General features: G+C 41.0%; 5 protein-coding genes across 5 annotated transcripts in view; 3 read left to right on the top strand and 2 right to left on the bottom strand.

The window, feature by feature from the left end:
• The window catches only part of vcana (versican a), a 14,986-nt gene extending 7,190 nt beyond the window's left edge, over positions 1–7,796 (top strand). The window contains exons 6-8 of the mRNA XM_078285168.1: positions 1,175–1,468; positions 5,080–6,408; positions 7,780–7,796. Coding sequence (XP_078141294.1) covers positions 1,175–1,468; positions 5,080–6,408; positions 7,780–7,796 — 1,640 coding nt within the window. The remainder of the gene's footprint in view (positions 1–1,174; positions 1,469–5,079; positions 6,409–7,779) is intronic.
• Positions 7,797–10,301: 2,505 nt separating this feature from the next.
• On the top strand, positions 10,302–15,713 carry LOC139912061 (uncharacterized). The gene is made up of 3 exons (XM_078285167.1): positions 10,302–10,359; positions 11,777–15,399; positions 15,708–15,713. Exons 1-3 carry the CDS (start codon positions 10,302–10,304, stop codon positions 15,711–15,713), a joined length of 3,687 nt encoding a protein of 1,228 aa, XP_078141293.1.
• A 7,030-nt stretch (positions 15,714–22,743) lies between these two features.
• LOC139912102 (uncharacterized) lies at positions 22,744–42,869 on the top strand. Its single transcript, XM_078285166.1, has 8 exons — positions 22,744–34,801; positions 34,924–35,037; positions 35,160–35,273; positions 37,117–37,275; positions 37,604–37,686; positions 40,000–40,144; positions 40,384–40,566; positions 40,732–42,869. Exons 1-8 carry the CDS (start codon positions 22,744–22,746, stop codon positions 40,893–40,895), a joined length of 13,020 nt encoding a protein of 4,339 aa, XP_078141292.1. The 3' UTR covers positions 40,896–42,869.
• A 3,174-nt stretch (positions 42,870–46,043) lies between these two features.
• hapln1a (hyaluronan and proteoglycan link protein 1a) lies at positions 46,044–56,674 on the bottom strand. Its single transcript, XM_071899698.2, has 4 exons — positions 56,405–56,674; positions 50,281–50,631; positions 48,165–48,467; positions 46,044–47,343 (listed from the first exon to the last, which is right to left on the bottom strand). The coding sequence occupies exons 1-4, from the start codon at positions 56,493–56,495 to the stop codon at positions 47,054–47,056; spliced, it is 1,035 nt and encodes a 344-aa protein (XP_071755799.1). The 5' UTR covers positions 56,496–56,674; the 3' UTR covers positions 46,044–47,053.
• A 74,274-nt stretch (positions 56,675–130,948) lies between these two features.
• edil3a (EGF like and discoidin domains 3a) lies at positions 130,949–258,622 on the bottom strand. The gene is made up of 10 exons (XM_071899737.1): positions 258,540–258,622; positions 229,504–229,533; positions 216,547–216,675; positions 193,278–193,391; positions 178,750–178,931; positions 166,429–166,584; positions 165,092–165,236; positions 164,637–164,821; positions 144,081–144,236; positions 130,949–131,098 (listed from the first exon to the last, which is right to left on the bottom strand). The coding sequence occupies exons 1-10, from the start codon at positions 258,601–258,603 to the stop codon at positions 130,949–130,951; spliced, it is 1,311 nt and encodes a 436-aa protein (XP_071755838.1). The 5' UTR covers positions 258,604–258,622.
• Positions 258,623–288,358: the final 29,736 nt, after the last annotated feature.

Here is a 288,358-nt window from a genome sequence, read left to right as displayed (position 1 = left end):
ATATGTTCTTGAAGGGTTTTACATGTAGATGGAAAATAAGCTTTTCCAACACATCATAACTTAAAGTACAGGTTTGATTTAGCAGTTACATTCAATGCTAGCATTAAGAACCATACTAGAACACTGAAATACATGTAAAACTAATGTTTATCAATCCCTTATTATCAGTCATCAATACATTTTAGATTTTAGGAGAAAATGCAAACAAAGTAAACAAAGCCATAATGGGTCGAAAGAGTTTCAACAGAGGACGCCAAACTGGTATTTCAGTTTGGTCCTCGATTGGTTGATTGTGTGGTGTGGTGTGTTTCATGTCTCACGCCGCCAGCTTCAAAGAGGAACGCAATTCCTTGGTGGAAACAAGGCGATGTCCTAATTTTAATGCCATAGTAAATCAATGGGACATGGAAACCACCGTGGACTCTTTTTTGAAAAGTTACACCCAAGCCTAAGTGAAAACATATAGTCAGTCACTCATCCCCTCCCGCTGTTATTTGGTTTCAATTAAGATCTTGTCTTTCTGTAATCTTTGATTTATATTAGTGCATAAGCAAAGAAAAGAAATATTCATAATGTCCGTAGTGCATTATCATTTGTGAAGGTAAGACCTTCAGACTAACAACACGAAGGACAGAAGTAAACACATAAGGTATGAACTGGCTCACTCGCCCACTGAGGGGGAACCTAATGATCTGAAGCACAGACACACTCATTGACAGGCCAGGCACATAGTCAGCATTGCTATCCCACCTCAGAATAAGAGCAATGAATGAACTACTATTGTCCTAAATAGGATTGGTGGGAGATGTGTTGGGCCTGTGCCCCGCACAGCTGTGACTTTTGTCAGCTGTTATTGGGCTATGTCTCTACTGAAAGGTCAGAATGATGTGAACATCTCTAGCTCAACATTAGTCCCAATGATGGTGTTTTAGTCTGTTGACTGCAAGGTTCGGACCAATTCACCCTCAGTTCAAACAATTCCAAATGAAATATGAAACGACTGTTCATCAGTTGATGATATAGCATTGATCGTCAGTTTATTCATTCAAGTTTATTAATTCATATCATCAGTCCTGATCTTTTTGATGTTGTGATGATTTATGTGCCAAAGAAACAGCTGTAATTTTGTACTTCAGAGTTAAGTTGTCATTGTATCTTGTCGTCTTTGTTTCAGGTGAAGTGTTCTATGCTCCTGTGAGCCGGAAGATGACTTTTGAGGAGGCCAGTGAAGAGTGTAAGAAGAGGAACGCTGTCCTGGCTTCCCCCGGCCAGCTCCACTCCGCCTGGCGACAGGGCCTGGACCGATGCGACTATGGCTGGCTCTCCGATGGCAGCGCACGACATCCTGTTGCCGTACCCAGAGTGCAGTGCGGGGGAGGCCTGCTGGGTGTCAGGACCATGTACCGCTACAGAAACCAGACAGGCTTCCCAGAACCCTCTACCAAGCTGGGAGCTTACTGCTTTAAAGGTAAACTCACTTGTCTTGTTCTTACCATTTTGTACATTGGTCTGTGTGGTACTGGTATGTATGGTGGTCAATATACTGTACATGTTTATACTTGCAGACTTACTTACAGACCCAACATTTCCTTTCAAAAGGCCAGGCCCGGGCTGTGAGGAGCTATGATCTCATCTCCTCAGGGAATAGCCTCTCTTCCCCCACCCTTTGATTTTCTGCTTCTTTGAACCTCTACACACATTCCCACATATAAACTAAATCAACATTCTCTATAACATGTAATACCTGTAAAATCTCATCCTTTATCAATTGTTCTATTAATTGTGATTTTTGTCTTTCTTTTGTTATGTTTTATAACAACAGCAACAAAGCAGAAGGAACCAAATCATTTTTTACGAGCGTTGTGTGTTATGTGACTGATTGGTTTTGCAGACTACAGTCACTTGCTGACCTCAGTGTCTTGCATTTTGGTTTCCCGCCCATTTCCATGGCAACAACATTGACCAAGAGGAGGGTGAAATCATAAGGCTAAGCCCTGCTTTCTTTGAACTTAATGGACAGAGCAGTTCTTATTCTAATGGAGGGATTACTAACCAATAGTTTGCTGTAGCATTGTGAACAGTCAGTATCTGTCTGTTTTTGTTACCTCTATTACTCCCGGGCTCGGCTAATCAAGGCTCCTTAAGCTTTGTCCTCACACAACCTCACTGGTGTTGTTTTAACTGTGAAATGAACTAAAACTGTTTACATACACACCATTTCCCCAATATTGTTCATGATTCTCTAATATTCCATTTTAGCATTGCTGAAAGTAAAACATGTTAAAAACCCAAATAAATTGTTATCCCAATTATGAGAAACCCACAGGAAACCTATCTAGCCAGGATGTTGAGGCATGTTTACATTTTAATCTATTAATTATAGTTATGTTTGCAAGCTTATTTTGCATGGTGTCTGAGGGCTTGCTTGTAAGATGTCTATACAAGTGTATTTATGTATGTAGAGAATATGAAAGATGCATAAAGACCTTGACTGCCTTTTCATCAATAATACTATGTGCATAAATACACTCAATGTTGCAAACCATGGTGATTACTCACCATGGGAAAAAGGAGAATATAGCTGATGGTTCTCCATAAAAACAAAAATTAGGGCCTCAAGTAACACTTTATGGTTCACTGGAAGTTAGCTCAATTAGACTAATCCCTCAAAATGTGAGTTTTCTTTACTAATCAGTATCCCCAGGGCAAAACCAAATGACAGATGATATCAGCCACTGGGCAAAGTAGCAAAAGTTACTAAGATCGCACCTGTCAGCCTTTTTAGTCTCACTATCTAACTCCCTTTTTTGCCTTTCTCCTCTCATTTCCGCTGTCAGAGTTTGCCCTTTCTCCGTCATTCTCACTTGTACTTATCAGAGCAGACGTTTGGATAATGGACAAAGCTACTGCTGGACTTCTAAATCCAGTCATCCTTGGTGACCCCTGACCTGGCCTTTCCATCTTTACAAATGAGGGGTTGGACAGATAAGCCATCCCCTGCCAGGCCATTTGCTGCCCCTGAGTCATGGCTAGCTCTCGCAGTGATAAGTCCCCATGGGGTTCAGAGGGCACACAAACAGGCCACCCTCACCTCCTGCTCTGTGTGTTCCATGTCAGCTCGCTCAGTCGTGCTGTATTTACTCCCGTCTAAGTGCTTTTCAAGTACCCTCGTTTGCTGGGATGCACTCCATCATTTCCTGCTTTCCCACTCCCAATAATATCAAAAAAAAAAAAAGGAGATATTATGTAAACATAGGTCAGACTACACAGAAAGAGAGAAAGAGGAGGGGGGTGGGGGGTGATAATTGGTCTCTGATTGGTCTCTGGTTTTTCCCGGAGAAAACAAAGGCCTCAGTAACAGCAACAGCACAATAACATGAGTGAGATAATGCAGTCCCTCTACTTTGAACAGAGCAGGCTCTATTTTTCCTCTTAGGGAAAAATGTGTCTCACACCTTACATCAGAGATAGTTTCACGAAGAGAGAGGGCTAGTGCGTAATGGTCAACAGCTGGTGTCTGCTTTACGCAGTCTGTCTGCGCCACTGAGGAAAGCCTCCTGAAGCTGTGGCACTGCTGTTTATGTGTATGAGTAAGCAAGAGAGCGCATGGGATAGGGGAGAAGAGGGAGAGAGAGGGCAAAAGAGACTCACTCAAGGGAAACTTAAGTGAGTGAAGGGAACTTGCTGATTAATAATGCTTTGACATTAAACATTCATCTTGATTCAAGAGAGATGATTATGTAATTGAGGACCTTCACAGGCGGCTGAAAACTGCTGCTGGACAACAGGAAAATACTAGTAAACAGTCAGACAGACCGTGGGAGGAGAGAGGAGAGCAGAAGACAAGAAGGCTCACGGCGACTCAAACAAAACCAAAACACTAGATTCCTAAAAGTTTATATGCTGTTTCTCCTTTGTAATGGTCCTGTGAACGCTTTGAGACAAGTTAGGAAATGTTTAGAAAAACGTTCTAAAAGTGCACAAAAAAAAAGAAAAAAAGAAAAAAAGAACACTTTGAAAATGACCTCACTTACATTATCTTCTGTGAAGTGATGACAAAATAGCCCATTTCATCAGGCACAAGGGAAAGATCCAGGACTGATCTCCCATAAAATGGGAGATCAGCATGATAATATTAGCTTCACAGAAACACTAAGACTAAATTGCAGTTATATGCCAACCATTTTTGAGCTCATGAAGTTTCAGGGTTAGTTCTCAGATTGATTGTAATAATTACGTTCAAGGGATTGTTTTGTTGCCTAACATTTCATAATCACTTCATACTGGTTCCTCTAAGTCTTTGAGAGCACAGGGTGAATTTATGTTAGTGCTGGTTATAAACAACAGTCAGAGCTCAGAGAGAAAGTCCTTGACATTGAGGATCCTTTTGACTCGGGGTACTTTCATGTCCCGTCACACTGTCACGGCAACTGTGGCATGTTACTTGACTGGTATTTGATTCATGGGCTTGTCTCGCAAACCTCTTTCATAGTTTCACTTACTTAAAAAGTATGCCAAATTGTGTAATACAGTATTTTATGGCTGATAGTTTCATAGGCTTCTGCGACTCCATGTTCGTAAAATAAAAATCAGCCATTATGTTTTATTTGTGCGATCTTGTCCAAGCTTTCACTGTTGGAACTTTTCTCACCCGGCATCATAAATGTGTAATTTTTTAATGTCTTTGAGGTGATCAACAATTTACACTTTTGGATCTTTGCTTCAGTCCTGGCATGTTTCCACACACCAGCATGTTGTCTGTATTGTGAGAGTGCAACACTGTGTGAAACCTGGCTGTCTGGCTGAGTGATCTGGCAGACACGCCATTCTGGTGCCAGCCAAGGAGACACAGAGAGGAAATGAATGGTTTTAAACTAGAATCAAAGATCCCTGATTAAATAATAATATGCTCCAAAAATACATTCAGTTGCTGGACATTAATCACACCAATCTCAATATTGGTATTGGGTGATATTGGGTGATAATTTTCATACTTTTGCCTTGTTTCATTTATGCATTGGAGGCATATGTTAATTCACTTACTCTGAATTTATCTCTTACTTTGTGTGTGTTTTGTAGGAAGGAGAGAGGTGATCAACCAGACTTCGTTTGTGGATGTGTCTGTGGTAGGAGTCACTACAGCTCCACTTAGGCAGACCACCTCAACCACCACCATCAGCTCCACCACTGCCCTCCCGCCGATGGAGAGTAGCAGCAGCACCCTAGCCTCGACCTCTGAGACTATGTCAGAGAAAGAAGTAGAATCTCCAGACTTTCTAATTCCCACAGATGCTCCATCCATGTTCTCAACCAGTATGGCTCCACCTCGCCCCAGTCCAACAGGCCACGAAGAAGTCCTGGAAGAGTTGATCACCACCACCGTTAGCGAGGAGGACTCTGAAGACCTGACGACAGCCACACCAGTCTTTGACGTTGAAGACTTTGTACGTGAAAATGAAACCCAAGTAGAAGCGGTTCACCGTGGCGACACATTCCCAGCACCACCGAGTGCAGCAGAAAGCACTGAAACTGCAGAATCCGTGTCCGAGCCCACCGAGGAACCAGACGATCACTCAGTCATTGAGGTCGGCACAATCCGACCTGACGTCCGCATAGAGGCTTCTCCCAGCACAGAGCCCATGTTTGCTGTGGGGAAGACGGAGGAAACTATTGTGGATGCTGGGGTCACCACAGAGATGACCTCTGACCTCACTGACACTCCAACAGCATCAACTGAACTGACCAGTGAGGAGTTATTCAGCTCCTCAGCCTCGACAACCCCAACCCCTGGGCTTGAGTCAACAACACCATTCCTAGACTATGATCCAGACCTAGTGGATGAGATTGGGACTGATTTGCCTGTAGAGGGACTGCCACCAGTCCAAGAGGTCCAGTCCTCTTCTCCCGCCCCTACAACCATCACCACCTTTATGTGTAACACCCAACCTGGCAGTGAGGCTGAGATCACCACCATCACACCACCACCAGAGGCTACCAGCACTGTGACACAAACCACATCTCCAACCAAAGCGCAGGATGCGGAGACGCCGGTTGTTGTGTACAAGGAGGAAACCAGCGAGACCACGACTGAAACCACAACTTTCCCTGCAGCCTCTGTAACTGTGACAGCCGCCCCTGTCCTCATTGATAGTGGAACCTCAGCTGAGGACGTGACGTCATCGCCGTCAAGCGTCCATGTCTTTGACGAGTCCACCGCTCGCGTCCCAGAATCCACAGGTGAGGCCGTGGCAGAGGAAGAGGACACAGCAACAGATATCGATACAGAGTTCTTCACATCCCCTCCCATGGCTGCAGCTGTGGACAGTCCCACCACCACTCCAGGTGCTGCGGTGCCTGAGGGACGATCCATCCAGGTCACCACTGTCATGCAGAAGCAGAATGAATCAGGTAAGACTCATGCATAAATAATTTTCCACGTTTGGTGTCCATCGTTTTCTATGCAAATGATCCTAATTTAAGTCTTATAGTTGGTTCTGCTGACAGGATGCATAAAGGTCATTACTTGATCCTCGTTATTTGACCACAACAATGTATGGGTAATAAAAATGGAGTTAACAACAGCTAAGAGTTGTATTTCAGATTGACTGCATGTCTCCCACAGGAGAACCTCTATCTAATTGGATTAAACAGTCATGTGGTAGGCATTGAGGTAGTTAAAACTTTTTCCCCAGGGGTGTTTTAGGTCGGTCTGTGAGTCATTATAATCAAACATGCTCTGCAATTTGGGCTGTCCTTGAACATTGTTGTTCCAGTCGAGTGTCTCTTTTGCTGCTGGGATATAAGAATAACTCAGTTATCATTAAAGTTTTGTTTTGTATATATTTTATATTCTCATGTTTTTGTGTTGGCTTGGTTAGAATTTGATATCTCTCATAAATAGCCTGCAAGAATTATTACTTTGTATTGGTCTATTATGCCAATATACAGTATGTTACTGTACAGCAGATGGGGCTTGGGGGAGGCCGTGCTGTCCAAGGTCCTGAAGTGGAGAGAGAGTTTGATTTTCTGCCAACTAGAATGTATAGTAGTGGGAGTTAGCTGAGGTCAAATAAATGCAGCTTAAAGTAGTGTGTAGTGCCTCTGCTGTTGGGCAATGGGATTTTTTGCTTGGCATCCAGCCACCTTTGGATCATAGGCTCAAACTGAAGTGTTTTCCCTTTTAAAAGTTGTTCTTCTATCATTTTACTAGTCATTCCCAAAGTAATGGGATTGTAAATTCAGTGATCTGCTCCTTAAATGCTGTTTAACTCAGTAGTAACGATAATCTAAATATGGTATACTAGTAATGATACTATACTAGTAATGATATTTGCCTGGTGAGTCAGATTTAGTCCTGTCATGCAGGACCACAATAAAGTGTTTTGTTTTCCGGTTCCCTCTGGCTCGTGTATGTGTGTGTGTGTGTGTGTGTGTGTGTGTGTTCCCACTGTGGACACCTGCTGAAAGACTGCTTAGCCTCAGGACCACGTCAGTCAGTCGTGCTGAGCAGATGTCCAGACAATGACTTTGACATCGATGAGAGAGAGAGAGGGGGTGGGGGAGAGAGAGGGAGAGGGAGAAAGAGAAACAAAGAGAAAAAGAGAGAGAGATTTAGAGGGAGGGAGATCAAATCCTGAATACAAAAAAGGACAACAACTTCAACATGATTTATTGGATTAGCAACACACAGACCTCAATTACCAAAGTTGTTGTTGAAACAACTTCACATGTAGCCCTAATAATGATTTTCCCTCTTTCAAATATCCTCCTGCCCAACAGTGTTCCTCAAAGCTTAAGGTCAGTGGTTAAAAGGTCAGCATAGAGATTAGTCCAGCTAAAATGTCTACTCAAGTTTACAGAGGGACTGAGTCTGGATTACTCTGTTAACATGTGATTTTAATTCATGTGATTTTAATTCTCTATTAAAATCTGTATTTGCACCTACCTGAGATCATATGGGAATGTGTACAATTTTCTCATTTTAATAATGAGGTGCGAGTTACAGAAATCTTGGTTAGAGGAAATTGGGAACATTCAGATGCATATTCAGGCCATGACTTTTAGCCCAACAGCACATGATCTCATACAGAAAACACAGCAGCTGCATAAGTTTTTACTCCCTTAATTTTGCTATCCATCTGAGCAGCAAACATCGCTGCGATGACTCATTCCGTATCCCTGAAGAGCAGCGTTCATGTTAGAGGAAATGGATCTGGTGAATTGGAAGGGTACTGGGGAACGGCTTGGTTATTTGGCAGTTTTGGGAATTTGGCTGATTAGTTGAGTATGGCTGCTGCTGTGCCTGCCTAGAGTGCATCTGATCTGGACTCCTTAATCTGCTGATGTGGTCAGTGGAACAAAGTGTGTATTCAGTGCAGTGTGGTGTGTGTGTGTGTGTGTGTGTGTGTGAGAGAGAGAGAGAAAGAGAGAGAGAGAGAGAGAGAGAGAGAGAGAGAGAGAGAGAGAGAGATGTAAAAAATCAGTTAAACAGTTTGTATGTCTGCCTTGTCCATGTTTGAAACATGTTTGAAACATGTCCATGTTTCCCATGTGTCTGTATATCTCGTCTATATGTCTTATTTCTACTGCAAACAAATATGTGTTTACAGTATTTTTCTTCTTGTGTGTGCATATGTCAGTGTGAGACTCACTGACAGACAGCCTACAGTGACAGAGGGGTGTTGGCAGTCTACCTGAGTAACCACAGATGCCTTTCTTTAGCACATTGCAGACTGGACGCCACCTCAGAGGTGATGTCATTGCTAACGCAAAGTCTCCCCTCTCAGTGAGGACAGCTGGAGGCTGCCTGACTAAACAGGGTGATTATAGCTACTTTTACTGCTACATCATGTGATGTAGCCCAGCTGAAACAGTCGTGGAGGAGGTCTCTTTTAGCTTCTCCAGTCTGTGGGAAAAACTTGTGGAAAATATTGTATTATATGTTGCACAGGGAGTAGTCTGTTGTCTGATCACATGGAAATGTAGTAAACAACTGTATTAGGATTTTAAATATCAAATATATTAATATTGTTGCTGAGAAAAGTGGCTGTATTACTCTCAAGTGGCCATTGTTCATATGTTTCTGATGAATTTAAGAAATATGAGGCAATTCAATTTGTTGTTTACAGAGTGTGAATACGACATTTTAATGACTTGTTAAAATATTGATACACTGAGTCTTGTCAACCCCAAGTGTCACAAAACAATGGGCCGAACCAACAACAATATATGCTGATTGTGAATGGAACATCTATTAATATTCAGTACCCTGAGACTGAGCAAACTGATCTCCTAACTATTCCCCAACTAGCCTAAATTCTCATGTGAGGCCTGAAGAATACTGTCATGGCAAAACAGGCGTTCTCCAAACCCTGAAGCACCCAGATAACCACAGAATGATACACCGCCTGTAGTTGGGTGGCAGCTGATGTAATGACTCTACCTCCACAGCAGAGTGGAGTGAAATGCTGGGCTGGCCAGCGCTTCTGTGGTCTGCTTTCATTTTAACATACAATACTGGCTGTAGGAGCTTTGGCACTGGCAACTGATCACATGAGGCTGAGGGGGAAAGGTGTGTGTGTGTGTGTGTGTGTGTGTGTGTGTGTGTCTGTGTGTGTGTGCAGGGTGTTGGAGGGGAGAGGGGGGGTTCCTTGCTCTTCTGAGTTCCCAGGCCTGACCTGAGTTTTAAACAGGTGTCTTGGTTGCAACCAATAATCTTTCTGAATCACAGCTTGTGGGAAACAGAGAGAGGAAAAGGGGGAGTGAGAGAGAGAGAGAGAGAGAGAGAGAGAGAGAGAGAGAGAGAGAGAGAGAGAGAGAGAGAGAGAGAGAGAGAGAGCGAGAGAGAGAAACAGGGAAGTGGTAGTGTATGTTTAGTGCTTGTTTGGGTCTCCTGGACTGTGTGAATAATCCTCTCCTCCTCGTTGTTTGTACTGCCATATGTAAATATTGGTAAGCAAATCAGGCCCAGCCATACCAAACTGTTCACTATGAGATGGACCACCGTAGAGCTCTCTCCTCTTTTTGCCAACCGCCTTATACATATTGTTGGTTGTGTCAGACAAGAGCATGAAGCTATGGCTCACTCACAAGGGTTCTTATTAATAAGGGGCATGCAAAATAAAACTGGAGTGCTGGTGGGGACACATAAGTGAGTAATTTCCAAAGAGTAAGTGCAGTTGTGTGGGCCAATCCTCCTATGTGGCACACTCCTCTCGACAGAGCCACTTTGCTTGGACATGTAGTGGATCTCATCAAGGGTTGTTTTTTCCTCACAGCCACTCTTATTTGCTTTGAGGGGCATGGACAGGATGTCTGTCTTTGCTCAGGGCCTTGGCTTAGCTCGGAGAGCTCCGAGAGGTATCTGTCAATTCACTAAACTGGGCTTTAATATCTGAGATCAGCCAGCATGTAGTTTAATGCAACTGTCTCTTAGAAGAGGTTGATTATTACCAATCAAACAGCACCTTGTTTATTTATGGGGCAATATACAAGGTGATCTTAGGCAACATAACGTAGGTGGATGGTGATGATGCTGTGCTTTGGAATGGGAATTGAATGCTACTTCTGTGTTACCCTTAAAATTAAGAACAGACAGCTGTTGACATCTGAAGTCACTCAAAGTCAGTAGACCACTATTTAGAGCATATATGTAGGTGGAAATTCATTAGTAATGACACACTATGATCTGTATACTCTATGATTTATGAATCAAATCTTCCTTTTTCAGTGAAGACAGGTTAGAATTCCCTTCCATGTTATTTATTTCATAAGTTATCTTCGTGGTCCCTTTTGTAAATCTAGACATGCTGAGATTGTTGACATTGTTAAAGGACTTGGCAATGTCTAAGACATTAAAAGTTTGACAAAAGACGTTCTATAATGGAGTGAAATCCTAGCTAAATGTTGCAAGCATAATGGAGTGGTCTCTTGATAATATTTTCTTTTCACATCAATTTGGGATATAAATCTTTGAATTATGGTTTGGATGATATTCAGATACCAGTCAAGCCAAGGCTTTCAGATATGTTGGAGAGTTTTTCATTTGCAATGTTTTGCAGTTTTTGGTTTATTCTGAACTTTATTGTAAGATTCAGAGAAACACTAGGTCTCTTTCATGGAATTACTGAAAGAACTGAGGGTGCTTTGTTACTGTGATAGCCTGTATCAAATACACAATATAATATTGTGTGGTATGAAAAATATTCTGTAGATTGTAGTTAACTTGGCTGTTTGAATGAATCCACCCTAAAAAAAAAAATCACAAGCTGTTTATATAATCTTAGACAGACCAGTCTAGAATTGTGTTCATGAATGAGCCTCTCACAAAGCTGTAACCAAGCGTGTCTGCTTTGTCATCGAGTTATATTTTGGAGCTTTTCCACAGACAATTAAAAGGAGACTGATTTTAATGACACTATAACAGTAGCCACCATGATTATCCAAAACTGTGCGTACATCTGGTTCAGGGAACAATTGGCACTACTGAAATCAAGCTACTTTTGATGTAGATGGCAAATATGCAATCTATGAGCCCCCAGGCTCCCATTCAAAAAGTGCCTCTCAGAGTCTCGGCTGCCTGGATTCAGCCTTTAGAAAGAGTTGGTAATTTCTGCAAATATTGACTGAACACTAATTCTAATTCTAATTCTACATGTGAATTATGTTTTTGTCTGGATTCCCCTTAAATTGTATTTCCCATATGTTAAACTTTCAATTGCATTTGAATAGAATTGTCACACTCCTTCTTTTCTCTTCCTTTCTTTTTTCTTTTCAGTTGACCAGGGTCCACATCCACAGGATTCTCAGTCCCCTGTCATCCCAGTGGTGCCTGACCATCCCACCCCTTCCTTGGTGGACGGTGAGCCCATCCTGAGCAGTGGCGACACACACCTCTTCTCCCAAGCTGCTGTCACCATCACTCCAACTGTTAGCTTTATCAATGGCAAACATGAGATCACACTGGAGCCACAGAGCCCAGATGGAAAAGAGGCCAAAGGTGACCAGGTTGTGACAAACATGACAGCCCTGGGAGCAAGTGATGAGATGACCACAGTGTTTGATTATAATTTGACTGATCTCCTCGTTGATAGCTCCCTTGAATCCACAGAAGAACCTTTCTCATCCACATCAATACCGACCTCTACAATTATCACAGATGTTGATGATTATGACCCCTATCTAATCCCAATTGTTGAATCAATACCTCCTCACATAGTCCCTGAAGAGGATGAGCTGACCACAAAAGGCCCTGCACAGACAGACACAACCTCAGATGTGACTCAGACAGAGAAGTCCGAGGATCAATCCTCAGTTTCTGCTACAACCGAGCTTCACACAGCCACAGTTAAAGCTGAAACCACAGAGGAATCAAAGAGCACATCTGCTGCTCCAGCTGTTGAAGACCCCACTCAATCCGCTTCACAGACTGTGTTCACTCCCACCTCTGATGACGCTGATGGGAAAACACCAACATCAACGAGTGACGCAGAGAGCTCCACTCAAGATGTGGAAGAAGGCACAGTTCAGGAGTCCCAAACCCCTAAAGAATCTGCCAGCAGCACACTGACTCCTTCAATAACTAGTGGCCCGACCTCTCCTGGAGAGAAAGTTAAGACTGAGATAACACCAGCTACAGGAAGCACTGACTCATCTTCTCTAGCATCTACCCCAGCTGAGTCTGCAGAGAGTACAGTGACAAGTCAGGGAGGAACAACAGCCAGCCAAATGCCCTCTGTCTCATCTACTGAGAAAGATACAATTGGTATTCTCTCTACACCAGTGGAGGAGGGTTCAGGGGCCCAAACACTAGAAATGTTTACAACCAGACCTCCATCATCCAGGAATGAACAGATTTCTCTAGAGACAACATCATCTTCAAGTTTAAGCCCTGCAGATAAAACGGATCAACCTACAGTGGAGAGTGAAGTAACATCACAAACAAGAGAGACAACAGGCACAGATAAAACATCAGTTCCTGACACTGATGAGCCAGAACAGACCTCATCACCCACTTCACGAGATGAGACAACCCCCATTCCCTCTGAGGAATCCATTGCAACAACTGCTTCTCCCTTATACAATGCTATTGAAATGATCAAGACAACAATGGCCTCTTTTACCGATTTTTTCAGCCAATACACAACACAGGATGCATCAGTACTAACTGAATTACCTGACCAAAAAGTGAAGACAAGTGAGGAAGCATCAATTACCCCTGGTGTTACAAATGAGGCGAGTTCATCTGTTGCCACATCCATCTCTCCACTCCCTAGCACAGTCAAACCAGATGAGTCTATTTCAACCACGATATCTGCAGTGGATATCTCCAAACAACAATCAGTAGCATCCTCTGTTTTAACCTCTGCTGTTACTGCAGCTACTTCTTCATACAGCTCTGAAAAAACAGCAGAAAAGACAAGCACATTAATGTCCCCAGTCACTCCAGAGGCAACTTCTGTACTCGCCTCTATAGATGAAGACACCTCAGGTGATCAAACAACTGATCTGTCGACTAAAGAGACTGCAGCTACCATAGCCTCCTCTTTATTTAGCACTGAGAAGACAACATCACTACCAGCTGAAGAACAAGAGAGTGCTGTCACAGGTCAGACAGAAAAGCCCTCAGTGACTCCTATTACTGACAAGACAGAGGAAAGTTCTATTCTCACTCCTACAGATGAAGATGGCTCAGGTGACCAAACCCCTGATATGTTAATTCAGACCTCTCCTGTCACAGCTATATCTTCTCTGTACAGCACTGAGAAACCAACGTCAGTGTCATCTGAAACACAAGAGAGTGTTGCCACAAGTCAGACAGAGAAAGCACCAGTTACACCAGAGGCAAGTTCTACTCACTCAACAACAGATGAGAGCTCAGGTGAACAAACATCTGATATATTCACTAAAGAGACTGTAACGGTAACAGCTTCTTCCATGTTCACCACTGAGAAACCAGAAACGGATACAGCTACTGTTTTAACCTCTGCTGTTACTGCAGCTTCATCTTCATTCAGCTCTGAAAACCCAACAGAAAGGACCAGCACATTAATATCTCCAGTCACTCCAGAGACAAGTTCTATACTTGCCTCTACAGATGAAGACAGCTCAAGTAGGAAAACAACTAATCTGTCGACTAAAGAGACTGCAGCTACCACAGCCTCCTCTTTATTTAGCACTGAGAAGCCAACAACATTACCAGCTGAAGAACAAGAGAGTGCTGTCACAGGTCAGACAGAGAAGCCCTCAGTAACCCCTATTACTGACAAGACAGAGGAAAGTTCTGTTCTCACTCCTACAAATGAAGATATAGACATTTCTAGTGACCATACCTTTGATTTCACTGGAGAGTCACTACTTGTAGCAACCACAGTCTCTTCAATGTACAGCACAGAGACACCAGCAGTGACAGCATCAGGTGAAACTGAGGGAACTGATACTTCAAAGGCAACTGTTACTGCTGCTTCCTCACTCTACAGTACTGAGAAACCAACATCAGTGTTCCCTGAAACACAGGAGAGTGTTGGCACAAGTCAGACAGAGAAGGCACCAGTTACACCAGAGGAAAGTTCTATTCAATCAATAACAGATGAGAGTTCAAGTGAACAAACATCTGATATGTCCACTGAAGAGATGGTAACGGTAACAGCTTCTTCCATGCTCACCACTGAGAAATCAGAAACTGATACAGCTGGTGTATTTACCTCTACTGTTACTACAACTTCATCTTCATACAGCTCTGACAAACCAGCAGAAAGGACAAGTACATTAATGTCCCCAGTTACTCCAGAGGCAAGTTCTGTACTCGCCTCTACAGATGAAGACAGCTCAGGTGATAAAAAAACTGATCTGTCGACTAAAGAGACTGCAGCTACCACAGCCTCCTCTTTATTTAGCACTGAGAAGACAACAGCACTACCAGCTGAAGAACAAGAGAGTGCTGTCACAGGCCAGACAGAAAAGCCTTCAGTGACTCCTATTACTGACAAGACAGAGGAAAGTTCTGTTCTCACTCCTACAGATGAAGATGGCTCAGGTGACCAAACCCCTGATATGTTAATTCAGACCTCTCCTGTCACAGCTGTATCTTCTCTGTACAGCACTGAGAAACCAACATCAGTGACACCTGAAACACAAGAGAGTGTTGCTACAAGTCCACCAGTGACACCAGAGGAAAGTTCTATTCAATCAACAACAGATGAGAGCTTGGGTGAAAAAACATCTGATATGTCGACTAAACACATTGCAACTGTAACAGCTTCTTCCATTTTCATCACTGAGAAACCAGAAACTGATGCAGCTACTGGTTCAACCTCTGCTGTTACTGCAGCTTCATCTTCATACAGCTCTGAAAAAACAGCAGAAAGGACCAGCACATTAATGTCCCCAGTCACCCCAGAAGTAAGTTCTGTACTCGCTTCTACAGATGAAGACAGCTCAGGTGATAAAACAACTGATCTGTTAACTAAAGAGACTGCAGCTACCACAGCCTCCTCTTTATTTAGTACTGACAAGACAACAACATTACCAGCTGAAGAACAAGAGAGCGCTGTAAAAGGTCAGACAGAGAAGCCCTCAGTGACTCCTATTACTGACAAGACAGAGGAAAGTTCTGTTCTCACTCCTACAGATGAAGATGGCTCAGGTGACCAAACCCCTGATATGTTCATTCAGACCTCTCCTGTCACAGCTGTATCTTCTCTGTACAGCACTGAGAGGCCAACAGCAATGTCACCTGCTACAACAGAAAGTGATGTGACGGAACGGACATTGACGCCATCACTCTCAGAAGAGCCATCGATTTCTCCAGTGTCTGATATAACAGAAACACGCTCAATAACCATTTCTCCAAGTTTAGCCTCTGTTATATCATCCACTATGTCAGATATTGAGGATATAGATTATGGCATTAGCAAAGACCCATCAATGGTAGAATCCATTCCTTCCTTCAGTGGAACAACCATAAAACCTGAAACAACATCACTCTTCACTATAACAGATAAAGAGATTTCTGGTGACCATACCCTTGATTTGACTGGAGAGTCACTACTTGTAGCAACCACAGTGTCTTCAATGTCCAGCACAGAGACACCAGCACTGACAGTATCACATGAAACTGAAGCAACTGATACTTCAAAGGCAGCTGTTACTGCTGCTTCTTCACTCTACAGCACTGAGAAACCAACATTAGTGTCACCTGAAACACAGGAGAGCAATGCCACAAGTCAGACGGAGAAAGCATCGGTTACACCAGAGGAAAGTTCTATTCAATCAACAACAGATGAGAGCTCGGGTGAACAAACATCTGACATGTCCACTAAACACATTGCAACTGTAACAGCTTCTTCCATTTTCATCACTGAGAAACCAGAAACTGATGCAGCTACTGGTTCAACCTCTGCTGTTACTGCAGCTTCATCTTCATACAGCTCTGAAAAACCAGCAGAAAGGACCAGCACATTAATGTCCCCAGTCACCCCAGAGGTAGGTTCTGTACTCGCTTCTACAGATGAAGACAGCTCAGGTGATAAAACAACTGATCAGTCAACTAAAGAGACTGCAGCTACCACAGCCTCCTCTTTATTTAGTACTGAGAAGACAACAACATTACCAGCTAAAGAACAAGAGAGTGCTGTCACAGGTCAGACAGAAAAGCCCTCAGTGACTCCTATTACTGACAAGACAGAGGCAAGTTCTGTTCTCACTCCTACAGATGAAGATGGCTCAGGTGACCAAACCCCTGATATGTTCATTCAGACCTCTCCTGTCACAGCTGTATCTTCTCTGTACAGCACTGAGAAACCAACATCAATGTCACCTAAAACACAACAGAGCGATGCTACAAGTCAGACAGAGAAAGCACCAGTTATACCAGAGGCAAGTTCTACTCACTCAGCAACCGATGAGAGCTCAGGTGAACAAACATCTGATATGTCCACTAAAGAGACTGTAACGGTAACAACTTCTTCCATGTTCACCACTGAGAAACCAGAATCTGAAGCATCCTCTGTTTTAACTTCTGCTGTTACTGCAGCTTCTTCTTCATACACTTCTGCAAAACCAACAGAAAGGACAAGCACATTAATATCCCCAGTCATTCCAGAGACAAGTTCTGTACTCGCCTCTACAAATGAAGACATCTCAGGTGAGCAAACAACTGATCTGTCGACTAAAGAGACTGCAGCTACCAGAGCCTCCTCTTTATTTAGCACTGAGAAGCCAACAGCACTACCAGCTGAAGAACAAGAGAGTGCTGTCACAGGTCAGACAGAAAAGCCCTCAGTAACTCCTATTACTGACAAGACAGAGGAAAGTTCTGTTCTCACTCCTACAGATGAAGATGGCTCAGGTGACCAAACACCTCATATGTTCATTCAGACCTCTCCTGTCACAGCTATATCTTCTCTGTACAGCACTGAGAAGCCAACAGCAATGTCACCTGATACAACAGAAAGTGATGTCACAGAACGGACGATGACGCCATCGCTCTCAGAAGAGCCATCAATTTATCCAGTGTCTGATATAACAGAAACAAGCTCAATAACCATTTCTCCAAGTTTAGCCTCTGATATATCATCCACTGTGTTAGATATTGAGGATATAGATTATGGCATTAGCAAAGACCCATCAATGGTAGAATCCATTCCTTCCTTCAGTGGAACAACCATAAAACCTGAAACAACATCACTCTTCACTATCACAGATATAGAGATTTCTGGTGACCATACCCTCGATTTGACTGGAGAGTCACTACTTGTAGCAACCACAGTGTCTTCAATGTCCAGCACAGAGACACCAGCACTGACAGTATCACATGAAACTGAAGCAACTGATACTTCAAAGGCAACTGTTACTGCTGCTTCCTCACTCTACAGCACTGAGAAACCAACATCAATGTTCCCTGAAACACAGGAGAGTGTTGCCACAAGTCAGACAGAGAAGGCACCAGTTACACCAGAGGAAAGTTCTATTCAATCAACAACAGATGAGACCTCAGGTGAACAAACATCTGATATGTCCACTAAAGCGACTGTAACTGTAACAGCTTCTTCCATGTTCAGCACTGAGAAACCAGAATCTGAAGCAGCTACTGTTTTAACCTCTGCTGTTACTGCAGCTTCATCTTCATACAGCTCTGAAAAACCAACAGAAAGGACAAGCACATTAATATCTCCAGTCACTCCAGAGGCAAGTTCTGTACTCGCCTCTACAGATGAAGACAGCTCAGGTGAGCAAACAACTGATCTGTCAACTAAAGAGACTGCAGCCACAGCCTCCTCTTTATTTAGTACTGAGAAGACAACAGCACTACCAGCTGAAGAACAAGAGAGTGCTGTCACAGGTCAGACAGAAAAGCCCTCAGTGACTCCTGTTACTGACAAGACAGAGGAAAGTTCTGTTCTCACTCCAATAGATGAAGATGGCTCAGGTGACCAAACCCCTGATATTTTCATTCAGACCTCTCCTGTCACAGCTATATCTTCTCTGTACAGCACTGAGAGGCCAACATCAATGTCACCTGAAACACAGGAGAGTAATGCCACTAGTCAGACACAGACTTCTACTCTCTCAACAACAGATGAGAGCTCGGGTGAACAAACATCTGATATGTCCACTAAAGAAACTGCAACTATAACAGCTTCTTCCATGTTCACCACTGAGAAACCAGAAACTGATACAGCTACTGTTTTAACTTCTGCTGTTACTGCTGCTTCAACTTTATACAGCTCTGAAAAACCAACAGAAAGAACAAGCATATTAATATCTCCAGTCACTCCAGAGGCAAGTTCTGTACTCGCCTCTACAGATGAAGATGGCTCAGGTGACCAAACCCCTGATATGTTCATTCAGACTTCTCCTGTCACAGCTGTATCTTTGTACAGCACTGAGAGACCAACATCAATGTCACCTGAAACACAGGAGAGTGTTGCCACAAGTCAGACAGAGAAAGCACCAGTTACACCAGAGGAAAGTTCTACTCACCCAACAACAGATGAGACCTCAGGTGAACAAACATCTGATATGTCCACTAAAGAGACTGTAATGGTAACAGCTTCTTCCATGTTCACCACTGAGAAACCAGAATTTGAAGCATCCTCTGTTTTAACTTCTGCTGTTACTGCAGCGTCTTCTTCATACACCTCTGAAAAAACAGCAGAAAGGACAAGCACATTAATGTCCCCAGTCACTCCAGAGGTAGGTTCTGTACTCGCCTCTACAGATGAAGACATCTCAGGTGAGCAAACAACTGATCTGTTGACTAAAGAGACTGCAGCTACCAGAGCCTCCTCTTTATTTAGTACTGAGAAGCCAACAGCACTACCAGCTGAAGAACAAGAGAGTGCTGTCACAGGTCAGACAGAAAAGCCCTCAGTGACTCCTATTACTGACAAGACAGAGGAAAGTTCTGTTCTCACTCCTACAGATGAAGATGGCTCAGGTGACCAAACCCCTATGTTCATTCAGACCTCTCCTGTCACAGCTATATCTTCTCTGTACAGCACTGAGAGGCCAACAGCAATGTCACCTGATACAACAGAAAGTAATGTGACGGAACGGACAATGACGCCATCACTCTCAGAAGAGCCATCGATTTCTCCAGTGTCTGATATAACAGAAACAAGCTCAATAACCATTTCTCCAAGTTTAGCCTCTGTTATATTATCCACTATGTCAGATATTGAGGATATAGATTATGGTATTAGCAAAGACCCATCAATGGTAGAATCCATTCCTTCCTTCAGTGGAACAACCATAAAACCTGAAACAACATCACTCTTCACTATCACAGATAAAGAGATTTCTGGTGACCATACCCTTGATTTGACTGGAGAGTCACTACTTGTAGCAACCACAGTGTCTTCAGTGTACAGCACAGAGACACCAGCAGTGACAGCATCACATGAAACTGAAGCAACTGATACTTCAAAGGCAACTGTTACTGCTGCTTCCTCACTCTACAGCACTGAGAAACCAACATCAATGTTCCCTGAAACACAGGAGAGTGTTGCCACAAGTCAGACAGAGAAGGCACCAGTTACACCAGAGGAAAGTTCTATTCAATCAACAACAGATGAGACCTCAGGTGAACAAACATCTGATGTGTCCACTAAAGCGACTGCAGCTACCAGAGCCTCCTCTTTATTTAGCACTGAGAAGCCAACAGCACTACCAGCTGCAGAACAAGAGAGTGCTGCCACAGGCCAGACAGAAAAGCCCTCAGTGACTCCTATTACTGACAAGACAGAGGAAAGTTTTGTTCTCACTTCTACAGATGAAGATGGTTCAGGTGACCAAACCCCTGATATGTTCATTCAGACCTCTCCTGTCACCGCTATATCTTCTCTGTACAGCACCGAGAAGCCAACAGCAATGTCACCTGAAACACAAGAGAGTGTTGCCACAAGTCAGACAGAGAAAGCACCAGTTACACCAGAGGAAAGTTCTACTCACCCAACAACAGATGAGACCTCAGGTGAACAAACATCTGATATGTCCACTAAAGCGACTGCAGCTACCCCAGCCTCCTCTTTATTTAGCACTGAGAAGCCAACAGCACTACCAGCTAAAGAACAAGAGAGTACTGCCACAGGCCAGACAGAAAAGCCCTCAGTAAATCCTATTACTGACAAGACAGAGGAAAGTTCTGTTCTCACTTCTACAGATGAAGATGGCTCAGGTGACCAAACCCCTGATATGCTCATTCAGACCTCTCCTGTCACAGCTATATCTTCTCTGTACAGCACCGAGAAGACAACAGCAATGTCACCTGAAACACAAGAGAGTGTTGCCACAAGTCAGACAGAGAAAGCACCAGTTACACCAGAGGAAAGTTCTATTCAATCAACAACAGATGAGACCTCAGGTGAACAAACACCTGATATGTCCACTAAAGAGACTGTAACGGTAACAGCTTCTTCCACGTTCACCACTGAGAAACCAGAATTTGAAGCATCCTCTGTTTTAACTTCTGCTGTTACTGCAGCTTCTTCTTCATACACCTCTGAAAAACCAGCAGAAAGGACAAGCACATTAATGTCCCCAGTCACTCCAGAGGTAGGTTCTGTACTCGCCTCTACAGATGAAGACATCTCAGGTGAGCAAACAACTGATCTGTTGATTAAAGAGACTGCAGCTACCAGAGCCTCCTCTTTATTTAGTACTGAGAAGCCAACAGCACTACTAGCTGAAGAACAAGAGAGTGCTGTCACAGGTCAGACAGAAAAGCCCTCAGTGACTCCTATTACTGACAAGACAGAGGAAAGTTCTGTTCTCACTCCTACAGATGAAGATGGCTCAGGTGACCAAACACCTCATATGTTCATTCAGACCTCTCCTGTCACAGCTATATCTTCTCTGTACAGCACTGAGAGGCCAACAGCAATGTCACCTGATACAACAGAAAGTGATGTGACGGAACGGACAATGACGCCAACACTCTCAGAAGAGCCATCGATTTCTCCAGTGTCTGATATAACAGAAACAAGCTCAATAACCATTTCTCCAAGTTTAGCCTCTGTTATATCATCCACTATGTCAGATATTGAGGATATAGATTATGGTATTAGCAAAGACCCATCAATGGTAGAATCCATTCCTTCCTTCAGTGGAACAACCATAAAACCTGAAACAACATCACTCTTCACTATCACAGATAAAGAGATTTCTGGTGACCATACCCTTGATTTGACTGGAGAGTCACTACTTGTAGCAACCACAGTGTCTTCAGTGTACAGCACAGAGACACCAGCAGTGACAGCATCACATGAAACTGAAGCAACTGATACTTCAAAGGCAACTGTTACTGCTGCTTCCTCACTCTACAGCACTGAGAAACCAACATCAATGTTCCCTGAAACACAGGAGAGTGTTGCCACAAGTCAGACAGAGAAGGCACCAGTTACACCAGAGGAAAGTTCTATTCAATCAACAACAGATGAGACCTCAGGTAAACAAACATCTGATATGTCCACTAAAGCGACTGCAGCTACCCCAGCCTCCTCTTTATTTAGCACTGAGAAGCCAACAGCACTACCAGCTGAAGAACAAGAGAGTGCTGCCACATACCAGACAGAAAAGCCCTCAGTAAATCCTATTACTGACAAGACAGAGGAAAGTTCTGTTCTCACTTCTACAGATGAAGATGGCTCAGGTGACCAAACCCCTGATATGTTCATTCAGACCTCTCCTGTCACAGCTATATCTTCTCTGTACAGCACCGAGAAGCCAACAGCAATGTCACCTGAAACACAAGAGAGTGTTGCCACAAGTCAGACAGAGAAGGCACCAGTTACACCAGAGGAAAGTTCTATTCAATCAACAACAGATGAGACCTCAGGTAAACAAACATCTGATATGTCCACTAAAGCGACTGCAGCTACCCCAGCCTCCTCTTTATTTAGCACTGAGAAGCCAACAGCACTACCAGCTGAAGAACAAGAGAGTGCTGCCACATACCAGACAGAAAAGCCCTCAGTAAATCCTATTACTGACAAGACAGAGGAAAGTTCTGTTCTCACTTCTACAGATGAAGATGGCTCAGGTGACCAAACCCCTGATATGTTCATTCAGACCTCTCCTGTCACAGCTATATCTTCTCTGTACAGCACCGAGAAGCCAACAGCAATGTCACCTGAAACACAAGAGAGTGTTGCCACAAGTCAGACAGAGAAGGCACCGGTTACACCAGAGGAAAGTTCTATTCAATCAACAACAGATGAGACCTCAGGTGAACAAACATCTGATATGTCCACTAAAGTGACTGCAGCTACCCCAGCCTCCTCTTTATTTAGCACTGAGAAGCCAACAGCACTACCAGCTGAAGAACAAAAGAGTGCTGCCACAGGCCAGACAGAAAAGCCCTCAGTAAATCCTATTACTGACAAGACAGAGGAAAGTTCTGTTCTCACTTCTACAGATGAAGATGGCTCAGGTGACCAAACCCCTGATATGCTCATTCAGACCTCTCCTGTCACAGCTATATCTTCTCTGTACAGCACCGAGAAGCCAACAGCAATGTCACCTGAAACACAAGAGAGTGTTGCCACAAGTCAGACAGAGAAAGCATCAGTTAGACCAGAGGCAACTTCTACTCTCTCAACAACAGATGAGAGCTCAGGTGAACAAACATCTGATATGTCCACTACAGAGACTGCAACTGTAACAGCTTCTTCCATGTTCAGCACTGAGAAACCAAAATCTGAAGCAGCATCAGTGTCACCTGAAACAGTAGAGAGTGCTGTCACAAGTCTCACCACTGCAGATGACTCAGTACCTGGCTCAGATTCTCAGACCTCCTCTGTGACTTCATCTCTGTATAGCACAGATACACCTGTAGTTACAACAACATCACATGAAACTGAAACTGAAAGTAGTTTACGAACAACAGTTACTACAGATGAGGAGGGCTCAGGTTACCAAATCCCTGATATGTTTTCTCAGACCTCTTCTGTAACTGCATCTTCTATCTCAAGCACAGAGTCTCCAAGTGTCACATCATCTGTACTATCAACTGAGGATTTGGACCTTAGCATAAGTACAGGCCCTGCAAATGTTGAATCCATACCTTCCTCCACAATAAGTCCTACAGTTGATGAATATGAGATGAGTTCAGTCCTCTCTTCTACAGATGCTGAGAGCTCAGGAGACAAGATGACACAAACTACAACTGATGGAATAACTCACACAACTGCAGCACCCCTGTCTAGCATTCTTCACATATTGTCAACAACTATGGTGTCACTTACTCATTTAGCCAGTCAGTTCACAACACAAGATACAGCTGTGGCAAGTGATGCAACTGAACATAAAGAAGAGATAACAACTGTAGATTCTGTTTCTCAAAGTGTGGGAAACACCATTGTTTCAATGTCTGCATTTACACAGGATGCAAGCTCAGGTGGCCATACCTCTGCTTTGCCAGGGACCACTGCTACCACACCTTTGCAGTCAACATCAAATGTTACAATCACGCAGCAGACTCAAAAGCCATTTAGCACAGTAAAATCATCAGCCATCCCGATCATTGATGAATTAGAGACAAGTTCTGTTATAACTTCTACTGATGGTCAACAAACTGAAATGTTAACAGAAGAATCTTCTACCCCTCCTTTGATAACAACCACAGACCAAACAGTGGGGCCAAGCAACTACTCAGCTATAGTGATTGGCAGCTCACTGGAAATTACTACTGAGAGAATGGCTCCTGACACCATCAAGCCCTCCATTCCTATCATTGATGAAACAGAAGCAGAGTTTGTCATTGACCAAACCCCTGATTTCTCCACTAAAGATGCTGACAAGGGATCAATCACTGTCTCTTCAATGTTCAGCACAGAAAAAACAGCTTTGACAGCATCACATGGAACTGGAACAAGTGATAGTTCAAAATCTACTGTTACTGCTGCTTCCTCTCTTTACAGTACCGAGGAACCAATGTCGCCTGACACAGAAAATATCACAGAAAAGCACTCAGTAACTCCAGAAACAGGCTATGTGCTCACATCAACCAATGAGGAGAGTACTGGAGATCAAACTCCTGATACATTCACCAAGGAATCTGTATCTTCATCACTCGCTAAGACTGTCACAGTGTCTTCCATGTTCAGTACAGAGAAGCCAGTGATGACAACAGCTTCACATGAAAGTGCAGCAGTTCAAAGTTCAACGACACCTGTTACTTCATCTCTGTACAGCACTGATAAACCAACAGTAATATCAGCTAGCACAATGAATGAAGAGGGCTCAGGTGACCAGACCCCTGATATGTTCACTCAGACCTCCGCCGTGACTGTATCTTCTGTTGTCAGCACAGACTCCTCAAGTGTCACAGCACCCATTCAGCCAGATGAGGAATTGGACTATGGCATCAGCACAGAGCCCTTATTGGTCGAATCCATACCTACCTTTGTAAGAACAACTATAATCCCTGCAGACTTAACACCTATCAGCACTGTTTTTACCATGGACACAAGCTTATTATTCACTGATGAAGAGGGTTCAGGTGCCCAAACCCCTGATGTGCTCACTAAAGATGCTGTCACTGACCCAAGTATAGTTTCTTCCATGTTCAGTACTAAGACACCAGCAGCAATGTCTCCAGAAACATCAGAAAGCTCTGCAACAAGGAAAACAGCAATTTCTCCAGAGACAGATGTTAATCTCACTCCTACAGAGGAGAGTTCAGAAGACAAAACCACAGATGTTCTCACTAAAGAGACAACAACTGCAGCTACCCCAATGTCTTCAGTATTTAGCACAGAGAAACCATTAACAACAACAGCATCACGTGAAACTGAAACAGCTGAAATTTCAAAATCTGCTGTTACTTTAGCTTCTTCTCTATACAGCACAGAGAAACCAACGCCAATGTCACCTGAAACAGATGCATCAACAGATGAAGAGGGTTCAGGAGTCCAGACCTCTGCCACATTCGCTCAAACCTCCACTGTGACTGCTTCTTCTCTTGACACTGACTCTCCGAGTGCTGCTTCCACCACATTGCCTATTTTCACAGATATTGTTGATCAGGATTTGGACTTTGGAATTAGCACAGATCCCTCACTGATTGAATCCATACCTTCCATCACAGAGGCAACAATAAAACTACAAACAGAGGAAAGTTCGGGTGACCAGACCACAGATGTGTTAACTGAAGAGTCTCTAATTGTATCAACCACTAGCTCTTCCATGTTCAGCACAGACAAACCAGTAGTAACAACACCATCACATGAAACAGCAAGTCCAACCATAGCTGCAACATCAGTTTCTTCACTATTCAGTACTGAAAAACCAACAACATGGCCACCTGAAACTGTAGAAAGTGATGTCACAGGTCATACAGAGGAACCCTCAGTTGCTCCACAAGTTAGTTATACACCAAGCCATGAGGAGACTTCAGGTAACGAAACCCCTGATGTGTTCACTAAACAGACACCAACTGTCATGGCCATAGCCTCTTCCGTATTCAGCACAGAGAAGCCAGAACCAGGAACTGCTGCTTCAAGCTCTGGTGTTACTTCACCTTCCTCACTCCAAAGCACTGAGAAACCTACAGCAATTTCAACTAGACCAGCAGAAATCACATCAACAGAAAAGCCCTCAGTTACTTCAGAGGAAAGCTTTGTATTCACCTCTACAGATGAACAAGGCTCAGGTGACAAAACAACTGATGAATCAAATACAGAGACTGTAACTACCACAGCATCTTCACTGTATAGTACTGAGAAACCAACAACCATATCAACTGAAGAAACAGAGACAGAGGCAGGTTCTGGTCTCAGTCCTACAGAGGAGGGAAGTTCAGGAGACCCATCCCCAGATATGTCGACTAAAATGACTATGTCATCCATGTTCAGCACAGAGAGACCAGCAATGACAGCTGCATCACATGAAGCTACAACAGCTGACATTTCAAAGAGTGCTTTTACTTCAGCCTCTTCCCTGTACAGCACTGAGAAACTAACATCAATGTCACCTGAAACAGACACATCAGATGAAGACAGTTCAGGACACCAGACCCCTGATATGTTTCCTGAAGAGTCTCTAATTGTAACAACGACAATCTCCTCCATGCTCAGCACAGAGAAGCCATTAGTAACAGTCACTGGAACAATTGACGGTTCAAAGTCAGCTGCTACTGCAGCTTCTTCTCTCTATAGCACAGAGAAACCTACTCCTGAAGTGAGTTCTATTCTTTTAACATCCACAAATGAAGAAGGCTCAGGAGACGAGACCCTTGGTATGCTCACAAAAGACAGTCCATCTACCACAATGACCTCTCTTTACAGTACTGAGAAACCAACAATTGTGTCATCTGAGACAGTGAAGGCTGTTACTTCCACAGCTACGTCTCTATTCAGTACTGAGGCACCAGAACATATTGACACAACAATATCACAAGAAACACCCTCAGCTGAATCAGTGGACAGTATTGCTACTACTACACCAACCTCTCTGTATAGCACAGAGAAAGCAGCACATGTAACCAGCATTACAGAGGAAGACAGTTCAGTTGATCAATCTCCCGATATGCTTACTGAAGTATCTACAATTGCTACCACAGTTATACCACTGTCACAAAGTGAGTCTGGAGTGCCAGTGGGGTCTGGAACAGAGGCTCCAGTGGAGGCCATCACCAATCAGGACCAATTCATTGTTGCCACAGATGAAAGCGAGATAGCTGAGACCGAGAGCACATCTCAGACTTCAAGTGCTGAATCATCAACCCAATCCTCATCACAGTTCATCACAGAGGAATCTACATCTGCTCCCCAATCTGCAGTCTCCACCAGCACAGCTGATACAATGGAGACAATTACAGCATCAGTGTCTGAGTCAGGAAGTGGTGATTTTACAGAGACAGAGAGCTCGGGAGATGACACATCCGTTGCTGCAGTGGCACTTGTGCCTACTGCTACACCTTCAGCCTCAACAGGAGTAACTGATAAACAAACTGATAAATCCACAGCTGCTGGGGTCTCTTTACCAGATGATGAGATCTCAGCTGACCAGACATCAGGTATGGTCACTCTATCTACTGGCATTGCATCCACAGATGAAACTCCCCTAGAAACACCAGCAGCTGAACAGCCCTCTATGGAACACACAACCTTAACATCATCCACAGTAAGACCATTAAGCACTTCCGAATTTACTGAAGAGAGCTCAGGTGATCACACTGATGCATCCACTAAAGAATTTACAACCATCATCAAAGGTCCTTATGTATTTGGAACCTCTGAACCCATGCAGATGCCCAGTGTATCTCCTTCTGAACGAGTCATTGTGTTCACCACAAAGGAAACATCTACTTACATTGACATGGAGACTTCCGGTGGCTCATCTGTAGAGGATGACCTGGAGACAACTACTGATGGGTCTGGTGAAGAGCCTCCAATGGAGACTACCACAAAACCCCAGGATGAATTTACTGTGGCCACAGATGAGACTGAGATAGATGAGACTGAGAGCACATCTGAAGTGTCAAGTGTTGAATCTTCTACTCGGTCCAGCACTCAGCTCACCGAGGTATTTGTGTCATCAACCCAGGCTCCACGCATGACAAGCACTGAAATTTCCACAGCCACCTTCACTGAGCAGGGCAGTGGGGACACAGAGGACTCCACAGTTGAGGATGAGAGTTCAGGTGATGGATTTTCCAGTGTGTCTACTAAGCTTACACCAGTCACAACAGCTCCTGTGAAGTCTACTACTATAGCAGCTACCTTTTCATCTAGTGCTGTTGCTTTCACTGAGGAGGGCTCAGGTGACCAAACCTCTGATATGTCCACCAAAGATGCTATTACATCTTCTTCCATGTTCACAACAGAGAAACCAGTAATGACAACAGGGAAAACTGCTGTCACTGAAGCCTCTTCTCTCTATAGCACTGATAAACCAACAGCAATGTCACCTCAAATTGACACTTCAACACTTGAGGAGAGCTCAGCTGACGAGACCACTGATATGTTCACTGAGACCTCCTCTGTGTCAGTTTCGACTGTCTACAGCACAGAGTCTCCCGCCGTAGCCTTGGTTACATCCTCAACTTTGCTGGATATTGATGAGCATTTGGACTATGGCATTAGCAAAGAACCCTTACTAGTTGAATCAATGCCATCCTCCACAGGAGTAACTGAAAGGCCTGCTGAGCCAGGCTTGGGTAGTACTGCTCCCTTCACAGGCACAAGCTCATTATATACAGAAGAGGATGGTTCAGGTGACCAGGCCACTGATATGTCCCCTAAAGTGGCTGGTACAGTTTCTTCAATGTTCAGCACAGAGAAACCAATAATGACAGCAGCATCTAATGAAACTACAACAGTTGATATTTCAAAGAGCACTTCAGCCTCTTCCCTGTTCAGCACAGAGAAACCAATAGCATCACATGAAAGTGGAGCAATTCATATTTCAAAATCTGCTGTTACTGCTTCTTCTCTCTACAGCACTGAAAAACCAACACCTGTGCATTTAACAACAGCACATGATGTCACATCTGCTCACTCAGATTATACTCCATCTGCAACTGATATGTCTACATCAAGTCCAGCCATTACTTTTATAGAGGAGAAGAGCTCAGTTGACCAAACGCCAGAGATGTTCACCTCAAAACCATCAGTGATGGACAGTGTCACATTTGGAGAAGCAACAGGTGAAACTGAATCTTTCGTTTCAGTCACACCAGGCTCTGATGAGCAGGCTGCCTCACAGGAAATCCAAATTACCCCAGATACAGAAATCGGCATTACTTCTGAAGTGGCAGAGCATCCCAGTCATAGCACAGGGGAAGATGAAATTACTGTAGCTGAGCACACAATGCAATCTTCCCATACAACTATGTCACCCCACACAATTGTAAGTTCAGCCAGCGATCACACCGCAAGTGACTTCACCACAGTAAGCTCCAGCAGTGACCACACAGTAGATGGAGTCACATCCCTGTCCACCCCTATTCCTTCCATTATTTACCATGGCATTACAGACCAACAGGTTATGATCATTAGCCCTACTAGTAGCCATGCCAAGACTGACCTAACTGAACAAACCCCTACCATGGTCTTGCATGGAACAAAACCATCAACCAGCACAACCATCATATTCACCGAGGACGCAAAGGATGAGGATGAACTGTTCTCTACACTCACAGACAGTATGAGGGAAGGCAGCTCCACGCCTGAGCTTATTACCAAAGATGATACTATAATTGATGCAGATACTATTTCCTCCTCTCCATTTTACCCAACCATCCAGACAGAGGAAGCAGGAGGTGTCACGGCAGTTACTATGACACCAAAGTTGGAGGTGACAGAGGAACCAGAGGGCTCTGGGATTGGTGGTGTCACCTCCTTGACTCTTATGCCACCAAGTTCACTTACACCATCAGACACTGATTCATCATCAGAATCAACGTCTTCTGAATTTTCCCCTTCCAGTTCAAAACCATCACCTGTAGAAGTTTCTAGTAGCAAGACGTCCAGTGCAGAAACAGTGACATCTGTGCTACAAGCCACCCCAGCTACAACAGTGTCTCAGTCAAGCTCTGAGGAAACCTATACATTTACCACACCGCATACCGTTTTCTCTGTTGAGACTCATACCAAACCAACTGCCCAGCTGGTGGATGATGAGTCATCACGTGATAATGTTACTGATGATGTCACTGAGTCTGTTACAGAGATCGCCAGCTCTTCGTTTATGCCTTTTCAAGCCTCAACTGAATCAGCAGACATAAGTTCACACACTCCAGTATCCAGTGAGGAATATGTGGTCACCACAGACGAGAAAGAAAAATCCACCACCTCATCACCCACAGCCATCACACCCACAAGTAAGGGCACAACAGATGACGCCTCAATAAGTTCATCCATTTCCACACAAACCACCATACAGACAGTCACTGTCACACCACACACACCAACGTCCACTGAACCTGATGCACTAGTGAAACCAACCAGTGCAATATATGTTGATGAGTCATCAAGTGGTGATGACTCTGATGATGGCTCAGGAGTGGAAACCTCCATCACCACAGACACAAGCTCAGTATCGTCTGTGGATAGCGAGAAATCTACCACTACTCTGGCTGTAGAGAGCCCCATCACAGATAGTACTGATGAAGGTAGCTCAAGAGACCAAACCCCTGATATGTTCATCAAAGAGCCTGCTTCATCTTCATTCAGCACAACCAAAGAATTGACACAAACATCTACAGTGTCTTCCATGTTTAGCACTGAGAAGCCAGGACACACTATGACAACAGTGCTACATGAAACAGCAACGGCAGCATCTGAGAAACCGGTGACATCTACAGCCTCTTCGCTGTATAGCACTGAGAAACCAACTGTTGCCTCTGTCTCAGATGTTACTGATGAGGACAGCTCAAGGGACCAAACTCCTGGCATATTGACAGCTACAACAGTGAAGGCAGAACAAGTAACAATCTCAGTTGCTTCACCTGAACCTGCCACAGGGGAGACTGAAATGGCAGAATCAAGTGCTGCCTCCAGTCTTTATAGCAATAAGAAGCCAACTGTCACATCCGTTCCTGATGTTACTGAGGAGGATAGCTCAAGTGATCAGACACCTTATACCTCCACCAAAGAACCTGTGACAGTGGCAGCTGCTACATTGCGCAGCACAATGAAAATTGATCAACTGCCATCCACAGCAACCATATCTTCTTCCTACAGTACTGAGAAACCGTCAGTGGCTAGTGTCTCAGATGTTGCAGATGTGGAGAGCTCTGGGTACGAGAGCTTAGATGCATTCACTGAGAGGACTGTAGCCACCACAGTATCACCTAAGGCAATAATAGCTGCGAGTGAAAAGACCACTCCAATATCTTCTCTGTATAGCACAGAGCAATCCACCACAATAACCCAAGAGGATGGAACTGCAATGAGTGATGCAACTGTGGGGGTAGAGAAAGCATCATTTTCAGAAACAGTTTCACTCTCTACTGATGAGGCAACGTCAACCCTGGCTCCAACACATGAAGAGAGCACAAGGGACCATATCTCCTATATATCTACTAAAGATTCCAATTCTACAACCACAGTGTCTTCACTGCATAGCACAGATGAAACAGAAGTAGCCTCTTCCCAGCAAATTCTCTCAGTTTACTCCACCACCGCTGCTACATCGAAGCCAGATGTGATGGTTCAATTTGTCACCACTTTTGTCCCAGAACTAGATGCAACACCACCTGAGGAGACTTTCCAGCAGGCCAGATCTGAGATCACGTTCACTCATCATCCCCGCATTGACATTGCCACTGAGCAAACTGTGGTGGCCACAACCAGCCCCATGTTGCCCAGTGAGGAGTCAAGCCAGCACTTTGAACCTACTTTCTCTACCATCACTCCAGAGACTGGAGTTACACCCACATCACAGGAAGATTTGACAGTTGAAGCATCAAGCCAGACACCTATAACCGAAGAAGTTTCAACTGATGCCGAAGGCAGTGCAGACAAAGAGAGTGAAATCCAAGAAACATTCAGTGCAACGTTATCTACAGCTGTTACAACAACGACTTTCCCTCTTGTAGATGAAACATTAGATTACGATAGCACAAAGCCTGCCATGGTTGAATCTACACCTCCACATCTGACTGTTGACAAAACCACAAAACCTGAGGAAACTGCAGCTATTAACACTGAATTCTCTACAGACTCAAGCTCAGTGGAAACATCTACAGAAAGTTCAGGTCATCAGACCCCAGATATGTACACCCAAGAACCTGCGACAGTAACAAATGTGTCTCCTCAGCATAGCATAGAGGAGGAGGAAACAACTTTGTCACTTTCGCTGGCAACAAAAAAGACTCCATCTACAACTGTGTCTTCACTGTATAGCACTGAGAAGCCATCAGTTGCTTTCATTTCAGATGATACTGTTCAAGAGGGCTCAGGTGATGAGACCCCTCATATGTTTTCAACAATGTCACCCAAAGTGGTGACAGGAGAGAGTGAGCAGACTGCCACGTCCCCCTACGGCATTGAAAAATCAACTGCAATGTCATCTGAGACAGACACCTCAACAGATGAAGAGGGTTCAAGTTATGAGAATATGCTCACCCCAACCATTTCATCAGTATTTAGTGCCACAACAACACCATCTGAAAAGGCATCAACAGAGAACAACCTCAAAGAGACAACAACTTCAGCTACCACAGTCTCCTCCATGTTTAGCACAGAGGAACCAGTGATGACAACAACATCACATGAAACAGGAACAGCTGAAAGCTCCAAGTCTGCTGTCACTGCAGGTTCTTCTCTCTTCAGCACTGAGAAACCTACCTCTGCTACTGATGACACAGAAACAAGCACCTCTCTCACCTCAACAGGTGAAGAGAACTCAAGCGAACAGACCACTAATATGTTCAATCAAACAGTTTCTTCTGCAACTACTGCAACTACACCAGTTTCATCTGAGAAAACATCAATAGAGAGTGAAGAGATTTCTACATCGACAGAAACAAGTTCTATTAACCCTTTAACAGAGGAAGAGGGTTCAGGTGACAAGACACCTTATATGTTTGACACAGACACGGTCACTCAAACTGTTTCATCCCTATCCAGCACAGTGAAGGTGGACCATGTTGTCACCACCACAGTATCATCTGAGATGGCAAACACTCAGACAGATGAGACTGAAACATCTGCATATGAAGAAAGCTCAAGTGACAAGACTGTTGAGAGCCTCATCACCGAAGCATCTGCAATGCAATCACCTGCTGTGACCAGTACTGCTGAGTTATTGCAGACATCAATGCCATCAGACTCAGGCTCAAGAGATTCTGATAGTGAGGTGACAAAAGACACAGACATAACAAGCACAGAACAGCCCACTGGTGTTACAAGCATCGAAGAAATCTCTATAAGCTCAGAGACTGAGGTAGTGGTCACCACAATGCCTGCTATAACCCTGTCTCCCAATATGACATCAGAAGACAGCAAAGTTATTTCCTTTCAGCCTGTATCAACTGTCGATTCCACAGCAGCACCATCACAGCCTGATGTTACGGTCCGATTTGTCACCACATTTCCTCCTGTACCAGACATAACAACTACCCAGGAATCATTTGAACAAGCCAGGTCTGAGATCACACTAACACACCGCCCTCACACTGATCTTTCTTCCGAGGATATGTCAGTAGTCACAACCAGCCCTGTGTTCCCAGGTGATGAGACAAGCCAGAGTGCAGAATCAACTGCTCTCCCTGCTGCTTCCCCCGGGGCTGCAGCTGCATCCACTTCAAAGGAAGATGGGACAGTTGAACCCACAATAGAACAGGTTTCAAGCGGTGCAGAGAGTGAATCATCTCAAGAGGGAGACGTTCAAGTAACATCTCCAGATTATGGCTCATCAACTCTAGATTATGACACCCCAGTAGATTATGGAACACCAGACCTATCCAAGGTTGAATCGATTCCAACATACATTCAAACAACCACAAAACCCGAAGAAGTAACAGCGTCCATTACGACACCCTCCGCTTTTTCTCAAACAGCTGAGAGTCAGTCTGTCAGCTCAGAGAGCAGTGCTGAAAGTAGCTCAGAGGAAAAGACAACCAAGCCGTCTGTATTAGCAGAAGCTATCACTGTCATGCCTTCTGTCTCAGCTCCAGTCAGTGAAGCATCCTCCTCCAGCTCTGAGAGTGGCTTAGAAAGCAGCAGCAGCAGCTCAGAGGAAAAGGCGACCACAGCGACCACTGTGAAGCTAGAGAGTGACAAGGTTGAGGATATCAGTCCTGAGCTCTCAGCTGCCACCACTGACTCACCCTCTATCCTGACTACTGGGGCTGAGATCAAGTCCTCCAGTTCTGAGAGTGCCTCTGGGGAAGCAATGGCTACCATGAAGCCAAAGACCGAGAGCACGGAGCAACATCCCCTGTCCCCAGATGAAATCCAGACTGTATTCAAGGTAGATGCCACTGCAACTTCCCCATCGATCGACTCTCCAGATACAGCGGTGGAGTCTGTTAGTGTTGATAGCACCTCTGAGAAAGAGATTGAAGCGGAGGGAGTTGTCAGTCCTGACACTGAAATACCAAGCTGGGAAAAGCCAGAGTTTACAACACTGGCACCATCTGAGACACAAAGCCAATCTTCAGAGTCGGTTACATCAGTTCCTACCACTCTGTCATCTTCTGAGGAGGAGGATGAGAGAGTGGACTATGACACAGCACCACCACTGCTCATTGAAGGAGAACCACCAATCAGAGGAGAGGAAACAACCACCCCAGCTGAAACGGGACTCGGTTTGGGCCACACCATTGTTGGCGAGACTGTTGAAATTCCAGGTATGTGTTTCTCCAAATGGCTTTCATTGGTACACAATAAAAAGTATAAGCTCTGAATTGCCTGTCAATTTTGATATGAGATAATATGATTTTAATATTCCCTTTTTTTTATCTCTCAATAGGCATTCACTCATGCACAGAAAACATTTGTCTGAATGGAGGATCTTGCTACAAGAGTGGCAGCATCCATTCATGTAGCTGTGCCCCGGGTTACAGTGGAGATCGCTGTGAAACAGGTATATCAAGAATTCCTCGCACTATACCTCACAGCCTTAACTTTCCATCCAAGGCGGAGCGAATTAATCCTCCACTTTTTCTGTATGTCTTCTTTTATTCATTATGTCTGTTTTTTATCCAGATATTGATGAGTGCCAATCAAGCCCTTGCCGGAATGGAGGTACCTGTGTTGATGGGCTGGCTTCCTTCACATGTGTGTGCCTCCCTAGCTACTCTGGGGTGTATTGTGAAGAAGGTAAGTTTGTGATTAATGTGACTCTCCCTCACAACTGAATATTCAGTTTCAGATGAATCAAAGCTTTTAATTTCATCAATGTTTTAACTGGTTCCAACCATCCCTCTAACCTATCTAGACTGAGCTCAAGCAATTTTCGCTTGACATGTTAAAATAAACAATCTTAGAGTGATGCTATGGCATTTCACAATCGATTAGAGCACGAACAACATTGGCGTTACTCAGAATAAGTCATAAATCTACAGATAATGTATTTAGACTGACTTAATGTAATCACCTGAGGAAATAAACAGAAAAAATGAGACTATGAGTCATTCAAATATTAGAGGATACACCATAGAAATACAGTTTAGTCTAGTTGTGTTGCTACTCAACTTCCACCAAACAGCAGAGTATTGTATCTTATCTCTCTCCCAGGCATTAGGTGAGTCATAAACACCGTCTTTATCTCATCACGACCACATTTTACAGTCTCGTCTTAGTGTTGCCTGAAGGCTGTCATGTCTCTTAATACTTGGGTTACTGAACAGACAGCCTGGGGAATCAGTTTCCAACAGTTTCCGACAGACAGACAGTTGACACATTTTCCATGTGTCCTATTTCACAGTATCTTACAGATTCCAGACATTTGATTGTTAGTGCCAGCTCAGGTGTGGTGTAAGCTCCACTGCAGGTGTGCTAGACTTCAAGTCAGCTCTTGATATTTCCATCTAGGACAAGAAGAGTGGTCTAGAAATGTCTTTGTAGCTCCTTATGACTTACTGTATAACCAAGAGAATCTGCACAAAGACATTTATTAGAAATGATGGGTATAATTACTGAGGGTGATCTCATGCCGAAGATCCCATAGCTAACCATTTTACTTTCCTCTCCCCATTGCACCCTTATTTCATCCCTAGTGTGTTGAACCCAGGGCATCATCCGCCTTGGCTGATTTGTCTTGACCAGTGTCCACACCCTAAATGTTATGGTGATCCCTCATCAGTGAATCACGCCCCAGATTGTGTACTCAGACCCAGCTGCTGTCTTAGAAAGTCTTGCCAGGAGAGAGGGAGAAAGAGTAACTTAAGGGAGAGTGACCCAGAGAAAAGATGTCAGCCTCTGTTTAGTCTGTTTGCGTCTCATAGCTGGATTGAGGAGGAGAGCGAGAGACAGACTGATAGTAAACAGAGATGTCGCAGTATACGTTTGGACACAATACACACACACACACACACCTCTGGTAAGAGTTATATGAGAGTGTTATCTAAGCGTGCCTGGTAAAATCTGCATGCCTTGGCCAAGTGATGCAGAATGTATAGACACTTGTATTTGGAAACCCCTGCCTTTGCTCCAACACATTCTGAAATTCATCGCCTATCAAGCCTCAGGGTTTGACTGGCATTAACCTGAACTGTTCAGGATTGCTGGATCAATTCACCTTTGAACCTTAAGCCTATGAATACACATTAAATGCACACAGTTTTGTTAGTGCACACATTTGTTTAGCCTCTCTCTCTTCTCGAAATGTCTTGTAGTGTTGCTATAGGGCTGTAGGAACTAATCCATCAGACATTCTTCCTCTTTCATCTTGATTAGGGACAATAGTGCCAGTCAGAGATAGCAACAGGCCTCAAGGCCCAGTATATTCAGGTGTTGGATAGATTAGATAAAGTCATGCATATTACAGCTCTGGGGCTAATGGATGAATGGATGAAAACTGTAAAAAATCTGCAACCTTTTTACTTACAGTTCTTCCTCGCCATGCAAGTGTTAATGCAAGTCTGATTTGTGCTTCTTCTGTCTGTCAGTCCATTTGTCTGTATGTCTCACTCTCTGACTTGCTCTCTCTCTCTCCCATCAGATACAGAGACATGTGACTATGGCTGGCATAAGTTCCAGGGCCACTGCTACAAGTACTTCCACAACAGGAGAAACTGGGACACGGCAGAGAGAGAGTGTCGCATGCAGGGGGCTCACCTCACCAGCGTCCTCTCCCACGAGGAGCAACAGTTTGTCAACCGTACGTTCATCAATGTCATGCACAAACAAAACCACAGTTGTAGATAACCAATCCTCAATGTAGGAGCATGCTAAAGTCCTACTTTTAAGAGTGTACATAATAAGATTGCAGTACCACAAGGTGCTTTTTAAAGCAATATCAAATACACAAGTTTCTCAACAAAGACAGCACAAGGAGAACAGCATAGGAAAAATGATTCAGGCGTACAAAAATGCCATTGCTCACTCTATCTTCCCCTTACTATTTCTGTGATGGAAAGGTCCTAATAAGGACATATGGAAACACAGAAACGTCAACCTGTTGTATTTCACTCTGCCCTGTATCGCAGGTCTTGGACAGGACTACCAGTGGATTGGCCTGAATGATAAGATGTTTGACAGCGACTTCCGCTGGACTGACGGTAGCCTTATGGTAAGATTGCGTGCTTCTCACGCATTTTTTTTCTCAACAAACATGGCACAGAGTCAATTTAAATATTTGGGCGTGATGCTGATGACAAATATAGTCATCTAGGGAGAGTTGCTCTCTCCAGGAACTGCGGTGGCTTTCTCATGACGTACTTTCCTCTTACCTCATATCTCTACACCCTGGTGGGTGACTGCTCTGGTAATAAACTGACTGTAGGACATACTGAAAGGCAGTATCGAGTCCATTTATTCAGCGTGAGCTCAATATGTAGGAATCAATAGCTGCTACCATGCAAGAAGTTTGCAAGAAGAATGCAAGTAGCCCATAGCCAGACCGTTTATACACTTCAGCACACAAGTGGGAGCGTGTTTGCATGATATTGGCTGTACCTGCTGAAGATCCCCCTCACTAGACAGGAAAGTGGCTAATTGCTATGTGCATCCATGTCGTACAGATTGATGTCCTCACTTCAAAGATAGCCCTCCACCACCAGAGATAGGGGGAGCATAGAGAGGGCCCGGGGGTTAAGAGATAAGCACAGGCCGCCTGTGGAGACCTCCACTAGGCTGAGAGATTGGGGGGCGATGAAGGTGTGAGTGACGCTGCGTAGAGGGGAGTCTGGCAGGCGTAGACAGGTATGGTCCCCCCCTCAGCCCCCGGACCCATCAGAAGACCCAGCAGGCGAGCGGCCACCCGGGGGAAGGGCCACCAGGCAGACCGACACACACATGGACAGCACCTGTGCCTGGCTGCAGAAAGAGAGGAAACTAGACAGAAGCAGCCTAGGGGGTCTGGGTGGGTGGTCACCTCCCCTGGATTCAAATATATTAAAAAAGAGAATAGCTTTGCATCATTTTGAAATAATTACAATTGGAAAAAATCTGCAAAAGTCAGTCACATAACAGTAGGGCATTGAAACACCCAGGTTAGTGCTTGTGTGTGTGTATCTTTATGCATGTGTGTGTCTCCAAAACACGCAAACACACATGGTAGGGCGGCTGATCAAAGTTTGTTTGATTATTTTGAGGAGGATGCAGGCCTGCTGTGCAGTTGATGGGTTACCCATTTGTTAACTGGGAGTGAGCTGAGCAGGAAGCCGGTGTGTGTGTTTGCTAACCATAATAACAGGGTAGCAGAGCTTCGGGGCATGAACGGGGGAGTGGGGGGTCACAGCTTTGAAGAGACTGTTTGAACCTAGGATGCGCTGACAGACTGCAGGTAGGATCAATTCTAGGGTGACTTCCTCACACACTCTACAGCTGTGTGTATGCTGTATAAATGAGTCACCGTACATCTGCGTGTGTCTGTATGTCTGTGCACATCGTGGAATTTGGCACCCGCAGTATTACACATGTTATGCTAGGCATGCAGTATGTATGATGTAATGACATAGCACTTATGTGTGTCCATTATCACATGTGTAGTGTGTTACAAAACTGACAATAATGATTCCCCCTGCATTCAGGACTTGACATCAAAGCCATGACATACTGGCATTTACTGGATACCGATCATATCACGTATATGAAGTCAAATATCAGTGTATGATTCCTCTAGCTTATTCATCAGCTTCATAGCAGTGTACTGTACATGTATTGGACAGTAAAGAATAATAGAATAAAAATCCTGACTCAATAAACCTGATCACACTGTAGCTCAGTGAGAGATTTGCAGTGCAGTAATGTAGTAGATGTTTACTTGACCACATTTTTCCGTCTCATTTTATAAATGGGTTGGCCCTTTTTCTGTTTCTTGTGTTTGTCTTAGTAGTGAGGTGCCATATGAGGGTCTCTGACAGCTGAATTATAGTTTGTCACTGAGTAGCAAAACTATGGCATATAACAGTAGTGGGCTCCCAGAAAGATACAGTTGCTCCCTCTTGTGGACTCTCATAAAATCACATACAGCTGTCAATAGATAGGAAACTTGCTCCCATGACAGCACAGGATCTCTATTTTCAGGACCACTTCCAAGGAAGGAGATAGGTGGTAGTAACAACACATCCGCTGTTTTGGTGGCCTTTGCCCTATAGGTGGTTTGAGTGTGATATCATGCACCTTATCAGGTCTACTAATTATACATAGTAGATAACCAATGCTCTTAAGATGCAAGGAGAGCAATAGTAAAACAAAGAGTGTTTGTACATGTGTTCATTCAAGGAAAAGATCTTTTTATCACAAGTTTATTAAAAATCCATTTATACTGAAAGATAGGTCTTTCTGCTTCCTTGAACGTAATAATGAGGAAACTGATAGTGCCTTTGATACAAATCTTATCATAAAGGCTCACTCTTTTTATGCTCTGCTCTTATCTCAGCAATATGAAAACTGGAGGCCCAACCAGCCCGACAGCTTCTTCTCCTCTGGTGAGGACTGTGTGGTGATGATCTGGCATGAGGACGGCCAGTGGAACGACGTTCCTTGCAACTACCACCTCACCTTCACCTGCAAGAAGGGCACGGGTAAAAAGAAACTGCTGAATTGCACACATCATCTCATCATTTGCCTGCTTTACAGATGAAAGTAACTAACCAAAGTTAATGTTGTTAACTGGTTGGAAAATTAAGATATTTTCAGGGAGAAAGGGATACGACTTCTAGAAGTATGATGCATAACAGGAGACTATAGAAGCCTGATGGTTTCTGCTGTTGAAGTTACTCTCTTTAATTTCATTGCTCTTTTCCTTGTGTCGGTTCCTCAGTGGCCTGCAGCCAGCCCCCTCTGGTGGAGAATGCGCATACCTTTGGCAAGAAGCGTGAGAGGTACGAGATCAACTCGCTGGTGAGGTACCAGTGCCAGAACGGCTTCATTCAGAGGCACGTGCCAATCATCCGCTGCCGTGGGGACGGACGATGGGACATCCCCAAAATATCCTGCATGAACCGTAAGTACACCTAAGTGTATTGCTCTTAGTACAGAGATACAGAGTGTATTGGGAGTCTTTTATATGCTTTTGACAAAACTCATTGTTGTTTCAGATGTAATATAGTAGAATTGAAGGTGTGGAATTGTTTTCACTTTAAATGACTCTTTCGTTTCTCTCTAACAGCATCAAGCTATCAAAGGGCTTTTACCAGAAGACACCAACACCAACACACTAGTCTGTACAGCATCAACAACTTCAAACGATGGCCCGAAGAGGCCGTCCGCTATCACCATCAGCTCTACAGGGGAAAGAGAGACAGGACTGGACACAAGCTAAGGAGACAGTGATCGCCGTGTAGCATGGCACAACCTCCCCGAGACGAGAACACAAAGCTGTCGCTTGTGTGGGAAAAAAAAGAAAAGAAAAGAATTCTCAAAGGAAAAGGACAAGAGAAAGCTCATCAAAGAAACCCTGAGGATAATCTGCAGTTTTCTTGCATTTTGGATGACGATGGAATCTTATCAAGTGCCTTTTTAAAGAGATATTGTTGTTACATGATGTTCTTATGAAGGGACACTGTTTTATAACAATGCCAACGTGGATGAAATACTTTCAGCTGGCTACTGGAAAAGCAAAAAGTACACTCTTCTCATTTTTTTTTTAATCTGGAGTTGGTTTTTTTTAACCAAATAATGCATTCATGACCATTATATAATACTTTTTTTACACAGACTGTGCTCTTAAAAATCACCAAATGTGTTCCTTATACAAAGAAAACCAGAAACCAGCTTTTGTGAAATTGTAGCGCTTATGTTATGTAAAGGAATTCATTATATTGCCGAGCTGTTTGAGCTGGACTTCAATCAATTTAATGAGTATGCATACATATCTACATTGAAGTCCTCATCTTTTAATAATATATATTCTGTGTCAAGAAATCTGTGTTTGGTTTCTCAGGACACCAAAGGAGGCATCAATGGTATTAATGCATATGTTAATGACTCATAGTTTACATTACTAGAGTGATATAACACATACATAGAGCAACTGTTTGTAAAACTTTACACAGAATCATTCTCCAGACTTTATCAACAGAGGCACCGAGGATATTCTGAAACGTGGTTTCATCGCTTTCCTGGTAACAAATCAGATTCCAGATTTACGCATTTAAGAACTCTGGGGAAATCTCAGCCAATCACTTTTTAACTGCTGGAGACCTTCTTTGTGATGGCAGCTTTGAAATTACCAAATTGCCAACTTTTTTCATTAGCTCCATCCTTCACTGGATGATGCCATCCATGTCTTGTCAAGATGTTTATGGATAGATTTATAGAGAGAGAATATATGAAACTTACTGTCATGGTTTCTGTTGTATGGTACCTTGCATTTTAATGTGGGAAAGATTGCTCTCTCAGTACTTATCAACAAAGCCTTTTTTCCACTGATGAAAAGCCATAGTCAATCAACTATTTTAAAACGGAAGAAGGGAAGTGTGGCTCAATAGCGTTTGTTTTCTGCTCAAGTGTGTTATCTGCAATTCAGTGCCCAACTTGCTGTGTTTACAATAACTGCAATGCTGTTCATAATTACAAATCAAAGACTGCTTTCATCTGCTGTGCTATAGCTTGTAATAGTTTTCTAGGTAATGCGCGTCTTCATTATGTTTTCTGTTGTCTTGGGTCAATGTAAATCAGCCATTGAGAGAATGTATTTTGTGAAACACTCAAAAAGACTTGAACGTAATGCCTGTTTAACCAGAGATGCATATAATTTATTTTCAAGCTGCTCTTCATCTTTCTAATTGTGTTGTACTCACAGGTAAAATAAGACTCCTGGCCCAGCAATAGTCTTCAGACATTCTAAGTGTATTTATGTTTAACAGGAGACCAGCCAGACTCACAGCTTGTGTAAATGGAATGCATTGAAGATGATAATTTACAGCACATTTACATAATAGTTGATTGATAGGCCTTTTTTACAACTTAAAGGCCTGCAATGGACCAAAGAGTAAGGAGGGCCCATCAGCTGCAATAATCTTGTTTTCTAACATAATATTTGTACAGATATTGCAGTGTGCATGGTCATGTTTGGTCTCCAGCAGTTGTTTGTTTTTTGATGGGAAAAAAAAGTGTTTGTTTTGTCTGTGAGTGTATGTGTGTATGTGTGTGTGTGTGTGTGTGTGTGTGTGTGTTTCTGCATTAATGTGCACATAATATCATTTTATATTTATAGTATAACATTTTTTATTTTACAATGTGAATGTCTGGGATGTTTGTGAAATGTTTTAAAGAGATCAAACTGTTTTGTTCTGCTTCCATCACCAAAGAAATAAAATATATATATATATATTAATACAATTTTATTTGGACATTTTTTTGTAAATGTTGTGGGCAGCACAGTGGCTCACTGTCGCCTCACAGCAAGAAGGTCCTGGGCTCGACTCCCGGCCCTGGGCCTCTCTGTGTGGAGTTTGCATATTCTGCATGTTCCCCGTATTTGTGTGGGTTTCCTCCAAGTGCTCCGGTTTCCTCCTACGTTCCAAAGACAGGCAAGTCAGGTGAATTGGATACTCTAAAACGCCCATAGGTGTGAATGGGAGCGTGAGTGTGATCGTCTGTCTATCTGTGTTCGCCCTGTGATGCACTGGCGACCTGTCTAGGGTGTTTCCCTGCCTTCTGCCCAATGCATGCTGGGATAGGCTCCAGCACCCCATGAGTGGGTAAAGACCATGAATGAATGAATGAAAAATGTTGGCTCTTCTGCGGGTGACATTGGTCTGCAGTTAAGTAGTGCAGCGGTGTCACCAGCAGGTAGTGCTATCAGACCAAAAGCATGGCATGCCACTCACCGGAGACAATCTTTGTCTGCACAATGTCGTGGAAAAGGGTAGAAGTTTCTGATTTGTCAAAAGAGATTTCATTTCCTTATAGCACCTGAACAACCTATACAAACTCTAGAAACATATGTGCAGAATCTCCACCGAATGCTCTGAATCTTAACTTTACCTCTGTCCCACTTTGAAAGTACTCCAGCGCTCTTGCACATGCATCCTGAAAAGCAAGGCATACACAAGGTGAAACATCTCTGAAAACAAATCAGACGTGCTCTACGAGCCCCTTGGTAGACATACATTTATGAGGAGGAGATAGGAAATGGCAATGTGAATTATAGCGAACATATGGAACAAGAACTGGGGCAGAGAAAGTGATGCTGATGCTGCAGAACCAGCGACCTGCATAAATATTCCACACTAAAGCTTTTTTTTATTTTCTTTTTTGTCAATAGCATGGCTTTAGGTGGTTCCTCGTGAATGTCAAATGCCTCTTAAGCGTACATGGCAGGGCGGAGAGAAAGCAGATAGATTCCCCTAGGCGTGAAAACAGAAGCTGGACTGAATGCGGCCTTTTAAGTACTTGTTGAGTACATTACCCTTCACCACTATCCCCAGAGTGCCTCCTTATTAAGCAGTCACTTGAAGTTCCCATCGACAATACAATAGCACAAAGCGCCATTACCAGAGTAATAACATCAAGTCGGTCTATGTAATCTTTGCGAAGGTTTGGGTTGCTGCGGTTGTCGCTGTGACTGCCCGCTCTGTCATTAGAGGAGCCTTGACTTGTGATTAAAGGCTGCTGCTGGATGCCCCAGTGAGAGTTAAGCCAACAATCCTGCCTCATGAAATGCAGATGTCTCATGGGCGATCAGCGGAAAACCTAGACCTCTCAGCCCAGGTCCCCGCTGGGATTTCAAAGGCTTTCTGGGTTTGTTTTGCAAAGGAAATGCACTGTGGCTCTTCCTGGTTTCCTGGGCTTGATGGCCGCCTGTCTCAGTCAGTGTCCATCATGCATTAATTACACTGGTATTTTCCTGTGCTGTGTATGTAACTTAATCTGATTATCTGTGAGTGACAAGCATGTGAAATGTACCAGCATCAGAGCTATTGAATGTCAACAAAAAAAACATTGATTGGCTGAAAGCAGAGCAGCCAAAACAATGAAATGTTCAACATGAATCCTGCAATATTAACAATGAGATGATGGTTCTCCACATTCAACATTGCTCATACAAAGCCAGGAGCTTAAAGAACTGCAAGAGGACAAGATCATTCTAGACATTTCTTATTCTTACTTATGTAAGTGTATTTGTAATATTTTCCCCTTGCAATATTGAATATTATATAACTAGCATCTTAATTTTCTATGTCCAAACAAACTATGTGAACAAGTTTTTGCAAAATCTCTCTCTTTCTTCTGTTCCAATCTTCTTCCTTGTCCTCAGTGCCTACAGGCAGAAGGCTTACATCAATGGACTTTTCACCAACACGTTTACGTTTCTCTGGCATTTGCCTCCTCTATCAAACTAAATCTGACCCAATTCCCATGCATTCCCACAAGTAGCCTTTAAGACTGGGGTACTGTTCCTTTTGTATAACTTGGTGGGTTGGCACTAAACATAAAATGCCAGGGAGAATAAAACAAATTGTGAGGAGAGTCTAATCTTAAGTACTCTGAAAATGGAAACATGAAATCATGCCAGATACATGGCCTCTTATTTGGCAACTTTTAAAAAGCACTGCCTAAATATCTGCTTAAACCTCTGCATTAATGTTGATTTGGTTCCAGTGGAAACAGAAATGCTCCTTGTTGCAAACGAAGTGAAAAAAAGTTTCAGTTTCACAAGTTTATTTAAAAGTTTTTTTTATTTTCAACTCTGTCTTTTGTTTAAAAAGGTACATGGCATTAGGATACAAAAATACCTTCACCAAGTTTGTTGTGCACAAGTGTGAGATAAACATGATTTTGTTTCATTTGAAAGTTTTGCTTTAGTGAACAATGCATCACCAAATTACCACATGTAACCAGCAGTGTGTCAGTGCCAGGGGTTAGAAGGAGAAAGGAGAGCTAATGAAACGGAAAAGGAAAAGCAAAATAACCAGATTCATTGATTTTACCAGAAAAAAGAATGAGTGTGAGGGCTAGTGGTTGTAGCCAGCCCTGTGTGTCCAAAATATGCTCATTTTGGTCCGCAGGAGTCTATTAGTGGCTATATATGTTGACTTCTACTTTTTGTTGTTTTTGCTGTTTTTGCTTCTGCTTTATTCCTTACAAGTAGAAAGATCTGATCCTGTGGTTAGTCACTAACACATGAGCATGAAAGAGTCCTATCATATAGAGTATCACTGAATGGACCACCCAATAGTCACCTGTCATAAAGTATGGTACCATTTTACATCAGTAATAAACTATTAATGAGGTCAGTGGAAATAGAATAGAGTGTCAGAGGAAGCTCACTGTTTAAAAGCTCTTTACCTCTCTCACATCCTTTTGTCAGCAGTCAATGTGGGTCTCCACTTGAACACCAGGTCACTGTTAGACACATAAGTTATACATCTGTTGCTGCTACTTGTAACCAATATCAGATTGTTATTATACAATCAGGGGCATATTTTGGTAAAAAGGGGAGTTGAGGGCGAAAGGGGAAGATGGTAACTTAGCCTGCATTCACTGGTGTTTAGCTGAAATCATGTCATCTACATTGTGCCAGATATCAATTGGCCAATAAGAGAACAAAAAAAAATACACTGCACAGAAAGTGTGAGACAATTTTTTTTTTTAAAAATAGACAAAACAAAAATTAAAACATGTAAAAATAGAAACAATTAGTGACAAACACCATTAGAAAAGCAAATACAAACATTTAGTTAAAAAACATAGAAGGTTACCATAGTAAAAAGGCTTTTCGCAGGTATTAATCAGGAGTTGATGTAATGGGAGATATTAATGCAGGATGGGTGACATTCCAAGACATTTACATTCATCTTCTTGTTAAACAGTATTGTAAAAAATTTGACCTCCTGCAGTTTAAGAGGTGGAAAAACAAAGCTCCAGCACTGAGGAGAGAGGGATCCAGTTGAAGCAATACTTACTGCAAGATAACATGTTGATATCCATAGTTCAACAGTGGTAGCTAAATTATGTTCATGCCTCTGTAACTAATTGAAGCTCTTTGTTTGAAGTGATATTTGATAAATGCATCAAATACCACGTCATTTTGTTCTTTAATCAGATTTAAAAGCATTATATATCATCTGCACATGAGCACAACTGCTCCAAATCTTGAACTTCACACATCCGATCATTCTGTGGAGGACAAATCAAACTTAGATGATGTTTCTCAACCATCAAGTCCTTGTCTCTGTCACATTGTTATACTTTAACATTGTGTTGACTTTTAACCAACAGTCTGTGTAAAATGAATGCAAAATTAACAAAACAAAAATGGCTACAAAATGTTATGTCAATCATTGTATATGAATGTGAGATTTTACAGTATTCAGTTGTTTTCTAAGAATTAGAAAAGGTTATCACAGTTTCAGAAAGATAATGAGTTCATGCTAGTTCATGCTAGTTAAGATCCCATGTTTATCTGCTTTATTGCTGATTTTATTGGTTGTGGTTGTTGTTGCTCTTTGGTGGTTATGGCTTCGCTGCTCCTATCTGCCCCATCACTGCTGATCCTTGTAGCAGTAGACGCCGTAAAGCTTTTGCTTCTTGTCCGGGAAGCCAACAAAGCGCACCGCGGCCTCCGTGGGGCTGCAGTTCTTGCGGGGCCTGGAGATCGGGTAGCGGACACTGGCATCAGCCAGCCAGCCGGCATCGCAGCGATCGTAGTCCTGAAGCTTCCAGGCGGAAAACATGTGGCCCACCTTGGCGATCTCAGCGCCATCATCTAGACATGCCTGCACCGCCTCGTCATAGGTCAGCCTGTCGGGCTGCACCAGCCAGTAGAAAGTACCTGAGGGCAGAGAGAGGAAAACAGTTGGTCAGTAGAGGAATCTGATTAAAAGTTTGCTTGATGAAATGAGCCTAGTAACTGTGAGTATATTTTGTTTATGGGCCTACTGAATCAAGCTATACATTCACAGATTTTAAACCTGCAATAAGCAATATCAGACCTTATAACCAATCCTGATACTAACGTGTGCTATGTGGAGATTTCATTGAGACATAAAATTATATAAACCAATATCCACACACGCGAGCCAGCTGTTGCTGTTTTCACCTCTTTTTTTTTTTTAAAGCTTTTTGTCAAAGTCCACTCCAGAACAAAGCTCCTCCCAGTCCCCATTCAGTAGCTTGAATTTTTTTTTTAAGCTAGCTTGGCACCTCCCTTGCTGTTTAAAAGTGGCCCTCACCCCTCCCATCCCTGAAGATTTTCTTGTGATGACAGAATCGATGAAGCGAGGAAGTAAACTTGTGAAACTAGTAAACTTCTGTCAAAGCGAGACTGGTAACTGGCAACACTTCTCCATAGGTACAGTTAGCTTAGCTATTAGCCTTTATGCACGGTGCTTTGCAATGTTTGTCCTTAGTAGGCCTCCATGGTGCAATGGCTTTGCTGTACTTTATTTACAAATATATTGTGGTTTCTGTCACCCTCTAGTGGTCAGAAGATTTTGCTTATTGCAGCTTTAAACAAAACTATAAATTACCTTTGACTGTTAGCATTACTTTTTAAAAAACAATGTCTAATACCATGCGGTTTCAGAAGAATGAATCAAATAAATAACTAACAGAGACAATAAACAAAAACAAACAAACAAACAAAACCCTCACCGTTGAATGCAGTAGCAAAGCAGAACACATCAAAGAGGCTGCTGGACTTGTTACGCTGGCCGTAGCTCCTGAGGCCGGCTTCGGAGTTGGAGCCGCCGCAAGGATCTCTGGGTTTGGTGATGGGATACTGCACTGTGCCGTCACTCAGCCAGCCGGCGTTGCACCAGTCCAGGCCGCTCCTCCAGGCCTCGTACATCTGATCGAAGGAGGCGACCACAGCGCCCTGCTCCAGACAGGCCTGCTCAGCGTCGTGGAAGTTCAGGTTGTAGCGGCCCAGGCGGGGGGAGTATGGGAACACAACACCTGAGAGAGGCAGAGCAGGAGGAATTAATATACAAACCTGAATGGAGATCCACTCAGATTCACTCAAGCCAAACAACTTACACTAAAGTCTAGAGTACAACATTCTAAAACTCTGTGTTTATCATATGGATAATACAGATAAATGAAAATATGTGGGCTGTGCAAAATGAAGCAATTTCTGTATCAAATTATCAAGTCTTCTTGTCTGTTTAAAATGCTGGCTCTATGTTTTATGCTCCTTTGTAGTGAGCCTCACACACTGAGCATCTTTGGTTTATATCCACTTATGATGCTGATCTAACACAATTCAGGCCTGCAGACAAATGAAGAATGTGTGTGGTCTTTGAATCTGGTCCAGTCCGGTCTCTCCAGGGAAGCTGGCATGCGATGTCGTGGGTTCTATGTCAGTGAGAGTAGGCCTATTAGACTTTCAGGTCCAGCGGCTCGCAAGATGTCGACTGTTGTTGTCTCCAGAGAGGCCAGACTTTGCTAACTGATTCATTTTGTGCTTGTCTGCCTCTCTGCATGGAAGAAAGGATCATCTCATGCAAACTAGGTGTTAACTTCTGCTGCATTAAAAAAAATCGCCAAATCCTCTCCAAGCTGCTTTAACGGCTTGCCTCCAACAATAAGAAGTGTGAAGTCAGAAAGAATGATTTAAAAGTGCATCTACACAATAATACAAACTGGCTTTCTTTTTTTTGACAATTGCAGTCTCTATGGTGAATCATGTGCACTATAACATACAAATTATTATGAGCGAGGAATGCATAGGTTATCTTAGAATCAGAAATGACATGACATTGAACAGACTTAATTGCAGGGATGTGTCCAGTATTCATGATTCCCTCCTCAGACCCAGTGTTTTCATTGGTGTACCTTAATAAATTATCTGAATTTACAGTATTTGGTGATTTCCTAAATATTTCACAAATTTTAACAGCTGTGTAAAATCAGCAGAAGGTGCTATCATAGTTCTTTAATGGATGGGATTTAATATTGTTCAGTTCACACTTAATTCTATTGTCTAATATTACATGTGCGTGTGCAGCCTCCGCCCAGATTGATCCTTCACACATGTGCAAAACCGGCAACAAAAGGTGGGTGGGAGCAGCCATTTGGTGCTGAGGAACACTGACATGCTGTAATGATTTACTGCATAACCATGCAAGGTTTCAGGTTTCAGGTTTATTCAAGGTATCTATGAATAAATAAATAATCCTAATTTGCATGAAAAACACTTTGAGGTTGTAGGCCTCATTCTAAAAGGAAAACAAGACTTATTTCATGATTATGCAAATATGATGAGTAAGTCGGATGTTTGAGGAGATGGACCACAAAGATGGACAAAGTGTTTCAGTTTACTGATGTTAAACAGTATTCATATGTAATCATGACTAAATCATTACAGCGGCTTGGATAAATTAACACAAGCTGTCTGTTCTATTGTTTTCATCTTTCCATGAGAAATCAGAAAAAGGATGTTGATGTTTTCAATATTAAGAAATCAAAACATCCTTTAGAAAGACTTGTCAGTGGTTAATTCTGAACCATGCATTTCTGCCAGACCTTTGCTAAAAGGACACAGCTGCATAAGAATAGAAGAATAAAAAGCCATATGGTCACAGCAGCAGCAACAGAGCTTTATTTGGAATAAATATAAGATGATAGAAGAACTATAAGAAGCTGTAGTCTACACTGAGTGTCTTTAGTATTACAGTATATTAGTATATTCCAACATTAAGTGCAAAACACCAAAGCAATGACCGCTGAGTTGAGGAGCCAAGTAGATATAAAAAAAGGGAGGATTTACCGTCACTGTCTGCTCTAGCCTCCACCTCCAAGGTAACCTCTTGGATGCTGTCGTCCATCCCGTTGATGACCTCACAGCGGTACCTCCCCATGTCGTCCATGGAGACCTCAGTTATTACTAATGAGGCGTCTTCGTGGTCAGCCTCCTGCAGAAAGACGCGGTCCTCGAAGCTTCCGTAACTCTTCTTGTGGAATCCCATTGAAACCAGCACATCCTCATCCAGAGACACATCCGCTCCCAGCTTGGTCCATTTGACTCGCATGCCATTGCTACCAAAGGACATCATGCCCGAGCTGTGCTGGGGCCGGCAGGGCAGGGTGACATTGGAGGTGAGGTTGGCATAAACCTTCACTGGAAAAGAAGAGAACATGATATGGCATTGCTGAAGTTTGGTGAAAGACCAGACTGGGCTTATGATAATTAGATCCAGGCAGTTCGGAAGTAACCAGGGACGTATTGTGCAATCTTTACATAATTGAGAGCTATGTTCTAGGCATTGACTCCAAAAATTGAATCAAGAAATTGTAGCATTGCTTGTGTGGTTGGCAAGTATAGATGCAGCGTGAGGTTCAAAGGCTGCATGAGAAAATACCCATCCACCCGCTCTGTAAACATTCTCCATTCTCTTTCATGCCCTGCTGTATGAAATCTATACTGTTTGTAAGAAGCTTCCAATCCCTATCATTTGGGCATGGCACTGTCCAGCATGTAACTGTTTCCACCACCAACCACTGCGGCAGGGCAAATACTGTATATTCAATGCATTTTGCACATAATTGCAGCAAGACTTAGTCGCCAGTGTGGCAGTAAAATGTTCAGTCTTGCATTTGCACTGCCATCATCATAACTCATCATTTTCTAAAGGTTAATTTTACACTATAGAAGAAGCGGTGCAATGGTCTGCAAACATTAGGCAACATGCTATAAAACATTGCATTGTTGCAACAATGTTTCTGTAGTTGCAAGTGTTTCAGTGATATCAGATGCACACACACACACACACAGACATAGACACACACACACACACAGTCTCACAGTCTCTCTCTACACAAGCAAATATCATCAAAGTGGCCCAGGGGATCCTGTTTGGATTATTAGATTCAGCACTGGGCACCGGCCAGTCTCCAGCCCCTGGAGCCAATCATCTACATCTGTCTCCCACCAAACTCTTCCTGCTATTGTCAGTCCTGGCACTTATAAACCTTTGGTTCCTCCGCATTAACCCTCAAAATTAAATGCTTATCTTTCATCCGCCCAATCTGATTTGTGTTAAATATGTGGGGCTGTCGGCCAATAGAAGGAAAAAGTCAGCAGATAACAAAATATGATATATCTAGCAGTTAAGAAAAAATGTGACAAATCTAAGATTTGCAAACAAAAGAGTTTTGACTTTCAAATTATGGCCATCATCATTTTTTTCTCTCTCTTATTTCCTGCTTGCTCTCCCTCCTTCCATCTCTCTATCCATTCCTCCTTTCTAACCAGGCCACCCTTTAACTCAACGAGGTAGGTCCTATTAGTGTCTCCACATGGGTTCCCACAACCTCCCTGACCTCCAGGTATGTTTAGGCTTCACAGAGTTTGTTTAGTTTGGGGGACCCCACCCAGTGAGGGGTTGCCTGTGCAGGGCAGTAATAAGCACCCGATAGATGGATGTACATGACCCCTGACCCCTGTCACCACAGGTTCAGCCTTAAGGCATCAACCCTGTAAGTGGAGCCAGAGGATCCACAGTTAGAACAGGACTTTTCCTTTAAGCATTGGTTATACTGGTAATTAAGTAAATCATCTGTAGCTAAAATAAAAAGGTGAAAAAATGATAGCAGAAATTATCTTCGACAAAAATGTGTGTAGTATGTGATAAACTGTTAAACTATGAAAAAGAGAGTTTATTTTCTTAAGTAATTCCCATCCATATGATCTAAGGCACTGGCTTATGTATAAGAGGTCTGGAAAAGTCATAAGTAATCTTATGCAACCAATTGCTGAATCCAAGGCCAGTGCTAAAACATGACTAGTTCCAGCCATGTCTCTTATTACTTAACACTTTAAACACACGTCAACCGTGTTCTGTTTCATATTCTTGATCTTTCTGCTTACTCAGTATGGCCTATCTGTCTCTAAATCAATGCCCCTCTGTCCCTCTTTCCGCCTCTCGGGATGTTAACATCTGTCTGGAGGAGCCAAAGAACTAAAACAAGAGACTCCCCCGGCCACACCAGAACCATGACTGGAATACTGTGCCACCGGCTCTTCACAGGCAAAATGTTTCCCATATGGGCTATTACAGAGGCAGGAATCACTACGCGCCGCCGGTTCGCTGCCTTCCGCTCCTATCAAACCACCACACACACACACACACACACACACGTTGGAGTGACATTGAAACAACTCCTAATCTAATCAACCCCATGCCTCATCTGCCCCCATGCTTCCACTCTAAGCACCCAGCAGACGCGTGTCTGGACTTTGTACAATGGTGCTCAGATCATTAGTATTGAGCTCTCCTGCAGAAGGATTTCATTAGCAGAAGCGCTGCTGACAGAGCTAATCTACCCCTTCATTCCCACCTCGTGCCACTTTTCCACATTTTTCCACTCCTTTCATAAGGCTGCAAATCCTCCCATACGCCCGCAACCACTCGCCTCCGTCACCACACCCAGTAGCCTCACTTGCATCTTGGCTGGTCAACAAGATGCATGCCGTGGTATTTTTTGAGCCGGAAATTAGGAAACATAACTTCTGCCACTGCTAATTACAAAATTCTCAGAAAGCAGCGCAGTGTTTAAGAGAGCTCTGGACGAGATTCCTCCTTCTCTGCTCTGTCACTTAGGAATGAGTCACGGCTTCACTGTGCCTCGTAAATTCTCTGCATGGGTAGCAGTTGCGTGAAGTTTGATTGGGACCTGAAGGATCCAGAGTGACTCAACTGCTCATCAAACGCCCTGGCGAAGGTGATGCTGACGTCAACACCAGCTCACCAGATGTGACGCCATTCCAGGATTTATGCCTAAAAATTTCCAAATTTTACTCAGGAAGATAGGAGTGGATGGAATAAAGGGGCTCCTTGTACTGGGTTAGGCTTATGGAAACATTGCTCTGTCCAGAGGCACACAGCAGACACTGGATGTGGTTTGCAATCCTGAAACGTGAGACGGAAGAAGCGGATTGATTTAACATCACAGGGCCAACAGACTGCTGAAAAAGGAATATAGACTTGAACACACTATACACACTAACTCAAAACGTCAGCCAACAGACACACACTATATACATCACTAAACAAAAGCAACAATAAAGAGGGACTTTTTGTGGCACTAAGATATTATAGATGTACTGGAGCGAAGATAATGATGCCTGAGAAAAAGAGAGAAAGCTAAAAAGAAAGACAGACAGGAGCGTTGAATGTAATTCCATACTCTGCCATGCTACTACAGTTACCAGCAGATATATGCCCCACAGGAGAATGCAGGCCAAACCAAGTGGGGTGCGCTGCACTCATAAAGCGACAGCCTGGTGTGTGTACTTAGCCTTTCGGGAAGAGAAGGAAGACTTTCTTTTCTTTGTCTGTCATATGTCGCACAATATCTTATTTCTACAAGGCTGTCTCTCTCAGGTCAAAGGCGGTGGCTAATTGTCACATTTAACATGTTAATGAGTCATTAAATCATTATCAACCATTTCCGTCTGAATACTTTTTGAAGATTGGAGCTGGGAACGAAAAAGAAAGCAAAGAAGTAAATGAACACATGTGCATGACAATAAAAAAAAAGCACTGCAGCTGCAGCCAAGACCTACTGCCTTTTTATGACCATGCACAATTCTCCCTCACTCTGTAAAAGGTTGTATTAGCAAGTGATTGAAACCATCTGCTTCTTTGTAACACTGAACTGTAAATTAACAACAACATTACATTGGTCCAAATCCACTCCGTGACCTATATATTCTGAATCTACAGGAGTCTAATTATGCAGTTTATACCCCTAAGCATAGTTTGCACTGTTTGTGGTCCTTGAGTCACTGAAGGAACAGGGATGCTGAATTAGCAAGTAAGCCTCGCCCAAATCTCTACTCTATCAAAGCACAGAGAAATCAGGAGTGTGTTAGAGCTGTCGCTGCATGTTTATATCTTGGTGTGGAAAACCACACCCTCTGACTGAGCAGCTAGGCATGGCGTGCTTTACAACATCCTACAGCTTTGCTCTGTTCTTCTGCTGGCCCGCTTGTGTCAATATGGAGAAGGAATTAACAAGCACAGCTGGGACAAGCACAGCAGGACAACTCCTACACACTAATTCCAATAAACTCTTTCCTGCTTTCTCACATGCATAACAGGCACAAACACAGAGAAAAGAATGTGTGCGTGCGTGTGTGTGTGTGGGTGTGTGTGTGGGTGTGTGTGTGTATGTGTGTCTGTGTGTGTGTGTGTGTAGCACACATGGGTTTACACATGCATTGGCCAACACACACACCGCACATGGCTGCAGTACTACCATAATGGCTGTCACCAGAGCCATTTGAAACATTTCACTCCAAGCACCATAAGATATATAATATTACTCGCCAAACACGGCTCCATCCGTGTCTCATGTCTAGCCTAAACACATTTTCAGCCCCAGCCTAATTCCAGCCAAGCCCCTTTTCCCACCCAGCCCTAGCAACCAGCCCAAACCCCAGTAACCAACACCCACAGTAAGCATGAGAGTTAACAGACTATTACCTCACAGGGAAAGACAGAGTCATTTGGCTGCCGTTCAACACGGGGCTCTATACATTCTGCTGTGGGCCGTTAATCTTCACTCTGCCCCTGTCAGGCTGCCTGCTAGTGTGGCGGATTTCCAAAAGCTCCCAGTGCCAGGGTGAGTCAGTAGGTAAAGACAGGCAACGCCCCGGGAACAGCCACAGAATACATTGAGGCTTCCCATATGACCAATATAAAGCTACACTGTATGGAACAACGGCCCTGAGCTGGCCTGAGCCCATACTCTGACATAATGGAGCTGTGTGAAGTCATGCGCAAGCACACACATGCATGCACATACTGTATAGACGCGCACACACACACACACACACACACACACACACACACAACTATGACATCACTGGCCAACGGGAGCAATCTCAATGTTTGGATAAAAGAGCATCATCTCCTCCCAGTGTGAAACTATTCCCCCACTAGACAATGTATTTCCTCCTGTCTTGGAAGAGAGAGTCGAGACCTCCCTAATTTGACATCTACTGAGTCAGCTTGAGGGATTGCTGAAAATGCATCAAATATCACTCAATACATATAAACACCAGACACCAGCTTCAAGCCAGCAATAGCCAATTTTTCCTCTAACCACAGCAGTAGACCTATTATTTCATAGCTTGCAGTTACAGTAACCATCTGAGTGTCATACTGTAGACAGGTGTGAATTTGAATTATAACAGCTACATGATGCAGGGCAGGTGCTCTCTGATTACACTTCTTTCCATGTTTTCATTTTCGCTCTCCCACAACAAGAAGGAAAGAGCAAAGGGGGAAAGAAAACTGACAAAAAGGTCAGGACTTCACCAATTAGCGAGAGTTTTACCTACGAGTTATTTTAGCACTCCGATTTAATTCTACATTCAAAAAGGGGGGGAAACACCACTAGCCCAGTTTCAGCCACTGAGGCAACTGTGACCTATTTCAGGAGTAGAACCAGTGGTGTGGTCCACATTCAGTGGTGTGGGCAGTAAGCCTCTGTGAATGACAGGGTGATTTATTCAGCAGCCAGTCTGTGGGGTGGTGGTCCGTATGCAGCAAGTCAATGAGTCAGTGGTGAGGCACACTGTGTATGTTACCCCAGAGACGACTCTGTTACCTACCGCTACAATGACCCTGTTGTTACACAAGCCTGTGCTGTGGTACCACTTTGCTCAGGACCCTCACACAGCTCATCCGCCTGTCCTCTTGCGTCCATGCACCAACACACTCACATGTGCACAAAATCCACACACACACACACACACACATGCATTCACCAAGGAGGCAGAGACATGTTGAGGTCACACAGAACATTGTGAACTTTCACAGACACACACACACATGTATAGACATCAACACAATATACATATATTTATACAATTTTCATCTTACCTGATAGTGGCAGGGGAGTGCTCTGGGCCTCAATGTACGCACTGCTGGCCAGGGTCAAGGAGAGTAGAGTGAAGCAAAGCAGACTCATCATTTTCTCTTTTTCTTTTTTTTTCACACCAAGGGCCCTCTTCACTGAAAATATAGATTAAAAAGGCAAAAAAGAAAAGTTGCACTGAGTTTTCTAAGTTGCAAATGTTTCAGGAGAGCTGAATGTTTTCTTGTATTATTTTTTCTTCTCTTTTAATTTTTATTCATCTATCTGTCCCTCTTTCTCTCTGTCTCTGTGCAGCAGCCGCCTATGGTGCTACTGGAAAGTTTGGGCTCCTCAGAGGTCCAGACAAGTGCCTTTTATTGTAGCCTAGTGTGGCTCAGACCACTCCCCCTCCCCTCAGCCCATCACCATGCACAGCTCTATACCGGCTTCCCTTTGCCACATTATTTATGAACAGCTCACTGCTCTCCCTAGGGAAAATTAAGGATATGGTACAACTCCAGGCAATTAACCTGCAGAGAAGTGGCCCTACATATTGACTTTATATATATTAGACGAAACTTTAATAATCCCCGTTGGGAATTCGACACCTGCAAAAATTGCACAGCATAACATCGGCTATTGAAATTGATCAGATATACATTTATCCCCATTGGAGCCGGATGAAGCTATAAGCAAAACGCGTAGTAGATATGATCTTAAAATAAAAAGATCATTTTGCATCAAGTCCACCGTTGCCGCTGTTGATATATTTATCCGGCTTTGACTCTTCATTCCCTTCATTTGTTTTAGTAATCTCTTGACTGTGCTTCAATTCCAAAGATACAATTGAATGTTTACAATTGAAATCCTGTTGTAGTCTAACTCAAACTGTCTAAAGGACCTAAACAACTTAAATGGTATAGAGTGGGGATGCTGTATGTTAAATAACTGTATATTGGGTGTATAGACCCTCCCCCCGACCTGTGATAAAAGTGACGTCTACTCACTTTGCAGCCCCGTTGGTTGAAATTTCCAGAAATTTCTGATGCCAGACTTAAATGTAACCGGGTCACAAAAATGTACACAGTAAATCTGCCTACAAGTCCTTTTATTTCTTCGTTCCCCCTCTACTTTACTCTCTTTCCTTTGTCTGTTTTACTCTATATATACAGCAAATGCCTCTTGTGTCTTGCCTCTTTCATCTATTTCTAGCATTTGAAGTTCCTACAGTTAAAAAGGTCTATAACTGACAAGATAAGAGACCAAGCCAGATAATACCCACTCCCCTCAAGAGGTTTCCACATTTAAACACTATCTCCACATTTCCCTCAGTCTGTATTGATTCTATGGCTGGGCAGAGGCAGCAGAGCCGCTCTAGGGAGGCAGGAGGTGGGTTTGCGACCAGCCATGAGCAGGGGGCCTGTGTGGTCTCCCCTAAACGTTTTCTCAGCCGTCCAGTTTGTCCCTGAAAGACGGCAAGACTGGGAGTGGAGGAACATGCTGCAGATGCTGTTCTGTACCACTCCATCACCGGAGTTGTTACAGCTGGAGAAACCCAAACTCTTTTCTGTCTGTCTCTCTCTCTTTTTTCTTTCTTTCTCTCTTTCCTGTCACTCAATCTGTCTTTCTCTCTCTCCCCCCCCCTATTCTGCCCAGTCACTCTTTCCTTCAAACCCCACAGAGAGAGAGAGACTGACAACACCTCTGCCACTGAGGACGCGGTGGGCTTCCTTTGTATATTCTAAAGTCCCAGCTTGCCCTGGGCGCATCCTCTCTACCCCAACCCTAGATCCCCAAATCCTCTGGAGATCTAAGGAACTGTTACATAAGTCTGCCATAGGCCCAACACACAGGGGGAAATTTTAAACACACATGGCCCCAGTCTGAGAGCGCAAAGACTCCTGACACTGACTGTGAGCTCAAGCCAGAGCTGCAGTCACCTACCGTGGCAGCATCTGTGACATGCTCTGAGAATATCAGGGGCAACGCAGTCGCCGTCACAGAGATTTGCTGCACGACAGCAAGCATTTCCTGTACTGAAGCTTCCCTATTAGAGAGAAATGCTATAAAAAAACAGTTATTTTTGTATTTTTAAACTGCCAGAAGGCACAAAGAATAGTCTAGCAACCAGTTGTTTGAGAGAGAGGAATCGTCTGGCAAACATATGTTTGAAAGAAAAGAGGTTTGTGTTACAATGTGCCTATTCAGTCCCACTTAACAAATAAAAAAAGAATAGGTTGCAGCAGCTTTGACAGCGCTAATGCAGGATAGAGACAGGATGCATGCATGATGGGTGGATGATAGATACCACTGTAATCAACAGAAGTGTCACTTGGCTTAGTGTGGGTTCCCAATCTTTCAATGGATATCAAAGCCACATTATGAAAAATTTACACTGTAAATTTGTGGGTGATCAAAAGAGTCACATTTGGGAGGGCTTGGCAGTTCACATGAGAACTGCAGTGCTGCTCTAGGCTAGGGAACGCTGCAGAGCTTGATGTAATCACTGTGTTATTTGAACTCAATGTACAAATCTTTAGTGTTCTCCGCTCATGAAAAATAACTCATGATTGCTGTAATTATCACCTGCATGAAGGGAAACACTGACACTAATGACAGGACTAATTCATGGATGTTAGTAGATAGAGGGAGGGAGGGAGGGGGAGAGAGAGAGAGAGAGAGAGAGAGAGACCTTTGGCAATCACAGCAGTCTTGCTTTGGCAGCTCATGTTTTAAATCAGCCTTTCATATTCGCATATCACCTTCCACTTCCCTTCCTGATGTATTTAATTTAACAATCATTTCTGTTTTCATTCATATGTTTTCTTTTCAATTTTGTGACACTTTTGGAATGTATGGAAAACCTCCATCAATTTATACATCTCATCTGGAGAAGCCAAGCAAAAGATTGCTGACCATAGGTTCTTCTTATGTAATGGAAGTCCTTGCACTGTCTGGAGAATTTCATCAATGATGACTTGGCCAAAAGGAGACTTGGCTGAGAAAGTTTGAAAGTAACCATAAATAAATAAACTAAAAAGTCCAATGGAAAACCCATGTGCGTTCCACATATTGTAACATACAAAATGAGTAATGTCAAGTAAGATTCAATGCTGCAAAATGCATACAATTGTCAAACAAATAGAGCTAAGCCTATGCAGCTATTCCAAACTGACTGCCAAAAAACATCTGGGAGAAAAGCCTTAAAAATACATCAGCAATGTCCTGCTTGACCCCACTACTCCTTCTACCCTTTATGTGAGACCAAAGGGTTAATTCACAAGTTAATGCACAGTCAATTCAGCTAAGTCAAGAATGACAAAAGGCCCTGATTTAATATACGGGACTGTGTGGTTAGTGACGAGAAGTGGACCAAGGAAAACACACTTCAACTCACCTCAGTTCCTGCTGCAAAAGAAGCAACTTTGGAAAGTAGTAATCAGCATTTTGACAAATGGGACAGCTATCTAAGTTCCTGTGTTGGCACTTCGTTTATCGGTCAGTTAATACAAGACATGTCACGTGAGTGGGCATGTGTGCAACCACGTTTGCATCTGCATTGGTATTGTATAATCCTGCGCATCTGTATACTTGTGAGAGTGTGTGTGTGGGAGTACTGAACATGCTGGCCTGTATAGATGTAGATTGAATGTCTGGAGGCTAAAAGGATTTGGAGTCCCACCCAGAGACGCATTCACGAGTCTCCTGCGTCAGAGCCAAGTCTGAGCGCATTCGCAGCTGGCTCTCTGCAGGCTGAGCTTCCTGCTCTTGGCAAGGTGGTACGATTCCAGTTAACATATAGCAGCTCTCTGGGTCCCAGCCATCAGATGCATGGGGGCAAGACGACAAGCAGCATCCGGAGGGGCGCTGTCTGGAACCCATGGGAGCCTCTTACATAAACGTACCCACGAGGCTGAACAGGAAAGGTCATAGCTGAACAAGGAGAGGTTATCCTGTTAGCCACATTGGCGTTAGCCACCGCCAAACATGTGTTCCTCATCATCCTCACCGATACAACATGTGATGGGGCTGGGGGAACATCTCTAAAGATGACGTGGGGAAAATGTTCTCTTTGCTTCTGGTAGTGTGAGGCAGGGAAAGAAACAAAGTGGCGAGAGGCGCTTTGGTCTGGTCTGGGTGGGATGAGAAAACGATTGTGCTGAATAGGAACATACGTGAGCAGAGCAGCTCTGACGCCACACAGCTGGTGTGTCATGGTTTCAGCCCCTTCAGATCAGATCAGGGAGGAACAAAAAGAGCATGTTTTGTTTTGCCGCCTTATCATCGACATGCTCCGTCATCAGATCCTGATTAGAGATGGCTCGACACATGGTGGGCTTCTCTTGGCAACCCTGACTGCTCCGTGTGCCATCTGTGTGCACTGTCTGAATGATGTCCAGGGTGGCAGAGGCAGCAGCATAGCAGAAAAGTGCTTGGTCGGTGCCAGCTCCTTGTCTGTACACATCACTTCAATGGCAGTGACTGCTTTGGATTAACATTTGATCCATCTGCTTGATTTGAGATGGAAACACACAAACCACAACACTATATAACAGTTATGAAACCATTGGACAAAGTGTCTCATATGATTCCATGTCTGGGACACGGTGCCAAAGCACAGTGAAATGAAAATGTGATTAAAGAATCAAAAACAGCCAAAATATATCCTGACATTTACTTCATCAGATGTCTGATTCATGTCACTGGGACTTGGTTAACCCTTCAACATAATCTTCAAGTGTGCTAGGAATTTGTTTGATTCCTTCTCAAATGTCATTTCTGACGTTTTTGATCTGTTTCCTATCTCTGCTGCCTTTGCTGTCTTTCCATCAGACTCATCAATACCCAATTACTTTGCAGACTGGGTAACATTTGATACTCCACTGCTCCAAAGCATATGATCTTAATTGAAAACAGAAGTTGACCAACCCACTTTTGCTGGATCGAGGATCGTCTTTTTTATGAAACTGAGAGAAATAAAGTATTCCAACCCTGAATCAATCCCCATGCTGAGCCAATAGATTCAGGTTAAGCTCTTGAAAACTTTCCCAAAGAATGCTATTTTTGTCTGGAAATTTGACACAGCTTTTAGGCATATTGATGCACCACATAAAAACTGGGGTGCACACCTTGGACCACTTCAGCTCTTGAGGGAATGGTATGAATATTTAAAAATTGCTGTGTCACAAGCAGTCATTTGTTTCTGCCTCTGTCTCTCTCTCTCTCTCTCTCTTTCCCTCTCCTTTTCTCTCGTCTTCTTCAGGCTTCTTCTTTCACTTGGCTGCTGAGCTGTCCTGCCGGGGGGCATGTGGGAGTATGGCTCCATGTTAACCACAGCTGTTGGCCACTCTGGCTGAGGACTGTGGGAGAGTCGCCACAATAACTGTTGAAGGAGAACACAACTTGAGCAATCACATCAGTTATGTCAGCTCACAACAGTAAATCTTGGTTTCACCGTTGGGTGCCTGGCTATTGGCAAGCAGATAACATTTAGTGTTTGACAGAGTTGATACAATACATTTATTGCATCAATATGGATCACTATGGAAAACATGTGCGATGACTTTATTCAATAAAGCCATAGCTGTTTAAAAAACTGAATCTTGATGCAAGCCACCTCTGATACAAACCGCTTTAGAAATAGCCTGAGCTATGTGTTAGAAACTTTTTTTTTTTACTGCTATTTTTCTTACAGCTAGATTGCTGATGATCCAGATGGCTTGTAATGGAAATCATTAGTCTTTAACTTTTCTTAAAACGTCATTTGTTGTAAAACCTTCACTAGTGAGGGTTTGCTGCAGCGCTGGCACTCTCTGTTGCACAAGTTGTCGGCAGGCACACACCCACCCACACACACACCCACCCACCCACCCACCCACACACACACACACCCACGCACACGCACACGCACACACACACACACACACACACACACACACACACACACACAGCTGGGGCAAAATCAAGACATTGAGAGTACCTTGGTAGGGCATGACTCAGACCAGCATGCAGTCAGTGATGCATCATAAAACAAACGATCCATGGTTTGAATGCATAGTGGGGTATAATTGGTAGCTGTAACTGGGTTCATTTGACCTGTGTTTGGGTTGAGCTAATGCAGTCTGAGTAGCCACAACATACTGAGCAACACATTGAGTTTGCCATGTTAGAGCCAGCCAGGACAAGGCTCTGATGTAAGCACACACACTCCCCATCATTTCCAGGCAATGGGAAAGAGGAAAGGATGAGGAAGTGGTCATCTCCTTTATGCATAAATGCTGCTTAATTGTGTCAGCATGAAGACAGATATGCCTGTGTTCAGGCTACAGGCTACAGGCATAGAACAATCAAATACTATTTTTTCCCTCTTAATCATCTTTCAGTTGCTTTTAAAACAAAGAGATGAGCTTAAACCAATTATGTCTCATTATGTATTTTGAATGGAAAGCTGTAAATTCCTTACTCATGGATTAGTGTAATGATAAAGGGGTGTGCGATGGAAACCCAGATGTAATTAAAGTGTGTTGTCAAAGCCCATACAGTACATTTCTGTTTAGATTGTCTGGGATGCATTTACAGACCACATTGGCACAGCTAGAGAATTTACTGTTGCCTCAGCCATGAGTTGGTTTGGTAGAGACATCATTTACGGGAAACCAATGTACTTTCAGTTTACTTCTGGTAAAACTGTTAACATCACAAGTGTGTAGTGTGTCACCTTCTAAGTATTTGTGTGGCCTCCCTCTGCTCTGTGGGCCCTACAGACTGTTACTTTTCTTCAGTATTACTCATCCTTACATAAAAGTTGCTTTTATGAATCATTAGGAAGGCCTGCTGAAATATCTCAGACTACTGGATACCTTGTGCAGCTCAAGGGACACATTTCGGAAAATAACATTTGTGTGGTTCTCTCCTGTTGGTGTTACAGTAAGATAGATGGGATATGGACCCTTAAGCAGTTGCTACGTTGGCCTGGGGCCTGCAGGAGAGATCTAATCCTTTACCCCAAAACATATCCAAAAGATTTTAACATACAGGTAGAGATGGAAAAGAAAAAAACACAGCATGGAACACATTTCTTAACTCAGTTTCCTTGTTTCAGTGTGAAATCATTATCACCCCATATATTTAAAGAGATCCGAGATTGGAGCTGAACTAGGAGAGAAACATTGAGTTTTGGAAATGACTTCTTCTCAGGCATGGGGTTAATAATGTGGTTGGAATCAAGCTTCGGCTGATGAAAAATCAGCATCAAATGACAACGGAGATATTAAGAGTTGGAGTTTAAGGGGATGGATTGGGTGGAATCATGGCAAATTATTGCACCCATACCGATTTAATGAATAGCCCAGGAGCCCAGACGAAGCCAACTTTAAAGCCACATGTGCTTTTCATTCATGATTGATTTAAGGAGCCATAAAAAGTCATACAATCCATTCAGACTTCAGGGTCCCAACCGGAGCTTCAGCCAAGGACATGGGGTGGGGTCAGTCAGCCACCTGGCATTGTAGAACCCTAACTTCAATCGCTTCTCTAGCATGATATTTACATTTCAGTTGAAATCAATCAACATTATGGCTCTCCTCTGTGAAAGTGAGTAAACCAGCACAACGCGGAGATGTCGAGCAGTATGTTTCCAATCGAAAAAAAAGTGGGCTTTTGCATTAACTTACAGATTGGAAACAGATGGTGTTCAAACTCCAAGTAGAGCTTGATCAAAACTTTATGATGCTTTGAAAAACAAACTGACTTGAGGGATCACACATGATTAATATATCAGGAGCTGGACATTTCAGTCAGTGTCTATCAGTGAACCAGCAGATCTTTAGATTTAGAGGAATCATGTCATAGCACAGCTGGATGGATGGGCCCTGGTGTGTGGCCAGATGCAGAACACAGATAAAGAGTGTGTGTGTGTGTGTGTGTGAGAGAGAGAGAGAGAGAGAGAGAGAGAGAGAGAGTGTGAGTGAGATAGTGTAGATCTCCCCCAAGCCAGTACTATAGTAAAGTTATACCATATGCTAGTCGAGGCCAAGATGTATCCATTTGAGTACTGGTGGGGAAACAAAAACAGCCCAATGCAAAGATTTCAGCAAGTGAAAACTGGAGAAATTAAGTTCTTATCACCAGAGTTGTGGTACAGAATGAAAAATAACTTCAAGACAAACTGTGAGATTTGTTTGAAGGCCTGCACTTAACAGAGAATAATAATTACTCCAGAGCAGTTCCTTCGTTCATAATCGATTAAACATAAAACCCATTTAGAGAGCCAAAACAGTGCAAAACTAATGAGTAGCGACCCACTGTTTCCTGATGAAGACTGCCTCTGCAGATGTTCACAACGTTCTCTCACTTATTAGTATTCATATAAAACTCATTGTTTCATTCAAAGCAAAATAAATGGCATAGCAAATCAACGGGCAAAATAGCTCCAAGAGCACTGACTTGTAACACATATGAAATGGAGGCAGGTAAACTAAAACAATAGACTAAAATTAAATGTCATTACGTATTTTGATTTTCAGGGATATGATGGAGTTCATTGGCCAAACAACTTTCTGATCACAGAACTTCCCACTTAAAGTAAAAGGCTGGCAATGTAAATGTCCCTGTAAAATATGAGCACTCAAATTTCTGCTCCTGAGCAGCTTGTCCAAGACCAACTGACATTATATTAGATTAGATTAGTTTAGATTAAATCAGAATGAACGTTAATGATCTATCTGGGGAGATTGGGTTGCTACAGCCACAGATACATCAAAGAAAATAGGATATAAATAAGAATAGAACAAATCAGGTGGTGTCATAAAACCTATGAAAAAAATGTATATGAAAAATATACAAAACATATGAAAATAAATAAATAAAAACCATCTGAATACAGCATATATCCAGAATATGCATTAGTCAAGTGTGTGTTGTATCACAATAACAGGTGTACAGATGGCCAATATGCACAGAAAAACATTTGTTACAAAATATTCAATTTAGCAAATATATTCAGTTTACAGATGTAGATAACATAACATGCATATTTGTGTATGTGTGTATTACGAGCTGTTTCCATATGAAAACTCCATATGAAATTGGAGGTACCATATTGTATGAATGCAGTGGCAGGAAGTGGAAGTTAAAAGTTGTTGGTCGGAAACTTTTTTGGAAAGACTGCAATGTCTCCTTGACCATCAGTAACATTTTTCTTGACAGGAAAAACCTTTTTTTTTTAAACTTTTTTTAAGAATAGCAAACTCTTTTAAAGGGTAACTTCTGTATTTTTCAACCTGGACCCTATTTTCCCATCTTTTTGTGTCTAAGTGACTAAAGGGGACAACAATTTTTGAAATTGGTCCAGTATTGAGCGAGTTCGCTTCAGCCGGCAGCCGCAAAACGAGCTGCAATGTAATCCAACGGGGCAAATCGCACCGTCAATGTACGTCCACTAAAAGTGCTTGTTTTTGCCACTGACAGGCTCAGATTGTTATCATAAGTGTCTGACAACATTATGGAAAGGACCCTACAGAGAAATGAAACGTTTTTCTTTACCTTTCGCTTGATCCGGTCTGTGTGTAACTTCCTGCAACAACTCAACTCTCGCGAGACTTGGTTACACACAGACCGGATCAGTGTCAGTGGCAAAAACAAGCACTTTTAGTGGACGTACATTGACGGTGCGATTTGCCCCGTCGGATTACATTGCAGCCTGTTTCGTGGCTGCTGGCTGAAGCGATATCGCTCAATACTGGACCAGTTTCAAAGATTGTGTCCCCTTTAGTCAGACACAAAAAGATGGGAAAATAGGGTCCAGGTTGAAAAATACAGAAGTTACCCTTTAAGGCCTTCACAAAACATATTTGATCAAGCCTGTTGAACAGTGCTCCTTACATTTACAGGCGGTGTGTCCCTGTCTCTTTCATATATTATTTGAATGGTTAGAGTCCAATTTAGGATGTTAGCAAATTTGCATAAAGTTAAGTTGGAAAGTTAGAGTCATTACAGCCTTCACCCTCCTGAGAAAGGCTAATTTCTGTTTAACATACTGTAGATTAGGTTGAGATGAAAGGTTAGTTAAAATTGCAGAGGATTGAGTTGGAAGGCAATTGGATTAAATTGCACACAGCTATGTTGCAAGGCTATTGGTTAAAGTTACACTGCGTGAAATTACAAGGTAGTCTGTTTAAGTTCAATACAGTTGAGTTACATTGCATTTGTGAGGTTATGGGACAGTCAGAGACACTTATGTCAAAGGAGTTTGGAGCATTTATTGCAACACATGGTTATAAAGTTGTATTTGGCGGAAAGGCTCTGCTCTTGAGGATGCTCCCCAATGAATCCAGCAGCATACATGACATTCTGCAGTGAGCACAATTACCCCCCGATATGTTAAAACCATAACATACAACCAGACATAATTCAGAGATAGCTTGCACAACATCCTGCATACAGACAATCGCAGGAGGAGGCTGGGGAGGTGGAGGGAGTTTTGCAGCAACCTGGTCTATAGCAGCAGTGGCATGAATGAACAGCAGAGTGAGAGTGAGCTGTCAGATTATAAAGGCCACCTCATTGACTTGTTTGAATATGTTTGGTGATTGAGAGTCGGCTGACACTGATCAGCTGGTGTGTTGTTTGGATGGGACAGCTGATAGCCAATCATCTGATGGCACGCACAACTTCAGTTCTGCCTGATCTAACACAATGCACCATTTAGGGCTTAAATGGACTGAGTTGAACTATGGTAGATTTGGGCTTATTGTGTGGTTTTGAGATGTCACTACTTTGGTGTAACTGGCAATTGACCCATTTTAAAAAAAAGTTTTCTTGGGAATTTTGGATCTGTATTAATAAGTGGATGTATAGCAATACTGGAACCAATAAGCAATGCAGGTCAATGTTGGTCTTCATAGCAGTAGAGGGAGATGCATTCTATTAATGTCTTTTGAGTCCCTGAATTTCTTTCTTTTCATACATACCAAAGTAATTGGAAAATAATTATTGACTTTAATCTTATTATTGGCAATAAGCATGATCAATTGCTAATAAACACTGTAAATGCTGACATTAATATTGTTTGACAACATTATGTACATTATTGATAATTTATATTTAAAGGTTTAGCCAACATGATTTGACAGCACAACACAATCCCATGTAAATGAGCACCACCCTCTCCCCTCAACACACACACACACACACACACACACACACACACACGCACACACTCACTCTCCTTTTCACAGAGGATCCTTTGTGTAACAGGAAGCAGTGAGAAAAGAGAGAAGAAAACGGAGAGGAATGAATTTGTTCCGTCCTCTTCTCTTCTTGGTCCTCCTGAACGGATTGCTGTTTGAGAGGGAAGAGCCTTTGGATGGACTGGTGATTATGAACTCTATTAATCCCTCAACATCATCGGAGCAGTAATTACAGCTAGTCTCTCTTTCTCCCTCTGTCTCTCTCTCTCTCTCTTGCTTTCTCTCTTCCTCTCTCTGTCTCACACACTCCCTCTCTCCCTCTCTCTCTCTCTTCAGCTTCAATCAGATGTCTCTTTGAATTCAGATGCAAGCCTGCAGGGCAACATGGATCACAGGCTCCATCCTCTTTACCCGAAACCATTTACTGCCTCTTCGCTTTCTTCCAGGAACGAGGTACAAGTCAAAATCAGACACAGAAACAGTTATGCATTCACAATGAGCCATCTATTAAGAATGACAGACACATATGAACAGGGTAAGGAATGAGAGGACAAGGAGGAGAAGAAAAACCTGAAAACCAAAGATTATTAAAAACACTCTATACATTCTAAACACAGTTTCTCTCATTATTGGTTTTATAGCAAGGCTGGAGCATTTCCCAGCATCTAAAGGGGCGCACTTTCAGGGGAAGGGGTGAGAGGGGGCACATGGCCTGGAGTGTTGTACTCGTGGCAGAATCTGAGTGGCTGTGATCACACTCCAAGGTTGATGGTTTTAGGTCAATGATTCATAGAGCCTTTGACGTATGTTACATTATATGATAGCCCCACTCCTTGGCGGTGCCCAAACAAACTATAAGGTGGTCATAAACAATTTTGAAGTATTAACGCTCATGCGATTCAACAAAAGAATAATCATTCAACTTTTACAAGGGTGCCTTAAGGCAAGTTAACAGCATTTTATACCCCCCCCCCACACACACACCCATGTGTATAACCCATCAGGGGTTGGGGCTGATTATTTTTTGTGGACATTAACCCCTAAATTTCCTTAGTGTTTGGCTGCAGCTATAAACCTTGTGTCCGTGGGTTTACTAAACAACATATATCTTCCTTCTTCCTTGTTTTCTCAGTGCTGCCGCTCTGTCAACACAATTTCAATAGAAGTGCCCTGAAGCAGTCCCAGAGCAGGGAATGGGAGTGGGGGTGGGGGTGGGATTTGGGGGGTGGAGGTTTGAGGACCACCCTACAACTCTAAAGTGCCAGCAGAGGCTGTACGGCCACCCCGAAAACCTCAAATGGGTTCAGGGACAGTGTTATGGTACAGTGCCCAGCTGTTGCTATTTTCCACTGAGGTCCCCAAGACTCTCAACAACTGAAGAAACATGTGGGTTTAATGGAGACTTTTGTTGGATTGAGGCTCCTTATCTGTTCTCCTGTGATCTGTAGCAGTGACATAACTTAATACATAATGTTCCTTTGTTTCCTGACATAATGCAACAATTTAAAAATAGCTCGGTCTAACGGAATTGACTCCCTTATGTTTTCTGCCAGCTCTAAAATCACAGTTGGACCAATCAGTGCAAAGTTCAGGGTATGTTCTTTCTGACAAGAAAGAGACATTTTTACAAAGTGTAATGAAATAAAAAGCACGGTAGCTATATGATCCAGAACTTGTTCTGCAGTCAGCCTCAAAAAAGTTCATATTTTAGCTGGCTGTCCAAAAATGGTGAGTTCTGGGCAACAGAACTGATCTCTTTTACATGATCATTGTGTAATGATCTCCTCGTGCCCATTTATTTCCAATGAGAGTACCGTACATCCCCTTCTTCCCTTACACCTCCCTCCTTCTCTGCCGCTAAACATAACACCCTCCCTCTCACCACTCTTCTCATTTTCTCTTTGCCCATTAGATGAGTTTTACTCATACAAAACTGTGTCATTTAATAATAAAAAGGATTGCGAGCCACAAAGATCATATACAAGAGTGCAGAGGGAGCTGAAAATTGGATTGATGCCTCGAAGGTCTTATGAATACAACAGTCTTCTCACTCTCTCCTGTCTTGTCCTTGCAGCAGTCTGTACAGCGTGTTCTAGCGTATCCCTGCCTGTTTTAAATCAGCCTCGCTGACTGTGCTGCCATTTTAACAGTGATGTGCAGCTGCCTCTAGCTCTGTCCCTGTTCCCAGCTAACTGGGGGTCCCCACTGCAACATGAGAATGGGTTCCACATGTTCTTTACAGAGGAGGGGGGATGAGACAGAAGGAGAGGTGAAGCAAGGGAAAGAAGCAGAGAGAGATTGAACGTACACACTAACAACAAAAGGTTCTAAACAGTATCCAGAAAATACATAAACACATATACTAATACTGGCCCTAACTTGGCTTGCTGATAAGTGACCTCAAATCTCAAAACATAATGTTACCAATATCTTTAATTGGTAGCTTGAGATAAAAACAGTTGAGAGACTGAGCTACTAACATTACTGCATGATGTCCCTGGGTCAACACACCTACATGATGTCCCCAGGTCAACATTAGGCATGATGTGCCCGGGTCAACATTAGGCATGATGTCCCTGAGTCAACATTAGGCATTACGTCCCCGGGTCAACATTAGGCATGATGTCACCCGGGTCCCGGGTCAACATTAGGCATGATGTCCCAGGGTCAACATTAGGCATGATGTCCCTGAGTCAACATTAGGCATGATGTCCCAGGGTCAACATTAGGCATGATGTCCCTGAGTCAACATTAGGCATGATGTCCCCGGGTCAACATCAGGCATGATGTCACCCGGGTCAACATTAGGCATTACGTCCCGGGTCAACATTAGGCATGATGTTCCTGGGTCTACATTAGGCATGATGTCCCTGAGTCAACATTAGGCATTACGTCCCCGGGTCAACATTAGGCATGATGTCACCTGGGTCCCGGGTCAACATTAGGCATGATGTCCCAGGGTCAACATTAGGCATGATGTCCCTGAGTCAACATTAGGCATGATGTCCCAGGGTCAACATTAGGCATGATGTCCCTGAGTCAACATTAGGCATGATGTCCCCGGGTCAACATCAGGCATGATGTCACCCGGGTCAACATTAGGCATGATGTTCCTGAGTCAACATTAGGCATGATGTCCCTGAGTCAACATTAGGCATGATGTCCCAGGGTCAACATTAGGCATGATGTCCCTGAGTCAACATTAGGCATGATGTCCCCGGGTCAACATCAGGCATGATGTCACCCGGGTCAACATCAGGCATGATGTCACCCGGGTCAACATTAGGCATGATGTTCCTGGGTCTACATTAGGTATGATGTTCCTGGGTCAACATTAGGCATGATGTGCCTGTGTCAACATTAGGCATGGTGTTCCAGGGTCAACATTAGGCATTACGTCCCTGGGTCAACACACCTACATGATGTCCCTGGGTCAACACACCTACATGATGTCCCTGGGTCAACACACCTACATGATGTCCCTGGGTCAACACACCTACATGATGTCCCTGGGTCAACACACCTACATGATGTCCCCAGGTCAACATTAGGCATGATGTCCCTGGGTCAACACACCTACATGATGTCCCCAGGTCAACATTAGGCATGATGTCCCTGGGTCAACACACCTACATGATGTCCCCAGGTCAACATTAGGCGTGATGTCCCCAGGTCAACATTAGGCATGGTGTCCCTGGGGCAACAGCCTGGGATGGCTCTAACTCGGCAAAATCAGGATGTGCCGCAAATCCCACCTCACCAACTGTTTTCGCAGGAAGAACTGAAGAACTAACCATCAAAGAACCATGTTCTTTGGAGACACTGACCATGAGACATTAATGGTTCTTTGTGTAATGGTGGTACTGGATAGCACCACTATCCACTTCAAAGAACCATTTAAGAACCAGAACATTTCTGTGTGTAAAGATGGGTGGGGGTCTGTTTTGTGCTTGAAGAGTTCATATTAAAAAGCTTTCATCAGTCTTGTATAATAAACCAGATGCTGGAGCTGTAAAAAACAAGGCACACCAAACTGACAATAGAGGCGACTATAGGATGAGGTTACTTCATGGAAATCATTACAAAGATCTCCCTCATATACAATGTGTTTAATGTGTGCCTCTGAAAGAAAAAGAAAAAAAACTATCAGTAAAAGCCTCCATATTTATATGATTATTTTCCTCTCTGGGGTCCATACTTTATAGAACATAAATCCCCTGGACTGGACCACGTGCATGCTGCCACTCCCTGCTGGGCAGTAAAGCTCATTGGCTACTGCACATTAAGCTGTTTCTCATCTATTGCTCTGTCTTTCCCACCAGCAGGCAGTAATAGGATAAAAAGCATATAGTAGCTACAGGAACTGTGCAGGCACATTATTGATGAAGTAGCTACAGGAGAAAAAAGGTCTGGGAGAAACTGAGAAAGGGAAGAAATTAGAGCCTAGTATTGTGGTTTGCCTTGTTTCACTGCTCAGTCCTGGTCACAGGGAGTCAGCTATATGGAGGTGGCTTTTCTTTCAGAGCCATCTGAGGCCATGTGAAAACTCTGAATGGGCCTACAGTTGGCATAAATATCTTAATGTGTGAAGTGAGCCAGAATGCACCCTGATGTCTGCGTCTTTCAGTATGAATTGAAATGCGGTGAGCCACAATTTACCCAGCTTGGGATACATTTATGTAGATATCAATTTCCTCTGACAGCACTTGAGCTGTGCATGTTTTTTTTTCTTCCATCTAAGGGGTGTCAATCCCTTCACATGCTCCCAACATGCATTATGTAAGGGAAATCATATGGTGTACATTAAACTGTATGAAATTTGAATGGGTGACAATGAAGCTAAGAAGCAGGGCAGTTGTAACAAGTAGTAACAAGCAGTAAGGATTATGAATGTATGAAAACTTGGAACATGAAGAGGAACTTCCTGTATTAGCTGGATGTCTGAAGGCTGAGTCCTGGTAGTTAAGTGTCTGGTCAGATTTATCCATTTTGGAGTCTTGAGGTATAGGTTGACCCCACTGCCTTTCATTACAGTCAGTTTTGTGTGTCTGCAGCAGCCTTCGCCCTCCTTGCCCCATTCTTCACCACTCCCCCACCTCCACCCCCATCACTCAAACAACAAGAGCTCAGTGTAGCAGCCCAGAATTCCAGTCCATAGACATCTAACTCCATGGGAGACAGCCAGTCACATTGGCCATTCTCTGGCACTAAACTATTCCCCCTTTCTACCCCCCTCAAAGGTAAAGAAACCTTCATTTCAACAGCTCTCCTCTCCCCTGCCTCCCTGCCACAATTGATGCTTGACTTTCACCCTCTCAGGACCTCCCTTCAATACAGTTCTCCTAATTTAACACTAATTTAAGACACCTCATCACCAAATGTTTTTTCGACCATAATCTCTTTCATATCTATCCTTTCCACACCATTCTCCCACCTTTCACGTCACAAAGCATCACTTGTTCAAGGTAATATTCTTGAAGATTTTCTTCTATTACTTAAGCACATACTCTATGGGGGGTATGTGCCTACATAAAATCTACTTAGGTCAATGGATCTTTGATTCCATAACTAGCACAGTGAGGGAAAATAATCCCTGTTGCACAGCAGGTCATACTCAGGGCCTGACATCATGGATTATAGTATCCTACTGTATCCATAAAGCTGACACAGCAGAGGTAGTTGTGTCAGTCTTTTCTGGGTCATTCTCAGTATGAACTGCGTAACCCAGGGGGAGGCCCAGATTTGCTTTCGGGTACCAGGGAGATCCCTGCAGGCGTCTGTGTGATTACGTAACCCAGTAGTCCTGTCATCTACTACACCATCAGGTCTCTAATGTGCATCTCCTGCTTTCAGTTAACAAAACTGAGGTGAAGGAACGGAAACAAATAGCATATGGGGGCTATCTTTCTTTGAATACACCGTAAGGACTACCGACTGAAAATATATTGCCATAGAATACACAGGTGTAACACAGATGGATTAATATATAATAGAAGGTCATAAAAATGATAAAGAGCCCATGTCTGAAGAAAGGTTTTTGACCTCCATTGCATCCTGGCATGCCGTCCTTCTGTTGCAATTTATTGCACAAAAGGAAATAAAACCTATGAAACTCACAGGAGCAGTAGAGGATTTACTGTATGCCTCTTGTGTATGTTTTGAATTGTCTTGATGGCCCATTGATGCCAACCCATTGATGGTAGCAGGGTAGGGGGGGCCTTTAAGTTTTGTTGGCCCAGACCACAGCTTTAGATACAACCCCTGGTCTGCTGCACTGCTGCAAATGATTCAGCTCAACACTGCCCCATTGTTAGAAAAAAGGGGAAAAAACATTTGGTACCACTTATTTCTGAGGGTCCCATATACGCTTGTTCATTCATTTAAGACTGCAAGTAAAGACACCCGCGATTTGTCTTTATTTGATAATGTCTCATGGAAATTTTTATCTGATTGTATGTTAGAATTGTGCTGCTGTGTGGTATAGCTGCAAAAAATGCAAATAGTTTGCAAAGCACATTACCACTTTATGATAGGATCAAATACCTTGCCAAACACTACAATTTAAGATAAGGTTTCTGTAACTGTACTGTGCATGTTTTTCTAGCATGCCCTTCACACTGAGATAGAGTGACAGATAATTTAACAGCTGAAAAATCATAGCACAGATTCAGTAGAGAGCATTAGAAAGCAAGAACAAGCTGATTATTCAATAAAAAGCTTACAAATGTCATAACGTAGATGTAAATTTCAATTTCAGTGATCCTACATAAATAAGCATTGAGAAAAGTGTGTATTAAATAAACAAGTGCGCTAGCGCTTTATAGGTGCTAGGGTGGAGGGGTGGGGTGGGGGGTCGGCATGATTGGAGTGAGTGAAGTGACTTTAAAAACTCCACCTGTTAACACCAAAGTGCTGTGGTAGCACAGTGTTGTATTTAAGAGAAATGCTGAGCAAAATATTTAATTCATGCGCTGACTGCGTTCTTGTGTTGTGCTCATGCCTCTCCAGCACACTGAGCGGCACTAACTGAAAACCAAAGAAGAATTTTCTACCGTTTATGATGTCCACGCAACTATCTGCTCTGTACATCTCAAAGCACAGTAATGCTGGGCTCAGGAGTTTTAAAATCCTAACCGATTTTGAAATCGGGTTGCATGACGCACATACAGAGAAACTTAACCGATTTTCAAATTCAAACAAGCTCACACTACAAGTTTAGAAAATGACGGTGCATCACACACTACATGTTCTGCCCCTACAAATGTAGTTTAGTGTGTTTAAATTGTTTATCCTGTGTAATAGCACGCCCTGTACCTTTAAGTAACAGTGTTTCACCTGGACACCCGCTACGCAATTGACACGCAAGTAACCAGGTGACAGGAAGTAAACTCATGGTCTGTGATACACACTGTTAGCAGTGGTCAGCTCCTCAGTTTAGACGCTGTTCTTCATTTTCCTGTTTGCTAAAGCAACGTCTGTAAGTATAGTTCATTTGGTAACATATATTAATATAACCGTCAGGTTATTTTGTGTCTGTATGAATATCGAAGCATCGCTTAGTACTGTTTAGTAATGCGGATACCGTGTCTGTATTGTGCTTACAGTTTCACAAGATTCTCAGTAAACTTCATGAAAATCAACACCTTTGCCGTTGAGTTTTTTGGGAGTGTTTATCTGGTTGGATAGCTAGCGTCATCAGCAGCGAGGCCAATACACTACAAGATATTAAGATTATCTTGCCTGAGGGAGCTGCTGTACGCAACAACTCACGTGACCATGGGGAGGCAGGAGGCAGATGGAGGCGGAACAGCTGGCTTTGGTGTGTTCAGTAGTTTGCAGTAGTTTGCCAAAAGAAAGCGAAAGGCCAGACGAATTTGGATGAGGAAATGGTTGGAGAGACGTAGGCAACGCGGGTTGTCCGTTCTTCAGCGAGAACTGGAGGTGAGAATTTAACCGTCATTTGTAATATCTGCTTTTATAACGTTGGTACGCTATCGCTAGCCTCAAGGGCTAAGGTTTACCGTTGACCATCAGCTGACCTGGCCGGGACGTTAAAGTCCCACTGAAACAGAAGTTAGAGCGTCTTTAGCTTCTGTACTGTGACGTATTTCCCAGTGAAACGGAATATTTGAGTGGTGTACAGTTACAAGAGGGATTTAAATCAAATCCTTCGCATTTGATTGGACCGCTAAACAGTGGGCGGGGCTTAGAGTTTAGCGCGATACGGAGCTACAGAGAGAAACGGAGCTACAGAGGACTGTTGGCTCCACACACACCTCCCTCACCTGTTGTTAGATCAGGAGGAGGACAAGGTAGAGATGAATGAATTAGACCTCAGCGACATTGTTTTGGAAATGAAAACAAAGTTTTTGCCCACTGATATCCAAACACACATCTCTTCCTATCGCTCTCCATATTGCTCTGTCAGCTACTACCACCCAGAAACGGTGAAGTGCGGTTTTATATGACCGGTGTGGCTAGCTAGAGGTTGAAGAATGATTGATGGGTGGATGTCATGATATTATTAGTTGAAATTGGTTGGTTCATGCTTACGTAAGCGCACGGCATATTTTGTTTTACAGGAAGAAAACATGATTGGATTTTGATATAAGCATACAAAGAAATGGATGTTTTGTATTTTTTTTGGCATATATTGTTAAATAGGTGCACACTATGACCGGGGATGTGATCTAAAAGGGTTAAAAATGCATTTTTCATTTCATCTCGACTTTAAAGTTGTATTGTATCCAATGTTGAAAGGCATGAAAGAAAATGAGTGGTGACATCGCCGTCCAGATTTTAACTCGCAAATATCAAACAGGTTAGAAATTATGGTGGCGGCCCCGATGCGTCTTCGAACAGCTCGGGAGGGATAAGATTTGATTTGTAAACGGCTCACATTACCAGATATTCTGTGCCGAACATCGGTACCGACCAAGACCCAGATCCAGATTTCTTCTCCGATTGTCGGGAGGGGCGAATCGGGGATACATCGGCTGTGTGTTTCTTGGTATTCTCTAATAGAGTTGTTGTACAACTCAGGAAAATCTGAAATGCGTAGTATGAGCTTTTCCTCCATTCTCCATCATGACAAGACTAAGACGGTGAGTGTACCACCTAAGCCACTGGCTACGTTTTGTATTGTATTGTCTCCTGCTGTATTGATGTTTTTCTTTTAACTAAAAAAAGGCACCAAAAACTGGTGTGTAGTGTAGCAATATCACCACAAGAGTTCAATGTATCTACTTTATTGTCTAATTCATAAATTTAGTTTATAATCCCCTTGGCAGCTTGATGCAGCAACATCAGACAAAATTGACATCTTTAAATGTCTGATAAGAATGTGTTAAAAAACAAACAAAAAAAGAAAGATAAATATACTCATTTTTGTTTCATTTTCAGATTTAAACTTTAATCTGTTTTAATCTGGCCAGCAGAGAAAGTCCTCCAACAAAAATAGAAAAGTAATAATTTCATGGATCCATTGTTTCATTAATTTTGATCAGTGATTGGGTTAATTACAGCTGCACTAGGTTTTTTCTATTAAAAAAATACATCAATATTATCAACGGAAATCACAAAATGGGGCTGTGACAAGAAGAGCATCCTATACCGTCTAATTGAGATAGCCTACCATAGATTCTCCCTATTTACCCTATTTAAAATCCTGGTGTTGGTTATAGTTGGTTGGATAGCTTTAGTGTGACGTGTACAAACGGAACTTGGGGGATAACTTTGACTATATGAGGCATATAAGGTAAATCTAAGTAGATAAATATTAAAAGTAGTCCTGACCTTGTGGTTGCTCAAGTTCAGATGGGATTAAAGTGATAAATTCTTAACTGTGAGCTATATCAACATTACTTATGCCCACTCTGACTGATGGGGTTTCACTGGCACAGCTGCACCATGGCTCCCTGGAGACCACACTTAATAATATACTGTAGCATTGACACTCAGCGATGTGGAAACCATGTCCAACCCATGGTGCCTGCTTTAATTGTATTTACATTAGACAGAGGGCTAGCCAGGATTCAGTCATGCAACAGAAAAGTAAGTCTATTTCAGTCTATTTTTCCTCTTGCACTCTCTTCAACTTTATGGTATAATGTGAAGCACCGCTGGAAATATAAAAGAAATAGTGGTTGTCTGAACATAAAACACAAGTTACACAAGATGTTTTTTTTTGTTGAACAATATAATGCCACATGAGTGGAAATCATCTCTTTCAACAAAACCACTGGTCTACTGCTACTCTCCACCATGTACATGTAACTATGTATAACAAATTGAAAAACATGAATTAATACAAGTTATATACTCTTTGGCTTGGTTGGTTATAGTGCCTGAAAAGAATAAACATTTGTCATTGCTGATTGGTTGACAGACAGAATTCCCACGGTCATTTCCCCTCTGATTTAAAGGTAAAACCAGTAGAATTTGAAACTTGATGACTTTGGCAACCCCTTGAGTCCTTCAGTGGTAGTGTTTGACATCACTCTCGCCAGAGAAGACAAATATCTACACAGAGAAGGTGACGTGAACTTGTCATCATGCAAACTGAATAATGGAACTGGCATAAACTTGTGTAAGAAGGAAAGTTATTTTTCCAAGACGTGTTCATCAGGAGCCAAATTCAGGTCAGTCAGTCTATTAGTCAGTCAGACAGCGCTGCCTCAACTCATATTGAGTGATGCTGACTCTCCTAGTGTTGGTCGCATGGCTTTGCAACTGCAGTGGCTGATTTATGTGTGACAAAACATATGTTGGCATATTTTAGTTATAATAGATTGAGCTAGCAAAGCAGTTTTGCCTAACAGATGTGGAGTTTAAGTTTGGGCAATGCTAATGAAACATTTTGGCTAACAGGCTATGATACTGAAAGACAGCTAACCTACCAGAGTGTAGCAATATAGTAGAGTGGATCTATTCTTCTTGACATTATATTGGTGAATCCTGATTATTCCAGGACTGTAGTAACTTCAACAATAGCAGCAGTTGATGCAGGACACCTAGCTAGGCATCGTGGGTCTGGACAGCATCTGGACTTTATTTCCATACAAACAATTAGAGCAATTCAAAATGAGTCCTCTTTCTGTTTTGGTTGATGCTCTATCTTTGTGCTGTAAGTCAGTCCTGCACATTTGGTGCCAAATAGTGCCCAGGGACAAATAGAATAGACACAGAGAGCAACAGATAGAACCAATTTTCACTGCGATGGTCTCATTTGTGCTAGTTTTCACACCACAGGTTTTCCAGTAACTTGCTTTGGGGATTTTTTTGTGTGTTGCCAGAAATGTGATGCCAAAAACTGTAAAAACAACCATACATCATTCAGCACTACAGTATGTTTCTGAGACAGGCGAATACTGACACGTGAAGTGTTCTCACGTTCACTCTGCTCTGTTTTTATGTGAGATGACCACACTTGCCTACCTTCAAGGTGATGCGATGACCACATGTATGGGAAAGCGTTTGAACACTATTGATGACACTTAACTTGAATGGTGGATCTACAAGCTGTCCTTGAACCTGGCAGCTCTGATGTTAGACCTGTTATTTGACCCTTGACATCAACAGGGGCCAGTACTCAGCAGCTGACTTCCCAACCTCCAGGGTCATCGAGCAAACAGATGTGCATGCCATGGCGTCATCACCCATCTATGCTTATATTGTCACACAACTGAATAGAATATGTTCCAGAAGAATCTTTACGATTTAACAAAAATGCTGAAAAAACCTGCATTGAATATGCAGCAAATGGGCTCCAAAACGATGCTATTAAAAAACTGTCACCCTCAGCAGGGAGATTGTATTATAATACCTTCAAACAGCATCCCACAGGGTTCCCCTCATATATATTGCAATGTCCCTGTTGGGTAATTGTCTTGTGAATTATTTATTCTGCGTTACTGTATGTGTTCCTCTAAATGGCCCACATGATCTCTGGCAGCCAGGTCAACCTGAGTGCCACAGCACCAGACACACTGTTCATCATTACACCATTAAAACACTGTAGCGCACTGGCTTGCAAGACTAAATGCTCGCTAACACAGCAGGTCTGTCGAAGGTCATTTGTATATGTTATTATTATAGGATCTATCTAGTGTTAGTGCTTAACAACTTAATATATAGTATAGAACAGAATATGTAGACTTCAGCCAGATGGAAATCTCTGCCTAGATCAATGTAGTACAGACATGCCCACATGCATGCACAAGCACACACACACACACACACCTACACACACACACACAATGAATACAGTCAGTAGTGACAAGTAATTATCTCTCTGTGTATGAGCACAATGGCTATCTCTTACATGAGGCACTCCTTCCCAGTTCTCTAACCATTGTTCCAGTGGTTTCTGCCTCTGGTTAATGACTGTGTAATGACAGCAGTAATGGTTGATGTCACTACACTGACGCCGTACATTCAGGTGTTTCCCTGATACTGTACATATCGGTTACTGCAGACCCAGGGAGGAAGAGCTGAGCTGTAGATGCAACATGCTGTAGATGTCATAATGTTGTATAATCAGGCAAACCATAGTCGCCGGCTTATATCTCCTTGGAGACTTTCATTTGACTAATTGAAAAAGGATAAAAAAAGAAAGCAGATCCTGGGTATGGAATCAGTAATTTGCAGTGTTTTTATGGAGCTAATAATCAGATTTTATTTAATTACTTTGAGAAAATAATGGCAAAAGAACAGGAAAAACAAAATGCATTGTACAATACAAGTTGGTCACTGATCCTATGTGCTGTATTGGAAAATGCATTGCAAACCCCAGCAGAACAGATGCATAGTATAATTGATAATTATATTCATGCAGCTGTGCTGATGTTTAACTTCTTCCTCTGTCCTCTATCTTCATTCCTCTGTCCTCTCTCCTCACTGGAATTGTGCCAATATTGTAACACATACAGTAGCTGTACTTAATATCTGCTTCCTTCCTGTCTGCACAAAGTGGACTTTAAACTGAATTTATAATGAAATGCAATAAAGACTAATCTATACCTGAATAAAGGAGGGTCCATAAAAAGCAAACCTGCAGCGTAGAGAGAAGTAACTTTTCTTTCCTGTGTGGTGATAAAACCGTGCTTCAGACATTTTTAGTGGTTTTTATAGAGCGAGACTTTCCTCAGACAGCAGTCTGTTTGTGAGGGCAAGACTGCAGTTTGGGAGACAGGCATGTAAAACATGTGGCATGGCTATGCAATGACCAATGACCCTCTATATTCATCATAGACTGTCCTATGGGTTCTTGGCCAAACAGCTGGGAAAGCAGTGTTTTAGTTTAACTCTTTCTGTGTGCTTTGCTCTTTGGGTCTGTCACTCTCTCTGTCTGAAGGTCTATCTGAAATTAAGACAAACACAACCAGTCCGATCTTGTGTATTTGGTAGTTTTAGTCAGATTTTTCAACCTTTGAAAATAATCGTCTCCAATAGTATTTCTTTTAAAAAGCTTTTCAATTTCCCTCACAGTAGTAGCCTGACAAGCCAGACAGTATCACAATAGAAAACTAGAAGGGCACTCGGAGAGTGCAGACCTCCGCCAAGGCAAATAGTCCAGTCTTCTATGATATGCAAATGTGCAAGTGCAACCAATATACGGATCCGCTCCAAAATTTAATGGGTTCTTCCTTGGCCCATGCTACACCCTTCCACAAAGTTTCACGAAAATCGGGCCAGTAGTTTTTCCGTAATCCTGCTGACAAACAGACAAACAAACAAACAAACAAACAAACGGCACTGAATACATAACCTCCTTGGCGGAGGTAACAATAGAAACACACAATACAAACCTGATATTGACTACCTGTGCAGCAATTTTGAATTTGCAGACTGCAGTGAAGTGCAGCACATACGCTTGTCATAGACTATAAATTCACAATCCTTCTGAATTATGATGCTGATCTCACAATACAGCGAATACAGTTTATTTCCAAGTCATTAACAATGCTAGGTTCTTTCGTGGCAGAAAGATGTAGTCGACAATATAGTCGACTTAAATGAGTGTTAGATAGTCACTGCATGGCAAAAGTAAAACATTTTTGTGGCAGATTCCATGTTAAATCCCAGTGTAATTCCTTCAGCAAGTTTCCACTTAGCTTGTGGCAAATCAGCAGCTGGGAGAGGAGAAAAGATGGATTGCTGGAGCGACGGCCAGCAAAACACCCACAGAAAACCTCTCCAAGACATGACTGGACAGACTGCAAAGCAAACATAAAGTAAAATTGCACACAAAGACACAAAGCCAGTGACAGATTCATGCATGGATGTACTCACTCACTCACACACACACACACACACACACACACACACACACAGGCATATGGACAGCAGAGCATTGCAAAATCAAAATGTACTGTATGTGTATGGAAAATGTAGATCAACAGTAAAACTTTGCCAAAGCTTTTTAAAATTACGTGCACAATTGGATGTAACCATCTTCACACACACATACACAAACACACACACACACACACAGCACACACACGTGAGCAGTCTTAAACAGTGATGCAAGCACAGCCCATAAAGACAATGTGTACTGTGGACTCAGCTGCGCGCCAACTCAAGGCAGAAGACACGGAGTGCAGTTTTATTGGTAATCAGAGAATTTGACTTCACAGTAACACCCATTACATAGAGCAGGCACGTGTACGCTGTCTTCCAGTCACTGGTCACCCCCGTGGAGTCTGGCTGAAAAAAGCAACATAAAATGGTGTAGTTATTTAAGTAGTTAAAATGTGGGGAAAGCACCCCTCACTTATCATCCCCTCTACGGAAATGTGTTCTGATACAATCTGATCAAGAGTTAATTACCCTCAAAAACAGGGGAGTAGAGTATTTGAAGCAGACATTCACAAAAACGCCTGGCAGAATGCGGTCCAGAACAAATGAGCACCAGCTTTGAAAGTGTGTGTGACATGTTCACATTAAAAAACCAAATGTTACCCCGAGGAAGTGACTTAGTCATGATAATTGGAAGCAAACTTCAAAACAAATGCAGAGTTCAAAAAGAGACCCTCCCCTGCTTCCTCTGTGGATGTAATGACTCTCCGTCACACTCCCCGGGCACAATGTGACATATTCATACCACTCAGACTCTGTCTGCCACAACAACACTCATGCTCTTTCTCTCCCCATCTCTCTCCTCCACCCCTTCTGTTTTCATTTTGTATCATTTCCAGATTTTTTGAAATACCAAGGACTTATTATAATACTGTACATATGAGGATAAAACGTCTCATTCCAATAGTTAAGCCCACTGTATGGACTAAGTGAGGAAGCAGGGATAATAAATGAGGACATGGATATCCCTTTTTTCTCTAACATATTTATTACTCTAAGTTGTAAGCACCAAAAAGATTGCAAGTCACTGAAGAACAGTAAAAGCACACGTCAGACAATTTTGAAGTTGTGAAAATAGCCGTTGCCAGATGCTGTTAAATCGTCAGTCACACTGAATGCATGGACAAGGACCCTGGCAAAACCACACAAAGGGCTACAAGGTTGTTTCTCAACATGACAACGGAAAACAGCATCAGCAACAACAGTTTATAGCCCTCCGTGAAAAAAAAACGACATTGTTGTAAGTCGTGCCTGAGCACTGCGGTAGAGTCATGACAAATGAGGGGACATTGACTGGAATCCAGGTGACATTCTCTGGCTGACTGCCTTTTCTCTGCCCACCCAGGGGAGTAATTTCACACTGTTGAGAGGCTCCTCCACACATTTTTCAAACTGAGGGAGAAGCAGCTGGAATGGATGGTAGCATTTGATTTCCCATGTGTGTGCCTGACGATAGGTCCGGTTTGGAGAAGTTTTGTGGATTACCGAACTGGGAATTTAATGAAAACAGCATCACAAGCTGAAATGGACTTTGGAATATTCTCCAGGCAAAGGCAAACGAGAAGCACGTCTGCTATGTTAGTTGAGTGAGTCTCAGAACTACTTGTCCTCTCTTTTCTTTTTGCCCCCTTTCGTTCTGCTCTTCCTCTTTTCTCCTCTCCTCAGATGGGATGAGAAAAGTGGGGGAGGCAACAGAAGAGACACCACTAGTCTCTGATGCAGGGGCGACGCCAACCCTATCTGTTTCTGGGTGAATTCTCATAAGGATTATCTATGGTCATGCTGCTATATTTTGACAGGCCGATTGAACAGGACTAGCTTGTTTTCTCTCCTAAAATAGGACCCAGAGCAATGGAAAATGTCTGCTATCATCAAAGCCCACAATAATCCCTCCGGCTGAAATATAAGGAACTACCGTCATAAGTAAGTAAGGAAAAAGTGAGTTTCATGGTATAGGCAAGAGGGGAAGAAAGTGAATTTTTCATGTAGCTTAAAACAAGGTTAACTGTACAATTTGAAACAAATAGGCATCGAACCACTCCTGAATATTCAAACTCTTGACTAATAATACATTTCCCCCCCTCACATATAAGACAAAAGGAGGAGCAAACATACAATAGCTCTCTTATGTTCAAAGCCCTAACCATTAGCATATCTTATGCAAGAAAACGATTTCTGCTGAGCAAAGCAAATTGCAGTGTGTATGCTGTAAAGTAGCCCCCTCAGAGCCTCTCTCCATGCACCACCCTCTGCCTCATATGGAGAAATGCCGTGGGCGGGGAAGCTGCTCAAATGAGCTGGTGTAAGGATCCTTTAAACCTCCTTTAACTACCATGAAGATTTTGGCTCAGTGTTTTGGCTCCCACATTCATCTGTCAGTGTGTCAGGTAATGGCGCTGAGGAGAAACACCAGGGGTATGGTATGGGACCGGTCCAATGAATGAGCCCATTCTCTTCATATTTGCTTGGGGTCAAAAGTCAAACACAAGCATTTTGAGCTTGCCTGCTGCATGCAAGCAAGGGGCAAATTGCTATATGACAATTACCAACAATCATTATGACTGAGGCCAAATTTTACTCAATTACTCTTGATAAATATGTGGCAGCAATTGACTGGAAGAACAATATGATATCTATATATCTACATACTATATTGTTGATAATCTATAAATTCTCCATCTCACAAAATAAGATCTGTTAAGTTAGTACTATGGGTTATATATTTAATGACATATTGAACCAGATTTACTTATGCACATGCATATAGTGATATGGAAAACAAGATGTCAAACATTGATTAAGAATGCACAGGTGCCAGGTGAGAGCATATTTAAGCAAATCATTACAGAACTTAGAGGGAGGAGATTTTTGATAAATCCTCTAGAGCTTGGGAGATTTTTGATAAATCCTCTAGAGCTTGTCTCCCTTGGCACCTACTGGATTTCTGAAACTCACAGACCTTACTAAGTAGATGTTTTCTGATATTCTTTGCTTTTAACGTGATGAATCCTAACAGTCCTGCATATTAGTGAAATTGTGTTGCAAGTTCACAGACCATACATTAACCTAATTGTACTGTCACTATACATGCCACATATGACGAGAAAAATACAGTATTTGTAGTACTGTTTGTATGTATTTTATTTTGTGAAACAATTCTATTTGGTGATGTATTAATACAATCACCCTGCTTTCACTTTCTATCATCTAGTTTTGCAGGCCAGAAATCGGCAGACAGTCCAGCCACCTACAGAGCCTGGCAGAGCACCTGAGAAAGTGAAATTCCCCAGTTATCGGAGTTTGTGAACCATTCAAAGAAAGTGAAAGGCCGGTCACAGGTCAGAGACAATCAGCATCATTCAGTAAAGGTGACAAAGTGGGAGACTGAGGTCAATATTGACTCTGTCTGTGTACCGACATTCTTCCTATTGGGAGGCCTGAGGCAGAGAATAGAACCTATCACTTTTACAAGGATGACAGGATCTCTCCGGGTCTTTCATCTTCCTGTATACCAACAAGAGTACAAGTGAAAGGAAGAAAAAGTAAGATGACTTTTGAGGAAAAGAAAAATACATCCAACCTATGTGAAGGGTTTCAGAGGGCAGAATGAGTAAACATCCTTTATCCAGCTGAGCAAACGCAAGTTTTTTTCTGTTGGAAAAAAAAAAAAAGAGAAAAAGAAATCCTTGTCACTTGCAGAAGTGTCAGGAATTACTTTTACAAGCAGTTTTGTCACAGTATAGACGTAGAGACTTGTTCCTCAAAGCACACGTTAGATACTTCTTCTTGCTAGCTGTGATAGGTGCATTTGAACAGGCAAATGACAGCGCAAGGAAATCACAAACATTCCTGTGCATCACATACCACACGACAGCAGGCAATAGACAGCTGTCTGAACGCAGGTAAACATGTTTCAGGAGACCCTTCCCCCCCCCCCCCCCCCCCCCATCTCCTCCTCCCTCCCCCAAGGACATTACAGGCACACACATATAAATCCTCAAGTATGGCGGTGGCACCATTTTCGCTTGCTGCAGGTACAAATACAGGAATAAACACATACAAATTAAACTGTTACACCCTGACAACTTCTTTTTCTTTTTTCAGCCAGCCATATATGAACAGGCCTGATACGTTCCTGTTTAGCGTTGGCATTATTGAGCTATGATTGGCTGTTCACATTGACCCCAGCACATCATCCATCACTGCCGCCTCCAGGTGCCCCAGTTTTTTCTCCCCTTATTAGTCTCTGAAGGGCCAGTGCCGTGATGGATGTCACCATAGGGATATCGTTCATCTCACAGGGGGCTGGTAATGGGGTGGGACCACCCCCGCATTCAGCTACTAAGATGAAGAGAGGAAGAGAGCATAAAGAAGGGGTAGAGAACATGGAGAGGGGTGTGGGGGGTTAAACAACAGACCATTTAAGGCCGTACTTGTTATGATAGATCAGGGACTGATGCTCTCCATTGAGTAAGATGTGTGTCAGCCACTCTCGCTCTGAAGAACACGCTATTCTGCGCTGAAGATTATTACACACAGCTCCTTTATAAGCCTACAGAAAGGATGCGCTTGATGTATATTGCATTTCAGGGTTCCGTAAGACAGATAGCTGCAGTACATTCATCCAAGACAACATATCCATTCTGCCCCATTTGTGGTTCAACGTGCAACTTAAGAGAGCTGTTGTGGATAATAAATAAAGTCTAAACAGCAGGTGGAGCTGTCTGTACGGTTAATGGACCCAAAACAAGCCTCCTTTTCTTCAAAATGAAGTAGACAACAATGCACACTTAAATGGATTGCCTGGGTCTGAATATACTGTATCTTGTTAACAAAGCACCTTCTGCAGTACATTATTTAATTCCAATCCCTACATTTCCATCAGTGTTAATGTTATAGTAAGGAGTCCTTGTTTATGAAGAACACTGTAAAATAAGATATGATGAAATTTTAATGATCCCTGTGCGGAAATTGGGCCATTGTAACAACAAATATAAATAGGATAAAGCAAAGAAAAAAATACTATAAATGAGAATAGAGCAAATCGGGCTGTGTAAGCGTACAGAAACAACAATTTCAACACTAGAACATACTGAGTAGAAATGTGTGGATGGAAGTATGAAAAAGTATGGATTTCAGTGTTAAAGAGGATGTGTGAAATAGCAGCATCAGTAGCAGTTGTAGAACTAGAATGTAAATAATTTGCTTGAAATCAGTACAAAGTCACATGAATTTCTGCAGGTGAGATTCAATTCTTGGATAAAAATCAATCTGATACTTTAGTGAAAATGTAAATGTATTTTGAAAGAATGTTATTGTTTTTTTAACCACAGGCATTGAACATCTCAGTGCAGTGTGCAATCAAGTGCAGTGTGACACAGTGAACAGCAGATAGCGCCGTTGGACTCATCATGCTCACATTCCACTCTTTACAGGAATCAATGAGTTTGAGTGAGGAAGCGGGTTGAAAGGGGTAGATGGCTGCAATCACTGCTCTCTGCATGCTCATAATGTATGCACTGCAGTGTCTCCGCTGACCTGCGGTGCCCTGAAATCACATTTTCCCTTTAAATTTAAAATTTTTTGATAACACTAAATAGAATATAAATAGCATGAACCGCTCCTTTGGTAGTCCAAGGTTGTTCTTACAAAATGCAATTTACAGTGTTAAGGGGCCTGCATCAACGAAGCATCAACGAGAGAGAGTGGGTGGGGAGGGGGATGTATTCCATCTTCAACAGTGTACTGAAAAACACCCACTGTGTGGAGCATTACATAATGTTACGTTTGGATGACTAATTACATGAATAAATGCGTGTTGTAATAATGCTGCAAGAAAGTCAAAGTGTTATGGCATACACTGAAGATGCTGGCACTCCAGCAGATCTTCAGCTTGTTTTATTGGTCTGCTTCACGGGATGCTCAGTGCAACTTAGAAATAGAAATGCAGTTCTGTGCTTTCAGGCTTTGTACATTAGTTATGTTTTCCTAGATGTGCATACAGCATATGCAGGTGCATTACATAGATAAATATATGATGTGTAGGGCAGGCTATACACTGAATGTACAAAATATTAGGGACATCTTCCTGGTATTGAGTTGCAGCAATTTTTACACAATCCACATCTCAAAGCTTAAAAATCCTTGTCTAACTCGTCTGCTTCTCTTTATCTGCATCTCTTCCTTTGTGATTGGTAGAGATTTAATAAGGGAAATCAATTGGCTTTTACCTGGATTCACCTCATCAATGTACTTCATGAAAAGAGTAAGTGTTCCTAACAGCGTATATGTGAATATTTGTGTCTTTTTGAGTGCTGCAATGTGGCTGCTGAGTGCATAACTGTAGCTTTCTTTTTATTCCTAGATTTGATATTTTACTTGATGTTTGTTGGGGTTTCTGAATACTTTTGCAGAGCATCCACAGCACACTTAAGAGGGAAAGATGGTGTTATTCATTTTGCATGTCTTTGTAAAATGAAATCATAAAAACTTGAAAATAGAAGTCCTGAACTTCCATCCAAGTGCTATAGTGCTGTCCAGAAGTATATCCCTGCTTTTATGTGCTCTATCAAGAGACCATTATGACAAAAGATACAGTTAATGAGTTTATTTGAAAAGGAAAAATAAGTTAGCAAGTGAATGGAAATGCACCGAATTGTAGTGAATAGATGAATAGGCGAGGTAGCATGAATAGTGATTTTGGATAGAAGTCATCAGCGGTTTTTAAAGTAAAGTCCTCTGGCAATGGAGGTTTGAGGGCAAATGCTGGACAGAGGAATCCAGGGAGAAAAGACTGGATTCTAACTTGACATTTCCTCAGTGTGGAACTTTCCCGTCTTATGAGACGGATGAGATGGGAGAAGGGATTTGATGAGCTAATGATGAGTTTTGGTGTTGCATCCCAAAAAGGCCATTTCATTCATGGCACACTGAGACAAAAATAATAACCTAGATCAAAACAAACTTCACGATGGTGTCCTTCTTTTGAACAATCCATCTAACCGATCAGATTAAAATGCATCTGAAGCAACAGTTCTGTTCTGCTTTGGCATGCTAAACCAGGTGATTATAAATTCCATTAGTGGGTTTCTTGCTGTGAAAATTCTATCTAATAGTAGTGATTAGACCCAGTGGGTCTCTGGTAGGTGTGGAATGCATCAGGCTATGCTCAGTGCTAGCACTCTCCCTCCAAGTCCCCCGCTGCTCAGTTCAACTGCAAGGTCACTGAGCTCAGCTAAACCTCAGATGGTCTGGTAAGAGGAAATTACTTTTTTGACCATGATATTAAATGTACACGGTTGGTTTGATTTTAAAGGCGGCCTTTCTCACTCTCTCCACTGGACTGTGGAGTAAACACACATGGGAAAAAATATGCTTTTGGTGATTTAAGTCAACATTTTTTTCCAGTTTCTCGATGTCCTCCCACATTCTCATATTTGGACATCAAGACTTCTCCTGTGCCCATGTTCGTCTACAGTTTGTCAAGATCTCCTCTTTCCTGCCTGGTTCCTTCACCTCTTGCTCTGTTCGTCGAGAGAGGAGGGAAGTGGTATTGAGGCATGCTCTCAACTCACCCTGCACCACAGCTTTCTGGCCGTGCATTATTGAACATGCTGCAGCATGGCCAGAAAACAAGACACCGGGTCAGAGTTACTGAATCTGGACAAGTTGTGTGGGACGAGCAACATTTGAATCAGGGTCAAAACTGTTCTGGGACATCAACTGACAAGAATTCAATGTGTGTGTGTGTGTTTGGGGGGCGGGGGGGCATTACCATTTGTTAATCATCTCTGAATGGATCCTGTCTGCCTTTTAACATCATTGATGTTGAGTTCAAGGGGCTTAATCCCTATCAACAAGAGTTAATGGAAAAAAGGATTGCAAAGCAACATGCTCAGATCGAACATCCAATGCAACCCATTTTTTCCCTAAATTGAAAACATGCACATTGGTTAATAAAACAAACACGATTCTAGTGAACACATATCCCCAATGTATCCCCAATAAACCAGCACTGGGATACCGCAATATAGAAGGCTTGGTTTCTCTTCTGACAAACCACATGACTCGAACCACTGACCAACCTTTAAATCATCTCAGACATACGCCTCTAGTTGAGAGGTATGTAAACGGACATTCAATCACAAGAAGAAATATCTCATCAGTGCCACTGCTAGGCTAAACTCTAGGCCTACATCATATGGATCATCTAGCATTCCTTCCTGAAACCCCCAGAGCTCCCCTATGCTTTCACACATGAGTAGGTAGATCGACCAACATCCTGCACAGGGCAGAATTTTTGAAGTATCTGTGACTGCATTGCACGGGTCAACCAATGTTATAGCATTCCTGATGTCTTATATCTTGCAGCTCTCTCTTTCATCTGTGTTTTTTATTCAGTGTTTCAGTCTTTCCAGACTATGACTTTCCAGTCGGGTGTGTGATGCCCATACTTAAATAGTTTTAGGGTGGCAGGAGGATCACCAGGAATGCCAAGGCAATTAATCCCTTGACCTGCTTCAGGTCACTAGGAGACGCACACGGGCAGAATTTCATTACTTCAAAGGAAAATGGGTCAGAACTAGAAAAGAGAGTACAATACAGGGACTTCTCTCATCTATACAGAGCATAACGGTTATCCATTGCTTTCACTTACTGTCGTAACTCTCATCTGCTGCCATTTTGCTACAGCTATTTTGTGTCACTCCTAGTAAGTGTTTGGTTTAATTCAATTGTGACTGCAAAATGCTGCAAGTGAAAACCTCCCATAATGCGATAGATACTCTAGAATCAGTGTACCATTTGTAAAATGAATATAAATGTGCCATCTGCAGAGCCTGGATCACTGGCCTCCATTCAAGAGCAGACGCACAGAAATGGGTCACGTTGCGTTACGTTTGTCCTGGAAATTCTAGCAGTGAGGAGACACTATATTACAGTAAGTTCTGCAGAACCTACATGAAAGGAACATGTGGCCTAAACAGTCAAGCACTTACAGATGAGTCATTATCCAATCACCGGCATACACCAATGCGCTAGATGATGAGGGGCTTAGGGTGGTGCATTGGGAGACACGCTGAGTTTAAAAGCGATAAGTGAATGAGTGTGTGTGAGTGTGTGTGTGTGATGATACCAGCAGAGTGTCGGAGCTCCAGCACCTGGAGTTGGAGTTAAGACTGGGGGTGTATTATTTCCCGCCTCCTCTTCTCCCCTTCAGGTGTTTTTAACAGCATCCATGTGCACACTTTGACTCCCTTTTTGACAGCTCTAGTGCAATGGAGCCTGGTTTGCGTCTGCTATTTCGGAGGAAATGATGAGGAAAGAGTTTGAAACCAAGCAACCAAATTAGAAAATCTCAGGCAGACAATCTGTTCTGTTGACTCAGACACATACTGTGTAACTGACTGAGTACAGATAATTATAGGACCCTGATAATTATAAGCAGACTGAACACAGACAATCCACTACCACTATTTCATGAAGGCTTTTGACATAAACAGTAATTTCTTTTAATTGATCTGTACTGTAAAAACTATGTACTACGTACTATGAAAGAAATGATTCAAGAACAGCTTTTCCCATTAGTCAACAAAGCTGTGATTTGACAAGTGCCATTCAAATACACTATGGAAGAACTAAGATGTATGCCAATGTCAATATGGAAGACCCCAAAACCATAAGATTACAGGTTTATGTGTAAAAACTGGTCAGAAGTTTTCTCTGTGCCGGATGCTGAGAGTCATGATCAAGCAGTGTCTTCAGAGCCTCATTTGTTGACATACAGTATTCATGGTTGGAGGCTGTGAGAATTGACCAATTACCCATGTGTGCCATAGAGCAACACTGTTAGACATGCAATCACACAACTGTGTTTATTTTTGGGTCCACAGAACAAAACAAAATAGCAAGTCAAACTGTGCAGCAAGCGCTGTTGCTAGCAGGCCATCGGCAATTTAGGACAGTGAGTACCCAATAAACTGGCAATATTGTGCATCTACAATAAATAGCATAATATTACTGAAGTTTTACACCCTTTGGAAATGATCCAAAGATAAGATATGGACCACGACCAAAACAAGGTTATTCTATCTAAACCTCTATGATAAAAGAGCTTATGAGTTTATTTTCCTATAATCTATAATAGGTGTATGTGAACTGCTGAGAGAGAGTAAAGGTTTGCTAACTCTAATGTATGCAGTAACTAGATCTATTTCACCTAGTCACGAACAGCTAAGCAACTCTCACACCAAAAAGCTGCAGAGATTAATCGGTAATTAAAGGAAAGATCCAGCCTAAAACACTTCTTTTTTTATATATTATTATATTATATATTTCTGCTTCCATTTTGGTGTTTGGTGGTGTATTTTTCGGTAACGCTTTATTTTACAGCCCGCTAATTACAGTGTAACTAGTTTGTAATTATGGGGTACTAATAACATAACAATGCTGTAGTTACAGGGTAAGAAAACAAGAAGTCTGGGAATTAAGGGGTAACAATTTTGTAATTATGAGAGATTTACAAGGTAGTTATGGTGTAACTATTTTTCTAATTTTACTGCATACTTAAAAAATAATTACAGGGTACAATAATGTAATTAGGGGGGACAAAACAAATGTTATCGGTGCTTGTTCCCTGTAGTTATGGAGTAAGTACAAGGTGTACTGTAATTACAAACTAGTTACACCGTAATTTGCGGGCTGTAAAATAAAGCATTTGTTTGTTGTTTTTTTTTACAGAAAACAAGTGGTATATTACAAGCAAAATTGACTCTCAGTGAAAAAACAGCCACATTTAGAATAAATATTGATTATATTGTTAGTAATAGAGGTAAAGAAAATGTTAATGGACAACATATATTTACTAATTCCATTACACTTCCACTGCTTTAGGCTACAGGTTACCCATAACTGCAGGAATAAAAGTGTGTTTTGAAGAAATGTGCAAAGACACTATAACAGTAGTGTGCAAATAAATGTATTCAAATAAAATGATTCAATTGTGTAAAGTGTATAGGAAGATGAGAGGAGTTCAGAAGTGGACTGCAGGTGAGAGGGCAGTCAAGCAGGGCTTTGGCTCATCTGCTTCTGTCTGGCAGCTCTGCTGTTGCAGCCATGTTGTCAGCAGATTTCTTGTTCTTCCGCCGGAATATGCGGGATAGCCAAGAAAAGAAGCCACGCTTCTTCTTCTTTGGTTTTGTCGACAGGCTGTCTTTGGCACTGGAACTCTGAGGTCCTGTAGGTTTCACCAGTTGGACGGGTGAAAGTGTCTTTTCCAGGGTCAGACAGCACAGATCCTTGGTGTCCTTTACAGTTTCAACCACAAGGCTTGGTGGAGCTTTGACCTCAACCTGGATGGCTGGAGCCTGGGACTCCTGAAGCAGGTTGGTTGATCCTTCCTTAAACAGGTGAATCAAGGTGTATTCAGCAAGAGAGACGGGGAGAGCCTCCTCTGAGGTGGAGATATTGTCAGGTCCAGCAGAGAGGACAGGGACTTTTGTTCCCTCACAACATTCAGGTTGATGCAGGATGGCGACAGAGCTTTCAGCAGCGGCCTCAGTCTGTGCACAAGAGTCGACTGTTTCCCTCTTGATGATAAAAGGACATTGTTCATCCTCCTTCTCCAAGTCCTGGAGGAACAGCATCAGTTTAGAATCAGCTTTGACGATTGGCTTCCACTCATCAAGATGATCTTGAGTAGGGGCATGGTGTGCAGCGCAGGCAGCCATAAATGTAGAACTCACTGTTGAGGAAGCATAGATGTGCTTTTCACGAAGTTCCTCCTCCTCCAGGAGGACTGAGAGGAACTGCATCAGGTGAGAATCAGTGCTGCTGACAACAGGTTCCCATTTATCAAACTGGTCCAGAGTCGGCCCATATTGTGGGGAGCAGTCAACTACAAATCTAGAGAGATGTGATGAAGGGTAAAGGAGCTCCTCACCAAATCCCTCCTTCTCCAAGTCAAAGTGGGATTTGACCAGTGGCTCCCACTCATCCAGGCAGACCAGAGTGGATCCACAGGGTGAGCAGCAGTCAGCCACAAATCCAGATGTGTCACATGGGGGAGCATAGAGGTATCTCTTTCCAATTGCCTCCAGGTGGTAGTCATCGTCAAAACCAAAGGGGGAGTGCTGAAGCAGCCTCAATCTCTCAATGATTTTGAAGTCATCAGTCATTGGAGTCTCATGGGATGGAGCCTCAACAAGGCGGAGCAGGTTGGATTGAGCCTCAACATGCTGAGCTGGGTGGATGGATGCTCCAGCATTTCCTACAGCTGTGTCTTCGGTCATGAGAGGAGACTCTTTCTCTGTGGGAGGAAGGTCTCCTTTGTCCATATCCAAGAGAAGTTTGCATGCTGATGAAGCTGCACTGGCTATTGGTTCCCGTATATTGAGACTCTCAAATCCATAAGCAGGTTTGGAGCCGAGACCAACAGCAGACTGAGGTGAAAGGTCACAGTCGAGCTCAGCAGTCACTCCAGAGAAACTAGAGGCTTCAGCATAAAGATAATGCTCCTTGTTCAGGACTTTCGCAAACATGCAGTTGATGTTTTCATGGCGATCGTCATTAAGGGCATTGGTAAATGGACTGCATTTATATAGCACTTTTCTAGTCTACCGACTTTACCGCTTTACAACATGCCTTACAACATTCATACACCGATGGCGGCAAGCTACCACGCAGGGTGCTGACGCAACCATCGGGAGCAAACGAATTGTATCTCGTGCGCACGAAAAAGAGAAAACGAGAGCTCGAATTGCATATCGAATTGCATATCGTGCGCACGTTACAGTAAATCGTGGCCACGACATAAATAATTTTTCTCCCGATGGCCACTCCCAGGCTCCGTAGTTCAGCAAAATCCTCTGTGCTATTTTTTTTTTTTATGTTAAATAATAAACTTATGAATACATGTGACTTACCAAGATGGAAATCACTCTCCATAGTTTCCTTTCTAAAAGGTAGATGTTGTTGATGTTTCTCCAAATGAATGCAACGTGAGTTTTCTGTCTCAATGTGCAGGTGAACACCGATCAGAGATGAAACTGTGAGTCTGAGTTGTGTTCAGGTCAATCGCTCCTTTATGACACTGACATTCTAAATTCTATGAACTCTGCTGCATTCTGTCCAGCTGCATTATGATTCATCAGATGAAGCTCAGGCCCCAGTAAACTTTGATGACAGAGATGTCTCTGTTCGTACATGGTTTATAAACATGATTAAAAAAACACATAACTGAATATTTGGAATTTGTATTAAGATACTGTATTTTTTATGCAGAAAACATCTATTTAATTGTTAATTCCTATTGCACTTTAACTGTTTTAAGCCACAAATTAGCTCACTCTACCTACTACTATTACTGCTATATATTACTATTACCTATTACTACTTACTACTATCATATCTGGGATACTTTAGGAAAATAAAAAGAAAAGTTATTCATCTTCAATTCAGCTTTTCAGGTGTAGAATTTATTTTTTCCAGAACAACCTGTGCATCAACCCATGTAGTTACTAGGAACATGGGTAGCACTTTACAATGGCCTTTTTCCAGTGCATGAACCTTTAAGCACCGATAACATTAGTCCCCCCTAATTATTGTACCCTGTAATTATTTTTAATTAATTAATTAATTATTTTAAGTATGCGGTAATTATGAAAACAATTACACCATAACTACCTTATAAATCTCTCATAATTACAAAATTGTTACCCCTTAATTCCTGGACTTGTTTTGCTACTCTGTAACTACAGTATTGTTATTTTATTAGTATCCCTTAATTACAAACTAGTTACAACTTAATTAGTGGGCTGTAAAATAATGCATTACCTATTTTTCTTATTCCGGTGGGTAACTGGCCAAATGTAGACAACATGACATGACTGACATTGAGATATTTCCAGCGCAGCAGGAGTTTGATAGCATTTTGTTCCAACTTTCAACAATCATTCATGGAGAAATTCATCATTGAAGGTCCAGAGATACCAATTTCTCCACCAACAGTGGCCTCAATAGACCATAATGCAATGCAGCCACAAGATATGTTGCAGTTTGAGTAAGGGCCATGACTCTCACTTTTTCTTGACTGGCAACAACAGCTGTTGCTGTTGCTATAACTCTCTCCATCTAGAGTAAATTTAGCTTGATATTGGATACTGGATACAGTGGAAATTTGTTTTCCACCTTCAATAACTTGTAAACAGCACATTGATGAATATATTTGTGATTACTGGAACAGAAAGAACAATTTACAACCACTAGTTTCAACATTTAAGAAAATATTTGGTCGCACTTTATTTTACGGTACACTAATAAAATGTAACAAGCCGTACTTTGTATCAAATTAGACAAAAACAATATTTAAACAATAACAGAAATAATATGTTCTTTATTAGACAGTAAACAAACACAGTTATACCCTAATTAGACACCATACACCTAAATTATGCTGTAATTAGAAGCCGCATATAATACCGTATTAGACCCAAAATATACTATACTTAGACACTATTATACCAAATTATACTCTAATTAGAAACCAAATAGGAGATCTTAATACACTATTAGACAACATTTTACAAGATCATAGTCTAATTAGAAATCAAATACAATGCCATATCAGATCCAAAATATGCTAGTTAGACGCTATACTACCAAATTATGCTGTAATTACACACCACATTTAATGCTACCAATGATAGCTTAATTAGACAACACAGGCTGTAATTAGACGAATGTAATGCCATATTATATAGCCATAGCCTTTATAATAGACAAAACACTGAGAGCTCAGAGGACAATACATTTATTTGGCCTTTATTTAACATAGTTTCACTTTATTACAGGGTCATTTGTTGCTCATTAAAAGCTAACTGTACCATAAAGTCAAACCTACGGTGGCCGAGACATGTCGAACGAACTGCATATCCAAAACGCTTTGCAAATTCGAAAAACAGAAGCGCATTAAGCCACAACACAAATGCAAAAACCACAACAGAAGTGAGCAACAACGGATGTTGACAATGAAACGGGCCGACTATTATTACCGGTGTTTCCGGTGGACTATTATTGCCTGCACGTGGAAGAGGAAAGTTCTTGCCCATTCGAGAAGTAAGTGAAACGTTGTTCGCTAGCTAACTATGATTACTATCTCTATGTGATTGTCAGAAATGAGCAATGTTGTTCAGTGTCTTTATATTTTCATATTTATGTACTCTGCCATCTAACATTAGGCTATTATGAAGCTAGCTATGCAGTAACGTTAGCATTACGTAATTTAGCAAACGTTAGTCAATCAGATGAATGTAACCTAAGCTGTACCCGTATATGGAGACATAGCAATATTAGGCTAACGTTACAGCGAAAGTAGATTAACTGTAGAGATCATTCTATGCAAATGTTGTGTATTTTTAAACACGTTCAAGCAAGGGCTAGCAGACCTATCAATCCATCATTGAACCAAGTGCAAAGGAACATTACATTTAGTCTGCCATGTATGGAACACCAGTTTTCAAATGAAATAGCTGAGTAATGTCCTTGATGGCCCAATAGCCTAGATGGTAGATTACATAGGTATGAAAATATAAAGACCCCCTTTCTTTCCGGCTCACTGATCTAACAACTGGTTTAAGATCATCTTAACTGGTCCAAGATGGTCTTAGTTGGTCATGCACCAGCTCTTGCTGACCATCAAAAGTCATGTGAAAATAGAAGAAAGACAGAGAAATAGACAGTTTAGTCACTGAATATCCATTCTCTTTTGATGTATAATGTTTATTTAAGAAATTTGTTCTGACTTTCGGATTCACTGAAAACAGACTTTTTGAGGTTAGCCTATCCGTTATGTTAGCTTACTAAGCAGACCATTGAATTATACCCTAAAAGGCCGTAAGTTATAGCCTAAAATGTTATTTATTTAAAACGCACTGATTGATCGTTGGTTAACCATTATTGAACTTCACCATTTCAAAGGGTCGACGGAGGATACCACTGCCTTTATTAAGGTCCGGCAGATGCAGGTCCAGACTATAGACTGGTCTAGACTTCACGGGGCAAAAAACCCTGAATGGATGGAAGTAAGTTGAGCTGACAAAAGCACTTTTTGTTGTTTAGTAGTGAAAACATTCCCATCCCTAAATTCTACCAGTTGGCTATTCAACAGACAGTAATTATGTTGTAGAAGTAACAACTAGTATTACTACCTCCACTGTTACTACTAGGCTACTACTATTACTGCTACTACTGTTATTACTACCATTACAACTGCTATTACTCCTATAATAAAAAAAAAAAAAAATTACTTAAATAGTCATGGTCGCCCACGTGGTCCTGCAAGGCAGACAGCTGAGCAGCAATTTGGTCTCTCAGGTCACTGCCACTGACTGTCTCTCCGTCCTCCACCGGTAGGACATCCCCATTGCTCACACAGATGTTGTGCAGAATTGTACAAGCCATGACAACATCAGGGACGAAGTGGTGTCCACCTCCAGGGCGTGGAGGAAGATGGCCCTCCACCTGGTCTTCATCATGCCAAATGCTAGCTCAAAGACAGAGCGAGCTCTAGCATGATGGGCATTGAACTTGTCAAGCCAGGTAAGTATTTATTTAAAATGGATTATCGCAAGCAATCCTTTCACATACTTTACTCACATATGGAAAAATAATTAATAAATAAACCTGTGTTGTGCCACTCCTCTGACTGGGTTTTTATAAGGTGTCACCAGGGAGATGGGCCTGCATGCATGGATACCCTCCATCACCCAGAGGGAAGGTACCCTGTGGTGGATACACCCCTCGCCGATACAAGGGACTGTGCCGGAGGACCCTGGAGTCATGCACGGAGCCAGGGAAACTGACAAATCTTCACTGGACTTGGCTCTGTGGTCACATACAGCCTGCAGCTGGATGGAAGGGAACAGCTTGTGGTTCTGATAAGAGCAAGCTTCTGGCTCTCCAGCGGGTTTGATGCAGATGTGACATCCATCAATGGCACCCATCGACTTTTGTGTATATAGTTTAGTTATTGTATATTGTTTATATAACTATTATTGTATAACTATTGTATATATAACTATTATATAGTTGCATTAGTGTAATTGTGTTTTGTTATGTAGATATGTAGTTATTTTTTATTGGTTATATATTTATGTTCAAATAAAGTACAAAAATCATTATAAAAATGGTTGATTATTTAATAGCAGAAACAGTACTTGAAATGTTTTTAGTAAAAGTAGAAATAGCCTATTAATTGCAGTATAACTACCAGTATAAATCAAGTGAAAGTCCTACATTTAAAACTGTAAGCAGGCAAAAAATTATTGCAGCCTAAGCAATGAAATGGTTATGAAGAGTAAACCTAGTAGTTGCTGAAGATATGTCATTTGAATTGCATGTTAAATATTTAATTGTAGTTCTTGGGTATTACTTAAGTTAATAAATGTTCTGTAATACTTTACACTATTGTGGTTGTTATAGTATTAACGTTAGCTATTTTATTAAATCTATATAAAATTCTATACTATCACTAAAAAATATATAAGCAGTTATTCCAAATGACCAACAGGTGGCAGTATAACCGCTGTAACTGACAGACGGCAGTTGCCGGTGTTTGGCGATGTCATGACGTCACGACGAATTGCTGCCTTGGATGTCCGTCTTAATCCAGATACCTTTACAGGTACCTTCATACAAAAATGCTGCCTCCAAAGGACACTGCCTCGCTAGACAGCAAGGCAGCAGGCAGCTGCCTTCCGTTTGAGACACAGCCCAGATGTGCCAAGGAGGTTCTAGAGATGTGCAGGCAATAATAGTCCGCCGGAAACACCGGCAATAATAGTCGGCCCGTTTCATTGTCAACATCCGTTGTTGCTCACTTCCGTTGTGGTTTTTGCATTTGTGTTGTGGCTTTTGCATTTGTGTTGTGATTTTTGCATTTGTGTTGTGGCTTTTACATTTGTGTTGTGATTTTTGCATTTGTGTTGTGGCTTTTACATTTGTGTTGTGATTTTTGCATTTGTGTTTTCCGTTAATGTGCTTGTGTTTTTCGAATTTGCAAAGCGTTTTGGATATGCAGTTCGTTCGACACGTCTCGGCCACCGCAGTGGCACCAGCAGGATTCTATTTCATAGTACGCACAAGAACCACCCGCCTGCTTGTAGGCTACCTTAAACGTCTAGGTTCCCACACGCGCACATACGCAGTCTACTCAGCAAGCGAGTGAGCGAGCAAGAGAGAGAGAGATTGATTCATGTTCTTTTGCACTAACGTTACCGATACAACACCACCATAAAACTCTGATTAGCCTACCGCACGCATTTCAAAGACCAGCCAACAGGCCTGAAAAACAACAACAGCCAGCTAAATAATAGGCTACAAATAGCCCGGAGAAACGTGCAATAAAAGTCGGCACTAAGCGCAAAACCAACGGATTCCCTCATTTAGCAGCATCATCATAAGAACAGTTAGGCCTAAAGATAGTAACAACAATATGCAACAGCAAGACCAAACCAAGCTGCTACAATAAACAATCCAAAAAGCCAGATGAGAAAATAAAATGAAATAGTATTCCTACCTATTTGAAGTTCATTCTGCGTTCTCAAGCACATTATTCAATAAAAAAAAGAATCCAAAGACAGGATTGCTGCTGCAATTTTATTTTCAAGATAGAATGTTAAAAAAAAACAAACGAACAAAATCATAAAAACAAATGTACGCACGGTGCGTACAGGATTACGGCTGCCGGCGCCACTGGGCCACCGTACAAACCACATCTGGTCACTACTTCACACGTCACTTCACACAAATGACCCTGTAAGAAAGTGAAACTATGTTAAATAAAGGCCAAATAAATGTATTGTCCTCTGAGCTCTCTGTTTTGTCTATTATAAAGGCTATGTCCGATATAATATGGCATTACATTCATCTAATTACAGCCTGCGTTGTCTAATTAAGCTATCATTGGTAGCATTAAATGTGGTGTCTAATTACAGCATAATTTGGTAGTATAGCGTCTAACTAGCATATTTTGGATCTGATATGGCATTGTATTTGATTTCTAATTAGACTATGATCTTGTAAAATCTAAAATATGTCTAATAGTGTATTAAGATCTCCTATTTGGTTTCTAATTAGAGTATAATTTGGTATAATAGTGTCTAAGTATAGTATATTTTGGGTCTAATACGGTATTATATGCGGCTTCTAATTACAGCATAATTTAGGTGTATGGTGTCTAATTAGGGTATAACTGTGTTTGTTTACTGTCTAATAAAGAACATATTATTTCTAGTTTTTGTCTAATTTGATACAAAGTACGGCTTGTTACATCTTATTAGTGTACCGTAAAATAAAGTGTGACCAAATATTTTTCTTATGAATAAGCATTTCAATTTCAATAGCTTGTTTTCCATGTGAGCTGGAGGTCCCACAAGAAAAATATTTTCTCAAATTTTGAAAAAAAGTGTTGTAAATTATATTCTTCCTCTTAAAGATTTACAAGAGGTCAAGTGAGCTATAATCATAATATAGGCGGGTCGCCCACAGGACAGCTATTTTCATATTTTTACTTTTTTATGTTTTTTATATTTAATTCCTACTTTTTGAACTGTTTATGATAGCACAAATCTGCTGACAGGATTGATATTGACATTGACATTGGAAAACTGAGAATCCAACAAACCGATGTCTGACTGGTGTCTGTCGGACAGTCACAGCCGGAGACGCGCTGTCTTGAAATTTGCCTGTAATTTGGATAGGGACAAATGTTTACTCATCAGTGCTGACCTATGCGTCATGTGGCCAATGAGAATGCAATACAGTGAATAATAATGAGGGGGGAAGGGTCTGGATCAGTTTACACATGCTCTGCTCCAGTTGAGAAGCAGACAGAGAAACAGCCTGTTGATTCCAATTGTGCAAAAAACAATATACACAACTGTAGAAGCGTTACAGTACATACATTGAAACAGTGTAGCTAAATATCAAAAGAAAGATAAAAGTTTTAAATTCACAGACACATTCTAAAGAAAGCAAATATCCTAGCCTAAAGCAAGACATAAAATGCAACTTTTCCTCCACAAACATCAACATTGTGCTTTGTGAAATGATGTGTACCTCTCATGCGTACCAACAGATACAAGCAAGTTATCTCAACCTCCCTTGATTGTATCTAATGCGCTAATTTTTCTAAAGGTTGGGGGGGACATTAAGTCAATGAGGATGACGTATGTAAGCTGATTGTTAGCATGTGCCGTGGGTACTGATCACAGGGGAAAATTAGCTAATGGTTGCAGTGAAGAGGTTGCGGATGCTGCTGCCCAACCGCACCACCCTGTAGGTGGCATTTCCCTTTAAGAAGCCTGACTTAGACTGAAGTCATCACACTGCAGTGCGTGTGGGCATCCATGTGTGTATGCTTGTGTACTTGTGTGTCTATGCCAACGAATTTTGGAGAGAAGCCCTCTACAGGTCAGGAAATTCTTTGATATAGAGAGAGTTACTCGCTCAGACAGAGCACAGGTGACAGATATGCATTATGCATGGGAGAGGTAGGGGAGGCAGGATATAAAAAGAACACTAACATATTCATGGTTACACATACAGTTGAACAGAGGCATACTGTACTTGCCTGTGCATCATTCATTAATGGTCTTATTTAGACGAGTACACTGTGCAGTCAATGCTGTTTCAAACACATTTCCATAAGAGAAGGCACGCGTATATATAGGACACACACACACACTCTTGTGAGCTTTTGTACATGCACAAACAGCCCACAACCCCACCCCCACCACATACCGGCTTCTTCTTCTTCTCTCCCTCAGGCTCAGAAGGCAGTCTGAAGCTGCACTTTAGTGCCCATCGGCAGAGAACAGCTTTAAAAGGAAAGTCTCAGGTCTCGCCATCTGTTGTTCTGTTCTGGGCCAGGCAACGAGAGCTACAGTAAAATCGCTTCAGTGATCAAAAATTACAAACCCGATGTCAGCAGTAGTCAGCTGCCTACGTCTCCCAGAGTCCCACAGAGAACTCCTTGCAGGTTCAGGTTTGTCCTCCTTTGTTTTCTTGATTGATATTGTAGGTAGAGTGTTAACTATCCTCGGTTGGTACAGGTGTTGATGATGTCTCTAATTAGCTGTAGAAGATTAATGATGCAGATTAATTGGCAACAGGAATTTGCACACACTCCTCAGAGTATTGAGTTAATTTTATGGAAATTAGGGTGATAATGTCATTCCTTTTTTCTTTTTCTCTCTTACTTTTTTAGTTGTATTTTTTTTTTTTTTTTTTAGTTGTAAAGTTGAGGTCTCTGGGTGTTTCTTAAGCAAAAATTATTTGCTCCCCAATTTTTTGTAAAAAAAAAAGAAAAAAAAAAAAGAAAAGACACCGAAAACAAGCCAAATACCAAACCAAGATTCTTCAGATAAGGATAGAAATACACTGATGATGACACTGCCACTGGGTTGTCAGTTAAAAAGCAATATAGAGACTCTAATAGAGGACAAGATGAGTTGAACTACTATGTGAAGCCAGGCAGGGTGGAAATAGCTAACATGTGAAACCTTACGGAGAGAGAGAGGCATAGCTGAGACTCAAAAGACTCTGAATGCAGTAGAGGAGGAGAAAAAAAGAGAGACAGAACGAAAAGAAATGGTAGGCATAATGAACACTGTTCCTGCTCAGGGCTGGAGAATTACTGCATTGACATACACATATGCATATTTGCACGCGCACACACACGCACTCACGCACACACACACACACACACACACACACACACAACTGCAAAACCAAAATGCTCAAGACTGCCTCTGTGAGGTGCCACCTACAGAAGTTAGTGACTGCACAGAGTGCCTTATAATTAGTCTTTCAACAGGCTGGACATTGTTAATCTTAATCTGTCTCTTATCTCCTGTTCCAGGCAAGGGGAATTAGTGGCCTTCACCCCGCCACTTGGCTTCTCTTCACGTCTCGGCCATTGCTCCTCATTACGGCATTACAGGACCATGTGGCCCAACGCGATACCACAGCAGACCACTGCTAGCTCGTTAGGACGGCATTACCCTCCTCCTCTCATTTTGCCTGATGAATGATACGTGCCCTCTGTGGCATCGGCGACTCAGCGACATTGATTCTGCGACTGGAAAGGTTCTTTAATCATGTTAGAAATGTAATGGAGTGCTCATTGTGCAATTCAAGTGCACATGAGTATAAATTTATTCTTGCATCTATATAGAAACAGATGGACAGATGGGCAGAGAGGAAGACACACATGCACGCACAGCTACACACACACACACACACACACACACACACACACACACACACACACACACACACACAAAGGGGACTTTCAATCATTCCAAATCATGGATTTGATCTCATTCTTAATCACACCTGAATACCCCTAAGCAAGGTGTGCCTTTGAAATTCCCCAAGATTGTTTGCACACAAATATCAAGGCTTACCATGGCGCAATTTTCAAAGAAGGTTCACCTCTAACTTATCTATTACATCTAGCATCCATCTTATCCATCCACACAAAACTAATTAATAGAATATATCCTCCCGGGGCCATGCACAGACTGATATATCCATTTTCTATGCGAACAGACAGTCTTCATGCCTGCCATGATTCGCATGTTGAAGCTATAGCAATTTGGCCAAATCTCTCTCGGCATCAAATAGTTACATAGCAGCTCATAGTCATTCCATTCACAATGCAGTAATCCCAGAACAGTCTATGCCAAAAACAAGAGATAAATAAGTAATGAAGGAGTGAGTGGAGGGAAAAACAACAGCAAGAGTGGAAGACAATATGAGAACATGAGTGGAAAAAAAGATGAAAGCGCTCATGCAGCTTATCTATGAAAGGTTTTATCCCCCTTTCTCTTTTCAATTAAAGATATAGCCTGGTCTTGTCTCGGGAGGATGACACTTCAGCATGGCCCTGCACCATCCGATTGCTATTTCACTAATGTTATTTTCATGCAAATGTGTTTTTTTCCCTCATCTTCTTTTTCATGTCCTAATGAAACGTCTGCTATGCTGGCAGCGTTGCCCTCTCTGGTTACATGCAGGAAAATCACCAGATACTGTTCTTCCCGCCCATGATACTGTAGAGGAGAAGATGAGCTGGAAGCATACAGTGGTTTTGATAATACAAGGAAAAGAGGTGATACTGTTTCCCCATCTGACGCCTTATAAATATTAAACACATAAACACCATAACGGAGGAGTAATGGAAAAATCCTACAAGTTGCAAATGCTTGCCATCATAAAATGACGTGGCTCTCCAGCCATTGATTCAATAGAGAGAGAGCTGGAGTGCATGGGAAAGGAGTGGCTGTCTGATTTAAAGACTAAAACATGTTATTTGAAAGTACTCATTGAAGATTTTAATGAATTTTAAATCCTAATGAAAGAACGGCAACACACCCTTCTTCCTTTATTAAAGGCAAATGCCTTCATTATGAAGGCACACCAGTTTTTGATACAGGGGAAAAAAGAGAACAATTTGTTTTGTACGGCATGAATCTTATCTGCAGAAGAATTTGATTGGTTTTTAAATTGATGCATTGCCATTAAAGACACGCTTTTACTTTTAAATACAAAGCCATAAGCCAAATACAGTATTGAAGTCTGTAAATATTAGCTTACCAACAGTAAATGTGAATAATTCTACAGTTAAGGAACACTTAGTGAATGTGCTCAGCAGTCCACATTAGGATAAGAATAAACTTGTTTATACTTTGGCTCACAGTAAGTTCAGTAGCCTATTATCTTGCAGTTCATTCAACTTGGCTTCGCTTTTAAAGAACAAAAAGCACAGAAGAGCCCCACTCAACCTAGTGTTGATGCTACAAAACATGAGGAGAGGATGAAAAACAAGAAGGAACCACTTAACATCTCATACGCTGGCCAAAGAGTCCATTTGTGTTGGCAGAGTGAATACAAAAGGCAGAAGGCCGGTTGGAACTTAAAGGGCAATTTTAAATCCTTCACCATGGAAGGTTTATATCTACTACATGCAGAAAATATTGCTGCCTACCAAATTCACTGTAGGATTGGCAAGATTAGTTCTTCATTCTTCAGTCTTCATTATTCTTGAACACGGGGCCAAATTACACGATCCAAAACATTATCCTTTCACACAGAGACGACAACGGAAGAAAGAAATCGTACCCACATCCGGCCTGGAAAAGATTGGATAGAGAGGAAGAACACACAGGTGTTTCACCCGAGGGAAGAGGCACAACTCCATTGATATGTCAAACAACATACTGCTCTTCATATTTGTGAAGGGTGACTGCGAACTATGATTCAAAACTAATGAGAGTAAGTTTGAACTGCTGACTCGTCGACTGAAAGGAGTGAATTCACGAGAGAAGCCAGAGTCTGATGGTGTGAACAGGAGGAGCGTGAGCTGTGAAACCAAGCAGAAGAATTTTGAAGGTTGAGAAGTAAAGATCGCAACACAGGAAAGCAGAAAATGATAGATCCGTGCCTGTGAGGCCGTTGTATGTTTGTCACATACGAAATGAATATTGATTTAAGAAGTAACTGTAACTATTCTCCTGTCATCCTCCTTCTCTGTGAACTGTTTTTTTTTGGCAAATATCAATAGAGAATGTCTTCATTTTGATTGATATTAGCACAATGTGTGTACATTGTACCCTTCATTGTTGTCTTTTGTAGGACAGCGGGGGCTGAAAAGATAGGACGAGGCACTGTAAGCGCCCTAAAGGTTAGCTTTCTGTCCTTGTTCTGAAACAAAGGCAGAGAATCAGAATGGCTCTGTAATTAAAACGTCATTAATTTCTCTTATCAGACCACACAGACAGCCACTAATGTAGGCCTGTGAGGAAGATAGAGCTGGTGTGTGCCCAGAAACCACCACATGCTGCTAGCACTCTCAAATCAGCTATCTCAATAATGGGATATATGTGTTTGCAATAGACTGCATGGCGTTTTGACAATTACCCAATTACATTTCATCTGTGTAATACTGGGATTCGTTTGTAGAAATGGTCACCTCCTACAAATATCTCATTAAAAAAGTAAATTAGGTTTCATGATCACTAGCTCCGATGATTCACCACCCCTCCCCATCACATTGCAGATGTATGCTCGCACATTTTAACACATGCATGCAACTGTGTGAACATACACATGCACACACGCACACATGCACATGCATCCCATATCAGATGCATATTAATTGAGCCAGCATACTAATGTTCTTCAGTTGCAGACATTTTCATCTTAGCACCGTAAATGGAACTGCAGCCTGATATGTCCAAATTGTTATTTCCTCTGAGTAATTTCATACATGGCCATTCATAATGAGATCCACTGTTATCTCATTCCTCTCAGATTCTCATTCCAGAACATATGGGAACATTCCATGTGGAGCTATTAGGATTTCAGTATGAGCCATGGAATTTCAGAGAGGAATCAAAACACAGAAGGCCATATGGAATTGGACAAGATAGAATGCAAACTGATAAAGTGTGGAATGAGCAGTCTTACAGCATCAAACTTTTATCAACAATCAGCACTTATTAAGTCCAATGCCATCACTGTGTATTTTTACACATTGTTTCACTGTTCCTTTAATCTAAGTGAGCTCCATGAAATGAATATGCAGTGTTCTTATTGTGTTCCTTCTGCCTTCTGTGAAATGAAAATACAACTGAATTAAACTTTGAAGGAAACTTTGGAAACACCTACATAACAGCCACTTAGCTGTCTCCATGTGTTTCTACTTCACTAAAATTTGCCATTTAATATGGGATTTGCTTTCACATTGGCAGATGACAAAGCCCAACATGTGTGACAGACACTGCAATGTTGGTCTTTTTTTTAACAGTTCAGTTTTTATTAGAGAACATTCACTTCTGTCCCCTGTTACCACAGCAGGAAAGCGTGTGTTCCACTCCCGTATCTGTGATGTCACACCGGTTTTGACTGAAAATGAATCAAAGAAGGTGAAAAAAATGACCCTGATTTCAGTGGATATGGGTGGAGTTGAGTTTCTGGCTCAGAACATTCTGCACGTCAATGTGCGTCATTTGGGTGTAAAAAAAACAAACATTTTAATAGAACCTTCATCAATGGCTACAGAACAGCCCCAGGATACAAGTCTTGATGACATCACAGATTCATAAGTTCATAAAAGTTCATAAACGTTGATCACACACAGACCACAGGAATATCGCAAGTGCATTTTTAAATTGATTGGTATTCCCCTTGTATTACCCACAAGTGGACCGCTATTAAATTTCTCCTTTTTAGCTGGGCTGCCAACACCGCAGTGTTGCCAGACATCTTCTAATAGTAGAAGTTGTCTGGCAAAGACGAGAGGCTGGGAACCACCGTCAGATAAAAGCCAAACAACAGAACAACCACTTTGGCTTGGTGTTGTAGCACTAGGAAATATATTAGATCACAAATTTGACATGGGAAACTTGGAGAAGGGAGGCGTGGAGAGACTCCCAGAGAGAACTCCAAGTCGAATTCATCCATAACGCAGAGTTTGTTTTTTTCAGAAGAATTGTATTCTGTCTGACAAATCAGCAAAACTCTCATAAATCTCCTCTGTGCATTGTTCCCCACTGGCTGTTCCCATCTGTTTGACCCTTGTAAAAGTTTCACAGCCAATGCTTGAACCGGGGCCTATTGCTGAGCAGAGCTGGCTGAGCTTGTAGTGTTACACACGGGGCACATAGATCAAACCGGCTGAGCGACGACTGGATGCTGGACGCAGCCAAGACAATTCGTCCGTCCTGGTGGCTGAACAACTGGCAGCGGCGGTCCTGGTGATGCGAGGGCCCCGAGCCAGCCAGGAGAGGTCGAGGTAGGTGGCCTGACCTCAGCAGATGAGAACACGAGTGGGGACAGCTGCCGGGGACAGATGCCGCCATTTGGAGAGCAATAGTGGGTTTTAACCGTCCGTGTTATTAGGCTGGGTTGTTGAAGCAGCCCTCAGATGGGAGTCATGGCACACGCAGCTACCGCACAATGTTTTCAAACTCAGACAATGCAGATATAGCTCGCTCTGCCCCAACAGCCGCTTTTATTGAAATGCCATCTCCTCTGGGTTTTTTATGTGGAGGAAGGAGAAAAGTGTTTTGCTGTTCCTCTCAGTGTTTCTCTTATTCTTGCGCTCAATCACCCTTTCTTATTTTTTTCTCACCCTTTCATGCGCACACACGTGCACAGACACATGCAGACTTTCTGTCTCTCTGTCTCTGTTTCTCACACTCTCTCTCTAGCATACACACCCGCAAATACACATGCAAACAGATGCCAGCGTGCGCTTACACTGCACACAAGGGCATGCTATTGTAGCCAGCAGGCTAGTTACTGATGAGTTCATCTGGCATGTTTATGACAGTGGGATAAAAGGACAAGTTTAATGAGGCTCCCTTTACATTCAATAACTTATCACATGAATAAATAATGTGCAAGTCACTTTAATGTCACAACAAATTGTTGAAATGAAAAACCAGCAGAAATAATAATAAGTCTATTTTTAAATGAGAAATAGCATTACCATCTCTGGAGGCAGACAGAATTTGATTGTTACAGAACTGGGAAATTGAGGCTGTGAAACATGAATGTGTAGGGTCTAATCATTACTGCTTCTCCTTGACAGTTTGACTACTACCTTCCTGTGATTGCGGTATCGTACTGGTAGGAATACAACACTTTCTTTTTCTGAAATCACCCTTAAAATCACCATGACGCAGCTCATTTCCAAAGAGCTCCACAGACGCCCAGCGAATGTTCATCCCACAGTTGATTTAACTGTCATATCACATCTGCATCAGCAGCAGCGGTGGTGGATCTAGTGTTGAAACCCCTCATTAGTGTTTCAGTGCGCTCTGATTGCTGATTGACCAGATTTAGATTTCAGGCATCAAGGCTATTTCCTCTTCCCAGTCACATCCTCCGCCATACTCCCTTCTTCATCCTCTCCTGTCTCTCAAGCTTTACTGGCTTCTTTTCCCAGTGTTTGGCTCCACTCACATCTGATTGCTCTTTATTCAGGCCAGCTTTCACCGTGTCTCTCTCTCTTAATTTTGGTTTCTTTATGTGAAGCTTAAACAGCAGTGATTAAATTACTCATTCAGCTCTCGACAACCAAAAAGTCAAACTCTTCTTCAAGTACTATAGCATGAGAAATTTACACAGATTTTGCAAAAGTTACATACAATATGAAAGCATGGAAAAGAATGGAAGACAAAGTTGAACTTTATCTCTATGCATCATACATATCTCCTACTGCACTCAAAAAGTAACATTTTACTTAAGATTATAAAATGCAATTTTCTGTCATCATCCTCTGGCATAGAAAAAGTTCAAAACTAAATCAGATTTACCAACCTTTTAATATCAGTATTACAATCTACCCGCTGTTTAGAACTATTAACCAACCAATTAGCTTTATATTTCCGTTCAAAAACATATAAAGTATGAGGATTATGCTCCCTGCACACATAGCTCCATTTCGTTTCTCTGAACTCAATTTCAGTAAATATTTCATGTGATGCAATATGTGTATAACATTTGATGAGATCAATAGTTATTTCATTTCATTCTCTCTTCATGTCTTTCTCTCCTTCCTGCTGTGGATTTCAAGTCACAGTTTTTGCTTTTGATGAAACTACTGAGTCCGTTCCCGTGTCACGGCGTTCCATTTTAATGACATGGAGCATTCATTGGCGCAGATGAGAGGGCGGCTGGTTTGAAAGGCTCTCTGAAGTGTAACGCTTTACCCTAATGGCTCACTGGGCTTTTATGCCAATTTGGTATGATCTCTGCCATCTCAAACTGTAAATAAAAAAAGCTTATGCAAATTGGAGGGATTTTTTTTTTTTTTTTTCAGCAAAGATTTCAATGTTTGTTTACTTATAGGACTCCCTGGGAGGATATGTATTTTTTATATGAAGCGGTTGGGAAAACATATGAATATGGGGTCAATATGTTTGCTCATATTTCTATTTAATGACAGGTTTTAATGATCTTCTCCTAAAATGTAAAAGAAAAGAGAGATAAAATACATAGAAAGCTTAATGATTTTCCAAGTGAGACCTATTTTCCATGAAAGAAGCCAAATTAAGAGTAAATGCTTGTACTCAAACACACAGTTTTGCTACATGTAGGCTATTTGAGATTCAACATTCAATTCCTTGTGCGTCTTTTGTATTATTGATGTGGAGAAATATCAGCATGCAGGTGGTAACAAGACAGTTCTGAGGACAGTTTGGAATTTTGACAACAGTGGAATACTTTTCAGCAGAAACCAAAAACTTACAAAAGGATGAAATTGCCTCCCCTATATTGATTTGCCCATGCAGCAGAAATTTGAACAGATTATTGCTGCATTACCAGGCTAGACATAATTCAGCAAAACATCTGATCTGAATATAATGTAATCTTCACTGTAAATAATAAGGTCTAGGCTAGGATCAGCAACAAGAAAATAAGTATAAAACAAATCAATGTGACTTGAAGGGCAGATGTCAGAGAAGACTTGTCAAATCAAAAGTTATAGTTCGAGTGGTTTTGGAGATCTCATTCTGAAGACGGGATTTTACACACATCACATTACTGTATGTCCACATTTGGTCTGAAAATGGCTATTATGTGTCTCCTTTGGCTGTACTTATCTAAATCTGTGTGTGTGCACTTTTTTGCTCTCCCTCTCCATCTCTTTACTTCGCTTATATGCACTTTGCTTGCATGTGTCCAGACTTGCCACTGTATATGTTCTGACATGTCTGGATGATAGAAGTCACATAGAAATGAAGTGTAAAGTTGTGAGGCTTTGAGAGAATCAGAACATACAAAGTTTTGAACATGCCTTATCTTAATATCCATGGACAGACTAATCAGTTTACTTGTTGGTTTCATAAATTTACTGTACAGTTTTGAACTTAAAAAAATAGGTGAGGTTCTGTTTGCTTATGAATTATCTGTTATATTCCTGTTTTGGAGATGCACAACATTTTCTGTACTGTGAGAAAAAAAAAAAAAAAGTCGCACTGAATTAAATTGTGCAAATTCAATGCTGTTGTGTAGCTCTGTGTTATCAGTAAATAACACATTGGTAGAAGAGAGAGGTGAGATGGCGTGGGGAAATAACTGATCAAGAGGAACGTGCTGCATCCATCACATTGACCCAGGGATTCAATCTCTGTCCAGTTGAAATGTCCTCTAGGACGTTGTGATCATGAATGAGATAGTATGTTTACCATCCAGATAACAATATTATCCTTCAAATATCCTACAAAGGGTGTACATTGAAATGTGTTCTTAGAGGACAGGCTCAACACGGCTCATTTGCAAGAAAGTGCTTCTTCACTCAAGCTCAAGTGCTCACAGACAATTTGTGAGCCTGCCCAGTTCAACAAGCTATCAAACTGCTCAATCCACCGGCTTTCAGCATTGTACTTGGTAACACACACACACACACACACACACACACACACATGCATACACACGTGAATCCACACATAAGCACACAAGGCACGCACACACAAGTCTTTCACAAAAGATCCCTCATCTCCTTGGACAATTGCTTGTGGTATGGCATGAGGATCACTAGGCACCGCAAAATGTTTTCCCAGGGAATCATCCCATTAAAACACTTCAATCACATCTGGCTGAATACACTGGCCCATTGTTAAAGTTGAGCAAAGCATGGGATAATGGTATGATGATGGGTTTAGCTACATTCAAGCCCAAGGACGCTGTGTAGACATCATTGCTTGTTGAACAATATCAGAATAATAAAGCCACATATAGTGGACTATCAATTGGGTTGAAGCAATAAATAAAATAATGAAAAAATCAAGAAGACCCAAGGCAACCCTCTTTCACACACATGATGAAAGAAAGAAAGAAAGAAAGAAGCAAGCGTGCTTACTTCCATTTACTTTCTCAGTCCATGCACATTTTAAGGAGGATACTGGATGATTGAATTGTACAAAATGTTCCGCCACAGGGAATAAAATATTTCCACATCTAATGGTACTTATATTTTTCTTTTTCTAAATGAGAAGCGATAAATAGCCACTGCTGTAATTAGTCAACAGATGTTTGAGGAGAGATGCAGCATCAAATGGTAGGAGAACAAACTGGGGCTTGTGGGATGAACAAGAGGTGATTCTGTATAGACAAGAACTATGCAGCACAAGTGTTGATGATCACTGATTTCTTGACTCCATGGCTATGAGCATGCATATCCTTATGACACTGAATAGTGTTAGGCATTTCTTATTGGCTATAGGGAACAATCATTTTGCTTTACAATAAAAAGCTGTTGCAAAGATAGTAGCTTATTGTTACAATAAGCTACAGTAAGTCTTTTAGTCTTATGGTACCTTTAATGCTTAAACCACAGCTCTCTATGAAGGAAAATTAAGTGGATGCTACAGTATACAGGTCTTTATTTATTTACTTTGTATGAAATTAATTATATAACAAATTGATTTTATTGTGACTTGAACCTGAAAAGCAAGGATGAATGTGTGTGTGGGTGGAGGGGGATGGGGGCATAAATAAAGACAGGCAATATAACAGGTTATAGGCACATTTTAAAAAATGGGGTAGGTCCTGAATTTACATTACAGTCCTGCATTACAGTTTGGCCTATACAAGCCAAATTGACTGGGGCAGACAACAGAACATGATCCAAAGCAAAATCCAAATGATACAATGCAAATGGCAAGTATTGTTACAGAAAGTTTGCAGTGAAAATACTTCAGGCTACAAAAGCACCACATATCACTGCAGACAGACATATCCAAACCACTCTAATGTTACCTTGAGGGATTTTGTTTGTATTATTTGATTCTAATTGGGTCCACAGTGGATGTAGCGCAGCATGCATATTCGAACCAGAGACAAACAAGCAATTTGAACACGTTGGCTGTGATTCACAAGCCTACAGGATCAACAAAAGCCTTCATAATCTATTCCACAATCTATTCACATCTATAAAAAGTCAAAAAACGGCATTCAGAAAATCACTGATGACAAAGCGATGGATCAGTGTGTGTGTGGCCTCGGAGGTACTTTTCTCCTCAGAGCGACAGGAAGGTGGCGAGGTGGGAGAAAATAATTAATCAGATTTTTGAGATATCACATCAAACCCTTTCTCAATACCATGCCCTTGATATTCTCTCTGATGAAATTCATTTTTATGAAAGTGCAACCAGTGGCCCTGAAAAAAAGGGAAATGTTTTAGTTTTATCAGACAATTATATATTCTCAATCAGAGAAGGAATACACCACAATCATTACATGGCCACCATCTGGCACTGTGATTATTATTATTATTATTTTTTATGTATGTTACAACAACATCTTATAAAACAGGGAACAATATTGTCAAATAAATTATCATATGGAACTAATTATCATATGGAACTATTTGAAATCAAAATGATGTAATGAAGTGTAAAAGTAAACTCTGACCTTCAAGTCTCTGCAAAGCAAAATGCAGTGGCAAAATGTCATGGTGCCACGTTCAAGTTTTTCCAGTGTAGTTTCAAAGTAGCACATCCCTCTTATCATCTGAATGCATTTTAGTCCACAGAATGAGGCCAAAATAAAGACATTTGACTGTAAAAAGTGAAAGTTAAGTTGGCTAAGTAGTATGTGAAATGCTGACATTAAGGGAGTGCACCAAGCTGAGGACTCCGGGGGACTAAAGTGCCTCGACAGTGAAGCTTTCCAACTTTTCTCACAAAGCTTTAAGCATAACCTACTGAGTAGTTTGGACAATATTTTCCGCTCTGGCTTTGTGCAAGTAGCTCAGAGTCGACTCTCACTGGCCCGAGAAACTCATGTTCCTCTTGACACGGACTGGAAGCTCACTGGAATTCAGCTCATGTATCTTTCATAGACGCTGCTGCCAGGTTCTTGTCACCTCCGTCACACAGTCACAGCACTGAGGGACAAGGACCTCGACTCTCGGTCTCCACCCTTCCTCTCTCCAGACTCGACTTCCTCTCCCTCTTTCTCTGTCTTGAAACAGGAGACACTGTTTCTCTTCCTCTTCTAGTTTGACTTCTCTCTCGTTGTGTCTCTCTCTCTCTCTCTCTCTCTCGTCATCTACTGCACAACCTTTGACTGTCACTTAACTTTTCAGCCTTTAAAATCTATACCTCTCTTTCGTCAGTCTGTGAACATTATAATGCAATTAGCATAGCCAGGCTTTGCTCATATCTAGAGCGCTCAATTTTAAATGAAAGAGGCTCCAAGATTTCTGATAATCTCACAAATGCCATGCTTGCTAAACGGGAAAGGGCTTAAGACATCCCAATTTTTAATGGTGATGTAAGGCTAATGCAATAACAAAGCAGCATATTAATTTTTTCTTATCTTTAAAATTGCTTTTAAGGGGAAACCTAAGGGGATAAGGAAACTGTTCAGATTAAATAGTTTATAGGTCATTTCTCTCAGCTGTTCCTTTGTGTCATTGTTTTGAGTTGCACTTGTCTCAACAACTATTCTACCTTCTATTTTCCTTCATTAATTTTCTCTCCAATTAATTATCTATTGCACTAACCAGTACAGCACAATAATTGTTAATTATCGCCAACATAAGGTTAGGCTATATGGTTTAATAAATCTTCTCATTTAACCCTCTACATTCTGTTGCCACATATTTGGACAGAGCATTGTAAAAGACAATTTTATGGTCAACACTCAAACACGTACAGTAAAATAAAATAGAAGATAACATCAATGAAACCTTGAATCAAAGCCTGAATGATGAATATTTACTTGAGTGTCCTCTGTATACAACTCCAAAAACAGTAGAATACTGTAACACAAAAACCCAGACACCCCAAATATTAATAAATTGTTGTGCAGTAAAAGATACAGCAGAATCTGAAAATAATTCTCAGAAGTTATCATCAGAAGACAGAGGTGGCTGGTGGCAACTCCGCCTGTCAGTGTCGATGTGTGGACAGTTTCTGTGCTCAGTCTGTCTTCAGTGCTCAGCCCCACTTGCCTGCTGTGACTGTCATCATCTGTCCATATCACTGTTAATTAAGCATTCATTTAAAATGTTAACTCATATTATCATATAATGCAGGATCTAGTTTTACCTACTTATCCTGGATCCTACTAATTTTCATATGAAGAAAATATTTATTATTAAACTATACTACCATTACAACAACTATGACTACTATTACTGCTGCTACTACTGCTGCTACTACTAATAATAATGATGATACCAATAATGTATTTAATCCTTATTTAGCCTAGCAGGTCGCTCTAAAATATATTTGTTTTCACCCTGCCAATAGGAAACTAAGCTTAGCCCTGCTAGAATATCTTTGTCCAAAATGACAAAAAGGTTCAGCTGAATCAACGTCCATATCAGAACTTCAACTTTGATTTGCAAAACATTATTTCTAACTGCATGCTGTTTGCCTATGAGTGTATGACTTGACACAACATAATGTATCTTACTATTTTGTTTACACAAAATGTGTTTTAATCAGAGAAATATACTTTTTTCAAATTTTATAACCATTTAGCCCAAAGTATTTGCTTGCATAACTTAAAAAAATAAAAAAACAAACCTAACAACTTGGCTTGTCAGGAGTCTTTGCACTTTCTGAATACATTTCCTGTAAGCAGGTAGACATACTGTAACATGGTAGAATAATGACTTATCTAGAATATCTGACTTATCAGGAGACAGCGCAGATTCTAAATTGGCTTGCACATGCATGCACCTCCATGGAAAGATTGTGAAAATAATGCTCATGTTCACCTGACTTGGAGCCCAGATTCTACCCAAGATGCCTCTGAGATGACCTTGCGATAGCTATTTTGACTGAACTGGGTTTTTGTTTGTGTCTTCTTCTCTCACAGAAAAGGGAGTTGTTTTATCACTTTATCAAGACACATTGCTTCAGCGTACTGCTAGTGCAGAATACATATGTAAGTAGGCATTGGAGCTGACCTCAATAATAAATGACGAGAGTTAGTTTGATGGTCTCAGACGCTTTTTGGTAGTAACTTCTGTCCCACTTGAATGTTCTACAGGTACAATAACTGAACCTAAAATAACATTTGCATCACTTTCATTAGGGAGGTGAATAGTGCACACAAGACTGTCCCAGTTCTGCCAAAAGACTCCCCAAAGACTACACAAACAAGATAACAAGACAGATATCACAGGGCACTTGAAACCCATTTGCCCTCAATACTCATTGTGACAAACAGAGAGCCATACAGACAAATTTAGTGTGCATGACAAGTGACACTATATATAGCTCAAACTGCATTTGGTGGTGCTTTGAAGTTCTGTACATCTAAAGCTCTTGCCGAGGCATAATGAAATTGAAATCATTACAGTTTTCTCAAACTGTACACAAGGTCAAAACACTGTGAGCAAATAGGTTGTAAGATTATGATTGAATGGACATTGTGATTAGATTCACCCCATGGGGAAGAAATGAGGGATAATTATTTTACAGCTGTAACAAAAGACTGCTCATCTTTGTGGGCACAAAAGAGACATCAAACAAAATGCGATTTTTTAAATGTGCCACTATGAAGGCAAGCTTATAGGAATAAGATTTGTGGTTTGGAGTTGCCCTTTGCTATTCATTTCACTGGGGTCCGTGTTGATGTGTACACAGGATTCATTATAAGCCCCTGCTGAACTGAATGTAATTGCGTCTTTTGCGGCTGACTATTTCTCAGCTATTTGTATTTGGACCACTGTTTCTATTTCTATTTGCAATGCTTTCTCCATTTTCAATTTGTTGTGCGATTTAAATTGGTCGTGAAAGTGTACACAGAACCAGCAGATGTATACTAAGTTCTCCATTTTCCTCAGAAAGTAAGTGAATTTTATAGTTAAAGTTAGAGGAGTGAGGGAGTATATCATTTGTTGGACTTTTTTGTTAAAATGGTTGCTGGATGTAGGTTTTTGTAATTATATTAAAGGAATAGTTCTGTCATTATCTACTCACCCCCATGCCAGTAGAAAATCGGGTAAAGTTTGTTAGTCCATACAACAGTCCCAGAGATCCCCGGAAGAAGTACATTGCAGCGTTCTCCAAAACAACTGAAGTTGCTGGAGACCTGTCTTCAGACTTAAAAAAATAACGGGAAATAATTATAAAATGGCTCCATGCAGCTCTTACTGCATACTCTAAGTCTAAGTCTTTTGAAGCCAAAGATCCCAAAGTGAACATTTAGCCTACACCATTATTTAGCTGAAATCGCCACTCTAGCTGTTATTTGAAAATACGTCACATTTCCGCGCACCCCGGCCTCGATAGGTAAGACTAGCTTGAATTATCAGAAACAAGACTTCCGGTTTGGCCGTTTAGCCTTCAAAATAAAAGCATAATATTTTAAAATCGGTAGAAATAGCCTACTGTTTTAAACAAATTACTTTGTATTTAATTGTCAAATTCAATAAGTGAGCACCAATATTAAAGCCCCTATGTGTAGAATTTGTATCTGATTATATCATCCTCCAATTAATTTTGACACCATAAAAGTTTGTCAGAAGAAAAATGAGACCATCACGGAGAAAATTGCTTTAGTCTATGTGTCGCTTTCAGTCTGTTACATTCTCTGTGTCCAGGGGTATGAATTGGCGCCAAGTGCCATACCATAATCCGGTCTGTGTGTAACCAAGTCTCGCTCAAGTCTCACGAGAGTTGAGTTGTTGCAGGAAGTTACACACAGACCGGATCAAGCAAAAGGTAAAGAAAACGTTTCATTTCTCTGTAGGGTCCTTTCCATAATGTTGTCAGACACTTATGATAACAATCTGAGCCTGTCAGTGGCAAAAACAAGCACTTTTAGTGGACGTACATTGACGGTGCGATTTGCCCCGTTGGATTACATTGCAGCTGAAGCGATCTCGCTCAATACTGGACCAGTTTCAAAAATTGTTGTCCCCTTTAGTCACTTAAACACAAAAAGATGGGAAAATAGGGTCCAGGTTGGAAAAATACCGAAGTTACCCTTTAAGTGGGCCTATTGTTTTGTTTAAGATTGAACATGCTGTAGTAGCTGGCCAAGCTAGCAGGCCTGACCACAGAACTTGAATGGATAGAATGGTCTTGCCAAACCAACTTACAGCAAGTCGCTGAGGCGAGAGGTTTTGCAGCAAGAACCAAAGCAGTGGAAAACTGGCTTTGCAGCTGAATTGAGTTGTCGCTCATGCCTCCACTAGGTGGAGCTCTTTTACAAGCTGCTGCTGTCTTTTTAAGTAGGTCAAAAGTTTTGACATCTGTGCAGTTAGTGGAAGTGGTTATAGTTGAGTTAATCTGTTTCAGCCGATGTCCATTAGCTGTTGGAAGTTAGTGAATGCTAACCAAAGGTATCTAAGTGGGCATACTCGTTCATTAAGTCTGTATACCTATACACTCTTGACTACACCACTGTTGACTTATGCACGCAGAGTGCCATCACTTTGTGGAAAGTTGGAATCGCATAAAAATCTCTTTTTGTAGGCGTGGCTACTGAGGGGTCTAGCACGTGTAGGGCATAACAATTTTCTGATCCATGCAGCGCGGCATAACACTTTTACTCAGCAACACTGTATGTGTGAACTGCCTGCACTCTTCTACAACTGGATGCTGCATTCACAAACGTTAATCAAGAATTGGACATGTGCAATCAATTGAGCAAATTGAGATGGTGTTTGGACGTGATTGCATAAACTGACGTTATGGTTCTCCTGCATACCATCCTGTCCCTTAATCTTACATTTCCAAAGAGTACATTTTTCATCCCTCAAACCTGCCAGTCGGAGTGTTACACTAACATCAGTGCTGGAAATCATATTATGTGTAGCAGCTGTTGTCTGTGTGAGGCAGGAATCTGCCAATTGTAGTTCAGAGGTAAATCTTGTTAAGCTAGCTACCCTGACCAAGTGTGCTATATCTGTGAGACACAAAAATGAACCCCCTCTACATATCAGCACACCCGCAGACAGGAGGAAACACATAAACACAGGCTCAGTAACGCCCGGAGATTGATTTACACAGGAACATAACCCACCATATATGATTTGCTTAATGTTATCCATCATGCATCTGAATCGGTTTATTCGTCTTGTGCAGGAAGTTTGCAGGATTTTGTCCTGGTGGCATTGAATAGAGATGTATCAACTTGCAGAGTATTGCAATACATACACATGGTAAGGACGACGGGTTCTCACGGTAACCCTTCCTTTTAGTACTATGTATTTACCAGGTAAGTACTATGCATTAACAGGAAAATATGTGGTAATAATAGTAAATTACCATACCTAAATTACCATACCCATAACTATGACTAGGTAGTCACCATAATCAATGTTTTCAGTCCTGAGTTATAGAATTATTTGGCCCCCAGATGCAACAGCTGATTTGATTTAACCCTGGATAAGAAATCACAAACTTGCCAGTCAACTTCCTTGGAGGCTAGGTTTCCCTTTTGACCCTAACCTTGCCTGGCCTAAAAACACCTAACCCTCTGTCAACCTGCACCTCACAGCACCTTTTGGCCCCTGATTTGAGATAGAAATCCTTATTTGGCATTCTGAAACCAATGCTATCGAGCAGCACTTGGTACTCACTTTATCAGACATCTGCCATACTGGTGGCCTGAAATGATTTAGTCCTTGTTATGAGGTTATAAGCTTGCAGTTGAAGGCACAACAGTTAGGTATTATTTTTTAAACATGACAAACTGCCTTCAAAATGGCAATAATGGAAATATTTCACACATTGGACCACTGGCTCAAAATCCCTTTGGACCAGGCCAGTTTGTTTTGAAAACATGATGCGTAATGGAGAAGAGGCATTATCTATAATAATAATGATAATAATAATGATAATAATAATAATAATAATAATAACAAACTTTATTTATAGCACTTTTCAAAGCAGATGCTATAAAATGCTTCACAGTATTAAAAAGGCAAAATTGCGGGTCATGTCAGTGGGACATAGTAAACATATTTTTTTTCCCCTGTGGCCACTCTCAGGCTCAGGTCAGTCAGAAATGTTTTTTTTTAACTTCAGCACAGAAGACATGCCAGCTATCTCGCTCTGAAAATATAACACCTTCTATAGAAATGGCAATATTTTTTCCTTAATTTTTGCTTTTAAGGAATGATGTGTGTCTAACAACTGCAGCACATTTACACAGAAATTCACATTTTATTTTGTAAATGAACATTTTTAAAATGATTTCAGCATTATACTGAACAAACTTAGGTTGCTCTAAGCAGCTCCTGTTTCAGTTCTTTTTTCCTCTTTTTCGCTCTCCTTTGCCAATCCATTTACTGCACTGTTTTAGCTGTCAGTCAGTTACACATGGGAACAGCAAGAGAGTATTTAATGTGATCAAGGCCTGTCATTTCGCCTGTCACTTGATAATATACATTTGATAGCGTAGGGGTGGACATGCTCCTGATAGGAACAAGGTCTCTAATCTCCACATGTTTCTGCAAATAGCTTTGCACATACTAGAGACAGGCAGACAGAGAGGCTCCAAATTACATTCCACCCTCTGTGAACATTTTATGTCTCAGTTAATGTTGAGTGTGTCCTTTTCAAATCTTTAAAACATTTCTGAATCATTATATGATATTATTAAAATCTGCAGTCTGGAGAAGAAGAGAGAGAAGATTACCAATCTACATCTATGTAAAAACACAGCTGAAACAGTGGCAAAGGGAAGGGTATGGAAGGGATCCTTGCAAGACTTTGCTCTTACTGTATTTTATATTATTAAAGTCATATGTTACCACTGTTCAGTTTTATCATTTTTGATGCTAATAATGCATTCCTTAATATGCGCATTTGGAATAGCAACATATCTTGCAGAAAAAAAATTTATAGCTTCAATGTAATGTGAATCGAAGTGTTGTGTATTATCTAGAAAACTGTTGTCATCTTTCATTGTTTCATGAGTGCAAACAGTTGGCTGACAGTACAACTGACTGGAACATTGCATGTGGCTAAAAAGGAAACTCACCTTAAAGGTGCACTAGGCAACTTTGCATGTTGGCAGCTTCAAATGGCAGTGAGAGGTAATTGTTTGAATTGTGAAGACTTCAAAACCCAGAAATCGTGTGTCTTGATGTCAGTAAACTGCACACCTCTCAGACCTAAATTTCCTCTTCTTAGTGCCCAGTGGGGATGGAGGTGATGAAGAGCTTCAGCCATTGTCGGTGAGTCCAACTTTCTCTTGACGGAGTGCTCGCTCTCTGCTGTTGAGAAGCAAGTTTTGTATTTTGCTCTTGTTTCAATTCACCAGTGAGCATACCTGAGACTAAAATGTAATTTGTGCAAATAAGGCAAATCTACAGTGTTTCAATTAAGGGGGATAGAACACTTCTCTCTGTTACAGCCCCACTTTGTGATTTAGGCTGATGAGTGAGTCAGGTGTATTTTTAGCCCCGCGACAGCAGGGGCTCTATTGATGCTATCGGTCAGTCGGTTACTTAAAAGTCTCAACTTGCTGCACTTGTAATTAACTTGAACATTACCAAAGCACCCAGCTGTTTATCTTCCGTCCAATCTGCATAACCTTTCTCGGTAGTACAGACGTTTTGTTAGTGAATGCATTACAGCCTGTTTCCAACTTAGGTTTACATGGTGCAGTGACACATTCATGTGGCGATTCATTTCAACAATTTGCAAAGCTCAGTGGGTCATGCAGGATGAATATGTCTTGCCTTTTGATCATAGTAATAGAATTGTGCTCCTGGCATGAGAACAAAAGGAAAAAACTAAACTGGAAAGGAAATAAAAAGGTCAAGAAACAGACAGAAGTCCATACATGAAACATTTTAAGTAAAGGGAAGAAAATGGAAAATAATGATACTGTATTACACTAAGTGCCTCTCACATGACAACAGCCTCTTTTAGATATGTATAATAACCAGATGAAGAAATGTGAAGTGTGTGTGTGTGTGTGTGTGTGTGTGTGTGTGTGTGTGTGTGTTTGTCTGTGAGAGAGATTGAGAGAGAAACATCATAAATGTTGATTCTACATATTTATTTTGAGTATTTGCTTTTGTCCATGGATGCATTGTATATATATAAGTGTGTTCATGTATGTACTGGGGTATAAATATATGTACGACCTGAAATGCATATGTATTGATCCATATATTGTGTATCTATGATATCCTGTATATTTATATACATCAATGTACTGTATGTATTTAAGTATGCAGTACGTTTGTACGTAGATAACTGTATAAGTAAGTGTGTAAATATGAATATATTAGTCACTGGTCACTGTGGGTTTGTATGTACGTATGTAAGTATAATATAGATTTTATGGTGATAGTACTGTAACACATATTACCATATCATATTCTTATAACTCTTTTTTTGCATAGAAATGCAAGATATGTATAATCTGGTGTCGATACTACCACCGTGTTTGATTATATTTCCCCTCTCCGTCACTTTCAAACCTGCACTTCGTAGTTGAGATCCTGGAGTCCATTTTTTTGTGTCAGGAGAACAAGCTTCTAATCTTGTGGACCAGAAGTAGCATGTTTTTATACCTTTGTATTTTGAAATACATTATCTATGCAGAGTAAAACCGTCACTCAATTCACTCAATTACAGCTAAATGATTGGATAACCATTGAATTTTTGGTGATGAAAATACGCACACATCTGCTGTAGTTTCTACTGTTGGATGGTAGAATAATATGCAAGAAATTTCCATTGCAGTATTTTGTAATGCATTATTCAGAAGATGGGAATATTATAGCAATAAAGGGAAAAACAAGACAAAAACAAAAGTCTCAGCCAATGGAAGCTAGGTGTACTTGGCTAGCACTTCCTGACATTGGACAGCTTGCTACTTCTGGTTAATAGAATAAAGCAACTGGCAGCTGAAGTGCATGGTGGGAGTATTGTAACTGCCACTCTGCTATACTACCGCAACCAACTAGCTATTCTCATAAAAACTGCAATTCAGGTAACCTAAGTCAAGTTCAAACTTCTAGATCAACATCTGCCAGACAGTTTGGGCATTCTGAGGACAGGCAAATCAAACGCATTGTTTGTAAGCAACATGTTTTGTGGGATTATTTCCTGGCGGAGACTTCCATTTCTCCCTGTGAGTGTGATTGTCAGTGAGAATAAACACTTTATGCAAAATAACACTTTATGTTTACTGTGATGGACAATTTTCAAGTGTGTGGAAGTTGTTTTTAATAATGTACAAGAATGAATGGCAGCAAATGGCTTCTTCTGAGGGTGGGAAAACAAGCCCTGATATCTACAGCCGTGATGGGAAATGAACACCAGCCACCAGCCAAATGCTGGTAGATTTTGGCTGTGGGTCAGTTTGTCTTCTTTACCTGACACTAACAGCCATGGTTTTAGGTTGAATTCCTGATGTCGCTGACCCCTGTGGCTGGCACAGTAGCTGAAAACGTCATCAACTATGCTGACTGACACCACCAGGAATAATGTAAAGGAGAGGGGCAAACTAGATGATTGGCAGAAACCCCGCTATTATCCTTTAAGAGCCCTGTTTGATAGTTCACCCACACTAGACTAGCTACATTTGACAGTATTTAATGTAGATTTTAGAGTGCAGATTTGTAAGTGTTCTAGTTAACTTAATCTTGCCTCCTAATAAAAAGTTTTTTTCTGCAGTGCAGGCTGTAGTGAACGTAATTATAAAATTTGACACCCCACAAAATGCTGAATCTCTCTCACTTTTTATTTAATAACAGTAATGATTTTCAGTATAATTGCTCTTGATGAATATAATATGTTTTAACAATTCAGTCTGGTCTTCACATGATTACATTAGGCTAAAGTAGGATAGGCATGGTCAGCTATACTAATTAAAGCAGAATCCATTAATCAAACAAATTAAACTATTTATGTTTGTATAATGAAGCCTCTTTACAATTTGAGGAGCAGCACCTTGCTTGTTACCATAAAGTTGCATGAAAAACTAACTTACTAATCCACTCAGACACGATGAAAGTCACTTGCATTTGTAAGTCTGGTCCTAGACAACAAATCTATGTAGAAATGGCTTGTTGTGTATGGGGTGACATTCTCCTCCCTGTATTGATTTGATGCAGGTGAAATGCCACATGGGAAGCATTAATTCAAGGAAGAAAGAAGCCTGCTCAAACAAGCTATAGTCGCTAAGTAGCTTAGACCACCAAAAAGCGGCCGCTCTCTCTTTGAATGAGGCATCTTGTATTTTACTGATCATGCTTTAATGGATAGGACAAGCAGACTAAACAGATTGTTTTCTAATCAGCTTTTAATTGCCGTGCAACTTCACTCACCTGAGTTACGAGGCAATTATTCCCCCTACACTGGCACTTTGATAATTGAATCATTACTGGACAGTGCAGCTGCCACCCTTGCATGTTTGTCCTTCGACTCACGTTTTGATCCCCTGCCACAACTAGGAGAACTCAGCTGAGAGACAGAGAAACTAGGCATGGCAGGCTCAAGGTAAATCAATGAAAGCAACATACTGTGGTAAAACCATGTTGGTACAGAGCCAAGCTTGATGGAGTACAAAGCCAAGCAGTTCAATTGTTTTACAAAAAAGTTATTTATAACTGATAAATAAAAATACAAAGTGCCATGGATGTAGTGGAGGGTAAACTCACCTAAACTCAGTTTACTCATTTCATTAGTGGAATAGTGTGTAAGTTAAGATATATACTGTAATGTAAGTTCTATAAAGATAGGGTCTTTTAAGGAAACAAAAAAGCATAAATGAATGCTTTTCTGACAATGTTCTTTACTTTTTTTATATAAATGTTTGTTTACCTCATCATGATCACCATCTGGAAGCCATACAGTGATTTATAAAATTTAAGAATTTCAAGTCGATACTTGTGTCCTTAAGGAGAATGTTCTTCCCAAGTTGTTTTGGGGAGAATGAACTTCTCAAGAATCCAATAACAGAGAACAGTTTGAGATGAACTGTGTGCTTGAGGTCGTGCCATCAATTAAGACACACAAGTGTTTGTTTTCCCAGTAGTATCGGCTCTGTACTATAGACTTTAGACCTGTTTCTTGTTTGTAAACAGTAGGAGGTGTGCATGCCGCCCTGGGGCAGAAAATTTGCATGCTCAGTGACTCTGACTGAGAAGCTGAAACTACATTTTACATAATTTTGTGATTTGTTATTGTTTTTTCCAACGGCAGTGCAATGTAATGCTCCTCGGTAGTTCCTACTGACAAGTTAGGAAGTCGAAAGTACGACTTGCTTTGCGTTCAAGTGGTTTTGGTCATAAATACCACACATATAGACGCCTCAAAGACACTAGTGATTGTACTTGTTTTGTTTCACCTTTCATCACACCAAAGAAATATAGAACTATTTTGCGCTTTAGCAATGAAGAGGAAAGGATGCACTTTCCCACTGATGAGTACGATGTCGACAGCTCTCCTTGTGAACACAGTAAACATGACTCCTCTTGAAGGCACCATATGCAAAGATACTGTAACGTTACATTTAGCAAGTTTTACAGCTCTTGATATTAGCATTGCTAGCTGACAGCAACTACAATAAACTAGCATTGGTAACTTAAAATGCCAACATGACCTTAATGCCATTAGCTATTTCTTTTGCCTGTTTGGTTGTGACTGTTTTGTGTGTCATGTTACTCAGATACCTACAAAGACGGAGCTACAGATGTTTAGTTTTAACTGTCAGGCTATAACGCTTGCTGATTTGACACTTGGGCTGTCGGCTTGATGTTGCGCACGTGATCAATTAAGATGTACAGCTGCTGATTTTCCCATCTGTTTCAACCAGCTCTGTAGTAGATTATATCACTGTTTGGATGTGATGCGTCATTCTCACAATGGGGGTTCCCATTCTCGCCGGCCAAGTCCAGTGCATCCTCGGTTGGTATTTATCTGTCTTTTGTCCTCGCAATCTTTTATTTTGGAATCTTTGTATCCTTGGTTGGCAAGTTAACTTGTGGGATCTTTATCCGTCCTCTGTCTTTGGCAATATATACATATATACATATATAAATTACATATTACATCAAAAGTGTAATGGAGGACACAGGAAAGGACAAGAATGCAAAAAGCCAATTGTCCCTGTAGTCAGGAAATAGACTTAAAGCTACAAGATGCAACTTTTTGACAATAGTAATAATGTCATACCTTATCATTCTGGGTATGTGTGTGACGCTGTGTGTATATGTGTGTGCACTCGGGACGTTTTGGGGGGTGTACCATTTTTCTGTGGGCACGCGGCTAGCAGTGAGCTTGGTTGTTTCTATTGTGCGCAGGGAAGCCATAGCAACATCAATGGCGAAAAGCAGTCAGGAATGAAAGAACAGTGAAGCTAAACTTGCAGCAGACAAAACTCGTTCAAATTTTTTTTTTTATGCCAAATCCCTGTATTTGTTGTCTCCTTCAACAGCTGTTGTGTCTTTTTACGGTTACCTTTGCCTCAGGCAAGACGGCGTTTCAAGGCAGACAGCTGATCAAGATACATGACAAGTTGGGGTGGGGACTTGACCAACTGAGGGGGAGGAGGGCAGGACTAACAATATACTTCCTGTCTCAAGACAAAAAGAGTCACATTGTAGCTTTAAGGGAATTTTCAGAATCAAAGAGATTATCAGAGATAACAGCCCATAAAGTGTGGTGAGACAAATGACCCAAGAATGAAGAACTGGTATTTTCTTTTAATTCACGGTTGTGACTTAAGAAAGTAACATACTTCCAATGGGCTAAAAGAAAACAAGGCAAGCATATCAATTCACAGATATCTTTTTATTTGTCAAACTGAAAGAGCTTTTGTTTGAAGCAACATCTTTTTTGGCTGTACACAGTAATAGTTTCTGACTCTCCTCTGCAGACTTGAATTTAACCAGCATATAATTGGTACATTTTCTAGATAGTGCTTGACACTCAGACTGAGGAGATAAGAAATAATATGTGAACAGTTGACGCAGAAATACAAATACAGGATGAGTTTTACTTCTTGCTCCCCTTTTCATCCGTAAGATGAAGTTTTACAATGCACTAGACAATCAATGGTGAGTACAAAGTAAGGGCTATTAGATCTGTATGATATGTAAGAACATAATGTGCCTGTGGACATCTTTGTTATACTGTATTGTTCAAACTCCATACTTCATGCAGACTTCCTCAATGTTTAGTAGCAATCCTGCTCTGTGAAAAGTGCTCACAGGCAGCCAACTACAAAAATCAATCATAGCAGATGCTGGGAAAGATATAGGTATCTGGCAAAAAACAATAATTGAAAAAATCTGAAGACAAAATAGAATATGATGTTTAGCCAAATACATCCATGGGAAAAAAGTGAGTTCAATGATGCTTACGCTGTGTCCATGTACCTAAGGAATGATAGACACTGATTTACACCAATAACAATTTCTTTCAAGGTTCTTTCAACAAAACTTGTATTAGTGAGTATGAATTGGGTTTGGCAATATAACACATGAGTGACCTTTTCCAAGATCTCCTTTCCAGTATTAGACTCATCAGGGCCATCTCTATTGGAATCTACCAAACCAGGATCACAAGTGGCTTTTTTCCGAAATTATGCTAGAATTTTCAATGTCAGATTTTTAAGGGTTTTTTTTCAACCACAACAATAACCTTGTTGATAGAGCTTGAAATTCTCTGACATAGAGCAATATAATGTGAGCTTCAAACTTTTTGGACAGCAACACATTTCTTGATGTTTTGTTGCTGTGCTTTTATCATTTTGGATGCAGAATTACGCTTAAATTCAAGTTTAAGTCCAAAAAGTTTTGATTTCAAAGTATTTTTATTCATTACAGATAAAGAGATGAAAATGACAGTGGCATTCTTTCATTTTCTACCTTTTCCAGGGTACCAAAATTATTTAGAGAGATTAATGTAAGTTAAATGAAGTAGTCATTTCACATAATGTTTGAACATGTACTAACTTCTTTAAGTCTGCAGGAAACATCAGCAGACTATTTATTTATTTTTTTTACTTTTAGGTAGTGTTACAATCTTTGCACATTTAGTGTTTTGACTTAAGTAAGCCTACAATATCAAATGATTGGTTAGCTAAATGACTGAAAGGTAACAAGTCCTACATGAAAGCCATGCATAGCAGCATAAAAGTAGACATGGTTCACTTCAGCTCTTATTTGGCCGCACTTGAGAGCTATGGGGAAATTAGTCAAGAGTAGCAACCACTAGAGTAACCCAAGCCTATTTTTATGCTCTGTAGCATGAACATTATGGTTTGAGGCGGTTGTGATACCTCAGGCACTTGTTAACTTGCATTTATTTAACCAACCAACCAACCATTCCTATTCATTTACTGTAGGGTGCAGCCCACAGCAGAACTCCTATAGAGAGAAATGTATATACAGAATGTTTTGACATGTTTGGGATAACTGAAACAATTTTATTTAGTGTAATGTTAATCTGTCTAAATACTTTTAGCACCCTTAAACTATTGGATCGTGAACAAAATGGCTGTCATGTCATGTGAAAATACCCACAAATTGAACCTCTTTAAAAAACAAACAAAACAAAAAAACTGTCACTATATCATTTGACATCCAACATCATAATGGAGACCATCCCCCCAAAATTAAGACATTGTCCAAATTTAGAGCTCTCTGTACAATGGTTCATCTTCATTGTACATTTCAAATAAATACAGATATTCATATATATTTTATATTGGACATTTGCTCTCTTTTGAAAATGAACAAAAATTGTCATTGTTTTTATATCAAAGGAAATAAAGACTTTTCTTTCAATATTTTAAATATGTATAAATGAATATTGATAACAGCTCTCACTGCAATGGTATTTCTTAACATTACCACATAGAATATGCTAAACAGGTGTCCAGAAATTATAAATTTGTGGGTTATTATGGATGACTTCTATCCTGAGCTTTTCAATTAATTCAACTTAGATCACCGAGACAACAACAAAACAACATGAAACACAAATTTTACAAATTAAATGACAATTGAGACAAATACATCCAAATAAATAAAAAAAAGATCAACAAACAAAAAAAATTCCAGATATATCAGACAAGGTGTTATGATAATCAAATAGATACAAATTAAATAGACGGAAACTCCTTATGAGAGCATTAAGACATTTCAACTAGAGACAGCCCATAAGCCTCAGTGTCAATACTGCAGTACCTCTTTTCACTGCAGCACTTGTTTATTGTCTCACATATCAGTCACTCAATAAGCTTTTGCAGTGTGTTGTACTGTATCAGAACTATTTAAAAATGCACATAAAAATAGGTCCCTAAATCAAAGCCATTGCTCCTAGGGCTGGAGTTTTTAAATGATTTGTCATAATATACATTTATAATTTATGCACCATGCAATTTCTTAGTGTTTTACATATAATACAAGAGCATTGATATTGTTTTGATTCATGTAGTAATGTCAGTGTCAGTTATGATAAAAGCATGGCTTGAGGAAGTGTCATAATCAAAGTAAAAATATATTTGATATTGTGGTTTCATGTGATCTTTCAATGGTATTTAGACAGTTTAGTTATGAAATCAAGTTGGTTAATCATGTCCAATGAAGCATGGCAGACAGATTTCACGTCTTTGTTAAAAAGTGACACTGTACAATAGCTTCCATGGCAACAAGTTCAAACCACAGTGAGATCCCCCTTCCGGCTCCCCCCACCCCACCCCATCCCTCTCATTATATGTTACATAAGTTCATTCCAAACAGGATGGAAAATCTTGAGAGGAATAAAAAGACAAAGATCACACTTTAAAGAGGAAATTAAAAGACAAAAGTGGGACAGGGGCAGGTTTAAATCATTGTACAAAAAACAAACAGCAACCCACCACAACCAAACACTTATTCTTGAAAAATCCATTGGAAATCGATTTCTTTTTACAGGTTGCACAGTTTATGTTGAAATACTGGGTGAGATACTCCAGTATGCCAAAGGGACAGGGGAAGGGGGCAGAAAGATGGAGGAGAGGGATTCACTCTTCCTCTGTGCATCCAAGTATCTCTGCACGCAAAGTGATCCTGCCGTACCATGACCAGGGAAGGATCCGGATGAGCCGAGCGTAGATGGGTGGATCTATCACGTTCTTTCTGTGTGTGTCATTGTCAAAGTTTCCTTGGAACACCTATAAAAACAGCAGAAGGTCATGGTATTATGGAGCATTACTATTTTTGCAACTTACTGTGATTCGACACAACCAGACCAGACAACACAGAACAGGATTTTCCCTGGTTTATAATGGGTCGTTCTGAGGGCCGGATGACATCATATGCTTAACTTGCAGACACACTTCAGCGTGTCTGCAAGTTAAATCAAAGACGTCTCAGCATCTTTTTACTGCCAGTTAGAATACCAGATATGACCACTTTTACCCCTGAAACAAATGTGAAAATTAAAACAAACAAAAAAAGGTAACTTCTGTCCTATTAGAATACTGGGCTGATATCTCACCACAAAAATGGCGCACCAAGAAAACTTCTGAAAATGAACTGAAAGGCTGTATTTAAGGACTTTTTAAGCCCTGAATATAGGTAATCAAAGTCAAGGCCTCCATTCAACGCATTAACATTTTTTCTCATGGTCCAATAAAGTAGCTAGATTTATCAGTAGTCACTTTTGAGAAATAAAGTCGCGGTCATTCGCTAAAAATCTGTTTTCCAATTCCTTTATTTATCTCTTTTGCGTTAAAGGAGAAAGCTTGGGTGGCTGCCAAAATTTTCCCTGTGCAGGAAAAACCCTGCCATTCAACATAACAGTGCTACAAACAGCTTAATATGAATTCTTGACTGTCACACTTGATTGTCAGTATGCCATTTATGCATAGTCTTCACTGTATTGAAAATACAATTATTCAGTCAGTCAGTAATCAATTAAAGCACATCTCTGGGTGATGATGGGGCCTCCCGCTGATCAGGCTTTCTTAAAAAAAAAAAAATTGAAACAGTTGAAAGTCCCTAACACATCACTGAACACATCTGAAATGACATTAGAATGCCATCCATCCATTTGAAGTACTATCATACTTAATACTATCATACTTTCACATAAATGCTTCAGTGGCCAAGAGACAGATTTCATCCCACCACTTTCATACCACTTCATAGGCAGCTCCTAGATATGAGCCTTTAGACAAATCTTTCAACAACAGCGCAGGGGTTAACTATTTCCAGATGCAAACAAGTGTAATTGTCATACTGGGATGCATACTCTGTTGTTGATTATTAGAAGCTTGGTGTGAGTGTGTGGTTAATCGACAGTAGAACGAAACATAATATGGGAGAAATGCACCTACGGGGACTGCTTCATTGAAGGATATGATCATTTCAATTAAACAGACATGATTATGACTGACTAATTGGGATGTAATGGGATTCACTGTTGTGTGGAATGTAAAATCAGTGGGCCAAATCCAAGCAGGTGCTGGAGATACTATGGGCGTTGACCCTCTTAAGAGTAAGAATCCTACAAAGCTTCAGCCGAATTGTCTTTCCAGTAATCATGGGTACCATTTGATATGCCAGTTTGGATTTAGATAATCAAAATTTGATCTTGCAGCTTTCATCAAACAACTGTTAAAACTTATAGCGATATGTCCTGAACTCCTGAAAGTGCATAAGCAAGAAAGTTACTCAAAATAATCCTGAGATAATTTGAAAACTTAGTCCAGATCAGACGGCTAATTTTATGCTTGGCATTTTAGTCAACCACTTGTGGGTAAATGATTGCACGCTTTAATAAAATTCATTGGTATTTTTCATATTTTCCCATCATGCATTCTGTAAAACGTTTTTGGTTTTTATTCAGGATGTAGCTCATGTGCAGGTAAGCATTTTACAGAGACATGTTAAGAGCGTGTGAAGAGTATTAAGGGTACAAAAGAGTTTCCTGCACAGTTACGGCACAGGCAGGAAGCACAATATTATGGTGGTACAACAATCTATTAAGAAAGGTATCAAAATATTTTTGTTCCACAAAATGGTATCAGCTTATAGGCAAACACTCTGGAGAATAAGTGTCTTAATGCACTGTTCCTCTTTGTAAAAAACGCATTAAGGGAGGACATGGTCTTGATGGCTTTTTTTGAGGCTTAGCACTCAGTTTAACCACAAATAGCACTTAGATCATGTCTTATCACTGGTAGAAGGTCAGAGTCAATGCAGCTGAAAGCAATAGCATAAGGGTTCTGAGATCTCTATGGACACAGAAATAAACTGTTGTACCAAATCTCCAGTCTGATATGTCTAAGATTTCAGAAAATCAGACATTGGACATCAGCCTGAGAAATTATCCCTTTTGAGGTGTGATGTAGCCTCTTTGCTGAGGCTTCCCCAGAAAGGTGTGAGGAGTTTTTGCAGTATTTCCTTGATAAGGTGGAGAATATTAGGTGTCAGATTCTCCCACCCGGAGGTGCTGTATTCACCTCCCCAGAGATTTCCCTGAGTCTCTTGTTGATATCATCTCTCACATGAAATCCTTATCCTGCTCCTTGGATATCATGTCTACCAAATTGCTGAAGGAGGTCCTTGGTACCATCGGTCCAAATGTTTTAGCTGTCATAAATAGCTCACTGACAACTGGTATGGTCCCGTCTTATTTCAAACATGCGATTGTCTAACCTCTACTGAAAAAAAAACCCCAAAACAACCTGGATCCCACGGAAGCCCTGAAAGACAAGGTGTTTGTTTTGGGGTTTTTTTTTTACAGCCAATGTGCAAGATTTTAGATTTTGGTCAAACTTTTAGTATCCTTTGTATCTGCACTCCCATACTTTCCATCAGCCTGTGATATCATGCGCATGCAGGTTTTTCTGATAGTAGTTATATTTGTGCCTGCTCCTACTAAGTGGAGATGTGGATACAATTAATGCCGGGGGTATTTTCTTTACAGTCTTGAGGAGTGAATGAGTCTAGAATGGATGGATTAGATGCTTTTGTTTTTGAGTTATTTGCAGCTTGGGTATGGCTAGACTATTTTGCGCTGGTGTTTATTCATCTGTATTTAGAAGCAGGCTTCAGTTATCCTTCAAAAGTTACCTTTGCATAGTGTTAGTGTTGGTATAATGAGACAAATATATAAAGGACTCTTTTGATTATGCCAGTCAAATTTTAAACTTCCATCAGTATATGAAAAGGATTTGGGCTGTTTCGTCCATCTGTTTTAGTCTCTGGAAAGCTTACTCCACGCCAGTGCTAAGTCGTTGACTTACTGGCGGAAGACCTGAATGGCAATGCAAGAAAAAACATTTGCTGCCAATTTCTACGTTTATTGCGAGCGACTTAGTAACTCGTGCAAATGACTTAGTAACTCAACTTGGCTTTCAGGGCTTCTGTAGGATCCCCTTGCTCTTAACAATTGCAGGCCTATTTCCAAATTGCCAATTCTAGCTAAGGTTTTGGAAAAAGTTGTTTTTTCTCAATTCATATCATTCATGAATAAAAACAGCATCTTTGAAAAAATTCAGTCAGGCTTTAGAGCTCTTCACAGCACAGAGACTGCTATCCTGAGGGTTACTAATGACCTCTTCCTCTTCCTTCCTGGTGACTGTTCAATCTTGATTCTCTTAGATCTTAGTGCAGCCTTTGACACTGTTGACCATGCTATATTGCTTAATCATTTGGAAAATTGGGTGGGGCTCACACACACTGTTCTGAATTGGTCTACATTTTTATTTTCTGAACAGATGAACAGATCTGTTGTGCTAAGTAATGCCACGTCTTCTACAGCTCATCTGAAATATGGTGTTCCACAAGGGTCAATCTTAGGCCCTCTTTTATTTCTCCATTTATATGATTCCACTGGGGGACATCATCCGCAAACATAATATTCACTTCCAATGTTATGCAGATGACTCTCAGATATACATACCCATAAATCCAGGTTATTCGATCACCCTCAATTGATAGACTGCCTTTTAGATATTAGGTGCTGGATGCAATATTGGTAGCTTATCCTACATCATTATGCCTATAGATATCTGATTCAGATCTCTGCTTTAATGATTAAGTTAAGAGGGTTTTCCAGTCTTGCTTCTTTCAGTTCAAAACTATTTCCAAGATAAGGTGTTTTTTATCCTCTGCTGAACCTGAAAAAGTTGTCTATGCCTTTATCTCTTCACGTTTAGATTACTGTAATTCCCTCCTGCCTGAGTCAGAGTTCCCTCTTCCAGTTGCAACATGTGCAATATGCAGTAAGGCTCTTAACTGGTTGCCCATTAGTTACAGAATTGATTTTAAGATTTTACTGATAGCTTTTAAGGCACTATGGGGTCTGGCCAGCTACACATCAGACCTTTTAACACCTTATGAGCCGGAGCACAGCCTGAGATCCTCTGGCAGGGCCCTACTGGTTGTTCCCAGGACTCGGTGACTGGGCCTTTGCTGTCAGAGCTCCCAAGCTTTGGAACGCCCTGCCAGAGGAGCTCAGGCTGGCCAGACCAGTGTCATCGTTTTAATCACTTCTCAAAGCACACTTGTACAGGAAAGCATTTTTATAATGCTCTTTTATGTCTTATTTTATCCCTGTTTGAAATCCTTTCTGTCTCCTACTTTATTTTATGCTATTTTGTCTTTATTCTCTTTTTATGTCTTTTTATCTACTTGCTTGCTGATCTAAGTACTCTTTTGTTGTATATATTTATCTTATTTGTTTTGGAAAGCACTTTGTAACATCTGTTTAGAAAAGTGCTATATACAGTATAAAGTTTATTATTATTATTAGTGGTGCGAGGTATGCCAGTAGAAAAGATACACCAGTAGAAAGAAAGTCAAATAATTGTGATACTCGCCCTTAAATTAACAAAATGTTACAGTAACGGCATTGTTGAACCCTTAGGCAAAAACAGGCATTCCCCCAAGGTTCTTGTACTTCACACGTTTCAAATGACATTGCCAGAAAAATTAGTATGCTGTGATATATAACGTTATCTAAAATTTAAAAAATATGATATGAAATTCAAGCCATTGTCACCCACCTCTAGAGTGATGGCTAATTGTAACTGTACATTAGAAGATAATAAAAATAATTCTGTTGCATCTCATGCATCATCATTTAACAACAACATTTTCTCACTCATCTTTTTATCATAGTACTGCTCAAAAAGTCTTTATATCATCTTAAACAACATGATCATACATCATCTTTCCATGGATATAAAAACATCTTAAGCTGCAGACACCATGCTGCTATCCAGGATGAGTAAATATTGAATACTGTGCCAAACCAACTCTACCTTAAGTGAAACCAAATGTCCTCTACCTCTATGTAACCTTAATTCCAAACAGACGACATCTGAATGTGCACAAACCCAGTGTACTCACAGTACTCAAAGGGACATGTGCATCTATTTACACCAGTTGAGAAAATCATGACTATATATGGTTATCTGAAAGCTCATTTACCACACAACTACAATAGTCTCTACTACTTTATTAGTCTTATGCCATCCAAAGCACGAGTGAGTGTGTAATCTCATCTAATAATAAACATGAAAGTAGTTTTTATATGTTGCAAGTTAAGCTTACGAACTATGAGACAAAAACCATGATTAAGTGGCAGAGTGCATTATGTTACAAGTAAAACAGTAAAAGTTAATGGAAGATTTAATCGACTTAATTGAAATTTTTACTGCTTGTTTAAGTTTGTGACTTTAATTATTAATCTTTTATAAAATGAAACCCAGCCCAACCTTTCATTGAACTTTGCCGGCGTAGCACGTGTAAGCTCCTCTTGAGGCGGACATCACAAAGAGAGATGTTTTTGATCCTTTAATTCAACACAATGCAGCCCCTGAAGCTCAAACAAACCTGTGTTTTAAATGTGGCAGCTACCATTGTGAGTTTAATTTCTCTGTGTCTTTGTGTGCAGCGTTAACAGATATCTGAACATTGTCTTGGCTGTGTATATGCTCTTTATATGCAGCCTATTTATCTGTTTACTTGGGTCCCTAGTGTTGTGTTTGTTGATTTGAATTCAGTGTTGTTGGCCAATGTGTAGATATGCTAATATGTGGAATATATGCTACTGAAATTAATTCTACAGCACCATCCATGCTTATGTATGGGTAATTTGTAATTATTCACAAGCATATAATAGCTTCTCTAGGAATGTTGAAATGCTCTAATACATTTTCTAGACCACTTAAGCTTGATGTGGCTTTTAGTTAAGAAATGGTACGATGTTATAACCGAGACTTGCATTTTTGTGAGTTAACCTAAGCTTTTGTTTGTGAAAAAAATCACTTTAATCATGCTAATATTTAATTTTTATACAACCAATCTTTATGGAGCAAGTTATTGTGTAAGTGGCAATAATTACTTATGATTTAGTATTGCTTAGAGTCTAGAGAAACTCTAGTGTCACATTATAGATGCAATAGATGATCTCAAGAGGCTTCTGGCTATCCAGCGGCAGTCGGACATATGAGATGTAATTGTCCCTGATCAGTATGCAAGGTAGTGACGCGTTATCAAACCTCTGCCTCCTCCACCTTGTAGGTGCGTGTGTGTTTCCATTAATATAACTTCTCTTGTATAATTCTCTATTCTATGCATGTTTCTATTTGGTCCAGTTGTTTTCACTGTTTCTGTTATTTACTCCTACTGAGAGCTAAAGCCTAGCGCATATAGCAGGTGTATTCTTTCTTTCTTTCTTTTCCTTATGTCACATTTCTAATACAAACGAGTACACACCGGCTTTTCATCCTACATTCTTTTTTATCATTTTCCTCCCGCAGTGAAACCCATTCTCTTCCCCTCTCTTTCGCCCTCCCTCTCTTTCTCATCTATATTGTAGCACAGATCTTTGACTGTAGTCAGACAAGGTTTGCATCTGCAGACAAGCAAACAACACTACATCACACAGCACATTGCCCACCCTCTGTCATTTCTCCCCCCCCCCTCTCTCCTTTTTCTCTCTGTCCTCTCTGCTTCTTGCCTACAAATTTAGAATCCCTGATTAAAGTGCTTAAGAAACAGAGGACACCTAAAAAAAAAAAAAACATTTCAAGCTTTACTTACCCTGTGTTATTCTGTGCTTTAATATCTCTTTTCAGACTGTAAGTGGCACAGAGTCGTTGAATCTCATGGGTGTTTCAACTCAGAACAGTCCCTGAATATAATTAATCACTTTCCCGTCAATTTTGTAAAGATGTTAAGATTTTAAATTAACACCCAATTGTGACACAGAGTGAGAGAGAGTCTCCAATCATCACTTGTTAGGTGACAAAAGAGAAAATCCTGCAATGTGAAATTATTAGACTTTAGCTAACCCATTCTGATAAGTTTCAGGTTGATGAAGTATTTCAAATTTTAGACAATTTTCTATGAAAACGGTTGCCAACTGGGTCAGGGTTACTTAGTCGTTGGCTGAAAATACACACTTCTGTGAGCTTTCATTTCTCTAATGTCTTAAATGCAGTTTGGGATTAGTTAAAATTGCCTCTAGCATTTGACCATTGCAGTGAGAAATAGAGCTGAATTTTACGATAGGGAATACTTTAAATCAGCAAATGGTTTTTCCGAAATCCTCTATTCCCATCTGGCCGTCTTAAATTTCTTTTTCTGTCAGTTAGTGAAAATCAAAACATATAACATTGGACCCAAGTGTGCAAACAAAAACAATAGTGTTCTGTTGGTTATTGGACCTGTGTGTATATTTATGTATATATGTACATGTGCATGTGTGTATGTATGTATATACAGTGATTGATTCATTTATTCATTCTGCCTTGCCTGCTGTGTCAAGCCTTTTTCTCAACTAGAATCTAGTGTATATTGAAATAATGCTGACTGTTCAGGGCGTTCACAGTGTACTTGTTCAGCTTGTTCAAGTGTGACTGAAGTGAGGCTGATTTATACTGCATGTTAGCAAGCTAGCCATACATGAGGATAGTTTTTTTATAACACATTTCATAATGTATTATATGTAACAATCTTATGATCAGCTAAATGATGGACTCATCTATTAAAGTATTTTTTTCATAGATGAGGCCCGTGGTTCATCTGTTGAGGCATTTACTACCTTGAGGCAATTCACAGCTTTGACTTCATAGCTGTGTACCAAATACATTACATTTCAATCTATACTGTAAGAATAAAGCTAGTGTGTAGGATGAAACTATTTTTGGGGAGACCCTGCGTAAAACTCTACACGTTTCTAAACCATTCTATATTGACCTCTTTTCCCCCATTTTATTTGATATTGTATTGTAGAATTGAAGCGTATGACATTGGGGAAAGGAGAAATGGTGTATCACATCCAGGAGTGTTGCCACAACTGTAATGTGACAACCAAGGCACACAACAGAGCAATATAAAAGGCAGGACAGGAAGGCCATAAAAGCAGAAGCTGATTGAAATATGACAAGAATCTCTCCTAGACTGTCTGGGGACCTGCACACTGTCAGAGGCAATGTCTCTAAAATAAACTGTCTGGAACAGGATATGTGAAGAATCACAATAAAAGGACAAATAATATTACCGAAAAAAAACAGAAAAAAATAAAAGGGATGGGCTACGTGATGAAAGGAGACAGTATCCTCATGACTTGTCATTGTCATATGGACTGAAAGTGACAAAACCATATTGGTGAACAATTTTAAGTCTGTGAAAAATTCAGTAGCAGAAAGACAGAAAGAGAGGACAAGGTGTGTCATTACCAAAAGGAGAATAGTTTAAAGCAGTAGCCATTAAGGTTACCGATACCATTATTGATACTGATACTCATCAATACTCTCTCTATCAATGCTCTACTCCACTGATGTAATGGAGTGTCACTGTAAGGTAGTGATCCTGTGTAATGCTTGGTATCTATGTATTCTTTTTAACCTCAAACCAAGCAGGTGTAAGGGCGTCTGCTAATATGTCCCTGGAAGAGGGTTGGTAATTGGAAAAAAAAAAAAAAAGAAAAAAAGAAATTGCAACCCCCCCTACAATAGAAAGACAAGCTGAGATAGCTTTTATACATAACTACTGTAATTGTCTCTGTCAGGTCAGGACAGTGCAACAGATGGAGTTTCATTCCAAAATTAGATGGCCACTATTTAAAAAAATGTGACTGTCACTCTTACAAAATGATTGCTGGCATCAATGTAGAACTTACTATGGACTATTATTGCTATTAGCTAACTAAATATATTTGCTTACAAAAAAGTAAGATATTTGATGGTATCATAACAGTGAACATTTTTTTTTTCCCAATAGGGATATTATATATAGTAGATTTGTTACTGGCTATGAAACATACCTACCAAATAAAACTGATGCTGGACAAGAAATTTAAGCAATGATTTAAAATTGTATTACTCCATGCTTGTATAGAGTAAGGTATCTGTCTGTAGATTCATTTGTACGCTGTCATGCATCATACCTCAGACACCACTGAATTTTTAGTTAACTTGTCAGAATGATGCATCTCACAGTTGTTTGCCCCCATTAGGCCAATCACTGAAATTTTTGGGGATAGCTAGATTTATGTAACATGTTTTGTGGGAATCTGACATTTGGTGTAGGAGACAGGGCCATTAATAGTGCCTCCATCAGGCCAATCAGTGTAATGAACAAGAAGTATTGAAGAAGTGCCATAATACATCATCCCTTAAAGTTTTGTCAAAATAGTACCAGTGGTGTTTGAGTTTAAAATTTTGACCTTTAGTTATTGAACCCTAAATATGCCAGTCAGTGTAATGATAGCTGGATGTGTGTAGCAACACACTTATGGTGTAGGAGTCCGGGGCTTTTGAAGTTAGAAATTTTGACCTTTAATTATAGGGCTCCCATCAGGCCACTTAGACGCCAGAACACAGCACCAAGATACATCATCCCTCAAAATCTTGTCAAAATTGGACCAGTGGTGTAGCCGTTATGGCCTTTCAAAGTTAGAAATTTTGCCCTTTTATTATAGTGCCCCCATTAGGCAAATGTATGTATTTTCTTACACACTAGAAAGATGTATCATTTCTCCTTTGTCAAGACAACAAAACATGACTTCATATGTCCTTCCTTACTGTATCCCTTGGACAGTTGCACTGTGCTGTGTTGTGCACGACACAATATGTACTTCTACTCTCAGTGACTGCATGCTGCTGTCCTTTTCTGCGTGACTAACCCTGCTTCCTATTACTATTATCCAACAGCCGAGACACAAGCCTAGACCGGCCACATGTCTCTGTGTGCCTTCAGTCTGACCCAAGAGCCACAACTCTGCTCCTAGGCATTGATTTTCCGGGCTGGAAGAGTCAAGGGCATGCATTACTAGGGGAGCCCTTGCAGGCCTCTGGGGATACACCACTAGCCATACTCCATTATTTAAACCTGCTGCAGAGGTCAAGAGTGCAGGTCTCCCAGTTCTCTCTGCTCTCTGCCCTCATGTTGCCCGAGCCGGCCCTGGTGATACCAGGCAATCTCAGCCCGTCTTCATTGAGAAGTCAAGAGTGGCCTGCCGGCAAAGGGGAGGCAGTTGCACTCAATCAAACTCAAATCCACAAACGAACCACTTCTTCCAAGAGACAGGCAATATGGAAGCCAATCAAAGTTAATCTTGACCCTTATGTGAGTGTGTTTCAGAGTCTGTGGTGCAGAGAGCCTTGCCGCCAATAACTTCTAAAACTGGAGGGGAGGAAACTATGGCTATTAGTGGCTAATCTTAAGCTATGATTGTATTCACTGCCATCTAACATTCTGTTAACCTCTGACCTGGAGGGAATTGCAGGTTCCAGTGGCTAATTAACCCTGTGGCACCTAAGTGGAACACCATTAAACGTGAATCAATTACTTTTGTGCTTGATTGCCCTCATCAACTGACTGTGCAAATATTGACACTCCGGAAACTGCACTGGTGCCGGACTAGGCAGCAAGTGACCAAGGTGAGGAAAGAGTTTGCGTGTGGGAGCTCAGTCTATACTTAAGCTGTAATTATGGAGCGCTATCCATTTTTTATTCTTCTAAAACAATGAAGTATATAATTACTTGTCTCAGTTACAAGTGCACAGGTGTTTGGGGCTTGTATGTAAAGAGAAGGCAAACAAGGCGTGACACTATATGGATTTTGCTGAGGGATACTGTTTGTGCGTGCCACAGTTTGTGCCTGTGTCTGAAGACATCTGTATTCTGACAGAGCCTCCTCTCTCAATCTAGATCTAACTGCCTGCAGCCTCTGCCACACAGGAGCTAGAGGAGGGAGCTGAGGAGAATACTTACAAGCCTCCACCACTGTGCCTGAACCAGACACCCAGACGCACACACACACACGCACGCACACACGCACAGTACATCCCAGCCAAGCCGAGCCTTGTGGTGTGGCAGGAGGAGCCTCAGGAGTCCAACAGCCAAATGTGTCCTCTAGCATTAATGGCTGCTTCAGTTGACTGAAGGGGGAAAACACCTTGAAGAATCATACATCTGAACAGCCCCTTGGCTCTGTCTGGGGACAAACTGATTGACATTCTCTGAAGCCTTGCTAAACACGCCTGCCCTCTAATACAGAGCACAGACACTCCGATTGACTGCCTATCCTTGGTTCTGCTCTGAAATATACATCAATACTGGGAACAACAGAGGGAAGGCTATGAATGGTTGTAGAAATGACTTGTGTCTTGTGTGTAGGGATTGTAAAATCCACATTTGTAGTTGGACGAAAGGGCTCCCCTAAATTATTTAATCCTGAAAATGAGATGATTTTAAACACCAATGGTTCCTCAGATGTCACCCGTGCTTTTCTCTCTTCCCTCTCTTTGTCAGATGATGTTTGTCAAACCTTTGGAAGTCATCCAATGCTCAGAATTGAGTTTGCTTTACTGAAAATCATGCTCAGTATGCGGCGGCCCATATCCAAAGATCATCATGGGTGTTGAAATGATGAACTCCTCAAGTGAGGAATTTGAAGTGCAGGGATAGAAAAATGTTTCCAGGCACCGGCTGTTAAACTGAGGGCATGAGGGCATAAATTGATATGTGGCTATTGGAGGGTGTTATGTGCCATGACAAGGTGCTGTCGTATATCTGTTTTAGAACTGTCATATTGAGCTCAACAAAATAAAAGCCTCTTTCAAGAAAACATTTTAAAACAGCCAATTTGGAGTTACCACATAAACTGTGCAAACTCCTCTGAATCTATGTTTTTACGAGGAAGCCAAACATCATAGCTCATGCTTTTGTGTGCATAGACTGCAGGGCAGGTTGTCAAGCCATAGATCAGCCCTTGCATTACAATGCGTTACATTATTCCACGTTCTCATAATATGATAACTGACTTCAAGCACTGCTGCTTGCTTATTGCATAATAGTCATGCATGTATGAATTCAACTGGATCCTGACTTCTTAGTTGTCCAAATTCAAACCATCACCAGCACATGAATAGGCAGAAGAGGTAGTGCTTATCTTTCAATAACACAGCAAGGGAGAAAAGTAAACACTACCTCTCTTGCCACCAGTAACTAAAAAAAAACCAAGCGGCTCCAGCAGCAGCTGCAGCCCTGTGCCTGCTGCCTTCCTGATATCAGCAGAGGGGCTGCTGGAGCCGTCCACTGTCTCTGTTGTCGTGGGCGATTGGAATGGACGTGTACTCTGTTGAAGGGCTGTAAACAAGATTTTCAGCATGGTTCTGGCCAGGCCCGGTTGACAACATGGTCTTATCTGATCCCGTACCCAGAGAGAGGCAAAGAGAGAGACCAGGCAAGCCCTGCTGGAGTCATAGATAAGGAGATGCTAACGGAAGTGGAGGGGAGAAACAGACGAGGCCCAAGATGGACATTTTCACACTTAACAATACCTGTCTTTTTTTGTCAATTGCTGTTTTGTGTTTGTTTGTCTGCCTCACGATTCTGTCCTTTCTGTCCGTTTTTCTGTTCATGCTGTGTCTCTCCGTACCTAGTACCCCTTTCCTTTTTAGTGTGATATATAATTTAAAAAAATCACTACTTCCCAACAGGCAATGCTTTTACGATTCCACAATATTTTTTCAGTGTGAATGCCATCATTATGGTTGTGTATTTATCTGGATAATTCAACCTTGTCAGTGAATCTGTTGGTAGTCACGGCTTTAACTTGTGAAACTTGTGTTATAAAAATGGCATCTTTGATCGCAGTCATTATGGGGTGTGAGAGCTGCTTACCTTGTCCTTCCCCTGTTTTTCATCTTGATATACAATCCACCGCTCCCCATCGTTACTGTAGGCCACTTTGTATGAGCCGACAAACTGGACGTGGCCAAAGTCTTTAGCTCCCTGGGTGATGATACCTGTGATCTTGGTAGGCACAAGCATGTCCATCTGAGAGAGAGAGAGAGAGAGAGAGAGAGAGAGAGAGAGAGAGAGAGAGAGAGGGAGGGAGAGAGAGAGAGAGAGAGAGAGCAGAATGATAAATTTCATCACCCTATAAACTCTGTAAAAAAGTGTCAGAGATGCTAAATTTTCACAATCTAGTCAGCATCTTTTTTTTTTTTTCCCCTTTTGATGTCGTCAGAGGATTTATAAAGACACTGTAGATTTCGGCGCAAGAAGTCAGTTTCAATTATTCACAGAATATTGAACAACAAGGCTAAGTCCACAACCTCGCCTCAGCAAAACAGAAATCGCAGGCCGCAGCAGCTTCTGAGACCCAGGCTGCTCCATTTGGGTTAATTTTTAATAGGTTCTCATTTGTTGCAAACAATTTACAGCACATGGGGGCTAGGCAGTAAACACATAGACTGTTACTTTTATTGACATCTTAGAGTTCAATTATGCTTCATTATTTAGAACTGTACACACACTGCTGGTTTGAGACTGAAGGCGCAGGGAAGCTGAAGCCCAAAATGCACGATAACAACAACGTGAACCACCACAGTTACCTGACTCACTCTGCACCAAGGAGGAAATACACTGCAATTATATCCAATAAACTCAATGGTTTGTCTTGGCAAGCTTATATTTTTTCCACCATGTTAATTATGTCAAATGAATAATGTATGTGAATCAACAATGCTGAACAGCAACAAACAATTTAAAGTAGAAGTTAAGAGGAAGGCACTGCCTACTAGGATGGGCGATCTAGGGCAGAGTAAAAAACTGTAATTTAATGGGAGATCAAGGGAGTTATCTGGGCAGAATTATAGAATAAGTCATTCCCATTGATCTCTCATAATTGAGCATGAATCAGCATTTGCTTTGCATTAGAGGATGTAGAATTACTCATAATAACAGGGTTCCTCCCAGTGAAGAGTCACTCCAAGCAATGGAAATGTGTCTAGAAATCCCTAAACAGCTCTGTAGCATATTAAACCAAACGCTGACAGTAGTTTTTGACGATAGTAAATATGCCTGATCATCAAAGAATATGTAGTCTAACAAAGTTATTTATTTCAAAGGCAACATCATAAAGTATTAAATTCAATTATGTGATTCATGCTCTTAATATAATACAAACACGCAACGAATATTTCTCATGTGATTCACTTTAACTGTTCAAAGAGCAGGTTATTTTTATGAAAATGTTATTGCTAACTTTGTCTCTCATGGTAAATCTTCAACTCTCAAATTCTAATGGATAGATTTTATTACTGTAAATCTGTCATACTTATTACATACCCAACCAACAACACATGGTCAGTACAGGGTGAAGAAGAGGGTGCAAGTTGACATTTTCTATCATATGGGATGATACTGTTAAAACTTAGGAGCACAGAGGGAAGGAGAGAGTGTGTGTGCGAGAGAGAAGCAAGTATGCAAATTTCTTCTGCTGAATTCACAACATTGAGGCTACCATACATCACACTAATTGGCCTGGTCATAGGCCAGTATATACTGTGTCACACTGTTCTGACAAAACAAAATAGGGCCCCATGTAGATTAAACAAACAAGCAAACAAATTGAAGTAATGCATGAGGTAGCTTGGTTTCACTCTGCCTCCTGGTCTCAACACACTGCTGAACGCCACAGCGCACCACACCACACCACACTGTTATTGCCTGCAATATGTTACATCGCATTACACTCCCTGAAACAATATCCTATTTCTGGGTGGTGATGTGAATGAGCTCACTCATGTTGCTTTCATCTCTCCTAAGGTTTCAATACTGCTGGAGAGCTACTTTTCCCTCGCAGCTACTCAGAGATTGAGAAATATTCCCTGGGAATTAGAGGGGCCTTCTTAAATGCAGAAACCCTGCTGTGAGCATGAGCAGACACAGACCTGGGTCCCCGACTCACACGCAAGCAAAGCCGAGCCTTATTGCTCTGCTCTTATAATACAGAGTACAGTGTTACACAAAGTACGTAAGTCACATAAGTACAAAGCAAGCTCTTGGCTTTCTAAAAGGCATGAGAGTGGATGAACTTCCAGTTCCCCATTTGTGATATGTTACAATATAAACTAATGCAAGTAGGACCAAGGCATTGAAGTATGTGTTGCACGGTCGCTGACATAATTTAACTCTTGATGATAAGGGTTGCTTTGATGTCAGGTATGAAATTATGCATATACAGCACAGTATGGAGGCATGCTTCATTTGTCTTGAATACACTATTCATGAAGTTACTCCTTCAAGTGGGAACAGTGTGCTTGGCTTTTTGTGTAATGTAGTGTTCATGTCTATTTCTGAGGGGGGCTGGGGGGCAGGAGTGGGCTATATTTTCCTATGATGCATATGAATGGCTCTAAACAACAGCTCTTTTATAATGACAATAATGGCACAACAGCCCCCTGAATAAAGGGGCCATAAAGACACAGTGGCAGGGGCTGCTGCTTGGTTGGAAACAGCCGCTCATTGAGAGGGGCACGACACCTCGCATTGTGAGGCTTTGATTACGTTCCAAATACAGCGCGCAGAGGTAATCTCATTCTAGCCAAGCAGTCGAGTCTGCCACCAAAACAAAGGCACGCTGAAGGGGAACCTGTAATTGCTGTCACAGGTAGCGGTCAAAAAATACGACCGCCCCTAGCGACGCCGGCTCTCAACACTTTGATGGCCCAAACCGAATTAGGGGGCGAGATAAGCTTGTTAAAGCGAGGCCTCTCCTCCAACCCCCACCCTTTCTCCTTCCTTCCATCACACACCCAACCCTATTCCCTCCTCCAGAAGTAGTTAACCCAGGCAGACCGGGGGTGTGTGAAGTCTTTGTAGCAATCTCTGGATGATTGTGGCGGAGACATTCCGAAGAAATAAAACATGAGAATCAATTTCAGGATTGTGTTGTGCTTGCTGTTTCTCAGGGGTTAAAAATAAGATTCATGTCACTCTAATCTAAGCTGTCAGTTTTCCCAACAGTACAGTCGTACATCCACAGGGAGAAATTGGTTAATTAATTATGTATTGGGCTGCAACTAACAACTATTTTCATTATCAATTAATCTAACAATTTTTTTTTTAGATTAATGGATTAATGATTTAAGTCAACCAAAGTCCAAAGTGAAGTCTTAAAATTGCTTACTTAGTCTGATCAGCAGCCAAAAAACCCCCCAAAGTATTCATGCTAATGAAACAGAGAAAAGCAAGTAACTCATTGCATTTGTGAGCTGTAACCAGCAAATGTTTGGTATTTTTATTTGATAAAAACAAACTAAAACGATACATACATTTTCTGTTGATCGACTAATGGATTAAATACACAAATTTTTTCAGTACTAATTATCTATACTGATGGCATCATGTGAATGGGCAACATGTGTACACTTCTAGACAAAGAAAGGAGAAGAAAAGGAGAAACTCCTCTCCCCTGCTCATTAAGATGAGAGTTGGTGTGTGAGTCTCATGTCCCTGTTTGAAGTGGCAGTGCCATTGGAGGATAAAGAGATAAATACAATGAAAGGCAGCTTCATAAGGAGCAGAACGAGGCCCAGTTTCCTTCTTTATGAATACAGCACATACAAAGCACCCTGCTGACACTGTCCCTCCAGCTGTGCTAATTTAATTGTATGTGTTGAAGACTAATTTAATCTACACTGCTCGTATACTCTGACCCAGTTCATAGCCTGCGGGAAAAGTGTGTGTATGTGTTTGTGTGCACGCCTTGTCTGTGTATTCTCTTAGGACACACTGCAGGATCCAGGATTGTGTGCACACAGCTCACAAAGCCATGAGGACAGTGCCATGGCCCATCAACTCCACAACAGGGCAACCATCATTAAAGCTTAAAGCTGAGGTGAGAGCAGAAAAAAAATACTCCATTTCACTGCCCTTTTCTCTACAGTCTACACATCTACCAAGTGGCTATATCATACACTGAATGCCACCACAACATGCTTAAACTTAGACCCTAGCCAAAATTCAGGAAAAAACGGCTAAAATGACATACCCAAAATGAATCAGGAATAGCTCCTCAACCATAAGGCCTATATGCATATTATATGCATATATATATGCATGTTCTGGTCTCCTTTGATAGGTAAGAAGCTAAGGAATATGAATCCATTGTAAGTAAACCTATATCTATTACCATTCCAGAGTAAATGAAGATGCAATAAAGGAAAACATAAGATTTTCATCCTCGCCTAGTATATAATCTAAATTTCAAAGTCAATATCACCATTATAACCAAGATCGCATGAACTGAATGTGTTCTCCTACTCTTTGACTACAACTGTAACTGTAAATTTGATGAAAATACACTAAAATACAACATTTATGATACAATTTATAAAGATATACTCAGGCGGTCTCCATGGATTGGCCAAAGTGTCCATCTGTGCATTTTGTGTTTTCTGACTGTTTACTGGGAATTTAACTTCAAAATACTATTTATTTCCATATAGCCATGTTACAAATAACAGAAATCTCCCAAAAACATTGAAATAGTAATGAACACAATGAATATTGATCAAGTTTGATCAATATTCATATATGACTGAATCAGGGCCACAGAGCTCCATTCTATACAGGCAGATTTATGGAGAACGCTTGGGTCCTCCGTGACATGTGACCTATCCTCAATTTCATCTCAGTCAGTGGAATCGAATGGTATAAGGCTCATTGGTGTCAGTACTTCACGAAGAGAACTTCGACGAAGAGCCTGAGCTCCCACCATAGGGATCCAGTCTGGCTGGACTAAAATGGCTGGTGAAAATCCCCGGATGACTGTGACTCCCCGTCGGTCCAAAGTTACGGTAGAAACGTGAGTAACTAAAATCTGCCGTTTTTGGCGAAAATAACATAAGCCTTGGTGAAACATTTTGGCAAGAACATTTTTGTCAGTGTGACTGTAAAATGTGAAGTTTGACTGCTACGTTTCCCCGGAAATAGCGGAAGTTGTGTTGCTCGGATGGTGGTGCGTTAAGGGTCATTGGAAAGCTCAGAATTTCTAGTTTCCAGCGATACCAAGCATGTTATTGTAGACTGAAGGGAAAATTATCCCGGCGCTTTTGATCGCAACTTGCTCTTATATTTACGAAGTTTATATTTGTACGACTTTATTGTTAAAATACTTCATAATAAGACATAGTTTGGACAACATACAATTGGTTTACGGATTCTGAAAGCTCAACACCCCATGTTTTCAAAACAGTATAACATTCATATCTATTCTATAAATAGACGGTACCGGGACTTTCGGGTAGAACAGGTTAAAAGCAGTATGTCAACTCAACCACAACCCCCTATCATATCAACACACAGACTTAAAGCATGCCGTACATTTTAACAGATTAAACTCAGCCACCGGGCCTGGTGAAGGCTTTTGAAGAGGTGACCATGTCGAGAATAAATCCCGGTGACTGCACTTCCATCAAGCTTCAGGTTGCACACAAACTGAGTTCTACTGAAGAATGAAGAACACCTGCATGGGTCAAAGACACATCCACACAAGCTCAGCTCTCTCACACACACACACACACACACACACAGGCACAGACACACAGACACACCAACACACACCGACGCACACACACATACACAAGCACAAAAGCCAAATACATCAAACTCAAGGTCTACAGGCTGTCATAACTTTCAATCCAGCCTACGTATGAATCTGGCTTGTCAGTTCATTTTAGTGCTTCTCTACTGAGTGCAAAGAAAAGCCTGTTTGTATCATGAGACCTTTCTGAATCTGAAGATGTGTCGTTCCACACAGAGGCATACTGGCTAAGCCAAATCTATGAGATGTATCAGGGTGAAAGTCACACTGAGCTTTAAAGGTGTTTATGTGACATTTCTGGCTTTTCTGTGTGATATAACAGTGTCTCAGTGCGATAAAGGTGAAAATGAAGAGATGCAAACTGGGGATCAAGAAAAAGGATGGCACAGTGAAAGCCTTCGGAAACTGCATTTGTCAGAGAGCCAAATGCAACAGGAACACTCACTGACCTGTCAGCAGGTCCACACACACACACGCACGCACACACACACACACACACACACACACACACACATGCGCACGCACACCTACACACACACACACACACACACACACACACACACACACACACACGCACACACACACACATACAGCAAAAACACAGCCAATAGTCATGGATAAAGGTAGCCTGGCGGACAATGGTGGACAATGAAGGTCTTATGACTTATTAAAATGTGAAAATTAGGCCGCTGAGCCTGAAATAGCTGCAAGTCAAGGTGAAAAAATTAAATTATACAGCTAACAGCCTGCTGATGGCCAAATTTAAATGTCCTGGGGCGAGGGAGTACGCCCCTCCGCCTGGAGGCGGCCTATGTGCTGAGCATGTATGGAAGCACCAATCTGTGCGAACAAATGTTCTCTATGATGAAGATCAACAAATTATTTAACTATCCCACAGATCCCACCTGGCAGATAAAGACCTTCTCTTCGTTATGAAAATGGCCCAGTCTATACTGGGCTAAATACCACACAGTCAAAGTTGTGTCATATTTCTGCGTGTGAGGCAGACTACATGTTAATTATATGGGACCTGTGAAGACATGGTCAACAAATGCATCATTTTTCTTCAAGATATATATATTTCTTTGTTTGACTAAATGCCAAACTAATTCAGGTGTCATGTTTAGGCCTGTGAAGCAGACTGTATCTGTTAATTATATAGTACAACTGAACACCTAACCAAAATGCCACAGAGAATACAACACAACACTCTGGTTCCCTGATTCAACTGGGTGCTTTTTAGTGTCCCCTCCTTCCCACCACATCCTTAAATGCACAGGTCTACTTGGAACCTGGGTAATGTTACACTTCTGTTTTCATTATCTGAGACAGCTGTCTTATCCTCCAGCACCATGTCCTGATCCTCATCACTCTCTCTCTCTCTCTCTCTTCAGACAGACACACACACACGCACAGACACACACACACACGCACAGATGCACGCTCCCACTCATTAAGGCTACTTAATTTTTATAGCATTTTATGGGTCCTATTGTTTTTCTCCTGTTTTCTACCACGTTGTGTCTATTTTTTGTCATTGTGATTTATCGCTGTGTTTTTTATCACTCCGCTTCTGTGTTTTATCACTGTGCAAATAAACTCAAACTTAAACAGCCATTGTCATGTTGTTTAGGGCTTTATGTCAAAGTCTACATGTTAGTAGGCTCCATATGACTTTGAATGATATGATTGATATATGATTTAAATACAAGGTGAAAGGTCAAAGATTAAAATTTGTCTGCTTAATGTTCGGCCCTCAACATTTTTTTTTTGTTATTTCACTATGTCGCCCTCATGAGATTGAGTGTAATGTGTGTGTGTGTGTGTGTGTGTGGGAGGGGGGGGGGTCAGGTTTGTCACACTCCTGACCCCCCCCCCTCCCCCACACACACACACACACACACACACACACTAAAACTCCACTCTGACACCTTCCATGGCCAGTGTTTCCACACGGGGTGGCTAGATGTCAGAAGGTATAAAATGCCTGCTGGCTGCTCACATGGTGAAAGGGAGATGTGCAGCAGTCTGAAGTGTGAACTCTCATCCTCCTTGGGGCATTGAGGATAGCACAGATGACGCCACAGAGTAAAAGGTTCCTCATGTCAGCACAATCCCAATTTCATGCTGGTATATGTGGTCAGAGCCAGACACACAAATCTTCCCTCTTCCTTGAAAATTGACCCGCGTACAATGCTTTTGAGAGTGCTAAATGTTATCGAGGTCACCTGCGCTAGTGTTTGTGGAACGTGCTAAATCAAGCACTCTGGGGAAAAAGCGCATCGCTGTGTGCAGTGTGTTGTCTTGACATGCGAGGATAGATGTCTTGTTACGAAACAAGATGACTTGTTTTGGTGGCAGACTAGCTCAGAGTCAGCGGCTGGTCAAAGAGCATCTCACAGCCAAAGTGCTGGGGATATAAATAAAGGAAAAGCATTGTAGAATAGTGGCAAGCACGCAAATTTGTAAGCCAAACATTTTTACATGGTGTGGGTATTAGTATGCATTAAACGTCCTCTCCCTTCCTCTCTCCATCTCTTCACTGTATCCCTACTACTTTCACTCTATCTTCATGCCAGCACACTTGCATGAAGTAATGTTGTATGCGATTGAAATTCAATTCAATGCTTTGTTTATCTAGTGAAATATCTACAGTGTGTCCTCTTCACAGATGTGCGTGTTATGCTAAAAAAGGTAGGTAGGTGGGTGGGTGGCAGCTGTGTGCCTGTGTGAAGAGATGCTGAAAATTCACCCAGAATTAAATGCTGGCAACAAACATACAACTGAATGGACTTGACAGCTTTTCATTTAGTGGAGAGATTTTTTTCCTCCATCTATAATTTAACACAAGTAGCCGCAGCTAAGTGCCTTAAGAGGAAGTGCACATTCAGGACATTATAAAACCATGATTAAATGTGTGATCATTTTTCTCTCAATCAAAGGCAGCCTTTCATAAAAACCGAATTAATAAAAGCACCAACAGTACCGCCTGAACTTCTAATAGGCCACTTGGAGCGCGCAGTCATAAAACAGAGGCGGCCTCAGTTCAGCTTGTCAAGTTAACTCCAAATGGGCGCGGGAAACGATGAAGGGAGTCGGCCATGGTGGAAGGAACAGGGAGGGAATCAACCATGGTGATATGGATCATTTAGAGGCATTACAGCGAGGAGGAGGGCATCCGTAGGCCCGCTGTGCTGCGTGCCGTGTCAGTATGAGTGAAGCCAGGGCCTCCGATCCATATGCGTGAAAAATGGCCTCGCCGCTGCACTGGCGAAGGACTTGAGGGATTTCACACTCTGTTTAATGTTCACTTTGACTTGACAGGTGATGGACACCTATTCACTGATATAATCTAAAGTAGTGTGTCTGCCGGTGTGATCTTCTTATCTAGAATCAAAACTGTAAATCAGGCTGCAGGGCAAAGACTTTTGTTTTCCATTAGAATATTAACCGTGTAAAAAAAAAAAAAAAAAAGTGAAGCTCCATAAGTCTGAAGCACGCGGTTTCCATTGGAACGACTATGGATGTACAGATTTTACAGGGCCTGGAAAATAGGTGAGTTAAAAATAAAATCGTTTACGGTCTGGGCTGCTGCACTTACATCTCATCATACTTCGCTCTTCTCTTCCGTTTCCCCCTCCTCCTCGCATGGTATATAAAATATTCATATCATATTCTCACGCACACACACACACTCAACAAAACACACATTTACACACCCTCTTCTGTACACACAATAAAAAAAAACAAAGTCAGCTATGAGATTACAAAATATATAACATTCATAAACATAAGTGGCCATCTGCAAATCAAGACCTCCATTGAAATGAATCAATGCTCAGTTGTCCACAGTGTTTTGGTCTCGGCTTAGCAACGGACTATTCTGAATTAATCATTATATTATCATGTAGCAGCATCGCTAAAGTACAGCCCCGTGCTCTCCTGAGTGCATGACAAAAAGATATCTGATTGAAATGTGTTGCGATGAGTGGAGGATAGCCTGCCTGTCAAGGGATGGAATGGCTTAGAGACATACTGAAACCATGAGATACATGTGCCGAACACGTTGGACCCAATCTCAGCCGCACTGATTCGAGCTCCGGCGCCTTCACTTCTGACAATTCCTGCAGATCCCATGATTACAGCTGGCTCTGCTGCAGACTCATGAATCAATCATCCCCTGATAAAACAGATAAATGCATCCTATGTGAGCTGAGAGGGAGCGAGTGAGGTAGAGGGAGGGAGAGAGAGAGAGAGAGATGAGGATCAGGACGTGGTGTGGGAGGATAAGACGGCTTCCTCAGATAATGAAAACAGAAGTGTAACATTACCCAGGTTCCAAGTAGACCTGTGCATTTAAGGATGTGGTGGGAAGGAGGGGACACTAAAAAGCACCCAGTTGAATCAGGGAAGCAGATGGATTCACCGTCCCTTCAGTAACTTCATTTGGAGGCTAATTGAATCAGCATGCTAGCTGCGGGGAAATTGAATAAAATAGAGCAAAGCAAGGGCCATATTGGACTGGATTAAAATGAGGCTCTGACGATAATGCCTTAATGAAATTTGCATCAGACATGTTTTCAAATTAGTGTGAGTTCTTTCTAGGATTTGTCCTGAATTCTTGGATAATATTCTTATACCGAATGGACTGGTGATGACACTGATCAATATTTTTGAAATGATATATTTATGTCCATTCAAATCAGATTCATTTATGTAATGTAAAGGTTTCTATTATCAAATAGAAATCCGTTATCGGACATGTCCCCATTTCATGTGCTTCTTTCCTTTTTCCCACCAAATCTGGACCCTCCACAACAGCCTGTCCACAGTATTCAAACAAGTTCACCAATGCAAGTGCCAATTCATATAATGATCCACGAACATAGTTTGGACTACAAAGTCAGTTTGATCTCTGCTTACTGAAATTGGACTGGCGTATCTGCCTAAACTAGTGCTGGATGATCAATTTGCAACATGTTTACGTTTGTTCTCTTGTCTCCTAAGCCTTTTATCAGTGGGCAGTGCCACTGCTCAGATCCCATCTTGTCAACAAATTGTAGATGAAAGAGGATATGATGCCATTGCTACACCAGCCTGGAAAAGGCCAAAACAAAAACAGGCATTAAAGGACAACTCCAGCGTTATTGGAGTTTTTGCTCATTTCCTGCATTCCCTTGCTGTTTTACATCACTGTCGATCGTTTTCCAGCGTTTTTATCACATTATGAGATATTTGCTATTTCGTCAAATTAAATATTTAGAAATAAATGCTGTCTAAATATTTAAAGGCACTCCCAGTAAAGAGGAAGGTGGCAATTTTACGCTGCAATTGTGTAAAATCAAGCTTTATTTTCTGTTTTTACGGACTATAGCTGTGGTTTGTCTGTTGGCTTGAATGGGTTGTGATTGACAGGCAATGTAACCACAGAGAATGTTAGCTATTGGTTAGTCATTGGTTGAAACTTTTATTTTGGAGAACTAAACGTGGAAATCAGACAAGCAGAAAGTGGAAGTATGACGTATGACCTCCTGTCTCGTCTCGGCTCTCACGGTGTTCTCGAATGCAACGCATTAATATGCAACAGTGAACAGAACCTTTTCAAAATATATTACTTTATTGCCTTATATTTGTGTTATGATGCTGTTCAAAACGCGTGAAGGATTACTTCTCCCAACCACATAAATATCGAGAGTTTTTTTCTGTCATTTGGAATTGAATGGGAGTGAATGAGCCCAAGATGTATGGCAATACCGATTTAAAAATATCTTATATCATAGCGCATGCATGTACAAATTGTAAAAAATTAAAATTGCAAAAACTCATGCTTATCACGCTGGAATTGTGCTTTACACATGAGCTGTGACTGGGCTTGCCTGCATGTCTGATAGCGGATGTAGGGGTGCGTTTAGAAATACTATGGCGCTGTTAATCAGTGGTTTGTTTGTGGTTATACTGATAAAATTGATGGGCTTATTGGAAAGGCTGCTTGTGCAAAATTGTGTTGGATTATGGACGTTGTGATGTTAACTTCTGTCAAGATTTCATCAAGTGCAGATTCGGCATGACAGATCAGAAAGTATGCCCAAGTCTTTGTTAGTATATTTCATACTTACCACTTTCTTTCAGTATCACAGCTGTGGCTAAACGGTTGTGTGCTTCTCTCTGATTGCAGTGGAAACCACCTGGAGACTTTGTCTCTCTAACATTCTGTTTCTTTAATTAGTTCAGCAAGGCAACTTGGCCGCAGGTGCTGTTCCTATTGATTCTGTTTTGTGCGCAGAGTAATAAGACAAATAATGATAAAATACCGGGCAGCAGGCAGAATAAAGAATATATTTAAACTGATTAAAATTTTGAATGCTCATGGTTTCCATGTCTGCAGGGACAAAGTGCCATTATGAATAGTTTGGACCAGATCAATATAGTATGCTAGTAATAGAAATTCCAGATTTAAGAAGACACCCTCTGTATGCTGCTGCCTGAGGATTCATGGCTGTAAGGACCATGTTTCCCATAGGGGATCAAGCTTGAAGGACACAGAGGACTGCTCACCCTTGAAAGTTCCCAATGAATTGTTACTTTCCATTTTTCCCATGCATGTAATTTCAGCAAAGCACCAGTGTCTTGTTCTTGAAATCCTGTTATGATCATTGCTATTCCAGATGATCAAAATCCCTCTTATATCCTTTCATGCTAGATTGCCTTTTTCTCTCTTTCAGGCAGCTTTTCTGTTCTTAGCCAGGACACATGCTTCATCTTTGCTGCATAAACACTCGAGAAGAGATGAGAGTTTCAATGGGACGAATTAAAGCCATTCTCCACTGTGGACGGATGAAACAAACACCCAGCTAATTCTGTTGATTAAAAGAAATTGAGTTTGTTGTCAGTGGAGCTGTATTTGAGGCAGCGATTTGATTAGGAAGCTGTGCTTTTAAAATTGGTGTAATGATAATACCCGGTTTGATTATAACAAATGCATGCTCACAGGCACTGAGCAGTAATCTTGCATTATTGTCCCTTCTATCCTGTACTCCACTTGGGACAATGCATGTGGTGTGTCAACACGCACTAATGTTTTAGGGACCATTGCCAATCATCTGGGCTCATTTATTTGGAAAGTATATTAATTAATGCGATAATAATTCACAAAGACATTTTGAATTGTGCTATAAAACATGATGAGGGTGATGGAAGTAGCAAATTAATGAACAAATTTGAAACCACTAGAAATAGAAGAGGAATGTCAATCAAAAGACTTAAAAGCATAAAAGTGACACTTAACTTCCTGCACTTGCACCATTCTTTCTGATTCATCCTTTAACCTCCAATAACTAGCCTACAAATTGAATTTGTAAAAGGCTTGGATACACAAAATGTTCACTATTATATCAATCTGTGTGTACTGAAGTAAAATAAGGACAGCTGTATTGTTGCAGCTCTATGTTATGCTCCACTACAGAAACTTGACATTCATATAAATCATTGACATATCGACTTTATTACCTTTCTATATTCTCACAAACTATAAGCACAAGAAAACCTACTTAAAAATAAATTCCATTACCTTCATTTCAAATTATGAATACGCCGCTCTTTGCAAAGTGAATTTCCCGTACTGCAATATTTGGGAACACCTGTCTAATATAATGTACACATCAATCTCTGTGCACTGAAGTAGAACAAGGACAATGAACTGCCTGAATTATTGACGGGTCTAGAGTATTTTCCAACACGGAAACTAAGAAGTTCTTTAAATACTAAGCCATCACAGGCGCCATCATCTATGATTTTACCTTTCTGTTCGTAGAAGCTATAAACACAAACAAACCGACGTGGAAAAGTGAAATCTCTCTCCCTTCTTTACACTCAGACAACTACAACACGCAGACTTTTGCTCTCGTGGTCCATGACGACTTGCATTACCTGGCCAGGCACATGAGAGCAACTTGTCAGACGAGCCGGTAGCGAGAAAGCAAGTCGTGTCACAGCTCATACTACATCACTACATTAGCCAGGCAGTTCGCTGGTGTGTGACGAAGGCAGTATGCTGAATTCAACATTAGCACCGATGTGCCAATTGCACAGGGGCTAGCTCCTTCAAAGTTTCCGCACACAACTTGTTTCTCAGTCCTCATCATCAGAGGTGGGGAGTGATTATCAGGGTGCCACAGCCACATGCGCCACATATTTATCACAGTAAAGGAGATAATTGGCTGTGAAAACCAAGGGGCTAGGGGATGACAAATGAACCACGGGAATGGGATTACTTTTATAGCTTGTTTATAACCTTTGCAGGCAAATACATTTTTCAGGTTAGAAATAAATTGATATATTCAAACTGAGACAGCCTGACAGAGATTTTTTCAAGTCGTTATGGATGCTTACTGGACTGGATATGTCCTTGTCATAAAGTGGATGGATATTTGTATTATCCTCTCATTATAAGCCAGAAGCTGCATAATAGAAGTCTATTTTGTTTCAGAAATGGCAAAAAATCCTTTAAGCTAGAACTGTTACATAAAATGAGATGGAACTTTAATGAAATTATGCCGCAATAGGATACAGCAAATAAACATAGAATATGAATAAGAATAACAAATGGGGTAATACTATGGAGGCAGGAATCATTGTACAGTCTCACTCAGGATGTTGGCACAAAACAGCGCACAACACTGTGTGTGCACCTCGAGGGAGAATGACAGCTCTCTACAGAAGGGGTGGGAGGCTTAACAAAAACAAATGGGTAATTTGCCAGCTGTTGGTGAGGATGCAATTTATAATGGTGTGGACATGAGCAGTAGTCTTTTGTAGAAGGCAGTATGTGTGTGTATGTGTGTGTGTGTGTGTGTGTGTGTGTGTGTGTGTGTACTGAATGCTGAATCCATAAATCCATAATATTCTAGGGTCATATGCCAAAAAAGCTCAGAATTTCCAATATGGAACAATTATAATAATATTAAGAATATTTGCATCTGTGTAGAACCACAAAACCATTGTAGAACGGGTTGCTTATATATGGAATCATTAGGTGCTACAGTACAATCGTGAATGGGATGGACTAGCTAATACAAAACAGTAATGAAGTGTTTAGAAATTCATGTGTTTCTCCTGAAGAATCTCTTTTGTCGGGAAGCATCTGCACAGCAATAGCTTGTGTGGCACTGGAAAGTACCACTAGACAGAAGCTGCACTCCCTGGGCTGCAGTGGAGGACTAGCGCTTTGTTTTATCTTCTGCACAGAGCTCAAAGATGACACGCAACCAAAGAGAAGTCAAGGGCCATATTTTATGTCTCCTGCTTTGCCACGGGGATTTGTAAGCTCACAAGAGGGTAACAGAACAGTCTTAAACTTGCTTTACTGAGGTGAATGCAATTTGTCTGAGACGTACGACTCTACAATGCTGTGCTCTTTTCAGCAACAGCAACAACACACTGTCAACTGAACCAAATTCCAGTATGTAGCCAACAAGTAAAATGACATCTTTTTATGTCCAAAAATAATGTTTGGAACTGTCTTGGCAATATTTAGAGCACCTGTCTTATCCAAGGTTACGTTTTTTCCAAGTAAGATACTATATACATGTGATAACAAAAAATGGTCAGCTGAGCTAGGAGACTTAAACACATTTTAATAACTGCATTAACTGTATAACTCAGCTTTTAAATTAATACACAGATAATTTGGGAAATGTGCTTTTTACTTTACCTACCCATAATGACTTTAAGTGTATAGCAGTGCCTCTAAACATTATATTTAAAAAAACAAAAAAACAAAAACAAAAAAAAACCCCAAAAACAACAACTCTAAATATATGTATATTTGGCTTTTTATACCCTTTGGATTTATTATTTATGAAAATAAACAATAACAAATATAGTTGGTGGACTGTGATTTACAGTGGTTTTCTGTCTGAAGATTAATTTGGAATTATTTTGTACAAAGACATTTATTCATCACCAAGTGCAATGGTGTTTGTACAATGTCTAAGTGTGCACAATGTCTCAGTATCAACAATGTAGCTGCAGCTTTGTCTATTAATGATCCAAACAAGTTAAAAAGTTATCAAACATTCATAAAGGACCAAACTTTGCACAACATGCAGGGAGATCATTTTTTGTATAATAATTTGCCTCAATGCCTTTTGTTTCACCACTGGTGACTCGATGATTTGGTACATTTGAAGTTACAAACTGATGCTGCAGCTTCAGAGTAAAGCTGTTAGCTTAAAAAACAACTATAGAGCTTCTACTGTGATGGAATTACATCTGCGAATTTTATCTTATCACTAAGAGCTGAACTCATGTCCTGGCTATTGATTATGCTGGACAGGTGGCTGTACATCTTTCTTTAACTCAGAAGTTCCTGTGTTGAGATTCTCAAACATAATGTTACATTACCTGTGTTTTTGTATTCACATCAGTATCTCAAAGTCCCAAAATGGAGCCATGTTAAACTTTTTGAAACACATTGTGTCTATGGGAGGAGACTACACTAGGCAATTTTGGACATCGGTGGCTCCAAATGGCAGCAAGGGGCAACTGTTTGAAAAAGCTGAACTTAACACCCAGGAATCATGTATTATCACGCCAGCAAACTGCACACAGCACGCTCGTGTTTACCAACCCCACTGGTCTTTCATCATTTTATACCAGAGGGACGAGAAAGGTAAAAGACCTAACCTTGGTGAGTCCAGCTTTCTCTGGACGGAGCGCTCAGAGCAAGAATAAAAAACTTAGTATACGGTATAAAACAAAAACGAAACAAAACAAAAAAAAAGTGCATATTCTAGTCACAACACTATACAATCGCCTAGTTAAAATTCAGCTGAATTCAGGAAAGTGAATCTCTGCTGAGGAGTTGGGAGCCTGCAATACAATTAAGAGATGTGAGATGAAGAGGCACACTTTAAGGCATTCCGTTCCACTCTTGTTCAGTTTTTTGTCTGAGGAGTGTTTACCATAATCAGCCACAAAAGTCTCAGCAGTGCTGGAACAGCCCAGACATTTTGCAGTGCACGTGTTCTACGCATTAACAGGGACATCGTGAAATTGAAAAGTAGCTACCGTCTCTCTGGCAATTTCCCTTCGCTATGTGGACATGTTAATGTGCATAATTAACTAATCAGCTTATGCCAGCTGGAACACTTGGCAGCTCAGTCTGACAGCTTCAGCTTCTCTCTTGAAAACATCTTGAAAGATTCTGGTTCAATCTCCCTCTGTGTAATTTTATCTCCTGCCAGGCAAGAATAGGTTTAGCTTGGATAGTACCCAGTAGAGGTCCAGTGCTTGCTGTTTTCATTAGTTTTTACATTGTTTTGTCTACACAAAATGTCAATTATAAAGTATTTAGTCTGCCGAAAACTATACACTCAACTTGTTTATCAAATTACTCTGAAATTATTCATTAAAAGTTTGTGCAGTTTATTTCTTCGACGGACGTGACATCACTGAACGGAGTAAAGTGTGCTCTTTTACTCCATAATCACAAATGATGGAAAACATCACAATGTCTTGTCAAACAGACATGTTCAGGCAGTGCAGCATGTCATGTGACTACGCAACAGCATGTCTAGCCAATCGATACAGCATTCTATGTAAAAGACCATCTTTTGGTGTATGTATTTAGGAAAAAAAAAAAAAACGTACAGCTCATATATTCATGTATTGGTGCAAATTAATACATTGACTTTTTTTTGGCAAACAAGCTCATTGATCAACTTGCTGTTGTGTTGAGAAGATCGGTAGCAGTTTCATCTGTGTGCCCGGTATTAGTTTGTTTAGTCGCAAGCCAATGCTTCAGCATCCAGTATGTTTAGTGGGCAGTACTGAACACAAAGGTGTTAAGCAGATTTTACCAAGATAAATTACTAGGATAAGCAGAATTTAATGTATATTGTCAGAGTAGGGTAAGAAATGTTTTTATGTTTACATGTATGCATCAAAAATGCATTTACTGCTTTTACAAAATCTACATTTCAGATAATGATTGAATTGTTTGCTAATCAGGGTCCAAAATTAACTTTTTGGCTTACCTGCCAAGGTGGCTGGTAGATGAAAAAATTTACCGGCCAGCCAGATTTTTTACCAGCCAAAAATAATTAATTGCTTTTTACTATTGCAATTTGCTATTATTACTATTTAGCATGTCATCTTGGTCTCATATGCGATTCTCAATCAATATTATAGTAGTGTGCAGTAATAGTAGTAGTAACATTAACTGTATGCAGAAATATTAATTCAACTGTTTCAACACTAAAGTGTAACACATTTGAATTAATAAATTCAGTGGTATTCGCCTTTAAATGCAAGAAGGATAATTTATTAAGGAGTTTGAGAATATAACAATTATCACATTATTCCATTAATTATCACATTATTATAACAATCTCGTGATCCAATTTCATAGTTGTAGTGCCAACAACGAAGGAATTGCCTCTGCGCTTTTCCTTTGCGTTAACACGACACAGACTACAAAACATGACCCCCTCCTTAAACTCCAGCCATGTTCTTGGAGCACCTGAATCATCGTATCGCCACCTCTCACAGAATTTCCTCGATGATAGTTTCGGCGGATGAGACGAGGAGGGGCGCTTGCATTGGCCGTGGCACCAGTGGTCTCTTCAGCCTGAAGTTCGCCTGTTTTCTTTCTCTTTCCTGGGGGCTCCACTCCCGCAATAAATCTCCACATGGCTGGGTTTGTTTCAACTGCCCGGATGACAACAAGTACCTCACGTACTGTAACAAAAAAATCGCACGGTTTGATGACTGACGCAATTACGTACTACGCACGACACACGCAGCACGGCAGATCTAGCAGATTGAAGTGACAGCAAACCAGCAGCTTTCTCCAGCGCGTGTAGGAAATTCATTTTTTTCTACTGGCCAGAGTGGCGGGTGGTCTCCATAATTTACTCGCCAAAGACTAAATTTACCCGCATTTGGCGACTGGCGAGTGTTAATTTTGGACCCTGTTGCTAATTCTTTGCTGGATCTTGTCCCGTCCTCTGCATCGAAAAATTCTGTCTGATATTTGGAGTCCGAAAAGTGTTTCCTCACTGCTTCTCTGCACTGCACAGCAGTTGTCTTGATTAATTGGAATACTTAATTTGTCATTAAGTCTGATTAATTCCATGAATCTATCAGGTTTAAAGTCATTCAGTAATGTCATTGAAGATCAATTATTTGCCATGGCAACCAATGTGAAGAAGATGCTGAGTGTGGGAGTTTAACAAATGTGTATAATACCATCACCACATATTAGGACATGGCTCAATTACAACCACTGTAGCACAGTAAAGATGGAGAGCAGTGAAGCACTCTATATAAGTCATACTGTCTACTTTTCAAACACCAGATATAGTATAGGCCTGTGTGTACAGAGGAGGTCTTTGACAGTGGAAGCCATTGATTTTCTAACTGCATCTGTATAGCGTCTTCCTTCTCCTGCCGGCACAGCATGTAATATGAGACCACAAGTCTTCCTCTACCCACAGCAATCAATTTTGCTTAGCTGAGCTCCATGGCCTGGATGGGGCCTGCTTAAGTACCTGTCTCCTCCAACACACAACCCTGCATACCCTCATCCTCAGCAAAAGGCTTTCAGCGTAATAAAAAAACATATCTGACTCAAGACCCCACCAATCTAATAATGGCCAGACAAGCCAGTGTGACTATAGAGCGCTAACTGTGTCACTGCTAGGGAAGCGGCATGCGGGGACAGAGTGCAGTTGAAAGGCCAAGAAAGCAAAGAAATCACTCGCATCTTCAATTCATCCACATCTTCTACCTGTTTTACAGCTTGAAGTGAGAAATGATTTGTCATTCTAGAAGCAGAGAGCATTTACTGGCTTAAAAAAAAAAAAAATCCAATATGGGTATATGTGAGGGCATAATTGGGCATGATTGAGTCTGATTGATATGTACTTTAACTTTGCTTGTCCTCTATCAATCTCACATACACTCAAGATCAAATCACACCAATTGTTCAGCAGTCAGACTGGAATATAAGCGTTCACTTAGACTTGTGTGTTGTCCCTTTCAGGACACATTTTCAGCCATCAGTTACTGTAATGAAAACAAATGGATTGGTGACTGGTTGCACCGAGATTGAAAGCCTGAGCTGTAGCCAAAGATAACAGCTGAACAGATCCAGCAGTTGAGGCAGTGTGGGTGGTTGCTTTCAAAAGGCTGGTATGAAAAAAAAAGTGACTGCCTATTAGTTTTTTGTTGAAAAATGGCGCTAAGAGGTAGAGTCAGAGAGGACAAGTTTTTAAGCAATAATTATATTCAGCAACATCATTGTTCACATCAATGAAGTCTTTTCTAAATAAAATAGTTGAAATCCATTGCCATTGCATTACTGCTTTCACATCATTACAACACGTCCCATGTCAGTCTCAAATCAAGTCTCAAGTCTAAATGTAGATTACCAAGTCAAGTCTATGTCATTAATGTCAAGTCTCAAGTCTAAATGTAGAAGACCAAGTCAAGTCAGAACAAATCAAGAGTCCAGTATCAATTTAATATCTTAAAGAAAACAAAATATCTAGGACTTTTCCATCCAATATCGTTTTCATAGTATAAAAACTTGGTAAGTGCATCATGAGTTTGATTTCTATAATCAGTTTCAATAAATTCAATCATTCCATACAAATACAGAAACAGATTTTAAATTCTTCTGTCTGGTGGAACAAATCTCATAACTTTCAATCTAAGTCATTTACACAAACACAAGATCTTTTGTCAAGACTTTAGAAACATTTTCAAGTCAAGTCTCAAGTAGTCTCTTCATGCATCAAGTCAAGTCTCGCTCACTGATTTGCCCACAGACAGCCTCCTACCTGTAGCCACTGCGACTGGTCACTGTGTCCAGCTGTCCAAGCGTTGACCTTGCCCTGCTTGTCCAGCCGGGCCTTGCCTGGCTCCCAAGTGAACATGTCCATGTTGAGCGTCCTGAAGATGCTGGAGGCCGTCACCTGGTAGTCCTGGATGTGGCCCGACTTCATTCCCATTGGCTCAGAGCAGCCTGGCGCCAACAAAACAATGCAGATTGTAAAGGCATTTCTTCTAACCTCCCTGACTATACAACCTCAACACAATAAGTACATTCTCTATGTTGTTATTGCATAATCAATATAACAAATAGAGTATAATACAACTGGGAAGGAGGCACACTGCATTTTTCAAACCGTATCACAACATGTGTTTAGTTGTGTGTGGATGAAACAGAAACACAACTCGTGGACTCAAGACAACTCTCAGACTTCTGACGACTCACACACTCATGGTGACCCACCTGTTAGCTCACATCCCAGCAGCTCCATGCGCAAAGTGCAGTGCCTCCTGCAGACTTGGGGGTAGATACGCACATACTGGGCCTCAATAGGAGGGGTGAAGGAGTTCGCTGACGGAGCGTTGTTATCGACATTTCCTCTGAAAATCTGGTGCAGGAGATGACATAACAGCACATGTGGTGGAGGTGGAGGTGGAGGTGGAGGGAATGGTGGAGGGAGAGGGGGTGGGGTGGACAGGATAGAAGAGCAGATCAGTTCTGACGCTGTCTCTAGTGTCTACTCCACACTCAACAAATTGCTGTCATTCAAGGTCAATGAGCTAGAATTACAGGCAAAAATAGACAATTTCTCGCACCATTTGAGCCCGTAATTTATACGCACACTGGTGTGTTTTAAATTAGTGGTCCAATTATATAGCCATACCTTCTGGAGTGTTTTATCCAAATGACCTGAGATAGTGTCTGACAGGACTGTCTGATGTGAGTGAGTGTGTGTGTGTGTGTGTGTGTGTGTGTGTGTGTGTGTGTGTGTGTGAGTGAGAGAGAGAGAGAGAGTGTTTTATGGAATACAGGCAATAGGAGCTGTCACTGGATGGCAATAGGTCAACCACATAAAAAAAAACCTTACAGGCCGGGCCTCATAGGTCGGGGGTCAGGAAGTGTGATTACTTCAAACACTCTGGCAGGTCTTACAGGTATTTGCTCCTGTCCACTGTTACAGTCATAACCTCAATTTCCAAAAAAACAGCTGTACACACTCAGACACACACATTCCCGCTTTCTGCATGCCCCTTTTGTATAACTAGTGACAACAACAAACAAAAAAAAAAATTAAAAAATTGCACGAGAGACAAGAAAATAAATAGAGATCACAAGTCCAAGATCCTTGTGCAGAGTCATTGATCCGGGGAATACATCTGAGCAGAAGTTTGGAGGTCGGGGTCATTCGGAGCTCGGCCAAACGGAGGACAGCCGTGGTTTGCTGTCAGAAATGATAGAGTGCTTGGTGGCCTGTTTGGTGGCCGTTTATCCCCAAATAGTATAAAAATTCAATCTAGAAGTCATAAAAGTGGAGGGGGGTAAGGGGCAGAAAGATGGGCCCGGTGTGTGCTAGCTAATTAAAAAGCCATCTCATCATGTCCTCCACCCTGCCCTTGACTGAGCACAGTCTCCAGTTGCTGTGTGTGCTCGCACATGTGTGTGTGTGTGTGTGTGCATGTTTGTTCGTGTGTGACCGAAAGAGAGGCCAAAAGGGAAAGAGTAGAGAGTCATAATGAGTGTGTGTGTGTGTGTGTGTGTGTGTGTGTGTGTGTGTGTGTGTCCACATGTATGCGCCTCACCATATCCTCATCTGTGCCCTTGACTTTGTATGTTCTCCAGGTCTTCCCGTCATCACTGGAGGCTACTTTGTAAGACTTGACGTACTCTGGGCTGCCGATACGCTTTGCACCCTGGGTAATTAGGCCTGTGACCCTCATTCTCCTCTGCAGGTTTATCTGTGGAAGAAAAAAAGGCAAAAACCAAAGAAATTACTTCTTTATTCTGAGAGAATATGAATGTGTGTGTGTGCGCGTGTGTGTGTGTGTGTGTGTGTGTGTGTGTGTGTGTGCGTGTGTGTGCGTGCGATGGGGTAGAGGTGTGCACGTGCAAGTCATAGGAATCAGTTCACCCCCCTTGTATCGTTTCTGTCAGGGCCATCCATCTTATTCAGAAAGTCTGTGATCGAATGGAACATTTAATCAATCCTCACGCTCCAGATCCAGTCTGTCAGCCCCGTGCGGACTGTCAATACGCTGCCGATGTAAAGCGCCTCAGAGAGCCAGGGGGAAGAGGGCGATGTGAGGAAGAGGAATGTGATGAATGCTTAGATAGAGCCCGCTTAGCGCACACAAAGCACAATCAACAGTGTCGGAGCTCTGTGGATGCATTACATGCCTGAATATAAGTGTGCTTTGTCATGGTTTTCAATGACAGAGCACTTTTATAGAGTACCCCATTGTATCCACTTCAGCAAGATCCAAAACACACCTTTTAGTGCTTTATCCATGCCACTCCATTGAGAACAATTTTCCACTCTCAAGATAACAACAGTTTGAAGTGAACATGGGCGATCATTTACTTTGAAGGTGTTATGCCGGCACTTCATAACGTTTGGAGATTTTGCAATCAGTGGAGCAACTACGTTTAATGCATGTTTTTGTGTTTACATTTCAGGACAATAAAGTATTACATAGTCACAAGTGTAAATTTACAGTTGCCAGATTGTAAACTGCCTCCATTGGCCCTTAAAAATGTGCAAATATCCAATGCAAATGGACTTTCTCACCCTGGTATATTACTGGTGAACTTGAGAGAGAAAATGTAGTGTGCTTGTTTAAAGAATGAGAGCAGATTCAGAGGATTATTATTTTTAATAGCTCCACATGAAGACAGCTCACTTCACTGTAATATTGTGAAGCCTGTGGTGACTAAGGAGCGGTGCTGTGCTGGGCGACACACATAGATGAAAGATTTATTTATGTCCACATAAATACAAGCATACAAAGGACATAAACACTATTAATGCAGTCAGATATTGAGTCAGTTACATAAGTGCCTAATTGGCAACCACATTGTTGCAGACACACAGGATGAAAACAGTGGCAGGTCGAAAGATAACAGACAGGATCCACTTCATGGGTATAAAAAGCCTCCTCCATATTGAGCGGCTACCAATGACAGCAGATACTGAACAATACCTCACTAACTGCTTGGCCCTTCTCTTAGGGAGACCAGCCATCTGAAGGCCCCTCACAACTAGCTTGTGCACATGACCCAGGCTGCCAAATATGAAAACTAAAAGTTTACACTTGTAGCCTAGCTGTGAAATGGTCTGCTCCAGCTGTTGATATTTCAGCATCTTGGTTAGAAAGGCTTCCTCTAGGCTGTAGTCAAAAGTACACACACACACACACACACACACACACACACACACACACACACACACACACACACACACACACACAGCCTCTTCCTAAAATGAATATTCATACTGACAAAAAGTAGGCCAAATTAACACGAGGCAATTTTAGTGTCATTATACTGTAACACATCTGTAATGCTCTTTGACAAAGAAAATAATGCAAATAAACTGTGATGACAATTATTATTTATTTCGGCACCATATTCACACCATGCTGCTTCATTCTTAGATATAACACTTCGGCTCATCTAGTTCACCCTCTGTCAAAGTATAAAAACACAGCTGTTTAGTGTTCCATAGCTGAGGAACAGAAGGGCAGCGGTAATACAGTATTGAGTGAGCATTAATTGAAGGACCATTAACCTGGAATGGTTAAAAAATGTAAAAAAAATAAAATAAAAAAAAAGGAAATCCACACTAAAACAAAATTTAAATTACTCCTATGATTTTTGCATTTTTTGTGGGATTTGCACTTGCACCGCCCACCTGCTCAGACCAGGTCAGAAGTGCATGGTGCACTTACCAACCCTTTTTGTGCTGTAATGTTGGCCAATTTCACTTTGATAGAAATCCCTCAAGCTGGAAAAAATAAGATACAGCATTTTCCATTAATTCTAAATATATACACATGTGGCTGTAGTGCGAATGATTGTCATCCAACAAAACATCGAAACAGCGTAGTGCAGAGTGCGCTGCGTTTAAAGGGAAGGAAAAGAGGCGATTTGATTGGTCATGATGAAACCAGCCCCTACTACAGCTACTGATAATGTATTCCTCCTAACCTCACACAACTGCGCTGCAGGTGCACCGCTGGCCATGAAATTACCAAACATTTGCACCATGCGCCATTGATTCCCGAAAATGGTGCCCTATATTTGTGATCATACACAAGTCTTTCCTAAAGCTAGAAACCAGAAAGCTCAGACTTACTGGTGACATCATCAGACACTAGAGCTGATCCACTAGTAATGATTGGAAGTCTAACTGGACAATGTGACCATATCCAGGACGGTTTTCTGGGGACATGAGCACATTTTCCAGTGCAGAAACGTTAGCATTACTATGAAATAAGGCAATTTGCATATAAAATATTTGAGTGTAAAAGCTCATGTGAGCCCACAAAGTCACTCTCTCCTTTTCTGTTAATGGAACAGCTCTAAGCTGCGTCTCCTGAGGACATTAGACATTACAGTATTGGCTCTTATGGATCCAGAAGAAGAAAATACTTGTTTATGTTCACCCATCTTGTCTGGACTGTCAAAGATCACTGGAATAGTATATAATAATTTCGGGGTGGATTTCGGCTCCAATTTCCATTCCTAGAGACATGACTCAATCATTTTTTCTCCATACTTAAACCAACATATCAAGTCAATTATCCACAAGGACCCCTTTTAGAGTTTCAGAGCTGCAATGACTCACACTTACACACTCTTTATCATTCACAGCATTTCTTGCTTCTCTCAATTTCCTCCATAGAGATAGATACTTCTCTCGCTAATTAGAAGCACTGTCACTAAAAGGCCACTGCCTGGGTAATTGGGGTGATCCTTCACATCTTTAATGACCACTCACAAACACGCCTCTGTCACTTCAGTCCTAACAGTGATGCATTTATTTGTTTGAGGGAGGCATTATTGGCAACATCTGTCATCTATAGACCTTTGTCTACAGACCTTTATTTGTCAGTTTGTGAGAAATTGAGACAAATCACACAAAAACATGCAAAATGGCACGTACACATAGAGATAAGCATGTGGGTAATTTTCCACATGCTTGGTTGATGCTCTATCTTTATGCCGTAAGTCAATTCTGCACATTTTGTGAGGAATCGTACCCTGGGACAAATAGAATAAACACATAGAGAGCAACACACAGAATAAAAAAAAATTCACTGTGATGGTCAAATTTCTCTATAGCCATTATACTATGCTATCAAAATTAATTTGAGAATCATATATTGAGGTAAATATTTTACATATAGGGGCTTTCAGTTATGAGTCTATATGAATATCTTTGAGAGACAGAAAGAGAGAGAGAGAGAGAGAGAGAGAGAAAATGTGTGTGTGTGTGTGTGTGTGTGTGTGTGTGTGTGTGTGTGTGTGTGTGTGTGTTTGGGTGTGTGTGCTGCAAAGTAGGTTATACCTTTCAGTCATTATCCAGCCATCTGTCTATCTATATTGTATGCTTGCCTGTCTCTGTCTATCTCAATCTGTTTGTCCGACAGTCTGGATGTACCTAACAACATACATTTCTGTGTATATAGAGAAAAATACAGGTTGTAAAATAAAAACATTTTAAAAGGGTTCTTTGCCGCTTAGATCTTTTTTGTTTTGTCTTGGAGACTTTTTGCAAAAGCAAGCTCACAGAGATTTCTTGAGGAGAAAGTTCTGAAATGAACTTTTCACCTTTCCCCCCTTTCCTTTTTCTGAAACACTTGGACTTGGCTTGGCTTTTTATTTTCATACACCATCATGTGTATGAAGGATTCTAGGTAAAATGCATGCACCTCTGCAAGAAAGGCAGTTCTACATCAAATGGTTTCTGCATTCTATAGCATTATTTGCAACACAAAGCACATATCACTCTTTTGAATTGTGTTATCTCACCTCTTTCTGTCTAAAGAACAGTGTCTACAGTAAGGAGACAGGCCACACGCTGTAACTGACTGCTATAATTCACATCCCACCCTCAGAGTCTGCAGTTTTGAAGCTCCATGATATGTTCGGACCTGTTTTTCTACAGTAATTATTTGAAAATGGTCAATTAGTATAGGTAATGGTCCTCTTGACAAGCATTTCTTTGATTTCCCTGTGGCCTTTTGAAACGGCAGAGCCCCAGCCAAACTATTAACAGCACCAAATGAGTAGGAACTGCGTCTTAAGCCTGTAATGTGGCAGGTCTTTGAGTCACGCTGATTCTGTCTTCTGTAGCACTGACACTGGCTGCGTTTACTTGCACCGAGAGTTCTGGTCTTAACCTGGTTACTCAAGTAATCTGGTTAAACAGGTGTCGTTTTTTTAAAATACAAACTTGACAGCGTCAAACCTAGCTTGAAATTAACTGCTGTCCCGGCTAACAGAGACACCCTAAGTTAAAACGCATGGATGTGACAATAAAGGTTGTAAGGAGACATGTTTCTGAGGGATTATTTCCTGGAGGAGACTTCCATTTCCTCCTGTGGGTGTGAGGTGATCAACGGTAAGCGGAGCGTAACATAATGCAGCAGTGATATGTAAACATCAACTCGGGCACAGTGAAATAACGATGAAACGGAAACTTTCACAAAACCAAATTAAGGCTTCGTGTTTACTTTGATTGATAATCCAGCTTGTGCAAATTTAAAGTCTGTCGAAGTTGTTTTTCATGCTATACAAGGATGAATGGCAGCAAATTGCTTATTCTGAAGAAAGGAAAACAAGCTTGGATATCTCCATCTACGCTAAGTGCAGACACCACCTGGAATAATGTAGAAGGAGAGGGGCAACGTAGACGATTGTCTCAAACAAACAAACAAAATACAAAACAGTATTATCCTTTAAGCTCATACTCTGATTATGAGAAACCGGTTAAGATGCCTGGCTTATCTAAGCTAAGTTAAATTAAACAGGCTACTGTGGCATATAAACGTCTTCTTTCACTTTTGGTTTTCGCCATCAGACTCAGACTTGTATGGCGCAAACTCAGACTCACATGGCATCATGGGTACATTTTGACGTCAACAAAAAACATGGTGGCGATAGTACTACTACTATTTATATCCCATATTAAAAGAAGCCGGCCTGCTGCCCAGTCAAAGAGGGGGTAGCTGGCAGCTGGACCTTTATCATACTTTTTTGCTGACCTGTCTGTGGGCGGGACACCACAGGTGGACAGGAATATTCTGTTAAATGGTTTATTCATAGCAACAGAGATACTCAATTGTAGGGTAGCAGGTTAATGTACACAGCTTAACCTGAATAAGACCTCAACTGCAGCATGGTCAATAGCCGGGTTACTTTGTGCATGTAAACATAGCCACTGTCATTCACTATGACTGCAGTATAGACTGCAGTATATATTTACAACCTCCATAACAGTCAAAAACAAATGGATCCCTGTCATGTTCCTGACGTGGTTAAGGACAAACTATTGTGGTGACTCAGCTGAGCACAATTATAAGTTATTCAGCTTTTCTCTTGAGAATATGCAAATTAGAACCTTTTTTGATGTAGAACCTTTTATTCAGAAGCCTCACTCCTACCTAAAGACCTTTATGAGTAAGGAAATAAAAAATAAATAAAGAAAAATAAACATTCAGGTTATAAGACAACAACAGAAGACTAAAACTACTACTTATGTATACTAAATGCCAGTCATTATAGGGGCGTATTAAAACTGTTGATCCGGCATGATTACGGTTTAGCACTCAAATCAAATCTATAATTCACTTCACGACTGACTCACACAGGACATTTAAAAGTATCAAGTTGTCATATGGTGACAGTATCCACGTTTTAAAGGTTCTATAATTTTTAAACATCAATATATCATTGTCAAACTATTTGTGATATCTTGGTATAATTACCAAAAACAAATGAGACCATAGTCAAGATGACTGGCACCCTCTATCTCATACCGCTTCTCTTGTTCCTGATAGTGTTTCTCAAAATGAAGACCACCTTTCCCACAGACCCAGTTGGTTCCTGTCGAAAAGAGGGTGCTGCTACTTACCCCCCCAGTCCCCCTCCCTGGTGATGTTCTGTGAACATTTGTTTTCAGTTTCATTTTACTGAAGAGGATAAACATGTATGTTTTGTGCCGTAAATCTCCCTTTGTGCTGTAAAGCAATCCAGACGATTTCCCGCGCTACCCGACCCGGTGGCACACAATGTCAAATTTAGTTATTCATGTACAAATTCTGCATGTAGCACCTTTAATTACCTAAACAAACAGGACATTTTCTCAAACAGAAGATGAAACGGAATACTAATGAACATATCACTACAGTATCAGAAGCAGTTTTTAATTATGAAATGTGACTAAAATATCAGTTAAATGTCCTCATGTTAAGTATACATATTTCAGCAATGGTGAAATTTGAGACAGAGTTCCTGCTCTAAGGGATTGAAATTATCTAATTACTGTATATCAGAAATTAAGAGCCCTCTGCCTAACATTTCAGAACAAGAAGAAATAACTTTTCCATACTCTATAAATGCTTTCCAGGGCTCATTAAGCCTTATTTAAACAGGCAAGAACCCATTAATTTACAGAAATAGCCTGGGGCTGTAGTTGCAGCCATGCAGGGATCTGGACTGGCTACCTTCCAGTCATAAGGCTGCTTTTCTGATATTAAGACTAACTGTTACACAATATAACCATAACAACAAGCAAGAAAATGGAACATTAGACATTGTGAGGTGAGACATTTTGTCTTTGTAATATTGAATGAAATTCAACAGCACATACTGTACTACACATTGATCTTGACAATTTAAAAGTTAGCAGACCTGTGGGTTGAACAAAAAGAGGTGCTAGATTGTTTTGAGGACAAATAATAAAACACACACACACACACACACACACAGAGTCAAAAGCATATAAACCGAATAGATACCCTGTGTTGATTACACACTGAGATCGTAATTGTTGAGGGAATTGTGGGAATATTGTAACCATCAGTCTGGCCTGTGTCCTTGAAACTACCAAAGAGCCCCCATGGTGCTGTTGTACACAAATGTGCAACACACACACACACACACACACACACACCCCCCACACACACACACACACAAAGAACAAAGGGTCCTAGCAGTGGCTACTGAGAAACAAAAAATGCCATCAAAGTTAGGTTCTTCTGTCATTTGTTTGGTGTTTGCTGTGCAAGGTAATCAAACATGTGAGCTTAAGGTGTGAAACAGTGATACTGATCCGACCTTTCCGACACAAATGGATGGAACAGAAACGCAAAAGGTGTAGTTGAGCCATTAAGGGCTTGTTCACACATTCCCAACTGCTACCGCCTTTTTTACATTAAAACATATGGGGGGGAAAAAAAGCTGCCAGGCGCAACGCTTTTTCGGGAGCGGCCACCCTTTGAGCAGCTTGTGGCCGCTCCCGAAAAAGCGTTGCGCCTGGCAGCTTTTTTGGCAGAGCGGAGCACTTTCAAAAGCTGAGAAAAATTCAACTTTTCAGAACCACTTTTTTCTAAGCCAGCCAATCACAATATAACAACCCATAAAAAAAAATTTCCGTTACGGCAACACCACTCATAAAGAGGCAGTCTGCGATCATACTATTGGGAAGATCTGGTAAGCCTTTGCTTGTTGCACAGCGCTGTATTATCTGCTAGAAGTGCTAACCAGATGGCGTTATCGTGATCCGCTTTTTATTTCTCCTCACAAAAAGCGCTCCAGGCAGCGCTTTTTCCATACAAAAAAACGCTATGTGTGAACGCAGCCTAACAGACATGCAGTGAGTGATGAACACTGAAACATTGCAGTGTCAACCAAAAATCAAAAATCAAGCAAGTAGTTGTGTCCTCCCATGGCATTTCAAGAGTTCTGATCACAAAATGACTTGAAAATAAATTGTATCAAAATGAATATATCATTCCCTATACTTGACTACAGGCATTTCTTTGTTGATGACGCTCAGAATTCAGGAAATGTGAGGAGTCGGGGTCCATTGCCAAAACCTGAGGACAACTGGGGACAGTTGTTTGAATACTTTGGTTTTGGGCCAGCCCTGTCCAATATGAATTTAACAAACGTTGGCCCTTACCATCAGGACACAAGTTCTAGAGGCACATAGTACGACAATCAAAACTGCTCCTGAACCTTTCAATCTGGAAAAGGTTCCAAAGCCATTCCCAGGGCTTTGGGGGTCTAAGTAACCAGTCAAAAACATGTTGGGGAAAGTTTGGGACAGTAGTGAATCTTCCTAAGAGTGACCTGCCAATATCTCTCCAAGAGCAAGACATACAATCATCCGGGGAGTCACAAAAGCCCAAGAATAATAGGCAGGGATCTGCAGGCCTCTCCTCCCTCAGCTAGGCTCAGTGTGTATGACTGCACCATTAGAGACACACTGGGGAAAAATGGGATTCACGGTAGAGGAGCAAGGCCGAAACCCCGACTCACTAAGAAAAAAAGATGAACGCTTGCTTCATCTTTGAAAGTTTGGCGAAAAGCACCTGGATAATCCTCTGGAGTTCTGCAACAATGTTCAATGGACCGATGAGCCAAAAGTGGAACTGTTTGGGCAACATGTGCACGTCATGGCTGTGGTCCATAGTGAGAACCTCACACCAGCGGTCGAACGCGGTGGTGGATGCTTTGCTGCATCAGGTCCTGGAGGACCACTGAAGGAATCATGAACTTGGCCCTGCACTGTATCACAAATTCTACAGGAGGATGTCAGGCCATCTGTCTGTGAGCTGAAGTACGGGATTTGTGTGGTTTGTTCACTCAGACTCGCTTTTATCTAATAATAGCTTTGGTTGAAAATCTAACATCCAGTATAAAACTATAACCAGACAGGGGACAAATACTTTTTTCATGGCAGTGTATGTGTCCAGAGGCTTTATTCGTTTATAAATCATATGAAGGTGATTACAGTCTTGATGTAATTAATCTATAAGATAAACTGCAATGGACAGGCATTTCTCAGAGTTATCTCTCACCCACATGACTATAAAGTTGAATGTTAAAACTCAATAAAAAAGATTACAATGGTATGAAAAGGGGAAAGTTCTCAGACAGAGACAAAGCAGTCCCCATTAGAGTCCAAGCAGGGATTTTTTTAATATATCATACTATAAAGCAAGGAATCTCTGTCTGTCTGTCTGTCTGTGTGTCCGTCGCATATCTCGAGAACCGTTCGTCCGATCTGCTTCACACTTGGCGGGTGTATTGCTGGGGACCCAAGGAAGTGCAGTGTCGGATTTGGTGCAATTTGGACACGTGACACGTTCAATATTAATAAACCTTGAATAAACAAGCGAACAGCGCTCTGTGCAGCAGCGGGGCGGGGCAAACAGCGCTCTGTGCAGCAGCGGGGCGAACGGGCACCGCACTAGTCTAAGTAAATGTGAAGAGATACATGGATAATCATCAGTGATTTACAACTGAATATTAAGTGTTTTGCTTCCATTTAATTATGTATAGGCCCTTTTAGCCTTGAAAAGTGCTTTCATTTGTCTCATGTCCCATTCAACACAGACCACCAGAGCTATTTTGCTGATATTGGTCAGACCAGCAGCATATTTCCCTGGAGTGTTCAAATGCAATTTTATGTGTGAGCTAGCTGTGGAGAGGCTGAGGGAAACTGATATTCTGACAATACATAGATGTGTGAACACTAGGGAGCGCACATGGACACACGTGCACTCACACACACACACACACACACACACATAAACAAATAAACATACAAACACATACCCAAACAAGCAAATCAACATAAACACACAAACACGCACACACACCTACATGCTTTGTCTGCACTGGCTGTATAAAGCAGCTCTGTGATGTATTATTCAAAGTATGTTGTGCTATGTTTGATTCATTTGCTGGGGTCTAGGGGTAGAGCTGAGCTGGAAGTGGCTGGCATACAGAGTTACACAATGTACCAGGGAAAACAAAAACCCATTACAAATAGCCAGACAGCTCTGGTACCACACTAGTCTACCATCATGATAGGTTTGTCATGTGCCAGTATAGCCTGTTCCACATCACAAACACACTCGCTACGTTACACCACGCTACAAAAGCACACCAGCTCCTTAGCATAATCCCAAAGCACTGACATAACTGTACACCTCTGTATTCACGTCCCAATTACCCAGGCCCTCTCTAGAAACACACAATGCCTCCAGCATCCCGTGCAACATCCCACGTGGCATCATTAAAGTCAAACAAACCGCCTGAATGTTTTATGTCCCATTCTCCTTACACTGTCTGTGTGCCAGGCTTCTTTCCTCTCACTCATGTTTGCTGTTTCTTTGGCACTCTCTCTTTCTCTCTCTCTTTCTCACTGAACATGTATTTTTTTCTTTTTTTTTTTCATTTTTGCCCTGTCTTTCTATTCTGTTGATTTTTTGGTTCACTTTCACTCTCTCCATTATGCTTTCCACTGCACTACTGTGCCGTGCTGAACCAGTATAGTGTGTTTTTTGATCCTATTTGTTCACATTTCAGTACGGTTAGGGCAAAGTCAGAATGTGATGAAACAACACCCTTAGGTGTCTGACACCAGCCCACTTTCTCCTCTTCACGCAAGTAACGCACAAGCAACACACAGGGCAACGATCAGCTACCTAGTTGGTGTAAACCAACGGAATAAAAGTGGCCAGAGAGAGTTGAGAAAGAGACAAAACAAACAATGAAAAACAACAACAAAACATTGCAACAATGGGAATCGGAAGAAATACAATCACGCTATGAGCTGACAAGAAAAGACCGATCAATATTGCGTTCGCTAACTTGCTGCTGCAGTTTGTGTGTCTGGTATATTTTGACACAATATTATTTCAAAAGAAAAATACAATCCCAGGCAAAATACAACAATAGACTCTTGTGGGTCTGTGGGTTGTGTCTGTTGTTGATGTTGAGACTGGTTGCAATGGTTCTGCTGTTGCTATAGTTACATATGTGTCTGGACAGGCTCACATATGTTCAAAACTGCAACTAAAAACCAAACGATCTATCTATCTATCTATCTATCTATCTATCTATCTATCTGTCTGTCTGTCTGTCTGTCTGTCTGTCTGTCTATTGCTCTTTCACTAGAAGCACCAACTGATGGATTTTTCTGAAGGTTAACTTCACAAAGGCTAAGAGGAGAGTTGCTGGTCTGTGGACATATAACTCATTTCATTTTACTGCCCTGAGCGACTGGTTTAGATGTAGGCAGTCAGGGAAATACTCTGGGGCATTTACAAAAGGATGAAAAGAGGCATAGAATTGCTGAGCTTAAGTCCATCTTTTTTATGTACTATAACAATTATTATTATTATTTTTATAGTGGAAATATGTAGAGGCAGCATAGTGAATTGCACATCAAATTTCCGCATGCAATCACAAAGGAAAAGCATCGATGCATCAATTAATCACATTCCAGCTCACTCTAATTGTGTTACCAAGGTACCTCTATTGCCAAACTCATTAATTACACAAAATGTGCCCATGCAGTTGTGACCGCCAGCAGTGAAATGCCTGAAATGACACCACAACTGCACATCAAAACATAGGAGACGGCACAGTTGAGTAAAGAATAACTGTTAGGAAATCACTGCCACAGAGCGAGACGCAGCAGGCACTAGCTGAAAATAGCTGAGCCCCGTTACGCTGGTTCCTCACACTTGACTAGACCTAGCATCTGTTCTACCCTCAGCTTACACTTTTAATTGCCCTCTAAAATGAATCAGTAGCGAGCCATCAAATCAACTGCGTCAGTAATTAACAGTAAAGTCTGACAACTTAGTAAAATAGACTCAAAAGGCACATTCTCATTATCAACAAACCATTAAGTATGACTGAATGCTGGTATATAGCAGGCAACTGAAAAATGTAAAAATAAAAAAATAACATTTTAAAGCCACAACAAACAACAAAACAAAGAGCATCTGTGATTAAGACTGTGCCTGTGTCTACATTCATCTGTGTCTGGACCTGGCCCGGCTTCGTGTGTCGCCTGTCCTGTGACTGTGCTTTACCTGGATCCACGGCCATCTGTCGTTTTCGGCAGCTGTCCAGGCATTGACCAGGCCCTTTTTGTTGAGCCGTGCAAAGTACGGGTACCACTTCTGCAAGCCGAACAGGGCGCGGTGTGTGGAGGAGGCTGTTATCTGCTGGTTGGAGATGATGCCACCCTCCATGCCCAGCGGTCCGGAGCATTCTGAGAGAAACAGAGGGAGAGAGAGAGAGATCAGGAGCGTGTTATGTTACTATTTGTGTTGCGTGGTTACAGCTGATGTCTATATACTTCCAATACTCAAAAATACAACGCAGTATATGGATTGCATATAGATTTTTACATGTACCACATGGACAGCAATCCTTTTTAATGCGTTCTTCTTTTTTAACAATTTCTTCCTCCTCAACTTGTTTCACTTCGCTCTTCGCCGTTCCCTCGTCAGAGCTGCCGTCCTCGTTCATCTCGCTCTCGGAGATGGAATCCTCGGTCTCCTCTACTTCTACTGTATCTGTCTCTGTCACTGAAGCTGCACCTTTTCCTTCACTGTCCGATACTGTTTCTTTGTTACTATCTCCTATGGAGACCTCTTCTTTGAGGCCATCCGAGATCAATTCACCCTGACTCCTGTCTATCTCACTTCCATTGTTGCTTTCATTCATCACAGGAAAATCCTTAATGTTTCCACTAAGACAAAGCCCTATTGAGTCACAGCTGTTCATGAGACGGCTCTTCTCCCCCTTCACGCTATCCACATCCCAGGGAGCAATAGGGTGCTCCTTTATCTCTTCCATCAGAAACCGAGCCCGCAGGCTCGCTCCCCAGGAGCTGTGACGTCTTCTGGCCAGCATCATCCCCAAAGTCAGCATGGTTTGCAGCAGGTTTAAATATCCTAAAGGCTGCAACATTAAAGTGGGGAGGCGTGACACCAATCTTTTTTAAGACCTATCTACTCTTGCCTTTTTATTTATTTGAACTGCTTGTTTTTCCCTCTTAATTCTAATTGGCATGTCCAGGCACATCGAGAGCATTTTAATAGACATACCTGTGGTAAAAGAGATTCTGCCAATGTTTTTTCACAAATAAAGGTTTTCTTGTGCTGCACAACAAGTACAAGTCTTTATTCTCCTGTTAAAAAAGATCATTGGAAAATCTAATAAAAAAAAAAACACGAGAAATGTATGAAATTTAACTGTGTTGAGACAGATGTAAAGGAGGCGTATATACACATGCCAGATAAGAACAATACATGCCACAACATACAAATGTATCATTGTCTTAAAAGGAAAGCCTAACAAAGTAGCCATTGTTGCTAGCCAAATAAGATTTTCTGAATTGCTCATTTACACACAAAAACATCTGGATTGCTATCAAAGCACACCACATTTTGTTAGATTCCATCAGCTCAGGGTGGATTCAATTAGGATGTGATATGCATAAGAACTATAGTCATGAGCTGAGGCTGTGGAGAGGCATGGCGATGGAGGACCCAGGTGTGCCAAGAAAACATCCTAAACAGTTCAATTGGGGTTCAATTCTTGTTCTCAACAGTTGCAGCGCATTGGCATCAAAAGTGAATCAAATGAGACTGCAGATTTTCTGACTTCAACCTGAATAAATTGTTTTGCAGAGTTGTGTAACTGCAATGTCATTGGATTTTATTCTGACTTAAAGCTGTTATATGCAACTTTTTTCACATTAAAATAACAATATATTAATAGGATTAATAGGCTTATTTTGATTGATCTGTATTGGCTACATGATACCCGATCAAATCCCAATCCATTTATTTATTTATTTGCTCTCCCTTTGCTCCATTTACACCGATTGTGGTAAATGTATGTGCTGTAAATAGCCTTTATCACCTTTAGCAAGCACCTTAACCTTTAGCAAGCCTCAATCTACCCTTTCACACACAATCACTACTGCTTTGTTGCTAAGTGACACAAGATAGGCACAAGCACTTGTTTACACTGATCAGCTGCTAAAGATGGCGCAGACTATAGAGGAAGTTTCATTTATGTTTTCAATATCTTTTTTGTTTGAAAGTGCGCTAAGCCAATGGAAGTTATACTTACAGCTATTAGCAATGCAGACCAGTCTTCTAAAATATTTGACCGCGACCAGGAGACGATATCATGCAAAAAGGTTCAGGGTCTTCAGTGGGACAGGGATCTACAGGCACAGGCTAGTAAGTAAGTAAATAGGCTAGACGATAGCATATGTTAGTTAGTCTAATGCATAGGTATTTATTTCTGTACTTTGTTTTTGAACATAATACCAATGACAAATACTAAAGTTGCAGCCATGCTGTAGGCTATTTATTCTTAATGCAGTTATGTAACTGAGTATTAAGTTTATCTTTCCTAACTTGGTTTGGTTTTACTGATCCAGTAAAGTGATGCTTGTAGCACACAACTGTTTAATTGTTTAAAAAAATATTAATATATATATATATATACGTATATATATATAGTGACACAGAGCTGGTATATGCTGCTAGACAGTTTGCTACATTTCCAATGCAGCAAGTTAACGTTGCTAGTTAACGTTGCTACATTATCCAACAGAGTTCATCAGTCAGCTTATCAAGACGAGTGAGTGTTTAATTGAAGTGTTTAATTAAATGTATTCTATTTCAATTTACTTCCATTTATTCTCAGGGTTTAAGGCTGTATCAACAGCATTGTACAGTATGTACTGTGGAAATGCAAGACACTAGATGAGTTCCACACATACTGAGCACACACACACACACACACGCACACACACACACACACACACACCTTCCTCCCACCCTACCTTATCTCTCACCCTCAGTAGATAAACAAAGGTGTCATTAGTGAAGAAAAAGTAAAGCAGCATCACAACTATGTTGAAGATGTCCTGCATTTGCAACACTTGTGACAGATGCTTAAGTTTTAATTAGTGCTTTTAGTCAAGCATACACTTGACTTAAATGCAAGTAATTAGTAGCAGTAGCTCATTCATTTCAAAATAGCTTCCCTGATTGAACATGATTAGCAATATATGAATGTATGATTGGGGTTTGTGCAGCTACCACCCATTCAACTATCATTTTCACTGTATAAGGAAAAGCTCACAGTGTGTGTTATGGGAGATTTGGCTGGTTTTGGTGACAATGCTATTGTTCAATATGCTGTCCCCTTTGCATATGAGAAGTAAGCCGTGCATCCATAAACGGTATGTCTACCTCCTGTGGTTGTTTTCTCCAGAAATAGCTGGCACAACAGCAACTTTCTCAGAATCTCTAATGCAGTTAGTGGATATTTTGAGATCAAGCTGTATTAAGTGAGGCTTAAGTATGTGGCACACTGGCATTAGTGAAACAAAGAAAAAAGGAGAACCTGTATGCAAATGCAATGCTTTCTCTGAATGTGTAATAATAATGACTATCTATTATAATAACAAGTATAATATTTTATATAATAAGTGTAAAGAGTAAATGAGACATTTGACTATCCCTCTACTAATGTATGTTTAACTGTTAACTGACTGCCTTAACAGAGAGTGCATTGTACATTGTTTCATTTCAAACTTAATAAAGTATTTATAATTTCTCAGACTATTATTGTGTATCCTACACTGCATCAACTGGGCTGTTAACAGTAGTATTTGTTCTGTTGTCACGAGGAGCTGGGCTTCTTTCAGTGAAAACCTGTCTTTTATATTGCACACACATTATTGTTTGTTTATTTGTGCTGTGACACATGATGTTAAATGATATTGAATGAACTTTTAGAGAGGGAATGTTGCCAGTGAAACTAATTTCAGCTTTCATTCAGTACCTGCTATTATTTATTAAGGCAACAGGAGATTTTCGAGACCATGAAGGGAAGAGAGCCAACATGGATGGATAAAAAGCCTGCTTGGGAGCTTTATGAATGACATGTAGTGTCTCCTTTACTTACAGGCTAATACATTTCCCTAATTCCACCTTTGTGCAGCTCTCATATTGGTAGAAAGCAAATGATTAGTGCTGTGCATGTAGGGGCAGCAGGGAAGTGTAGTGAGTTTGTAGACCATCTTTTAACCAGAAGCTGTGGGTTCAAGCCCCCATGACAACAAGCATTCGACATTCAAGACTCTGACCTCTGACCTCCCAGAGGGAGCGAGTGGAAATATCTTCTTTAGGGATCAATAGAGTATCAAGAAAAAATACAGTAAACACACACACCCACACCCACCCACACACACAGTAGACACAAGTGAATACTCGCTTAGAGCTAGTTACATTCTTGCCAGCTGTGAGTGTTTTGGCAAATAATGCAAGTGTAAATGTTTTTCTCAGTTGTGGATACAGACAACACTTCTAATCTTTTAGCAACACCACTCACTGAGATGACAAAAGGTTTGGAGTGGAGAGATTTTACGAGTCATCTGTTCACCGTCTTGGATAATACTGTGACTGCTGGGTGATGAGAATAACAAGTTAAGCATACAGAACAACAAAACACATCTAATCTCATTTATTATATTGCAGCTGAAATGTTTTGTGATTATTAAAAATGAGTTTAACAAAAAGTGTGTGGATGGGTGATAATGGAGTGTGATTGAGTAGGTCCTAGGTCAATCTTCATTATAAATAAAGTATTTTAATAACTGATGCATATTAGGCGAGAGGCTTGATGAGGTTGTAACAAGGTTGAGTAGTTTGTGATTGTTTTGAATAGCATACCCTTCACATAGCCTATTTTTCCTTTAGTTAACTGGAAAACATGCAGATTCCAATATCAAGGTTATCCAGCTGGTTAAATCTGCAGTGCAATTAAATGTGGTAAATAGCCTTCACAACAGCAAAGTGGACACAGCCAATATAGTGACAGACTGCACATTGATTAGGAGAAAATCTCAGGAGCAAAATAAGAAAAACCTAATGCGGGAGCTTATTATGTGTATGTGTATGTGCAGTCAATGGCATTTATTTCTCAATAAAAGCTGAAAATCATAAGGTTGAGCATAAACCTGGAGCGGGAAGCAAAATCAAATATGTGTCACCGGCTTAGTTAATGTGCAGCAGCAGAGCACCGATGGGTTTGACAGTTTTACACCGGAGATGCCAGCACATTTTTTACTTACATTTTGTTGTTCAATTTTTGTGGCATGATACTCTAGTCTTACAGTAAACAGATTGTTGTGGATGCTATATTTAATTACATCCAATTTACTCAGTGGAGGAAAATGGAGATGATATAGAAGGGAATTCCCAGAATCTTAGTTCCTGGTGTTCACTTCTAATGGAAACACTGATTGGGGGAATGAAACACAGCCATATAAACTTGTATGTATATATATATGTGTGTGAACAATGGTGGAACTGATAAAAAATTACATCAGCACATGTGATTTCTCCCAAGTGAGGTTACTGGTTCTCCGGTCACAGCTGAATGAAGAACTGTGAAGAAAGAGCCTAAGAACCAAAAAGTGTTGGGGAAAGCTGGGGGATTTTGGAAGTGTCCCCAAAGGATGAGGACAAATCAAGCGAATATTTCAGCCAGAGGCATTGCTTACCCCTGCCAATTGTGAGTGCCAGTGAAGCCCAGCCTTCAGGGGAAGCCTGGAGCAACGGTCATCAAAAGGCTGTGATGCCGTCTTCACCATTTAAGCAAAACACCTCTTCTAAAGTATTCCAAACTGCATACTCACTCAGACACACACATACAGAGACACACACGACTATATGTGTGTATATACACTACGCAGTCACACACACACACACACACACACACACACACACAAACACACACCAGCAAACAATGAAACTGGCACCACTGAGAGCTGTGAGACTACTTTCACCACACAAGAAAGCACAGAGACAGAGAAAAATGGAACAATGAAAACAACCCTAGCACGACATATCCAGCTGCTAAAACAGTGGGGTTCTAGGCAACAGGGAGCCGGGGAGACAGTGAGTAATGTCTGAGGACAGTCTACGGGGATAGACTGGAGGCTGGAAGAGAGCAAAGAGAAAGAGAGAGAGAGAGAGAGAGAGATAGAGATGTGTTTATATATTCCACTATGGTAAATCACTCTCGCTTCACTACGTGACTCACCCCTTCCAGACTGGTGAGAGGGCGGTGTAGGTGGATTTGGTGCTGCTGGAGCTGCTGGTGAGTCAGAGGGTGAGTTCAGCAAGAGATGTGTGATCAACTTCATTTAGTTCTCTTCGCAAACCGTTATAGAAGATAAATGGCTTCGAGGAAGCTGCCTTCCATTTTGAGACGAGGTAAGCCCGTTAAAAGTTTTGGGAAAAACGGGGGTCGTTTTCAGACAGCCGTGTTGGCTCAGACTTTCCAGAAACGCCATTGTGTGGCGATACACAGTGCAGGTGCAGTAATCCCAGTTCCACTTGCAGGTTCGTATCCTCTGTCTAATCCCTGATATTCAGTGGCCATGAATACCTGTGTCTACCTGTGTGGCTGTCTTTCCTTGAAACATGTGACACAGAATGAATAAAGTGCACCATTAAGTGATTTTTTTTCTATCTCCGCCAAGGAGGTTATGATCTGTTCGTTTGTCTGTCTGTCAGCAGGACATCTCAAAAACGTATGTGCGGATTTTCATAAAACTTGTTGGGTAGATAGTATTTTGGATAAGGAACAATTGATTCGATTTTGGTGGTGATCCAGATCTGCGATTTTCACAATTAGACAATTATCTCCTTATAGCCATAACAATGACACTAACGGAGATAGAGAATTGATTCCAAATCCTAAGGGCATGTTTACAGGGCCAAGAAATCAATTCAACTTAAAGTGATATTTAAGTGATAGGAATGATGCCTTTGGGTGTAACAGCAAGTTGTAAAATTGCTCAGCGTTGGCGGAGGTTTGTGCTCTCCAAGTGCCTTCTAGTTATAAGATGGATTGTCCCTATGCACACACTCTTGCAGTTGCCAGAGCTTTTCATGTCTTGGCAGAGCCTCATGCATGGTTAAGTCGAGTCATGTTTATTTATATAGCCTTTCACCACAAAGCGTGTCACAAAGGACTTTACAGAGAATGAGCCTAGCTAGATCCAACTAATCAACAGTCAATCATAAACCAAATGATGCAATACAGTATGCAAACAAAATAAAACAAAAAAAAATAGCAGGTTGAAAAGACATAACAAGCCTACCTAACCTTCCTAACCTAGACTAGCCTAACCGGCACCAACCTTAGACCCTCAGTGAAGACAAGGAAAAACTCCCAAGAAAACCTGATGAGATGATAGAAACCTTGGGTGGTGTAATTCAATGAGGGATCCCCCACCAGGACGGCTGAGCGTGCAATAGGTGCCGGGACAAAAACAATAAAACCTTCTGTGTACAAGAAAAACATTTTCTGTGTTCACACCATTTAGTCTCTACAAACTTCAGAACCTAGAAGAATGTTATGTTACACCTGCTGAGACTAATGACACGAAAAACATATTCGATATGTTTTTTTAAACTTTTCAAATTGACTAGAAAATGTAGTTCATGTGTTCATGTACCATTATGTGATGAAAAGTTTGGCTGCGATTAGTGCATATAGGCCATGGAAGTATTGTACTATATGGAAGTATCATCTGGCCCCGCCCACTCCCCTGTTGACTTTCCATGCCTTTCAAAATGGTGCAGAAAGTGCTGAGAAATAAGGGGTTTATGGGTGCTGACATATTGCTTTTTTAGTTAGTTAGTTACCTTGACTTCAGGTAGTATTCAACAGTGGAAATTAACTTGCTACCAATCCTACCTGTGCTGCAACGTTAGATTGCATATGTAGGCCTAGGATAAGGTAGGCACAGAATAGTAACTTCTAGCTAATGTAGCCTATAGCAGGAGATATGATTGGCTATGATTAGCTATGATATGATTGGTCCAAATATGATATTGGTAATTTACTTTCATTCCTGCATAGCTTTCATAAATCATGGAGTTTCAATAATGTTAGGGAGCACATGGACTTATACATACTATGCTGGCACAAGTGCACAAGAGCATATCTTCATTATTTCATTTGTGGAAATGAAATGGAATCCGTTTTGTCCTGCCTGGCTGTTAAGACTGCAGTACAAAGTTGCCATACAGCAAAATGACCAGCAGCCCTCCATCAGCACAGCATAATGTTTGTATAGATGTGGTATCGTTACCTCTTGGGCAGCTCTCTTGTAAGATATTCTATCTGGATGTTGTGGCAAGACACTCTTGCAAAGCTGCGGTCCTTCTCACCTTGCGGCGATGATGGGCCAGTCTTAACGAGCTGTCTGCCAGTCGGCCGTCGCAGCAGCAGAGGCAGCCAGCCCCCGGGCCTTGGCCTGCTGGCCCCTGTGCATACATCAGCCCCGCGACAGCACACATCACTAACGCCACCACTACCGTGATGTGACAGCTGAATCCATCTCCCACAAGCCCTACCTACAGCCTAAACAAATTAGAGCCCCACTGAAATTAATGCCAGCACAGCAATACTAATGAGCGTGCGGCGGAAAAGGGGACGAGGGAGAGAATAATAAGCGCACAAAATAGACGTTAGCCATACAATAGAGATGCTATGGGTGACAAATGAGGCTGTGTGCACTTCACATTTATTTTGGTGTGTGTGTGCACTGTATGTGTGTGTGCACATGCGTGTCTGCATATATGTGTGTTTACACAGGCACATGAACGGTAGTGTTTATTCATACATTTAAAAATGCGCACCTTGCTCAAAAGTAATACTTATCAAACTTAAAATAAACAAACAAATATGAAAATAAACACACAACCAGATAAACAGATTTCAAATGTATACATACATACATACATACATACTGTATATATATACAAGGTCAAAAATAGGAATATTTTGAAATCTCAAGAGTAGAAGTAGTATAAAGCGATAGAATTATTGGGTGATACACAGCATAATGTTCACATTTCAAATGACTTAAAATGTCAGTAGAGGTGCAACTATGTTACACCTCTACTGAGATTTGTGGTTCTGGTTATCTGGTTTTGAAGAAGAAGAATCACATGACAACTGTTTTCTCTAATTCACATTTTGTCGTCACTGAAGGTCATACTTCTTCAAAGTAGATAGTAGGACATCTGCAGTTGGATGATCTTAGCTAGCCATTCACTGATCCTGAAATTGAATCAGCCAACCACGGCACGTTTTAGACTGATGCCGAAATTGTTCCAATCCACCTTAACAGTTACTGAATCATCATTAACATGTCAGAGAATCTTAACTGTTGAACATTAACAACTGCACTAGTGCTTTTTAGGTGCTCATAGAGTGGCGTGGAGCATCAGTAAATATACACATGCTCGCACATCCAATCTCAACGCCATCTAGCGTCTCATTGGGGCTAATCCTGTGCACACGTCCTCACAGACGCACCGACAACACAGAGCCCAGCTCTAATCTTAACATGGCCTGCTTTACCCACACAGCCTGACCATTCCCATGTTTCTGAAGTGCTACTAACTGGCCAAAAAAAGAAGTTCACGCTGTGACTCAGAGACATCAGTGTGGCTCGATGGGTCGACCCCCAGCATGCTGAAAACACACTCTGCAAAAATTTCAAGGCGACTGAGAACCTCGTCACAGGAAAACCAGCCCCTCTACTTCTCCAAGAAATGTACAGGGTGTTTTTGATAGATGAACATGCGATGCACTTGTAGAAGTTTCTGTACCCATAAAACTGTGTCCCTTTACTGTTAATTACTGCATGTTGGATTGAATTCATTAATTGAATGTTGTTAAACTATCAATAACATTGATTTATTTGTAAGATAAAAAAAACAATTCTTTGGCAGGAAAGGTGAGCATGAATTCATGTATATTTCTAAGAGCGATGTGTAATGTAGAAAAACCCGTCATTAAAAAAAGGTCATTAAAAGGCAACTTCACAACAACTTTTGGACTAAATGTGATTTATTCCAGATGGCCATTATGCACAATGGTACAACAATCAGATTTCTAAATATTTTGCAAACCAGAATGTCTCCCTATAGTTTCAAGGATTTGTCCAATGGATTGAGTGCAGCTATGGGAGGATTAAGGCTACACCCATCTCCCAATCCATCCTGAACAGTCCCTACCTTTCCTCAATATTGGATCTTTCACTGACCGTTTAACCCTCATTAGTGTCAAACCACGGTGTCTGAAAGTGGGAATGTGTCTGGATGGCTACAGCAACAACAATCCCACATTTTTCTCAGTAGGACGGACGAGCCAGATTGTGCCAAATATTATCTTACAGTACTTCACACATATGTAATCGGGATACGATGGGATGCAGGGATATCCTCTGAGACGTGCCTGTGATAAAGCGCTATATAAATAAATGAACTTGAACTTGGATATGATTGCCTCTCACTTTCCGTGGGATCGTGCGAATCAATAATTGTAGGTGTTAATTATTTCCGTAAAGCAGGATAGTCATTTGGACTGAGCAGACAGGCGATGCCCCAAAAGCTTACTGCTTTTGCATAATATTCTCACGCTGATTTCATGTCTGGTACAGTGAGAGAGCGTATGTGCTGACGGCTTGATCTGCAACAACCGATTTGTGTGCAGGACCTGCCCACACAAACACCGTGGGCTGAAGAAACAAGACAGAGGAGACGATGAGTCCCTGCAGAAAAGTACATTCCAGGCATTCCAGCCAGTGTGCAGCGGGGAACTGATTGTATTCATTAGGATTAGGCTGTAACTGTTTGAACAAATAATGAATTTAACTTGGAAAATCAAATTTGGGATTAAGCTATAACATCAGGGGACCATTCAGGACCAAAGTTCCCTATGAAGATGATATTTTGGTGACACTGGTGACGGTAATTTATCACGCTGACAAAATAATATCCTGTCTGTTATCAGTCAATTCTCCTCTCAGAAATGTAGTCACGGGTTTGGAAGTTTTAGTGGCAAATGATATTAGATGCAGGAAGTTTTGTAGGGATTGTTGTTGCTATAGTTTTTGAAATTAATTACAATTTAAAATGAAATAATAAAATTGTCCAATGCTCATTCACTGAGGTCAGCCTGTGGTTGAGTTCCTGCAGGACGAAGGAACATACATTTCATCTTCCAGCAGGAAGATGGCCCTGGCCACTTTTTTGTGTATTTTTTTTTTTTGCACAATATATTTGACTTGATGTTTTCAACCTTTTTTAAAATATGTGAAAAAAAAAAAATCATTTTCAAAACGGATATCCATTTATATTTTACAAATTGTGTTCCTATTGTCATTCAGCCTGCTATTTCTATGTGAAAAAATGTGTTTTGACAGGGAACTAAGGGTCAAATAGTTTTTTCTTTTTTTTTTTTTTATAAATAATGAATTTACCTTGGAAAATGGAAACAGGCATTATTAAAGAAAAAAAACAAAACTGCACAAAGCAGCTTCAGCACATTGGCAGCAAGCGGTAACTGAATTTCTTTTCACTGCAATACCCAGAAATCATGTAATGTGACATCAGTTAACTGCACTGCAATTTCCTATTAGCTGGTAGCGATGCAGACGGTGAAGAAAATCTTTGCAGCAGGTTCAACCGTCGTTGTTGAGTCCAGGTTTGGAGCACACTGCTGTTTAGGAAACAGCAGGGTTGATTCATCACTTCCCATGGACCAAGAACATTTCCCTCTAGTGTCCATACCAAGAACATACAACACCAGAATTTTATTTGGGTAAATAGGGCAAATCTACGGTGCACCAATCAGAGGGGAAGGGACACTCTTCTCTGTTGCAGCCCCACTTTGTGATTTAGGCTGATAAGACCGGTGTATTTTTATATAAAAATCTTGCCTATGCAGCTTTAACTTGGAAAATGGAAATTTGGAAATGGAGATAGGCACTACAGCAAAAGCCCATATAGGGAGTTAACAGACTGATGTATTCAAAAAATAGATCAAGGAACCTACTCGTCCAAAACATCCGACTGCAAGACAGCAGTCTGCCAACGAGCCTTGGCTTAGAAAAATGTGGCACGTTGCCTTGGCGACCAGTTGGGGTGCACCTACGCTAGACTTTGTTGGTAAGAAAAACAAATGAATATATTTATTTAACAAAGCAATTCAGGGGCTGGCTCAGGGCTCAAGAGTCCATTGATATAATAATCCTATAGCATGTTCCTCGAGTGAGAAGACAAAATTCCCCACAACAGCATAATAAACAAATGAAGCCCCATTGAGCTCTCTTGTGTCTTGTAAAAAGCAAGCCACTTCTGAGGAAAGTGAGAGAACAACTCTCTCTCTCTATACAGCCATGGGGTTTAAAAGAAATGAGGGCATGCTGGCATAAAGTGGCTGTGACTCCTCAGCGTCTAAATGTTTTGATGTTTATTGAGGTTTGATTGTGTTTTAGGGTTTATTGTGTTTGCTTAAATGTGCTTTAGCATTTATATTCTTGTATTTTCTCTCTAGTTACAAGGCCCTTTCTCACAGTTGCTCATCCTTCTCAAGCTTTTAAAGTCCTTTTGGAAGACGTCTTCAACTCATGACTAAATGATCACAGTAGCAAAACCTTGAATCAGAGGAATCTCCCTCCACCTCCTTGATTATTGACACATCTGTGGGTGGGCGGGGGGTTATATAGGTCAGAGTCTCATCTACTGAATTCTCACCACTAGAGTTGGGTTTGTTACTCAAAAAAAGTATTTTTTTTTATTATTACCCTATGTAACAACAACTAATAGTGATGTAAATGAAATAGGGATGGGGTAAGATAGAGTTTTTGGATAATTCACCTTCAATCTGATATTTAGAGGGGTGATAACAAAAGTCACAACTTATTTTTTATTGCTAACTGTAATATTATTACTGAAATTGAAAAATTAAAGTAATATTATTACTGGAAAGTTACTGAGTAATATGATACCACTCAATACCGCTCACGACAATCCAATAACAAGGTGTGGTGTTGATTTACATGCTGAAGGCTGGAGTGAAATTTAATGAGAGTGAAAAGATGGTGTGATCCAATACTCTGATGTAGCTTATATATATAAATGTAACCTGTTTCATACTTTGCCACACCTTATGTACACTAGTGGAAATGCAGCCTTAACACAAAATTGTATTTGAAAAAACAAAAAAACAAAAAACAAAATGCAATCAAGAGTGTGAAAAATTAGTACTGGTGTTAAATGGAAAAAACTAAAAAACTAAAAACAACTCTAATGGTGTTGGTACACTCAATGTAAATGAATTCACCATTTATGCATAGATGTTACTATAGAGACTACAGAGTGTAAACACTCCACAGGCTCAATGTCTTTAATTGTATTGATGAAAACTCTGAACTTTCAAAAGTTGCTTCAAAGTAGTTGTTTTGTGTACTCAAACATTTTATATTGTGCGCTTCAAGGCTCCATTAATGTGTCACTAAACAATATAACCAAGAGATATTTCAGTACATTCTGTGCTGTCTAGAAACCCTAAAAACATTAAAGTTTCATTCTCCCAGCTCAGTTACCAAGAGAGCCATTTCTAGCTTACTCCATAACGGTGGGCCAATAAAAAAATCAGGGTTTGCCAGAACACATTAATGCCGGTGGTGTGGGGGGTCTGCTTTCTAGCGACTTTTGAGTCAAACTTTGATCAATTTCACAAGGCAGAAGGGGATCCTTGTTGAGGAGGAACATTTCTGATGCAGTTCAAACTGTGCGGCCATGTTCTGAGCTCTTGAGCGAGAAACTGCGTGGACTAAAATCGAGTACCGCTTTCAAACTCAACCTCAAACTGTGTTAACACAATGCGAAAGATTAAGCTGATGTTATAAGATACAGTGCCTGCAGAGAAAGCCTTCCCACCCTGCTTTCTCTTTTTCTCTCTGAAATGTATCATATGCATCCTAGTCCACCCTCAAACCTTTTTCTCTCTCAAATTTTGCTAACACCCACTTGCCTTCCCTGTGGCCACTCTAGATTCTCTGAAAAATGTAGTACTCTAAATGCAACGGTGAACAGTGAGCGCATGGCGGCTCCCACGCTTATACGTCCTCCTTAAATTAATCTAATTTTGTAAGCATATGTCTGCACATCCTGCATGGGACTCCTTCACTAATACTGAGCAGTCAGGACATAATGTACAACTTAATGAGGAACTTGTTGAGTCAGAATATTTGTAGAAACAAGATCAAGTGAATTATGTCTTTCTGCATGAACAGTGAGAAAACATGAGCTATTTGATGGCCTGTTTTTTTCCTATCATATCTAACCACATCATCATCATACTCACAGCAAATAGTGTCCTCAAAGGTATTTACCACTTACCAACATGTGTAATGTCTGAAAGGTTTCATCAAAGTAGTATACTGTATATATACTACTAAAAAGATTGTTGACTAGCTCCCTGATGAGTACAAGAGTTGGTATACTAACCATAAAGCATGGTTAGCCGTGCTTCATGGGAATTACCAGCAGATAATTTGAATTACTCTTGGATCAATCAGATTGCTTGGCTAATACTACCCATTGTATAATTACCTGCATCGGCAGGTGTACCGGGAAGAAATCACATGGGTAGTTAAAAAAGAGAGTGAAAAGATAAACATAAAATAAGACGCAGTAGCACTTACTATATTGGCAGTTCCTCCCCATGTACTCTCCTGGGCATTCGCAGGAGTAGTTGGCAACCAGATCTGTGCAAATGCCCCCATTCTTGCACGGGTCCCTTTCGCATTCGTTAACATCTAGAAGAGCCAAGGAAACAAAAAAGAAAGGCGCATTCATTTCTTTGAAGCAGACATGTAGGCAATTAGAAAGACCTCATCCTCATTAGCATGCATTGGTGGGGAGCATTTATTGAATTTGCTCCGTTTGTTACTTGATTCTGTCTGCCCATAGAAGCTTTCACAGAGACACTGGCTTCTTGGAACTAATAAATCAAATAGCTCCTTGGGAGACTGTTAATGCTAGAACACAGGCTTAAGTTTGGGATTGTTAAGAATAATTAACCTAGCGTACTTTCTTTGTAGTTTAAAGAATTATCATGCTTTACAATGAGAGCACTCAAACTATACACAATAACTTTTGATTGCTCGGCAAATCAACGTTTGCGAAATCCCACAATGCTGAGGAAAGTAAAAGTCAGCAGTCTTATTGTGTCGTAAATGATCAGTGATGATTGGATTTCAGAAACAATTACAACCATTTGTCTGATATCGATGGCTAGGATTTGTTGCTGATTTTGGTCAGTTGTTGGAAATGTCTGCTGTTAGAAATGCTGATATGGATCTATATAAATATATCCATTCTACAAGATTTGGTTGGTCTTGTAAATACAAGCCGAAAGTTAGATTTGATTCTGTAGTGTTAAGGATTCCTAGAGTCTGTTCACTCTAATATCATAGAGAAACAGAGATATAAGTACAAATTATGCGAAACAGAATTGCTGCACAATTGTCAGCGGTTACAAGCCATTTGCTGCCAATATCAGAAATTCTTGCAGAATTAGCATCTGGTGCAGCCTCCTTTGCTCTGTAATTACTCTCTCAAACACCTCTGCTCTGACAGATTCATCCAACCAATTAGAGAAGGTGGAAGACCCCCAATCCCCACCAATTGTACCCATGTGAACTCCATTTCATTATCATTATGGTTGAAGGGAAGGAGATTAAAGGGATGGATTAGAAGGGGAGGAAGGAAAAGGTAAGGGATGAACTTTCAATTTTTAACAGATTCCTACTGTTTTTCAAACTTGCCTATGGCAGCTTTAAGACGCTTAATCCTTCTCTGAAACATACCCCTAGTCTTCAGTGACTCACACATACACATTTCCAAGTTTTGACTTTATGAATATGTAACTAGGCTTGAGATTTGGCAAGCGTAAGAAAGTGAAACATGATTAAAGTAAGTCTGTTACGGTGCTTCATCTCTCTGAGATTTTATCTATAATATCTATAATATTCACTTGAGCACATTTGTAATATCTCAAAATATATCTTCATCGGCTGATGCCGTACACTCCAGAGAAATATAGTCATGCTCTTCACACATAATGGTCACTGAGGTGCTGTGACTAGAAGTATAGTGCCATCTTTACTCTACAGCTGAGCGGAATTAAAAATAAATAAATAAATAAATAAAAAGTGAGAGAAATAGAGAAAAGAAAAATTGGTGATTCACCCAAACAATCCATGGGGGAACATCCAGACAGCTATATTTGGGTGAAAATGTGTTGGATGAAAGTGAGATCTGAACCTTTCCCAAGAGATGATAAAAAAAAGCAAAACACCACAAGTCTTGCAGCCTGAAGTTGAAATATAAATCTATTTGGTGTATATTTATCTGGTATGTATGCAGGGGCATTTTGCCTGTTTGTGTGGATATGTCTGTGTGTGAGTGTGTGTGTGTGTGTGTGTGTGTGTGTGTGTGTGTGTGCGTGCGTGTGTCTTTGTGTGTGTGTGAGTGTGTGTGTGTGTGTAAGGCATGTATGGAGTCTTGCGTATAATATCAAACATTAAACAGCTCTTGCAACACATCTGACACATCTTCTCATTCAACACATCTTCTCACAGCATAAAGCCAGGCCTCCCCTGCTTCAGATGTATTGGATGATAGGGGATCCCTGCTGTTGGTTATTCTTCTGCTATGCTGCCATAGTAGTGAAATAGTATATCAAATGTGTATAAAATATACATTTTAGCCCATCACTGCTTGGAAGATTGAAGAAAATAGATATAGCACACCAGCATCCAGACATTTGCTTTACAGAGAGCAAAAAAGAGCTGATTTTCACAGCTGGCACTGAAAACACTGGTCTTGAAAGATGGGCTGCTTCAGCACACAGCTAAGCTGGGCTCAAATTAAGCTGATCAAAAGCAAACTGCAGGGTCCACTTGTCTTTGATTACAATTAGGAGAGGACATACTGCAATATTTGAGTGTGTGTGTGTGTGTGTTTGTGTGTCTGTTCAGCAAAACATATTTGCAGCCATCAGGGACAAAACCATTAAAGCGAAGCTTAGTGAGGCTGTGGGACAAAAATGATTCTGTGATCTTACCCAGACTGGTTTTAACTCCATGACATTTTGTCCAATAATCATGAAATCTGGTATATGCTGAGAGGAGGGAAGGCATCATGTCTGCATTTTGAGGCATTTTGAAATTGAGCAATAGGGGGCACCACAAACAGCAAAAAAATGTATTTCTTAATCTGGTCAGTTCCATTTCATGAAATTTCAATAATAGCTTATAACTCAAAATCTATTATGAATGAGGTGGACTTGGCTGTTTGCTGGTTTATTATTGCAGCCCTATGACTGTTCTGTCTGCTTGTCAAGAAAATCTGAAGTAACACAGTTGTTACTGACGACCATATATGATTGCAGGGTTATGATGTTGTACAAACTGTACAGTGGTTAACTTTCACTTTCACTCCTCCTGAGCTGCATCCAGTAAATAAAATGTCTTAAATGTGATTCTGACTCAAATTAAAGAGCCTATCTCCGGTTTACCTATGTTCTTCTCTACGCTCCGGCCTCGGCTATGACTGTGCTCTGAGGAGCTGCTACAGGACAATCAGAGGTAATTACACATCAAAAAAGGTCAGCATGACTAAAATGAGTCAGTTTAGAATAGCCTCCTACTGACAACACATTATTAGTACAGAAATTAACCAACAAGCACTTGTCAGAGGGGAAACATCTTGATCGTGGGAGGTTATTGCAATCAAGGGGGATTATGTTTTAATTAATTCTAGCTAGAGGGGCCTTACAATCTTGTTAAGAACTATTAACCTGACAAATGCCAACAAGAGCCTGCATTATTGAGGACAACAATGGCCAATCATCATTAAACAACTCAGCTTTTGAGATTTTGAAAATGGCTCTAATCCACATCAACCACCAGTTGTTATCCACCATTACAATAATAATAATATGATTAAGGATAGAACATATCCATACAAAACATCACCCATGCATTTCAGAGCTGAATAATTTGCTAAATTGCCTGAGTGGAACGCTCAAATGGGAGTGTGATTGTACAGCCACTTGTCGGCATCCAGATGTGTTGATCTAAGGGCCATTGAATCAACTGAATGTGAGTCAATCTACATATCAACACTTCAGTACCAGTGTGAATATTCTTAACATAATGGCACAAATTACACTGTAGATTTTAATCCCATATGAACGGCTCACAGGTTCTTCAGCATAATATGCAGAAAGTGAATGGTCTGCTCTCTATCCTGGAGTATCAAGTATCACAGGAACAGGCAGAGAAGCAAAAACAAAACAGTCATGTTGAACAAAAAAGTTAAACAAGCAACAGCTTATTCTGCACAAAGTACTATGTTGGCACCATTACATTCCATGCCACCTGGATAACTGATGCTGTTGTTCCTCTTTCTTATCTTAAGTTCCTATCCTGCTTTGTTCAAGGCCACCAGTGGGCTCAAATACGGAGGTGAGCCAAATGGGCAAGCCACTCAAATAGCCTGAAGCACAACATACCACGGGGAGAGGAAAACACAGCCAGACAGTCTTGCGATTTCCTTCCCTTTTATGAGAGGCCATCAGCCCCTGGAAGATCAGCGCTGGGAAAGTGAGACTTAAAAGCTGTGTATTGTCGGTAAATCAGGTGGGAGAAAAGGGATTACTTCAGGGAATGTGGTTAATCCACCCAGCAAAAAAAGAAAATAGAGAAGAGAGATGAGGAGAAGAGCATGAGAGGATGAGACAGACAGAAGCAGAAAGAGAAAGAGAGGAGAGGGTGAAAGAGCGAGAGTAGGGAAGAGATACAGAGAGAGAGAGAGAGAGAGAGAGAGAGAGAGAGAGAGAGAGAGAGAGAGAGAGAGAGAGAGAGAGAGTGCCAGTCCAATGGTCAGGTAAATAAACTCCCTTTGCATTGCTTCTCCAACACAGAGACAGTTGCAGGCGCGCGTCCAAGGACTTATCATCACTGATACTGGTCCAAGTCTGGCTCTTTGCTTTTAAATATGTCATCAAGGCCTTAACAAGCATGGCAGCACACCATATTGTGAAAAAAATTCTTGAGTATCCTTATTTGATGAGGATGATGCTATCTTGGTTATGACAATTAAACAGTCCCGTTTGAGTGAAGATTTCTGCATTTTGAATATGTTGTATGTCACTGTGCATGTGCATGAGTCTATTATGTTGGTCCTGTGAGGCATATGAAGGTTCCATAAAGGTTTTTTTGAATATTGACTTGATTTCCCTATTTTTATTATTTGTTTTAATTCAAACATTGAGGTGCCCAGCTTTAGAAGTCCTGCACATTTGAAATTTAGTTTGTAAAACAATATCTTTTCTTCAGGGACGTACATTCTGTTGTGTGGGTGTCTCTGCATGGAAAGCATTTCCAAGTTTGACAGAGAGGAGTGGTACATTCACATGCTATTTAATAAATCAGAAAAACAAATTTCCTATTTATTCTTCTGGGTTTGACTTTCTGACCAAATAGCATGTGAATGCAATGCTGTTTGGCAGCCAACTTTCAAGTCGGCTGCCAATGTCGGAGCTTCCCACAAGCATGTGAATGCACCAGAAGACATGTAGACTTTTCAAATCAATGTGGGCATTAAACTAAATATCCACGTAACGATAAAGTAACGGCAAAAATAAACCTGGGCGGGATGTTAACTGTGATGGATTACCTATTTCAAGCAAGTATCTGCAAGTTGATTTTCATACCGTAATGAAATTAATGGAAAACAATGGCTGTCTGGAAGGTGGGAAAATCAGAATCAGAATCAGAAATACTTTATTGATCCCCGAGGGGAAATTGGGTTTCGTTGCAGTTGCTCACAGAAATATATATAGGCATAGAGAAATTATAAGAAAAATAGAAATAAGAAAATAAGAAAATAAATATAAAAATATGTAGAATATGTGCATTATACTACAATAAAATAAAAATATGTAAAGTATGTGCATTATAAAAATATGTGCAAATAAAAATATGTAAAGTATGTGCATACTACAATATATAACAACAATAATATAGAAATAAGAAAAATAAGAAATTTGTGGGTGGGTGTGGGGGAGGAGGAGTAGGCGGAAATCCCTGACCTGGGCCTTTCACTCCTGCTTTTTTCCTTCCCCTTTGTTTTAAATTATTGCACAAAATTATTACCGGAATCAGTATTGCACAGTTTAAAATATAAGTTATAAATTATGGGGTTATTAAGCTGCTGACAGGGGTGAAATAAGTCCAAGGTCCAGTCTATTGAGTCTATTGACTCAGACTGTCTGACACTCTGAGGGAGGAGTTGAAAAGTTTGATGGCCACAGGCAGGAATGACTTCCTGTGGCGCTCTGTGGTGCATCTCGGTGGAATGAGTCTTGCACTGAATGTACTCCTGTGCTTGACCAGCACGTCATGGAGTGGGTGGGAGACATTGTCCAAGATGACACGTAACTTGGACAGTGATGTAAATAGGTTTTCAATGTAGTGAGTCCCCGGGACCCACAGGTGGTAATTTGAGTGGGTCCCAGGGAAATTGAGTGGGTCCCCAATAATATTTTTTTTTTTAACAGCAAAAGCACAATTTTTCTGTTTGTATTTTTAAGTTAATTTTACCTACTCCTATTTATATATTTGATTGCAATGTTACACAGCTCTGGTTACACATTTCTTTATTCTAGTATATCTTTAATTGTATGTACATTTTTTTTTTTAATTTCACACTTGCTTTGGCAATGTAAACGTATGTTTCCCATGCCAATAAAGCCCCTTTGAATTGAATTGAGAGAGAGAGGGAGAGAGAGAGAGAGAGAGTGCCCAGCAGCCCGTGTGACACAGAGCTTCAGGAGAAAGCGAGGAGCATAAAACATTGTGCTTTTTTCCACGCATGAAAAAAAACCAACCGAGCCCGACCCCGACATACAGTTGTAACAGTCGCAAATATGCCTACTATGCTTTTGGAACATTGTTTGGTTGCAGTAACAGATTAAGTCACTGGGTGGCGCTCCTTGTTTTTTACTGAGACTGAGTTACAGCAACAGGTTGAGTAGGCTACTACCAACTACTCCCAGTCTACCCAATACTGACATCGTCTCGCTCTGTCATGCTATCCAGGAGTAACGTTAGTCTACTTCCCTAAAGCTAACAAGCACAAAGCTAATGTAAGCTAAGACACGACCAAGCGCGTTACAGTCTTGGGTCGGGTTGCAGACCTCTAATGTGTAGAAAATGAAACGACTAGTTAGTGAAATCAAAGTCCTATGTTGCAAACAGAATGGGCATTTTTATCTTGTGGCCATCCACAATGATATGAATCGATTTGAAGAAACATAGTGGCTGACGCACAGACATGTCAATCATGGCTTTTTTCCCCCGAATAATAACGAGCAACTTCGGGTAGAAGAAATATCTGTTTCCATCGCATTAGCCTATCTGTGCTTTCCCGAATAACGTATTCGGATTCAGGTACATCCCTACCGGCAATAGTTTGTTGGCCAGCAATATGTTTGATCTTTTTCTTTGGTGGCATTTTAAAACGTTTTCCTTTCACTCATTGAGACTTTTTCTCAACATGGTGCGTCCCCTGGACGGTAAAGCGTCATCGGGTCATCATCGACATCAGTGAATACAGCATCCACGTGAGTTTATTTACCAAGTTTGTAGCCTTGTTGAAATGAAATCTGTGCGGCGAAAGTAGCATTGGATGCAGGCCCAGCAAGGGCATTAAGTCTCTCCCGCGATGATTGAGACTATTTTCTAGGAAAAAATAGGGTGCGTCCCCTGGACGCGTCGATAGTGAGTTTACTGCGTCTTTTCGGATTTTAACGCGTCAGAGAGACGCAGGACGTGCACCTATTTACATCACTGCTTGGACAGCATCCTCCTCTCTGACACTGCCACCAGAGAGTCCAGCTCCACCCTCACAACGTCACTGGCCTTGCGGATCAGTTTGTTGAGTCTGTGGCATCCACTACCCTCAACCTGCTGCCCCAGCACACAACAGCAAACAGGAGAGCACTGGCCACCACAGACTCATAAAACATCCTTAGCATTGTCCGGCAGATGTTGAAGGACCTCAGCCTCCTCAGAAAGTAGAGACGGCTCTGGCCCTTCTTGTAGAGGGCTTCAGTGTTCTTAGCCCAGTCCAGTTTATTGTCAATGTACACTCCCAGGTACTTGTTGTCCTCCACAAAAACGCATTCAAACATCTAAAAAAGTATTTAATGCTTCGGAAAGTGGTCGGTAGTAATGTAACGTATACGTGAATTGCACTAAATTGGCTAAAACATGCAAAAACACTGGTACGGTCCTTTAGCAAAGACATACCACAGAATTATCATCACTAACCCTGGCACAAAGCTTCCTAAGACTCCCACACTGTGGGCTCTCAACCCCGTTATACACCTGAGGTCTATAGTTAGACTCTCACCAAGCTCTGATTGGTCCACTGGAACGTCTCACTCCCTGGCTCTGCTCTCCTACCGCTCTCTAAAAAGTGTCTCAGTCGGACAGTAATGAGAGCAATGAATAGCGCTATGTGTCAGGAACTAACACTGGCGGTGAGCGCTAAATTGGCTGTAGTGTGTCCGGGGACGGGGAACGGGCCTGCAGTGGGAGGGGTCAACAGCGCCCGCTCCACCAGGCTGCACTGACCTCTGCAGAGGCTGCACCTGCTACAGCCCATGAAACACACAGCCCCAGTCATCTACTTTCCAGTTCATTCAATAGTACTGATACTGTGTCAAATCCCGCACAAAGGGGAATTATTCTAGGATTTAAATGAGCCATGAAGATGAAGCAATGGAAAGATGAAACTGGATCACTTGTAGTTAAGACTCTTGTACCTGCCTGAGTGTTACATGATTGTAATTGCTGTTAGGTGACTCTTCAAATGAGGAGTTGGAGAACTGACACATGGTTTAATACATATTCAGTAGTCCTGGAAAGCCTAAACTGACCCTTAACAACAAAATAAATTCAATAATTGATTGCAATGAATGTCTGAATTAATAGAATTAACCAAATTAACAGAATGAGAGGAAATCTCCCTGCAGAGCTGCCTCTACATCTCACCCACCCCCTTCATTAAATTATAGTCGGATGCTGAGTGTAACTGGGTACAGCCTCCCTTTTCTCTGCCAATATCCAGCGTATGGCAGACAACTGAAGGGTAGTCAAGGCATCTCGTTAATGAAAAGATCTTCCATCCTCGCGTTCCATCTGTGCATCTATGTGACCCGCATGCCCAGTTTCCCCACAGGAATCCTGAAGGTTTCATCTTATCTTGTCTGATCCTGCGTCACCGAGCCAGCGGACACACACAAACGGTTTGGTAAGCAAGCCGATCCTCTTGACCCCTCTGTCTGCGCGATGAGCGGCGGTTTGACCTCGAGGGGTCGGTGATTGACAGGGATGAAGTGGACATCCAGTTGTTTACTCCTGCCACATAATTAACCCTTGACCTCGAACACACATACTTCCTGGGAAGTAATCATCCTAGTTTTTACAGGGGTTAGGCTCTATCCAAGGACACACTGCTGCTGATGCCTTGTGATTCATGGTGGTCCTGCAGGTGTTAGATATCATACTGGATCAGATTGCAATCCTTGGACACCTGGAATGAATTCATCAGGGGTAAAAAATGAAAAACAGACATCCCATTATGTGCAGTACTTGGATGTTAAGCTGAGTAGGAAGACATGTATATCATTAGCTTATCAGCTTTATGACAGAACACTTTACACTGGAAGCAATAACAACAATAATTTATGGGAATTCCAGGTCTGGGGATAAAGATCATGGGTTACATTCATTTGGGGTCCACCTCAAGGACGTGATGTACAACACTAGTTCAATAGGCTTGCACATAAATACTCAGCAGCACCTGGTATTATCATTCAGTGACCACCCAGATTCATATCTAACAGGCGAGAACATTACAGAAGATTTCATGTTGTCCACGATAAAATTAGCTAGCATTAAAACCGCACAGCAGAGCAAGGGCAGCAATCGAAACCATGTTATACACATGATACCGTATAATTCACACACCATGGAGAAGATATAAACATACGCCCAGGCAATGATAGTTTCAGTTTTGATAAGAATGCATACGGAGAATAAATAGCATATCTCTTGGCTGTCCTCAACTCCCTCTAGGGTTGGTGTGCTCATCTATTCTGCGGTGCAATCCTCACTCTTTTATTTATTTCTTTTGTGAATATTTCTTTTTTTTTTCACTCATTTTTGGCAGTTTTGATGTAACGCAGCACCCACTCGAAAGAGGCAGAGATAAAAGAGCCATCTGCTCACATCTCACCGGGAAAGACAGGAGACCTCAGGAGGTTGAGTGTTCAGAGCGAGGGCTTTATTACCAGTAACCTACATAAACCCACATTCATGCAATGTGTTTACACTTTTTACACCCAAGCATGCAGAGAACACACATTCATGCAAACATATTGCACATATCTTTGTGATTGTTCTTTGTTTTATATATTTATGCCATTGCGTTTATATATCTTTCTCACTAATATTTGACCTGATGAATACATTATGGTTTACCAGTGTGAATTCCAGCCTGCACTGGATACTTGAATAGACCAGTGCTACTTCAACAAGTGCTGACATGTCCTCACAGTTGCAACTTCCTATATGTCTAAGGGTGGATCAGCCTTGGATGTTGTGTTTGACAGGTTCTGCTGCAGTGAGATGTGTCTTGTCCACACTTGTGACATACACAAGGCCAAGACAAGGCCTGTCTCTACGAGTCGAGTCAGAGATGGAAGATGGAATAAGGAAGTGCCTTTCTCCGCTGTCCACTGTCAATCTAAACCTGCCAGCCTGTGCCTGCCTTACCAAATCCAGGTGAAATTACTATTGCTACTAATTACTACTCTTACATAGGGCTGGGCGATAATTCAATATCATCGTTTATCATCTTTCAGTGGAATCATATTGTGATAATATGGTGACTTTGGGATATTGTGACACAATTCTGCTGTCTACATTGATGGTAACAAGTACATTTTATTTCAAAACTGACAAAATGTTTAAAATGTATTTATTACCCTACATTACCCTTGATTATTTAACATTTTGCATACGTGAGATATATTGTGATATATATTGATATTGAAGAAAATTCTTATGATTATCGTGGTATTGATTTCAACCATATTATACAGCCCTACTAGGATTACTATCCTGGGACTGATGAAGTCACAAAACAAGAGAAGCTCAGTGGAGAGAGAGAGACATTTAAAGTCTGCCTGTGTATCCTTGAAATGTGCTTTTGCATTATTATATCTTAGCCGTGGTCATATTCAATCACAATGATGAATGGATCTCTAGGCTTAGCATCATGAGTATTTTCTTTGATTTCATTGATCTCCCATACAGAAATAGCTTAAACCCAATCTCATACACAACTTAGAAAGCTTTCCCTTTACTTGTTTTTGTGTGCAACACATACTGTATATGTTTCAAGCTGAGGGATATGATGATGCATTTAGCTGTGAATGAGGGATTAAGAATAGTGTATTCCAAGGACATGCTTTTTGAAGTGGGATTAGCCTACTGGGAAGTTATTCACAGCCGCACTTCAGCATCCCTTGAAAGGTATCTTAAAATGCATTGGGGGGGACGTTGTGTATCTGAGAGGCAAAACAGCCATCATTTCGGGGACATGTAGACCAGGAGGCTCTGCCGAGGACTAGGCTGCATGGAACGTGAGGAGCCCTCGACTCGGAGGCACAATGACACTCTGAGGAAAGCCTTAAGTGTCATTTTAAGCTTAGAGACTGAGCATCCACAGCAGGTGTGTGAAGGGAATACTGATCTACCTCAGAACAAGAGACTCTGATCCACAACCACTTTAACATCACCAAGGTACACTTACTAGACCGTCTAAGAGACACTCAGTTGGTAAGAGACACAGATAGGAGGTGGAGGGCAGGTGAGAGACAAGGGAGAGCTGAACTCGGGGCAAATAGTGATAGTGAGTGAGATCTGTTGTTATGAGAATACTGTGTCCACAAAGTTGAGCAGAAAAATAGCTATCGTTCTGGCACATTTAGTTTTTTATATCTGTGATCCAACAGTATACCACTCAAATCCAATATAGATGGTCCTGGCATGATTGGATAGCAAAAGTTGCATTCAACTGACAAGTGTAAGCAGGGTCTTGGAAACATTAACAAGAGTATGATAACCCAACTACAAATGTATAGCATTGACACTGTATTACTGTATTAAACTGTATTACATGTATAGTTCCAGAGTACTTACACAATATCACAGGTCAGTGCAATTCCCATGTAACCCAACATCCAAAATAATACATACATAAATAAATTGGCAGTAACACAGTTTACAAGGTGCTTAACAATCAAATAAAACAGCATAATCATAAAATAATATAAGTAAAAACATAAAATGGTGATAAAATGATAAAATGGCTAAAAACAAGGAACCACAAGATAAAAGGTAAAAACACAGAGTAACACAATATGAGGGTAAAAATAATAAAGACATTGTGTAAAAGCAAGTGTATGAAAATTGGTTGTAAGAAGTGATTTAAAACACAACATCTGGAGAAACTGTACAGAAATACTTGCATCATGACCAACCATTTGACATCATTTTAATTGAAAGAAAATAGTTTTGATAAATAATCAGAACCTAAATGACTTATGCAGAGTTCAGTGTTGATATTGCTGTGGCAAATTAGGAGCAGCAGTGGTTTTGAATGGGGACTCATTGCAGACATAATTCATTAATTAATTTCCTTGCTGACCCTCTGAGCTATCCCTTTTCTCTGAACACAAGAGGAGATTTGAGGAATGCTTCAGTGGGATATAAATATTACAACAGCCTCTCATAGATTTACAGTAGATCACTTTGTCTATGCGAAGTCAAATAAATTATTAAGAGCTGCAAAACTAATGTAAGAACCGCCTGCTATGGTTATGGCTTCACAGCTGTGCATTCTCATGACCACACAACTTGTATTTATGATTTAAATCCCTTCATCAAGCCTTTATAAACCGCTTTGTCTTCCAATTGAATCCATCCATTTTGAAAATGTCTGAAAAGTCTGTAATAAAACAACACTGATCCTAATTTGGCCACACACTGACCATCCAGAATTAATGCAGCTCTGTCTGGTCAAGCTGAACATTTAGTAATGCTCCGTTTTGACTGCTAGCGCCGGCCAAAAGCCGCAGGCAGGTTCAGTTCTAACTCTTTCTGCCACCTGGGATTTGGAAAAGCATCTCTATTTATGCTTTGGCCATCTGCCAACAGGTCCATCCTTACTGCAGAGGCCAGGAGGTGACAGTGCAGCTCAGGTGACCGAAGGGGCCTTACACAATTAGGCCCTGGTAACGGCTCGATCTCTACAACTCCTCCACAGGAAGGATACCAGGCAAGTAAGTGTTCAGGGACTGAGAGCGAGGGAGAGGGAAAAACATCCTAACTGGAACAAATGTATCCAGGATCATTTTAGGCTAATCGCATCTCATTATTTTCTTGTTGCTTTTCTTCATAACATCCAAAGTACAGACATTTGCAAGCCTCTTGTTTCTTGTCCTCTTTTCTTTTAATCTAAATAAACTTTATTGAAGAAACTCGGCTCTAATGACACATCTTCCTGCAGCAGTTCTGCATATTTAACATCCTCATAGAGTGCTGGCCTTTCTCTAGCGCAGTATGTTTTGCTAACAAGACTGCACTTCCAGCCACCTGTCTGACCACTTAACATCACTTCAACTTTTCGGTGGCACACTCTGCCATTATACTTGATTTAACAGCAGAATTGCATTGTTAAAAAACAAAGGCTTCCCAGTAATTTTGCTAGCAAAACACTAAGAATGTCATCTAGCTCACAAAATATGTATTTCCCACCACTCTTAATTAAGAAGTGGGATTTGTAGAACTGCATGATAACAGTTGGCGCATACAAAAGAGGTGACAGATGACTTCAGACTATCAACTTGCATCAGCCCTCATCTGCCTGTCTGCCAGACAGATGCATAAGAGCAACATCTAGAGGATCACAAGGGCCAAGCGCAGATTGACCCCGGCAAACGGTGACTGGTGCCAGTCTTAGCATCCAATGAGCTGCGTGTGCAGATGCACATCGGGTCACTCAGCAGACTCAGCAGACCCCATCTAAAAATTGAAGGTCAGTTCTGATCTGCAAGGCAAAGGGTTTCATCTCGGAGACTAAACAAGACATCTAAGTCTGTGGCACAGCACTCCGTGCCCCTAAGCACCTTGATTCCAGCTTGTTTCCCCAGCTTGTTATCCAGAATGCCCTCTGACAGAGGCGAGATAGGGTCAACTCCTCCTGGGCTAAGAGAGGGAGCTGGATTCACCCAGGAAAATAGGCATTTGAAATACAATGCTGATCTTTGACTGGGTTCCCAGCACTTTTGGGATGCATGCGCACACATGCACACACACACACACACACACACACACACACACACGCACACACACACACACACACACACACACACACACGCACACACACACACACACACACACACACATTGATAGCCTAGAAAAGTAATCTAAAACCAACATACATAGCAGAACAGGAAGCAAGATTATGAATAAAATATTGTCTGACAGTATAATAGAAACAGCAAAAAACATAATTTCATTAACAAAGCACATTAACAACAGAGCTTTTGCCCAGGCCCTTGCCTGCCATTTTTTGTTTTGTTGTTCTGCTTATTGTCTATGTAAATTAACCTCACTTAATAATGAATTATTCATTAACATAGCTTGGAGAGACTGATTTGGAAGGACCACATTTAACTCAACACTTTTCCACTTTAGCTCCTATAGCTACCATGCAACCAATCACAAAATGCTCTATTAAACAGACTCATCTCATTATAAAAAGTAAAATATTTTTGCTGAAATGGATGGCCTCTAACCAAGGAAGGTAATGAAAGAAGCTGTGTTAAAAAGAAATGCGTTTTCCAGGTTTGGAAACTTCGTGCATGAGAGAATGGCCACAACAAGGTACACAGTATTGGTGTAACTGTCAAAGGGCTTCATACTCACTGAGAGTCTATTATGAGCCTGATATAAAAGTGCTGTGTAAGTCATTTCATACAAAATACTATTGAATTAGATTATTCAAAAGAACTTTTAGAAAATGTAATGTTCAAGAAGATATCTTTACTCAAGAATGGAACGGAACTTGTTTTTGTATCACCATCCATGAATAGTGGCTGCTACATTTTGGCATCTGACACAAAGCCTTGTAGTTGTAGATATTAAAAAAATAAATACAAGTGCTATGGGTACTTTCATGATTTTCCCATAAGCATATAAGTGTGAAATTACTGTGAACTGAAAACAGTATAACCAATTATTTGCTTGAAGCTTTCTTTGTGTCCAATATAGGATTTCTGTGGCAAAAAAAAAAAAAAAAAAAGAACTCAGTACAACTCATTACAAAACTCAGGAAAACTCTTTGAGTTGACAAGTAAAATGATCAAAAGCAGTAAGAACGACTGACACATCTTGATAGAGAGCGACTCACAAGGCCTATAGAGTGTAGCACCAACAATGACATGGATTTATTTAATCTGACAATTCTAGAGGTATTGTTGTTTTGTTTTCACAAATTGCCTTTAGGCTTAGTAAAAATAGCAAAAAATGTTTTAATACATGTGCTATTCCCTCTTCATTAAAGTCAAAGCTATCTAACAGGTGAGAAGATACAGCTGGTAGAAGCGCTTACTTTGGAAGCACAGATTGTTTATGTGAGGAAAGACAAAAAATATACATGGGATAGATGTGTTTTCTTCCTCAAGTTCTCCACTGCTCTTGAACTATAAGCTCAAAATCTGATACAGGTAAAATGCACAAAGTGGAAGTTTTTAAGGTTCCCAGCATAAGGGTTAAAAGCTGTTTTAGGTGCCGCTGTCTATTTCTGCACACAGAGACGAGCAGCTCATCTGTGGGCTGGATTTAAGCGATATGTTGACTGACCAGATTACGATTGTAAGACTGAACCACCGCAGCAGGAGATCCTCTGTTGTTTCCAGCGACAGAAATGTGTTCCGCTTTGGAAGATGAAAGAGCAAATGTGCAGTATACGGCTAAAACAAGAGGGGCCACGAACATATCCATCTCTCCATTTTGATGTGCAGTGACTCCTGTCAGAGAGTCAGCACACACACTCTTACTGTCTCTCCATGAGTTGCCGATCAGTGGCGTCTGTTGGTTTGGCTCTGTGATTGTGGTTTCTTCTTTGGGTTTTTGGTGGACTACAGACCCTTCCCCCGGGTTCTCTACACTCATCTCTTCCTGTAAATGGAGCTTTCTGGCCACAGACTGAGAGCAGTGGGTGGGCTGTGGGTTTGTGAATGTAATGTTGGAATGGGCATGTCCTCCACACAGCTCCACATCACAGTAATGGACCGTTGGGGGATAGCCTTCAGGCTTCCAGTGTTCATTGTAGCTCTGAGGGCAACTGGAGTAGCGAAGCACATTTTTAGATGTGTGATACAATGATGACCTTGGGAAACTCTAGTGCTGTGGCAGGAGTGAACCTCTGTTTTTCAATAGCTTTTATGTTCTGCTGCAAATGAATGCTCTCAAGGTAAACCGAGGGCGATTTTTTAAGATTTTCACAAAATATGACACTGTCAAGTATCCTTTTTATTCTTCTTCCCCTTTTTAACAAGCATTAGAAATTTCAGATGGAATCTACCGTGTATACAAAACTGCATTATAAAAATGTCCTGATTAATTCATCACTCATGAATCAATGACTTAAAATGAAAAATATGACATATTAATATTGTGATATGCCATATGACAATAATTCTTATATTCTACTACCTAAAACTGTTATACTACTTTTCAAAATTTCTACCTGTTCAGCATCTAAGAACAGTCAATCGATGCCGCTGTCTTACCAATAAGATACCTATATTGTGGGGTGCAGAAAGTGGACTATAAGTTATAGAGCCACAGATATATATATAGATATATATATCATGTTGACAAAATAGACTGATGTTTTATTGGGAGTGAAATTTATTCATACTAATTTACACATAAAAATGAAACTCTCCCCTTGAATCCCAGAGGCTCTTAAGGAGAGACAGATTTATACCTACAAGAACAGACCTGAGGCACTATGACTAAACCTATCTTTCTGTTTTTTTTGGAAATAAGTTGATTTTCTCTGGACAAAACATTCCTTCCACCTCCTGGAACCATGGAAAATATTTGGCGGAAACTTTTTGCAGCAACTTTTAGTCATACATAAATCAATCTAAATCCATTTAGCTAAGCCTACCCCCAAAACCTAATTTTTCAAACTCAAAGCGGAAATCCGCCCTAAAACAAAATTCAAATATGCTTCTCCTGTGATCTCAGACAGTTAAGTCGATTTCTGTACATGAACACTTTTCCCCCAGAGCGATTACAAAAGGGCTCAACAACACTTTCTGGAGCTGCTGCTTTGAGATGAACAGGAACCTGACTTTGCAGACACTGTGGCAATATGCAAGGTCATTTTCTAGCTATTTTTTTATTTTCTATTTCCTGGTTCAGAGCTGTTACCATTTCCATGAAATAAAGTTCACTGTATGTGGAAGAACAAACAAACACTCACACATGTAGTTCACATGTTCAACCTCCTGTATATTGTCAAAGGAGTAAAAGTGTTATATATGTGTGATTGAACTGTCACTACAATACACACATATCTTAATTTTATTTTCCTTTTGACATTGCTCAGCTTTTCCCTGTTACAGAATACATATATCCATGTTTTAAGCAATGCATACAGCACATATTTGTTAGAAAAAGACAGTCTGTAACTACGTCAAACGATTTGGGATTATTTTTAAGACCCAGTGAGATACAAATCACCTTTAAGTATCTCTTGAAATCCGTATTTATTCACCCAAAAAAAAAAGGAGGAAATCTTCATGCTTAATCCCTGTCTCTACTGGAAACGGCGTGACATGTGACTCGAACAGTGGAGCCTCACAGTACGGAGGAGATAATAACTGCTTCAGTCACGGTGAGAGGGAATAGAAAAACCACAAGCCCACCGCTATCCCACCGCTCTTTCTCCCTCGCTCACTGCCCTCGCTTGGCGGTTTCTCGCAGGCCTCCATGGGAGAGGTGGAGGAAATGCTGGCTAACAAGAACCCCCCCACACACACACACACACACCCTCTGCCGCTACAAAGTCACCTCCTGTGAGGCAGTGACAGGTTTGAGAAGGGCAAGTCATTTTTCGCTTGAAGAGGTGCAGGTAACCACTATGAGGTGTGCTAGTAAAGTGAGGGGTGGGTGGGTGGGTGGGGGTCATTGGTTGGAGGAAGGGGTGAAGAAGAAGTGGCTGCAAGAGCTCTGTCTCTCAGACTTCTGAACAGTGAAGAAGAGCGACTATTGTTGTACCCAAATGTTTGCGGGGTTACGATGTAGGGGAGACTGCTAACCGCTTGTCCTTTTGACACACACTGATCATACTGACAGGCTGAGGACACACACACACACACACACACACACACACAAACACACACGCACCTCCCTCAGGCTGTGGTGCCTTCTTGTCGATGAGATCATCACGCTCTTAAGCAGAACATAGAGCACAAGAAATAGAGGCGAGTGGAAAACAAGTTACTGAGAGCGTTGGATGGAGATGAGGTCTCTGTCTTGTCTTGCTCACTCTCTGTGTGAATCAATGTGGAGAGAGATGTGTCAGAGGGGCCGGGCCAAATGTGAGGGAGGAAACGGAAAAATAAAAGAAATAAACAAGAGGAGGAAATATTAGCACCACAGCACCACTAGGTACCTCCTTACCTGCAACAAAATAAACAGGTCACTAATGCAATCCTAACTGAAGCACCCGTGAGCCCAGATGGGGTCTGTTTCCCTCTGTTGTGCTGATGAAAGGCAGTCTCTGATCTTCCCCAGGTGAATTGACTAACAGTAATGGCTCCTCGCAGCTTTGCATCAGGCCACAGCCATAAACACCGGCTGATTATCCCGTGGCAAGAAGCTGCGGAGGCAGCAGGGCTAACACGCCATGATAGCGACTGTCAATACATGATCAAATATGGAGCCGCTCTTTAAAAAAACCCACACACCCCACATTTAGCCCCGATCAATCGCGCCCTGCTGGAGTGTTTCAAAAGCAGCGGCAAAGACGTTTATTGATCAAAAAGCAAGATGGAATGCGCTCAAAGGACTTTCTAGCCAAGGAAGAAAGGGCTGGAGGGAGACAAGAGTCAAAGAGTGAACACCAGTCATCTGAGAGAAGATTTAACCAAATTAACCTGTTTTTTTTCTTTTATTTATTTATTTTTTCTGCAGTGCCTATATAGAACTGTGCATTAAACACCACCAGGCCTTCCCCACTGGCTCATACTGGAAGCCCTTTCTGACAGTTTCCAGGACATTATAAACTTCACTGTGAGTTTTGAGGTCCACTGTAATCTTAGCCTTACATATCATTGACTGAGAATAAAGATGAATCAGACAAAACCAACATCACAGAAGGAGAATAAAGATGGAGGAGCCACAGAAACTTGTGAGAACAGTGATCAAGCTTCAGCGCTCGGAGACAGAGCAGGGTGACACATCTTCATCTCATCTGCCAACTTTCCAAGATAGGATTTAGTATCATGAAATCAAATGACTTGCGCTACTCATCCTCCGCAGAATATTATGTGGCTGGCAAATCAACAGGAGTGGACCGGACATGCAGGAAATCAATTAAGATATCACAGCTGTGTTATGGCACATTATGGCAAAATTCTCCACAACAAATCTCCAGAAAAAACTGTACAGTTCATATTCAGTTTGTCCTTGGTAGACTGAGAACATGCATCCTAAAAAAAAAACATTCTCCTGCAACCTCGTGTCTACTGGGGCAATCACTCCCCATCTTCACACTGTGACAGTTCATTACAATATTTGGCTACTTTCCCAAAACCGTGGCCTGCCACTTGTCCTCTTGTCACCACCGGGACGTGACGCCACGCTGCTTGAAAGATGATTCACTTTGTGATAATAAGAGCTGTGATAATAGCAGCAGTGATACTAGCCCAACCCACCATTATCAGGGTTACTATTATCAAGAGTAGCGGTATTCCTGTGAAGCACTTTGCGGCTTGTGTCAAGAAAAGCGCTCTATAAATAAAGATGAATATTATTATTATATAGTGCTATTCAACAATAACACATTTCTGAGGAACAATTCATAAGGAACACCTTCCCCTGAAATAAGAGAAGGAGATACAAACTGAATTCAACATAAGTATTTACTCATGTGAAAGTGAAAGATAAACTTTGGGCATTTAAAAATGTAAGAAAATTTACTTTTGAGCTGGAACCAAGATGCACTTTTGTGGACTTTTGTTATATTTAAGGTGGTACTTTATGGCTGAGTTAAATCAAACATATAAAATCCTGACTGGCTGCACACTGCCATCACCTTAAAGTCAGAATGAAATGAAACATGACTTTTTCACCTTGTTAGCTATATGGCACAATGTACACCCATTTACCAATAAATGCCAAAAAATAAATTATATATATTTTTTTATTTTCTTGTATTTTTGTATCAACATCCTTCACTTCCAGGAAAACAATGTATCTTTAATGGTGACCTCAAGGTGTACCAGTAGCTGTAAATAAAAAACAATTATACCATCATACCAGATTTTTAAACAATCCCGCCCTCCCCATCAAATAAAACTTCCTTTCTCTCCCTAACTAATATCCCATTGATTTACACTGATGAATGATTCCTCCCCGCACTGTCTCACCCCAACATCTTGTTTAAACAGTAAATACATTAAATTAAGGAAGCAAAATGCCCTTGAAACGCCATTTCTTTGTGACTTTAAGCCATCAATCTCCCACTTCAGTGTGTGATATCTGCCTTCACTGTTGAAATCCCAGCACCTGTAGTAGACTCATAAGTGGTTGTGTAGTGAAAAAAGTCAGCTGAAGCACACATCTGTCCATCAGTCTGAATTAGCTTGTGTTTATCCTAGTTGTCCATGCAACATCACTCCTGTCTGTGCTTCATAAATCCGGTCTAAAAAGCAGGATGTGTAGCACAGTCTGTATTTAGGATAACGCTCAAAGGTGTGAAATTGGATTTGGCTCTGACAGAGCAGGCAGGTAACAGCAACAGTGAAAATTTGGGGTTGGCCTACACATATTTGTGTTACCGTGTGTTTCTGTATAGTGTACAGTACATACAATCCAGAACATCCACACACTGGCTTATAACTCTGGATCTGATATCGCAAAAAGATAATGCTATTATGCGATGCAATCCATAAATTGATTCAGGATAAAACATAAGCAGAGTGGAGTTTTTGTTTCCCAGCTTGAGGATGCGGCTTAATGTTTTTAGATGGATAGGAAGTATCCCAAGCAGCGGATGTCCATTCTGTATTAACAGCTGTGGAGTTATTAAGGAGAGGACACTGCATGGAATCAATGGATGCAGTACTTAGTTATGTACTCTGGATTATTTTCTCAGCAGTGGAAAGATGGTGTTAGTGCATCCCTTGGGTGATGTACTGTGTACTTGTGCATCGTTATCTAACCATTACACTGGGAGATATTCATTAAAATAGCACATACATTATAAGAAAGATTCTTAGCCTGTACTAAACAGTCAACCACTTTTCTTCATCTTGTTTCCTGTCAGCTTGTTTTCTACAGAAATCCCAGCCAACACTTTTCACAATTTTATCTTTTTCATTAAGCTTGTCATCCATTAAAAGCCCACCCGCACCATAACAAAGCCAGCTAAGCTGTCATTCTCAGGGAACAATTATTTGTGTGCCTTTATCATTTAATTGCAGGAATTATCCAGACGCTAGATTTTATTATTAATGTCTTCAGATACAGATTTCCCTCTCTCTCTCTCTCTCTCTCGCCCCCTCTCGCTCTCATTCAACTGTAATGACCGTAAAGAAAATTGGCAGCCATTAATGTGTATTCAGCCTGTATCGAATCGGTTCCTCACAACCCTAAGGGCTTAATAGGAAACAATAACTGAATTATGGCATGAATGCTAGCCAATTGCTCATACTCAATTCTGGCTGGAGACAATGACTGATATCGAAAGAATCAACTAATGGTGATATGGTCACTTGCTCCATTTCCTCTTGTATTTTATGTCCTCCTGATAAAATAAATGAACAATCAAGATGGGGAAACAAATTTGGGTACTGCACAACAAACAAGGTAAGGTAAAATGTTTTTCTTTGTAGTTGGGAAGATGTTCTTCTTTAGCATCAGAGAGATTCACAACAAACTAGAAAGTCTCTGGTGTATACCTTAACAAAATTAGAAACATGAAAAAAGTAAGCAAGGCCCGTTCTATGATAAAATATCACTGCGTATGAAAATGACTGTCCCATAATTTGTGCCTCGCAGACTCTTTCTACGAAACCTCTTCCCTTTAGAATGTCTCTAACTTTGGGGTCTTGTTTAACCTTGATGTAAAGTGGGAAAAGACTCCGGGAGAGTTATGAGGCAGATGCAGATGGTTAAGTATTGCTTACCATCTCTCTCTCTGTCTCTCTCTATCCCTCTCTCTCTCTTTTTCAAACCAATAAATATCCATCTCTCCAAGCAGTTTTCATCAGAATACATTAAATCCCCCTTTCATTACTTACAAGCGCACCTGCAGTGAGGGACAACTGTGTTGGGGGGCAGGCTAATGCAATGTTCAGCCAAGCAGACACAAGGAGACGAACCGCAGGAGTTGGCCTATATATCATCCAGCCGGATTTACGAACATTTAACGCTCACTCACGGAAGCCTAAATGCTTTTTCTAAATCCTGGGATCTGTTCAGAATGGGTAAAGATGTCAAGACGGGATGTGAATGTATGGAATTGATACTGATGCTTGTGTATTTCCACCCCTGGCTAGCTGATGTTGATCCTGCCTGTTATTTGACATCCTTCCCTTTTCCATTAACTAGGTTTCGCTTTCCTGACAGTAAATAACAGATTTTTTTAGTAAGTGGAGCTGCGAGTAATATTGGCACAAGAGAGTCTTGACACCATCTAATATTTGCTGTGAAATTGACTTCAAAACTGCTGACAACAGTAACTGCAGCTGAGAATACTTAAAAGTGAAACAAAATGTTGCACAAAAAATAAGTTGACTTTTTGAAATGTCAAAACAGCTCACTCTGGCTGCTCCTTGTTGTTGCTGTGAACAGTTATCATATCAAACAGCTCACAGTTGTGTGTTGTATGAAATTTTCTGGAGAAATGCTAGAGAAAGCTTTGCAATAGTTATCAAAAGCGCCTTTTCGGTTGTTTTATGGACAGTATTGTTGCTTATTTCCCATTTCTTTTCTTTTCTTCCCTTTGTAAAACACCTGCAATAGCTCCTAAATTCATTGCAAAGTTTTCAGAGAGTGGTTTTAAAGAAAGAACAGAAATTGTAGTGCGGGTGAGAACAATGCTCCTGATCTAACACAAGGTATTACCTCATAGGCAGCAAAAACCTTCTGACACTAACCTTTATTAAGAGCAAGCTCAACAAAAGAAAGCAAGTTCAGCATTTCTTTTCTCTATACCAAACTCACTATCATTTTGCTGAACTCATCCTTTCAACAGCGATTTACTTCCTGTCAGCTGTACACCATTTATTCACCGCACAAGGTCATTATTTGTGCTGGAAAATCCTCCAGATTAAAATGCCATGTCATATTTTGTGGAAATGTGTAAAAAGAGGCGCAGAGATAGTCCACCGACCTATCGTCTCTTTGATTTAGCATTCAGAATCAGTAGAATTAAAGTGGTTCAGGGTTTTCAGAGGCAGCCGTAAAGAACACACATGCAAGAAGAGGTAACGGAGAAGACTGCGGTCCGACTTACTGTGTTGGCAGTGGATTCCAATGAAGCCTGGTGGACACTTGCAGACGTAACCAATGAAGGTGTCACCCCTGTAGGTCTCACTGATCTCACATGTCCCTCTGTTGTGGCAAGGGTTTGGATGGCAAGGACCTGAGTGGGAAAAGAGGGAGCAACTAATCGTCAAAAAGTCCATTTTGTGCCACTATTGCAACCAGTGAGGTAGATTGTGACACAATGATAATGTGCTTTCCCCTCCTCATTCCCTGTGTATACTTGTACACAGTGCCCCAGGTAATAGCTTCATATCCTAATTTAGGTCTTATGCAGGATAAGCTGTTTATAAGCATTTTCATACCCCGATCACTCTGTTCCTCACTGTGTACAAGAATAAACAGAATATTCTGAATATTACCATAATAACAGAACGTACACAGACTGCTAAAACCAACAGTAAATGGGATGAGGTGTTTACACGCCTCAGTATTCCAGATAGTACTGGTAATCACAGCTAACATATTGTTGTAGGTGACCTTAACCGGGATATGACCTGGAATCCTCTGTGCATTTAAACACACTCACGGTGACTACATAAAAGTCGAAATTAATAAAATAAAGTGGGTTGGACCTTGTGAAACAGTGTATGACTAAAACTGTTTGACAGGCAAAACCGGGGATGACAAGAGAGCGAGGAGTGGCTGGCTTTCAGTGACTGCTGCTGGTCTCTGCGGTCTGGAGGGCAGCCCAAGGCACAGTCTAAAAATCATTGAATATGTCCCCTCTAGGAAGGCAACACATCATTCTCACAGCACTAAGTGGAGAGCACAGACTGGCTGCAAGGCAGAGCGCTATCACCTATATACTCAAAAAAGCACACATGCTAACACACACACACACACACACACATGCTCAGGCACACACACGCACGTACAAGACTGAGGCCCAAATTCACAGAGATTTCATGGTGAGAACAAATCGCTCAAACCTCTAGATCAGAATGGACTTGGACAGCTTAACTCTATTCATATACATTTATTATTTTATTTTATTTTATTTATTTTCTGAACTCAGCCACACAATTTCTCTAATTTCTCTGAGTTGTTCGCCGCTTTCATCCCAGTGCAGCTGGACTGGCTGTTAGACAACATTTAGGCCTATATCACACACACACACACACACACACACACACACACCTAAGAAGCATGTGACATCCAATTGCACATACATTTTGACTTATTTTATATAAGTGATAAGTGATTTGACTTGTAAATGCATACATCTATAAGCCTACTCCAAACAGAAGTAAAGTTCTACGTAATAGGCTAAATATCATTTTAAATAATCCAAACTCATTTTTGGCATTCAATGGAGCTGTTTCTCCTCCACCAATCAGAACATGGCTTCGCTTTGCCATTCTAACCGATTATGACATCATTGGATGGAGCTGGACTCTGCTCTACCAATCAGAGCCTGTCTCTGACAGACCGGATCAAGCGAAAGGTAAAGAAAAACGTTTCATTTCTCTGTAGGGTCCTTTCCATAATGTTGTCAGACACTTATGATAACAATCTGAGCCTGTCAGTGGCAAAAACAAGCACTTTTAGTGGACGTACATTGACGGTGCGATTTGCCCCGTCGGATTACATTGCAGCTCGTTTCGCGGCTGCCGGCTGAAGCGATCTCGCTCAATACTGGACCAATTTCAAAAATTGTTGTCCCCTTTAGTCACTTAGACACAAAAAGATGGGAAAATGGTTCAAAAATACCGAAGTTACCCTTTAGGCTTCAAGCGGGGCTTCATACCTGACCACACTCTATGTGGTCAGGTATGAAGCTGAAGAGAGTGCTGGTGCTGGTACAGCTGTTGCTTGGACCGCAGCAAGAGGCTCTCTTTGGGAACCTTTTTACACGGCCCTCATTTCAGACCAGTAGCTATTGGCTTGATGGGCGTGTTTGGAAACGTTCTCTTATATTAAGTTAATAGTTCACTGAAATGTGTTTCTGAGAGAAATGAGGACCCTGTGAAAACACGCCTTCAAATGATCGCAATCCTGTCAAAACCGGTTTGTGCCGGCTGAAGTTTTGGTTTTTTTTTCTAGTTAATTTTGATAGTTTGGACCAGATGGCAATGCGGTTCGTTGAAGAGCTGGTGGTTGGTACAAAGAGGTGCGGTTCGTGCCCTCTGAAGCCAAACTGCCAGCCGCTCCAAAGGTGTGGTCCGGCGGTTAGCGATCGAGGTTCGTTGAAGAGGTGGTGGTTGGTATGAAGAGATGTGGTTCGCCTCCCGCTGAGGCCAGCCAGTCCAAACAATGATCTGGTGGTCGCGGTTGAGGCGTGGTTCGCCTCCCGCTGAAGCCTGCCAGCCAGTCCAAACAGTTTGTGCTCCTCGTTAGTATAGTGGCTAGTATCCCTGCCTGTCATGCAGGAGACAGGGGTTCAATTCCCTTCCCTGAATTTCCCCAAGGGGATTAATCAAGTGCTATCTTATCTTATCTTATAGGGTTGTAAGTAAGAGCTTTACCAGGGGCTCCAGGGAATGTGGTGGGTGCTGCTGCTGCTGCTCCTGCTGCTGCAGCAGTACCGTTAAGCCAGGTGGTCGTAGTCAGTAGTGGCAAGCAACAACACTGCTGCTGCTGCTGCTGCTACAGCTGCTGCAGCAGTACAGGCCTAGTAGTGGTAGTTCCAGTAGTTCTGATTACAGATATCTTTTAAAGTAGCATTTTGGCTAGTCATTTTGGCAAGATATCTCTAATTACATTATGACCTGTCGAAATGCTAATTTAAGATATCTTTTATTACATTATGACTAGTCAAAATGCAAATTTAAGATATCTCTAATTACATTATGACTAGTCAAAATGTTAATTTAAGATATCTTTTATTACATTATGACTAGTCAAAATGCTAGAGGTATCAAACGCAAGGCAGAGTCCAGTTTGGGATGAGGTTGGGATGTGATTGGTATGCTTGGTGATTGATGATATGTGGTTTCGAAAGTGAATGTCCCGTATCACAAACAAACTGAATGAATGATGACGTGGCGTATGAATTTCGCTGAGCGCCAGGATACTTCGTTTGGATGGTGAGCGATTCAAGGCTTATTTCAGGCTTTCAGGCTATGTGACATGCGGTGCGCTTGCCGCGTTCCAAAAAGTAGAGATATATTTATCTCAGGACGCCATGGTCGCACCTGAAAAAAAGACGCCTCGCAACACCGCGACTGCACCGCTCTCGCTTTTCAACGCGTCTGCAGCGTGCCCACATTTAAAATAATGGATTTGCGGGCGCAAAATACGCTGCATGTGAACCGTCAATTTTATTGGGGGCGACAATTTTGCCTACTTTGACGCGTCCCCCCCGCCAATTACGCCTATGCTCTAGATAGACTTAACTAGATTTTAGGAATAACTTGAGATATAAAAATAATTACATTACTATTGCCAAAACACAATACAGGCAATTAGTAGGCTATTTGTTACAATACAAACAAGCTTTTTCTTAAAAATGATTTACAAACATGCATGTGAACATAATAATGCACAATTCATCATTAAAACAATCTAAATTGCTCAGTTTTGGTCTTTGCGTGCCTTAATGTCCAGGGCCAATTATCAGTAGTGAACAGTATTTGTATTCCACAGTGCAAAGTGCTCATCTTTCACACAGTGTTTGCTTGAATGATTTCATAGAAATGTCCCTCTCCACTCTCTGTGAAGCACCGGCTAGCTGGTTAATTAGCGGCTGACCTTTTGCCATTGTTGCAGCTACTTATTCTGTTAATAACGGAAGTAAGGTAGTGACCAGTACTGCAACAAGTCCTGGGTGCTGGGGAGAGCTGTTGCCTTGAAATAGCAGGATTGAATGGAGCAACAGGTTGGTGCCCCTAGGCAGGAAGTATGGGCGCTGTAGCAGAATTGGGACACAAAAAACAAAATAATAATAATCATAGAAGTAATGGATCTATACACACTGCCTAGTTCTATAAAATTGAATGAACAGAATTAACTTAAGTTTTGGAAAAAGAAAACCCTGTAAGCTTGGGTTGGGTGATGCTCTGACTCCACAGACTGTCAAGGTGTTCTTGGGAAGACGGTGTGGCTACTACTGGGCAGCTACCAGGTGTGAATGTGTGTGAATTAATGAATGCATATGATGTAGAGTAAAGCTGAAAAACCATGCATGCTCAGCAAAATGTTTCCCTGGATAGATGTAAGGTAAAAAGGACAGGCTGTCCATGTTCTCCCAATGCTCTGCAGCTAGCGCATAACTTCAACACTAATAGATATTTGTTTAGTTGGCAAAACATTGTAAACTTTCCCCTAATAGTATTGAGAAACAAAGTATATATTCACTGCTTTAGCCTGTTATTGCTACTCTTACACTTTGACGATTTCGATTTATACACAGTCTGAGGGCAAGTTTCCCACACAGAGATCGTAAGGCAACCAATCACATTGGGTAATGGCCCACTTTCAAAGGTTTCTGCATGTTGCTCTTCTCTACCAAAATGACTACAACAGCTTAGGATTCCAGCTGAAAACCAAAGAGTGCTCACACTGTGCCATAGCCTTAGTAAGGCTAGTACAGCTGAGTACGGAAAAACCCTACAAATGCCAAACCCTAATTTGCAATGGAATTTCATATCCAAAGCCACCAAGCACATACATTCTTGCTGTGCATGAAATGTCCCATTCATCATTGCCATTGTTTTCTCCTCAATGTTTGGGCACACTCATAAGCTTTGCAGCCTCTAGTGAATTCAAGCCTAAGGGATCTAAACAGAACAAACAAAAGAAAGACCAAAATCTCAATACAAAAAAAAAAAAAAATCTTACAAAATACTGAGAGCCGGCACTGTCATGGCTGGTGATGATTAATAACTCAGTTGGAGCACTTTCTCTCTGGGCTCTTGTGTTTTGTTTTTTTTCCCAATTCATTCTCCTCATAATGTTATCTCTTTGGGAGCAATGATGATAACCAAGGCTTTGAATCAAAGTTATTACAACCAACTGCTTACGACACAGCAATATATTTCTTCACTGGCAGTGCCCACCACAACATGGTGCCATAACACTGCCATCTAAAAGCTCTCAGGCTAACCTGCAGTGAGGGGCCAAATGTAAATGACAAGGCCTTGACGCAGGGTTATTGGATTCATAACTCAGGGCCTGCCAATAGCTGCCTCATCTTTTAAACATTGAGTTGTACAACTGCATGGAGGCTGTCAAAACTTCACAGATGGAGATTGGATGGAAAAACTTCAGTGATCTCTCATGGGTAGGATATTAATGCAAACACAGCTGAATTGAAGGATATACTATAAAAGACAGAGGAGAAATCGTAGGCTTGTGGTTTCTATATTCGGTAAAGGTCGATCTACCTGGGAAGAGCAGCGATACGGTCAACATTTACATTAGGAACCTTAAAACAACATTATTTTAACTCCAACAACCCTTTCAAGTGAAGTCCGTTGGTAGAAGCACCTTTGACAAATATCCAATATGAAGTCCACAAGCCTTCATTCAAATATTTGACACGTATTTCTATTCTATCTATTCCAGTCATAGCTTACCAGTGACAGGTAAACTGTGCGTTGACAGGTCTCTTATTTCATTTTAAGTGATAAGCAACAAGAAGTCTCAAGGGTGAAGCTATCATGCCCTCTTAAGTCACACTGACAAATTAAAATCCACAAGCAGCACAACTGACAATGTCAAGTTTCGACTTGTATACTACATCATCTGCTCAGCCCTTAAAGATCAGCACTAGCACAGAAATGCATAGTCTTCAAAATGAAGTCAGTAAAGAATAAATAAACAAATAAACAAATAAATAAATAAACACTACAAGCAATCTTATTACTGTTTTGTAGTCAGCAGCAGTGGGCCTCTGGATATGAATTACAAACGAGGTAATCCTATCGAAGTCATGCCATTTCAGAGCCTGGACCTGTATCAGTAATAATGAGACTGGTGGCTAATCAGTTGAACAGAGGAACGTATAATAGCTTTCACAGAGGCCTTGCTCTCTGAGGGAGAGGGTGACAGGTTTCAGGGCTGTTTTGACGTGACGATCTATAGTCGCACCGCGCCTTACTGACAGCCTCCCTAATGGAGAGCGCATAAAGCAGAGAGAGGGAGGGGAGGGAGGGGAGGAGGCGGAGGTGGAGGGAGAGAGAGAATCAGAGTGAGAGAGAGAGAGAGAGAGCGTGTCCTGTACAACGGGTGAGTTTGAGACAGATTTGCTTTCTGTCGAGATATGAAAAGCTCCAAAATATTTGAGAGCAATATTTCAAAAGGGTTGATTTACTGATACCACAATTTACAGACGCGGATGACAATTCTAAGCCAAGAATACTTGTAGGTGGGTTAAACACTACATATTTTTTCCGCCCAGTGTGTTGATTATTGCCACAACCTAAGGGACGCTGACAGTGTTTGTGAGCCAAGAGGCGAAGCTTTGCCCTCCATTATCAGATGGCACAGTCACAGTAGCACTTTTGTATTGTTCAACACTGTTTATTTGGTACTCCCACATAAAATCCCTGGGCAAGTCGACATCCATTCAGAAATGAAAGAAAGTATGTACAAATTACAAAACACAACAATGCCATAGGGAGAGCAGTCAATGTGCTGTTCTGTCCACAGCCAGCGACGACCTCAAGCCCTTTACACAGCAAGCTCTGCACACTGCAACATAGCAAGTCTAATTGATTAGCAATTAACTTTATGCTGCGGGCAATAACAGCTTCTTTGTCACAGAGTGACCAATAAATACATACACATACACAAAAAGACTTACACACACACACACACATCCAAGACTGCTGTCAACTAGTAAACATACCCCCTTGGCCAAGGCCATGCTGAGTTCCATGAGAAGGGTGTTATGTGTGCGCGTGTACACACACACACATACTCTCTCTCTCTCTCTCTCTCTCTCTCTCTCTCTCTCTCTCTCTCTCTCTCTCTCTCTCTCTCTCACACACACACACACACACACACACACACACACACACAAGCACACAAACATGCAAGCACAAACAAATCAGTTGTTTCAATAACAGGCCTTTGAATGATTTCCATAAATACATATTTTTGAATTTGGCATTGCTGTAGATTGTTATGAATATTGATGATAATAACTATTTTTACTATATTTACAGAGTTTCAGTGCAAAATATTATGCAACTATCTGCAAATCAGTGTAATAATATATAACCGTTAGTGTTAAATATATAAACATTGGATTCTGTAAACTGCTCTGGCAATAGTGTTTGTTTTTTGGAGTAAATGAAATAAAAAAGGGACAGAGACACAGACACAGAGGGAGAGAGGGAAGGGAGCATCGTGTCCTCTGAGACCAAACCCTGATGATCTCACTCGATACTCCCGTCGGTGAAAGTGTACGTTTTCATGCGTGTGTCTGCGAGCTGCGTGTCTGCGGGAAACGTTGGCAGCTTTCTTGTGCGAGTGTCAGCCGCTGTTCTGTTGTACAAGCTAACCCCTGGGCTGTGATTGATGTGAGCCCGCGCCACGTCCGGCACGAGCGCTGTGATTTCCTCTCTGGCTGCGAGGAGAGCCCAATCAATCAGCTGCGAAAACCTGACCAATGGTTAAACACAGAAAAGCATCCTTTGTTTCCTTGCAGATCAATCACCGCGGCCTGACATTTCCAGGGTTAAGGGTACATGTGTGCTCCTAAATCTTAGGTGGCAGCTTTCACAAAAATCACCTCATTTCAAATGTAGGAGCGATACTATGAATAGTTCCGACGTGAAATTCATCAGGGAGAGGGATAATGTACTGTACACACTGCATCTTATAATTCAAAGTTTCGTATAAACTATATCTACAGTGATTTTTTTGCACTATTAAAGCTGAGAAGCCTCAGGTATTGAGACTTGACTTCAGAAGAGGGATATTGTTAAATACTGAGCAGCTTCTCCACTCTGTTTCTCTATTACAGCGACTCGTTCCTCTATATGTGCACAATATGGCAGCTATTTTATTGACTGTAACACGCAGGGAAATTAAAAGATAAGTCTCGCTACTGAACTGGTATTCAGTTAATCTTAATAACCTTTACACAGTCGAGCAGGGTCACGACGAGGTCAGTGCTTTGCTTCTCAGCCCCCTTGGCATTACTGACTGGCTGCCTGTGCCTTGATATAGATTTGTGTTGATCCCAGTTAAGTGGGTCAAGACGTGGGGGTGAACTGACCATTTACAGTACTAGGAGACTTCAGTGCTTTCCTGCATATCTGGCCCTCATATTGACCACACCCCACCCCCAACACATGCCTTGATCTTGCAGGCTGCATTGAGCAACCCTCCTCCAGTCGCAGCCTTTGCTGAGAAACTGTGAGTGTGGATTCAGCAGATATCTAAACTAGCCCACTGAAATGATTGTCAACAGAAAACACTCCTGCAGATAAAACTGTCAGCTGTAAATCCCAGTTCCTATTTCAGCATTTTATACAGCATTATGTGAACAATGATGCCAATCCAGCCTATCAAACCACATTAATACCCTTTTGTAAAGAGTTATTGCTTGAAAAAACGTCACATTCCCTTACATGCTCAGCCACGGCCATTACCTACACTCACTCAAGGATGTTCAGTTTATGTTTAAGAGCGTCGGCTCTGCGTGTGCACACAGCCAGATCACAGAGAAATCTGACATGGCCAAATTGTGTCAAATCTATTTTAACCCAGCTTCTTTTTATATGATGGTTTCACTGGTTCACAGACTCGTGGTCACCCATCCTTCACCTATCCTCTGATGAAAGTTGGCACTGAACCACCGATATTACATCAGTTGCTCTCCTGATCCGTCGTACGTTGATGCTTTTAGTGAGTCCTCAGCTTTACCCTTCTTTTCTCATGCGCCCTTGCCACTCGGCCATTACAAAATGGAGCCAGCACATCAGCATTTGACAATGTCAGACAAATGCACTTAAGAGTTGAAAAGTATTAAGAGTCATGCAGAAACATAATGGTTTGAGACTTGAATATGTCAAATAAATATCCAAATGGTGAGGTCACACTAAAGATCAGCATCACTCTGGGAAGATCCTGAGACAGACGGGATCGGAGGTATGTCTTGTCAGAGACTAAATGCCAGGGAAATGTCAGAGCAGTGTCCCTGTCATCCAAAGGTCTCCTCTAAAGAAGGCATTTCCTGTTCCCAAAGTTTGTGAGAGACGCCAAACCGTATATATGTTAAAAGCCATTAACTCCTAACCTAATGAGATTTGAGATAATCAGGCAAAGACTGGCTCCAACGTTTTTCCCCCACAGGGTGAATGGAGGACTGCTGGCCAGTGTTTTGCTCCCAGACAGTCAGCTATCTATATCCACTTAACCTTAATTTATCAATACCCAGTACGCTGTGGATCTAAAGGACTGATGTTAGGCCAAACGTTTGATGTTTGCTCTGTTCATTTCACAAATTGGCTTGTCTGCAGGCAGGGCAAAATGGTAGAGATTAATTGCTGTGACTCATATGCATCTCACAATTTTATATACTAAAAGTACATCCCATTTAATAATGTGCATGAAACAAATATGTTCAGACTTGAATAACTGTGTACTATAGTGTAGAATAGTAGAATAGTGAACTACAAAAACAAATCAAAATGCAAATCAAGCTGATTATGAGGAACCTTTCTATACAGTGAAATGGAAAGAAGGCATTAGAGGAAATTGCAAGACTTTCTCCACTCTCATACATGAATAAGTAGACAAAAGCAAAACTGTTACAGCAAGCGCTCTCTCTCTCTCTCTCTCGCTCTGTGTCTCTCTCTCTCTCTCCCTCTGTCCTTCCTGACATAAATGTGATGTCTCAGATATTCAATATAGAGAAATGAATTGGCTACTTAAGAGGTGCCCATATGCACATCATGAGCATGTCTATCGGTGCACAGCCGCTGCTGAAAGCCACTGGAGAGCTTTTAGCATGTGACAGCCTGAGTGGACGGAGGTCTCAGAATTGATGCTGAGGAGGAGAATTTCTGCTTAATGCGGATATTTGAGTATTTGAGTGCTTCAGTGTTTTGTTACATGGTGGAAGTACAGTGTCCATTAAAACTGCAACTTCATTTCCCGTTTACAAACAGAAAAAAAAAAGGGATACAAATTTAATGCACTACACAAGTTTTTGGTGGCTAATCAGACCCCATTAGGCAAAAATTTTCCTTTAACACATATTAAAATTCCATGTCAAATGTAATCATTAATTACACTTAGCTAAGGGGCAATACTGTAATTTTTAACATATTTTGTAGTAAAGCTACAAATTGCACCATGTTCAGAATCATGAAGGACAGGTGAGGCACTTGAAGTCTGTGTGCGCCATATTTAATGTTGTTATTCGGTGTCACATTCGGCTGAGCCATTACAATTTCTCCATGGGTTTTTATGCAGCATCAATATGAAGGTACATCGCCCTCCTCCTTTGTGTTTAATTCCTTATTGTGGTCAGGAATTTTCCATTTCTTTCAAAGGAAATGGACTTTTCTCTACAGAAAGAATCACACCATACCATAGGTAGATAAAATACAGCCAATTTCTTTATTTTATTACTCCACTGGGGCAGAGGACAAAATGAAATCCAATATTCTGGCATGTTTAGCACCCTAAGCAGTTTTTTCCCCCCCTCAACCCCAAACTTTGAATACAAATGGAAGCTTGAGGCATGGGTGCTGTGTGGGTGGGGGGCGACGTCCACAGACTACAACATAGACTCAGATCAATATAGACAAGACACATACACACATAGAACAAGATCCAAATAAATACAGACATGCTGTAAGAGTAGTTTCTGTTTCTATGCATACAGACAAAGGACATGGGTATGTAGATTATGGATATGAAGAGTGTGAAATAGCAGCCGATATGTTAAATTTTTCATGCCTGTCATGAGTAATTTGGGCTCCTGCATCATTCTGTCCTATATTCACTCCAAGTCCAGTTCCAGGTCAGTGCTCACTAGTCACACCTAATTCAGATCGTTTTCAAAAATCAAGATAATCTTTTCTTATGCTGTGTGCCTCATTCCCTCTATTATTTGAAATGTGGGGGGCTTCAAATAAGCTTAAGGTAATAGGATTTGGTAATAGGGTTTTTCATAACTATTATTGCAAGCTGCAAAAAGGCATACACAGTGTTTTCAATCATTTATGGCAAATAAATGAAGTCTGTACATTAAAATAATTTATTTTAAAAGTATGACGAGAGTAGGGATGGTATATATGAATTTGCCAAGATCAGTGAACTAACCAGGCAATAGCATCTACCATCCCCTATCCTTGTGCTGCCAAGAGAATGAATGGCCTGTCTATGGGGTGAGATTTGTGCCACCAGACAACTGAAGTTGAATTGTGTTCTGAATTTGAATGTGATCAGAGAAATTGATTGTTGGCATTTGAATCTGAATTTTTTATTTGTATTTACTTGTTTGAAATTCAGTTTTTCAATATTCAGTTTCAATTTAATTGACAAAACCGTTTCAAAATTACTGTTATATGTAGTACAAATTTGCAAACTCTACAAGACGCTCACAAATGTCCCCCCATACCTGCCTTGTGTTCCATCATAGCAACTGTATATGTAGTGCATGTGTGCGTGTATTTGTATTTTGTATTTGTTGACAAGTCATTAGATTACACTAAGCTTAGTATCTCAACAACATGGCTTTCATTTCTGAGATATATTATTTGATAAAAATAAATAAAACATTATTGTTCAACCTATTTGATCTTAAATAAACCAGCAGAGATTAACATTAATGAAAGCATAATAGACCAAGACAACTCCACAGTAATACTACACTTGCAACTGGGAAGTTTGTATTCAGTTGCAGCACTTCCAGGATGTGAAGTGACATTTTAATTTCATCTCTGATTAAGATTAATCAGGTTCTTGTTTACTGTTGTCCTCTGTGATCTTCACTTTTGTAATAAAACTCTTGTTACATTAGTTCTTTCATTAATGAGAAGTAATACCTCTGCACACCAAATATGGCTTCTCTGGCTGTGGATCTTTAAAAGACATTTCATATATAGTAATTCACAGATCTTTACTGTATTGTGTATTACACTAAGACACTAAGAGCAGAAAACACACTCACACTCCTCCTTAGGGACCGGATTATGTTCAGACTGATGCTAATGGGATTCACTCCCCTGTACCAAGTCGTAACATTAACCAATCGCGTTCCTTCTCATGAAGATGTGATGCATTGCACTGCTGAATGATTTAAGTTGAGATAATGGTAAAGTTTTGAGATGTTAAAAATGCAGTTGATTTATGCTTCTTTTGAGTTAATGGATTATAAAGTTGATACTAGTACACCAGGAATGATTTTTAGAAAAGGCACTTAGCAATAATAATGGAAGAATATATTAAAGCCTCTGCAAAACAAGAATCCCACCTACCCGTCAACCTAGATTCTGTTCCCCTATTTGTCAATAATTACTTCTATATGAGATTCACTCTCAGCCTATACTGTGCCATGACTGAATTCTTATTTTTAATTCTTCGGCAGCGTACAGACAAATGCTGCTGCCTGCTCAGGTATTTGGAAAATCTCACTCACAAGGGAAAGCTTTCAAAACGAAACATTAAACGCTGAATTGGATTCTGAGGATCTTGAAACAATCGCACAACTCTTTCCTGGATGAGATATTTCTGATGAATCATACAATTAGGGAAGAGGCTTGGATGAGCTTTAGAAATTAAGAGCTGTGTGTGTGTGTGTGTGTGTGTGTGTGTGTGTGTGTGTGTGTGTGCGTGTGTGTGTGCGTGTGTGTGTGTGTGTGTGATGCAGAGAGGTCAGAAAAAAAGATTATATTATTTCAATATTGGGAAAAATGCTCTCTCTCTCTCTCTCTTTCACTCTCTCTCTCTGACACACACACACATACACACACACACAAATGAAGGGAAGTGCACGTTACCAAGCATAAAAATTTCCCACCTGCTGAAGTTGGTTCCTCACCATCTGCTGCTGTTGAGACAGAGAAAAGGGAATAAGGGAGGAGGGAGGGTGAGAAAAATGCATTAGTTTCATCACAAGTATGCCATAATATTCAATGCCACAGGTGCACGTCATATTGCTGATCCAACAATATTAGCCTATATATTGTATTATGCACTATGGTAACACTTGGGAGGGAGCAGGTGCAAACCAGGAGACACCAGGAGGTACAGTACAAGATCCTACCAACAGAAATACTACACACTGACACCATGAAACATAATCTAGCACTGTATCAGACACCATCCCCCAACCACAGCCTTCCACTAAGTCCTGGTCAGTGGCCTTTGACTAATATGTGTTCATCATTCTGGACCAGTGTAGGATTACCCTCTGAGGCATACATACATGCTTGCTGCATCCTCTGGCTCCTAATCCCCAGTCTAATGCCATGGCTGAATGGCAAGGCTGAGGTCTGGGCTGTCTACCATCATTACCGAAGCCCTCTATCTCCCTCATCACTTGCTACAGTAAAACTCTTCCAAAACACTGCCGGGGTGCTGGGCAGAGATACAGGGACGGAGGACCGAGGGTGCGGGATGCATGGGATGACAAACAAGATAAAACATTACTGTCAGGTGGTCAGAAATGTGTTGCCAACCATGACCAACCGAAAATCCAATATTGCAAAAATGCCTCATCTTACTGCCCCTAATATCTCTGAAGAAAAATCTGCAATATTTTGAGATATTTTAGAGGAAATGTTCTTCTCATTACTTTGTATCACAAATTATGTACGCAATCTGTATATAAGAAGAACAAAGCGTACATGAATGTATCGGGCTTTAGTGTTGTAAACACCAGATTAAAGACGTTTAATGGCTAATGACACTGCCAACTACTGAGTATAAGCTGGTTTAATTAAAGTAGGATTCAATGTCATGTGCATGTTTTCATCTAAAGCACTGAATACTAATTAGGAATATTATTAGCATGTGGAGAGGGTTAAGGGCACATAGATCAAGAGGAAGGGAGGGAGACAGTTATGGATGCCAGCGTGCCATGCAGCTGCAAGTGTATCCAATTCTTAGAAAACTAATCAAGTCTGTTCATTTCCAATCATAACACAGAAAAACATGCAGAGAATAGTTTTATTTTCCTCTCTCAAACCAAACATCAGTGGCTGTGTCAGCCAGCATTCCCTGAGGTGTTTTTGGAGCTAAAAATAAATTCACTTCACAGACACAAAATGGAGTGTTTGAATAACTTTTATATTGCCAAAGCTAAATGAATGTGGTAAGCTATTATCTTGGGGTCGGTCACTAAACTTCCAGCAAGGAGAACTGAACTAACTGTTTTGACAAACATAGGACACTCGTGGAACATATGGTTCCAACTACGGTCATGAATCTTTTGCTTAGTTAAAAAATTTAAAAAAATAAAAAAGATTTACTCAGACACCATTCTAACAGATACAAAGAATTAAACTGTGAACCACAGCCTTTAACTTTGCTGCAAAAGAGAGGGTAAGCTTAAATTGAAGTCACAGGGAGCCAAAGCCAAGTACTCTCCCAACCTCTCATCTGTATTTCCCCATGCAGCGAAGAGGCCACTGTAATCCCAAGACCAAGCACATTCCACGCCTCGCTTGGTGTGGTTTTCCTTCCTCTCCTCTCTCTCACCATAGGGGTCAAGACATACACATGGAAGCCCATAAACACATATATGCTAACGCAAACATATATGCACCGATAGAGATACACACAAACCAACACACATGCCTCCAAGTGCTAACAGCTACACTCACCCACACATAAACACACACTATGTGAGGGGGTGAGGAGACAGAGATAAAAGGCAGGTTTTTTGTACAATCGCAAGAGCGCATAAAGGCAAAGACTGAGGGTGAGTCCCATGATGCACTGGACTGACAAACTTCATCTCCTAAATCACATGTTCCTCCCAGTGATCGTAAAGGCCATGCGATCGCATTCCTTGTCTGTGGAGATGCGTTGTGTTTGTCGAATCATGTGTGTATGCATTATGTCTGTGTAGATTCATTTCATTCATCCGGGTAATAAGATGGCCAAGAAAAAAGAAACAAAAACCACTGGACTTAAAAAAGAAGAGCTGAAGATGTTTCGCCACTCATCCGCGAGGTTTCATCACTTCTACTGAGTATGTATGCACTTTTCGTGTGTGTCCATCAGCATGTCTTCACACGTTTAACTCTAACAAGAATGCAAAATTTGGCCCAACTGGCCTGAAGCTAGTATACAGATGACCATGAATGAACTACATGTCAATTGTACCATAACGAATTTTCAACCCATTTTGGAAAAAGGTAGTTCTCTAAGGCTTCATTTCATTTTTTCACCAAACATAGAAAGATAGTGACTAATCCTAACCCAATTGGAATAACAATATGGCCATGATTAACTAAAGAATGTATAAAAGAACAGTTTATCCAATCAGCATGAAGCTTGGTAAAAAGGTTGACAACAGGTAAGGAACAAAGTCTGTAACGGCATTTTGATATTGACCCATGGAGGATGGTGCAAATGCCAAAAATGTGTATCTCTTAGTCTGGCCAATCACATGTGGGTGTGGCCCGTGTCATAACACCTTATGCTTACTTGGACTTTCACTATAAAACTTGGTTAACAAGCCATGACCTCTATTTTGAACATCCATAATAAATTGCATGAGTTACAAGGCCGTTGTTTCTTTGTGCAGATTTCGGGGATGTTGCAGTCCTCCCACTGTGTGGTCCCTGTTTCAGACTGAGGTCCACTATGCACCGGGGAAATGTTCTGGACAGATATTGCAGAAGCAAAGCCAGCAGTCCCAGTTTTTCTGTGCTATTGATAAAGGCCTATGGCTATGTGTTTGCTTAACGCTGGAAGCTGCAAATCAACATGAGCAAAGGCATTGCCTTGAATTATTGCTCAATTTCAGTGGCTGTGACACATGGTTTTCGTAATCAATAACATCACTCTTTCAAACAACATATTGTCATTTAGAATTGAAATGTTCAACCCACAAATTTAACCACAACCAGTGGAGGGGAATGTTCTCATGCTTGCCCTCAAAGATCTCAAACACCTTGTGTGTAGAAAGTCATTTAGGTTAAATTGAAATGGAAGTCTTGAAACTTTCCTCTTTTGCTGTTACCATAGCATTGTGTTAGGCCAAGTAAACTGAAGAAGTCATTTTTGATTGTTTCAAAGGAAAATGACAAATTGAACTCCTGTATACAAGCTCTAGGACTATCAACATATATAACTGCTGCACACCAGAGATGCCCCTATTTGACAGACAGAGCCAGCATACTCTATGATGGCAAACACAGCAGTGCCAGTAAGCAAGAGCAGATGTTGCTTCCTGGAGACTACAGTTGACGACACAGCTGGTTCTAAGACAAATAAGTTTTGACATGAAAGTGTCTTCAAATGAAACTCATCTGCTGTCTATTATTACCCACTTATGACAGATGTGAAAACATGGTGATGAATACAGAAGGATTCTTTAACAACTTAATGTGACAGTTTATCAATGCAATTTAATTATAGCTAAGAAATTACCAAAATGTCTTTAAAACAAGTCTTGACTGTTGACTTGACACAGAAAACCACTTCAGAAGCGAAATGCTGTTGCATATTATTCCCTTTGGTTGTTCCAGTCTACAAATATCCAGTAAATCTACATGTGAGAGTTCTGAAAAGTTGTAGAGTAGCACATAACTGAGTCTTTGTGAATAAAATTAAATCCTGATGTGCTGTCTTTAATATGAACTGTTTAGATTTATCCAAGAGATTAATAAAAAGCATGACTAAGCTCTAAGCTTATTTTACCAGTGCCAATACTGCATGTACTGTTCTTTTCCAAGGCCATATGAATATATTTAAGAGTTAATATTGTATTACACAGCTATATGCCAGAACAACTGTCTAATATCAAGATGAGAATATCAAGTAGAGAGCAAACCTATTTAAATACTGCACCTGTATCTATACAGTCAACATTAGAGAGGAAATTTTTAAAAGATAGATATGAAAACGATGGAAGACACAGGCTTAATTTCAACCAGATCTTGGCAGCACTTACATGCCTGTGTTTGTGCATGTTGTATTTCTTTCTTAGCATTTAAATCATTCTATTCATAAAATCTTGCAAATCTGGCAGATCTTTTCATTTCCCTCCCCACAACACTTGTCATCAGTCCCAAAGCCGCCTATCTCCAACAGGGGTGGGACCATTAACTGATCTAAATCTCGAGACAATAATTTTTACCTCTCTAGTGTGCTTGGCTCATGTCTCGGTAAGTGGTGTGATCGAGTTCAGTGTTTGTCGAGTTCATCATGAAGAAGTAGTGAAAATGAAATCTCGACCCTTTTCATCAACTTGATCTGTAAACATGCTGGAGTTGCCACCTTGAAAGCTGCAAATTAGAGGTTTTGTAGGCCTGTGGATGTGTAACATGCCTATGTATGGAACGACTAATATGCACCAGTGGAGATTTGTTTTTGTTTTACTTCTGTTTTGCTAAGTCTAATTTCAGCAGTTGACTCCTGTAATGCATGGTAATGTAGCTGGGTGAGTATGTCATTCTGTGTACTGTAGTGATAATCACATTATGACAAGAGTATTAAAGATAGATAGATAGATAGATAGATAGATAGATAGATACAGACAGACAGACAAATATAAAAGTAAATATTAAATAGATGTAAATAGATGTGATGTCCCATTGGAGTCCGAACCCATTGCAACACTGTCATTACCTAACCCATTCTCCCATTTTGTACTACAAATACTCGACACAGGGCTACATCAAGAGACCTATAGCTAATAAATTAGTGAAACACGGAAGGTTCTTGAGATGACTTATTCAAATAGCCCCTCCTCTTTTCCAGGAGAAGGTCTTCTCTGTAGCATGATAAGCTTCCATCCTGGGACATATTGGTTTAATCTGACTGACAGCCAGGAGGAAGTAATAGCCATCCATAATCTAAATGGGAACCAGCCAGTCTGTTCAGCACCGGGCTGATATGACCTCAAGGTGTTCAGGGGAGATAGACGGAGCTATGCACAGCACGTACAAGTATAACCCCCCCCCCACACACACACACACACACACACACACACATACATACAGTACATACACACAGGTGCTCACAGATACACACATAACAGATGACAAGTTTGGATTGGGGTTGTGGGGAATGTGTTCATGTAATCTCTCCTTCTATTTGCCATTCAATGGAGTTTTGAATGAGACACTGTTGGTTTGGCAACATGATCTGCACCTACGGACCAAGAAAAAAATAAAAACACCTTGTTCCACTGTGTCATTGTCGATGCCAACCTGCTGCACACAAAAACAACAACAATAAAGTACACACAAGAAATTAGGTGCAGTAAAAATCTGTCTTATTGTGAGTTCACAAAGCACTTTAATATGCAGGTTTAAATCCAGAATTTAAATCAATAATTTCAAATGGAACTGGAAATAAATGGAAATGAATGAAATTAAAGGATTCCGATGTATAATAGCCTCAAACTCCAACGTCCTTTCGAACTAACGTCCTGTAGGAAAATCAAATTCCAATTTATCTTATCCTCTTTATCTTACTTTATATTAAATTCTTAATTGACTCCCAACCTTGGAACCAATATGATGAGATAATATGTCACATACTGTACTACTAAAGCCTGTGGCATTTTAATGCATGCATGTACAATGAGGAGAGGCAGTGAGAGGCAGGACTGGGTTTAGTGTTGTCTGATTTATAATATCCACTGTGCATGAGGTAAGTTTCCTGAGAATAATATCAACCTTGATTTACAGATGCTAATGTGATAAATGAGGTGCCAGGAGGAGTAGGATTCACTTGAACTGAAGCGGAGTGCGAAATGCATTCGGATCATCTCCGATAAATAAATAAACCTTGTGATCTCAGTTTCATGACAGAGACCAAGACAGTGAATCTGAGGTGAGAGAGAGAGAGAGAGAGAGAGAGAGAGGGAGAGACAGAGAGAGACAGAGAGAGAGAGACAGAGAGAGAAATTTAAGGCCCCAAATTAATCACTTAAGCTGAGAAAACGATGGACCTAATTGCTAACATCAGTATATTGCACCCCCTCCCCACCCAACCACATTGGTGGACAATATTATATAAATTGGTAAAACCAAAGCAGAAGTAAAGAATATTACTTCTACTAAAAGTCATCTATTTAGAATTCCGTGAGAGATTTTGCAGCATGTGCAGGATTTTAACAACAAGTGTTTCATCTGGTCTGTGGTCCAGTTATGGCTGCTTTCAGTTCTTTCTCTTTCATGTGGCCAACTCAAATTTGAAGTACACAAGCGAAAACTAGCTTAGCGGTACTTACAATCTTGCCAGCTGTGAGCGTCTTGGCAAATAATATAACACGTGAGTGAGTGTTTTTTGGGGGGTTTTCGTAGATACAGACAACACTTGTAATATTTTAGCGACACCACTCGCTGTGACATCTGTTTACCGTCTTCGATTACATTATGACTGCTGAGTGAGATTGATAGTCTGGGCATAGAAAACAACAAATCATTTTGATATTATCATCACCAATACATTTAATAAAATGTGTGTAGGTGTGTGATAATAAAGTGTGCTTGAGCTGTTGCATTGGCAAATCTTCATTATAAATATTTTATGTAATATTTTTTATAATTGTAATGACCGATAGTAGGTGAGAATGTTTGATGAGGCTATGACAAGTCGTAGTAGTTTGTGATTGTTTTGAGTAGGACAGCATTACATGGGCTGTTATTTAGAACTATTGTCCTGTTTTCCTTATAGTTTGTATTTTTTCTAACACTTTAAGGCTTTATGATAAAGAAGAAGCTTTTGCACGCAAAACATCCATAAAATAATTAACGACTAGCAAATTGCGACTACTAATTGTAGGTGTTCATTGCATTAGACTAATATATTTTTAATTAATTGAAATGCTGTGGAGTAAAGATACTTTCCATTGCTGTGGGTTGCTAGTAAGCCCAGACCTTGAAAAAATTACCAGTGCCAAATATCAGTGATTAGCTTGCTTAACATGAGTAACGTGTGATGTAACAACTTAGCACATCTTGGAAATGGAAACTACAACAATGATGGCTGGCCAGTGTTGACACTGAGCTGGATCTGACGTGACGACTGTGTAAAGCATATCACTCTTACCTTCATGGCCACTGGGCCGATGGCCCATGACAAAGTCAGAAACAATCTGGGTAATGGATCTTATCTCCATTTAGCAGTGTGGCATCAAGAGTGACAGTGTGCTGTCAGCGCTAATGCTGGCAGCCCAGACACCACTCTCTGGGGCTGACAAATCCTGTTTGTGTCTGTCAAGTGTCCCTTGTTATGAATCTCAAGCAATAAAACTTTGGGTTTTGTTGGAGTTTAGCATTTCTCTCCTGGATTTTGCAGTGAGTGGGAGATATGAGCAAGATCTTTATTTTAAACTGGGTAGTTTGAAAAAGACAGAATTGCTTACAATGATCTTTCATAGAAACACATTTTGCAAATTTGCAGTTGCACCACAGAATGAAGTTGCTGTTTACAATGTTCCATCAGTTTTTCTATCTAGAGATGTTGAGCAGTTAGCCATCAAACTGTCTTCTAATCCAGCAGTGTTAACAACTACAATAATAAACCTGTCATGCATCCTCAGATGACAGAATAAAAATTATAAAAACTATGTGGTTGAAATGGTAATACTAGGTTAACGCTACCAGTAATATATGAGGCACCAAATCAGCACTTACGCTCGCTGTGATTTCATGTCACTCACAGATAATTACATGGTTAGAATATTTGGAATAGCCGACCGCATTGGTGAACAAGGATGAGACATTTTTATTTATTTATTTTTACATTTTTATAGAACACGACCCAACTGGCAACTATCTCAGAATTTATATCTTCACAATTTTCTTTTTCTGACAAAAGCTGAATTACCAGTGCTAAAAAAAATGAACAAAGGGCCCAAAAAATGCAAATAAAGTTTTGGTTTGCCACATTGTGCCACATATGGTATTTCTTCTACATATGCTACATTACCACATGAGATATCACCTTTTCTTGTACCAGACCCCCACTCCCACACACACACATACACACACACACACTCCCTAGTCCCCCCGGCCATCTATCTCCCACATAACATCACTCTTATAGTTTTTGTTCCATAACCGTACTTATTAACATTAAATCAGCTTGCCATTGTGTGGGTGGATATCTGTGAAATGACTCACATAATACCAACAGCTTTTGACTTCTAAGACAGTGAAAAACACACACATTTCAGAGATGAGATAATTAGGGAGGCAGTGTTGATGTTCTTTCAACTAATGGCAAGGAAGTGCAGTAGCAAACTCCTTTATTTCAGCTAGAATGGTCTACAATATCTCTGTAAGTAAAAAATCCATCCATCCCTATTTTCCTCTTGTCAGCAGAGCAGAAGTGTGGGGTAAAGTCCTCCACTAACGAATGGCTGCTTTGTTAACATGTGGTTTAGGAAGGGAAAAAAAATATACCGCACTCCAGAATGATATTACGGATTTCTTTCCTTGCCACTCATCTGGCTTCCATTGGGAATGCATTACATGCCATTTCAACCTCTTTTAATTGAATAATAACACATTTGAAAGTATGAATAGTTCTAAAAACAAAGCAATGATCTTGGGTTCATTTTCTTTTAAAAAGTGTGGCTGGATCAAATAAAAGAATCTATATTATCATAGAGTGCACTGAGTGTATGTTTCTTTGGGAGAGTGTTCAGTCAAATAGAGCAGCAAATTGCCATTCCAAGCATAACATAAAGAAAAACACATTGGCTCGGACTGTCTGGAGGGAGGTGTTTTTGTAACTTGGTCAATACATAGCGCAGACTTGTCCAATGTCTGAGTTTTACTATGTTTTAGACTCTCAATCAATATGTTTTTAAAGTCTGCTCTCAAGTGTCAGTGTGCAAAACCAACTGAGTGTCAGCAAATAATATAGGTCCTCCATAGTGCCATGTTCAGTATTGATTGTACATGCTCTACTGGAGCTTACCTCAAGGATGCAGGGGTAGACACTCATGATGAATCGACAATTATCAGTAAGATCCATTCCCTGATATCCATTAAGTAAGATTGTGTACAAGATGCTAGATTCCTTTGGCAACAAATATACAACTCAAGCACTTTGCATGCCTTCCAGCGCGATAGAGAACCTATTCATTTAAAAATTAATCAGTTCTATTCTTCCAAAAATAATTCCCAAACAAATAATGTCTGATTCTCTATTCAGTGAGCAACTACCAGATGCCTTGGCAACATGGCTGATATGCGTGTGCTGTGTAGAGTTAAGTGCGGAAAGTGTTGCTTTTCAATAAGGAGATGTTGTTACTCCAGCGGGTTTTTGCATCTTGTTTCTTGCTCCATGTCCCGATGCATTGGAAAAATTCTCTTACAACCCAAACCACTCTGGTACATGGATGCCATATGAAGGTCTTAAAGCTGACACTTAATTCATACGTGGGACTTGGAGTCTGTCAGATAGCACAGCTCATCCCTTGAGAGTCGGGGGGACAAAGCAGTTGCTAAATGTCATGTGCCGTTAAGCTGAATTGTAAAATGACTTCCTGCATTGAATGTATTGTGTTCCCTCATGCATTTTACTGAAAAAAAAAAAAAAATGAAATCCACATAAACAGAGTGCAGACCCATATTGCCTCTACTGCAAAAAAAGTTCCTGTAAAAAGCTGTTACAATATGCAAATGCCATTCAGCTGCTGCTCTTGTCTCCTCTAAAAGTCACAGCACTTGCATTATGATGAACATGTGGTCAGGTCAAAACCCCCAGCTTCTCTCGTTTCACTTTTTGTGGCTTTTAAAGCAGCATGTGTAAATAAAACATAAAACATACAGCTGGAATGTGGATGTGTACAGAGAGAGTGGAAGGAGTGACTGATGTTCCACGAGGTAGGGAAACATTCAGGAACATGGAATATTAGTTTGATCTGTGTATTCGGATGAATAATGAAAGTCGGGACTAAAACCACAAGAATGCCAATGAGGAGGAAAAAACAGAGGGAGAGAGGGAAGGAGGGAGAGAAGAAGAAAGGGAAGGAGGAAAGGACAGCAAAGTACAGCAGTGCAAGCCAAGGAGCAAAGCATCCGTACAACAGATGGGTTCCATCTTAAAGGAACAGTTCCAAAATGATAATGCTGTCATTATCTCCTCACCCCCAGGTCAGTCAAAATCCATTGAAGTGTGTATGACCACAAAACACACAGTGAGTTAGCTCCTAGAGTGTTAGCACCCCCCAAAAAAACAAGGAAGTGTCAGTGAGGTAAATACAGGAATGAATGGGTTAAATACAGGCTTTCCGAACTCACAATGCAATATGCAATAGTTTGGCTACAAAACACTTGGATTACAGGAACTTGTTTACTTCAATTGTTTGTGAGAACTCCAAAGGCTAACTCAAAGTGTCTTTGGTGGTCATGCACACTTCAATTTCAAAGTTTTGACTGACATGGGGGTATGTAGAGAACAACGTTTAGCATTTTTATTTCAGGTTGAACTGTTCCTCTGAGAATACAAACACAGAACACCACGCCACCTGTAAACACATTGCTGATACCACATTGTTAGTCACACATGTCCCTGCTTCATAATCTGTGGCACAGTGTGGGCCCGTCATGGGCTTTGGATCCACCCATGCAAACACACCGCTACCACCTGTTTTAGAGGATTTAGATCTTACTTAGCTGTTGCTCGTGCTGAACAATATTAATAAATATATCATTCATTCTTTTTTCTTTTATCAATACTGATTGTAACATGAATTGTGATATAGCCTTTTCTACGTATTTTATTTTTAAGTGCTAAAAAAAATGGGTTTGTGGAAAAAAAAAGGAGATGCTAATGTAAGATTTGCTCAGTTCTTATGAAATGATTCTCTCTGGAACCTGTAACTTAAGATCGTAGGCCAGTATGGAGGGTTTGAGGGGACATGGTGGCAAAGAAAAAAAATATGGGGAGAACAAAGTAGTATTGTGAAGCCATGCATTTTTTTTCCACCACATCTCCTCAGGGCTTCCGTAAGGCCAGGGATTTTGCATGGGAAAAAAAATATATATTTAGAAGGTCATCTGAAATACTCTCCCCCATATGTAGCCCTACTCAATATTCAGCTGAAAGGCCTCTTTGGCCTGACAAATGGAGGAAGCTGACTTGTTTGTGCAGGGATTTATAGCTCTCTGCTACGTTTAAGAAAAAAGTTTGAGCTCAAACAACTTAGAGAAGAGGCGCTACCTTACAGATGAGGGTGAGAACAACCAGGCACAACGCTCTCTCCATTAAAAAGACTTTTTATTTTGACACTGCATTAAAAGCGTTGCACCTGGTCATTCTCATGGATCTGTCTGCTATGTCTACAAATAACCACTATAAGAGTAATATTCAGGTTTGAGTGAAATTTGAGAGAAAATGTGTACTGCTGGAAGCTGACTGACATCTGCTCTATGCATGAATACTCTCTGCACAGCTGATAATATCCAGAGCCAAGCCACTGGAAAATCTTATACCCCTAGGAAAGGGGTGGGAAATGTGACGATCTTACTCTGTGACCGGTTACAATTTTATCACAATTTGCCCTCACAGGGAGATTGCAGCCATCGTGATATATTATTGTGGCCTCCAATCCATGCTTATTTCCATTCATAACTTTCACCATACCCTCTACATTAGCTGCATTCACCCAACTTTTCCCCCAAGTTAGGGAAATCTTTGCGATGGATCAGCCAATCACTTTGATGCTGTTGTCACTTGGACATGGACATTGAACCACCGCAAAGATTTCCTCTGATCATAGACAGCCCACTTTGACGCAAGGCAGGAGTCATCCTATTGTGAATCAGTTCACCAAGACAAGCAAAATTAAAGTCTCAAAAATTCACAAAATGCAAACCATGTCACATATAATTTGATTTACAAATGCAGATTCAACAATTTACAGTATATCATATTTTTGGCTTTGAAAATAGGCCGCTACTACTTTGTGTTTCATGGTTTGTGTATTGAAATATCATAATGCATAAGTATTATATGATTTCATTCACTTCCATTATTATTTAAATTCATCTTAGCTTGTATATTTCAGAAATTGTGCTTATTTCCAAACAAATGCACTTCCAAACTCAGAGGTAAAAGCTTACAAGTACCACTTGAAGGTAGCATGCATCAAACACTACTACTCAAGTCATTTGAGAGAAGCACTCAGGTACTGGGTGCTGTAATGTACGTACCAACGGATGATTCATATATAAACAGATGAAAATGAAGGCTTCAGTAGATTGCTCATAGTGACTGACTCATATAATGAAATGTCCCCAAATCTTCTCAAACTGCTAGTCCACAACTGTACTTGGAATGCTGCAAGAAAATAGCTGATTAAAGACGTAAGTGCAATGTTTGCCATGCCGAGCAATTTCAGGTCTATTCGTACTTCAGAGAACAATTTGAGTCTTACTACTCATTTCATTTGTAAGTGGAAGCTCTGCAGTGTTTGTTTACTTGCTGAAAATTAATCAAAATACGCCGGAAAACGTATTTTAATCAATCCTGGTGGTTTTTGTTTAATCTTTTACTTCAGTTTATTAAACTCAAATTTTAAATTTTTTTAATATTGTGATGTGATATTTTTCCCATATTGTCCACCCCTACCTACGTATATAAGTTTATAAGCCCTGAATCACAAGCATTTCTCAAAGGACTTTACAGAGGATGAGCCTAACTAGATCTAACTGATCAACAATGAATCATAGAACAGAATGACGTAAGACAAACACAAGGAAGCAGAACAAAGCACAAGACACACAACAGCAAATTTTAGTAAGACATTCATCTGTAATTAGTTTGCTGCTACAGAGAGACTTTGTTTAAGAGCCAGCAGAATATACACTGCAAATGGTATGCGAGGAAAAACGCATCTAAAGACAAGCACTATATTTTAGTAGCACAAAGACAGTTGAAAGAGAATTGCTGGAAAAAGCCAATAAGAAGGCAACAATTCCATTCCAAATGATCTATTCTTACATTGTGTATCTTGTTGTTCACCAAATGACAAAGAATCAAAACATGAAAGAATAAACTGGATCTTTGTGTCCTTGCCAAGTGAGTATTTGAGGCATAATTTGTTCACATCAAAGAACAGAAGAGAAAACCCTGAATCATTCTACTGTATTCCACATTGTTAGTGTAGAAAGGGAGGAGGGGTGAAACTCTCACTCCTCCTAATTGGATGTAATAGCTAGAGGGAATGAGCTTGCTTTGGCCTCGGGGAAGGGAAAGCGAGAAGAGAGAGAAGATGTTTAGAGAGGGCTGAAACTCTAAACATACGTGGAAAACTAGAAAGACAGGCAGTGTGGTCATAGCAAGCCAAAACAGGCTCTGTTCACAAAGAAACACAGCCCTCTGAAAACAATGCACAAAAGAGAATAAATCAAACACACAAGAATGTGGACTGGAAATAAAAGGTGCCAGAGAGGGATAGAAAGAGAGAGAAAGAAAGAGAGATGCGAAAATCAGCACATCAAACAGGAGTTGAAACGGGTATTGATAAGAGCGAGCATGCTGGCCGGTAAGTCTGTGAAAGCTTTTGGGAGGACCTAGTCCAGAGAGAAGGGATCTAGGTCTTCCATACTCCACTACTGCTGGGACGTTTTGAAGATGAGAGGAGACCTTGGTGCTCCTGTGAAGTCAGTAAATTGCTCAGGGCAGTCCTTTAAACTTTCCCCCTCATTGAGTTAAATACATTTCTATAGCTACTGGGACTGAGGCAGAATGGGCCAAAGTGTTTAGGGAGATCCAAGCAGTGATTTCCTAATTTCAAACAAGGGAAAATCTAATGCAGACTGACATGGCACGTGGCGAAAGCTTATGCGATATGACTCCTTTTTGAAAAGTCAATCTTATTCATCTGTTGTTGGAGACGAAACAAAGTTCTGTTTCAACTTCATCACTGCCCCGACCGCACAATGTGATGTAAGCTCTGGGCAAGCATGACCAAAAACTACTGCAGTCATGGCACAGAACCAACACCCATAATCACCATGGTGCGGTTGAGCTTTGGCCACTGTGAGGTAGGTGGCTTCTCCCAACTTAATCATCACCTCAGTTTCAAAGGCGTGCACACACAAATCCCTCTCTTCGGGGTTCATGTTAAAAAACAACTTTGGCTGCCACAGAAAGCTCCGTCTCCTTTCATAGCGTCAAAGGGCTGGGGGTCTTTCTTCCCAGCCAGAAGTATTCCACCCTTCTAGGTCTGGGTAAGCACAGACCACTTTTTCTGAGAAGTGCTTCCAATTGTTTAAGACCACCTCCGCCGCTTCCCTGACTTAATACTGAGATTGAACCAAAATTGCTTTTCAAACAGTTTGTGGTAAGATAAATCCCCACTGGAGTCCTAAATTCCAGACACGACCATCATGGCTACATTCTGTGTGGTGTGGGCCTAAACCAAGTTCAAAGAAAGTAAGAACAGAACAACAGAAATTTTGCACAGCTAGCTTCTTTCCTGTTAGTGTAAAGGTCTCCCTCCTTGTTAAGAATAAGCTGGTCCCCCATTCTGCCCTCTATCACCCTCATTACTGTGCGTCCTGCCTGGTCTTCTTCTCAGCCAACTCTAAGCCCTGCAGAGGTGCACAGAGGGCTTTCGTCAGAGGATAAGATCAATACTTCTCCTCATCATGGGCCAGGGGCAGCAATAATGCACTCAGCTCAGGCCCTGGACGGTTCACAGGCTTTTACAGCAACCTGGGAGCAAAGACTCTAGCTTTTCCCGAGGCGAAACTGTTACCCATGTACGTTAGAGACCATGACGTCATTATGGAATCAAAATGTGCATGGGTTTTAAAACTAAGGTGACATTTTATGTGTTTGAATTCGTAGATTGTGAGCTGTATTACAAAACTATTTAACAAATGTTGAAAACTTTGTGTGATCTTTTCACAGACTCATTTATAATGAATGAGTCTAAATGAACTTGAAGCTGCTTTAGTATTACAGGATATGATGTTACAATCCTTTGTGCCATAGGCTAATCCAATATGAGCATTCACATAGAAGCCCAATTCAGACGTCAAAAGAATGATCTACTAGCCCTCTAATGTTGACTAGAGGACATCAGGCTATGCCGTCATAAATCTGCAGAACCATCAGACAGGCAGCACCATTCACCAGCCACTTAATCTAAATGTTACATGGTTGAGTGTGTGGGTGCAGGTATGTCACTGGTGTTATCAAATGGGCACGTACATCCCGTCACAGATGTTTCGTTGGGTTAGGCCCACAACAGCTCCGGAAGGCTCAACAGTTATTTCTGGTGTTGCAGAACCACCGTCCTGGACACCAAACACAGCTAAAGTCGCCTCCACTACCCTATACCTACACTTAGGCTTAGCCCTACTACAATTTCTAAACTCCCAATTGAGGTCAGCGATAAAAAGCTAATGGGCAGCTAACACTGCTTGCTTCGAACAGCCCGCTCAGCAGATCAGCAAACAATTATACCAAGAGCTAATTAGTGTATCTAACTCATTACGGCTACCATACTATCATATGATGTGTGACTCCTGTCTTAATCATGAGATGAATATTCATATATTTCCACATTTAATATGTCTTAGTCATAAGATGCCAGCTGATATTTCTCTTCAGCCAGAGAACCATGCTACTAGCAAACAATTTGTCAGCTAGCATGCTACAGACAAGCAAAAGTTACATGTCAACATATCAACATTCTACAGAGTCAATATAGTAGCAACCATGCTACTAACAAACCAGAGCAACCATGCTACCAAACACTCTGTCATATAACATGTTACAAACACAAGTTAACAAGCCAACATAGCAACAGGTCAATATCCCAGCAAACATGCTACTAATAAACAGCCAAAACAACCATGCTATTAGCAAACAATGTCAGCTAGCATGCTACAAACAAAGAGCTAACAAGCCAACATATCAACCTGCTAAGAAATTAATATGCCAGCAAACATACTACTACTAGCAAAAAGCAACATCAAGCATGCTTCAGTCAAACAACCGTTTCACAACAAGTGGACTTGGCTACAAACCCTCTGCCTCAAATCTCCACGGGGCGTAGCCCACAACCCCGCTGCTCCACCTCTGCTACCAACTGGTATACCTAAGCATTTTCTTTTCATATGCTTATACTGCATCCTCCCAAGGCACTGTAAGCTCAATATAATACACTATCCACTCTGTCTGTGACCACAACACCAAGTCTGGCTTTATGTTATTGCTCACTATTTCCTATGGGATTATACATTTTTTCCCAAAATCTACTGCCATTTGCCAATCTCTGCCCGCCCTTAGCTGGCCTCACATTGTATTACAGTGATTTGTGATGCCCTATGCAGTTTGCGAGCTGATACAAGCTGCTCAGAGGTAAGTTAAGTGTTGGGATAGTATTTCTTTAGCATCTGCGTCTATAGTGGAGTATAATTTATAATGATTATAACTTTGTTAACCTTGTTACATGGCCATGCATGCTTTACAGGCTTAAAAAGCATGGCTGGAATGCCAAGTTGACAAATAGTATGCCTGCCCTACAGCTTAATGATGAAATAAAGCAGAAACATCTCCCAAATTGTAAACTAAACTGGTTATATGCTGTATAATGAAAATAAACAAACATGTCTTCAAATGCTAACTTACGCATCTTCTAAACCCACAATAAAAAGATGATCATATGGCTCAAATAGACGTTTGTCAAAACTTTGGTAACCAAAAACAAATGACCAAAACAAAAAAACTGTAACTGTCTGCGATTCTGTCTGTGTTAAATCAAAATGTGGCAGAGATAAATAGCACTGAAGCCTTACGATCTAACATGCGTCATTTTAATTAAAATATTTCATCTGCATCTAATAAAGGCATTGCTGAATAGGGCTGTTTCCCAGTTCAAGTTCTTGCATCAGCTAAGCTCATATGATTACAACATGTTACTGGACTCACAATATAACATTGTAACAAGGAAGGGACGTATGGAGGATAATGTCACTTTGGCACTGTGACACTGTGATTTTCAAGTGTGAATTTTGTCAAATAGTTATCAGATTATGGCTATGATGTATGTATACTGATGTACATTTGTATGCCCACTACATTCAGCACTAACATATCATGACATATTGCCAACGCAAAAAGGGTGTTGCACAAATTACTTATTCCGTATGGTTGCTACCCTGCATAGTGGCATGTACTCAAGTTCTAAGAAATCACACCAATGTTTCTTTAACATTGGTGTGACATTTCTTTAACACTCTAGATCACAGTGCTGTCTGTGCTTCCTGCTGGTGACATACATTGGAGTGAATACTGCCATTAGTCTTGCTTGCCATACAGCATCATCCATCTGAAATTCCTTTTAATTTTTTTAGTATGAGATCTATGAAAAAAAATGTAGCTGGCTGATGTTTTCTGAAAAACATCTAGATAAAGTGGGAATAGAAAGTGGGCATCATCACATCGATTCAGTACCTCCTGTATAGGAGCCCCGACTGACAACTCATCCACTGGACAGCTGATCTTAGAGCTTGTGGCTTGAACACATCAGTCAGGTTAGCATCATTTCTCTCTCTCTCTCTCTCTCTCTCTCTCTCTCTCTCTCTCTCTCTCTCTCTCTCTCTCTTTTCTCTGCCCCCACCCCCGTCGCTCTGTACGCTCATTACAGATGCCCTAGTTTGCTCGTGAGCCAGGAGAGCCTTGCTAGCCTCATTACAAACTTGGACACCTCCCATCTTTTGTACCTCTTTTCCAGACAAGATCTCCCACATTCATTCTTGTATCCCAGTAGCATAAAAAGACTCATCAAACATGCATAAAGAAGTGGAGTTCACATCTGATTTGAATCTTCACAGCAAGTGCCGAGGAAGAAGGTGTGTGTGATGGGAGGTGCCACTGCAGATTAACAAGGGAGAAAAACACATTCTGCAAAGGGAAAACGCAGTTTTACTTGAAAACTGTCACTGATTCGCAGGATTAATGCATATTCAACAGCATATTAAGGCATTTCTGTTACCCTGTTCATTAAATGTTTACCTCATTAGCTCTCTTGTTGTCATGATGTTTTCCATGTGACATTTTGGATGCAAGGGAAATTACTACACACAATTACACTCTCTGACTGAGCTACCCTGTGATTCAAAATTCATAAAGAATGCACACGTACGGCAAATTCAAATGTTAAGTCTTTTTGGCTCTGTGTTTGTGGGTGTGTGCGTGTGTGTGTGTGTGTGTGTGTGTGTGAGTGGGTGGGTGGGTGTGGGCGTAGGTGGGGGGCAGGGATAATAAGTTTCATAAATTCTGGAATAGCCTTGAATTAAACATTTCCGAATTTTTGTTTCTTGAGTAATAGACTTCTTCTCTCTGCTGGATGGCCAATATGATCAATCTCACAGATGTGCGCTACAGCAACATTTCCTGTTGCTCCCCCCCCCCCCCCCCCCCCCCCCCCCCCCCCCCCCCCCCCCCCCATTGGTTTTAATGGAGAACTTAAAGGTCATGTGGTCTAAATGTTATTTCAGGAGGGCTTTCATCTTAACTTAATGCTGAGCAAAACTTCTGTGGGAAGTACTGCTTAACAAACACTACACCACTTCCTGCTGTCCCACTGCACAGCAGGTCTTTGAAAAGCTGCTACTGCTTATTGTTAATTTGTTTGGTTAAGGTCATGCTGGCGAGTTAAACTGTGAAAGTGTTGCCAGGAAGTAGTACAAGATGTCCTGCTAGTGTTCTACCCTGCATGTAACAACTGGCCCGCATGATGAAGCAGTCAGAAATGTGTTCAGATCCTTGTTCCACTCATACTCCGCACCCACTGGCCAGAGCTGTGCATTGTGTGCACTGGAGAGGGCAGGCCCTGACAAATTGAATTTTTTCACCCTGCTTACCCCTTGCTCAGTGAATTTAGTGCACCAGGCTCTTCTGTCTGAGAGAGTCTAGGTGAGAGCAAGACAAGGCTAAGTGTGGCTTTATCAGTGATGTTGCAGGGTCGTGGATCCTTGCTTTAACATCAAAATCCCACACTACAGCTATTTTTCAGTGATTATTTAGTGTCCCTTTAAATCACTATTCGGTTTGTTCAATTGTAGAAGTAGAAAGGAACAAGTGAAACCAACCCATAGGATGGTTTGAAGCTGTCAAGCAACTGATCCTGACATCAGGCTGGAACCAGCAGATTCAGGGATTTGTGATGCACCTGTATACTATCAAAGACTTCCTCTTCACACACATACTGTAAATGCAGATGGCGTCAAACACACAGATTTGCATGCACACAGACACAATATGCTCCACAATCAAACACACATATCCAATTGATACAGTACATAGTGTAGGCAAAACTTATCAAACTGTTTTATTCATGACATCAAACTAAATCTGAAAGCAGCTGTAGCAGCCACCCAAGAAACATGATTTGATGTGTTATAATTAGAGCTCCTAGAGCTATGTGTGTGTGTGTGCGCGCACGCGTGCATGTGTATGTGTGTGTGTGTGTGTGTGTGTGACACTTCACAGCCTCAACAGTACATGCAAGATTTGCAAGCGAAGTGTTCACAATGTATTTCAGTACGATTTTGTCTGCAGTGGAGTACGCCTACCTAGAGCAGCAGGGGCAGGTTAGAAAGATCATGCTAGTAAATATTTCATACACCTCAAACAGTGGTGAATAATACAGTGACCATACTGTCAAACCACCTGGTTTGGAGGATACAGTATAGCAGAAGGAGAAGAGAGACAACATTCAACATTTTTGTCCTTTTCAATGGAATAGCTTGGCTGTGTAACATGGACAACAAAAATAAATGTGAGCAAAAACATGAACGAAGGGGTGATCCTGCAGATCTAGAAAGCTGTGCAATTGCTGGATAATGCATGGGTGGTTCTTTTCAAATTCATTTTACAGTAAATGCCATTAAATGATACCCAGTGTAGTGGTGAAAATCTCTTCATGTGACACTGCAGGTTTATGATTGAATTCATGCCTTTTTGCCTGTGTCTCCCCCTCTGTTACCCTCTCATTGTTCTTATTGTCTACAAAAAATGTGAGAAGTCTTAATAATAAGTATAGTTGCCGGAGTGACAAGCCAGCAGTGAGCCTACATGCAGTACAGTGAATGTCAGACAAACTGTGTTTACTTCGTCCAACAAACTGTGACAGTTGACTTTCAGATATTTTCCTTCTTGACTTTCTGCCACTAGTTGCAGATACTTGTTCAAGAGCTAAGCAGAAACAAATTCCATCAGAGGTTCATACTCATCGCCTCATATGTTCACATTAAAGCTGTATATTTCTTGATCATTGGTGAACCAAATCTAAATCTTTGTTGTATATTTGTTTGCCTTTTGATGTTCTCAAGTAACTGCTAACAGTAAATAAACAGAGCCTGGTGGCATTGTTAGTGAAGTAGCTGTAACTCAGAGGAACTGGATGGCATGTGTATCAATCTCTCTATCAAGTAGGCTAGAACAAACCATAAAACCTATTTTGAAATAGAATTTGGCCCAGGACTGCCTCTAAGTGTAGCTTCAAAAGACAAATTTGAAAAGAAAAAAATCATCCCATCATACTGTACCTCTTAATCGCCAAAATAGTGCAACTGGTTGCAACCCTTGCCCTTTTTATGAGTGACACTAGGCTGTGATTACACAACGGAGAAGAAGAGCCTCTTTCAGTTTCCTAATGGGTTTTAATTTGAAGTTTGAAGGTGAGTGGCTGCTGTTCATTGAACTTCACATTAAAGGGGATTTTCATCCCAGCCCTCAGTGCTCTCTCTCTCTCTCTCTCTCTCTCTCTCTCTCTCTCTCTCTCTCTCTCTCTCTCTCTCTCATTCTCTACTACACATCCCAAGGGTAATCTAAAACATCTGGACTGGAGGTATTCCATTTTAACGAATTGCACTTCAGTGCTCAAAGGAAAGTATACATGTCATTACCCCAAATAACCCGACTCAAACGGACTTGGCAATGAGCCAAAGAAGTTTTGTTCGCCTTGTAGTTGAAGAACAAGCTTTGAGTTTAAAGTTGGCATATATAGATATTTGTTTATATCGACGTTTTTACATTTTACCATTTCCTTTAACAGATACACTCCATCTTGTTCTCAATCAATCGCTCAACAAACACCCCCTTGTTGGCATTCAGCACAATTTAGTGTGAGGCCAGGCAGGCTGACATGATAAATAAAGGGATGTTGTTTTGTCTATTGGCAAATGAGTGAAGTATGGATGCACATCCACACTGTGCAAGGGAACCGTGAGGAAAGCTGCCTCGAATTTGTGTGGTGACATTTCTGGGTTACCTCTCAAAGCTTCGAGCACACAAACCCACACATACACCCACACAAATGCACGCATGCACACGCACAAACACACAAGCACACAGCGTACTGTACAGTTACAGGTACCGACATAAATCAAATGAAAGTTAAAATGCTGTAAACTCTACAGAACTAATGAGTCTGGGAATGAGATGAAATGCACAGACAAATCCAAGGATAACGCCTGTGTCTAATACACTTAAGTCATTATCAGCAGGGAGAGAGGGAGGACAAGAGAGAGAAAGAGAGAGAGAAACAGGCCAAGAGACAGAAAGAGAGACAGATGGACAGAGAGTAGCCAAAGATGACACCTGGCAAGATTTGATCACTTATCCGTTAGCCAATGGGCCTCGCTGATACAAGAACCAATGTATATGCATACAGCAGCACATATAGTACAATTAGAAAAATGCAAATTCAGAATATAATGTAATTGTTTTCATGAATTTTTATATTGTTTTTTTTTCTTTTGTGAGATGTTTGATTCTCTGAAACTCTTGTGGGCTTCATTTAGATTCATCCAAAAGATGAAAGCACTATGAAATCAGCTTTAACCACTATATTAACCTTTTAACCCTGATGTTTTGAGTGTTACATGGATGGAGGCCCATGGTTATTGAGTGTACGTCTCCAGAATTGGAATGAGCAGGCCGCATCTCCTTAGGGCTTGTTGGAGGTAAGAACTTAAGCCACCTGCACCCATCTGATCTCAAATAAGAAGATTGGGCTTATTGAAAATGCAGTGGCGTCCCGGAGCCCCATGGAGAGACTTTATCAGACCAAAGCAAAGCTCATTGCTTTAACCCCTCAATCTTATTTTGACTAAGGCAGGCTTAAGTCCAGTCTACAACACTACCAAAGCAACAGCAGTGCATCATTATCCATTATAATACAGGCATGAATGTTACAAGCTTTGGAGTTATTTGGGAAGTTACCTACAAATCCTGCTTCCATCAGACAAACTTAATCTGTATGCCTACATCTCATTGAGTTGGGATGCCCTACACAGATCGGACAATGCTGTAAAACTGAAAGCATTAAGCACTCATTTTAGGAAAGAGTCCTTCAGATATGGAAAAAAAAAAAAATATATATATATATATATATATATATATATATCACAACCACCCACTCACCCACTGAACATGAAAGAGTTTTTGTATCCTCCCTGCTGGGCCTTCAAGAGCAAATATAACATTGTAAAAACGCATCTGGAGCCGGCTTCTTGTGTATAGATAAAAAAATAGCATCATATTCAAAGGTCTATGCACAATCCATCTGTCCAAGTACCAGCTTTATAATGTCTTAAAAATGACATTTCAATTTTAATCTCACAGTCTTGAAGCTTTGGTCTTACAATAAAGCTTAAACCAGCTGAAAAGCCCTCTGATTCCCATGCTGTTGCAGTTATACACTTTATCCAATCCAATTCATTCTACCTGCTGTGTACAAGTGGACTCTTTCACTCTTGGCTAACATAGCCAGTGCTATTTTGACACTACTTTGATGCACTTGCTGATGCCAGAGCCTTCAGTAGCCACGCCCACTAAAAGACTAGTTTCAGTGATTCCAAATTTCCAGCAAGCGATGGCGCTCTGCTCACATAACAAACACAATGAAAATCCATTCAAATGCTTGTCATAGAGATGCACATTCCTGCCTCCCAACCCCCCTCCTACACACACACACACACACACACAAACACGTACTGGCTGGCTGGCAGTTCTGGCAAAATCTAAATGGGCTGACTCACTTTTGGGCTGCAGAACCAGGTGTTTTCAAAGTTTAAAAACAGCTAAAAAGAGGCTCATTTATATACTTACTATATTTTTTTGATAAGTGGGCATTTTTGTTGGTGCTGACTGCAGGTTTTAAATTGAGGTGCATCTGGTCTTTCTTATATTGACCATAGCTATTTAGATGAAGCTGCATCCTATGAATGGCATAGGTAGTAAGTAAGTAATAAGTAGTACCCTTTCATCTATTGAAAATAGACTACTTTTAGCTTGCATAAAGCAGATACTAACTTAGTTTGAAAAACAAACAAAGCAATGCTACATTGTTTTTTTAGATTCACATTGGAAGTTTGTGATGAGAGACAAATATGGCTTCATACAGACTATGCATCCTGAGTCAGATGATTGATTTGATTCAACAAGACAGGTAGTACAAAGAAAACATGAGCTTTCAATCACACCAATGCACACTTTTCTTTCTCTTCTCTTCACTCCACAGTGTTTTCACCTGACCCTAAAAGGGAGTTAATAGGCTACTGCAATGAAATTATAAATGCTAACAAGAGCGGAGAATAATGAAATTTTTGCTTTCCTGTTTCATGTAAGAGAGGGAGAAGCAGCGTGCGGATGAGGCCGCGTTAACGCTACGCAGTGTCTTGTGCCGCTATCAGAACGAGGCCAATATAAACCTCTTTAGACTATATTTCTCAAATTAACAGCACTGATATTATTCCAATTTTCGCACAGAAACTGTAGGCCAAGCTGGGAGTTTGCCAAGCTACCGTGAGCAAGGCAGAGAGGTCTAACTAACGCTTTTCAAACACAATAAGCACAATGCACCCAGATTACCTCAGACCTTATCTGCAAATTAGATTTCATGTAGCACACAGTATAGCCTAATGCTCCTTATTTGCCAAGCATATTGCTGTGATGCAAGATAATATGAGCAAGTCTACATTTCTTCTTTTGTGTTTGCACCACATTTCTTCTGTTGCGTTTATATGTCAAATCACTGAGTCTGATAAATAATTACTGTGGCCTCTATCTTAAGCCATAACAAACATTATCATGTTCATCAACATCAGGGCATAGTCCTAAACAGGATATTTTTACATTTAAATATAACTTTATTAAATGTATACAATGATATTTACATATCAATATGGAAAAAAAGCATGACAGCATTTTTCACCATTCCCAGTCCTAATAGGAAGCCACTGTATGCTAATATAAGTATAAGAAAATAATGCTGTTCATCTTGTTATCAATAGGTTGCACATAGCTGTTATTACCAAATGAGAAGCATAATGGTGTTAAGATATTACTTGCATTAAGTATTGCATGAAGGAAGCCAATGTAACAGCTCTGGTACCAGAAAGAACTTGAGAAAAAATTGTCAACATTTGGAGGTGTCCATTGCCAACTGTTAGAGCAGCGCTTCTAATCAAACTCTATTTCAGCGCTTCATGATCAACAGAGAGCTGGGCCAGACACACACTATTTTTCCTCCAAACCTTGAGTCATTTATTGTGATTCACTTGGATTACTTAACGCCAGCATGAGGTCTTATGAATGCCCCAACTATGAAAGGATGGGCTGCTGCATTGCTCTCAGCTGAAGAAGTTAAGTACACTCAACATCAACTATAAACGAAGCATTAGAATAATCTTTTTACTGTTTCAGAGGGCTCTTTCTGTAACTGTGACTTTGATTTTTCTTTTTTCTTGCACAGTCATGGTCTGAATTCTGACACTGGCATTAATAGAATGCTAAGAGGATCACTGCTTAAGCCACTCACCATAATCTAACACGCTGCTTTTAGTAAATGATAGACCTTTAATGTGTCTGGGAAATCTCAGAATCAATCCTTCCAGAGTTTTGTGAATAGAAACATCAAGCATTGATTTATAGAGAACAGAGGAAAAACGGCTGTGAAAAGACTTTATTTTGACTGCCAAAAAGTCTTTGTGTTTCTTTTGTCAGTGAGATGTGTTTAAACACTGTTCTCCCTCAATCTTAGATGTACAAAATACAGATTTGCCTCAAGTGAAAATATATCATAGAACTGTCCACAATAACTGTGTTTTGTCCCCAACACAAGACTTTAATGACCAGTTAGCTGACCAATCAATTAAAGGGGAGAAACCCTGATACAAACATAAAGCAAAACAACACATTTATTTTCTGTCCAAAAGGTTATATGAGAGTGTGCGCGTCCTTGTCACCTCTATAATCCCCCTTCTAGTGCCCTCCCAATAATTCAGCCATGAAATGTAGGCAGGACAACACAAGCGCGACTACAGCAAAGACAAATAGCACTATATCCATTAACTTGTCAGCATAGAAGACAAATGAATCCCCTTCAAATATTAATAGGATTAAGCAGCATCTGCACTGACAATGAATAGCCCAATCAAGTCCCGCAAACATGAGAAAACTAAGACAATGAGTGTAGCCAATGTCACTCCATCGGGGGAAGAGAGCATTGTGGAAAGATTCATTCCGGTATCCCATGTTGCATTTCCTTTATGCGAGGCTCGTCGTCCAATGAGTTCCCTGGATTCCTTCCGTTATCATGGCAGATGATCTGACAGAGGTCTGACCTCTCTCCATTGATTGAAGACTATGCCATTTAAAACCACATTGAAGGGCACTGTTGAGGTAGATTGCAAGTCTGTGTTATTAAAAGTGACCTGTACACCGTCCATAACCTTCAGCGGCTGGTAAATGTAATGAGCTTTTAGACAGATCACTATCATCTGTATGCATTTAAGCGGCACATCTTTCATTCATATGCATCAAGCCGTTTGGCAAAACAAGCTCGAAATCTATTTGCTATTTTCAGCGCAGGGGCAACTGCGTCTTTGATTTTCTTTTTGTTTCATATTTCCTTTGTGGAAATGAGCACCAATTGACTTCAAATACACTCACTCAAAGTTAACCAAGGACAATTCAGCAGTTTTTTTTTCAGTCTCCAAGGACAGGAAAGTAAATTATAAATGGTTTCACGATTTCAGGATAAGCCAAAGTGTATCTTGTTACTGCTAGAGTAATTTGTTTATAAACAGATTTGAAGTTTTGTACACCTGACTGGGCCCTTGGTACAGTGATCAATACATCAAACCCCATGATGAAAATAGCCCTTCATGCATATAGTCAAATGAAGCATACTACAGATGACACATTTTCCACAGAATATCATTAGTCCACTTTCATGACCGAAACTTCCATGGGAAATACAAGTGAATTACTCCGCAGTACAGTATGTACTACTTCTTAGGTATTCCGTGGCACCATAATATCCCTAAAGTATTAATTTACACTGAGCAAACATTTCCCTCTCTCCCATTTCAAACCAGGCATACTATTTATCCAAATGTACCAGATGTCGTTAATGCTAGCAAGGAATCAGCTTCTTCTGAGCGTGTCTTCCCCTCAAATTCCAAACCCACAAATCCTGCGACTGCGAGCGTGATAGGTAGCTGTGCTGATCATGCCAATTCAAAAGCACACTCAATAATTACAGAAAGTGCAGTATTTCTACATCAGGGGGATTGGGTTTAACAAACTTTAAACTTCTAACAGTGTTCCACAAATGCAATTTATTCAGCTCACTCAGCAGTGACCATCAGTAGTGCCCAGCACAAACACTCACAAATGATGATTCACTAACAACAGGCTATCGCATTTCCTCTCCAGATGGCTCTCTATTTGCCTAAAAGGCTGTAATTGTACAGCTATTAAAATGAGAGTCAGGCTAAAATTAAGATACATAAAACCCATCTCAACTGACTCTCTAAACAGGAACAGCAGCATCTTCCATTTGGATATAGAGGTCCGCTGGGTGCAGGTCGCCCAGTGGGCCAGGCAGCATCCCACACAATGGGAGGGAGTCGGCCCCAGCAACCAACCGGAGGAAGTGATGTATTGCACAGTGACATGGAACAATGCAGCCTGAAGGCGGATGTTTCTAGCCCATCCATTTGTTTCAGAGGGCAGAGCTGCCCTGTGACATCCTCAATAGACTGTTTGTTAGCAACTGTCTCCAAAGACACCCGCTACCTTGAGCAACAAGGACGAGATAAGTGGGAAGTAGAATTGGTAGAATACCAAATCTGAGGATTTTAATTCTCACAATGCTGTCTTTTTCTTTCTTTTTTTCTTTCTTCCTGTCTTTCTTTCTTTCTTTCTTTCTTTCCTTCTATACACTGATGAATAGCAGCCAGGGTGACCACTAGGACTGTATGGAGGCACAGTATTCTCCATACTCATACAGAGACACAGCAGGTAAGATAAAATGCAACACCCTTCATCCCACCATATCCTCATCGACCCAGCATCCCACTGTGGATGAGGTTACAGCTGCACTCAGTTTTGAAACAGATGGACAAAATCCCTCCACATTTCCACAAATTTAACTTGGATATGATTAATTGAGGTACTAGTTCAGGGTGTATTTTTAACTCACTGAGCCTTGAAACAAGTCGACCCACGGCACCTCGGCTCCCCGCTCTCTCTGCATTCATTATGCCAGCCTACCAGGGAGTATTATGTCTTGTAACGGTTGACACTGTGAGGCTTAGGGAGCCAAGCGGTCTTACAAACTCTGCTCTAGGCACACTCCTGGTATAGAGACTGAGGTCTGTCTGACACGGGTGACTCCTGAGGCAAGTGTGTTGCCAAATGAACAGAGACAGGAGGGATAGCATGACCCACTTCTAACAGGGCTACACTGCTTTCCTCCTGCAAATCCGCCACATGCTGCTGCTGTGCTGTAGGAGGAAATATCTACAGTGGGCAAGAGCTTAAACATTCCTATTGCTCTCTTCACCAGAGAACTAGAAGGGCAAAGAGGGAAATGCGAGGGAGGAGGGAGGAGGGAGGACACACTTAGGCTACATGAAATGCCTGAATGCTGATCCAGTGGGTCAAATGAATCTGTAAGCATTGACCATCTCTACACACAGCAGTCTGACAGTGTTGGGTGAGACCCTACATTAGATTTACAATGCGCAATTGACCTTCTCGTGATGTCATCCTGGTCAATAACGGTACCGCGTTGCAACTACTAATACAGGCTCTCTAGCATCCCTCCTCTGAGTGATAGCATCTGGTCCTGTCTGTAGCCTATACGAGAGATCTCTCCATTTATCTCCTTCGTGATTAAGTAATTCAGTTAGTTAAAGAAGGAAAGGAGACGTCCTTCTGTCTAAGAGGACCGCATGGAGCCAAACCTGGACACACAGCTTCTTTACATCCCGTGGAAACATCACAGACCAGTACAGCAAACAGATGAGCGTTATCATTGAGAGGTCGCACAAATTGCTATGTAGCAATGTATATGTGCACCTTGCTGACAAAAAGACTCTACTATACAAATAGCCTACAAATGTGCGCGCCTGAGGCACGGGCTGCCCTCATCAGAGAAATTACGCGCGGATGAAAAAAAGAAAATGCATAAACTATTCAATCAATTCAAACAAGTGTCTTTTAAGCCTTGATAAGCCAATCAAGTTAACTAACCAGACGTGCACACAGGCAGATTGTAGGCGACAGTTTTCTACAGCCAAACCGTGCTAATGCTCCAGCAGGCAATAAATTATTGGTGCTCGCATTCCGCAGACAACATAAGCTATCCAGTCGCACAATAGATTCCACACATTTACTCCTTAACTCTGAGTCTATGGTTTCCTTCAAAATAATAGGCTATTCAGTTGGTTACTTTAGCTTCGATGTGGCAAAAAATGCTCCAATCATCATTTATCAGTTTGTGATAGTCCCTAATACCACATAGCAGGGGCCACCCGTATAAAATGTGATTCTGACAACGTCCGTATAACAGGCAGTCACTTTTCCACTCACCTTTCACCAGCTGCGGGACAGCGGCGCTCAAACAGAGGACGATGGAAACGAGTAGCGGTCCCATCCTCTCTCAAAATAAGCAGGTCTCACTTCCAAGGTTATGGGGATGTGGTAAAATCACGGAGCAATACCCAAAAGTTCTCCTTCCCTCTCTCTCTCTCTCTCTCTCTCTCTCTCTCTCTCTCTCTCTCTCTCTCTCTCTCTCTCTCTCGCTGAGCCGTGGGGTTGCCCTGGGAGCTGTGGTTATCTCCTCTCACACTGGTTCGCGTAAAGTCCTCCCAGTCTCCGTCTGTGATAAAAGTCGGCAGACACGCACTCGCCGCCTGGATGTGCAGAAACAAGTGGGCAGAGCCTGCCAGGTCCTACTACTGCTGCCTTCCCCTCTCTTACCGCAGTGGTGCGATAGTGGGAGAGAGTAGTGTGTGCGTGTGTGTGCGCGCGCGCGCTCAACGCTCCTGGACAACCAGTGTCAAGCCCGCCAGAATAAGAAAAACAACACTTCCGATTATAACCTTCAAAATAAAAAACCCTTTTGATGAAAATGCTGCAACATCTCTTCACTAATACAGACTATAAGTGACAATAAACTTGAATACATGATCTGTTTAAGGAGCTAAATCTGTAATAAACTTAAGTATATATTCTTTACCACAAAATCCTTTTTGCAGCTTGCAAGGCCCAATCATATCTGTAGGCTTATGCAAGGTGGTTTAATGTAGTTATTCCATTGAGCATTTTGATGTGATTTATGATCTTGTGTACATTCCAATGCTTACAATTTTCAGTTGTAAGCACCCCCGTGAAAAATGGTATGCTTTTGTTTTGAAGGCGAAATCACCTAACATCCGGTATTGTTCTGGCTGACGCTGTCTAGCTTCACGCAGCTTCCAGGGCACCGGAGACTGATGAGGAGAGAGCGATTTACGGTCGGTCACAGCGAACCGACTGGGGCGCTGTCTCACTGATGGAGACAAACCCTTGCTCCTCCACGCCGCATGAAAAGCACCTCCAAAATCCCGGGGGGTTAGGACTTTAAATTGTATAATCAGCCTCTTCAGCCTCTACCTCTCCTGAACCTCCTTCTCAGTCCCCTTTCAACCCCGAGGAGGTTGGAGTGTTCACTGATGAATTTAGCCATTTCAGGTCCCATTTATTTCTGGAAAGCCTCTGTCTTCTTGAGTTTTAAGGTGAGATTTTGGACGAGCATGTCCACCCCGATGGTTTCACAATAAGATGTGATTTTTGTTTTGCATCATAAAAGAGAGTTTTAACACAGTATTTAGCCTTACAGCAAGTAAATGGTCGAAATTCATAAATAAAACCGTTTGATTCTCAAGTCTTCTTTGGACATAGGATTATCTTATAATGTTATATTAGGCTAATATTTTGTATTCTTGTGATATGACCTGCTGCCATTCCTTGAAAAGACAGGCACAGTAGGCTAGTAGGTGGTCACTTTGAAGAGCTCCGATGGGCGCTGCTCATTTGAAAAGTATGCAAGTGGGTTAAAGTTTATCAAATGTCCATACTCAAATGGTTTAAACTTCAGAATGGATAGCACCCACTGTGGACACTTTACTGACCAAGGCCTTGTTTTTCCAGTTGACACAGATAAATCCAGATAAGCTACTTAGATGAATTACATCAGATATGTTGATTTTAATAAAAGATTGACAGTTTAGGCAAGAATCTTATTGTCCAGTTTTGGATTTCAAAAATATAAATCCATCCATCCATCCTTCCATCTGTTCTATCCCAATAAATATAAAAGTTTTAGTTTTTGAGTGTGATGACTGCACAATATTCCTAGAGCATGTCCTCCAGGTGGTATCTTATATTCAGCACAATGGGAGCCAATGAAGTTTATTCAGTGCATAATATACAGTGAGGTAATATGCCGTAGCTTATAGACCATATGTGGATCCCATTGAGAAAGGTTTCATTTCATATCCAGGTTTCAAGCATTTTTTAATCCTGCTTCAGATGTTTCTCCTTGCACTGGTTTATTACCTTTTTATTTTATTGTGGGGGAAGTCTATGGATCAGTCTTCTTCCATTCGTTCATTCAGTCTTTAGTTTGTTAATATTTTTGTATGTTCATCTGTCAAACGGATGATGCATCTCACCACTGAGTTTTGGCGTTTTCAGTATTAGACTGATTGGCCCATGTGCTGCCACATTGTTTGTTCATCCATGTGCCATGTTCGTTATTTCAGACACCACTATTGGTTTTTGATGAAACTTGGTAGAATGATGTATCTCACTACTAAGTGTTGGCAGTCTCAATATTACACTGATTGGCCCAAGGGGGGCGCTATATTGCTTTTTTGTTCCTCCATGTGCCACGTGCAATATCTCAGATGCCACTGATCAGATTTTGATGAAACTTGGGGAAATGATGCATCTCACCATTGCATTTTGGCATTTTCAAAATTACAATAATTAGCATGGCCACTATAAACAAGAGCTCTTTCTCAATATGCATTGTGCATTCTTGTGTCCTCCATGACCCATTTCATGTAATATATAATGGCCAAAGTATTATCCCAAAGGAGGCTGAGGACAGAGGAGAAAAAAGATCCCAAAAGTCTGCACTGGATTCATTGGATGGCAACATGGCCAATGAGAAGGACTGGGAGGCCCCAAGATTCATGATTCATTACAAGAATAACACAGCACATCCAAACAGCACTATGGCCTATAGTACAGAGCTGGTTGACATAGCTGGGAAAATAAACACCTGTGTGTCGTAACTGATCTCACAACAGCAGGCAGCCAGCTTTAAAGATCCCTTATCTGTGCTAACATTCTTTAGAAGTTTGCTCTCTCCAAAACAACTTAGGAAGAATGTTTTCCTCAAGGGCACAATTATCAACTTTGGATTCTTGGATTTGATAATCACCTGTTAGTAATTTGCGGTTAGGAGGACTGCATCACTTGTAGGGGGCGTCGTGCTTCATGTTTCTTTGTTCAGTACTGTACTTGTGAACCCATTTATGTGTTACTTGCAGTGCCATGACAGTGATTTTTTTACTTTATCTCCCCTGAATATTTCCACACATTGCAGTGAGGAATGTGCTATAATTGAAGAAAGAACAGGGCGAGGCTCAAAATTTAAGCTGATGTCATCATCCAACATTCCATGGTTATCAGTTTGACCTTGAGGTGCTTTAGAACTCTGCCACTGGAATCATGAACGATATCAGGTGTTCCATGGTTTAATGTAGATAGAGACCTATAACTGCATGCACTTGGTCAAGACAACCAATAAATCACCCAGAATGCCCACAGTAAAGTCGGCTATCATCTTAATGAGACATCGTCCTCTCTTCCGATGATCACAGTCACCTCCCATTGTTTCAGGTTTCCGGTCTCTGCTCCCACAGCAGGTCGTTCTTAGTGGGAATTAGATTAGAAAAAACTTGCAAAACTTTTTTATTGTCATACATTTTTTTAAAATTGTTTAAAGAAAAGTGATTTTGTTAAAAAAAAAAAAAATAGATGTCAGTGTGCAGGATTTACTGAGTTTGAATATGATGAAAGGTTTTCACCAATATTGTACTTGATTCATGGATCAAAGATTACCCACAGCTCTAAAAAACTTTGTTTAGAAATCCATTTTGGACACCTCTCTCTCTTATGCAATTAATTGCAGCTTCTGTGATTTAGAAATTGCAAAAGTTCATATTGCGATTTAAAAAATGTTTTCCGATTAACTGTTCAGCTCTACTAAAAATAATAACTGCACATTGAAAAGTCCCAAACAGTTTTCTTGTCTTCTGAATCTCCGGAGAACATCATATACTAATGTTGCATATAGTCCTTGTCAGTCTTTGTATCAAGACAACAACAATATTATTTTGGTGGTGCTCTCTTTTTGTTTAGACTTGGATTTGTTTTTTAATTCACAAAAAGCATAAAATAAATTATTCATTTGATTAGCTTTTGTGCATTGACACTCTCAAAAGTAACATGGAGATTCTCCTTAGGCTTCTGTTTCGTCCGTGCCAAAAGAAGCAAGCTATCAAACAGCAGAGAGATGACCAGAGCGTGTTTTCCAACAGCCGGGGGGCAACCAGCCTCCTGACAAGTTTATACAGTAAGTACGAGTCCCTTGACCTCCTCCCAGTCTTTACTCCCAGCCTACACTGTAGGAACTTTATTCTGTAGAACAAATCCTCCAGACTAGTATATCTAAACCTCCTCACAGCCAGTCCTTCTTTGAACACAGCTCCTCTCCTCTCCTTTGACCTTGCCTTCCCTAGGCTTGTTGAGAGGCTGAGCTCAGACCAGTGAATCCTCTTCAGCTCACATCCATCCTCATTTAGACCACGGGGACCCATTTAGGATGAGCAACGGGCTGGAAAACACAGTGACCTTCTCATATTTGACTCATTTACTGCTGTTTTTATTTCAGCCACTAAAACGGGCACTGTGTTTTCATTTCTAACAGAGTTGCAGAGTCGGAAGGGCTGTCCAGTCCTTCTATTCCAATCATAATCCACACCTTGAAGGGCATAATCAATTCTTTCATCCCCATGGACAAGAGGGCTAAATGTTTTTTTTTTATGTTAAGGCAGCACCTTTAGATGCAGACTTGTAATGGGTAAAGTCTCTATGAATTCAGACTGAACACGTACTATTGGCATGAGGCATTATTATCTAATATGCCCTCAGCATTCTCATGGCATAAGCATACTTTTAATGAGGTTAACCTCTCTAAAAAAGTGGTTAAGGGGATAACCACTTTTCCTCTTTTTCCTTCCTCGCCTCTCTCCGTGTCTCTATCAGTATTCTCCCTCTCTTCTCCCTTTCTCACCCTCTCTCTTCTTGTTCTCTCCCCCCTTTCCTCTGTCTCTCACAGGGAGGGGGAGTGTGTGTGTGTGTGTGTGTGTGTGTGTGCAGGGAGGGGGGGTTCATAACCACTCGCTCCCTTTTTCATCTCCCATGTCTCCAGGTCCTTGTGCTCTCCTTCCCAATCAGACTTCTTGAATCGTGTTCAAGGCCTCCCTCTTTCTCTCTGCATTCGCCACAAAGACAGTCTAACAAAGGCCTTAGGCAGAGAAGGAGAGGAACGAGAGACAGTGAAGAGGAAGAGGTGGTGGTTGGGGGGTGGGGGGGGGATAGTAAGGGAGATGGATGAAGAGAGTGGGAGAGACAGAGAGAGCGAGGGGCAGATTGAGACGGTAAGGAAGGCAAGCAACACCAAATTAGATACTCTAGGAGCAGAGACACTGAATTAATTCCAAAGAGAATATTGCATTGTATCTTCTTTTCCCTTCCTCTCCCAGCATCGGGACACAGAGCGGAGTTATGTTCCCCCAGCAGGCTTCTCTGTTTCTCTGTTCTCTCTACTGTTAGTCCCAGGCCATTGATACCACTGGCATCAGCTCGCGCCTTCCCTCTCTTTGTCATTCTGCTTATTATACTTTAGTTGCAGCAGATACACTGGCTGCTGACATTACAAATGCACTGAAAATCAGCTTTTGATAGAGCTTTGATTGTGATGTGTAATATAAAGCTGTTTCATGCATTTTGTCATTGGAGATTAGACATATTTGACAACTGCCATAATAGCACTGGGTATTTTATCACAAAAAAATCAGTTTCATCAAGCATATTACTACATTTTTTATGATTTCCATGCGGTTTTACAATGGCACCCATTGATTTCCTTTCATAGTGTTCCAGTGTGAGTGAACTATGATACATTGCCTTGCAAAGAACATTTTCCGTTACTCTCCCCCACTGTGTGACCATAATAACGGTGATCTGCCACTGTACACCACTTCCCATCTGTTTCCACTACGAATACATCCAAAGGAACAAGCTGGCGGCCTTTTGAAACACAAGCCTGAGCCACCAGATCCACAAACCTGCATTTTCAATTTAAACTATGGTTGGAAATGATATTTGGCTGGGTTTGCTGACTAAGTCATCTATGGTTCGCTGACGTTCCACTCTGCAGCTTTTTGTCAGTTTGTGCTGAATGCATAATAGAGTGGTATATATAGACTTGATAGGACAAGGAACAAACAGTGTATAGGTGGTTCTGTTGAATGACTGACATGATCATTTACCCTATTGTAACCTTCCCTCTCAAAGCGTATTTCACACCGTTTCATTAACCAGGAATTTACCACCAGCCTTTGTGTAAATTGTCACACATCCCAGTTCTACTGTCAATATCTGATAGCTGTTTTTGTCAAAGGAGATAGAAATGGATAGACTGAGGTTTGGATGTTGCTAAATCACTGACTTACTTTATTTTTGAAATAGAATATACTGTATGTATTTCTTGTAGGCAAAGGGTTTTACATCAACCCAAAAATGAAAGCATACCATCAATTCCAATTTGATTTATCCTCATTTTCTGAGATATTTTCTTATTTTAAAGTTTTGTTGGTTGAATCTGTGTGTTTTTTTGGCATAGGCAATGTTTGGTAACCCTATGAATACATTCTGTGTCAATGGCATTCTTCTTCTTGAACAGAAATTCAATACAATAGCTGTCAATGTTCATTTCAGACAGCATCACCAGTGATCAACAAGTTCAGGACATGGAAACAAATGTTTCAAAAGAACAGACTTTGTCTGATGCTCAGCAAGGCTCCAGTTAGCTCAACCCATACATTCCACAAAGGGGGAAGATTAGCAGGGTGTTATTTAAACAAAGAAGACTGAAAGAAGTTTCCGTTTGCACTTTTACCCCTTTTAATCACTCACAGCTTTGTTTACCTACATGGAATTAGGCTGCTTTTTTGGTATCTATTTGTTCACATTCTGTGTCCACAACACATAATCTGCATTTCAGACTCCATGCTCATTTCACAAACTTTCATGAGACTACAGTATATTGAATTTGTACCAGACTGCAAAGCAAAGGCTACAAGTTTTCATTCTGACAGTCCTGGAAGGGGGACCACACTCTGTGAGGCCCTTCCCAAGGTTTCTACCATTTTTTTTTTCCTAATCAGGTTTTTGTGGCAGTTTTTCCCTGTTTTCATTGAGGGTGTAAGGTTGACAGATGCTGTTTTCACTTATGGTTTTCATTTATTGTTTCATAATATGGGGAAGCCCTTTGAGACTGTGATTAAGGGCTATACAAATAAACTTGACTTGATACACACATACAGACACAGAAAGACAGGCAGACTGACAAATAGGCAGACACACACACACACACACACACACGGTCACATTGAAAGGTGGTTCTCTAAGGGACAGGTCAGGCCATCATAAGAGCTTGATCTCAGCCTGTCTTCTTCCTGAAGGCCTCGGCAACTCATTTTCTACACTACAATGCCATATATCAACAAAGTCAAATGGCTTGGGAGGACTATATTTCTCGAGCAAAGATCAATACACTGTTCACCTGCATGAGACAGCAGGATTTATATCGTAACAGTGTGAGTTATGAACAAATCCTCCCATCCTCCTCCTCCTCCACCACCATGATGACCATCAAAGACTTGAGTAAACACTCCCTCCCATCTGTGGCTAGCAATTAGAACCAGAGCAAAGGCCCTGTTAACTAAATGGTATAGGCAGGTTACAGTCTTCAATGATTAAAAAGGTATCCTTGTTTTGCAGAGATCTTTAGCGAATTGAGTTAATTACTAGAGGTTTTGTTTGATTTGATTAGCATTTCAATCAATCAGTTGTTCCACTGCTGCTAGTTTGATCAAATCAACAGCCGCAGTGTGTTGACGTGTTTGGCATTGCCTCACCTCTTTTCATTTGCGTATATGAAGACATCCTGAGCTTGGAAAAGTGATCCTATACATAATAATAATGTGTTTATTTGATGTACATACTCTCTTCACTGAGTTTGTTAATGACATTGCTTTCTTTAATTCACCCCTCATTATTCTCTATACTGACAGACGCTGGAGTGGCTTTATTAGATCAGTTTATGAGATATGAAGCTGGAATATGATTTCAGGTATTTCTGATGAGTAGCCTAATGGACAGGAGAGACTGGAGAGAGCATTTTTTTTAATGTCAGCAGTGACAATAAATCTTGTCTGAAACTTGCTTTTGAGTAATATGCAGTGGCAGTCGGCCCTTGTCTGCCCTCTGCGGTAACTTCAGTCTAGACAGCCCTCTTAAAATACATTTAGCCTACACCAAAAATATCTGGAGAGGACTTGACTCACAAAGAAACTGCCCATTGATTTAGCTTTTCCTAATGCCCTAGTTCCTAGAGGTTGGTTGTAAAGTCCATGAGTAAAAGACATAGACGCACAGGTGACTCACTTTCTTTAAAGATGGAGAGCAGATTTTTAGCCCGAGCAACAGAATCAATCAAGGGAATCATTGGTCTGTGCCGCAATGGCCTGAAAATAAATTGTATCTGTGCTAATCTGTGAGGGATAATGGTTAGGAGTTTCTAGTAAAGAGACATCATGCTTCAGTGAACTGCTTAAAAAACCATTTACTGAGGCTATTTAAGACCACTGTTTTAGTGGTACCATAGAACGTATTCACTGCCGCCCAGAGGGTCTCACACATGATCAAGCTGCACTTCAGAGGCATTTGGGAATTGAATAAATAAAGTGTGTGTTTGTTGTGCATGTGCGTGCGTGCGTGCGTATGTGTGTGTGCGTGCATGTGGGTGGCATTTAAATTGTCATAAAAAACCCACATGGACAACAAAACATTTCATTTACTCTATGGCTTTGTCTCAAGGGCACCACATTGAGTGTTAAATAATGCTTGAGCCATTAGAAAGCCTAAGCTATGCCTGAGCTCCCGGTGGCACCTTCCTGGTTACCTACCTACACCTTTTACATTGTCAGCTTCTGAAAAAAGATTTCCATGCCTTTCACAGAGGTTTCTCTGAGATGGCAAGGCAACAATACTGCAAACCACTCCATTTGGAGGTAATGGGCTAATGGCCCTGTGGCTCTTTTCTGCGGCAAATGAAGGGATTACCTGGGGTTGGGTTGTGTGGAACGTAATTAAGACATTCATCTCCTATGATATCTCAGACCTTTGACTCAGTGTATGAGCAAATGTTTCTGTGCCTCTCAGCGCTCAAAGAGCACTCTTTCCAGGGCCTAGGCACCGTGATGATGATGATGATGATGATGATACATCTTAGGCCCAGGCAGACTTCAAGGACATGCAGTCACTCTGTGGGTGGAAAAGGCAGAGATGAAAGAGAGAAACAAGTGGTGACACTTTACATCAAGGTTCCATTTATAGAAAGTAAGCAGCAGTATTGCTGTGTTTATTTGCTAATATGTGTGACGACTGTTTATCTCTTGAATTATTGAATAATTTGAGAAGAGGATGTTGACAAACTATGACAGCAGCTATGACAGCAAATATCACAGATTGGTATTAAATGTTAATCCTCTATTTACTGAAATTGAATTGTTCAATCATTTGTGGGATGATGGTAAATTCAGTTCAGTTCAGATGAATTTGATTCTGACAAACATTTGATAAGCTGATGGATATACACTGCATATGCCTCATATGGTTACGACTAGGCAATCAGTTGCACAAACTTGCGTAGTTGTGACAAAGACCTATTAAAATGAATAACTTTCAAACAAAGCTGCCATAACAGAAGTGTGTTTGAAAAAGTCAAATAGATTGAAATGACAGGAGGAAAGGAACAGAAGACAATGCCATGGTATTTTCTCTTGTGACGTGCATCCCAAACTAAGGACCTCATTTATAATGGAAACAAGCATCTGGATATGTAGACAATCCAATGCCCTCATGTTTTAGTAAGCTGCAGAGACATTCCTTTAACTGGTATTGATAGAGCCCAGTGTCACTGGAAAGCGGCATGTTCAGGGTTGGCAAACAACCAAACAGACAATGCTGTTTTAAACCTTTCAATCTTAACAAAATATTGTGGTATCGCTTGGTAAAAAAAAAACACAACTTCAACATAATTTCTTCATTTGGGGAGCAATTGTCACATTACTTTATCTGCTTGTTTTGTCAAAGAGTTTGGATTATCCTTTGAAAATATAGAAATAGAAATTATTTCATCTGCTCCCAATTTACCTTACAGATTCTAATCAAAAGAAGGCAATGCCCTGCTATCTTGCAATCAGCAGCTTAATTCACTGCGACAGCGGGAAGGTAGCTGTTAAAGATTCATCTCTGCATCAGCATTGACTGAATTGACAAAAACTATTAAGTGATCGATAAGTTAAGCGGAGCCAAGATGGCCACTGACATGACAGTTCCATTGGTCCCTGGGATGGGATCAATATATTGACTCTGCTTGTGGATACTGTCCTTTCGGCTCTTCTCTGGGCTGTACCACCATCACATGGTCCGAGGCTGAAGGCTGTAACATGATAGCTGTCATGGCATGTTTGTGTCCATTCTCACCCAGCCAGGCGTGTAACAGTAATGTTTATGCACCCCACTGGAATATGTAAATAATTCAGTGGTTATGCAAGGGATTGTCTTGGCTGAGGCTGTGTCAGGCAATGAGAAACTCTCTCTGCTAGGCAAAGGGGGATTTTCAATTTTCTCATCCTCCTCTTTGCAAAGCGGCACACTTGACATTTTTTCATTCCAGTTCAAGGGCCATCTTTGAGGAGCGTAAGCCTTCCAAAATCTGTTTCTTTTTCCCTTACTGATTTGGAAAACAGCAGAGGGAACGGAGGACGCTGCAGGGTAATTAGCACATTGCTGGTGGAAGCGAAGCTGCAGATGTAGAAATCCCCTTTTTCTCATCGATAAGGAGCTTTGAGCCTTTTCTGAGACTTCTGAAAATGCCAAGCTACAATACTACATATTTAGCTAAAACTGCTTATTTCTAATAAATTTGGGTACAGTTCAGTTTGGATCAGCCCAGCACAACAGTACAATGGAAAGAAAAGGGGAAAACTGTCCTTATACATATACTGACAAAGTATTTTTCAGAAAGTCCAAGAAATCATTTATTTTCTCTCTGTCAAGTCTTTTTTTAATTTAAAATGTCACATTCTCCTTATGCAGAGATTGCTGATTGTATCATGATTGTTGAATATGAACATATTCAGAACAAGACCATGAAACATCAAACATTTGAAGCACTGTAATGTTTTTGACATATTGTATGTGCCAATATACTGACATGTGTAAATGAATTTGCAAAGCTTGACCCCACAATGCAAATATATTCACATTCATACAATTATTCTATGCATTTGTGTTTGAGTTGAGACTCAACGAAAGCAGCACTTAGATGCATAAATCATCATGTAGTAATAAGCTGCTGGACTAAACACAACAAGGACTTGAGTGCAATATCTTCATCCAGGAGATGAATTATGCATTTTGCAAGGTCACAAACATGTTGACTGTTGTGAATCAGAGCCTGTCCTTCAGTATATCAGAACCTGAGCAGGTAAGAGGTCTCTCCCTACTACCGCCACCCACGTTGGTCTCCATAGAAACCATGAACCTCAGGGGGGCGTGTATGAGATAAACACACAAACAAATGCAGATGAATAGTTTTGTTCTGCATCTTTACCACTGTTAATTACACACTTGTGGGGGATATTTCTCCATATGGTTCGTATTTACACACCATACATTTTTTTTTTATCTTGGAAAAAATGAAGGATATACTGTAGCCACTTAGGAATGTGTGAACACACTCACACAGACACACACACACAGACATAGTGATTTTTTTATGTCAGTTCTAGCTAAACATTTACATATTAGTCAGGGGCACACAAAACAAGCTTTGATCTCAAATAGATTTCAATAGTTTGACAAGAGAACTATTATTTGAACCATGCTCTAGATAATAAACAACTCCATTATTTCTCATTGGTGGTTCAGCAACTCCTACATGGGTTGTGTGAAAAAACACGTCAGAATTATTAATCACACATTCAGCTCAACCAGAACAAAAACAAAGTGACTGAACAATCACACAGCAGCTGTTGGGTGGGGCGGTGAGATGCACTTGTGTACTGTAGAAGTATTGTAGAGTGACCAGTAGAATGAGAACCACTGACCTGAAACAAAACATATACATGTTGCATGCAACAGAACTATGAAGGCTATTTGGATCTTTCTCTTGTTTTCAAGAACTGCTGGCAATGGCTTTGGGGAGTTCCACTTCCCAAAAGCTCTGCATGCCTTCTTTCTACCTGAGGAATTGCAGCTGGTTTTCATTCAACGATGAGTCTATTTGTTTTTGGGAATTTACTGGGTCTTTGTTTTTGGTGTCAAAACTATAGTGCTTATATGTGTGTTTGTGTATGTGGGTGTGTGTCTAAGTGCACATGCACGTGTGTGTGTGTGTGTGTGTGTGTGTGTGTGTGTCTGTGTTAAAGACAGCAAGGTAGGAGTTTAAAAAAAAGAGAGAGAGAGAGAGAGAGATGTAGTGTTGGCACATCAACAGTAAATCCAACCATAAATGCATAGTCTTTCCCATTTTCTATGGAACACATTACAAATTTAGTAAGAGCACTTTAATGCACTTGAGAGTTTAGCATTCAGTGCTACTAACATATGCATACGAACAAAGGAGGCACTTGGCTGATTATTTGTGATAAGTACTGTGCAATGCAAGCTTTATAATTAGAAAAAAATCTCAGTAGAAAAATGTTAATAGAATAAAAGGCTGCTCATAATGATAACAACTTAGACTGCACAACACCACTTTGGGCACATCAGAGGGTCAGGATGTCAAAAGATCAGGTAAATGAGTGTAAACCTGTCGCAACCCCCGAAGCTTTTTCCAGAAAATGATGTATTCCCTGTTGAACACAAAACACCTCACTGTCACAACAGCTGATGAATCATCGGTCCGTTGACCTACCACCTCTCACCCCTACACTCTTTGTATGCTCGATGGCTCCTGCACATTTTGCAAGACTAGCCAGAGTCTGATTCTTCTGTATCAAATCCCAACCTCTCAGTCTCCCTTTGTAGATTTCTGTCTGTCTGTCTGTCTGTCTGTCTGCCTGTCTGTCCCCCCCTTAGCCCCCTGCCTCCCTCACATACACAAAGATACACATCTCTAATACTCAAGAGGGCCGAGAGTTTTCTCCCGTTTCCTCTCAGTGCGTCCGTCATAGTCTCCCTTTGAAGTGTTTCTCCTTTTTCCTAAGCATTGTCACCCAGGAGAGATGTCCCCGTGTCTGTTGTAGGTCAGACTGAACATGAACATGTAGCAGTTAAAAGAAAACATACTGGTGTCAGATACCATCCACCTAGCAGACTGCAGGGTCACATTGAAATTCTGTACAATCCATCTACACTAAAGCTACTTGGGGCAAAAAAGTCTGAGGCGAAGATGAACAGATGCCTTGCACGAGAGTGTCTATATTTCACTCTCTCTCTTTTGTTTGATTGATGTTTTCACGATGGCATTGAAAGGGAAAGATGAATAATGAACGGGTTTCAGTGGAGTTTAAGTTATTCCCACCCGGAGTATCAAGTGACTTTCAAGAATTGTCTCAAGCAGCATAAAATTCTGTCACAGCGTAATAAGATTATGAGAGCAATGTGAGAGTAATAATGTAAATCTGATGATATGGTTCTGCTCTGCCTCTTTTGGTTTTTAAGTGATCTGTCAACATCATTATGTTGAAGTAACAGTGACTGCAATACTTATTACAACCATAATACTTCTTATAGCCAAGTAGGTGTATGTACTAATTGCAGGATAATTATTCTAGATAGGTTATTCATAATTCTGGATATTCAGGCTTTTCACCTGCCTAGTGCACATACAATACATTATGAAATGTATTGTATGTGCACTACACACATATGTACGTGTATATTGCACGCTAACTAGCACTGTATGTGATAAAATGCTTAGATAATCATAAGCTAGTTGTCATTTTCATGGTTGTGTTTGAAAAGCTTGCATTAAAGTAAACTTTTAAAATGACAGGTAATGGTAACTGTTATATAAAGGCAATAATGACTTTAAGCTGTGGGATATAATGCAATATTGTAACTTTGTGATGTCTACCAACATCTGTGACAATAGTGCACAATAGCCCACTGCCTTTAAGTCATTACTGCTTAAATATACAACTGTAAACTGCATGGCCATGTCTATTAGTTACTTCATTTCTAACTCCATGCCAGCGAGTGGCTTTTCTACTTCAAGTCTGGATCGTCCATTTTTACGGTGTCTCTTTCAAGAGAGTTGTAGATGAAAGCACTTACCTGGAACTATGCTCCTGCAGTCCCCATGTTCCCTCTGTATAATCATAGCATGTAGGGGGTAGAATAACTAAAAGTTCACACAGTATGGAGCCCATCCCTGTGTGCCAGAGACACGCTAAGGACAATTGCTGTTCAGGTACTGAAGTCAAGCTCAAAAATAACACGTTATTTTGAATCTAATTGTCCTACATTAAGCATAGATCTCCATGACGCACAGTTGTCTGTGTGAAAGATGCAGTACAGCAGGCTGCACACAGTGAGTGAACTTCTTGCAACTAGCCCATTCACTGTTTATTAAAAGGGCATTTCTCAGATTTTCAACCGTAACCCCACGTATTCGGCATTGGGAGAACATGTGAATGGCAGCTGCAATGCTTCCCTGTGTCTGGAGAATGAACAGCTCCCTAAATCCTATTGTTAGAACAACAGGGAGAGTTTGGTTGAGATAAGCTTCATTTTCTTATCTCCGCATCTGTCCTAGGGGGCATGTACTAGATATCAGTCAGCCATCGTAGTTGAGAAGGGCAGCTAAAATGACTTCCCAGTATAAACGCACAGAGGACATTATGAATACCTTCACATTTTATTACATGTTGTGTATTGCAATGTTACATGCAGTGATCATGTGTTTGCTTATGTGGCAGGCAAGCAGAAGCGCTTGCTTTCTGTAGGCGAATGTGATAGGGAGCTTACACTGGCAGCCAGGTAGACACACCCACTCCCCAAGCTGAGCTAGTCTTGAGGGTTGGCTGTTGAGAACCTCAGGTGCAATGCATGCTGGTACATGTAGGCCCTGTGGGACAGGCTCTCTGAGCAGGAGAGGTCCTATTTCTCTGTCAATATGATTCTCACAGAAGTGGTTACAGTTTTAATGGCCTACATAGACCACCAGCCCAGACTGGACGTCCACATAATTAGGCGAAATGCTCTTTTAGAAATGAGACTATGGTATCCATAGCTGACCTTTTCATGCCAGAATCTAGCTTGTTATCGAAAGATGACTTGCACCTTGCTGGATGAATATGAAAAACAATAATATTATTACACTCCTCATGCTTGAGACCTTGAAGACACAATCATGGTATTGTTACTGGACAGCATTTTACTGCATAATGCAATCCTCCCTGCTCTGATAGCTGTTTTTTTGTCTCTGTTCTGTTTTCCCACTCCCCACTCGCTGCTTCGCACTCTTGGGACAACATGTGAACAACACAACAAACTGGTGGTGAGAGCCGGGAGAATTGCTGTTGGTGATGTGTGTGCATGTGTCACTGTGTGTGCATGTGTGTGTGTCTGTTTATGTCTGTGTTATGTGGAGTGAGACAAAGAGTGTGAAAAAAAACTGTGTGTATCACTGTAGGTGTGTGCATGCATGTGCACGCATGTGTGTGTGTGTGTGTGTGTGTGTGTGTCTTTCTGTCTTCGCTTATGTCTGTTCAATAGCGTGTGTGCATGGGCGTACGTGACGAAGTGTGTGTCTGTGTGTGTAGGAGGGACCACACCTGCAGTTTGTGTTTCTGTGTGAGTTTGTGTGCTTGACCAGTCTCCACAGTTCAAGGGATGGATAAACAATGGTGGCTTTTTCCCCACATGCTACTTCCATGGTACCTAAGATCCTTTTGAACTCCCTCCCACGAACCAGAAGACTTTAGTTCAGAGGACGGATCTCCACAGCCAGTGGCCCATGCTCCTGGGTATTTCATCACAGTCCATTTAATGGGCCCATTGAGGCTGGGCTATGTGGGCATTTACCGCGTGTCTCCACTACTGCACCTACACCACTGTAACAGTTTTTTTCTCCGCAGGATACGCAGCATGGGGCTGTGGGCATAGCGGCGGCCACTGCTCAAAGCGGTCCTTTCTGAGGGAACAGTGTAGTGCATGTCTACACCTGCCGCTACCTGTCTGGCACATGTTTTCTTCATTGTTAATGCTATCAATATCCTGTTCCCTCAAATGAAACCTAACACTTCCTCATTCAAACATATCACCGTGTCCCTCAAAAACACTAATGTACTGTATAATCTAGCACATCAAGCTAGGGCCAAAGTGCTGAGTCCAAGAAACCTGCTTTCTGCAAACTGGGCTGACTCCCTTTGCCTTTTCTGCTTACCCTTACACTTTATCTGCATGCAATATTTACTCAACACATGGGCCTTCACCACTAAGACGAGAAGATGCTGCCCTCTTTTTTCCACACGTTTCTGATTTCCGTGTTTCGTATTGGATTTGTGCTTGATTAACATTACTCACCCATTGAAAAACCTATCCATAAAGTTGTCTTTCATGATAAATGGGGGGCCGTGTAAACAGGGGATATGGGATATGTAAATGACTTCTTCTTTGGTGTGCCGCTTGGTCCCTAGTTAGATATCACATGGGAGGATTCTCCATGTCTTGGATACAGAAGAGAGGGAGGGTGATATGAAAGGGGTTCCTGGGGGGGGTTTTGTTCATGCAAGCATGTTACACTGGGAATTAACTCTCCAACTGATGCAGGCGGTTGTTCTATCAAAGGGAACTGCAAAAGGAACTCAATATATGATACTCAGATGTCTGAATCATTAATGCAGTACATGGCTTTTAATATGGGCCCTTTTTTGTATTTGTATGACATGGGTTCACAATAGGATCCCTACTTATGACTCACGCAGTTACAATAAAGGGGCATTGCTCCTTCAGCTTTGCACAAAGTTTGGGCCGTGTTTGAAGCTGTGCTGAATGAATGATTATAATAAGTGGATTTAGAATCCCTTCAGATTAATAGCAAATGATGCCTGAGTACATCAAAGGGTGAGGGGCTGCCAGCGGAGTTCAAAATAACATCACAAAAATGACTTATTCACCTTGTTAGCTAATTCTCCATATCATAACGTACACCTATTTATATAAATGCCCCAAAATGTACTTTATTTTCCTCATATTTTTTATATAAAACTCCATTATTTTAACTTTGTGACAATGGCATATTTTTGTGGTTACTTCATGCCGTACCAGTAGGCATACATAAAGATTCCATTCAATAGTACATCCACAGATTGAATCAACCCCTCACCATTTGTAATGGTCAAACCATTATAAATTAAATTAATAACAAGATATGCATCTGATTATTATTATTTGTTTGTACTCGTGAATATACCCAAATGTTAATCGATCTTAGCTTCAGTACATATGTCACAAGAACCACAGAGAAACTAGCAAGGAGTCACATAACAGTGTTGTTGATTTGTTTTAAAATAGATGATACGAATCAAGTGTGTTACGCTAACAACTTCTTATATTAAATAGAATCTCAAACCTCTATACTCTGAAGTAAGTAGCCCAAGGCTTTTTTTTTCTTTTTTTTTAAGTTACTTGAATGCAACCAGTCAGATCAATTTGCTTTAAAAGGCAGTGTCCACTCTCTAGGTCGTGGTCTACACCATAATCACTGTAAAGAACACACATGTTATCAATACTGTGGCTGACCCTCATCAAACCCGCGGGGAGTTGGCCTCTGGCTAGTGTCCAGGACATCCAGCATGACTCCAGGGAGCCTCTGTCCATCCCAGCCTCACGCAGCTCTCCCCCTACTGAGACAGCATACAATCATCGCAGGGACTGTGGGAAAAGATATGGACCTATTGATTCCTACAGGGACATTTCCGGGAATTCACGGCCTACCGCAGACTGGGAGAATTCCTCAGTAGACGAGGGTGAATTTATGGGTCGCGGGCGAAGTGCTGAAACCAAGTAAAGCCTATGATTGACTGTGAGGCGGTGTCACAGGGCTCAACAGAGAAGAGTGCAGATGGGAAAAACGGGCTAAATTGATGAAATTTATAGCTACCAGGGATGAAATTAACATGCTTAGAAATGTTTTTGGCAGTTTAGTTTGTGCATGGTACGTGTAAATGTAGGCTACTTTTGCAATATAAAGTACAACTGATTCTGATATGCACAGGCACTGCAAACAGAGGCATTCTGCAGGCAAAAAGGAGCTGCACTGGGCAATGTTTGTGTTTTTATTAAAAAATTTGTACTCAATTGAAATTCAAATGAGTAGAAGGTCAGATATGCACTGTACTTATTCCTGCTTACAACTGCATGTTAATGTTTACAAGCTAGGTAGGTAGGTGGCCAAATGATGGGAGAGAGAGAGAGAGGGAGAGAGAGAGAGAGAGGGAGAGAGAGAGAGAGGGAGGGAGAGAGAGAGAAATAAAGAGAGAAAAGGAATAAGACAGCGCGAGAGAGACAAAGAGAGAGAGACGGTTTCTATGGTTCAGAGTGACTAGAGCATCACAGCAGCACCTCAGTTGTCAACTGTATTGAAATAATTTGGCTCAGAATGTAACTCAGTGAAAGGAGATGGACTGGCTTGTTTGGAACGAGCTCTCTTTCTACTTCCAAGAAACTGTCTTGCAAGAAGGCCATGTTTAAGACCATCACACGTCATATCCAGGAGGCCATCCTGTCAAACAGCCTGTATTTATTAAGAGCGGTGTAATGGTCTGAGCAGTGCCAGAGAAACATAAACCTTCCACTAAACCTCTGCAGCCCCCTCTGTTTTTCTCGGATGAAGCAGAGTGCTTGACTCCCCCTCTCATTAAATCAGATGAAAAGACTGATCCTGACTACTTTACTACCGGACCCTTTCCATCAGTAAATCAAGTAAAACTTTTCTCTACATTGAACACCCATGATACTTAAATACAGAAAAAAAAGAAGAAAACCGAGAAGAACGTCTGAGCTGATATGTTTTGAATATGTAGCTAGCAGCGGAGGCTGACTGTGGAAACAGCCAACACATCAACTCTGTGAAAAATGGAAGATGTCTATGATGTGTGTCTGTTTGCTTATTCATGATTTATTCATTTTCTTCCCTTGGCTTAACATGCCAAAGGCGTTTTGCTTTGGCTATCTCCAGGCACAAGAGGATGTCTGTCAGTCAGTGAGCAAAATTGGAGAACCAAACAGGCTGCTCACCTGCTATCTACCTTTGTGGGAAAGATAACACGAATATCTGTTGCCATACACACTCGCATACATACACGTGCACCCACACACACATCACACACACACACACACACGCACACGCACATAAACACAGATTTACATCGTCCATTACAGAAGATGCAATGTTCAATATAGGATGAAGTATTGTGGCTATGTGTAAAGACCTCACCAACCACACTTCATTTCAAAACAGCTGTAATAGAGGCATGATCTAACTTTTGTGACTCACTCTGCTCTCAGTATTTCAATGAAATGTATGAGTTCTGAATATGATCCACACACGTCATTATTATTGTATGTTAGAGATAACCGAATCAATATCAAGTCCAAGGCTGAAATGACTCTAAATGTGAGCTCTTTGATGTCCAGGGTGTTTTCTTGCCTTCCACCAAATGCATGCTGGGATAGGCTCCAGCCCCCCCCCCCCCCGCCCCCCGTGACCCTGAGTAGGAATAAGCAGGTATGGAAAATTAATAAATGAATGTTGGCGTTGCAAATTTGTTCTGTGTATGAGACCATGTGATGAATAAAATGTAGCTGCAGAGATTGGGTAGCAAAGCACAAAATAATGTTAATCCATACTCACTGGTACTTCCACTGAAAAGAGACAAACAAGCTTCAACTGAAGCTATGTGGAAAGATTAGTCCATTAATATGCAACAATTTGAACATGTATTACCTATAACACAAATTGCGGTGTACACAAGTATATTACAATTTTCAAATAAACAATATAATTTGTATAAAATAGGCCTATTTGCAGCAAAAACATTTTACAATATGTCAAATGAAATTTAATTTTGATGTTATGAAAATCTTGCTACATAACTCTTGCAGTGCTGATTTGTGTTTGTGGCTCAAGGCTCTGCCATTTGTGAATTTTGAAAGTGTCTTTGCACAAAATGATTTATAAGTGGAAAGTCACTGTTGTGGGAAGGGACATTGGCAGAGAAGTAGCCAAACAGTACATGATTGAATGATGATTGGCTCAAGCAGCAATATGAGGAAAACCTCTTATCATGTCTAAACACATTTTCAATACTTCACTGCCTAGTACAGCATTAGTGTGCCAGGCCAACATTTCATTGTTTTTCAGAGTGACTCACATTATATTACAGAGAATGAATTCAACACAATAGACTACAGTACCTCAGCCAGCCTGACTCAATGACCATAATTAGGTGAATGAATGATTTGATACATAGTTGCGCACGCAGTGATCATAAAACAGAATAAAAGATCCTGCTTATTATTTCCATTAAAGCACTGGCAAGATATTTAAATATTTATGAAGAGAGGAAATATGTTTTGGAAAAATTAACTGAACCACAACTTATGAACCAATAAATGCATAAATAAATACAAGAAAGTAAATAGCTAACTCTCATAATGTACAGGCTACCAAATATATAAGTGATATGTTTACTCAATTCAATATGAGGTTTAAGGAGTTACATTTTTTTTAACATTATCCTCAAAGTTGGGCGGAAATAGCATGTTTTTTTTTGTTGTTGTTGTTTTTTTGTTTTTTGCATTTGTTGCACAGATCAGAACATGCTAGAGTAAATTAGGCTCAACATGAAGCTTTTTCTCAGTTATTACAAACAAATATTTACTGTGAGTCATTAAATGGCACCTTAAGTTATTTGAACTTAATTTGCAATTTGTTTATCTCAGACTGCTCTGTGAATTGTCCTCTGACTAATGGAGCAGTTAAAATGTGAAAAGGATAGTAAGTTCAAACAATTAAATTAGATGGCTGAACAACATTAGATAAGTTGTTTTAATTAACTTCTTGTTTTTTTGTTTTTTTTGTTTTTTTTTTACAATGTGTATATGAGATTGTTATGAAAATATGGTAATGGGATATTAATCCTCCATTTCAATGGTAAAAAAAAACAAAAAAACTTGCAGGATTTGAGAAATTATCCCATCAAAAACTGTGACACATTGTGGTTTCTTGAAAGCATCGCTACATTCATGGACTTCATTACCACGGCCTATACATCAACACAAAACACAAAGGAAATCAATTCACCACATGAATAAAATAATAATAATAATGATCTGCCATATCATTTGACTTGCACGTACAGTGTGCTTGCCTGTAAGTATGAGACTGATCACATGACTATGAATCATCATCCCAGGCTGAAGGCTTCCCTCCACTCTGAACTGCCATTAATATTGCATGGTCCACTTTTACAGCAGCCCATTTGTCATGTGTCATGGAACTGCACACACTCTCTCACATTTATAATGTTTGTAATGCCAGAGAGGCTGGCAAGCACAAAACCAGAGATATCTAGCTCACACTGCTGTAAAATTACAGCTAGCTGTATCTTGACAGGATCATGACCACTCAACTGTACTCTAATCTGGCTGTCTTTATTTGTCTTGCATGTATGGGATACAGTAAGCTATCATCTGTTATGGTGGACATGATTATGTCATGTTTCTTTTGTTTCATTTTGAATAGCTGACATGACAGACTAAACTGATGGGGATTTGCACCAAGAGGACAGTAATGTACAGTAATGTATAGTCAGAGCAAGATCTTACAGCTTCATGAATGTTTCTCTGAATTCAAGTTCAAGTGAACCTTATGAAATTGTACATTACAATACAGTCATGTAGAATCAACACGTATTTGGCAACCCTATTTTCAGTAAAAACATAATGTAGGACATAGTGAGAAACACCAAAGGCTTATACTGTCCTGTTTTACAACCTTATGGCACCTTAGGGGTATTTCATGAGGTTCTATCTGGTAGCTTCATGGTAAAGGTGATTAATGGTTCTATCTAGTGGGTCTTTTGCTTGTAATTATAGTGGACTACTTTTGATGCTAAACAGAACCTAATTTTACTGCACAACCAGCCTCACATGGAAAACTTAACCCAGTTTTAAAGCCAAATGGCTCCCTTTTCGTGTTAATTAACCGACATTCGACTGCTATTTACAGCAGACAGTGAGTGAGTGGGGTGCATACTCTCGGCCCTCCGTGGCAAATCCCTGGCCTATAGAGGTAGAGAAGCTGACTAATAACTGAAAGGAGGCTCTATTCAAGTTGTGTGATGGCATCTGAAAAGTTACTGGAATTACATATCTGGATATCTATGCGTGTATTTCAGTACCTTTTGCAAATTGGCCAAATAAAGTAATCTTAATAACACATAATAGCCATATGTGCTTCCACATAAAATCACTCATGAAACAGAAGCTCTGAAAAGCCATTTCTTTATTGAAGTGGGTCTACTAGGTCTACATTGAACCATTAATGGCAATGAAGAGGTTCAATAGGTTCTTCTCATAGTGATGGTTGTGCATTTTGACCAAATAGAATCTTAGGAACTCCCTCCTTTTTTTTTTTAGAACGTATATGCTTTCCTCATGCTCTCTTCTTCACCTTCACCACAGGGGTTCAACTGAGCATCATTAGATTTTATGCCATAATCATAAAGCCAGAGACAATCAAAATAAAGGAGACACATGCAGAGATAGCTCTGCCGTTACATTGGAGCCGGGGCCTGTTTATTGCAAAACACCTGAAATATTTGAAATGGATATTGAATTCACTCCCCTGGAGATTTTTGATGAAAGGATCTTAGCTGGAAATCGAAGTGTTTATCAAATAGTCGACATGCCTGGCAGCTGCTACAGAAGTTGGGTTTGGGATGACCTCACAGATTCCCATGGCTCAACACTTGGCTAGAAATGAGAGAGGATGATAGATGGGCAGATGGGCGTAGAGACAGGGGGCTGGAGTGAAACTGAGGTATAGAAAGCAAGGCTAATATCATGAGGAAAAAACAGGAGACAGAGAAAAAAGAGGGAAATAAAAGGAGAGAGGGAGTGAAAGGGTGAGATGGAGTGGAGAGAGAGAGAGAGAAAGAGAGAGAGGGAGCAAGAGAGAGAGATTTGGGTCACTATACATCTTTCAGTTTTGCCGCCAGCCAAAGATACCAAATATGTAAGTTTCCACACATGTGAGAGTTCAAATAGATCCTAAGACTTAATCTCTCAATCCTCTGAACTACAGACTCATTGGCATTAAAGAGGAAGAAAAAGTAAAAGAAGAAATGTGTGCAGTGGGGGTTGCAGGTTCAGGCCTGACACAGTGGACTGTAGTTGTAGAAAACAGTGTAATTTTGCTGGTTTCCTGGACTAGGATGCAGATTCATACAGATGGCCAAATAGCTTTTGCATTAATTATGCATGCAATTATGTCATCCTGATTGCATGGTTTATACATATGTGAAGTAATAACAGCATTGTCACACACTGCAAAGTAAATCACGTAAAGCAATCCCAGTAAAGCTCATATTACTGACATCTCAAAGGGAGCTAAGTCATAAAAACCACATTACAAACCAATGTTACAAATGAGTACTCCGCAATGTATTGTGGAAATTATGGATGCAACTGTGTTAAAGAGCACTCTGTGAGCAGATCTCTCAAGGGGCTCGATGCAGCTGGGGCAAACTGTAAGGTCAGGATAAAACAATTGTGTACACTGGGAGAAAAGTCTGTGCTCAAAGTCTTTAATTTATCCCAAAGACACTTTAAGTTGTGCATTGATCGCCTGAGTCGGAACTTGGAAACACAGTTGGAAACTCAGCACACCTTTCATTCCATTAATCAGGAAGTAGTGGTATTTAGTGGTACTTCACCTCTAGAGACAGTGTTGTGTATAAGCTGTAGCAGTGCAGGGCAGATTGCAGCACAGAGAATAGACAGTGTTGTCAAAAAAGAAAATAAGTGAATAAATATTTTTTCAGTGTCCATGGCTCCAGAAGGTGCTGCTGCTTTGCGTCCATTCATTTCATCAAGGGCAACGCCACTGCCAGCAGCCACAAACAAAAGGATTGTAAGCGATCATCTCGGCCCTCCATCCTCTCCGATGCCTTTTCAGAATCTCCCGCCATTCAGCTGACATTATCTCTGGTTATTTAAAAGATAACATCATTGTCATGCTTTTCAAATCACTGGGTGAAAAGGGACATTGTCGTCCTGGAAAACACCACTGCCATCAAGATAGAAATTCATTGTGGGGTGAAAGTAATCACTCGGGGTCGTTATGTGAGTAGCGATTATAATTTTTCTTCAGGATTGGCTGGATTGATTCCATGCCAGGAAATGTAGCCTCCAACAGTGCAGAACAACTAGAGCGCTTTACTCATGGGGAAATTTGATGTTAGGGTTTCCTTTATCCCCTGCACATGCCTTAGCAAATTGGTGCAAATATGGCTACAAAAAAAAATGTAAATACCCAATGGAGACGTATTACTTTTGATTGAAATGAATTTGGTTGAATTAAGTTAGGGCTGGAAACCCACAGTTGAGTGCATGCACAATATAATCAATCAATCAATCAATCAATCATTTGAAGCAATAGCTTTTTACAGAGCAAACACACACACAAACATACACACACTCACACATAACGTTAATTGATCAAATTTAGGGGGGTAGAAATTAATCCATTGTAATTCAAATAAATACAGTATATATTGTGCTTACATTTCTAGATTTCCTCTTTTTTTTATTTTGAAGTTAGGATGTGTTTATTCTAATGAGTCACCTAAACACACACACACACACACACACACACACACACACACAAACTGAAGGCCTAGAGAAATAAAAGGCTCTACACTTTTTCCATAAACATTATTATCCTGTCCTTGAGCACAGGCATTATTCCATTGAAAGCATACACTTTATATGTAAATGCCAGAAGTGATGATTATGTTATTCTAATCAAAATAGCCCTTTAATATTTTATAAGTTGTGGGTGGAAGGCAGGAAACAAACTGCGGCTGTGGCACTCAACCTCATCCTGTAACGCCTGCCATGACTACTAACTCCTGCCTGTGTTTGTTCCTGAGGTATAGAGAATGCTATAAGCCGTTTTTGATGTGACATTTTTTTTTTTTTTTTGGCTCCAGATAAGTGACTGTTACACTCTCCTAAATTAGCATGTTTATTGCTTGCTGTGGCCCTGCCATGCCTGTTTGCATATCAAGCTCTTAGTCCGTACACCCTCCTTCTGTTTGGTTTGAAGTTGTGGAATTGTTATGCACACATTAAGTGGAACTATCCCTGCTCTCAGAGCGACAATTGTTCTGTTGAAATACTGAGCCTCACATTATGCACCATTGACTTTTCCACATATAAAGTGTGCTCTCTTGGCCTAATTACAGCACTTTCACATCCTTGAAAATGTGCAACCTTATTATCAAAGAAAGGCGTTCTATCAAATATTTCTTTCTTCCTTCCTGTTTTAGAGATATTCATTGAGAAGTGTGAACACAAATGATAGAAATAGCATTTAAATTTAATTTAATTGGCCAGTAATGGTCTTTGTGCAAATCAAAGACATACAATTACAATTAAAGACATACACTATCAAATAAGAAATGTTATAATGTCATATAGATAACAGTCATGGGAAGATTAAAGTAATAATCTGCCTCATTTCCTATAAAAACCTAGCCTAGTGAGCTGGAGCTCCCATCCAGCCGTGGCTGGGAGGTGACGGTGCAGAAACCTGAGGCGGCGCTGAATCAGAATGCACTCAACCTCTGAGCGTTAAGTTTTATTGGCTCCTAGATATGTCACTCGAATGAGGGCAGGCAGAGTTAGCTCAGCACCCGGAATTTACCTGATGTACAACATGATGCACAACAGAATTTAAATGGGTGCTGTGTGTAAGACGGGTAGAAAGAGGTCTCAGTATAGGTTGCACCCATATGTATGAAAGGCAGGCTCCGCCCCTGGACGAACATAAATGATGCCCAGCTTGGACCAAGCAGTGGCGACCTGTTGATATTTTCTCTCTCTTGACAATGACGAGACAAAGCAGAAAGAAAATGCTGCAATCACAACAGCACCCACCTAAATAGTGACACCAGTGCTGTAAGGTCCCCAGACTCGTCACCCTACACCTAGTTCATGACATTTTCTGTTCTAAATACCCGGAGTCAAGGCTTTCCTGGGAAAAAACCACTGGCTCACAGGAAATGATGCGTTTTATGTTTCCAGCAGCAGCACCAGTGGAGTGGTTTGACTGGAATAAATAGATCTATGTAATTAGCATGAGCAGCGATAGCCATCATGGTTGAACAGACAAAGAAAAGACTGGTACATGAAAGTCAAACTGATTCATATAGAAAATCAAAGGAAAAAAGACGTCACAGTGCTGGAAACACTGTTTGACTGCCAAGTGATCTCTGGGAAGTACAGAGCAAAAACACACAGCACCGACGTTATTTTTATCACCAAAGATGTTGCCAAAATAATAAAAACAGGATCTCGCAGATTACCACTTTAACTGATATATGAAATAATGTAATATTTGGTAATTTAATATTTACACTTCTTTAATTACCATTTTTTCACAGCCATTAAGGAGGAGGGTGTGGTCTCTGCAATCTCTTGTGTTAATGGTTCTTAATTGCGGTGCAAGGAGATGTTTATCTCCCCATAATCATCTGAATGATTGTTGCAGAAAAATCCCATTCATCTTCATAAACCAATAATGATTTACCAACCATATGGGGCCCTGACAACAATCAAGATTAACCATTTTGAGTGCAATCTTCAACAATGCAAGGGTGATCTTGCCACAAGTAAAATGCAAATGATTCTAATCATCATTGAGATCAGTATGAAAACAGCAATAAATATCCAATATAATGCTGTTGACAGTTCTCTTATGACAGCACAGCCTCATTGCCTTGCCAAAAGCCAGCAGCTCTATTTTGACCTGCATTTTACCCTGGGTCATCAAAGTCCCCGTTCTCTATGCACCGTACTCTGCTGCAACACTTTCCTGCTGCACGAACGTTAGAACAGGAGACGGAGGGGGAGTTTTAGATGCTGCTGGGTCCCCCAGGTATAAGAAATTAGGTCACGTTATAGAGAAATGAGAGATTTTTTTGCATACAATACAGTAATTTATGCAGGTTTTCAGGGTCTCTCTCCGCACAGACTTGGGTGTTCTATCTGAAGATTTTTTTTTCCCCCATCTCCACGTGCTTAAAACAAATCAGTCCTTAGGAGTATATTTTTGGCATAGCTGTGATACAGTTAATGAGAACAGAGGAACAATGCTTTCCCGCAGCTCAAACATGTTTTTGTCTTGAGGAGGAAGTCCTTGAGAAAACACTGTATAATACATGAAAACCTAGTTCAAATGTCATACCTGTGACACTCTTGCAAACCACAACAATGTGACACTGATAGTTTTTTTCTTGCTCAAAGTCAAAATCTTCAAAAAGCTATTTTGCCTGTTTGCAGTTATTGTTAACTACGGTCAAAAAAACAAAAACAAAAAACCATGTACACAAAAATGGAAAGACCATGAAGACTCCAGATTATCAGTTCAAATAATGGTGGAGGTTTCTTGTTTGTCAGCTTATACTTAGGTGTGTGTGTTAAAAAATGTTGATGTTTAATGCTGTTATGTTTTATGATCCATTGTTGTTACATCTTTTTACTTGACTTAAAAGGTACTAGCAAACTCAACTCTGTGAAACCTGCATTATGCAACTGAGAAACCAATATGATTTGAAACAACTCCCATGCAGAAAGTTTGTATTTGTCCTAGTTTTCACTGTGCGGCATGCAAATACTGTGTGTGCATTGCAAATGAAATGATAGCATCCTGTGTGCTTATAAGGAGAACATCTGCAGTGATGTATCAGGCTTGACTTTTTATAATGCTGTGAAAAAAGGGAGAAAATGTCATTGACACCCAAGGTGTTTGAATAAGTAGTGAGTTCACCTATGGAAGCACTGGAATTGCAAATAATTTTCAAACATCTTCAGTGTGCTATAGAGTCACATGTTCAGATTCAGGCAAGGAATAATCCTTCATAATTCTCTAGAAGAGATTTACAAAATCATTTCTCCATACAGCTCCACTTTTGGCCTGACTGTGGAAGCAGGTGTCTTATAGTGTACGAAACATTATGCACACCTGGGCTTTTCATGAAACTGACTTAGCAGGTGAACCCAGATAAAAGCTATGAGTTCCCCTATTAAAACTACTTCAGTTATGAAGATGAATTGTACGTGAAGGGAACAACACAAGTAAGGAAAGGATTTTTAGCCTTGAGAGAATTGGGAAAAAGATTGTGATGAAGGTGGTAATTTGGAAGAGGGCCACGAACACTTTGTTGAGATTACAGGGAACAATCGAGGAGTGACCTCACCATTACACAGGCATAAAATGACATCAGGGAATACATTAAAATGTGTGTACTGAAGCCCGATGGGGAGCTTTACACTAATTTAGTCAGGCGTTTGAAAAGACTTAGGATTGTTGTTAGAAAATGTTTGTACCTTTAAGTAGTACAGAAAATCAAAGACCACCGGACCATAATAAACCTTGTGAGCTGCACTTGGGACCTCTGACTAATCACCTTTTTTTTCTCTAAATAGGAAGCAGAATATAAAGCAGAAATACTCTGGAGGAACCAAATATGATATTTCATTAAAATTACTTACAAGGTGAATCAAGGTGAAAACTTACTTACTGATTTTATCTATTCAGTTGACTTCAGTCATGAAGAGGAGACGTAGATGAAAGGGAGGAGGCTACAGTTTTTAAGCCTTGAGACAACTGAGAGATGGAATGTGCAAAAGCAAGCACAGCTCAACCTTAGGAAATGTTCCCTTACATTTGGCACACTGAGTGAGCACAAGCATGAAAACAAACTGTCAAAGTTCTATTTCCTCATATGAAAATGTCAATTCAATACAAGGTCAAAAAACATGTCCTAATAAATTAAAGCAGCACTGAGACACTGCTGGCATTCCAAAACCTTTCTAATGGCTTGCAATGTTCCTTAGAAGAAGACTGACATGGCATACAGAATATCCACATTAGAAAAATAAAGCTTAGCCTCCCTGTCTGCACTGTCTGGGACATACTGAAATGGAGAGGAAAGTCAAACGGTCAAGCAGCTAGACAGAACCAATTTCAAGTTTCATAATGGACTTCCTCAACAGTTTTGGTCACTTTGTTGGCTCACTATCACGCAACAGAGAATTGTCATATTGATGTGCGATTGTTTTACGTCTCCTGTGGTCACAGCAAGTTTGTGCTCCACCACTGTCAGGAGGTTTTTGACCTATAATGACAGCTACCGCGACTCGCCGCTCACATCAGAGCGCTCTAATGATGAATGCTGTCTGCCCTCTTATGAACCTTGATGGAGATTCCCCTGATGGGCTAACTGTGGCGAGGATGATCATAGTGCGGCAGGACCATGCATTTCAAGCACCTCAGAGTCAGCTATAGAATACAAACTCAATGCGTAGTTGTGGGAACGGAGTAGCAAAAAAAAAAGAAAGAAAAAAAACTGCATCAGCATACTGCTGACTGCGCTAAAATGAATCCCATCAACTATGAAACTGTCTGGAGTGACTTATACTCACAAACACACAAACATACACACACACACACACACGCACACACACACACACACACACACACACACACTCTGCACTCATTAATGCAATATTGTTCATGCTCTACTAGCTAATATGGCCATATTTTCCTGAACTGGTTATGTAACTAGGCAGCATAATGACATAACAGGTATGAAATCCACAGCAGGATGCAAGACATTCACTGTCACATTATG

Source organism: Centroberyx gerrardi, chromosome 8 (assembly GCF_048128805.1).
Source record: "Centroberyx gerrardi isolate f3 chromosome 8, fCenGer3.hap1.cur.20231027, whole genome shotgun sequence".
Taxonomy (NCBI): domain Eukaryota; kingdom Metazoa; phylum Chordata; class Actinopteri; order Beryciformes; family Berycidae; genus Centroberyx; species Centroberyx gerrardi.
Note: the sequence above shows the minus strand (reverse complement) of the source record. Positions and strands in the feature narration are given on the sequence as shown.

Coding starts and splice junctions, on each gene's coding strand:
- LOC139912061 (XM_078285167.1), top strand. CDS start 10,302: ATGGACAGGATGTCTGTCTTTGCTCAGGGCCTTGGCTTAGCTCGGAGA. Junction 10,360..11,776: donor AGCTCGGAGAGCTCCGAGAG/GTATCTGTCAAT, acceptor TTTTCTTTTCAG/TTGACCAGGGTCCACATCCA.
- LOC139912102 (XM_078285166.1), top strand. CDS start 22,744: ATGTCCACTAAAGTGACTGCAGCTACCCCAGCCTCCTCTTTATTTAGC. Junction 37,687..39,999: donor GGACTGACGGTAGCCTTATG/GTAAGATTGCGT, acceptor CTCTTATCTCAG/CAATATGAAAACTGGAGGCC. Junction 40,145..40,383: donor CACCTGCAAGAAGGGCACGG/GTAAAAAGAAAC, acceptor TCGGTTCCTCAG/TGGCCTGCAGCCAGCCCCCT.
- edil3a (XM_071899737.1), bottom strand. CDS start 258,603: ATGGGACCGCTACTCGTTTCCATCGTCCTCTGTTTGAGCGCCGCTGTC. Junction 178,932..193,277: donor GGGGAGGAACTGCCAATATA/GTAAGTGCTACT, acceptor TGTTTCTCTCAG/AATGCTCCGGACCGCTGGGC. Junction 164,822..165,091: donor GCTGGGATGTGAGCTAACAG/GTGGGTCACCAT, acceptor TGTTGGCGCCAG/GCTGCTCTGAGCCAATGGGA.
- hapln1a (XM_071899698.2), bottom strand. CDS start 56,495: ATGATGAGTCTGCTTTGCTTCACTCTACTCTCCTTGACCCTGGCCAGC. Junction 50,632..56,404: donor CACTCCCCTGCCACTATCAG/GTAAGATGAAAA, acceptor CTTCTTTTCCAG/TGAAGGTTTATGCCAACCTC. Junction 48,468..50,280: donor GGCTAGAGCAGACAGTGACG/GTAAATCCTCCC, acceptor TGCCTCTCTCAG/GTGTTGTGTTCCCATACTCC.